This window comes from Carassius carassius, chromosome 31 (genome assembly GCF_963082965.1).
Source record: "Carassius carassius chromosome 31, fCarCar2.1, whole genome shotgun sequence".
Lineage (NCBI taxonomy): Eukaryota > Metazoa > Chordata > Actinopteri > Cypriniformes > Cyprinidae > Carassius > Carassius carassius.
In genome coordinates, this window is record NC_081785.1 from 12,018,624 (window position 1) to 12,240,977 (window position 222,354).

At 37.4% G+C, this 222,354-nt stretch overlaps 10 protein-coding genes and 2 pseudogenes across 17 annotated transcripts in view; 8 read left to right on the forward strand and 4 right to left on the reverse strand.

The window, feature by feature from the left end:
- Positions 1-557: 557 nt before the first annotated feature.
- LOC132111563 (serine-rich coiled-coil domain-containing protein 2-like) lies at positions 558-45,830 on the reverse strand. Of its 2 annotated transcripts, XM_059518969.1 has the most exons (13): positions 45,059-45,830; positions 31,770-32,913; positions 28,012-28,294; positions 27,694-27,887; positions 19,001-19,100; positions 15,877-15,982; positions 14,335-14,479; positions 14,088-14,153; positions 12,969-13,067; positions 11,954-12,067; positions 6,144-6,225; positions 4,591-4,630; positions 583-794 (listed from the first exon to the last, which is right to left on the reverse strand). In XM_059518969.1, exons 2-13 carry the CDS (start codon positions 32,871-32,873, stop codon positions 734-736), a joined length of 2,394 nt encoding a protein of 797 aa, XP_059374952.1. In that variant the 5' UTR covers positions 32,874-32,913; positions 45,059-45,830; the 3' UTR covers positions 583-733. The 2 variants fall into 2 exon arrangements, with proteins under 2 accessions (XP_059374953.1, XP_059374952.1); XM_059518970.1 differs by lacking the exon at positions 4,591-4,630 and having other exon boundaries at positions 558-794.
- A 5,564-nt stretch (positions 45,831-51,394) lies between these two features.
- On the forward strand, positions 51,395-56,330 carry LOC132111565 (SPARC-like protein 1). Its single transcript, XM_059518973.1, has 7 exons — positions 51,395-52,179; positions 52,777-52,849; positions 53,037-53,119; positions 53,405-53,433; positions 54,465-54,583; positions 55,024-55,178; positions 55,982-56,330. The coding sequence occupies exons 1-7, from the start codon at positions 52,120-52,122 to the stop codon at positions 56,096-56,098; spliced, it is 636 nt and encodes a 211-aa protein (XP_059374956.1). The 5' UTR covers positions 51,395-52,119; the 3' UTR covers positions 56,099-56,330.
- Positions 56,331-62,914: 6,584 nt separating this feature from the next.
- On the forward strand, positions 62,915-74,418 carry LOC132112073 (protein NDNF-like). The gene is made up of 4 exons (XM_059519665.1): positions 62,915-63,342; positions 66,782-66,973; positions 71,059-71,183; positions 72,770-74,418. The coding sequence occupies exons 1-4, from the start codon at positions 63,323-63,325 to the stop codon at positions 74,194-74,196; spliced, it is 1,764 nt and encodes a 587-aa protein (XP_059375648.1). The 5' UTR covers positions 62,915-63,322; the 3' UTR covers positions 74,197-74,418.
- A 971-nt stretch (positions 74,419-75,389) lies between these two features.
- Positions 75,390-86,763, reverse strand: LOC132111564 (protein FAM149B1-like). Of its 3 annotated transcripts, XR_009424820.1 has the most exons (17): positions 86,286-86,763; positions 85,796-85,912; positions 85,496-85,643; positions 85,184-85,326; positions 83,859-83,972; positions 83,617-83,769; positions 83,346-83,524; positions 82,602-82,744; positions 81,593-81,661; positions 81,056-81,171; positions 80,082-80,306; positions 79,872-79,995; positions 79,131-79,256; positions 78,939-79,020; positions 78,710-78,847; positions 76,700-77,313; positions 75,390-76,666 (listed from the first exon to the last, which is right to left on the reverse strand). XR_009424820.1 is itself a non-coding variant. In XM_059518972.1 (16 exons), the coding sequence occupies exons 1-16, from the start codon at positions 86,330-86,332 to the stop codon at positions 77,246-77,248; spliced, it is 1,992 nt and encodes a 663-aa protein (XP_059374955.1). In that variant the 5' UTR covers positions 86,333-86,763; the 3' UTR covers positions 76,693-77,245. The 3 variants fall into 3 exon arrangements, 1 of the variants encoding a protein (XP_059374955.1); XR_009424821.1 differs by lacking the exon at positions 81,593-81,661; XM_059518972.1 differs by lacking the exon at positions 75,390-76,666 and having other exon boundaries at positions 76,693-77,313.
- Positions 86,764-87,509: 746 nt separating this feature from the next.
- On the reverse strand, positions 87,510-87,820 carry LOC132111913 (large ribosomal subunit protein mL63-like; annotated as a pseudogene).
- Positions 87,821-88,722: 902 nt separating this feature from the next.
- ttc7b (tetratricopeptide repeat domain 7B) lies at positions 88,723-127,181 on the forward strand. 3 transcript variants are annotated; one of them, XM_059518974.1, is made up of 22 exons: positions 88,723-88,911; positions 90,441-90,595; positions 91,685-91,853; positions 94,050-94,183; positions 94,798-94,919; positions 98,830-98,908; positions 99,233-99,405; positions 99,680-99,743; positions 100,017-100,154; positions 102,676-102,759; positions 104,388-104,492; positions 104,640-104,757; positions 105,348-105,405; positions 105,518-105,590; positions 106,449-106,609; positions 108,631-108,747; positions 109,935-110,032; positions 113,552-113,713; positions 115,799-115,849; positions 122,910-123,050; positions 125,058-125,260; positions 126,863-127,181. In XM_059518974.1, exons 1-22 carry the CDS (start codon positions 88,791-88,793, stop codon positions 127,082-127,084), a joined length of 2,748 nt encoding a protein of 915 aa, XP_059374957.1. In that variant the 5' UTR covers positions 88,723-88,790; the 3' UTR covers positions 127,085-127,181. The 3 variants fall into 3 exon arrangements, with proteins under 3 accessions (XP_059374957.1, XP_059374958.1, XP_059374959.1); XM_059518975.1 differs by lacking the exon at positions 113,552-113,713 and having other exon boundaries at positions 88,724-88,911; XM_059518976.1 differs by lacking the exons at positions 113,552-113,713; positions 115,799-115,849 and having other exon boundaries at positions 88,725-88,911.
- Positions 127,182-141,743: 14,562 nt separating this feature from the next.
- LOC132111567 (calmodulin-1) lies at positions 141,744-153,330 on the reverse strand. The gene is made up of 6 exons (XM_059518977.1): positions 153,213-153,330; positions 149,008-149,038; positions 148,688-148,831; positions 143,502-143,608; positions 142,978-143,113; positions 141,744-142,741 (listed from the first exon to the last, which is right to left on the reverse strand). Exons 1-6 carry the CDS (start codon positions 153,213-153,215, stop codon positions 142,713-142,715), a joined length of 450 nt encoding a protein of 149 aa, XP_059374960.1. The 5' UTR covers positions 153,216-153,330; the 3' UTR covers positions 141,744-142,712.
- Positions 153,331-154,599: 1,269 nt separating this feature from the next.
- Positions 154,600-171,865, forward strand: nrde2 (NRDE-2, necessary for RNA interference, domain containing). The gene is made up of 15 exons (XM_059518978.1): positions 154,600-154,750; positions 155,642-155,757; positions 156,570-156,687; positions 157,193-157,360; positions 157,862-158,005; positions 161,065-161,542; positions 161,623-162,037; positions 164,600-164,733; positions 166,902-167,025; positions 167,313-167,485; positions 168,191-168,583; positions 168,934-169,862; positions 170,785-170,926; positions 171,006-171,077; positions 171,206-171,865. Exons 2-15 carry the CDS (start codon positions 155,697-155,699, stop codon positions 171,329-171,331), a joined length of 3,477 nt encoding a protein of 1,158 aa, XP_059374961.1. The 5' UTR covers positions 154,600-154,750; positions 155,642-155,696; the 3' UTR covers positions 171,332-171,865.
- A 3,900-nt stretch (positions 171,866-175,765) lies between these two features.
- LOC132111569 (la-related protein 1B-like) lies at positions 175,766-206,342 on the forward strand. Of its 3 annotated transcripts, none has more exons than XM_059518982.1 (19): positions 175,766-176,527; positions 183,316-183,377; positions 184,495-184,554; positions 185,704-185,929; positions 186,253-186,375; positions 192,295-192,457; positions 195,618-195,762; positions 195,846-196,020; positions 196,166-196,404; positions 196,690-196,794; positions 196,887-197,249; positions 198,821-198,938; positions 199,038-199,195; positions 199,498-199,604; positions 199,735-199,898; positions 200,048-200,192; positions 201,189-201,298; positions 201,529-201,656; positions 205,091-206,342. In XM_059518982.1, exons 1-19 carry the CDS (start codon positions 176,173-176,175, stop codon positions 205,487-205,489), a joined length of 3,345 nt encoding a protein of 1,114 aa, XP_059374965.1. In that variant the 5' UTR covers positions 175,766-176,172; the 3' UTR covers positions 205,490-206,342. The 3 variants fall into 3 exon arrangements, with proteins under 3 accessions (XP_059374965.1, XP_059374963.1, XP_059374964.1); XM_059518980.1 differs by having other exon boundaries at positions 175,768-176,527; positions 183,307-183,377; positions 205,091-206,341; XM_059518981.1 differs by lacking the exon at positions 196,690-196,794 and having other exon boundaries at positions 175,768-176,527; positions 183,307-183,377; positions 205,091-206,341.
- Positions 206,343-207,628: 1,286 nt separating this feature from the next.
- On the forward strand, positions 207,629-212,818 carry LOC132111570 (membrane-associated progesterone receptor component 2-like). The gene is made up of 3 exons (XM_059518983.1): positions 207,629-208,051; positions 210,773-210,928; positions 212,558-212,818. The coding sequence occupies exons 1-3, from the start codon at positions 207,700-207,702 to the stop codon at positions 212,653-212,655; spliced, it is 606 nt and encodes a 201-aa protein (XP_059374966.1). The 5' UTR covers positions 207,629-207,699; the 3' UTR covers positions 212,656-212,818.
- Positions 212,819-214,410: 1,592 nt separating this feature from the next.
- LOC132111914 (acetylserotonin O-methyltransferase-like) lies at positions 214,411-219,498 on the forward strand (annotated as a pseudogene).
- An 802-nt stretch (positions 219,499-220,300) lies between these two features.
- Positions 220,301-222,354, forward strand: part of LOC132111571 (protein Jade-1-like) — a 14,978-nt gene continuing 12,924 nt past the window's right edge. The window contains exon 1 of the mRNA XM_059518984.1: positions 220,301-220,482. The gene's annotated coding sequence lies outside the window, so the exon portion shown is untranslated. The remainder of the gene's footprint in view (positions 220,483-222,354) is intronic.

Here is a 222,354-nt window from a genome sequence, read left to right on the forward strand (position 1 = left end):
GATGCGATAGCTTAGCTGCTTTGTTTAGCTTAAAACATTATCTAGCCAATAACACCACCTAGTCTAGTGCAAGCCGCATGTGTGTTCATGCATTCAGGGAGGTAGCCTTATCAGTGTCTATGGCTGCAGCTGACCCTCACTGGATCTTTGGCTTTTTAAGTCTTGCCAAGACGCCAAGCAGTACCGGAGCATTGTGTTGTGGGTCAGCCTCACTCCTGACCACTGCTGGCCAAGGCTGAGATAGCCGGCCGCGAGTAATGATGTGGTTCCCTGCACTGAAGCATGGCAAACCTCTGGACAGAGGAGGAGGAAGAAGCTGCTGGGCCTGGTGGTTCACTGAGGATCCTGGTTTTGGGTTTGACCCACTACCGCCCCCTATAGACAGCAGGGAGAGTTACCCATTAGTGTAGATGTGGAGGCTGCAGGACACGCGGGCTGAAGAAGGACAAGGGGTGAAGTGTCTGCAGGAGCTTGTTTTGACTGCTTTCAGGGGTCAGTTTCGCAATCTGTTCTCCAGCCCCTGGTGAGTCATTCTCACTGTCGACTTGTATGCGAAGGTGGGTGCTAAGCAACCGGCTCAGCTCTTCTGGGTCAGGCAGAGATTTTGACTCCATGTGAGGGTCTTTAGCAGGAGGAAGAATTGGAAAGGTGCAGTTGGCTGGAGGACAGGACACAAGAAGCCATTCCTCTTCGGTGCATGCTTCATTGTGGCCCCCGGTGGGGACTATTCTTGCTAGTTTTCCCTGGATGAGGGTTTCTTTGGGGATGTGACTGATGGGTTGAAGTATTTGAGGCTGCAGAAGACAAAACACAACATTATTTATCACAATAAACCAGGATTGAGATCTGTGATCAGGGGCTACAATCCCAAAGTCAGTGCATGGGACTGATATCTGTATTTACTAAAGGTGTGACTCTTGTATAATCCCATTCATAGAACAGTTTACAGAAGCAATGCTGTAAAAAAGGGATTTTAACTGACAGCAACTGTTGCTAGTCTTGTTCACACGGCAATGGTTAGTCAAATTCACTTATAAAATTTGGCTGCAAGAAATTAATTAGTCATTTAGGTTACACTGTGGTTATCTACTTTAAAATCAAATTGTGCTTGAACCAGCATTGTGCACAATTCAAAAACTGAGAAGGCCTTTTAACTTCCAGTTCAATTCCTGAATATATGATTAAAGAAAAAAGTAGAATTCACATGAACTAGCATCCATTAAATTCTTTAAATTGACAATTTTAAATCACACTTTAGTTTGGGGACCAATTCTCACTATTAACTAACAATTAACTATGACTACTGCTTCAGTAAACTACTAATTTTCTGCTCATTAATAGTTGGTAAGGTAGTTGGTTATGTTTAGGTATGGGGTAAGATTTATTGGTCAAATGTGCATCATGAGTTCTAATAAACAGCCAAAATAAAGTAATATACATGCTAATAAGCAACTTGTTAATAGTGAGAATTGGTTAGTTGACTGTTGAGTTGCGAACCAAATGTGACGGTAACAGAATTGTTTTGGGTGGATGAGCATGTATGCATGTGAGTTTCAATGAAGACAACTATACACCATGACAGTGGTGTAAGTCCTTGTTTCCTTCTCATTCGCTCTCTGTTTCTCATGAGCTGCAAAAGAAATGTACTGAAACCACAGCACCCCCTACTGGCTAACAGTGATTTCATGCAGCCTGCCATATTTCTATTCAGCCGGGACCGTTTGTGAGGTTTGTATCATCTCCAAATACAAACAAAACAATTGTATCAGCTGCCATCAACATGGTCATTCCTCACTTAAAGAACACTGAACAAGAGTTCAGTGCAGGTACAAGGGGGTAAAAGCATGTGTGTGAGAGTTTGTGTGCAGGAGGTTTGTCAGCAAATTTCGTATTGTAAGGTACAGACAGTCACATCCTCTATGTGACATCACAAAGACTCGTGTACGGACACCTTCAGAGAACACATCCATAATGCATTCATCTCTGGCCATCTCTGTCTCTTAGTGAGAATAGTCATCTCAGGAACTGTAACTTTTTAAACTCTGTAAGAACTTAAAGCCCCATTTACATAGATCATCATTCAAAATGTTGACAGACTGACATTATTTTCCATGCCCTTTTTTTCTTAAATGATGTGGACTGACATGTGTGCTTCACTGTCTTCACTCCTTTCTGTATTTGTCGCATCGTATCACTGTCCATTTGCATAAATGCGAAAACTCTCAGTGGTAAAATTGCGCCTCTGTTACCAACTCTGAAAACAACTGACATCTGGTCAGTTTGGTCACTCCAGATCACTGTCAATGTGAATGGGGCTTTAGAATGTCAACGAATGAAAAGTACACAACTTTGACAAATAACTCCTTTACTGTTTTCAACAATTCTTTCAGAATCATAAAAGGAAATCAATTATTAAAACAGATATTAATAAACTGTTTATACCAATAATTGATTTGCTTCAGTCAAGTCCAATTAATTTTAAATGTCTTGCTTTATTGGTGAAAGCCCCAGTTCCAGAGGATGACATTCCCGTAAAAAACAAAACAAAAAAAAAGTATTATTTTGCAGATAAATTGTTTTAGTGTGTAAAATATTTATAGAACAGTGGTGTATTGTTATCATATTAGCTTGTTGTCATAATGCTGACTCTACACTTTCATTAAAAGAAGCAATAAGACAATCAATGCCACTTTTTACAGTAATTGTACTATTAAGGTAAGGTATGTTAAGGTATGTTCTTAAGCATAATGCAAAGATGAGTACCTAAAATACCCTTAACTGTGGTAAAATTGCTGTAATGAACAGCCCCACAGCCTTATTGCTTCTATAAAATGGCAGCTAAAGCATTATGATAAATGACACCAATGTTCAAATAAACAATTTGTACATGATAAACAATTCTTGTGCCAAGAAATATAGTTCATTATACTGACTCTAGGCAGTTTTGGGGTTGCCAAGCAACATAGCAACTTTAATATAGAATTAATCATAGGTGGTTTTTTTTTATATTGTCTTCAAACAATGCTCATCTAATTAGAATTTAGAGTTGAAAATATCTGTTTCATAATACAATACTAACATCATAAAAACAAAAGAATCATGCAACACCAAACGCACAACAGCAACAAAACCGTAAAATGAAAAAACAGCAACAGCAAACAGATTCCATGCTTCTTTGCCTTAGTGGACTGATTCAAAATCTGTGAAACTTTTTAAAGGGGTTTCTGTATGAGTGCCTGAAGTATCTGATATATTTCCAGTAAAATAAGGACCAGGTTATTGATTGAGTCTTTACAATGCAGGGCTCAAGAGTTCCAAAATCACCTCAGACCCCAGAGGGTTAAGCATGGCTGAGCTGACCAATGTGGAGTTGTCACTAAACTTATGTTAATGGATTACATACAGTATATTGTGTTCAAATGGCTTTGTCTGTTGTATTGACATTTTTTTTTAATTTTGCTGATTAGTATGTCTGAAAAGAAAAATTACGATAACACTAGAGATGAGGATGTGCAAAAAATTGCAATGATGACTTGTAGGATGCTTGCAAGACTATCACAAATCAGTAATGCTTTGCACAATGCCATTGCTTTAGAATTGAGGAAAAAAAAAAAGAATATGAACTCTTAGCTCATATTGTCATAATTTCAAAATTTATAGATGCATAATTTCCCGCTAGTGTTGCAAATTATAATTGTATTTATTTATTTATTGGTAAAGCAAACCTAATTAAAAATAATAATAATTTAATAATTACAATTATTTCATAGGTTTGTTGTTTTTTTGTTGTTTGTTTGTTTGTTTGTGGTGGTGTCTATTTAAAACTAAAGTATTGGCCTGTTTGGCCTAGAAGAGAAACATCCTTTATCATTTAGCATTAAAAAGGCATCCAGATTTCAAAGAAAAGCAGGGAGAATCAACTGCCTCCAAAATGTTTCACAAGATAACTTCGTAACATGTTTGCTGGATATTACAACAGAGAGAATCTGACTTTAATTCAGTCATTCGTGTTACTTTAAGATTTGGCTGATGAAATGTGGCCATTTTGATAATAGAAGAGTTTTTAATATCCTGGGTTTGTAGAAGAGGAGGTTAAAATGTGAATCCTGAAGGAGTTATTGGATCATTTTATTTTAATTGCCCTCTAAAATGTTTCAGCGTCTCCCTGTGCAGTCACAGAACCAAGGACAATTGCACTATGGGCTAATTCATTGCTTGTGTGTATGTTTGAGATATTTAAACGCTGGTTCACCTGTGCAGACAGATGACTGTTTGGATAAAGTCTCTGGGAGCAGGCTGAGAGAGATGGTGGGTCTCCCAGAACACACCAGTAAACAACACTGTAGCTCAATCAAAGCGAAGACAGATCTGACATAACCACAGCAATCACAGCTCACGGAGGAAGAGAGGACTTCATATAGGTTTTGGGCAAAAAAGTCATGAACCATGCCAAAAATGTCTCATGCCAACTGTATTTTGTTTTGTATGTGAATGTTTGAGAAAAAAAAATGAGATACAAAAAGGCATGCATCGGTCATTCAGGTCACATGACCATGCAAAGGCTGAAGCTTTTAGTAGAGGTTACTGTACCACGCTGTATCGCGGAAGTAATGTATAAGATGCTCCACCCCTGTCCCGGAGTATTATGGGTTAAGCAGAGGGGGAGAAACAACAGAGCACAAGTTCATCCAATCAGGAAATAGAAAGAGGGAAGAGAAAAGGAAAAGACAGAGAGGAGAACATGGGAAGAGGAAGACAGTGGAGTAAAATAAATAAATGAGAAAGACACCAAACAATCTGACATCTGCTCTACCTAAACTACAGCAATGTTTACAATCAAATGATCACTGCTTTCTTAAATTAAATGACTACAAAACTAAATTACTGCTGTCCTCATTTATTTTTCATGATATATACCTGAATCCTCCACTGCCATGGGCTTAAAGTTGTGATACAGCATAGTAAGGACAATACAACTGAATTTACTGTGCACACAGTTACACTATCTTCAATTTATTGCAAATTGAACCTTACTGAAACTTACTGTAAAATTGTTGCTAAAAATATTGGTTAAAATTGGTTAATATTGGTTAAAATATTCATAAGGACTTAAAGTTTTGGAATAGGAGTCAAATCTTTTAAGGAGTTAATTGCTGTTTTTTCCTAAGTAATATACTTTCTCTAATCTATAGAAGCTAATTTCCACCTCTAAAATATATATATATATTTTTTAATACAGTTTGTCTTTAAAAACTTGTGCTGCTTATTGTTTTTGTGGAAACAGTGATATGTTTGATTCATGCTAACTTTTATCTTTGAATGGTAAGATATATATATCTTATATTTATTTATCATAATCACAATGTAATTTCATCTCTCAAAATATCAGATTTATTATTTTATTTTTTATTAGGCAAAAACCGGTTTCCACACCCATTCCAGGTTAATGTGCAGACAATTACAGCCATTTGTAGGTTAAATTCACCTTTGGTTTTTGCAGCTCTGTTTGTTTGATCTGACAAGCCAACTTCTAGCTCAGTCAATGGGATGAGTTTGAGACAGAGATACCCGTTATCCATTATTATATTCAGAACAATATAACATTTAATTTTGCCAAAGTAAATATAAAACAATTTAACTATAGACATAAAGATGCTCTTCTTCCATAGTGAATCCTACTACTCCCATATCTCACTCCCTCTCACACACAATCTGTTAAATCTGCATGTGTTCATGCTGTTTCAGACAACAAATGCTGGCTCTTCAACTGACCGCACTGGTGCACAGCAATGTGTATCCAAATATCCACCCAGTGCAGTGACCCACCTAGACCTGACAGAGATGCTTCAAAACTGCCCATCTGCTGACTTTGTCTAACCCTCTTAAACAAATTCCACTTTCATCTGTCTCACACCACATCTCCTCCTCTCTCTCTCTCATTTATTATACTAATATCCTATTTATACAGCCCTGACTCACTGCCTGGTGTAACTATATTGTGTATATATATCCACAAACCTACAGAGAGACAGAATATGAAAGAAGGAAAGGAAACAGCAGAGAAAGAAACAGAGGATGATGGGAAAGAAAGCTGAACATTTTGCCAAGGGAATGGGGTCAGAGGCCAGGGGTTAATGACTCACTTTGCCGGCGTTGAGGCATGCTGGCACGAGGTGCAGTCTGGTACTGGCACTGCCAGGGAGAGAGGAGCGGAGTGGATACAGCCTGCAACACACAGAAAAACTGTGACACACACACACACACACAAAACCCGCACAGCTGCAGAGACAAACCCTAGTGAATCTAGACAAAACACAGTTTAGAAAGAAAAAAAAAATCACATCACAGAGAGAAACGGCACACATATCTTCTATGAAGACTAACTACTAGGGGTGGAACGGTACACAGATGTCAAGGTTCATTATGTACCTCGGTTCGGGGGTCACGGTTCGATACGATTTCGATACAACAGGAAAAAAAATCTACTATGCTCTGTTTCTTTTCATTTATTTTGAACAGACAGTAGTACAAATTTAAAAAAGATTCCACCTAGATGTGAAAATACTAAATATTACATTATGTTTAAATATATATATAGATATACACTAGGGATGGGACGATAACCGGTTTTATTGATAACCGTGATAAAATGTGCTGAAGGTTAGTAATATCGTTTAAAAATGAATTATCATTAAAACCGTGTTTGATTATCGCGGTTTTAATAACTCACTATTAAATCATGTCCAGCCAGCAACAGTCTGACGCAAGCGCAGCGCACAATGTTTTTTTTCGAGAAGGAATGGCGAAAGTCAGTGACTTTTCTATGCTTTTCTATGCTTCTACACTTTTCATTGTAAGGAAGGAAATGCCACAGAATTTAATCTTTCTTTAAATTAAGTGCATAGAGTTGCTTGTTTTATTAGTTGTTTGTTGATTATTAAATATAAAACTTGCTGAAATGTTTTCAGTGTGAGCATCAACTATTTTTGAACACTTTCATCTCGTTTCAACAAAACCGTGATAATATTGATAATCGTGATAATTTTAGTCACTATAATCGTGATATTAAATTTTCATACCGTCCCATCCCTAATATACACACACATATACATATATATATATATATATATATATACACATATAAATCTGCAGTACATACAGTATCCCGCTCCGACATAAAATTTCTCTAGTAGGCCTAATTGTTTACTGTTTGTACCGAAATTCTTGGATAACGGTCTAAAATTATGCATGCTGATATACAGCAAATTTTTTAATGAAATTTTACATTCTTCTTAATTTTATTAATTGCATTAGGCTAATCAAAATGTATTCAATATATTAATCAAACCTTAGCAAACATAACCTACCTAAAATGCAAAAACTGAAGAAGTGTAACTATTTTATTTTCGTTCACTTTATTTCCGTGAAAATAGCTGCCGTTTTTGTCCAATAGAACATTCAAAACAGGCAATTAAAACACAAATGCACAAACACGAGATGAAATGTGTGTAGATCTTTACAAAATCCACCTGGCTTATAAAGCCCATGAAAAGCACACACAAGATAAAATGCACTTAAAGAATGCTTGGACTATGAACTGGGTTGAGCGAGCGGAATCTTCAGAAAGGCGCTCCGTGCTCTTAAGGAAATATTACCACTCCGCTCACATGCTGATATACTGTACACTGAGTTTCTGTGCAGTTCACATATATGTGCAATAAAGGATTTTCATGTGCAATACAATTTATTATTGTTTATTTATTAATACTAGAATAGTGTGCAATATATACTATTATACTATATATAATACTATATATCTGTAATCTGTTCGTGAATGAAATGAATATAAATACGTTGGTTTAAGACATAACAAATAAGACTCTTCTTTGCCACCTGCTGGTGTATTTGAGTAATATGAAGAAATGGTCACTGAACGAATCAGTGAACGAATCTGAATGAATCATTTTGGTGAACGAACCGAAAAATGAACAAATCTTTTGAAAGAATCCAATAGAATACACCAATAGAATCAGCACATGATCACGGTCTAGTGAGATTTGCTTTCAAGTGCGCAACTCACAACATTCTCTGTTCTTCTGCTGGCGGCCGGTTATCAAACAATGTTGCATTGCTGCTTGCACCCACTTCTGGATTGGAGGTGATCTTGTCTGTATTCGTCGTAAGGTCTCATGCACCAAATCAAGATGTCCGTACCATGACGGTTCGGTACGAATACATGTATCGTTCCACCCCTACAAACTACCATGAATATCTGAACATTAGATTGAAATATCAGTAACATGACAGTAGGGCTATGTAACCACAAGAATGTGGCGATGCGATACGTATCACGATACAGGGGATTCAATAAGATATGTTGCAATTATACGGTCTATGTTTGCAATACACTGCGATACTGTAATTGGGCGATATATTGGGATATTTCTTATTTTAGGAATAGGATATATTTTTTAGGAAAGCTGACATTAAGAACACACCACCATATGCAAAACTTAGCAAAAAATAAATAACTTAAATAAATTGTTTAACCAGAACACACTGGGATCTGCATTTGCAATAATCAGTTCCTGTAACATTCAACAAAATTTAACCATTTTTTGTGCAGTACGAGTCAAGGGGAAAAAAAATTCAAGTGCTTGCAGGATTCTTTAGTTAATGTATATGTATACATTTTATAAAGTGACCATATATATTTTTAGACCCAGCTTTAGAGGTTCACAGTTTAGGTTTACAATTACAATTGATCTGAACAAAAAATTACATATGCTTAATATAAATGAAAAATAAAGTTCTTGCAGGATTCCTAAAAAAAAAACAACTGAACATTCTCAGTGCGTTTCCACTTGGATTTCACTGGTTTTTCAGTTTGTACTTATGTTTCTGCATGGAATCACCGAAACCGCTACGTGAGCACCACCCCAACTGCACAAACACCCCCATCACGAGAGAAAGCAACAGTCGTGGCTCTTACCACGGGACGCGACAAGTGGCGGAACCGAGGTGCCACCCCCCATGCGGTCCCGGGGCGAACGTTACCACAAAAGCCCAAAAGACAGCACACTTTAGCTTTGTACACCGAGGCGGGAACTGGAACAATTCTCTCATCCTCCATTACTGGCAGCAAACTAAATTAATGCTAATAATAGTGCCGTCTCTTAATGCTAGTATTTCCTGTCACTGTTTAAGTTCAGAAATGAAGACTGCCATCTAGCAGTCGGGATATAAACTCAAAACGAAACAACTGCCATGAATTTTGTATGTTTTTTTTTTTCTTTTTTTATAAATGTTGATATACCCTGAGAGATCCATATCAGAAGCTCATGGCACTTAGAAAGAGGCTGTAAAGGAAGAGCACAGCAGGGCATTTTCAACATTGATAATAATAATAAATGTTTTACTTAAGCCCCAAATCAGCATATTAGAATGATTTCTGAAGGACAATGTGACACTGGACTAACGGCTGCTGAAAATCAGCTTTGCAATTAAAGGAATAAATTACATTTTAAAATATATTTAAATAGAAAACGGCTATTATAAAAATGTTTTTACTGTATTATTGACCAAATAAATGCAGTCTTTGAGAGCATAAGAGACATATTTTAAAAACATTAACAAATCTTACTTACCCCAAAAACATGATTAAGTCAGACTTAAAACTTAAAAAAAAAAAAGACAAATTTACTGTTTTAATCAAACTAAATAGAACGATATTTGGCTTTGGCTAAACAACAAGTAAATGGGATATTCATCAGCACAACTGCATATTTGGCTTGGTATTAACTCATGTCTGTGAAACTATCTGTACTTTTTGATGGACAGAACCATTCATAGAGATTGCCGTTTTTTTTTTTTATTACAGTATGACCGATTTCAGATTTACCCACCCTCAAACAGTACATAAAAGCAAGTTTCTTCTCGTCTAAGTGGGTTGTTCCTGGCCAGAATAAAGCTGTAAAGTGGACCAGTCAAAATACTGGCTCAGCAAAACTCACTTAATGCTTAAACGAACAAGATACAGCACATTACCGAGTATGTATTCAATGTGCAATTTGCAAATTTCTCTTAAAATGACCGTGTAGACAAAAATGAGATGTAATAGCTGTTTTACAAGACACAACTGGGGTAAACAAAATATGCTATGATAACTGGTACATAATTAATATACAATATGTCATTTACGCAAGTAGGACATTTTCCTGAATCAACATTCTTTACAGGAATGAGTCCAATCAACCAGTCATTATCTGCTAATTTTAGGCATTCATTTAGCATTACGGAAAGAGTGAGATCTATGATCGACTGAAAGGAACGTTGTTCCAAGGACAACACTGTTAGTCCGTCCAGGAACACGTCACACTCATGGTAAGCAGAACAAATATTTGAGTGTTTGAGTTATGATAAAGCCAGCAACCACTGATTAAAAATTGTTAACATGCTACACATTTCTTTAGTGTTTGCAGTTTTGTGACAAGTAATAACTGATTACTGATAACTTATTTCATAATAAACTCAGGCAAAGTTCAACTTAACATCCCGTCAAAAAACCTTAAAGTGGTAGCTCACCAAAAAAAAGAAATTTCTCTCATTATTTCCTCACCTCTTTAGATTTCATTAAAAATATCTTCATTTTTTTCCGAAGTCACATGGTTGTGGAACAACATCAAGCTAAATTGATAAATATTCTAATTTTGGGTGAACTATCCCTTTAAGCTGATATTTCCTGCTATTTCTAAGATTTTACAACTTATTTTCTACATTAATTGGATATCTTATGAAAAAAAAAAAAAGTTCACCCACTTGTCCTGTCCATACCTGCATGGCTTTTTCCCCCAAAGGAACACATGGTTTATTAGAATGTCAGAGAATGATAAATGAATGGAACATATGATAAAAGTGAATGGGAACCAAGTGCTACTAAGTGCCCAAAAATTTCAAAAAAATTATCATATGTGTAATCCCTACAAATCATACACTATATTCAAAGTTTTTTTTAAACCATATAACAGCTTATTGCGGGAAATGGAAAAAAATCTCTATTGTGACAGATAATTTTGCTTGACAGCTATGGTCACTATTCACTTTGATTATATGGAAAAATCTTCTAAACATCTTCATTTATGTCCCACAGAAGAAAGTTGGTGAAAATTCACAGACTGTAGGAGGTGAAAGTCATACAGGCAAAGAAAATGAAACTTTGAACTCTTTATTTTCAAACACTAACATATATGCAAACTGAACACAAGTTGCCCTGTTATCTCCAATCCCCAATAACTGTTTATTTCTCTTCCCCATTCCACTTCCAAATTCTCATCCATCTTTTGTTACCTCCCTCAACTCTCTCTCCTCCCTATAATCTGATTTCAGCTTTCGCCGTGTGCCGTTGGCTTTACTGATTGTGTGCCGGTCCTTGATAAGAACACGTCCCCTGGTGAACTTCCCAGGCTGGGGCTCTGAAAGCTAAACCACCAGAGTAAGTGCAGCACGGCTTCACTTAAATAGGAGATGACAATCATTCTGCACTCTGTAGTAGATGCCCGGTTTCCCCTTGCAGTTGCAAATTGGCTAAATCGGCACCTCGGCAAACGAGCCTCAGCTCAGTGCATCCCGCGAGACCGTCGGGCTATTTCACCATGAAAAATGAATGCAAGGGAGGAAAGGATGGAGCAGAGGAAAAGAACAGAAGGAATGTGTCATCTAGTTTGTCAGCCCTGACAACACATTTGCTTCCCCCTTTTGTAAACAACTAGCCACCTATAAAGCCTAGAGAGGTTTAGAGGGAAACAGGAAATGAAAACAAGGCAGATGGCTCACCAAAGACACACACAGATACACCCGTTTCACTAAACTGACATTTTGGGAGAGTTTTTGGTGCCTTGATGATGCGATCAAGTTGACACGGACGTTGTTAGCCAGATAGTGAAAAATTACTCACAGCAGGGTGATGATGCGGCGGTCGCCACATCGTCTGAGTGGATTTATCATGATGAGTTCTTTTTCTTTCACCTTTGACCCCTGACTTCTGCTGATGACACTGACATCTCACCGGCTGAAAGAAAAATAATCAAAGCAATAATAATTTGATTTGCACACATTCTAAAGAAAATACAAATGGTTTAAATGCCTTATCCATTCAAAACTTGCTCCCATAATGCTAGAGTGCTGTGATAAGTTTACAGGGCATAGTTAGTAGAGAGAACTTGTTTTTTTATGATTAATAACTATACCAAATTTCTATATTAGCTTATTTATAGCATTCTGATAACCAATTTTAAGAACTGAACTGTTTTTTACAGACATAACATAACTAAAAAAAATCATCATAATTATTGTTATCATATCCATGTAAAGTAGTTTCATAATTAAATTTTTCTTAGAACCATTTTTCCGGGGTGGGGGGGGGGGGGGGGGGGGTTATTATAAATAATACTACTGCTGAAAAAAAAATATATATCAATTAATAAATTAAAATAAAGCCATTTATTATTATAAAGTTCATAACTAATAATGAACCTTGCCTTAATCCCCACTAATAACATACTCTTGTTCTAATGTAAAGAAATCTCAATTGCTTTCATCTTTGCTTTGCAATCAGAATAATGCAAAAGAGGTGAACAAGTTTATTAGTGCTACTGATATAATTGCTCACTGAAGGTGACAGTAATTGGGATTAAAGGCTAAAGTGCACGTGTTGATGCACAATTCGCAGTTTTTATGGCTTGGAACGGTGAAATTAATGAACAGTATGAGATGTGGGTTTGTTCTGAGAACATTTCGTCCTGATTTCATCTCATTCATGCAGACATGGAGTTAGCATGACTATAGTATCTTCTAGCAGACACTGCAGGTACTAGATTAGTCACTCATGTATTATGTATTTTCAATCAATAAAAATTGTCAAAATGAGCGCAAGTGTGAATGTGTCAGGAATGGCGATGGCGATGGCTCACATATTGTTGATGCTGTTGATGAGTGAGTCGTGTAATGATTTTATCTTTATTTTTCAGCTCTTCCCTGAGATGCGCCACTTCCTTCATCAGTTCTTCCATCTGACACACAAATACAAAACAAATATTAAACTGTATACACATAAATAACAAAAGTGTACAGAATGGAAAAAGGGGCACATAGATCTGTTGGTGTCAATTTATAGGCCAACACAGAAGACTAATTCACCAAGGGTTCCCTCTGGAATAATTAATGGCTTTTTAGAATAGCGGTTTGCAATTTATGAATATAATAAGGTCTGTGGTAAACATTACTCAAGATATATATATATATATATATACACACACATACTTCTTTCTACCTCATAAATTACACACAGCTCAAATGTGAATTATGACACTGTGTGCTTTGAAAACACAAGCTACTACACTAGGAATCTCATGCACTTATAGTTTTAGCCTTTAAAGTGAAGTGACATTCAGCCAAGTATGTTGACCCATACTCGGAATTCGTGCTCTGCATTTAACCCATCCAAAGTGCACGCACGCACGCACGCACACACACACACACACACACACACACACACACACCACACACACCCCCACACACACCCCCACACACACCCCGTGAACACACACCCGGAGCAGTGGGCAGCCATTTATGCTGCGGCACCTGGGGAACAGTTGGGGGTTCGGTGCCTTGCTCAAGGACACCTCAGTCATGGTATCGAGGGTGGAGAGAGCACTGTAAATTAACTCCCCTCACCTACAATTCCTGCCGGCACGAGACTCGAACTCGCAATCTTTGGATTATGAGTCCAAATATCTTACCATTAGACCATGACTTCCCCCACATAGCCTTTATGTAGCAGGTTTCTCGCAACATACATTTTTAACAGCTTGAAAGTTTATGTTTTAAGATATGAATGTGTGTAACTTATGCTATAGAACAAACTGGCACAATCGTTTCCATTATTAAGCATTTGAAAAACACATTTATAGATACACATTAGACATTCCTGAGGGAGCTCATGGCTTGAAAATGCCAATGTTCTTTTTCAGGGTTTGGGACAGCAAGCTGGACAGCTCTATTCAGACAGGTGTTTATGGGATGTTACAGACCTTCTGGGCTCTGTTGTCATCTTCTCTCGAATCCAAACTCTCTGGAATAATCTCACCATCATCAATCTACAAAAAATTATAATTTATTCAGGAGTTAAAATGCTCATGTTGACAACTTATCTGGTTCTTTTATTATTTCCCTCTTTTTGTTTTACCCTATACACATACTAAAGCTGCTCAGAGGATAACAGCTGGTTTTGCATATGTAAGTGCAAATTTGACTCTTCCAGCTGTGTGTATGTGGTACCTGCAACAGACTCTTAAGTCTGAGCAGCTGTGATTTGACAGATGAGCAGTCCTCCGTCATGTGCTTGAGAGTGAGTTCATCTAGCGCCACCGTGTGACTGTCTTGCTGAACTGCAGGATGGAAGGACCGATGAAACCCAGCCAGCCTAAAAGAGAGTAAGAGAGAGAGTTCAGATTTAATAGAATTAATAGAAATAAATACAAAGAAAAAGAAATAATAATCAGCATTAAAGCATTAAAGAAAAACTTTCTTGATCTTTTAAACCAGAAGTGATTAAATCAGGGTGAAGTTGTGGCCTAGTGCTTAGAGAGTTTGACTCCTAACCCTAGGGTTGTGGGTTCGAGTCTCGGGCCGGCAATACCACGACTTCGGTGCCTTTGAGCAAGGTTTTTATGCTCCCCGGGTGCCTCAGCATAAATGGCTGCCCACTGCTCCGGGTATGTGTGTGTGTGTGCACTTTGGATGGGTTAAATGCAGAGCACAAATTTTGAGTATGGGTCACCATACTTGCTTGGCTGTATGTTACGTCACTTCACTTCACTAAAACAAACTGCAACTATCAAAACTTTCTCTCCAGTTCAAAAAGACTGCATAATCAGCTTCTTCCAAACTTTATGATGTCAACCAGAATGCACAGACTACTTGGCAGTCAGATGACTATTTACACATCAACAACGTCTATTTAATGTTCAGGAAATTGCCATTATTATTTCTAAATCACCAAAAGATATTTTTTATTCCTGTATATATATCTAGCAATTAAAGTTTCCTTAATGTTAAGGTTTATTTTTAACGTCTCTCACATCATCTGAATAACGTGTGGCATATTTGCTTTGTCACGATCTACACTACCATTCAAAAGTTTGGAGTTTTGGGGTAAATTAACACAAAATACATACAATACATTTATATAGTATATAGTAAATATATTTATAGTGTTGCAAAATACATAATTTTGCAGCCACAGATATGATACATTTTAAAATAGTTTCATAATAGTGCTTTTTTTACTAATCAGATAAATGCAGCCTTGGTGAGCATAAGACACTGCTTTCAAAAATATAAAAAAAAATTACCGGCCCCAAACAGCGGTTCATAAAAGTTGGTTGAGAACAAATTATAAAGCAATATAATAACAATTTAATTCTGAGGGTCAGTAATAGGATACAAAATGATAATGAAAAAATAAACTATAATAAATTAACTATTAATAATGTTGATGCAAAAAAAAAAACTCATGAATGGATCTCAGAGCAATATAATATAATATTATATAATATAATTAACACTGTATTATACATTTTACAGTTCTATTCCTGGATGCTATATATATATAGTACTCAACTTGACTAAAATATAATTTATAGTAAATATATAATAATGTATAATAGCATACTTTATAAAATATAAACCATAACAGCCAAACTGCGAAACTGCTCTTGATAGCGGTATGTAACAGCCACTTTTCATAATCCAATGAATTCCTGTTCTACATTTTTACAATCATGTTTAATTCAGAAATGTGTGTTCCAAGGCATTTACCTGCTGTCATTGTGAGCATGATCCATTCCACTCCATCTTTGCTGTCTCCTCCTCCATTGAGTCGGCCGGCCTCCCCTGTCAGAGCGCTCAAAGTGGGCCATCCCATCTGCATGCACAGAGGGGTCAACAGCAGTCAATGACAAATAAACAAACGCATTGAACAACTGCCCACAACCCAATTCACTTTTAAACACACAATTCAGTTAGTCTCCAAGAAACACTCTGAAACAGACACACACTCCTTGGCTCATCTTTCTCTGGAAGGTCGAGCTCTTAAGAGTTTAGAAAAGCATTCACACTGCCCGAGGCGAGATAGTATCAGGGCAAACTTACACACTAACACACTCTGAGGCACACAAAATCCCTCTGTCTCACACACACACTTTCAATCTTTCTATACACTTCTAGCACTGAATAAGACTAAGAAGAACAGACAGAAAACTAAGCTCCAAAACAGACCTGCTACATTCCTCTCGTCCTTGCTGTCTGGTTCACTGCCAGAGCCTCAAAAACCAAAAAACAGTCCAAAACTTACCCACACGAATAGAAATAACCTTCAAACTAAGAGCAGAGATTGTCTGTTTTGACTGATACATCCAAAAGAAAAGGTTGAAATGCAGCTGGACAGAAATTCCCCAAAGTTAAAAATTCCAAAGTTGTGTGGTGAATAACTCCAAAACAAAAGTACGTAGAAAACTTAAAAAAATTGCCAAACTTCTTACGACTTTCTCACTGGCCAGCCGAGCATCTGCAAATCCAATAACTTTTCTGCTCTGTTAAATCATGGGTGTGTGTATGAGTTTGAGAGTTCTGGGAACTCCCTGGGAGATTTGACCAGAACCAGACACATACAGCTGTAATCCCTGAGCCGTGGGGCCTTCAGAAGAGAAGAGGAACTGATGGTAGAGCTCTCGACCGAAGTCAGCACAGCCCTTGGGCAGGGTCTCCCCTCTGGTCACAGGAACTAGCGTCAAAACACCAGGCCTTTCTGCCTGCCAAGTAGACGGGTCAGCCACAGAAGGAATGAAGGAGGGAAGGAGACAGACAGACAGGGAGGGGAGAGACAAGGGGGAGGGGGCTCTGAAGTCATCTATTCCCTCCTCTGGCTCTTTCTGGCTCTGCAACCCCCTTCACATGACTGCAGGCCATGATGCCCAGGGCTATAAATACAACCCACACACACAAACACAGCACTGTAAAACTGACCGATTCCCACTGTTGGCTCAGGCCAAAATACTGAATACTGTGAACATGACAAAACACAAAAACCAAGCAAGATGCTCAAAATAAACATTTTTTTAACATAAGACAAACAGCTGAAAGAATGGTCCCAAACCGGAAAGGTTTTGTTCTTGCTGTTCCTGTACTCCTTCATTTAAATGTCATCTGTGAAGTGTATGTAATGAAGTCTTTTGTTTGCCATCTCTCTAACGTGGATTTTGTCTACGTACACAAGGAATGGAATCTGCACAACCTGTAACCACCCTGTGACCTCACTCGCACACTCTAAAAATCACACTCTGAGATTGAAGAAAACAGGAAGCGACATTAGGACATTCTCTTCCAAAACTGAGTGTTTATCTGAGAGTCACTCGGATGATTCATTTGACATTCAGTATTCCTCGCTGGGGCGGTCTTGAATAGCAACTCATTCATGACAGGCAAGTGACACAGGCACTATTGTATGTCTTTACTGTTATATACTTGAATTTGTTTAACTGTATGTGGTATCACAGGACAGTTATTGCAATACAGCAATATATACTTCCATTCAAATGTTTGGCTTAGGTAAGATTTTATGTTTTTGAAAGAAGTCTCTTGTGTTCACCAAGGCTGCATTTATTTGATCAAAATGAACATTTTATTACATTTATAACCGTTTTCTATTTTACAGAATTTATTTGAAAAAAAAAAAAACTCAATCACATCACAATTGTCTTTAATGTCACTTTTGATTAATTTAATGTGTTCTTGCTAAAAAAATGCATGCATTAATGTTGCATTAATAACTCGTTTAGTTTTTTTGACAGTATTTGGCAACTGACTTGCGAAGTTGAGCAGTGACATCAGTCTTCAGTGTAACTTGCAAAACTTAGTCTAACACTAATTTAGATATTTTTTACTTTTTCTAACTATTGATAATAATTATTCATGCATTTAATGTCCTCAGATTAACTGAAAGACAAATACATTTTTATACATTTAATATTAATATATAAATAATTATATATTTATACATTTAAAAACTAATGTCACATTACAGCACTAATAAATTAACTGCACAGAATCCAAAAGGGAAATAAAAAAGGGAAAGAACTGAAAATACTTGCACATTCATATGAAATGGGTATTTTACCCTAATATTTTAGGTTAATTTACTATAATGTTTTGCTGGGGAGAAGTAATCATATAAGCCTTAACTCATGATTCATCCATCAAACATATAAAAAAAACAAAGCTCCACACTGCCAGCAGTCGTATAATAAATAATCCTGAAAAAGCCCTTCCCACACCGTCTTGAAAAATAATACACTAGCTTTTGGAAAATAAGTTAGCCAGTCATGTCAGATCTCTCAACACTTAACATTCCACAAAACAAATTCAAATACGAAATGATATACTAAATCCAACTGAACTAATGATATACTGAATTCAATCTCTTCATCACATTAAATTCATTCAAATCACACCGAGCTGTAGGAAACTCTGACATGGCCATCCGTACAAAAGCCATTCACATTCAATATAGTGATTATCACTTGCACTTGGCTGTGATCAATCAACATAATGATTAAAACTGGTCAACCATCATTATCTACGCAAACAGAAGATTAATTAATAGATCAAAGATAAACGCAAGGATAATTATATTAGAAATTCAATTCAAGTAGACTACAGTGGTAAATAGCTGCTGATAAACTCTTGTACTGTTGTTCAAAAGAATAAGAGAGACATTTATCTATTAAGTTATATACTAACCAGATTTACAAGTTTTGAGAAAACTGATGTAGATGTGATTCTGAAGCACACTAGACGTCAAGTAGAAGGAAGCTTTGGCATAGTAAATGATTACTGGTTATACTACTCTTACACTGAGTTACACTGTATGTTAGTGTGTGCTAACCATTGAGTAAGGCCCCGTCCTCTGACAGATCCACATCAAGCATGAGGTCATCATCTTCCAGGTCACATGAGCCAGTGTTATCCAAGTTGTTCAGAATGTCCTGTGCATGAGAAACAACCAAAGAGAGAAAGAGTGTTTAATAGAAATGGAAAACTGCATTACATTTAACAGAAAAGACATTTGTGGTAATTCACTCACACTCTTTATGTAAGGACAATGGCATAAAAGAAAGGGAATAAATAGATACAGCCACTAAAAGCTACATGAATACAAACTTTTTTTTTTTTTTGCTTAACATGAAGAGCATATACAGTGGGTACGGAAAGTATTTAGACCCCCTTAAATGTTTCACTCTGTTATATTGCAGCCATTTGCTAAAATAATTTAAGTACATTTTTTTTCCTCATTAATGTACACACAGCACCCCATATTGACGGAAAAACACAGAATTGTTGACATTTTTGCACATTTTTAAAAATAAAAAAAAACTGAAATGTCACATGGTCTTAAGTATTCAGACCCTTTGCTCAGTATTTAGTAGAAGCACCCTTTTGATCTAATACAGCCATGAGACTTTTTGGGAAAGATGCAACAAGTTTTTCGCACCTGGATTTGGGGATCCTCTGCCATTCCTCCTTGCAGATCCTCTCCAGTTCTGTCAGGTTGGATGGTAAACGTTGGTGGACAGTCATTTTCAGGTCTCTCCAGAGATGCTCAATTGGGTTTAAGTCAGGACTCTGGCTGGGCCATTCAAGAACAGTCACGGAGTTGTTGTGAAGCCACTCCTTCGTTATTTTAGCTGTGTGCGCTTAGGGTCATTGTCTTGTTGGAAGGTGAACCTTCGGCCCAGTCTGAGGTCCTGAGCACACTGGAGAAGGTTTTCATCCAGGATATCCCTGTACTTGGCTGCATTTATCTTTCCCTCAATTGCAACCAGTCGTCCTGTCCCTGCAGCTGAAAAACACCCCCACAGCATGATGCTGCCACCACCATGCTTCACTGTTGGGACTGTATTGGACAGGTGATGAGCAGGGCCTGGTTTTCTCCACACATGCTGCTTATAATTAAGGCCAAAAAGTTCTATCTTGGTCTTATCAGACCAGAGAATCCTTCAGGTGTTTTTTTAGCAAACTCCATGTGTCTTTCATGTGTCTTGCACCGAGGAGAGGCTTCCATCGGGCCACTCTGCCATAAAGCCCCGACTGGTGGAGGGCTGCAGTGATGGTTGACTTTCTACAACTTTCTCCCACCTCCCCGACTGCATCTCTGGAGCTCAGCCACAGTGACCTTTGGGTTCTTCTTTACCTCTCTCACCAAGGCTCTTCTCCGCCAATAGCTCATTTTGGCTGGACGGCCAGCTCTTGGGTGGCAGTGGCTCAGTGGTTCATGTACAGTAGGCTGTCTACAAACCGAAGGTTGGTGGTTCAATCCCCGGCTCCACCTGACCAAGTGTCGAGGTGTCCTTGAGCAAGACACCTAACCCCAGCTGCTCCCGACGAGCTGGATGGCACCGTGCCTGGCTGACACGTCGCTGCCGGTGTATGAATGAGTAGTGTGAATGGGTGAATGTGAGGCAACTTGTAAAGCGCCTTGGATGGCCACAGGGTCTGTTGAAAGCGCTATATAAATGCAGTCCATTTACCATTTACCATAGGAAGGGTTCTGGTCATCCCAAACATATTCCATTTAAGGATTATGGAGGCCACTGTGCTCTTAGGAACCTTAAGTGCAGCAGAAATGTTTTTGTAACCGTGGCCAGATCCGTGCCTTGCAACAATTCTGTCTCTGAGCTCTTCAGGCAGTTCCTTTGACTTCATGATTCTCATTTGCTCTGACATGCACTGTGAGCTGTAAGGTCTTATATGGACAGGTGTGTGGCTTTCCTAAACAAGTCCAGTCAGTATAATCAAACACAGCTGGACTCAAATGAAGGTGTAGAACCATCTCAAGGATGATCAGAAGAAATGGACAGTACCTGAGTTAAATATATGAGTGTCACAGCAAAGGGCCTGAATACTTGGGACCATGTGATATTTCGGTTTTTCTTTTTTAATAAATCTGCAAAAATGTCAACAATTGCGTTTTTCTGTCAATATGGGGTGCTGTGTGTACATTGAGGAAAAAATGAACAAATTATTTTAGCAAATGGCTGCAATATTACAAAGAGTGAAAAAGGTATGGGGGTCTTAATACTTTCCGTACCCACTGTAAATAAAAACGACGATTTCTCAGAACATCTGGATTATTTGAAAACCCAAAAGCACACCAAGGTGAAAATCAATATGCCTCAACAAAACCTCAATTTGTCCTCAGACAGAAAATGAAAGGACATTTCAAGCTGTGTGTCAGAGACACAAGGGGCAGTTATCAGCTATTGCGGTGCTGTTTAATGCATTTTAAAGTGATTCTGAACATCAAGTCTGGCACAGAGAGTTCAAAAAGAAAATAAGATCTTTGAAGAAAGATGTTTTCCCAATTCTATGTGCTAAAATATTTTAAGAAATACCATAAAACCGCTCTGAATTTATTTCAAAGTTGAAAGTAAAATTTGAGAGCAGGAGTGAGTATAAAAGGTCTGGAAGCAATTGAAAGGATATTAAGTTCATTTATTTCATGATTCATCATTTCCAAAACATACAAAAAAATACCGGATAGCACTGTCATGTATCTACAGTCATTTAACCATTTATGTGCATGGAGAATGAAATTGCTTTTTGGTGATAAATTTGTTTTGTTTTTTAATTAGTCACTTCACTTAACAAATGCTTAACACTGCATAATTGCAGGGACATTTTCTATAGATCAATGTGGGGTTAAGTGTCTTGTTCAGAGGTGCAATGCTGGTACTAAAGTTAAATGTTTAATTCTTGCCCTACTGTGTTTCAAACCTGTGCCTTTGTGTTGCCAGCCTAGTGATTTAACCATTATGTTGTTTTTAAATACAGCTTTTTAAAATTATGATAATGACAAATTCTAAAGGATAATGTGACACTTAAGATTGAAATAGTGGCTGCTGGAGATTCAGCATTACTGATTTTACTGTATTTTATATCAAATAAATGCTAAGGAAGAGTCCAGGTTCAAGATGTTCATACTATAATGACTTTATAATGACTACTTCTGCCTTTTTATCCCACAAAATGGCTGGAAGACCTCTTATGTAGTACATGAATCATATGGACCACATTTTTGTCATTTTAGTGCTCAACAGTCCAGGCCATCATTCATTTTCATAATTTTGAAAATAATAGGATATTCTTTGAGAAAAATCTTCTTTTGTGTTCCACAGAAGAAAGAAATGATGTGTGGAGTAAATGATGACAGAATTTTCATTTCTGAACTATCCCTTCAAGCTATGTTAAATACATTGGCTTTCCTAAATGGGGGACTTTCTTGCAAAAATAACTGTACATTATGAAAGCTTCTGAATAATTTCCAATATTTCATATACAGCAGGAGGAAAAAAAACAGTACAAATACGCTCTCAGCATACTTTGGAAAACATTATCAATCATGCAACTGCGAACAAAAACATCTCTTCAAGTCATCTAAGCTGACAAGACATCCTCCAATCCCATCCATCATATAAATATGTACTTAAAAACAGACAGGCCCCTCTCCTGGACGTTAATACATACACACAAAATGTACTGTCTTACAAGTGTACACAAAATGTGTATTCAAAGCAGCCAGTGTTCATACACTTCACCTACACATACATAGTCTCGTAGGTCCCTCTCGCTCGGACTCTTCTCCATGTATAAAGGGGCTTAGTCATGGCAGCTGCTTCAGAGGAAATGACATTTCACAGCGCCGGACGGCAGCTTAGATCACAGCCCAAGCTCCATCAGAACCCTCCACCAGTGCTGAAAGATCTGAAATAACATAGCCCATTTCACACAGGCCAGCGCGAATCAGCCTGGAAGATCGGATTAAAGGTCCCTTTAGAGCCGGACCGATACAGACAGAACCTCAGATAACATTTAAGAAAAGACCTATCGGACAAGCCCAGAATCCTGAAAACATTTCACACAATCGGTGTTAGGATTGGGAGTGAAACATCATATTAGGGGGGATTTAAAAGGAATGCGTTTGAACTCCTGAATCATATTGCATACATGACACAATTACTCAGACACCTACAGATATACTTTGAACAGAGGCACACTTTCAATGTTAATTTAAAAAAAGAGGTCAATATGCTTGTAATTCTAAAATTCTAAATATTATTTTTAAAGTTTGAAACCTAGATTCATGTATTTTTCCGTAAAATACACGTACCAAAAATGTTATATTTTTAATGCCTAATTATTTTATTTTATTGTAAATAATAAAAACCTGTTATGCATGTTTCATAATTAATTCAATATAGTTTAGATCTCTTTTCTAAATGGCCTCTCTTCAAAAAGCCTGTGAACTTTTCTTTTACAGGACAGTACAGTACATGCAGTACTATTTTCATGTACCTCTTAAGACAATGAACAAAACACTAAACACAACTATAAAGACAGAAATCATATAAGTTAGCTTAGTTATTACAGGAGCACAACTAAGTTTCTATATCAGTAAAGACTAAATCATAACAGATGTGTCTCAAGTATTTTATTGTCATGTATTCAAAACGTCATCCGCACTTCAGAATAGGAAAAAAATGGGGGAAAAGTCTATGCTTCATCACTGCCAGCTTTTCATCTTTCAGTCTGTGTTCCTGTCACCCTGAATATGTGCATTAGATTTAATTTCACAGACTGGTAGTACCACACAGAATGCTGCCAAGCACTCACACACAAAACACAGGCTCTGAGACCGTGTGGTGGTTGTGTGCATGAAAAGGCTTTCAAAAGCCATTTTGAATCGCAGGTCTTAAAGAGATTAAGCAAAATAAGAAAGAGTCAATAAACCAGTTAGCCTAATAAATTAAGAGCTGATTACAGACATTAAATGTTTATAAAAAATTATACAAATCCTGTTTACAGTTTTAGTAATGTTAGCAAATGATAAAGCTTAAAGGGGTCATTTGATGCAATAAAAAATTTTCCTTTCTCTTTGGGAGTGTTACAAGCTCTTGTGCATAAAGAAGATCTGTAAAGTTGCAAAGACTAAAGTCTCAAATCCAAAGAGATATAAGTTAAGACTAACCCAGAGCGGTTTGCACTGTGGACGAAGCGGTGTCCAGCTTCCAGTCATCACATGTGGTTGCCGCAACCCCCGGCCGCTCTTTCGTTGAATCCACCAGCTGTTCCTCATTCTAGCCGCTGACTGCCGCTCACTCAAGCTGCGGACAAGCCCCCGGTTATTCCTCACTATTTGCAACGACAGTCTGGAGCTTCTGACTCATGGTATGTAAGTAGTTTTACATATGTAAAGTATTTGCCACTGATGATTCAAACGCAAATTTTGTCGTTTCTCCGATTACAAATGCACACATGGTTTTATGTTGATGCGGCGCGATATGCAACGCAACATGTAAAAAGACATGTATAAGTCATTGTAATCAGTAATTATGTTCCCACTGGATGCAACAACTGCTTCGTTTGTAATGGGTTTTATTGGTTTTGTTCTGTCATGTCGGTGTTCTGACTGGGACATGCCACAACAGTATATGTTGAGGGACGTAACATTTCTGTCAGACTTTTGAAACATTTGGCCAATCACAACGCACTGGATAGCTGGCCAATCAGAGCACACCTCACTTTTCAGACCGATGAGCTTTGTAAAAAATTATGCGTTTCAGAAGGCGGGGCATAGAGGAGAAAATATAATGTACAGTATGTGGAAAAAAATGTGTTTTTTAACCTTAAACCACATAAACACATTTCATTACACTAAATACAAAAAATTATGGGGTTTTTTTTAGCAACATCATATGACCCCTTTAAACAATGCTCTATAAATCTCAGCTAGTTAATGCTGAAACAGTCTCAGAATGCAAGACAGACTATATTTAGAACAAATAAGCAAATCTTAAAAGAGCCCAAAATGTAGTGTGCTTTTAACAGAGGAATAGAACATGCACAACACACCAGTATACAATGTGGAAAGAAACCTATCTTGTGCCTCTTGAATCCATACTGCCCTCTTGTGGTCACGAGTGCAGTAAGGGTTTTGAAATCAATGCATTTCACAAAGATAGCATTTTCTGACATAAAAATAGCCAAGCATGAAAACTAGTCTTAATTCAAACACCTGTATTCTCCACCTTAAGATAGGAATTTCTGCATGTCTCACCCTAGTTTATGATTTTTTTTTAAATGCATCCAACATTTAAAAACATACAGTACAACTACTGAAATGGCCTTCATTACACTAATATTTTTCTATTTAATAAAATTATTAATAATGGCATCAGTGACTATTCACCTAATCTTACTATCATTGTAAGTATAGGAAACCTAAGGATATTAGTTATATATTATATATATATAGTAAGAACTGTAAATGCTTTTAAGAAGGAAATATTTAAACAAAACTGGGAAATATTATATGATGAAGATGATATTGATGAAGCAAATAATGGATAAAAAAACCCTAAAGATTTTATATCACTGTATGACAAAAACTGTCCTTTAATACAATATAATAATAAACAAAAGCAAATAAATAGATCAGATTACTAAAGGATAATTAAATGAATGCAGAAAGAAAAACCTACTGTATGGACAATTTATTAAGCATCATACCCCAGAAGCAGAAACTAAATATAAAAAGTACAAGAATAAATAATTCTTATTATTAGAATGTGTAAGAAGGAATTACATATTAGTTTATAATAAAAAGATAATAATAAAACTAATATGAAAGGTTTATGGAATATTCTGAATAGTATTTTTAGAAATTGAACTAAAAATAAAACATTTTAATAAAAATAAAAAGATACCTACATTTTAGTTTAGACCTAAGTTTAAGTTAGACCTCCTGCTTATACATTGCAACCTGCAAATAAAGTTTGCCATTACATCACCTGCCGAGGGTGAGATCAAGCCTCCGTTTCAGTATCGGTAAGAGCAGAGGAGTCTTAAACTAAAGATAGACACAGAGCGAGGATCTAAAGGTGATCCACTGCTGTCAGGGGATCAAATTAATCATTCAATTACCGTGCATGTGACTCCACCTGATTAACACGTAACAGTATAACACAGGTTAAGCAAAGACCCTTCATAAAGATCTAGGAAAAGTTATGCAACAAACTTTAATAGTTCATGTTTGGTTTAAAGAAGCATCACAAACCAAAAATACGTGCAAAATGAATTTCTGCAGTACCTACAGTACACCACAAGATGTCACTTAAAGTCCAGCTCAAACTGAAACAGTCCATTGTGTCAGTGGTTCCCAACCACGTTCCTGGAGGCCCCCCAACACTGCACATTTTGCATCTCTCCTTGTTCTGACACGCAGTCTCTACAAATGAGCTGATGAGCTGAATCAAGTGTGTTTGATTAAGGAGACATGGAAAACGTGCAGTGTTGGGGGATCATGGATCATTATGTAACCTGAACTCTTCGATATACAACTACATCTGAGGAACAACCCACTCAAGAATAACAACAATGACTCAGCCACTCTAAAATGTATATATGCTGCGATTACATAATGTCTCAAGTCAGAGTCAAGTCAGCATGTCTGTGTGTGTGGGTGCATTTGTGTATCTGCTACAGGAGAAGTCTGATATTTCAAATCTGATTACAGTTTCAAATCTAGCCAAACTCTTTCTGCATTCCACTGAGCCAATCTGACATCATGAATCATAGAAAAAAATAAAACAAAAATTAGGAACCACATCATAGTCTTCCTCACTGGGATCAAAAGCTGGAATGTTAAGTGGCACTGTTCCGCATTCCCACCTGATGAAGGGCTTTGGAAACAGCAGAGATAGAACAGGACCTCTGTTCAGAACGGCGGGACCCGGAGTCAGACTCCTGCAGAGTCACGAGTAAGAGGCACAGAGACTAATCCCAAATTAGCAAAGTGATAATTAGCAGGATAGGGACAGAGAGATCCCGTCACACACACAAGTGCACATGCTAACCAACAACAAGTAGTACAGGAGCGATGGGTTATCGAAATGCACAGCAGAGGAAAGATTCTGAACATCCACATAGTATGGAACAGAACAGCCTTCTACAAGACTTGCAGAGCCACATTCAGTCACACTGTTGTATTACATAATGTGAGAATAGTTCAGGTGTGCTTAAACCTGGGCTGGTAACAGAAGGTAAAGTTATTATTATTATCAGCCAAAAGCAAGGCATTACCGTTAACATGGTATTAAAATAGTATTTAAATAATATTAATAATAATAGTAATAATAATAATAGTAGTAATAAATTAGCAAGAACAATCTTACCATAAAATAATAATAATAATTATTATTATTATTATTATCAGTATTATTATTATTATTATTATTATTATTATTATTATATGCAAAAAGAAAATAACTTATCTGCAACAACAAAAAGTATTATATAAAGTAATTATAATTATTATATTATTATAACTGTAATTATAATTATTATTAAAAAAATAACTAGTTCTCTTTATTCACTACATTTCTTTATATAATTTATTAAATGTACTTAAATGCTTACTGTACATTGGAGCTTGTAGAAAAGTGTATGCTCAATGGATAAATGTAAATCCCAGGTTTCTAAAGGTAGTTCAAACTCATTTTGGGAGGGTATGTGTATACTCACAATGCTGTTGAGATCTGACTCATAACTGCTGCAACGGTGTATGTGTGTGTTGTGTCCCAGCGGCTCCAAGCCCTCTTCATCCCACATGTATGTTCCTCCAGAGCTGTTAGAGGGGGAGAGCTCCAAAGAAGAGGTCGTGTGACGATCCACATCAGGGGATATGAGCGGCGGATCACTTGAATCTGTCTTGTCACCTGAGAACAGACATGGTATAACATAGCATAAAATTTGCATGCTTGCCACAATAGGATAATATTATCAACAATGTACTGTTTGTCAAATAAATGCAAGAATTAGATGAATAATGTATAGCTATACCTGCCAGACCAATCCCAGTCCAGTCCATGGTCTCATTAAAGAATCCCTGCATGTGCATTTGGGTGGGAGTGGCCACAGGATTTTTGTTCAAATGGATGCCATTTTCAGACTGGTCCCCTAGATTATTAAAGTCATCTAGGAACTCTTCACTTGTGTCATTCCTCTCCAGAGAAGATGCAGAGGAGAGAGACATGTCCTCCATTCTCTCTCCAGTGTAGCTGAGGTTCCCATCCAGCCCTGGCTCTGTCACAGGCTCCTCTGGGGAATCTGTGGAACCTGATGTCTTTTCACACATACAAAATGTAATTAAAACTATTTAATTGCAATGAAGTCATGTTTCAATAGTTTGACTTCTCTGTGGTGGCACCAAAATACAATTTTGCTCCAGTAGAGCTACTAATAGTAGGGGTGCTCCGATTGATCGGCTACTGATCACAATCGGCCGATAATCACTTTGGGATGATTGATCGGCGGTCTCTAAAAATGCTGATCTCATAAAACCGATCTCAAGCTGATGACGCGCCTGTCATGAGAGGTTTGGAATGACATGCAGCAGCACCATCTCAGTCTCTGTCCAGCGAGGGTGAAATAATTATGATTTCTTCATTAAATAACTGATCAATTTGTAAAAGTTTCTCTATGAGACATAATTTCACAAACAGCGTGAGTGAATCACCGCATGCTCTCTCTCTCTCAAAATTCAAATGGCTTTGAATCACATTGAGTCTGTACTGTAAGTTAGCTGCACACTGCACAGTTGACACAGGAATTGTCACTTGTACTAACGAGGCAGTCATCAGTAAAGTTTATAAAGTGCATTTTTTCTTTTTAATTCTTGCCAGTGTTTAATCCATTCAACGCTCAAGCGCTCATGCACACTTGCAGCGCATACACATAATAATACCTGGTTCACATTTCTTTGTTTGCAGTGCATATGTGGTGCACATTTTTTTCCCACACTTATGTTAGTGGATTAAAGTGTTCACACTGCACACACAGTTGCGGTCTGGCAGTGCGTTTAGGAGAAGTGCGTCTGCAGCAGTGCAAAAATCATTTCCAGTGGAATCAAGTGAATCCACAGAAAGCTGCAGGCCAAGACAACATTCCAGGAAGAGTGCTCTGGGACTGTGCTGACCAGCTGCCAGATGTTTCACTGACATCTTCAACATCTCCCTGAGCCAGGCTTCAAAAAGACCACCATCATCCCAGTGCCTAAGAAGTCAACAGTGACATGTCTCGATTATCGCCCTGTAGCACTGACTCCCATCACTATGAAGTGCTTTGAACATCTGGTCAAAAAACACATCCACTCCACTCTGCCCTCTTCAATAAACCCTCTACAGTTTACATATCGCCCCAACCGCTCAACTGATGATGCTATCTCCTACACACTGCACTCAGTCTTATCACATCTGAACACAAAAGACTCATATGTCAGAATACTCTTCATTGACTTTAGCTCAGAATTCAATACAATCATTCCACAACAACTAGGGAGTAATCTCTCTACAGGGTCTCAACACACCACTCTGCAACTGGATTCTAGACTTCCTGAAAGAAAGACCACAGTCAGTGCAGATGGGTGGCAGAACATCAGTCACCATCACATTAAGCACAGGTGCCCTTCAAGGCTGTGTTCTCAGTCCACTGTTGTTCATGCTACTCACACACGAATGCACAGCCAAGTCAGAATCCAACCTTGTTGTCAAGACTGCTGAAGACCCGACAGTAGTGGTCCTCATCAGCAACGATAACAAAACGCCATACAGAGAGGAGGTGGAACAACTGGTGAGCTGATGCTACAGCAACAATCTGTCTCTCAATGTGGAAAAGATGAAAGAGATTTGTGGATTTTTGGAGAAGTACAACTGATGATCTTCCCCTGCTCATCAGTGGCTCTGCTGTAGAGAGAGTCAGGAGCATCAAGTTTCTTGGTGTGCACATTTCTGACGACTTCACCTGATCCATCAACACCAATTCCACTGTGAAGGCACAACAACATCTTCACTTCCTGCGGAAGCTAAAGAGAGCCAGCCTCCCACCACCCATCCTCACCATCTCTTCCACAGAGGAACTGTGGAGAGCATCCTGGCCAGCTGCATCACTGTGTGGTTCGGTAACGGCAAAATAGCAGAATGCAAGACCCTCCGGCGCATAGTGAGGACAGCTGAGAGAATCATAGGGATCTCCCTCCCCTCGATCAAGGACATTATCAGGCACGCTGTGTACACAGAGCCTCCACCATTGTGAAAGATTCATCTCACCCCTCCCACCATCTGTTTGACCCTCTGCCATCAGGCAGAAGACTACGCAGCATCAGGACCCACACAGCAAGGTTCTGCAACAGCTTTTTCCCTCAAGGCTGTCAGAATCCTGAATAAGCTGATGCCACCCAGCATCCTACTACCATCAATAACTGCCTTCCTACCCCTTGTCTACAGGAAAGAAGGGGAAAAAAATCAAATAAAAAAAATAACACTCCAATGGACACTGCACTTTCACTTAGCTGTGTAATGGTCAGTTTACGTACATCCACACTCAACCCACCCAATGTGCACTAAAGACACTTTGTGCAAATGCACATATTCTAACCAAATATCTGCTCTGGGACAACCCAATTGTGAACAAGGACTTTATTCTTAAACTCTAACATTTCTTACATTCCTACAATTTCAAATTTCTACCTCATTTAACACTTCTGCCTTGTTATATTTATTGTGCTCATTATGTTTATTGCCTGTTATATTTAATGTGCTCTTATGTCTGATCCCTGTTGTCATGAACCTTGGTCTGTCAGAAACAACATTTCGTTCGGCAGTAGAGCTGACTGTTTCGGTCAATGGTAAGTTTTAATGTTTGTGATAACGTAAGAAAAGTAGTTTAAATGTTTTGCTTTAGCAACTGAAGATAAATCTAAAAGTAAATGCAAAAGTAATAATTGAATAATTGATGAAAGATTGTATTACTGAACTGTGTAAAAAAAGAACCACGATGTTGAGAAAGCATTTTAAAGTAACAATGTATGGATTATAATTAAAAAGGAAGTAACCACTGTAACCAACAGGCCACTCAGTATTCTGGGAAGTTTGTGTGCATTGGGAATCATATTTTTCAAATAAAGCCAGGGTAACACTCATTTTACATACAGCACACAGAGAAAATGACATAAATATGATAGTGGGTGAATGCATAAAGTGCAGCATAATTTGAAATCATGCGTTTAAAGCAATCAATTCACACGGACCGACCATCACACAGAGAACACCCGATAATGCTGGATAAACATGCACACTTCAAAAGATCTCACAGCTGGATTCAACTAAGTTTGCAAGGTTTGTGTAATTAAATATTCATTCGTCATTCAAAGATTTGTTTAAATGAAATAAATGCGTATTTGCTTAATGCTGATGGCAAACGAGTATTACAATGTTTGCCTTTCTACTACTAATAATATAAAAGCAATAGTTATAATACTTTTTGTATACATTAATTCTTTTGTTTAACTGTTCTATCTGATTATTAGACAGAACTGTTAACAACGACAACGAACAAGAGAGAGAGTGAGAAAGGTGTCATATATCGGCCGATACATCGGCCTTGGCGACATATCGGTCAACCAATTCTCTATATAGCGTAGCTTGTCAGTGGAACTTTACTGACGAGATGCACATGATCATATAGTTTAATATATTGTTTAGCCCTAAATCCAAAATATTAAATTATGCATGGTACTGTAAATTATAGAAGCAGACACTTACGTTCTTTGTGGCACAATGAAGCAACTCAGGAGAGAGAGGCGGGGTTATAATGTCACGAGCCACTGGGCTCCTCCTAACCACTAAAGGGAACTGCGGTTTGGCAGGAATTGGTCGATGTAGACTGTAGGCCTGTGATGAGGGTTTTGTCAGCACAGAGTTAGGCAGAAGAGGCCTTTTTATGGAATTAGGAGGTGTTAAACTCCCTGAAGAAGGATTCTCAGAAGGTAGTCTATCTGTTATCCCCTTTTCAAATCCCAAGCCCCCCAAACCAAGCACTAGCCGGCCTTTACTCAGACTCAAAGGAGATTTGAGTCCAAGTGTTCTCGGAGGACGGAGCTGTGTATTAGCTAGCGGTTTGGCTAGCTCCACTGCCTTATTGAAAGAGAAGGAACGCGTCATGGGTGCAGACGTTTGCGAGGGCAGTTGCTTGAAGTGAGTGAAGCTCTGAGAACGCACCAAGTAGTCAGGCACGAGTGACTGTCGCGAGAGGCTGTCGTTGGACTGGGACAAACTGTCTTTAGAGGTGCTTCGAGTAGAGTTGGAGTTCGCCCTTGATTGCTGAAGCCCCGAAGAGCTTGCTTGGCTTGGTGAATACCCCAGAGGTGAAGTCCCATTTTGAGTTGGCTTGGAGCCTGAGCTTTTTTGGGATATGTCCTGACTTTTGGAGGTGGTCGTGATTTGAGAAATTTTGGGCTTTGGTTTAGGACTCTGGATGGATTTAGGGGTTTTGGGTGCAGATTTAGAGCTTCCAGTGGACAAGGAGGAGGCAGACCTGTGCACTTTGGTTGTGGGAGTAGAAGGGCTTTTTAACTCCCTACTTCCTGGAGAATGTTGGGAGCAAACTTCTTCCCTCTCTTCAGGTATCGTGCCCTCAACTGCGTTTGAAGGGTCCACCGGCCCACCACTATCCTTTCTCCATTTCATGGAGAAGGAGGAGGCTCTGAGCACTCCATTTGGCCTAGCTGGGGGATTCTTGCCATCTTGCGTGAGCACAGTCTGGGCTGTACCATTGGGAAGGGATGAGGGGGTACCACTGACAGGACGGGCACCAAATTTTGGCAGTCTAGACACCATGGAGGACTTACTGAGGACCTTCTGTTCCATCAGCAAACAGTAGAGTCATGCATGAACACAAAAGAGACACCTGAAGAGTGAGAGGCACAAAAAGAGAAGAGCACATTTTTAGTGAAAATAATTAGTCATCTAACTTGTCCTTAGTAAACACAAAATACTCATTAACAAAATCATTTATGAGTAAAACATCTAAATTTATTTGTAGGGAACAGAACAAATATAGTACATCAACAGAACAAGGTCAGCTTCTCATAAGTCATCTAAATGATCACATTTATACAACCCGAATTCCGGAAAAGTTGGGACGTTTTTTAAATTTTAATAAAATGAAAACTAAAAGACTTTCAAATCACATGAGCCAATATTTTATTCACAATAGAACATAGATAACATAGCAAATGTTTAAACTGAAAAAGTTTACAATTTTATGCACAAAATGAGCTCATTTCAATTTTGATTTCTGCTACAGGTCTCAAAATAGTTGGGACGGGGCATGTTTACCATGGTGTAGCATCTCCTTTTCTTTTCAAAACAGTTTGAAGACGTCTGGGCATTGAGGCTATGAGTTGCTGGAGTTTTGCTGTTGGAATTTGGTCCCATTCTTGCCTTATATAGATTTCCAGCTGCTGAAGAGTTCCTGGTCGTCTTTGACGTATTTTTCGTTTAATGATGCACCAAATGTTCTCTATAGGTGAAAGATCTGGACTGCAGGCAGGCCAGGTTAACACCCGGACTCTTCTACGACGAAGCCATGCTGTTGTTATAGCTGCAGTATGTGGTTTTGCATTGTCCTGCTGAAATAAACAAGGCCTTCCCTGAAATAGACATTGTTTGGAGGGAAGCATATGTTGCTCTAAAACTTTTATATACCTTTCAGCATTCACAGAGCCTTCCAAAACATGCAAGCTGCCCATACCATATGCACTTATGCACCCCCATACCATCAGAGATGCTGGCTTTTGAACTGAACGCTGATAACATGCTGGAAGGTCTCCCTCCTCTTTAGCCCGGAGGACACGGCGTCCGTGATTTCCAACAAGAATGTCAAATTTGGACTCGTCTGACCATAAAACACTATTCCACTTTGAAATAGTCCATTTTAAATGAGCCTTGGCCCACAGGACACGACGGCGCTTCTGGACCATGTTCACATATGGCTTCCTTTTTGCATGATAGAGCTTTAGTTGGCATCTGCTGATGGCACAGCGGATTGTGTTTACCGACAGTGGTTTCTGAAAGTATTCCTGGGCCCATTTAGTAATGTCATTGACACAATCATGCCGATGAGTGATGCAGTGTCGTCTGAGAGCCCGAAGACCACGGGCATCCAATAAAGGTTTCCGGCCTTGTCCCTTACGCACAGAGATTTCTCCAGTTTCTCTGAATCTTTTGATGATGTTATGCACTGTAGATGATGAGATTTGCAAAGCCTTTGCAATTTGACGTTGAAGAACATTGTTTTTAAAGTTTTCCACAATTTTTTTACGCAGTCTTTCACAGATTGGAGAGCCTCTGCCCATCTTTACTTCTGAGAGACTCTGCTTCTCTAAGACAAAGCTTTTATAGCTAATCATGTTACAGACCTGATATCAATTAACTTATTTAATCACTAGATGTTCACCCAGCTGAATCTTTTCAAAACTGCTTGCTTTTTTAGCCATTTGTTGCCCCCGTGCCAACTTTTTTAAGACCTGTAGCAGGCATTAAATTTTAAATGAGCTAATTAAGTGGATAAAAGTGTAAAAATTTCTCAGTTTAAACATTTGCTACGTTATCTATGTTCTATTGTGAATAAAATATTGGCTCATGTGATTTGAAATTCCTTTAGTTTTCATTTTATTAAAATTTAAAAAACGTCCCAACTTTTCCGGAATTCGGGTTGTAGTACATGGACCTCTGACACCTAGTTTTCTAGTCAGGCATCTTAGTAACTTAGTAACTAAAGCAACTGAAGTGAATTAGTTTATGTATTAATGTTCCGGTGTTTGAAAGTAAGAAGAGAAAAGGCAAAAACAATACACAACTAAACCCATGTTCCTCAGGCAGGCCAAGTATTTACTATTAAACAATATTTTTTTTACATTGCCTCAAGTAAAGTCCATATAAAACATAAAAATTTAGAATTAAAATACATTAGATTTGGGTGTTTTACTTTGTGTGTAAGAGAAAAAGAAAGAAAAACTTAAGATGGAAAGCTGATTTACTAGGGAGACACTTAATCCTTCACTTTAAGTCTGTAAAAGTAGGCTATTCAAAAATGTTAGAAAAAAAAAAGCCTTTCAAATGTACATCAAAACCTACTTCCTGTTTTACCATAGTTAGGGCATGAAAAGAAGTGGCATGGTTATGTCTTATCTTTTGAATGGAATATCCATAGTCTACAGTTTTTTTAACCATCATTATGTGATCTGGTTGGAAAGTTTCAATGCACGTGACAGCACAGCTAAATCAGGGTGAGGAAACAGGATGTGTTTAAAGAGATGAGCAGGAATGAAGCTCATGACCCTTAAAGATCAACCGTCCTCATGGTGCTGGTGCATGTGTTTGCCACGAATGGCATGTGATGTCACTGGAGACAACAAAAAGGATATTTTAATGTATGTTTGGTGATAAAATATTTTTTTCAGACATAAAAGTCGTGACCAAAATGAACCCTCATTAAACAATATTGTTACTTAAAGTAACTGCAACACAAAGGTATGTTTAAATGAAATTCACTCATGTACTTTCCAATGCTTATTTAATTTCTATTTTTTTTTTCAATATGCTACTGTTTAAATGGCTGGTAAAAATATTTATTCACGGAACTGTAAAGATGTATACTTGTAGACAGATCAGGAGTAAAAAGGAGGAGAGTTTTTATTTCACTCTTTTCCGTATTGATTACTTTTTTTTGGGGTGAATTATGTCAAAGGCTAAAAGGAAACCAAAACAAGTGAATTTGAGAGAGATTTTCAATTTTCATAGCGCTGAACCGGGTTTGAACGGGACCTCGGTACTACCGGTACTTAAAGAAACCTGGTACCGTCACATTTAAATTTTTTTAGTACCGACTTGGTACCGAATTACCGGGTCTTTTGACAACACTATTCTGTCCTAATCTAGTTGTGTGCACAGAAACCAGTCTCTTTCATTCTTTTACACAAGCCTTCTAAAGGATAATGTATTAATCATAAAAAGTAAAACAGTAATCCATATGCAACATCATATTTTGATCCATAGGAGCACCAGTTCAGATTTGAGTAACGTGAGGGTCCAGATTTCCGTTTATGAGTTTGATACAAAAGGGAGGTGTGTGCAAAACCAGTGGAGGAAGTGAGGGGAGAATACAGTGACCTTTATTCACACACTGACCCACATTCTGTGATGATAAATTATACTAGCAGTCACTCAACATAGACGGGTGGAGAGAGAGAAACAGAAAGAGAGGGAGAGACAGAGAGAGGAGAGACTACCAGGCTTTATAATCCTCTTCATTCTGCCAAATCAGGTCAGCCACAACACTCCCTGCGAAAGCCTTGTTACCCAACACCACCACTAGTGAGGCCATTACATTTCACGTTCTCACTTGTCAAAACACACAGATTCTACGACCTGATCTTGTTTTTTCCGATCTTATGAAATGCCATTCATTCTATCCAAAGGAAATACTTTTGTGCTAATATACTGTATACACCTACACTTCATGTTGCAGTCACTATGGAAACGAGAACTGCAGTAACCAGCATAAAGCGCTGTGATTGAAGAGTTATTTTCCTTAAATTTAAATAAGTGAATAATAATACTTTAAATCAGCAAGGTTGTTTTCATTTAAACAAAGGAATAGTAAAAAAAAAAATGTTAGTTGTTCTTTTGGACTTTCTATTCTTAAAGAATCGTGAAAAAATGTAGCATGGTTTCCACAACTGTTTTAAATGCTGATGATAGTAAATACCAAATCAGTCATCATGTGGATCATCAGGATCATGTGACACTGAAGGTGAAGACTGCAATAGCAGCTTTTCAAAAGGAAAAATAATATATCAAAAGAATAAATTACATATTTGGATAATAATAAAGTATTAATATTTGTAATAATATTTAACAATATCACTGCATTTACTGTATTTATTTAAATCAAACAAATGCTGCATTAAAGAGCATTAGAGACAAAAACATTAATATCTTGCAGGGCCCAAACCTTTGATACTGTATGTACAGTATGTCTAAATTACCCTTAAAATACTAATATTTTACTCTTAAATTCAACTAATTTCAATGTAAATAGCGTTCAGTTGTTTCTTATTTAATAATACCATTCACAATGCTTCATACACTGTAGTACTTATATTTATTTCCAATTTTTAAACACTTTCTTGCTTTAAAATGAATCTTGCAATGCGAATCATTTCAGAGCTGGTTGTTTTGGTTGTAGGGTTTGGTCTTTTGAAAAGTCTCAGCTATTGTACTAAATAAACCACTGCATCAATCTGCCTAAACATACAACACACTTTAGAGGGCAAGGGAGGGTAATCACTGAAGCCTAGGTTCAGATGATGTCATAGATGTGGTTGCTATGGCAACACTTCAGACCATCTGTCAGCTGGCTCCTTCCTTTACAAACGTCAAATAAGTCAAAACAGTCATATGACATTGTTTGTACAGTCCAAACTTAAATACTAGATTATTTCTGCGTTTATTGGGACAATGGTAAAGAAGTAAGAGAAGGAAGAACAGAATAATGCCTTACCAAGCTGACTATTTTTCTGATATATCCCACACATAATTTGTGCACAGCATGTGACTTCCTGACTAAAAAAAAAAAAAAAAAAAAAACAGACACGTTCACCTTCTGCTCTGTGCTGAATCTGCTTGCCCTTACTGATAGAGAGGATAGGCACATGGTATGATGTAAGCTGGTGTTTGACATTGGTCATTTCTTGTGCCCAAGTGTGCCCTCCATTGACAATATTTCTGAACATTATTTCTATCAGGTGACTGAAACGTGCCAACTTTTCCTACGCACTGAGTGTTTATTCCAGACCCAGATATATTCAGGCCAGACACCCAGACAAATGCACAGTTATATATGTCTAGAGGAGAGCCATGGGCTCTCAGAGCCTGTTAATATATGATTGGTGCAAAATTAAGGCAAAAGACAGGACTAAAGTAAAGATCCAAAACCAAATTGCATGTCTTATATTGTCGAAGGGAATGTCTCAAATTTTGGCACGCCTGTATTAATTCTGCAAGCCAGAATGATCTACAAAAGTTTATTTCAAAATTGGCACTAGTAAAATCGAAGCATGTTTTTCATTAGTTTGACTAAGAAATTAAACTAATTAAGAAAACGACCATCCGTCTCCCATTTACAAAACAAATGTGAATATAAAATACATTTCTACCACAAAAAAAAAATTTAAATAGTGACATCAGACACGGTCTGCACACATTAAAGACCCAATGAAATAAAACTGGGGTTTTGTGGTTTCATTCAAGCTCATGTATGCTAGCTTTGAGCCCGTCTGCTAACGTACACCTAAACATTTAATTTTACGTATATGCAATTTAAATAAAAGTTCCGCTTTCAGACAAAATATCACTCAAACATAATAACTTTCCAATAAAATGCTCTCAACCCTCCACAATGCGAGTAAATCATTGCAGAAAATGCACCTAAATTTTTTGCATTTTTGTTTTTCAGTTGAATAAAAGAATTTTTTTATATTTCATCATTGAGGATTTCTTCAAAAAAAGTAAAAAAATCTCATTTTATTTGGACTTGAGCCTCGCATCTGCTAGCCTAATGTGCCCTAGCAACTCTTTAGACAGACACTTTTAACAGACGTAGTGACGCTAGTTACAGCAGCCTTCAGCCATGTTCAGCAATAAATCAATTTTGCACATGCAGCTAACGAGAGAATCCAACCCAACCCAATCATGAGCCATTAGCATCATGGTACATCAAATGACACTTAAGCTAACTGTGAATACAGTCGTGGCCAAGAGTTTTGAGAATTACATAAATATTAGTTTTCAAAAGGTTTGCTGCTAAACTGCTTTTAGATCTTTCTTTCAGTTGTTTCTGTGATGTACTGAAATATAATTACAAGCACTTCATACGTTTCAAAGGCTTTTATCGACAATTACATGACATTTATGCAAAGAGTCAGTATTTGCAGTGTTGGCCCTTCTTTTTTTAGGACCTCTGCAATTCGACTGGGCATGCTCTCAATCAACTTCTGGGCCGAATCCTGACTGATAGCAACCCATTCTTTCATAATCACTTCTTGGACTTTGTCAGAATTAGTGGGTTTTTGTTTGTCCAACCGCCTCTTGAGGATTGACCACAAGTTCTCAATGGGATTAAGGTCTGGGGAGTTTCCAGGCCATGGACCCAAAATTTCAACATTCCGGTCCCCGAGCCACTTAGTTATCACTTTTGCTTTATGGCACGGTGCTCCATTGTGCTGGAAAATGCATTGTTCTTCACCAAACTGTTGTTGGATTGTTGGAAGAAGTTGCTGTTGGAGTGTGTTTTGGTACCATTCTTTATTCATGGCTGTGATTTTGGGCAGAATTGTGAGTGAGCCCACTCCCTTGGATGAGAAGCAACCCCACACATGAATGGTGTCAGGATGCTTTACTGTTGGCATGACACAGGACTGATGGTAGCGCTCACCTTTTCTTATCCGGACAAGCCTTTTTCCAGATGCCCTAAACAATCGGAAAGGGGCTTCTTAGGAGAATATGACTTTGCCCCAGTCCTCAGCAGTCCATTCACTATACTTTCTGCAGAAGATCAATCTGTCCCTGATGTTTTTTTTGGAGAGAAGTGGCTTCTTTGCTGCCCTTCTTGACAACAGGCCATCTTCCAAAAGTCTTGGCCTCACTGTGCGTGCAGATGCGCTCACACCTGCCTGCTGCCATTCCTGAGCAAGCTCTCTGCACTGGTGGCACTCCGATCCCGCAGCTGAATCCTCTTTAGGAGACGATCCTGGCGCTTGCTGGACTTTCTTGGACACCCTGAAGCCTTCTTTACAAGAATTGAACCTCTTTCCTTGAAGTTCTTGATGATCCTATAAATTGTTTATTTAGGTGCAATCTTAGTAGCCACAATATCCTTGCCTGTGAAGCCATTTTTATGCAACGCAATGATGGCTGCACGCGTTTCTTTGCAGGTCACCATGGTTAACAATGGAAGAACAATGATTTCAAGCATCACCCTCCTTTTAACATGTCAAGTCTGCCATTCTAACCCAATCAGCCTGACATAATGATCTCCAGCCTTGTGCTCGTCAACATTCTCACCTGAGTTAACAAGACGATTACTGAAATGATCTCAGCAGGTCCTTTAATGACAGCAATTAAATGCAGTGGAAAGTTTTTTTGGGATTAAGTTATTTTTCATGGCAAAGAAGGACTATGCAATTCATCTGATCACTCTTCATAACATTCTGGAGTATATGCAAATTGCTATTATAAAAACTTAAGCAGCAACTTTTCCAATTTCCAATATTTATGTAATTCTCAAAACTTTTGGCCACGACTGTACACTGGCCAGGGTAACCACTTATTAATCTTGAGGAACTGCTTTAAGAAATATGCATTTTAAAGGTAGACGCAAATCAGAGTTTGCCAAAACACACAGCTGCTCAAAACTTTCAACCTCAAATAACCTTCATCCAACAAGAATTTACTCACCAAATCTGACCTCACTGTATCAGATCAGAAATAAGCAGATAAAACTACAATACACCCTAGTCTCAACCTTTATAATAAAGACAAGCTTGTTGTGATTAAGTGTGCTTTCCCAGCAAAGAGAACATTCAGCAGCAAAACCTTATCCTGCTTAGTAAAGTCACTTGATCAGCATGAACCTACTACATAAATACTGCACTGTGACAAACAAAAAAAGATTAAGAAGAACATAAGAGAGACAAAAGAGACTGAAAATAGATCTACAACCTCTCATGGAACAAATCTGAACCAAACCACACTTTATTGTTTCTCAATCTCATCTTTCAGTCTAACAAACCTAATCCACTTACATTAATGCAAAATGTCCTTTCTGTTGAGAGCAACAAAATAAAGAGTTTTTAGATGATGACCGCGCAGCAGGTTCTCATTCTTTCCAAGCCATTCAGTGTTCTTTGTTTTATTCCCAATGTCTTGGTCCATAAAGACAAGGTGCAGAAATAAAACACACATAATGATAAAGAGAGATGCATTACTCATGGTAACCATGTTCAATGACTCAGCTCTTCACAAAACAACTATGCTATATAATTAACACAAAATATGATATCCATGATGACAATGACTTTTAATTTTGTGATTTTCAATGCATTCATAAGTTTTAGTGACAATTTGTGACTGTGTGATAAAACTGTGGCTTTGTAATGTGACCGGGCAATATTCAACAAATATTTTAACCGTATGAGATTATGATCTAATAAATCATTTCAGACAGTGTCTTAGGATTAGTGAGTAAACCATATTTTTTCCAAACAATAGTAATTTCTCTTCTTTCCCAGTTTGTTTCATGTGGAAACTCCAGACAGGCCAAACCTAATATGCAAACAGTCAATTTGAATGTCTGTCAGGTGATACTGACATCACCCTTGACTTAACAGAAGAACAGATGCTACACTGATGTAGTTTTTGGATCACAGAGAGCCTAAATAAACATTACTCATCCACAAACTACAAAACCCAACAGACACAGAAAAAAAAAAACATGCATACACAGAGTCACATAAAGCAGCTGTGATTAGCCACTATCCTGCTAATGCTCACTTTGACACATTAAGCACATTGCTGTCACTTTTACTGTCTCAACACAAATCCAGGTCTACATCGGTTTTAAAGCATCTAAATAAAATAAAACATTAATATTCAACAAAATAAGCATTTCTTATAATTTAGATTGTGAGCGCAATGACCTAAAACTACAAGACGTTCAGTGGTACTGTGATTTCCTGTCTGTTGCCTTTGGCTCCATCAATTAAATTTTAATGCATCCCCAACCATGATGTCACGCAAGCAAATATAGCAAATACTGACTGTAAATTCAAACAAACTGAATCCTCACAGGATCATTTCTGTTTTTATAGGAACTCTGTAGTGAGTCTATTGCCAGTTAATGTCAATAAGCAAGCCTTTAGAAGACCTTTAGAATGATGTTTGTACAGAGACGTAGTTTTGTTCATTCTGAGAGGTGTGTGCTACAGATGTACGGCAGAAATATGCACGTGTTTACACAGCTGAACACAACAGCAAAAATAAAAACCCATAAACAAACACACAAATATATACACTAAGAGGGTCAGAAAGACAGAACACAAACACAAGGATGATGCCCAAAACAATCAAAAAAACTATGAAAAATATAATAGCCTCAATAATCAGCCTCACAGGAAAGATGACCAATTTTAATATTGCCCATCTATGAGTTAAAAGTCATAGAATGAAAATAATTATCAGCTAAGCAGGTATGATTTTTAATATCCGTGCATTCCAGATCAATGATTTAAGTGTACAATGCAGAACTCAACAACTAAAGTTACCACTGAACAGCTGTCTGGCACTGAGGACAGACATTTATCTGCCTGTATACTAGGGCTGCAGGATTAATGGAATGCAATTGTCTTGCGCATTTTGTTAGCAAAGCCAGATCTGTAATCAGTAGTAAATCATCATAATGTGCTTTCAGATGGAGCAGCATTTACTACACAAAGCTTCACTTGTTCACTGACAAGTTACGTAAAAAAACAAAACTAATTGCAGATGATTTTATTTCACGATTATGAAATAAAAGAAATCATTTGCGATAATGACAGCTGTTTGCATAGGTTCACAGTTTACAGCTCTGTGTAGTAAATACTGCTCAATCTGAAAGCATGTGGAAAATACCACATTCAATAACATATTTTTACTCCTAACTCACTTCATAACGTCAGTCGAGTGTTTGAGATAAATCCTTCAGCAAGATGATGTGGCTTCTTACAAAGAATAAGACACGCAACATATTTCATAGTATTCTAAGCAGTGATAACGGCACTGCATTATAAATATACATTATTTTAATATAAAAAATATTGTCGTAGTCCTGTGTTTATTAGTCACTTTGAATCAATGAAAGCATTAAATCTTCTGTTTATCCAGCTACCGCTATAGGCATTTCATGGGTTTCTTCTTTGGGCCATATTTGGATTTTCAGCATGAGGGCGCTCTCTGGCCTTCAGGAGGAGATTTACTGCTGATCACTGAATCATACGCATGAAATTCGCTGCTTCTATCGAACTGCGATTTCGATTCCATTTCGATTAATCGTGCATCCCTACTGGATACTTCACAATATACTACATTACACTCACTGTAATGAAATGCGGGAATCTAGCTTATGGACTGGAGGTCCCTGACACGCCTCAGGATGATCACCTAACAGCCACTGCTGTTAATAAACCAGTCATGAGGACAAAGCAGCGCTAGGAAGACTTTTATCAGGTTATAGTTTTATAGAGGCATTCAACTGGTGAACAGACAAACACAGATGCCTGACAGCTGCTGGAACATTAAACACCCATTCTAACCAGAGCAATAAACAAGAGATCCTTGCACCTGTCAAGGACACACACATAGTCCGTCAACACAAGTGCTAAGTGAGGGCTTTTAATTTTGTGGAGGGGGGTGTGTTGTTGATGCTTTGGCTTAACACCGTCTCGTCTGCATCTCTGACAGTTCATGGCCATTAACATCAGCACTGACTGACAGCTATGCAATCTTTATAAACAAAGAATGACAAGTGTAGTGGGTGGTGTGTCCCCACCCCAGTGCCAAATGACAAGATGACAGATAAATGTTCTTTACTGACATGATTCAGTCTTGATCCAAATGTGCACATTAAGCCATAATAACTGTATTCTTTCCAGACATAGTGTCTAAGAATCTGACCTTGTGCTAGCATGCATTGAAATATACAATAAAAATAACTTTTAATAAAGGCCTGACCTAAAAGGTATTCATTAAAAAGGGTGATGATACTTCTGAATGCATTACTATAATCTCTGGTTATTTCCAGTGCTGGTTACTGAAAGACAAGACCATAGCGGAAGTCATTATCTCAGACATCAAAGTCTATCTAGGCCTCCTCCGCAGTACTTTCTCCCTTGATGCCCTTTGTATTTCATCACATGGACCAGATATACACAGGGGACAGGGTCACACATGTGCTTGTTGGAATAAAGTATTAGCATTTAGCATTCTACAAATAACACGCTTCTAGAAAATGAAAGCAACATGCACAAGTTTGTCTTTCAAGAAGTGAAGATGCTCTATGAATGCACACGCATCTGTTATGTACTGCATAACTCAGTGCATTTTTTGAATAATGCAAATTGCTCTGAATACATTGATATGGCCTGATAAATGGCTACTGTATATGTAAAAATCCATTAAGTCATACTATCCTAAAGGCTGTGTTGTGTATTTTTTTTAATCTCTGTTCTGTCTGCTGCTTGGATGGACACCAGATGAAAAAGCAGTTGTAGTTTAGGGGGCAAAGGTCATCTCTGTTCTCAAAATAGCAGTGCAGTTCAATGTTAGCATGAACAACATCTGAACTGAGCTGAGTGAATCCTGTAAACCAAAACAAACTGAGCTAGGTTGTTCAATCGCATAAACGTAATGGACCATTAAGAACATTTCACATTCATGTACAAAGACACGCATAGTACAATTTCATACACACAATGTGAATGCAAAGGAATGCATAGAATGCAAAGAAATAAGCACAACTATTATTAGTATTTGAAAATAGTATTTGAACAAATAAGTCAGATCTATCTGTAAATACAGTTTTGTGTGAGAGGTGGGAACTTTTGTTGTAGTATAATTAATTGTACTGATAGTATGGTTTGTATAATAATTTGGGTAATAACGTTTATGAACCAGTTTTAACAAATCACAAATTTGATTTAAAAAAATACTCGATATCTGAACAAACATCATAAGCGAATCAAATACCTCAAAGTTCCTTTTTAGCTACTTTTTAGTCGCAATTGTGAATCAGTCAGAGCTCAGAGGAACCACTGACTCACTCACTGATCAATTACATTTTAAGGAATTGAATCAAACGCCAAAATTTTTGTTTGTTCAGTGTTTTTGTTTGTTCACTGTTTAATGAATACATACTTTGGACACAAAAATAGTAAATAAGCCTTGTTGTGACCTACCTGATCGATGAAAATCAACCGCGTCTATTCATGATGTCGATGTCAACTTTAAGTTGTCAAAGTTAACTCAAGAGTTCACGGTCAACTTTAAACTCTTATTTAAAACAGCTCACGCCTTGAATACTCAGCAGACTCATTCTATACACTACATCATATATTTCACACTGAAACAAAGACGTTAAACTGCTAGAAAGCAACAATGTTGCTAAAATAATCAAGAGAGATGAGAAAAAGCTTCCTCTTGACCAGCGCGAATTTTCCAGAGCATGGACTAAAACAGAAATGAACGCTTTGGTTAACGGTGTGAAAACAGATACTCGTATATTCCCATTTTAGAATCGATATCCAGCATTATAAATATCCTTTCGTGAGAATCACAGCGCTAAAGAGCAGTGATGCTGTACTGAAGTGAGACTCCATCATGATGTTTGTGATGTTTCGTCACTTTCCAGCAGCATCCTCTTCATCCGCACCTTGCTCACAGCGATTCACTTGAGCTTCTACATAAACGCCTACGACATCAAAGAGCTAAAACATGTAGTTTGTTAGCTCATAACGCTTAATCAGGCGGGTGGTCTTCCTGTCTTCAGCTGATGTGTTAGAAAAGCGTGCGCTCAGCGTTTGGCCCGCGCCAACAAACAATCTCTTACCCCACCGAGCGCGAGCTGCTACCGTGCTCTCACGCGCGCTATAAGTGTGACTCTGACGTCAGACGTGATTCACAGTGCACGAGCTCCGGACTGGCTCTGTGGCTGGGAGCGAGCGCGAGCATTGAATGGCGATGATGACATGTGATATGGGCACGTTTTTGTGTACTAAATATGTGGAATATTATACACTTTTTGCAGTTTATATTTTTTTGGCTAGTCTAAAGCATGTGGTGTAAAACGTAGGATGTAACCCAGTATGGATTCCTATTCCTATATATTTAATATTGCCCTATTTGTTTTTGGGTTTTTTTGTTTGTTTGTTTGTTTTTAGGCCTATCATATTGTGTTATTGTGGACAGAGTAGATAAATAAAATTCCCAAGGCCTGAGGCAACATGTATAAGAGTGGGTCCCCTGTCCCTTGGGCCCAATACTAAGCTATAGAGGGCCAAGGACAATTTCCCAGCGTGAATCCTGTTTCTTTAACTCACTCAGGGCACTGTTATTTTAGCATCAATGAGATATACTATTATTGTTTATTTTAGTTTTTAAATAGTTTTTTTTATATGTCTATATGATTTTATTACTATTTATTTGTTTTAGTGCAACACGTTAAACTAAATTTAATGTTGCTTCGGCAACTAGCTAAAATAAGTTAACATTTTTATTACTTTATTTCAGTTAACAATTTATTTATAATGGTGACATATAAAATCAGCCCCTTTATTACAATTAACTGAAAACTCACATTCAGTTTTGCCTCCATCTGCCTCCAAGTCCTTTACATTTTATTGTTTTTTGATAATCCGTTTAACTTGGATGTACATCACTATTTGAAAGAAAAGATCTGTTGGTCTCTTACATCACCACTTTAATACTTTATACCTGCTGTCTGCTGCTTCGTGTAGTCTGCCATATAGACTACTAGTTGTATGTTGTATGGCTGTGGCATCTTGTGATTTGTAAACGCCCCTAAGGATCAGCATGTTTAAGAATTCCATTGAGAATATTGCAAACAATGTACCCTGCTCTCTACTACTGCACACACAGTTCAGTACATGTTTATTCTTCCTTGATAGACTGGGAAGAATTCTCATCTCCAGATTGTAACATTTAATCTGCACAGAAACCTTAGAGATTTCAAAATGAGACTGTGAAAGTATAAAAGAGAGATGCTGCCAACTTGTTTAGCAAAATAAATTTAGCACTATTTATGCTGCCAAAAATATTTACTGGAGATTTAATGGGTTTTATCAGATTTATAAAAGAAAGATACATCTCTTCTTTCTGAAAGGCAAGTCATGAGCACTTTTTTATGATGGATTGGCACCGTTAATGGACTTCTATTGGACTATTGAATATCAGCTATTCAGTGCCATTATAAAACTTGGAAGAGCCAGGATATTTTTTTAATATAACTCAGATTGTATTCGTCTGAAAGAAGAAATTCATATACCTATGGCCTGAGTGTGAGTAAATCCTGGTGTAATTTAAATTTTTGGGTGAACTATCCCTTTAACGCTGGGTTCTTTGGGAAGCTGAACAAGGTTATCTTTCCCTCACAACCAAAAACACGCTTCTGTGATTCCATCCTTTATGATGTCAAACAGGCCCATATTCGAAAAAATTCTGAAACTCATACGATCCCTGAAGGAGTGTATTTGGCAAAGAAATACTCCATCATACATCCAATTAGTTTTTTTTTTTAAACTAAGCCATGTTTAGCATGAGGATCCAACTCAGAGAAATAAGTCAGAATTCATGAAATAACATTAGATCTCCCCTTTAGCTACAGTAAACACATACGTCATGAACCCTTTCAGTCCCTTTCCATTTTATACAGGCTTTCTGAAATTTCTGGAGCTTGCTATTCACAGCATAAACTGCTTCAGGACATTATTTACAAAAATATTACCAGAATATAAAATTTAAACCATCTCTCTAAGGGTAAAAAAAAATACATCCAAGAATTGATGCTTGAACTGAATAGGGGCCTAATGTTTAGAGAGTCTGACTTCTAACCCGAAGGTTGTGGGTTCGAGTCCCAGGTCCAGCAGGAATTGTAGGTAGGTGGGGGGAGTGAATAACCAGCGCTCTCTTTCACCCTAAATACCATGATTGAGGTGAGACCCTTGAGTCAGGCACCCAACCCCCAACTGCTCCCAGGGCACCACAACAATAGGGCTGACCACCTGTTTTTTTTTTTTGTTTGTTTGTTTTTTTTTTACTGCTTTAGTGGTCAAGTGTTTAACAAAAAAAATGTAAAAAAAAAAAAAAAAAAAAGTGTCTATTTTACAGTAAGGGCAAATACTCTGCCTTGTTGGTAGATGGTAAAGCCTATTTTAATACTCTTTTTGACGTGATCAACCATGGTTCGAATCTGCCTTTTGGCAATCAGTTTTTCCCCCTTTTCAAATCCCATCAGAAAAGCATTTATTTTTTAAATAATCAACATTTTTAAAATAAAGTATCGGGTAGGGTAGGTGGCATCCATTTAATAATTTGAGCTAAAAATTTAAATTTACACTCAGAAACTTAACATAAAACTGTTTTACAATGTATTACAATGCTGAGGTGCAGATAACTGCCACTATTTGCAATAGGTAAGGAGCAGAATATCCTGCTATATTAACATAGTATAAATATAATCTAGCTATTTGCAGTCTAAATAGCGTATCACAAAAAAAAAATCCTGCTATTTTCACTTGGTGTATGTTACTATGAGTGAGTCAGAGACGTTCAGATCCAGTTGCAGCATTTATTAAACACAATGGTCAGGCAGAAATCAGGAATGGCATCAGTTGTGTCAGGGATAACCAGAAACAAGCAGAGATCGGGGCAGGCAGCAGAGAATCAGAGTCTGAATACACAGTCCAAAGGTCAAACACGGGAATAACAAACACAGGGAAAAATGCTCGGAAATGCTAGACAGGGCTAAACAAGACTTCACAGTAACTGAGAGTGATATGTGCTGCTTAAAAATGTGTCTGTGTATCAGCTGCAGGTGTGTGTGTCTAATAGGCTGATGAATGAGGTGCAGGTGTGGCAAGGTGATTGTGATGCAGCGACTCATGGGGAATGTAGTTCAGGTGTGGTGCAACAGAATGAAAGGTGCTAGTGTCCAAGTGATTATATGGTGACATCTGGTGGTTGATGGAAAGAGGAAATGCCAGAGTCCTGAGTGGAGTGCCCTATATAAGAGTTCATGGGCACTCCAGCTGATGATTGTAACAGTGTACATAGCATCTATCTCTAAGAAAATGTGCTGTTTTCAATAGTGTAAATAGGCTCTATATCACGCAAAAAAACACTGCTCCGGGTGTGTGTTCATGGTGTGTGTTTTCACTAATGTATTTCTGCAGTTGGATGGGTTAAAAGCAGAGCACAATTTCCGAGTATGGGTCATTATACTTGGCCACATGTCACTTCACTTTCGAATTGAGGTGAATGCTATTGTCTTCTGTAGAGCTGCTTTACGACTAAACATTACCTTGTTTCATAATGGATGAACTTGGTAAAATCAATACTGATAAAACTAAACTTAACTAACATTGAACTGACTTGAGCTGAATAATGACACTATTATCTTCTGCTTCTGTAGAGCTTTACAACTGATATTGAAGTTGTTTCATAATTGATGAACTTTGCAAGACTGTTCTTTTCCTGTTTTTTTTTTGTTTTTGTTTTTTTGTGAAGCTAATTTAAAACTTTTATTGTATAAAGTGCTTTATAAATAAATGTAACTTGATTTGACATCTCAGTGCACTGACTTTCTCCAGTGAACACCAGAGGGCGCAAGCAAACAACTGTTTCTAGTGCTGGGGTCTCTAATGCAGCACTGGTAGGGCCACATCACTCCACATTTGCCTGTGTTTCTGTGTATGCATAATGGGAGCATTAGTTTCCTTTTTATGCAAAATTAATAACATATGAACCAACATGTGGGAGAGATCTCCCACCAATGTGACAAAAACAAAAGCATAAATGATGAATAGCAAACAAAAATGCTGTCCTGACAAAATTATTCATGTTGAGGTCAGATACTTAAGGCTGCAGGACACCACAGAGGACACAAACTATTTATGTATTTTCCTGTGACTATAATCAAAAGCCTTTCAAATAGACACATTGGCACCTGCAAAAGCTTTACTCACAGAAAAACAACACAAACATACTCATGCAAATGAAGTTTTCTGTCACTCAGTTTGCTTGAGTGTGAAGATTTGTGGATTATTATGACATTACATACTCAGCAGTTCGAAATGTTTTGTTTTGGGATTTCAAAGCATAGTTTAGACTCATGCCATCCAGCCCAGTGCCCTACAGAGATCTCATCTGTTTATGTGTGTGGAGTGAAGAGCTCTGGTTCTAATTTTGGCATTAATTTACAGACAAAAAGATTTACAGGCCAAAGAAACAGATGGAGGAACGCAGTACAAAGTAGGAGGAGAGAAAAGAGAGTTTAGGCTTGCACTGTTTTTAGATGTTGCTCACAGTCCATGTGTGTGTGTGTGTGTGTGTGTGTGTGTGTGTGTGTGTGTGTGTGTGTGTGTGTGTGTGTGTGTGTGTGTGTGTGTGTGTGTGTGTGTGTGTGTGTGTGTGTGTGTGTGTGTGTGTGTGTCCATACTGTTAATGGATCTGCTAATTAAGGACTTCTCAGGTGAAGCCAGAAAAGGCAGGAGAGGAAATGGAGGAGAAGAGAGCCAGGTAAGAGGAGCTGGTAGAAATAAATTATCAAATGAAGAGAGAAGATGGGGGGAAATAAGACAAACCTGAAGGAGGAGCAGAGGGGAAAGAAAGGTACAGTACAGACCAAAAGTTTGGAAACATTACTATTTTTAATGTTTTTGAAAGAAGTTTCTTCTGCTCATCAAGCCTGCATTTGCATTTGTTTTTAAATTTATCATACTTTAAATGATCATTCATTTCTGTGATGCAAAGCTGAATTTTTAGGATCATTATCACATGATCCTTTAGAAATTATTCTAATATGATGATTCATTATCAAAGTTGGAAACAGTTCTGCTTCTTAATATTTTTTCAGAACATGTGATACTTTTTTAGGATACTTTGATGAATAAAAAGTAAAAAAAAAAAAGAGGAAGAAGAAGAAGCTATGTTTTTAAAATATAAATATTTTGTAATAACAATATACACCACTGGTCAGTAATTTGGGGTCAGTCATTTTTTTTTCTTTCTTTTATTTTACATAAAATCAATACTTTTATTCAGCAAGGATGTGTTAAATTGATAAAAAGTTATAGTAAAGAAAATATATTATTATAATATATATTATTAGAATTTTTTTTTTATTTTGAATAAATGTAGTTCTTTTTAACCTTTTATTCATCAAATATATTAGACAGCAGAACTGTTTCCAACACTCATAATAAATCTGAATATTAGAATGATTTCTAAATGATCATGTGATAGACTGGATGTTACATGTGACTCTGAAGGCTGGAGTAATGATTCTGAAAATTCAGCTTTGCATCACAGGAATAAATTTTTTTTTTTAAGTATATTCAAATAGAAAACTATTATTTTAAGTTGTAATACTATTTCACAATATTACTGTTTTTTCTGTATTTTTGATCAAATAAATGCAGGCTTGATGAGCAGAAGAAACTTCTTTCAAAAACATTAAAAATAGTAATGTTTCAAAACTTTTGGTCTGTACTGTATGTGGCTGCCTGATAGTATGAAAGGGAATACTGAGAGAGAAAGAGTAAAAGAAGAAGGCAAAGTGATTAAATAGCAAGGAAAGAGAGAACATAAGAGAGGAGATACTCTGGTAAGAATTTTTACACCAATTAAAAGAAATGGCAAAGGAATAAAAAGGGTGATTCTGTCAGGACGACTGCTCTGTTAAAGTAACTCTATCTGCTCTGAGCCGTAACATACAGTAATGACTTCCCAGTGATAGAGCCACTCCATTCTACGCACACACATGCACACACACACACACACACACACACACAGACACTTCTAATGAGCACTCTGGGGCTTATACACAATACTGAGACTACTGTGAGTTATTTAAAGAAGACAACGATGAGACAGAATCAGCTTTGATCAAGATTTGTGCTTTTCTTTTATCTTGACATTTATAAGTATGATCTCTTTTTTTTTAATAATGTGGCTCTTAATGTGGATGTTGTTTTTTCTGTATGTCTTGTGCGGTGTTCATTATTTCTGTGCTTTCTTGAAAAACATCTCTCACGATATCCTCAAGAAGATTCAGATCTTTGGGAGATAATGGTTAAATTTTAAACACAGTCCCCGTTCCCTTATACTCATTCTGGAAAGTTTTTGGAGGAACAAACTTTTTATGCATCTGAGTGCATTCTGGCACTTTAAAAGTCACCTGTTGAATGCATGTTTCAGATCCATAAACGTCCTTCCATGAGCCATGAATCTGCTCTGTCATCTGTTGTTCATGACAATTACCCTTCATCTTGGTGTCTTCAAAGTAAGTGGTTAATAGTTGCTTTAATGAGAACACGTTGCCAATGTGCTCTTATTTAAATATGAAAAAATATAGATTAAGATCATGGAAAGCAATAGGCAAATGCTTTTTTGAAAAGCAATTTCAAAAATACATTTAGCCTATTTATTAATTTATGATTTATTGTTATATTTTACAGAATTTTAGAACATTAATTAAATGTGCAAATATGTCTATTTGTCAATTAAGAAAGTAATTGAATAATTTTATTTAATTTTGTGATTAAATAGATTTGTGCCTCTCCCCTTTTTAAAGCATATTTCTGCACACATGCAATATGCTTGCAATATGACTCTCATCCATCAAGCCTTTAAATGCTCAGTAATTCTCACATATATTTGAAGATCTCAAAGATCAAGAAAAGGACTTAGGGAAATTGAAAAATAAATTACAGTTCATTACTGTTTCCTATAAAAGCAGTGGATTTAACTGACAGCTGAAGGATCAGACCCTGAAGACTGCAGAAAATTCAGCTTTGCCATCACCAGAACAAATATTTATAAAACTTATAAAAAATATAACTTATAAAAAAATATAACTTTATTTGGGTGTGTGTGTAAGGGTGGAAGAGCCCAGCGTAAACAGAGGCAGGCTGAAAAGAAGTTGAGGCCTTATTTGGGCAGAGTGGATCCAGGTGAGATAGTTATTTAATGTCACTCTTATTTTAAAACTGGTTTTAAACACTATTTATTTAGTATAAAAAGTTGTTTATTCTTTTTACTATTAAACTCACATTTTCTTTCTTTCTTTCTTTCTTTCTTTCTTTCTTTCTTTCTTTCTTTCTTTCTTTCTTTCTTTCTTTCTTTCTTTCTCCTCTTCAGAATCCCTGTGTAAGTTGTTGAAATGTCATAGTCGTATTGGTTCCTGGTGTCAAGTAGTGAAAGAGGGTGGAGTTCTCACTCCTAAATGTGTGTGTCCAAATGGTAAATGGACTGCATTTATATAGCGCTTTCAACAGACCACATGGCCATCCAAAACGCTTTACAATTTTGCCTCACATTCACCCATTCATTCACACACCGACTGCGGTGTCAGCCATTCAAGGCGCCATCCAGCTCGTCGGGAGCAGCTGGGGTTAGGTGTCTTGCTCAAGGACACCTCGACACTTGGTCAGGTGGAGCCGGGGATTGAACCACCAACCTTCCGGTTTGTAGACAACCTACATGAACCACTGAGCCACTGCCGCCCCAAATGTGTGTGTCCAAAGACCTGCCAACGGTAAGACACACTCCAGCAAACTAATAATAATTAGTTAATAATAACTTACAGTGAGCCAGTGGCATGAACTGTGTGGCTCAGAGCTCAGAGCTCAGATCATGATTAAGAACAGACATAAGACACGGCTCACAGACTCCTTGGAATCAAACCAGCAACCCAGACATCTACCTACTGGTATATTCGCTCTGTGCACTTAGTCTTTAATGCAGATAAATGCCACATTCAGAAAAAAAAAGAAAGAAAGAAAAGATGAGCTTGAGAGGACACACAAAAATGCTGATGTAGTTAAAAAAAGAATATGATATTTTATTAAAACCTACCAGGCAGTATATTTTTTTTGTTTGTTTGTTTGTTTGTTTGTTTTTTACAATACCTTATGTAGTTAAACATTAAAACAACCAATTAAACAGCTTTAAACTTGATTCATTAACAATAACTTTACTTCTTTCTACATCAGTTGGTGAGCCTACACAGTACCTAAGTTAGTTATCATTTAAAAAAGTAGGCTAATTAAAAAGTCTATAAATAAATATATTGAAATTAATTAGTATTAATGTACCTTCAATTGCATGACATGTTAAAATTGACAGTTTTGTTTTTCTAAATGTCTCTTTTGATGGTTTTATGACAGTTCACTGCTCAAAATACTGATAGGCACAAGCTATTTTTATCCTCACAGCAAGTGAGATTTATGCAGTCTGTATTTTCTTTTAACTTGTGTAACTGTTTCATGTTTTCTGATTTTGCTTAACCTGTCCATGAATGGCATCTGTCTAATTTGGCTGCTTCTACTAAGTGACATTTGATTTTGCCCCAAAATAGTACAGTTTGATATGACGCACAGCCCGTGATGTCAACAACAAAAAATATGAAGAGCATTTTCTCATTCCATTTACAAAATTAGATTATTTTTGCCCAATTATATGGTGTTTTGAATTGTGTTATTTGTGTTTAGTATTGTTACCTGCTGTTTTTAATGCTGAACAAACCCAGTCGAGAAGCACTTTGTGTGTGGATGTTGTCTTCTAAAGACAGGGGGCAGCAGTGTGCAGCGTTATGGGCAAGACGTACAGCAACGACTGTCTTCTTCTCAATAAGGCCTGCCGCAAAAAACGACGCATTGGCAAGGCACATAGTAGAGCTTGTCTTGGTAGAAACACACACCTAGCTGAAAAACAAACCAACTAACAACAGAAACCATCACAGAATTTACAATGGTTTCACTGGTTATAATAAGAATTGTATTGGTTTTAATTCAAACTTGATCCCTGTGGGTCCTTTATTGGTAGGCCTAATTTGTCACCATTTATTGGTGACTTGTTAAAACCACTAAACCCTAATGGAATATGTCCCAAAACACATTACAGGAAACCATTTTTTTATTATTGTTTTATTGGTTAGTATTTGATGGTTTGTAATACTGTAATGATATTAGTGGGAACCATTACAATTTCTTTGATGATTTCTACTGTTTTAGATGTTTGTTTGTTTTTTTACACAAAAAAAGTTTTAGCTTCATTATACTTAAATGCACATTCAATCACTGACAAGTGATGTTGTCTAAAAACGCTCTTTTGGTTTCTCTGTAAGTGAGCGAGGCTGAGTGCTCTGAGGAAGAGTTCGGTCAGTTCCCGTACCGTCTGCAGGACTGGTTCTTACTCCTCAGCAGAATGGGAGAGAGATACACACCAGCCGCTCCCTCTCAAATCTGCCTCACACACACGCAGCGAATCCAACTCGCAGAGGTAACACAAAGAAATGCACTGAACTCACTCAAATCAGTTACACATAGGGCCTATGCCATCCTTCACACTATGCATGCATTTTTGCCTTTCAGCACACACACACTACTAAAAAACTGCGTGATGCTTTATGTCAAGATTCATTAATATGTCAAGAGTCAAAAGAAACTCTTGGTTCATGTACATCCACACAAACCATTGATAAAACGATCAGAGAAATCTGGTTTACGTCATCAGATTAAAGTCTGTTGTTTCAAAGATCGAGTTACAGCATTCTGAATTAAAATTAAAATTTTATTATTATTAAACACATGTATGGATGAATTGTTCACAAAAGGATCAATAACATGCATTTAGAAATTAGATAGTGTGAATAACCATTTCATGCCAGCTTTAAGCATTCCCTTGAGACGCTTGTCACGCTACCCTTCTAAAATTCACTCTATTGTCAAAGTAAATAGTGTAAGTGTGCAGTGTACGATTGCCTCATTTGTGACATAACTCTTTTTTTAAGCAGTCAGCACTATTTTAAGCCTGTAGGCTAAGCTGTTAGCTTGCTAATCAAAGGCTAATTGAATATAATATTTATAAAGTACTTCAAAACACTTTAATTTAAATATTCAATGAGGATAAATAATTCTCAATGTCAGTTATGATTTCTAATCAGACACCCATAAAAAGCTATCTCAGCCAATGGATGATAGGGAATCTTCTTTTCTCTTCAGTTGAATTTGTGATATAAGCATTAAGTCCTGATCCTTTATTCTTTTGTCTCTGTCCATCTATTTTCTCCCTTTATTTTTCAGAGAAGGTTTGTTCTGTTGGATCGTAACAGGGACGGGAAGTTAAGCAGGAGAGATCTGAGAAAGCTTCACTATAAGCGGATGCCACTGGAGCACTGCGCTCAAAGATTCTTCCAGTAACACACACACAGAAAATGACACCAGTGCCTATAAACACACACAGTCACCTCGCCACTGTGTTATTTTGTGATGATTTCTCCTGTCTGACCTCCTTTGTATTTGCATAATATTACTGCAAACCCTCCCCAGCACCCTTCTGATTATTGTACACATGCCTTCAGGATTTCACCCACCCCTCTGCCTCATCCTCTTTCAATCTTTCTTCTCTCGCTCATCCTCTCAATCTCTCTCTCTCTCTTATAGTCTTATATATTTGTTTCATCAGAATATGAGATTCTCATGTTTATGCGTGTTCAAACACATACACACACATTGTGTCCCTTCTTCCTCTCTCTACCGCAGCCATGAAGATGGGCTCACCAAAGCTGTGTCTTGTCCCAGACAGCACCCTCTAAATACCTTTAGATGCTTTATCCAGGTGGAATTTTTTTAAACCTTATCAGCTGGACTCTGGAATTTTAATTAACTAGGTGACATGACATTTATCCAGAAGTTATAATAATTGATACCTTGAGAAAGCTTGCCATTTGCATTCTGCATTTGATGGATTAAAAATACTGTAAAATAGGGATATTATGAAATACTCTTACAATTTAAAATTATACATATATAATAATAATTATTATTATTTATTTTTTTTTTTGAATATTTTATACTGTTATTTATTCCTGTGATGGTAAAGCTGAATTTTCATCAGCCATTACTTCACTCTTCAGTGTCACATGATCCTATGGATATTATTCTAATATGGTGATTTATTACTTAACAAAATGTTCTTATTATCATCACTATAATGAAAAAAATACGATAGCTATGCTTAATATTTTTAGGATTAAAATAGAACATTCAAAAGTTATTTTGTAACATTATACATGTATTTACTGTCACTTTTGATAAATTTTAATGTATATGTGCTGAATAAAAGGTTTTATTTTCTAAAAAGTATTAGGTAAAAATGTAAACATTTCCTTTTTACAAAGGTTTTTTATTTTTATATTTTTGTGCAAAATTCACTATTTGCATACAGTTTTTTCTTTTTTCATTTCTTTGTTTGCAGCTAAGCAAATCAAAGCACTTAAAACTCAATGACTGGCCAAAAAGTGGGGGGATGAAATATCTAAAAGAGTGGGTTATAATAGTTTCTTCACCTCTGTTAATTTTAAAGTCTGACAAAAAATGGGACGTAATAAAAGTCTAAATATCTCTGTTGCTTTTTTATTGCTTTGCGCATGTAGTTGTGTATATGTTGTGACTCAGTGCTGCAGTCTAGTCAACAAAAACTGCATTTTGAGGGACAGCGGCATGTATCATGGATCACACATGCAATTACTGCAGAGAGGGACAGCAAGAGGGTGGGGGTGATTGGGCTATGACCTTAAACAGAGGGATGGAGAGCAGATTAATTGAGGGGTGGTGTTTAATAGGAGAGAGATGGATGGCACATGAGAGAGATAAAAGAATACGTGAGCAGGGATGAGAGGAATAGATAATATGCAGAGAGACAGGGAAAGGCAAGGACACCGAAAGAGAATCTCGTAATGCATCAGAATGGGACGAGGAGGGGGACAAATTACAGTAAACCATTGCAAATGGGGGAGAGAAAATAGATTGAAGCAAGAAAAATGGATCAGAAAGAGAGAGATGGCGGAGGGAAGGGGCGTGAGAAAGAGAAAGAGTTGCAGAAGTGTGTGATAAAGGGTGAGAAGAGATTGTTAGATGGAAAGAGAAAAAGAGGAGACTAGCTAAATGGCATCCCACCACAAAGTAACTTCCCCTTCCAGTACATCACTGATGTCTTCCACTTTTCCAAACACTAAACGCTTCCAATCATGTCTGCCAAGTGTGAAAAATTGATTCTCAACATTTGAAAACAAGTAGATCGAGTTTTCCGTGTCTATATGACCCCAGGAAGTGCAGCAGAATAATCAGATCTCATTACATTTGTACAGTAGCTTTTAAAGTGGGTTTGGTTTCCTGTAGCTGTAGTGCAGTCAAGAATCATCTCGTCTGCCAGCATCTTCTGCTTTGTTTTGGTTTATGGTCCGGTTAGATATATATATATATATATATATATATATATATATATATGTGTGTGTGTGTGTGTGTGTGTGTGTGTGTGTGTGTGTGTGTGTGTGTGCGTGTGCGTGTGTGTGTGTGTGCGTGTGTGTGTGTGTATAGGCTTCTGGCTTACATATATGTATTTATTCTGATATATACTGTATTTATTTAAAACGTATTTTAATCAGCATAAAAACTGTGATATATGAACAGTATATCAGTTAAAACATGAAAACTGGTAAGATAATTTGCAATAATTACTGGTAACATTGTATACTTTCTAATCTCTTACCTAAACACATGTTTTATTGATTACCATAAAAATGATTTTGATTTCTTACTCATTTTGTCAAAACTTTTTTTTCAAAATATGTCACCAAGGCTGCATTTATTTGCACACCCACACACACATACACACCTAAACACAAAACAACAAAAACAAAAAACTTGTATTTAATATTTTATATTATTGCATTTATTTATAAAACATTAATATTGCAAAATACTAGTACAATTTAAAATAACCTTTTTTTGGAATAAAATGTAAAATGTAATTTATTCCTCTGATGGCTGATTTCAAAACTTAATTTTCAGCAATTATTACTCTAGTCTGTAGTGCACATGATCCTTCAAAAATAATTTGAATAGCTGATTTGGTCCCCAAAGAACATTTCTTATTATTATCAATATTGAAAACAGTTGTACTGCTTAATATTTTTGTTGAAATCATTATGAAACATTCTTTGATGAATAGAACACTCAAGAGAATAGCATTTGTTGAATTCTTTTTGTAATAATGTAAATCAAGCTCTTTACTGTAACGTTGATCAGTATAATGCATCCTTGCTAAATAAGCATATCAATCTTACTAATCCAAAACTTATGAACAGTAGTGTAAAAAAAAACAACAGACAAAGTCTACGTAACAATCATGTTTTCGCCACTTACACTTCCATTGTAATTGTATTATTAATCAAAATTATTTTCTATTCTAATGTCAATAGAGCTTAACTTGTATTTAACCCAGAATATTCTTTTATTGTGCATGTGTTCAGGAATGAGTTCTGTCTGTGCTTAAGAAGATAATATGCATGATAATGGAACTATTTTCAGGAACATTTCAAAGCTTGGCAGATCTTTAATGAATGTGTAAGTCATAAAGAAAGGGAGAAGAAAGAGGGTCTTTTATTGGTAAAAATTAAATGAAATGAGGTCTAGTGGGGAGACACGACCCCTGGGGTCAAATCATGCTCCCCTCAGCTCTCTCGAGACCCTCCCCCTTAATCAGTTATAACTGTTTCAGGACACACACACACACACTCAGACCATCTCATTAAGAGATCTATTGTAATATGCTCTGCTTCAGACTGTGTGACAGCACACACACACACACACACACATGTACGTTTCAACCATCTCTGGTCACAGCTCTAGTGTCTCTCTGAGGCCACACAGACAGCTATGCTGCTGTTGTAATGGACACAGATGCAGAAATAACAGATCCATATGGAACTGTTGTATGGATGAGATCATGTACATGTGTCGTGCGCAAAACTCCCATTGGACGAGAGATCATAGTGACTCCATGACCTGCTGCAGCCATGACATCACGCACTGGGAGGTCAAGCTGAACTCTGGGTAAAAGAGACGTGTTGACTGGTTAAAAAGACAATGCACATGACAGCTGAAGATTTATGAGTGAACTCTTTTCCCTCGATCACTGACATTTTTTTTTCTTCCTCTCTTCTGTTTTTTTCTTCATATTTCCCCCCTTTTTATCTAATTCAGTTTTATTGTGCTTTATTAGTGTGACAAAAACTGTACATTTGTTTTGCCAAAGTAAAATATAAAAATGCATATTCAATGTAAAAAAAGTATAACGTAAATTAACAAGTCAAGTTTGTTTGGCACTTCAAAATACAGTACATATAGTACTAGAATAACTAGAAAATCATTATTAAAGATACAATCAAAAAATAAAATTATTAATTAAATGTGAAATAATAGTTTGAAATAAAACTGAATTTTTAACATGTTTTAAATGTTTTAATAAAACATTTTATTTCAAGAATTTGAAATAAAGTAATGAAAATATATGGTAACGTAATATAAATGTTTAGAATAATAAAAATATATTATAACATAGAAAGAGTTAACTAACAAAATGTGAAATTGACAAATTTTAAAAAGGGAATCAATAAAAATGTTAATACTAATTGATTCAGTCAGATTAAGATTTATTTAAGTGATTTAGTCAACTAAAGATTAAAGATCATTTTTCTGATCGTCTGTTCCTTTTTCTTTTTTTCTTTTTTTTTAGATGAAAGATGAAAAATAGCATTAAAATATTCCAAAATGGTATATATATATATGTACCATATATATATAGCCTACTCTTTCACTCTGTCTTTTGGGTCCCTGGAGTGAATCCAGTTTTATATGGGCAGATTATATAACTGTTTGTCAACTGCTGTTAAAATTCGGATCACTATCAACAGACCACTTTTACATCTCTCCCAATTATGTCTTCTCTCTATCCCTTCTTTCTCTCTCTTTCTGGCAGTGTTGTGTTATGCAGGAGTTTGTCCTGAACTACAGAGTTCTTCTCGTCATAACCTCTGAAATGCACGATGTAGCATTAAATACGCTTACAGTCTTTATAGGACTAATGGGATGCATTTGTGAGAAACCTTTAACAAGCCATAAATAATTGATAAAACACGAAACACCTGAAAATTCTATTATTTTAATTAAAGATATGTTGTAGGGGTGTGTGTGTGTGTGTATTCATGCTGTACAGAGACAGAAGCATCCAGCAAATATGGTGAATGAATTATTAAGAAGAACACAAGTGAACAGAAATTCTGCATGGTAAAAAGAAAAACTAACCAGTGAAAGAGAATGAGAGAGTGAGTAAAACAGAACACCAGCAGTCAGAAACTCAGAAGAAGAGAGAGCTGATGGAACATGTATTTGTGCATTCATGTACATGTCTGTCATTTTTAGTATCTCTGGTAAAATCCAAAAGGTTAATCAGTTATAAATCAAAACTTCAAAACCCCGGTAGTATCAGAGAGAGCCCGACTTCAGGCAGTTCAAAGGGATTTTGAAGTGGGCCAGACCCATTTAAAGCACTCACCCAGCTCTCTGGGTGGTGGGGAATCTGTCAAGACATTTTACATTTAAACTGTTTCTCTGCTAAAATACAAACAACATGTAAACCAATGATCATCGCAAGTCTGCAAATACATGTCAAGTTTGTCATTTGAGACAGGGCCACACTTAATAGGCAGCTGCCTGTGTATGCCAAAAGAAGACAGCAAGGCAACCCAATTGTTTACTCCCATTTTCTCACATTTACCTACTTAAATGAGTCAATTTGTCTAGATTCATTAGAACTATTATTAGGTCTTATTAGTCAAGGAAACCGAGTCTTGGGTGAGCTCTGGTTTTACTTGTGAGCGATGCAACTCCTTGCTGCATCTGGGGTCACAAACATTCATACACACACACACGCACACAATGACCAGATGGGTGGAGTGTTCTCATTACTTCAATAGCATAGCTGAAGCACCCATAGAATACATTCAAAAAGGCCCAGGAGACATGCTTAGCACACACACACACAATGCAAATAGCTCTTTTCATTCTTCTGTGGAGGATGGACAGAATGTGAGGGAGGGGTGGAAGATGCGAGAGATTGCATTGTGTGGAGGAGAGCGGCACAGTGTCGAGTTCGGGAAAAACACTTAAAATTACATGTACATATTCAATCTTTCTGAGAAGAGCACTTGACCTTTAGAACAATACGTACACAAACGCACATACACCCACGCTTCAGGTGTGTGCTGTGGAGCGACTTTATGTTCAGTGCCCATGTATTTATGATAAATAGGCCGATATCTATGTCTGTGCCCGTAATGTAATACATATTGCCCTATTTCAGCAGTGATATTGCCATATATTACCTATAAGGCAATATACATTTCAAATAGATACACATATACAAAAAATATATACATTTCAGTATGTTTTTTGTAATTAAAGAAAAAAAAAACATCTATCTTTTATATTCACTTGTATAATATCAACATACATTGATGGATTTACATTTAGGATGCATACATGTACATGACATGTCCAAAAATGTATTAAATATATATTGTTTAAACATAAATTTTTGCATGAACTAGTTGTATATTTTTATATGAAATTGTTCACATTTTTAATAGGTTTCATATACGTTTTTTTATGACAATATGTTTTAATAGAATGTGTGTGTGTGTGTGTGTGTGTGTGTGTGTGTGTGTATTATAATGTTACCCGGACACCCCATTCCCATTATTTTCAAGGGTTGTTCCAATAAATGGAATTCTGTGTTTTTAAATAAGAATTAAATAAGTTCAGACTTGAAGTAGATTTTGATTTTTATTGGCAGAAAAAAAAAATTATAAATAATTACATTTAATGTAAACTATGATTTTAAAATTTTTGGTAGCCTAGCAGTAATGTTAAAGAGATTTTCCTGCATTCTGGTAACTGCAATTTTGGGCCAAATTAAAATAACAAGAAATCTAAAAGGATATTAATTATTTGACTGTTTTTAATTAAGATGTTTATGGTTTGGGTTTATGGTTTTGGGTCCCTATGTTATCTTCAAACACACACACACACACACACACATACACACATCTCCATACACCCTCCCCAGTTCTTTCTGTAATTACTCCACACACACACACACACACACACACACACACACACACTATCACACTTCTTACAGTGACAGCCCTCACCAGACACTTTCTCCATCCTTCTATCCATCATCTATCTCTTCTCTCACACACACACACACACATACACAGTCCACATGCGCATGTGTCTGTTTGACTAGCGCGCCTCAGTTATCAGACTGCACCGATCTGGGTTGGGGGGAGAAAACAGAGGAGAGAAAAGGAGAGGAAACAAGATAAGAGAGAGAATAAGGGAGAAAGAGGAGAGGAGCAGGGTGGGAGGGCTTTTCTTTTTCTCTTTTTTTTTTACCTCTATCTTGAGGACTCCAGCAGGACAGGGGAGTTTCTGTGACTCTGTGAGCTTCAGTGCAGAAGACATCTGACACGTTTACCTCTTCACCTCTCCTCTTATCTTTCTTCAGAGGGTAAGTACATGCGATTGCATGTTTGTGTGTCTGTGATTACATGTCAGGGACTCAACAACCATAGCAATACCAATAGCAACACCAAAGTCATGGGTTCAGTTCTCTGTAAAAATTAAAGAAATAATGCAAGTTGTTTTGTACGAAAAAAGTATAAATGTTTAGCAATACAGGAGACCTTTTTCTTCACTCTCTGTTTTCTTTGCCCCCTCACTTTGTTACATGAGACTGGGATCATCCTCTCTATGCGTGTGTCTTTACTCGTGTTTCTTTGACCACTAAATAGCCCATAAGTACAGCGGTGAGATGTCTGTGGTTTGAGATGGTGTTTCAGTTTCAGGGAAATCCAGAACAGCGCTCACAAACTCCTCATAGTGTGGATGAAACTCAAACTGAATCACAATATCTGAAAATTAATTATTAATTAAATAATAAAAAAAAATTATTGTGTGAATCTGATGACACTGAAATCTTACCTAAAAACATAATAAGATATTAGAATAAATCTGATTAGAAATGTTATATAATAAAATCTAAAAACCATTAATATAATATTACATATTATAAAAAAAATGTATACAAATATAAAAAGTTTAATTTTGTTAGATTTTATGATAACATTTCCTTTGTAAAAATGGGCATAATATTGCTGTGTTAGCATTGTAATTACATGGCCATGAATTAATTCCATTTGGAGAATAAGACAGAGACAGCAAGGAAAGAAAGAAAGACCAAGCAAATTTGTGTTACTTGACTTTTTGAAGTCGACAATTAGATCCTAAATTCATAACCATAATATATTTCTGCTCCATCCATAATCTCCTTCAGTCTTTCACTAGACTCATTTTCTCTCGCCTGAGCACATCTCTGTCTATTTTCCCCCCTATGGCCCACATCTTTGCACGAGTTCTCAGTTTTCATTCTATACCATTCAAGTTTGAAGTCCCTTTCTGTCTTTCCTTTTCTCTTTTCCACGTCTCTCACCTTTCTCTCTCTCTCTCTCTCTCTCTCTCTCTCTTTATATCTGGCTCCCCTGGGAACAGTCAGGACCCCTGCAAAGAGCATGCGTCACATGACACCACAGCCACCAACGCCATCAACAATCTCTCCAACAAATCAAGAGCGCGCGAGAGAGTGTGTACAGTAATACGAGCTCGCCGAACACAGTAAACAGAGATTGAGAGATAAAGAGAGAAATAAAACTGGGGTGAGATTTACTGGACCAACAGGCTGTCCTATAAACACATGGGGAAGTAAAACCATCAGAAAATATACTTTGCATAAAGAATATTTTAGATTTTTTTTTTCTTCATGCAAAATACTTGATTTTGGGAGGAGATATTTGCATTTTTTTTTAGATGCAAAAGATTTACCTCATTTGGGGTTCACTAACTCGGAGGTTAAATGACTATCTATCCAGCTCTTTTTCACGTATTTATGTGTCAATTTTGTCTTCCATTTTTCTTCTACACTTCTTTCCATCCCTTTTCTCCTCCTGTCTCCTCCCTTGTTCGGCTCCTCCCTCCTTCACTCTCCCATTTACCTCTTTTTCCCCTTCCGAGTCTTTTTTTCACATTTCTTAATCCCTCTCTTCATCTTCGTGGACATTTTCCCGCTCCCATCTCGCTCTCGCTCTCGCTCTCTCTCTCTCTCTCCTCCCCTCAAGCTTTACTTGCATCCTTCTTTTCCACCCCCTCCATCCTTCTCTTCTGTTTCTAATGAGGGCCTGTTCAGCAGTCATGATCAGAGCAGAGGCTGGGTGATGAGAGAGCACGTCGCATCTCAAACGCGTTCACTCCACCGTCTGTCATCCGATCTACGGGGCCACGTTTCCCCAGTAACAACCATGCGTATTGTTATGGGGACACTTTTCAGCACGACGGCTTTGATCGCAGCCTCTCTCTCCCCGGGGACGTGAACTCACATCACTGGGCCCATCAGCTGCAGATAAACACCGATTGAACATCTGAGAGTTTCAAACTTTGTCAACTCTCCCCCACAGCCGCCGCTCGGCAGTGTTCAGATTACCCCCAGGTGCTGTTTTGGTTGGGTTTGTTCTCTTTGTCGATGGATTTTTATACAACCAAAGCAGCCTGCTGTTCGTACATAATGAGAGGAGTTTAATTACATTTCCACGGTAAACCAATTTGATGTCGCCTGTTAAAAATAGAGCCATAGATTCAAGTGTGTTTGCCAGGCATCGCTGAAGTGCCGCTCTCGTCTCTGTGTGGAGTGTCAAAGCAGAGAGCACTGAGTTCTAGCGGATAGCAAATTTTCTTTGCTTATATAAATAATTCTCTCTGAATAAAGGCAAATGTTTCCTGCTATCAATGAATCATCAGATGGAATGAGGCTAACTTTCTCTCCCTCATCCTCTCACGTTTTCATCCCTCTCTCTCTCTCCCTCTCTCATCTTGCCCTCACAACAGATGGAGTGTGAGAATCAACTGATTGACTGATAGCTCTATTCTTTGCTTGTCAGCCGTAATGAATAACCTTTGTGCTGAATGTCGGTAGAAACACAAGTCAGTTTGTCAGGACCTTGGGAGACAAATAACAGCACTGTCATCTAACACATCAGCCCTGAGTCCAGATCTTCCCAGGATTTAGCTGGGAATGTGAGTTTCAGCCGTCAATGTTGGATTTTGACAAGTTTTAGAATTTTTTTTAGTTAATTTTAATTTAAATTTGGAAGTTTATCTCTTAATTTTCACATCAAGGACAAGGCAGATGTTTTAAGTATGCTTGATTTACACTTTGTGAAATGAGATAAAGTACAAAAAAATCTGCTGTATTATCAGCTCTTTTGAAACTTCCAGATGTCCTCATTTGTCTTGCAGCTTTCATAAGCCAAGCATGAGCCGTTTGTAATCTAAATAGATGGACTGACAAGATACGGTAAATCAACTTTTCACCAGTCTGTACGCTTATGCATTTTTTTCTAATAAATAGGATGCAAATGAAAGTATGTCAAATGAATAGAACAGTGGTAGATGAACCTCATCTGAATGATACTACATTTGCGAAGATTGTGAAATGTGCAACCTGTGGAACATCAGATTCTTATGTTAATGTTAAAAAACTAAATCTCAGTCTTATTTCAAGTGCCATACCAAAAACATTTAAAGCTTTTTTCCAAAGTGACTTACAGCTTATGAATATTAACAGTAATTTGTCAAAAACTTTTTTAGTTTTTTATTGTACGTGTAACAATGTCTAGGTAAATTATTGTTTTGTTCACTCTCAAAAATTAAACCTCAGTTTTGCTAATTTTTTTGTTATTAGTATTTCATGGTTCGAAGGGTTAACATAATGGTCAAAGGACAGTGCACATAGCGGATGTAGTATATGCTCAGATCTCAAGCACATACTTCATGTAAAGAAGTCCCTAAAGATCTTAATACAGTTTAGTACATACTAAGTGTACAGAAGCACATTTTGAAAGATTTTATCTCTGCTTTCCAGACAAGTGTGAGTGAGCGGCCGTTTGTGTTGACAAGGATGGCTCTCTCCTGGTGTCTCTGCCTGGCCATGGCCCTCTTTTCTGGCCCCGGCACAATCTATGCCCTGGCACCTGAAAATGAAGTGACATTACACCCCACAACATGGCTGAGTGAAAACAGGGTCACACCAGTACATCTGCCTAAAGGACACACTCACAGGTAAAACCCGACAGAAGAAATAAACACAATTTCTCCAACAAGAGGCAGGTGCAATTAAATGGGCCAAGTGTACCAATCAGAAAAGAATGGAAGAGAAACAATGGTTGTATTTTGCTGCTTCTAACTGGAGTAGAGAAGAAATGGAAGAGTGGAAGAGTTTAAATCAACATTGTAGTCCTCCAGAGAGATCACTTATACTGCATGATCACTTAGCAGGGACTAGACTCGTCTGGAAAACACATAATATCTCTCGTCTAGAGCAGTGGAGTGGAGATTCAAACACCCAGGAGGTCACAATTAGCTAATGCTGCATGGGACAAATATTCAGTATTTACTTAAAGGGTTAGTTCATCCAGATAGCAAAATTATGTAATTAATAACTTACCCTCATGTTGTTTCAAACCCGTGAGACCTCCGTTTATCTTTGGAACACAGTTTAAGATATTTTAGATTTAGCCCGAGAGCTCTCAGTCCCTCCATTGAAGCTGTGTGTACGGTTTACTGTCCAGAAAGGTAAGAAAAACATCATCAAAGTAGTCCATGTGACATCAGAGGGCCAGTTAGAATTTTTTGAAGCATCGAAAATACATTTTGGTCCAAAAATAGCAAAAACGACGACTTTATTCAGCATTCAGTATACCGTACACACAGCTTCAATGGAGGGACTGAGAGCTTTCGGATTAAATCTAAAATATCTTAAACTGTGTTCCAAAGATAAACGGAGGTCTCACGGGTTTGAAACAACATGAGGGTAAGTTATTAATTACATAATTTTGCTATCTGGGTGAACTAACCCTTTAATAGTCTTGTAAATATTTCTCAGTATTATTATTCAATATTGCACATTTATAATATTCCTGTTGTTCACTATTTTATAAGTTATTCACTAAGTTTTATAGTTTGTGCAGTACACTTGGAAGCAGCTGCCTTTTTATAATCATTGTTATTATTGTTAACTAAAACTAAAACTTTTTTTTTCTTTTTGGCGATTGAAATAAAATAAAATATAAATATTAAATGAAAAACTTTTGAAGTTGAAAACTTTTGAATGAAAAAAATGCTAATTACTAAAACTGAAATAAAAATAACTTTAAGATTTAAATAAATATTATAAATGGAACATGGAACATAAAAACAAAAGCTAATTTAAAATATTAATAATTAAAAGAAAATATTAAAACATTTTTGGGGGAGGGGGGAGTGATCCAGAGGATTTTTTTTTTAGGATTTTTAAAACTTAGTCCATGTGAAAATATATTACAATATTTCCCTTGTAAACATTCTGTAGTAAAGACATTATGCTACATTTTACTAGCAACACAAACAATTTTCATGACATTCTGAAATCAATGATGGGTCAGTTATTTCCTCCTGTCTGATTGATTCTTCTTAATGGCCTTAAAATTATGACACAGATTTTCCTCCAAATCAAACCCACTGAATTCAAGCAGCTAAAACTGTTTTATTTTTCCATTAGCAACACTAGCCAGTGAGAATCACAGTGAGAACTGCTCCCTCACCCGTAACAGAGGTGTCAGGCTTCAGACTGAGTGCGAGAACGAGAGAAAGAGAGAAAAGTACAGAATGATCTCAATTCACAGCCGTGGGGCAGGAGCTCTGATCATCCATCAAATTAATTAATCGATTAAAAGATTGTAACTGTGCATTCCACATAAAAACTCTCTACCCTTTTATTGGATTAAAAGGATAGGGATGGACACACCTAAAGTGTACCTGCCAGTAATCGCTCAAACTAAAACTATGGCCCCTTTTTGTTGTTGTTGTTCTCAAGGTCAAAGTTAAACCTGATTACCAGAAGATGAAATCAATAATATGATAATGTGCCATGCTGGTGTGACAGTCACATGCAAATAAGAGATCCAAATCACATTAAACAAACGCTGAGTCTTAAATCTAATGTCTGACTATTTCCATAACGATAATACAATGAGCAGTTGAAGATGCAGAAAACCATTGACTGAAGGCAGCAGCACAAGCAGGGTTTCAAGGTCAGAGGAAGTGGCAGTTGCCAAAAGGCTGGTGTTACCAGAATGCACCTAGGGAGGTTCACCAGATTCTGCCCAGTGTGATGTTATTCACAGAGGGAGATTGAATGTGTTTCCTGTCTGAGCAAAGCACGCTACAGTGATGCTGCACCTGGCATCAGCTGTGATCTGTAAACATTAGGGTTTGTGGAGATGCATATCTAAACGATGGCGATGGATCGATAGAAGCTTATCAGGGATCAGTCATTCTGGAGTCATTGCTTTTGTTTCTCTTCACCTTCAATAGCAGACAAAGCTGTGCAAACAACAGCAGTCGAACAGTCCCCAAGGAAGCTCTGCGGCATGTTGTTTAAAGACATAAACTTTTCATAAACTTTTTAGAATTCTTTTTATCCCCCCTGAGGTGCTTTTAAATATTGTCAGTGCTTTGTTTTGTTCCAAAACCACTTGTTTCCCCTCTCTTTGACTATTATAATGCAAGGGATAGTTAATCCAAAAAGACAAATTCTGTCATCATTAGCTCACATACATGTTGTTCTAAACCTGTACAAATGTATTTCTTCAGTGGAACGTAAAACAAGATATTCTGAAGAATGCTGGTAACCAAACACTTTTGGTGATCATTGAATTCCACTGCATGGACAAAAAACACTGAGACATTTCACAGAATATCTCCTTAATACTCAACAGAAAAAAAAGTCATAAAGGTTTGTAGCGACATGAGGGTGAGTAAATTATGATCAAATAAAACAAATTAAAACAAACTATTATTTTAAAATAAATACCATTTTCACATAAGAAAGAAGTATCAGCCGCCTTCTCACAAGTCTGTTTACTGCCTAGTACAATATAGATGCCATATGTTCACAATACAGAGAAATTTCACTCAAACGATCGTACTGAAATGGTCAGGCTTTGTTGAAAATTTTTTGTTTGAGATTAGAACTGTCAAATCAATTAATCATGATTAATCACATCCAAAATAAAAGTTTGTGTTTACATAATATATGTGTATTTACTGTGTATTTATTTATATATATATATATATATATATATATATATATATATATATATATATACACACACAAACGTGATTAATCGATTTGACAGCTCTAGTTGAGATCAGCACATATGGTTGGCTGGACATTTCTAAATTTACTCTTATTTTTACTCTGGTGTCTAGAAATTATAATATGATTGAGTGGATCAAGTTTCTGAACACTGAATAGGTGTTTATTCATAAATGTTGGCAGTCATAAGTTAAAGTATTTGGGTTTCTGATGTCAGAAATCCAATGATTTTGTAACAAAATATTTTTACAGCTTAATTTCTATAGAGGGTCTTTTATGGAAGTCTGTTTCTGCTTTAGAGTTAAAAATAAAACAGGATTTATATATTTAAAATATATATATATATATATATATATATATAACATTTAAAATAAGAAATATAGCCACACTGTGAGATATAAAGTCGCAGGAGATGTTAAGTGACAGTTAAAAGTTTGTTTGTTTGAAGTGAAGGTGACATTCAGCCAAGTATGGTGACCCATACTCAGAATTTGTGCTCTGCATTTAACCCATCTGAAGTGCACACACACAGAGCAGTGAACACACACACACACACACACTGTGAGCACACACCCGGAGCAGTGGGCAGCCATTTATGCTGCGGCGCCCGGAGAGCAGTTGGGGGTTCGATGCCTTGCTCAAGGGCACCTAAGTCGTGGTATTGAAGGTGGAGAGAGAACTGTACATGCACTCCCCCCACCCACAATTCCTGCCAGCCCGGGACTCGAACTCACAACCTTTCGATTGGGAGTCCGACTCTCTAACCATTAGGCCACGACTTCCCCCATTGTTTGTTTAAAACATGAGGAATACAAATGGATTAAATTATATTATCTTAATGAGACATGATTTGGCTGGTGCTTATTGGTAAAGGAGACTGTTAGACCGATTAATTTATGATGAATGGTTAATTTATGGAATATAAAAATAGATTTTTTCAAAGCTCTTACGAATATTTAGACCAAACATCATATTTGCTAATACATACAGATACTGATCTGTGTTTCAGACTGTATTTCACACTAAAGAAGAAAGCCGATTTGCTGTCCGTTACTGTGAGCCCCTGTTCAGTGCCCATCGAATGGAGCTTGGCTGTTCGGACCCTGAAGGATAAACCACCTAAGAAAGCACACTGTGAGTTTTTGTGTGTGTATGCTTATTAATGGACTTGTGCCTGCTTGAAGGTATATTTGTGCATGCATGCAAACACATAGATGTATGTTTGTATTTGGGAGTGCTGGCATAGGCCTAACCAGGGCTAACAGACAACTCAGGTTTTTATATCCAAATGGCGGATGGGTTACATCCCTTCAGAGGCTTTAATGAAGAAGCGAAGCAGTCGCTTGAGGCTCACTGATTTAATTAGCAGGTGTAAAACTGCTGTTGTTGCTTTATGGCCTCTGTGGACAGAAGATTCTCCTCTTATCCATCTCTAAATCTCCAAGCTTTCCCTGACAGAGAGAAGACGAGAAAGAAAAAATTCTAACAGAAACAAAGAAATACAGCATAGTCTGGATGGATAAACACTGACGTCTGTTTCTAATTAAAAATTTTAGTAACACTTTACAATGAAAGTCTATTTGTTACCATTAGCTTATTAATTATTGTGAGCTTACAAAGAAAAACATGTATAGCATATATTAAAGTGGCTTTGTTATGCTATTTGAAAGATTTCTAATTCGATTTTGGGAGTCCCCAACAACAGGTTTACATACATGCAAGGTCAACGAAAACTTTCTTATAATATGCATTATTTTCTTATAATATGCTTTTAAATTTAGTTTATATCTCAACGACTCTCAAATTATTTGTTCGAAGATTCATCTTTCTGAACCTTTTCCTTTGGGTGAGGCTACTCTGCTATGATTGGTCCGATGACCCAGTCTGTTGTGATTGGTCTACTGCTTACAGCGCTTGTCGGAAACGGATGTGGCAACTTGTGATGTGTGTACTTTGCGTAAAGCGTATTCAAATTTAAAACAACTGATTTAAGCGATTCAGAGTCGACTCTTTCATTTGAGAGACAATAACTTTATGAATGATTCACTTTCAGCTTTACAGTTTTACAGACTGTTTATATTCACATACAGCTTAATTTCACACTGCCTGCGTGAAAGGTAATTTTCAGAAATTCATAATAGGGACACTTTAATCTAAGTTATCCCCAAAACCGAAATTGTATCCTCATTTACACACCATCATGTTGTTCCAAATCTGAAAGTCATACAGGTTTAAAATGACATGCGTGAGAAAATTAAATTATAATTTTTGGATTAACCATTCCTTTAATTGTAATTATAAATATACTGTTGTTGTTTTTTTACAGAAATTTGTTCATGATACATTATAAATGATAAATGCATTTTTAATCAATTTTGTTTCAAAAATTTTAATTTTACAATTAGCAATTATGTTATTTCATATTTGGAAGACACATCTGCTTCATGTGTTTAACAGTACCAGAATAATCCTGATTATTTGATTTTGCATTGCGTTCTATGGTGACTACACTGTGAACTCAGGGGTCCCCATCTACACCTTTAAATTATTCACATTTATTACCAAACATTCCATCTAAAAGTGTGCCGACAAAAGTAATGATGGTTTGCATAAAATACAGACTTATCCGTGCATGCTGCCCAATTGTTTTTAGGTCTCTTTTTATAAGAGCCGTCTGTTGAATATGCTGGATCTTGATCTGAAACGCTTCGTTTCTGCAGGGAGCTCAAAGAAGAGCATGCCTGAGGTTTGGTGGAGAGGTTCTGGAAGAGAGGTTAGGATTTACACCTACACCGGCAATGCTGTAGACACCTACACCGGTCCTGCCAACGCTCCAGCATCCATCTACATCATGCGGCTGAAATCAAACGAACAGGACACGCAGGTGTCAGCATACCTCCACGAAGGTCCTGGTCCCTCGGGGGGTTTCCCTGAACTGCCGTCGGACCCCAGAGTGCACACGCTGGGGGTGGGCATGACCAGTGTCACCTTAAACTGGGCTCCGAGCTCATCTATAGCTGTTAAAGATGGTCACCGGCCACATCATGAATATTGTGTCTTAGTCAATCACAAACATAACTACCGAAACCTTTGCGCTGCTCATGAGGGAATCCGAAAGGAGATACAGAGTATGCAGAAGAGACAAAGGAGGGACAAACAAAGCAAAGAGATTGTGTGGGCAACAATTAAAGATTGGTGGTGGCGGCAGCCAAATGCCCTCAAGGATCATGAATCATCCACGACTGACAAGTTTGATGACACTGGGTGTGTTTGCAGGGACATCAAAAGTGTGTGCACAGTTTCAGACCTGCTTCCGGATACACAGTACTACTTTGATGTGTTCATAGTGGACAGGGTTAATGGAACGAGTGTGGCCTACACCGGCACTTTCGCCCGCACGCATGAGGAGGCTCGTTCAGCCATCACATCCTTACGGGAAGGCCAGGTCAAATGGGTCACCCTGACCTGGGAAGCAAGCAGTCTACAGGGGGATCAGTTCCTATTTAAACCTCGCGGGTGGCAACAAAATGGCCTGCTTACCTTGCATACCTGTAACGGCACTAGTAAAGTCAAAGTCACCGTCTCCAGTAAAGGACAGACTTTGACATCTCAGGAGGTGGGACATCAGCTTGCCCAGATATGGTTGCACGGTGCCCCTTCATACCTCATCCAGCTCCAGGCCTTAGATCCAGGTTCCTCGTCGACGATTCCTAAAGGTGATTCCAAAAAGTCCAAATTCTGTCTCAAAATGCAAGCGTCGTCAGCGTACCACCGCCGAGCCATGCCGGTGTTTCCCACCACACTACAGATTAAGTCTTTCAACAAGTTGCGGACCTGCAACTCCATCACTCTGGCCTGGATGGGGACCGAAGAGAGGAGTCTCTATTGCATTTATCGGCGGCAGATCCCACTCGACAGCAAGCACACCTCAACTGATCGTTGCATCGACCCAGAGTCCCGTCCTGCCGATGAGAGAGTCATCTGTAAGTATTTCCAGGAGCTGAACCCACAGCGGGCAGTCACAACAGCAGTGGTTGGTGAACTGGAACCAGGGATGCTATATGTGTTCGACGTCTATCTTATGAGACGCTGGGGACTTCCAATTAAGTACCACAGCAAGACGGTGAGAACCAGGAGTGAATGTTGAGTGAACATCTGAGAATCTTGCCCTCAGTGGAGAAGGACTCAATGGAAAGATATTACGCCACAGGAAAGCCAATATAAGGCCAGAGAGGGAACTAATGGGGGCCTTGATCTGGTGCAGTGGAGGTCGAATGTGACCAATGAAAGACATATAATATGTCAACACACAGACACACAAATACCAACAGTGGTGAGACCAAGCTCACACCAGCAAAGACTAATTGACTTTATTGATTATGCTCTGCTAAAGCATGCAGCAGGAAAAAACGAGTTAGCAGTTTGCTTCGTTGTATGTGATGTGATTATTGTGCTGCGCTTCTGCGCACTAATAAAACACAGTTAACAACCAGACATGAAAATGATCTGTAGATGTTTCACGCTTTGACATTCATCAAGGGCAATGGTTGTTCATGCTCCTGATATAAAATGGACTGAATTTAGGTTATACATGTGAATGAATTAATTAAAAATATTTACAAAGAACTTTGAATGCTGCAGTCCCACAGACATCAAAAGTGTGACAGTGGCAACATCTGCTGTTCAAATGAGGAACGAACCCTAAACGGCTGTTGGATTTCCCAAAAACAGTTGTGGGATTTTGACAGTGGGTGGCAACAAGTTTTCAAAGGCTAGTTAAAAGAGAGAAAAAAAGTATTTCAGGTTTGATGGGGATGATACAAGAGTGATTAAATGACGACATACAGTATATGGTCAACTATCCATTTAAGTCGACTGAAACAACTCTTATTTATTAATAAAACATGCGTGCAACGGGTTTAATGTCCTTATGTCAAATTAATTGCATATGGCCATCAGTCATGTTATAAACAGCAATAATAATAATAGTAATAATTTACGCGATTACATTTAAACTATCAAACCAAATTATCAGAATAATCATCAAAACCTTGTTTCACTCATCAAATATTAATAATTTTATGAATTGTTTACATTTATAATGTAGAAAAGTGGTTTTAAAGTTCACTTATTTATCCAACAGCTATATAGCAAAAATGTGTAAAATATGATGAGGATAGAATTCTAATTTCATAGCGTTTTGAACCAGGTATTTGAAATCACATACAATACAACTGCTAGAGAATACTGAAGTTAACTATAAACTGTATAATTACTGAGATACAAACACATGAATGTACAGTACTGTTACAGTGTAAAAGACAAAAAGAAAACACCATATTATTCGAATAATTAACTTTTATTTTTCAATTGCCATTCTCATTTAAGTTACAGAGGTAAACATTTAGGGGAAATCTTAAATAGAGCAGTGCTACACCTGCCAAGAACTGTCACCTCCACACACACACACACACACAATCACACACACTCCCATCCAGCACTGTCATCTCCAACAGACATAGAGCAGATAAACTATTATTTCCACACAGGAAACATGTCCGCTTGCAAAAGATCTGCATCCGTGTTTAAAAAGACCAGCGTGGTCTGTTGATCCAGGCGACATGGCTCTTGAAATCGGCCCACTCAAATCAGCAGCAATGAAACTCTGTGGTCAGACAGCAGAATGTCTACTGGAACTCTAGAAACCTCTGTCCAATGACAGAGAAAGTCTAGAAGTCAAATATGGCTACAACTTCTGCAACTCTAGATTGTCCTTGCTGAGCTGAGTGATGAATAGTTGGCTCTGTCTTAGAGGCGGAGGCGTTAGGCTGGGGTATGAAGAGATGTCTTCCCGTGACACCCCTTCGGTATGGCTATAGAGGAATCCATCTCTTTGATCATCAAACATTTTGATGGCCTGTACACTCATAACACATGCTTTGAGCTTAGATACTCTCCAGATTGAAAAAAAAAAAAAAAAAAGGTTGTTTAAAAGCAATATACACTCACTGAGATCAACACGTTAATCAAATCGGAGAAATGCAAATGTTAAGTTAGAGTCTGTACGTTTTCAATAAATGCTTTTACAGTGAAGCTGCCACATAAACATTACAGACCTGTAAGAGCCACATTTAATATCTGCCAGTAAAATGGTACGTCAAAATGAGCTTTACCAGTCAATGTTAAATATTTAAGGATTTCCTGGCACCAAAGGAACCAAATCCACTTAATGCCAACAACAAAAAAGATACAGTACACTTATTTGAACAAACCCTGCAGTCTTTGTGTGCGTTTCTATTTAAATATGTAATAATTAATAAACTCCAGCCTGTCCGTCGCTTGCCAAACTCTGTATGGCTTGCGGGACTTATGGCTTATTTTCTTGAAACTTGAAATCCTCTTTTCAACCGTCATTATGTAAGCTGTACAATTGTACTGGCCTACTCTTGTATTGCAGGTGTACTTCCAGAATTTCAGTGTATTCATGTTTCCTTCTGAAAAACAGGGTCATGTTGGTTCTACACTGAATAAGACCTTGGAGTCAGTTTGAATGTTATAATGTTTTTTAAAATTACATGATCACGGAATCATGATATAAAGACTTACAACCCTTTTGACTCTTCATCATCTCAATAAATGAATTCTTACACACCTACGGTCCATGATCGTGGATGAAATTGGTGGAATTGCATCACAATGGAATATCCATCTAGGATATAGATAGTATAATCTTCTATAGCAGGTTCACACGATCCAACAGGGTCCTGAACACACCGGTGAGGCAACATTCAGGCAATTTAATACCCTGCTTGAACGAACCTGCATGGAAACTCCATGTAGGCTTCATAGAGCCATTTTTAGGGAAAACCAAAAGTTGTTATTCCATACAGTACAGCATGTACAGTACATCTAAAGATGTAAGGGAAAGACAGTTTCCTGTATTTGGCAGCCATATAAAGCTGAATATCCAATATACAAAAATAAGGTTTTAGAAAATTTCAAACATCAACATGAATAACAATACTTCTAATAATAACAACAGCGGTCATAAATAAAGTTCACGCCCAAACGGCGTGTTATACAAAAGTCCAGCAGACGTATAAAGCGACTGTCAGTACTGAAGAAAAGTTGCATCAGTGCCGAGGTGTGTTTGGTTCAAGAATGTGAGGGAGACTGTGTGTGTAAGTGTGTTTGTGTTAAAGCCCTGGTCTGCTACTGCGTGCCGTCGAAGCACCTCTGTTGTGGGGATGTGCTGGAACAGACACTAGGTGTAGTAACAGAGAGAGAGAGAGAGAGAGAGAGAGAGAGAGAGAGAAAGTGTGAACACTACGTTTATGCATTTAAAGGTACTCTTATATTCTTAGTGATTCTCTTATCAAAATGATTTGCATTTTATGCTAAATCCAATCAGGTCCGTTTTTATATTCTAGATGAGTTTGTAAATACACACTCCGTATTTGTAGTACAAATGTACTGTAAGTCTGTAAAGAATATTTTCTGTGAGATCTTTGTAAGGTTTAGGACGTCCATCTTAATGAAAAGTTTGGACTTTTAGCACTCACACATTTTAGTCAGAGCATGGTACTTATTAATCATAGATATTAAATAATGCATTGATAATAAATGACTTGCTTTCTACATTTCACTCTTTCATCATTATTCTTAAAATAAAAAATATGTAATATTTGAAAATATAAAGTACTAAGAAAGGCCAATTTGTTGAGCCCAAGCATATAAATCTTATTACAGTGCATGCAAGGCTTCTGATATTCTGATATAGATTCCTATTATATTTTTATTTTCCACATTTTTATGCTATTAATTCAGCTGAAACAAACTTTATTTCAGGATTTGGTATCCTAATTTTGTTATATATATATATATATATATATATATATATATATATAGCCTGCTTTCTAGTATTTCCATTATCAATTAAGTTTATGGTCCTTATGTTTTTATTGGGATCAGTATGAATACTTTCATTTAGTAACAATGCATTAAACGGATCAAAAGTGACAGCAAACACTTTAACATTATTACAAAATGTTTCTGTTTTAAATAAATGCTGTTCTTTAGAACTTTATATTCATCAAAGAGTTATACAAAAATCACAGTGTCCACAAAAATATTAAGCAGCACAATTGTTGATAATGTGACGCTGAAGACCGAAGTACTGTCATGGCTAATGAAAATCAGCATTGGCATCACTGGATTAAATTCAATGTCAAAATATATTAAAATAGAAAATATCTATTTTAAACTGTAATAATATTTCACAGTAATGCAGTTTTTTTCAGTATTTTCGATCAAATAAATGTAACATAAGAGACTTCTTTCAAAATCATCAAGAAAATCTTATGCACCCAAAACTACTGAACAGCACTTTATTATCAAATGTCACTGTCATCGTGACTTTTCTTTCTTATATCTATTTAACTATTTATAGCCAAATTAACACTGCAAATAAAGTTTACACAGAAAACCTACAACTGAATTTTCAAGTACTGGTGTTCCCTTCAAGAAATACAAATCTACTGTAGTTTATAATGACAAAAATACTATTATGTTTTGTTTTTTTCTTTCTGGACATTAATTATTGTTTACCTTTATTTTAAAAAATAATGCAAAAAAGCCCATTAAAACTGAATCTCACTAACCTGGGGGCGGAGCTTTAGCATTTGGCTCCTCCTCATGCTCATTTGGGAAGTGACCAAGGGGATGATGGGAAAATGAGCCTATGAAGGAGGAGCTGCTGATACCCAGACTGATTCCAGTCACGCCAATTCCCAGAGAATCTACACACACACACCCAAACACAGTCAATGGGACAATTTATAGAGTTATAATGTACATCTATAAGTCTGATGTGTGTTTGTATACACCCACCTACACCAACAGACGCTCTGCCAGGTCGTCTCTGCCCGATGTTGTCTATTCCAGTGAATGAACGCCGATATGGGGTGTCTGACTGCAAAGAAAGTTTTGGCATGATACACAGTACACAGATAAATACACATGATGAGGGTCAGGAGGATGTTTAAAGGTCGTGTGTAGGATTCATGTGCGGGAAAGATTCACCCTAAAGGTGTGTGTGGTGTTGGGTCTGGAAAACACATCCAGCAGGTGCAGTTTGTCTCGGGGTTGCAGTCTGACACTCTCATCGGTCACTGCACTGTGTGCACGACTCGAGGAGCCTCTCTGCTTCTGTAAACACACACGTTTTCTTGGTTAACTAAGGTTAAACTAAGACCTCAAAATAAATAAAAACCTTTTTATTACTTGAAATAAAATACATGTTAGCTGAAATAAAATAATAGTGACAAAGGCAATCTCTCATTTTCATTAAGTTTGACATTATGTACTAAATAACACTGAAAGAAAAAAGAAAAAAAACACAAGTTAAAAAAAAAACAAAAAAACAAAATTACTATAACAAAAATTAAGTCAACTAGTCAAACTTAATAGTATTTCAGTGATACTAAAATAACAGTGATGTTTTCACACATACAGTATATAAATATGTTAAATATATTATACATAATCACATACATATATATAAATATTAAAGAAACAAAGCTGTTTCCAACATTGATAATATTATATTTCCTGAGCAACAAATCAGTGTATGAGAATGATTCCTGAAGGATCTTGTGACACTGAAGACTAGAGTAACGGCTGCTGGAAATTCAGCTTTACCATCAAAGGAATAAATTACATTTAAGATATATTTAAAGAGAAAACAGTTATTTCATTGTTATTTTACTTATTCATCTAAAAACTATTAGTGATGTCAGGTTGTGTGTGTTATATTAACAGCACCTGCGTAAGCCGTGAGTGCTGTCCGGAGTATGTGTGTTCTGTGTCTCCTGTACCAATGGGAGGGAGGAGTGTGTTTCTACTGAGATGCATTGGAGGTGAGGCCAAACGATCACCGACGGTCATCCTGAAACACACACACAGACACACACTTTGGCAAGAGAATCACTTTTTTGGAAACAGTGTACGAGTTACGATGAGTAGTGCTCTTACAATCTTGTGCCTCTAAGCACCTCTTCCATGGAGCCAGTCGTGATGGGTTGTGTTACACTGGATGTCAATGGCATTAGAGTGCGAGGGGGCGGGTTCCGTCGCCATGCCGACTGAGGGGGGCGTGTCAAAGAGGAGGTGCTTTGTTCCAGTGCACGGCGTGGTCGAGGTTTACTGGTGGGAACGACACTAGAGCCGGGACGTTGAGACACTTTCTCCTCGGAGTCCCTACAGTCATAAAAATACAGAGGATTATTGAAAGATTAATTTAAAAAAGCCATAGAAATAATCTATGCACCAATAAAGTATGGAAATAGTTAAAAAGAACTGATGTTCTGCCAGAGTCTGCGGTCTGAATAAGACTAAGTACTGAAAAACAACATGAAAGACAATAAACAGTCAACAAGTCTTTCAATTGTGTTGTCTTTGCTGGTTGCATGCAAAAACAAACTATACAACCACTGTAGTCGGATACACAAGCAAATATTGGTTCTTGTAAATAATTCATTTTTTATTTTTTTACTTTCTATAAAAATATATAAAAATAGGAAATAATATTAATTCTCAATATAACTGTTTTTACAGTATTTTGGCTCAAATTAATGCAGCCTTGGTGAGTATGAGACGTCTTTCAAAAACAAAAAAACAATAATGAACAGTGTATTTAAAAAATTAAAAAATAACTAAACTAATAACTAAACTAAATTTTTTTCATATTGTTAGAATTTATATATATATATATATATTTTTTTGTGTGTTATTAGCTCTTGGAATATCCAATATCCTGGATTTTGTATATTTGCCTGTTTCTTCCTATGGGAGGCACTAGAGGGCTTTCTCCTATGCCTTGTTGTCTGGACAGGCAAAATAATACATCAGCTGACCTCTAGTTTGGACCAATTCCTGCAACATCAGAACACTAAACAACAGTGCTGAATAGTAAAGGTTGTAAAGAATGTGTTTATTTCTTCTCCTACTGAGTTATTCGGTCCAGTGTCCCCAGGTTCCTTTGCTGCAGTGGAATACCATGTATCATGATGAGGTCATTGAGATTGTGATGAGCAACTGCCGCCCCTACAGGTACTCGACTGGTCTGTGGGAAGAGAGACAAGTTAAGCAAATTCATGTTTTAATATCATTGTCCAGTAATCCACAAGTCTGTATATCTCAACAACTAAAAAGAGATAGCATTCACAGCATCTGACATCCATCATCTGTACAGCATGCGACGACATGTAAAACAAAAAGACACTGAAAAGAAACACGGAACAGAAACAAAACTAAGAGTGGGAACAAGCATTATAACACCTCCAGAAGATTAAAAAATGAATGCAAGCTTAAAATAAAGTCAGAGTTTAAAAGGATGTTAAAAAAGTGGCCTGTAAGTTGCGTGTTAAAAAACAAAGATAAGTGTTGAAGTTTAGGAGAAAGAGAGAGAAACCGGTCCACAGACAGAAACACTCTCTCGCTCGCCCTCTCTGATTAAATGTTGTTATCAGGGTAGAGTAACATACTGTCGATGACTTTCTCTGCTTTTTGGTTTTCCGTCTTGACTTGTGCTTTGAACCCCATGAGTTTGAGCTCTTTGGAAAGGAAATGAGGGGAGAGGATAGAAATAGAGAGGTAAAGAAAGAGAAAGAAAGAATACAGATGACAGATGGATGATTGGACAGAAAGGCAGAAACAGGGACACAGAAGAAAAGGAGGTAAAAAGTTAATGAATTAAAAAGCCTGGGGAAAAGCTGAAAAGACAAATGCTGAGAGCAGTGAAATACAGCATTTGTGTGTATTTTTGAGTATGATTATATATGTAAAGACAGAGAGGACACAAAGCAGGGAAGATCTCTCCACAATGACAGCATATATACAGAATTCCCACAGCTCCAGACAAATTCATTTCTATGACTTTTCCAGTTTTCCACAATTTTTTTGCATAGTAATTTAACAAATAGAACGCTCTTTCTAGCCAATTAAATATTTTAATTCAAAATATACATTTTTTGGGGCAGTATTTGATGCAAAACATATCCATGTTTTGTTTATTTATTTATTTTTCATTTTATTAATGCATAAAGGATGTTATGTGGTGCAGTTTCTTTAGGCTATTTCATAATTGTATTAATTTTTCCCCTTTATGATTTCATTTTAAATTGTACTGTTGCATGGCAAATTCATTTTTAAATGTACAACAATTCCAAGTTATCACAATTAATATTGCATGCATTATATAAAAAAAGCCAAATAGTTTCGGAAACACTACCTAAACTTCCCTTAAGCTTTTCAAATCAACTACTCATTCACTACAGACATGTCAAAATTATTTTAGATTCTCGATGACTTTTCCAAGATCGTGGGAATCCTGTCAATTAAATATTTTGGAGGTCTATCATCAAGCAGATGGCAGGGCAAGGGAGGGTTACAGATATCTGAAGTCAGATGGGATTTCAGATGAAATCAATGTTGCATCCATCTGCCACAGAAGGAAAAGTAGGAACCCTTCTGTTCTACAAGTGCTTGACTAACCTGGGCCTGCAAGCTGTCCGCGAGCTGTTGCGTTCTGGTCTGGGACAGTGGAGGAAGCACTGTTGAGACATTGGACAGCAGCAGAAAAGGATTCTGAGTATCAGAGCAGGCAGGGCTGAGGGCCACGGTATTCTTCTCATCATCTGGTGGACAGAGACGTTCAGAGATTATTCTTCACTTATTCATTACATGGCTCTATACTAATACTTGATTCGGCCAAACGCAACACGCTGCGTTCAAAATAGTTTTGAATAATTACCCCTAAACTGTATATTTCTCTTTTAACTGCAGTCTCCTCTCACTTAATATAAATTCACCTCAAAACAGTATTTCATTTCTTAAATTATTTGGTGAGATGATTTATTAGAAGGACAACTCAGGGTGAGCTTACGCTATGCCTAGCTATGCCTACATCTGCGTCGCAGGTGCAAAAGTTAGCGAAAGCTAGAGATTATGGCTTATAAAGTTTTAAATATGGATATAATCTTACAAAAATGCATCATTTCGCTCCAGGAGGCCTTTATTAATCCTCTGGATTGAAAGTAGAAAGTCATAAACACCTAGGATGAATTGACAGTGAGTAAATCATGGGGTGATTTTCATTTTTGTGGTGAACTATCCCTTTTAAAAAATGTTACAAACTGCAAACTTTTGAACGGTATCCCAGTATTCCAGTTCTAGTCTTGCGAAACACAAACCAAAATAACCATCGCATTTATTCAAGTGTTTGAAAATTCAACCTACCTGACACAAACCCCTCCCAATGCCTACGTACAAGCTCCTCCATCCAGCCAGTGAGCTCACGCCACACGTAATCAAACAGCAGATCAAGCACCGCCTCCCGGCGACAGCGATAAGGCGAGACAGGGGGAAGCCAGTGCCTCCGCCGTCTGTTCACATACTCACGTTCCAATTCCTCATCCCTAGATAAACACACATATTATTCATCTACAAAAACCACAGAAAAATACCAGATCAATTATATTTAACTACCATCTGTCACACACAAACTCACAGGTCCCTGCAGTCGAAGGCTAGATACTCTTCTATCAGCCCCTCGGCTTCGATTACCCTGGGCAACTCTTGGTTACTACAGGGTGTGACACTCGGGTGGGTCACCTCCACAGAGGGCCGACACAAAACTGCCCTCCGACCCTGCACACACAACCTGCCACACACACACAGAGAGAGAGAGAAAATAGGGTTTATAGAACACTAATGATTTCATACACATCCACAAACCCACAGATGACTCACTCATTAGTTTTCTCTTTGCTCTGGTCGCCACTGGAGGGGATGGGTGCATGAGCTGGTGTGGCGAACCACTGGAATCCTTCATCTGTGGGACAAACCAGCTGTGTTCCAAGGATCCTGTCACACACAAATGCCCCAAACAGGTTTAATAACCAGATACTGGGCTGCCCGTTAAAACTTACAATCACAATTATTTTGCTCAAAAATCCAATTCTTATTCTAGCTCGTGAAAGCATTTTTAATTAGAACAACCATTTTTAAGTTGAAGAAGTCTTATACCTTAACCACCTGAAAAAACGCAATAAAGACAAGATTCCTATCTTCCTCTTTGCCAGGTTAGAACTATTTGTTCAATTCTCATCTGATATTCACATGTATAGTGATTTGAGGAGATTATAATAATCCTGATTTCAAGGTAAGAGTTATGGTCAGAGACAGAAGAAAATGCAAACATGACCCAGGTAATTTCTGCTGCATCTGTGGGTGTTTTACTACATCCAAACAAAAGATTTACGAAAAAAGCTTATTTATTTATGAACTTGTGTTTATATAAAGTACTTTGATATTAATGGAGCATTTGAGCATATTTTTTCACTCCTTTGCCGATTGTAAGCTAAATGAAACTTCTGACATTTTAATGTTTTGGTTATTTTAATAAGTGCATTAAACTGATACATATATAATTTGAAACTTATCCTGTGAAAAAAACTGTACGTGATGGACATTTTTTATTGATATTTTTCAACTCAGCACCTTTTTTTTTTGCAAGTCAGAATCATTATTTTTATTTATTTTTTACGTTGCAGTGCTATGATATCGATGCAATTATTAAATCACGAATGTTTTTACTTGAGAAATTTATTTTTAGATTTCAGCAGAATTATTCATTTTCGAAGCTTATATTTAAAGCAAAATCAGTAAAATTCCTAATACAAATTCCAATAATTCCAAATTATTTAAAACAACAAAAATTCCTTTTATTGTAGCACAAAGTGCTTTTTTCAGCAAACGTTTACCAACAATACAGTTGAGACTTAATTTTGGATTTATTACAGTTTGTGACTGAAAAGGTTTCTTGGCAGATTCATTAGCAGCAAATAGCACACACAGCACCGTAAAGGACTGTATAGCACCTTCAAATGTCAAATGAAAATACGGATAAACAACTATCGGCAAATACTGCAGATAATTATATGCAATTAATCAAGAGATGCAGATGCATCTTGATCGTGATCAAAATATGATTAATCCTGCAGCACTAACCACAGACTATGAAGGCGTCACTGATGTTCACAGATCTGAGTGTGTCCATGTGTGTGAGTGCGTACCGTAGATGAGAGAATCGTGAAGCCCACTCCTGACACTCTTCCTGCAGGCCTTTGAGCTGTGTTTCACACTTCCTCTCGTACAACAGCTCTTCAATCTCTTCAAACATCTGCTGGACCTGCCTGGAGGCGGCTTTATCAAATTCCTACCGGGAAAAGAGAGAGAGAGAAAGAAAGAAAGAAAGAAAGAGGGAAAAGTAAAAAGAAATGAATTTGAACTAGTCAGCAGCACATTTTGAACACGCTGTGTATCGTTAAAAACAAGAACGCATATTGTGTGAACGGTCCCTTAGAATTCGAGAAGACATCACTCACATCGTAGCCCCACGAAAAGACAGAGCTGTGCTCTGTAGAGATGCCAGTTCCTGTGTAACTATGGATACCAGACCAAGACTGAGCTGTGTCATCTGTGGTGAGTGTCTGACATCCTGATCCGACGGATGACGCAGAGGACTCCTCAGACCTAGAAAGAGAAGGAGAGAGAGGGAGTGATTATCTCATAAATTCAAATGTCAGATTGGAAAGAATTGCAAGAATCTACATATTATACTCAGTAATGAGACCCTGCCCCTTTGATATATACCTGTACAGACACACATTGTACCTGGAGCTCACCTGCTGGATGAGGACATGTCCTCCTGAAGATCATGCAGGAGTCTGGGATGTACACTATCATCATCTGCCTCCTCTGGAAGAGGATGCTGGTCCAGACAGCTGCGGGACAAACCACGACTACCAAAACCAGCAGAGAGAGAGAAAGAGGAAGAGCGTTCACTGCTTGAAGACAGAGCAACTTCTAAAATCTATATAATAATCAATCTATCTATCCATCTATCTACCCAAAATCTATCTATCTATCTATCTATCTAATATATATATATATATATATATATATATATTCAGCGATCTTTTTGACTAGCTATCATTTGACTATTTCTTTATATCTATCTATGCATTAATCGAAAAACACAATGTAGTATTTGTGCACGATTACTTAAACACCAGTCCACAGTAACCTAGTGAGCTGGCTACCTATTAAACTATGATACCAGAAATGCTGGCTAAGTAGTCAGCTTGAGATCGTGTCTGTGTGATTTCCACGCACATCTCTAGGCTGTGAGATCCAGGCCGGCGGTTGTATCGTGAAATCATCCTCCTGAAGCGGTTATAGGCGCACCTCCTCCATCAAGGCTGTGATCCGACTCCGAGCCTCCTGTGTCCGGACCGGCCCGCTGCTGCTGCTGCTGCACCACCGCTGCTCCACCCTCATGCTTCTCCAACAGTCGGAACCACACACACTGGATCACAGCTGTGCTGGGAGAAAATGTGAAGTAACCAGCTCTCAGCTGGTCCGATCCTGATCTATCAAAGCGTGTGTGGATGAGAGTTAAGAGTCCGCGAACAGGAAACGAAAATCTGATTATTCCACCATATCGTCGACTGTTATATTAGGAAACGTTACGTGGTTTAAAAAAAAAACAGTTGTATTCTTCATCCATCCATGATTATCTACTGAACAACAATAACAAGACTGTCATCATGGAGACCAAGGTGCTCGCGCCCACTGATTTGTGGGAAGTGATGTTTTCAACCTATTTTGCCATCTTGACGTATACACTGCTCTCTAGTGCATGGGAGTATTATATTATATCAATTATTATACTATATAATACTATATTCTATTATATGAATAAATATGGGAGTACACGTAGGAGTAATTATACGTGCTAAACAGGTCAGTATATATAGGTCTATCCAATATTACTAATGTAAAATCATTCTTATATTTCGAGTAACTAGAGCTTTCATTAAAGTATCATAAAAGTTGTCAGTACAACTCAACCCAGCCATTATTTAGTAATATTGTTATATTTAGTAATACTTTGAATTATCTAGAAATACAGAGTAATGTAATAATCTGTGTTCATAAAGGAAATAAAAATGTCTGATTCGGGAATAAATTATTCAGGCAAATCCAATATAGTGAAAAGATTTGATTCAAAAGAGTGACCATTTTATTCTTCACCTTTTTTTTTTTTTTTTTTTTTTTGCTGCTGTTACTTTTGATAGTTACAAATGAATAAATTATCAACTTACAAATTTGTTTATAAGTAACTTTTGTAAGTAATAATTTACAATGTTAACATATAATTTAGCTGAGACAGTTAAGACTACGTGATGAATCAAAAAAAGAAGAGGAGCCAAATGCGATGATCACATATAATTTATAAACAAAGCACATATCACAGATGCACAATGCAGAACATTTCAAATCAAACACTAGAAGTCTTATGTTTTCATCTGTTTTCATCTGTCTTTGATGTTCTGGTCAGCTGGGCCAGGTCTTCAGGATTTTAAGGTGGTTTTTTTGGTCTGCATGTATTTGTGTTCAGGAAACTTGGCTTGGTGTGCAGCTTTGATTTGTTGCCACATCCACTCGCGCCTCTGTGCTGCGTGGCCTTGCTCCTGTTCCTGCATCATGAACGGTCGGCTGATCCAGTATTCATTCTCTGCTTCCTGTTCCAGGCGTTTAATCACATTGTGTCTCATCTGCCTGATGACTACTCGCGATCGACGGTACTTCCCGATCCACTGCTTTCCTGGGATTACCTTCCGCAAAAGAGCCAGAGTCAAGAACATCCTGCAGCCAGTGATTCTCACAAGAGTGATTCTGTGAAATGTATCACCAAGCAGTTCAGAGACAAAAGTCACAATCAGGATTTACACATAAACATGCTGATATGAGGGAAAAGTTATTATTCTAACAAATTAAGCAAAAAAGGTTTTTAAACGGGGATAAAAATGGCATATTCATGTAGAAGACTGTACTGTAAACGTAGATTCTTTGAGTCTATTCAGCCTTGAATTTAGAGTTTGAGTTCATATATTATAAGGAACAGTAGATATGATCTAACTTCATCATAATCATGCATTTAAACCATAGACTGTATAAAAACAGATTTAAACTTGTTAACGATACATATGTCTTTTATCGACTAGAAATAGTACACTTTAAATGGAAAAGAGCAAAGTAAAATAATTACATATCATATACAGCGATATGTCCATCTTTATATCTTAACACTTCAAATAACACTTTTAACACATTGCTCTTTTCTTTTTTTCTATTCTATCTGTTTTCTTTTTATACATTATATTATTTAAAAGCCTTTGCTACCTGTACTGCGTTTAACCTACATGAGACTTGTTATAGCACTTATATATCATTGCTCTTTGGATAAAAGCATCTGCTAAATGACAAAATGTAAATGTAAGTAGTTTTTTACATTAGCGAGCATAGTACACGATTATTGAATGTAATTATTCAGAAATATTTACTGCTGTATGTCATGATACTGCTGTATGCCATGAAATTATATGAAATATAATTAAATGAAATAAAATAAAACAAATTAAATTCAAATAAACTTTTTTTCATGTGAGAAAAAAATAGTCACAATAATAGTCACGTGATAAGAATCTGTCCAATGAGAGTTCAGTGCCATGGCCCGGAAGTGTAATCCGGTTCGTGTTTTTATGCTCCGCTCCAGGTCTTTGATGTTTCTGTGCTGCGGCTACGGTCGTGTTTTGGTCAGGAGGAGGTAGAAAGATGACAGCCAGAAAGTCCGGCTCGCGATTAGAGACTGAAATAGAGCGCTGTCGATCAGAGGGACAATGGGACAAGATAGCAGAGCTCGTGCGGCAGATGTCTGCGAAACTCATCTCAAACGGTGTGTGTGAATCCTGTTGTGTACACTCTTGGCTAACGCGTTATTAGCTCGTGAGAGTCTCAGGCCTGTTGACAAGATCCGAATCTGATTTATCTCTGTACATTTAAATACAAATTAAACAAGCCACTCAATGAATACTTTCTTTTCAAGGTGTCTAAAATGTGATATTAATGCCTTGTTGGTAGTATTCTGCTCGTCTGCCCAGAGCACTTCCTGATTAGCAATCCAGTTGTGTCCATTCATCTTCATCATTTCTATAATTAATATTTCATATTAATATAATTCATATTAAGTCTAGGAATTTAAGAAGAGTCATTATTGACTTATTGCCTTGCGAAAGGTTTAACGTCAAAATATAGGAGTCTCTTTTGCATTAGATACAGTTAAATGGTGCATATTCAAACTTGAACATTTTCATTCAAATTAAATCACAGATAAAGAAAACTACAAAGTAATGCATACTGTAGTAAAGAATAGAATATAACTGTATATTTACCAGATATAAGTTAAAATTTGAAGGAATTTCACATATTTTGAATGTTTTTTTATTGACAGATTTCAAAATAATTTCTTTAAAAAACGTAAAGTTTGTATATTTGCATTTGTGAATGTAAAATAAAAATTTATAGTAATCATAAAGAATTAAAAAAAATATATATAAAACAAAATTATACTTAAAAATCTGTAAATAATAATGATAAATATTATTATAATTATTTATTAATGAATAACAATAATACGTAGGTCATTTTTATTTTGTTTTCATAATTATATATATATATATATATATATATATATATATATTTATATATATAATTTATTTATTTATTTATTTATTTTTTTTTAAGTAATACAATTTCACAAAAAGAACATTTTACATCAGTATCATTGGTGAAAATCTAGAAGATGTATTATTTGACTGGGCTAAAATTTATGAATTATAGGAGCCTGTCCTAAAGGTTGGTTTAATGTGAATTACAACTGTGGATTAAATTGCCCGTTTCCATCTTTATATTTTGCCCTGTTTATTAAAAGGTACATATTAATAGGAATTATTGATTTGTCTCATTCAAAATGATGAAAGTTTTATGATGTGCATGTAAGGCAGCAGATTAAACATCACGTGATGGTTCTCAAATCTGTGCGTGTGTTAAGACATGTAAGAATGGTTTCAGGTGCAAGACTGGATTATATCAGGGCTTTATTTAATGCTGTTTCCACAACCAGCACTTCCCTCTTGCACAGTAAATGTGTTTGTGTTTTGACTTTACAGTTCAGATATATGCAGGTGGCATCTCTCCACAGTTACTTTTCAGACAGAAGAGAAAGATCAAAGAGATAGCTCATCCAATTATGACAATTATTGCCAATCATTTGCAGTGGTACATTTATGAATGTGTGTGCATAAGCTTGCTGACTGTTATTGTGATGAAATCATCGTAGTGTATGATTTGTTAACAAGTTCTGTCTGTGTGTGTGATTACTTGAGTAAATTCAGGTGCCCAGACAAACCTCTGCTTCTCTTGTAGATGATCTCGGAGAGCTTCTGCTTGGGGAGGCCAAACTCCAGCAGTACCTCAAGGAAAACCCCATCAAGCAGGGAGCCAGTCCCCCCGGGCCCCGACCAGGCCTCCAGGAGGTACGGAAACACTTGACGGCTGCACTTGATCGGGGAAACTTAAAGGTAAGCCTGAACTGTCAGGATCATCACTTCTGTTTGTATCACTGTATCGGTGTAATGAAAATTACAACTAAAACCATTTTAAAAAAATCTTTCTTGAAATAAAATAAACATTAACTGAAATAAAGTCAAATATTAAATATATTTTAGCTAGTTGCCAAAGCAACATTTCTGATTTGCATTTAGTTTACCATTATGTACTAAAATAAATGAAATAAACTTAATAAAAAATACATATAAATATAAACTAATAAAATTGACACAACAAAATTAATAAAACTCTAATTAATGTATAATAATGTAATAACTAATCAAATAAAATGATGATTAATAAAGCTATAATAATTAGTAAAACAACAAAATTATTAATACCTTAAATGAAACTAAAATGAAAACAATAAATAAAAATAAAAACTCAATATGTTAAATTGTTTGAAATAATAGTAGTATTTTAATTATACTGAAATTTATCTGATCCATTATCATAATGTAAAAAAATAAATAAATACAAATAAAAAACCTGTATTCTCACAGTATGTGTTTTTGCACAAGACACATATCAGTGGAATAGAGAAAAATTGCTTTAAAAAAAATAAATGTTAAGAACACCATGTCATGCACAAGATGCTGTAAAAGATGTGAACGTAAGTGTAACTGTCAAACATGTATGTTTACAACCATGGAAAAACAGCCCAAAGGAACGCAAAAACACACTCTGTGAAAACGGCCCCTATGTCTGGAATAATATCTCGGCATTTAAAGATTCAAATTCAGTCATTTATCAGACTGTTATTTAAAGATTTTTAAATGAGGAAAAACCAAAAGCAATTTATCATATCCAACAATACCAAGTTTTGGGAGTCACCGAAAACCTAGATTACAGTAGAAGTGGAATAAAAAGTTAAGCTAAGTAAATCTCAAACTGACTTAAAACCAATCATAGTTGGAGCCTTTCCAGTGTCACTTTTGTTTATCTGGATTTTAGCAATGTATTTTATTTAGTCTAGTTCTGTTTCTGAGAATGTGCGGTGATTGTGGAGCTATATTTGATTTACTATAGTACACTGTATGTATTTTCTCTTTCTCTCCCAGCCTGAGTACATGCAGGAGGCCAGTCTGGTCATGGCTAAGCTGTGCTACGTAGAGGGTGATTATGGGGAAGCACTGAATCAGTACAGCCGTGTGAATCTGGATGAGATGCAGCTGGTAGGGTCTCCAGTGTACAGACTCTCCATGATTGCTGAGGCCTATGCCACCAAAGGTAAATAATCAGTGTAATAACCTAAATAAACCTAAACCTAATAGACCTAAATTATGTAAATTGCTTTGATAAGGATGTTTTGACTAACTAGAACCCAAACAACAAGTTCCTGCAATAAAGTCCATATTTGTGTCCTTACTGAAAGCAAAATGCTGCGCAAAGCAACAAAATCACAGCAGTAAGATATTTAATATTCAAAATACAGCATTGTAAAGTGTTTTTTTAAACCATTGCATTTTACTATAAATATAGTATAAATTCTATGTAAATTCTATATATTACATTAATGTTAATGTACTTATACTGAAATTAATACTCTTACTTAGCAATGATGCATTAATGAAGTGACATTAAACACGTTTATAATGTCTATGTAAAATGCCATATCTCTATAATAAATTACATTTAGAAATATATAAAAATTTGAAAGCAGTATATCAGTAGTCTACATTTAATTATATCAACAGGTATATAATTACAAAACATATTGTTTAATTTAAAATTGTTTAATTTATGTAATTTTTAATTGATTTTAATTGATCTTTAGCCTAGACAGAACAGATGCGTCACAGCTTCCTGCAGTTCACATTTTGACCTTTGGGTGGCAGCCTTGCTTTAATACTTGATGTGATGCTCTGCAGAGAAAAGTGTGTGCAACTAAATCCTTTGCTCTGAACACACACGTACACACAGACACACTTTTAATTCTGAGCACAGTGAATGTGTTTGCCAGGACCGCAGTGTGAGGTCTTTGATCAGAGTTCTGACAGATCGGCGGTGCGGTGGGGATCTGGGGAAAAACTGCAGGCTGGCACAGAGCCTGTCTATCCAATCGCCTCAAATCATCTCTGGGACTGACAACTGCCTTTACAGGGGGGCAGCTTCCTCCCTCACCCCTCATCATCCATCACACCCCAGCTACCGCACACAAACACGTGTGTGTGTTGTGTCATCTCACTGGCACGTCCTGCCTCATCTCCTGTGTATATTAATTCCTCGTCCTCAATCTCCTTCTTGCTGCCATGAGCTGCTTGTCACAGCCTGTCCTGAGGCGTCAGATTTACTGCGGTCGTTTATGCAGGTCATTAAAGAGCCCGGTCACAGTAATGGGGCTTGTCTTGGATCTTCCTAGTATAACAGGCTTTTAAACATGTAAGGAGAGGGACATGTGTGTTTAGAGCAACACAGCAGCCGAGAGGACCAGATTTCTGTTGAATGTGTTATTTGTATTTAAACAGAAGTGAATTTTCCTTTTTCTGACCTTCTAGACTAAGTTCAGGCCTCCAGTGTAGCAGGTCTATATTAGGTAAAGGGATTTACAGCATGTAGACACACTCTCTCTCTCCCTCTCTCTCATTCAGTTTTCTTCCACGTTTTCTCTTTGGGCATCGGTGTGGAACAACAAGACCATAGAAAATCCCTTTGCCTTCCTTTCTCATTATTTTGTCATTATTATAATTAAAAATAATTGTTTTCTATCTTTTCTAGCATTTTGAAAAGTAGTTAGGAGGGCTACAGTTTCTGTTTCCTGTCACATTGCCATTCTGTCATGAAAACTTTATCTGCATGGAGAACCCAATACTAACACCAGCCAAACAAACAACTCTCCTCATGTTTACCAGCCACCTGAGTGCAGTCTGGTCTGTTTTCATGCTATGATGTGACTTTGGAAGCTGAAGCCAGTAAACAGAGATTGGCCACAGATTGTGTGACATGTCTAAGGAAACGTACTTGTATCTTTCCTGCATTACTTGGCTCTCAGCTGACCCAGACAGGGCAAGGAGATACGGCAGTGGAACAGACATCAGCTCGTGCTAAAACATTTAAAGCTTTTCTGGTTTGTCTGAAGTCTTTGATTTTCTGTATATATCATGTATATTTCAGTGTCTCACTTCCTCTTTCCAGCCAGAAATAATGAAACTCGAATTCTATGAACGAAGCATATCGAGTTCAGTCTGGCCCTTTAAGAATGAATATAATATCCTCAAAGTAAGGCTCAAACCATAACAGTGTCTTACATTAGTCAACTGAATTAGAATGAAATACTGTAGAAGTGTTGTCAGTCGTTGTTCACACTTCAGATTATCTCTATTTAAATGAGCTGTCATAAATCATAAACATCCTTCTGAATGTGAGTGAGCCTTTCTAGCTCTTGGCATGTGTAAGTCATTTCATCTCTCTGCTGTTTGTTCGTAGGTCTTTGTTTGGAGAAAGTGCCCATGGCGTCCCCGTCACTGTCCAATCGTAATGCAGACAGAGACCAGGAGATCATCACTTGTTATGAGAAGTCTGGAGACATCGCCCTTCTTTATCTTCAGGAGGTAGAAAAGGTATTTCCAAATGTTCATTCCCTACTGTTTTAGTCAAGTTCTCATAGACATTAAAATGTACAGTAATTTTGTAGCCGAGGACAGATTTGCACAGTAATGCTGCAGAGTGTCCACCATCCGTGAGACTAATCTCTCAGAGTTCACTTTCTTGCACAGTAAGATTCTCTGTTTCCCTTAGATTGTTTTCACACCACTAATTCTCTTTGGTGGAATATTTGATAGTGTGGCACACAGATTCATTCCCTTGCATAGTGTTCAGTATTTACAGCGTTGGCGGAGAAGTGAGGGAGCGTAGAGAGAGACAGAGAGAGAGTGAATGATGGCAAGAGAGGTGAACGGCAGAGCTTGTGTTCTGCTGCAGTGTTGACGCTGCATTTTTTGGGTGCAGCCAAAGGTTTACGTTTGACCTCCATGCTAAAACTCGTACCCTCCTGACCGCCGTCCTCTCTAAAGTGTTCTCAGGGTGAATCTTGTAAAAAGTCTGACTCTGTGCTTCTTTTGAAGACATATGGTTTGTATTTGCTGAATAACTAACTGGAAGTGACCAGAAAAGAGTTTGTGCTTGTTTAAGTTATGAGTGACAGTAATATTTGATGACTTATGACTGTCTTCAGGCTCTTAGTGTTGGCATTCAGAACCGAAGTCCAAAGCCCGGTCCGGTCACACAGGACCAGGAACTTGGCTTCTTCCTGGAGACAGGACTTCAGAGGGCTCATGTTATTCATTTCAAAAATGGGTGAGTATTTGTGTGTTTATATTATCAGGAACTAAAGCTGGGCGATATAGCTAATATATAGCTAAAATATTTCCATATTTCTTAGCCTCTTGACAATATTTGATATGTTTTAAAATGTCATTTTTAAAAACATTATTTAGAACGTACAGTCAGTGTTGCAAACTAGCTTTAAATTGGTTCATATAAGAAGCAAATGCAGTAAAAGAAATATATATATATATATATATTTACATTTATAATGTTACAAAGGATTTCTTTTTCAAATAAATGCTGGTCTTTTGAACTTTTGATCAATTTATCGAAGTATCATTGATAATAAAAATAAATGTTTCTTGATCACCAATTCAGCACATGAGAAGAATTGCATGACACTGAAGACACAGTAATGACTACTGAAAATTCAGCTTTGACGTTACTTTAATAAATTAAATTTTTAAATGTATTACAATAAAAACCTTTATTTTAAATAGTAAATTATTTTCACAATTTCAAAAAAAAAATTACTTATATATAACTTAACTACCCTAAATGTTTTAATTGTAATGTATTTTTTGAAATTATTATATATTCTGAATGATGCAAAAAAAAAAGAAAGTTATTTTAAATCAGAGTTTAGAAATAAATCATTGATGCTGACAGTTTCAAATACACGAATCAAACTTACCCACTATAGCAAGGTTTTGCAAAACTGCTTTTACTGCTTTAACGCTATACATTTTTATTTGACAAAATTAAATAGTCAAATAAAATTGAAGATGTGTTGCTTTACATCACCAGCAAAATCGTCTCAAATATGTTGTGTGTATAATTTTTAATAAACCATTCAGCCCTCTCCGTAGCACAACACTCAATTATGATTCACAGCCCAAACAGGCTTCCTCTAGATACACCTGAGACAGCGCTGTCCATTCATCTGTTCGTACTTCTCTTGTTTTCTCTTATCAATCCTTCTTCCCCTGGACATGTGCTTCAATGAGCAGTCTTGGAATCTGCTGAGCTTTCTGTCTGCCCACTAACTCTCTGTCTGTCTTTTTGCATTTATTTTTTCCAAATGCTTCATTGATCCTCTGTAGTTCTCAGGTTGTGTGTGTCTGTGAGTTTCATGTTATTTATGTGTGTTCTGATGCCACACTCTCCCTTGCACCGCGGCCTCTGCACCATGGAGCCGTGTGTTTAACGACTACTCGTACGTATCCCTACACTCTCTTCATGTAGAGTAGTGCCATGCTTTTACTGTAGCAGCTTCACACAGAAGCCAGAACCTAGTAAACCGCCTACATAAGCAGCCTTTAAAGCATCAGGGTATGCTCTTAACATGAAGACTGCATGAATACGCTGCATTCCAGGTTTATTTGTATTGTTTTTTTTTTTTGGTACCTTCATCCATAAGGCATTCATAAATCACTGCTTTTTTAACATTCTTTTCACCAAAGGATCCCAATTTTTTTTTTTTTTCAAAATTATAAATATAACAACAAATCATTATATTTCTGCATGGTTTCTGAAGGATCATGTGACACTGAAGACTGGGGAAAAAAATTTCAGCTTTGCCATTACATGTATAAATTACATTTTAAAAGTAGAATTTTACACAGCAACAATATTGGACAGAATTAGTGTTTTGCTGTATTTTTATCAAATAAATGCATCCCTAGTGAACATAAGGGACTTCTTTTAAAAACACAAAAAAATATTGCTTAAACCAAACTTTTAAAAGCTAGTGTAACTATAGCAGACACTTTTGCCAGACACTGCCAATGCACTGCCAACTGTATCCAAAACAGCTTAAGGTACATATTTGATCAGTTTATGGATTTTTCAGGAATCTCATGGGTGGACAAATCTCTGTCAGCTGTAATTTGACTTTGACCTGCTGATTGTAGAGAAACAGAGTAAGCCCCTGTCCCAAATCGAACCCTAAACCCTTGTGGTGTCCCTCTGAGTTAACACTTCCATGACATAATGCCGCTTTGACTGTTGGGTAGAAGTCTCGGCAGAAGTGCGCATCGAGGGTGCATAGTGGTCGCAAAGGGGGTGCTATCAAGCATGCTTCTGAAAGCTAAAATGATGAATGGGACAACCATAAGTGATTTAAAGTGACGTGATACACAGCCAAGTATGGTGACCCATACTCAGAATTCGTGCTCTGCATTTAACCCATCCAAAAGTCACACACACAGCAAGTGAAAACACAGACACACTGTAAACACACACCCGAAGCAGTGGGCAGCCATTTATGCTGAGGCACCCGGGGAGCAGTTGGGGGTTCAGCGCCTTGCTCAAGGTCACCTCAGTCATGGTATTGCCGGCCCGAGACTCAAACCCATAACCCTAGGGTTAGGAGTCAAACTCTCTAACCACTAGACCACGACTTCCCTTCTACTACAGTCTCTTGGACTTACCGGACAAGGTCATGCAAGAGCCATTGTAATTAAGTCCGCAAGACTACAAGTGCACATGAAGAGTGCAATTTGGGACAAAGCCTAACAGATCTAGTATGCAGTCTAGTCAGTGATCTTACTGTTGTAGTAGGGAAAGGGAAGGCATGGGAAGGTTGAAGAAGTAGAAGACAAGTTGTCCATCTTATGTCCTATTCTTTTGTTTATCTTTATTGTTTTCTCATAGTGGAAAATTTCTTTTTTTCTTTTTTTGCGATTTGCAGTACTAGTGTGAAACGTGTGGTGGTCTTACACATGGCAGTATGAGAATCTCCATCATTATTTATTTATGCAGTGAGTGTGTGTGGTTGGGGAGGGATCTTCCATATGGATGCAGGTGGGGCATCTGTCGGTGCTTGAAATGCATCTGTGTGAAATATGACCGCTGCAGTGATGCATTGTGGGTAATGTATCTGTTAGGCTCATAAATGATTGAAAGCAATGGCTTTAAACCTCACACAAAATGCATGTACTACAGGATAACAAATGTTCAGTTTTCAGCCTGTGTGATTATAAAATCTCTGTAGAGTAAAAGACAATACATTTGTCTAAATAAAAAAATCACTATAAACTAAAGAAAAGTGAATTTAGGCATCACAACATTATGATATACTGATTAAAATAGATATTAATTTGGATATTTGCTAAAGATAACATTAAGCATTGTTTTAAAAGTATTAGTGTTTTAAAGATGAACTTTAACTGAGTGTTAGAAAACAGTGAAGATAATCAAAATGTAAAAATAAAGGAAACGTTGTGTCTGATGAAAGAAATTCCACACTTTGTTTGATGGCACATAGTTTTGAACAGTGAATCTGTGATTTTAGCCAGTGCAGCACTTGGAAAGCATAGACACTTATACGTTTAGCATTGGATAAATCCATGTGACTGTGTTTGAACTGATGCTTGAATCGACCATTTTATGTATTAGCTCTGCTTCTCTCTGTCCTGCTCGCTCTCATATACCTATTTCTACACTTCTGTCTCTCTTAACTACTCTACTGCTTCTCCCTGCATTCACGTGCATCTCTGCAACATTTCACACCTCCACAGCCAGAAGCTATACTATCTGGCCTTTTACACACATGTCCATTCATTGTGTGTGTATTTTAGTGTGCTGTCAGTTTGTAAAAAGGCTGAGGGAATATTGCAGTCTGATGAGGATATTGAACCCCAGTCACTGACAGGTGCTAACACACACGTTCACATGTTGTGCAGTGTCAATATAAAGTGCTAATTGTGACTTGCACATGACTGTAGAACTCCAGAACTCCTGCAAATCTGTGTGCCCTCCAGGACCTGATAACTTCCTGTCCACTGACACAAACTGCTTTAGTTTGACTGCTTGATGCTAGAGCTCCGGTCTGATCAGTCCTGAGGGTGTGTGCACGTGTTTGTCAGCCATCAGGTTTTTTTCAGCTCTCTAGAGGTGATTAATGGATCGCTTTTCTCTCCATTTCCTGCTGCTCCAGTAACCTGACCCGTGGTGTCGGCCGTTTCCGAGAGATTCTCAGAGCCGTTGAGACCAGAACCACTCAGAACCTGCGTATAGTGAGTTGTGTGTTTATGCCTTTGTCTTGTTGTCCATGTAGATTTCTGGTACTTCTGCTATAGTTTAATTATATATATATATATATAATTAAACCAAGGCTGTAATCTTTTTTCTTAAAAAGGTAACAAATTAACATAATTGAGGTAACAAATTAACATGAAAATATTTTTATGCGAATTTTAATCTTGATTTTTAGTTGTTTTAGCTAACTTTAAAGGATTTTATATAATTTTGAGGCCCCTTGGAAGTTTGCTGAGGCCCCCATTGGGCCCCTGGTTGAGAACCACAGATCTATAATCTGAAGGTATACTGTATGTGTTTAGACTATCGCCAGGCAGCTTGCAGAGATCCTGCTGAGGGGCATGTGTGAACAGAGTTACTGGAATCCACTAGAAGACCCCCCTCACCACTCCCCCCTGGACGAGCTGCTAAGACACTCCCCCCACACTAAGGACTACGCCCTCAGCCGCCGCCCACGCATCTACTCAGGAGAAAAGTAGGACATCGAATTCAAAATAATAATAAATACTAGAAAAGTATATACGTAATCCTGCAGAAACGCTGGATTTTTTTTTCAATTGGCAGAGCTGTTTCATGTATATTGTTCAATTATATTTTTATGATGTAGCATGGAAACAAACAAAAAAAGGGGGGTGGAATAAATTGATCAGAATCCTGGAAGTTTGTTTCTTGTCACTGTATTCATGATGTCATGGATGGAAAAAATATTGATGGCCTTTCTCTCTCTCTCTCTCTCTCTCTCTCTCTAGTTTGTTTTGTCCACAGGAGAACACAGAGGAGGCCTTACTCCTGTTGTTAATCAGCGAGTCCATGGTGAGTAACAGTGAGGATTCTGTGACCCCTTGGTTCAACCATCGGCACAGGAGAACATGTGAATAAAGTCAGCATGCATGGTTTTTGGTATGAAAGGCCAGTCATAATGGTACTGAAAGCAGAGCTGAAGAATCAGAAATGCTTTAGCTTGAACTCAGTAGAAACAGAGACTGGAGTAATGGCTCCTGAAACTCAGCTTTGCCGTCAGAAGAAGTGTAATGTGATCATGTCGGTTTGGGGGATTGTGTGTATTAATATGTGTATTTATCATAGGCTAACAGAGATGCCGTATTGAGTCGAATCCCTGAACACAATAATGACCGAATCATCAGCCTCCAGAGCGCCTCACTGGTGTACGACCTGCTGACCATCGCGCTCGGCCGTCGCGGACAGTATGAGATGCTCTCAGAGGTGAGGTCCTGCCCACGCTCCTCACCATGGGAACATTCAGGAATATTCCCTCAGCGGGACGAGTTAAACCTCCCGGTGTGGTTGCTGTGGTAACAAGACCAGACCTGCGCTCTAGACTGCACTACCTCTGTGTGAATGTACAGTCGTGGCCAAAAGTTTTGAGAATTACATAAATATTGGAAATTGGAAAAGTTGCTGCTTAAGTTTTTATAATAGCAATTTGCATATACTCCAGAATGTTATGAAGAGTGATCAGATGAATTGCATAGTCCTTCTTTGCCATGAAAAATAACTTTATCCCAAAAAAACTTTCCACTGCATTTCATTGCTGTCATTAAAGGACCTGCTGAGATCATTTCAGTAATCGTCTTGTTAACTCAAGTGAGAATGTTGACGAGCACAAGGCTGGAGATCATTATGTCAGGCTGATTGGGTTAAAATGGCAGACTTGACATGTTAAAAGGAGGGTGATGCTTGAAATCATTGTTCTTCCATTGTTAACCATGGTGACCTGCAAAGAAACGCGTGCAGCCATCATTGCGTTGCATGAAAAATGGCTTCACAGGCAAGGATATTGTGGCTACTAAGATTGCACCTAAATAAACAATTTATAGGATCATCAAGAACTTCAAGGAAAGAGGTTCAATTCTTGTAAAGAAGGCTTCAGGGTGTCCAAGAAAGTCCAGCAAGTGCCAGGATCGTCTCCTAAAGAGGATTCAGCTGCGGGATCGGAGTGCCACCAGTGCAGAGAGCTTGCTCAGGAATGGCAGCAGGCAGGTGTGAGCGCATCTGCATGCACAGTGAGGCCAAGACTTTTGGAAGATGGCCTGTTGTCAAGAAGGGCAGCAAAGAAGCCACTTCTCTCCAAAAAAAACATCAGGGACAGATTGATCTTCTGCAGAAAGTATAGTGAATGGACTGCTGAGGACTGGGGCAAAGTCATATTCTCCGATATAGCCCCTTTCTGATTGTTTGGGGCATCTGGAAAAAGGCTTGTCTGGAGAAGAAAAGGTGAGCGCTACCATCAGTCCTGTGTCATGCCAACAGTAAAGCATCCTGACACCATTCATGTGTGGGGTTGCTTCTCATCCAAGGGAGTGGGCTCACTCACAATTCTGCCCAAAATCACAGCCATGAATAAAGAATGGTACCAAAACACACTCCAACAGCAACTTCTTCCAACAATCCAACAACAGTTTGGTGAAGAACAATGTATTTTCCAGCACAATGGAGCACCGTGCCATAAGGCAAAAGTGATAACTAAGTGGCTCGGGGACCAGAATGTTGAAATTTTGGGTCCATGGCCTGGAAACTCCCCAGATCTTAATCCCATTGAGAACTTGTGGTCAATCCTCAAGAGGCGGGTGGACAAACAAAAACCCAGTAATTCTGACAAACTCCAAGAAGTTATTATGAAAGAATGGGTTTCTATCAGTCAGGATTTGGCCCAGAAGTTGATTGAGAGCATGCCCAGTCGAATTGCAGAGGTCCTGAAAAAGAAGGGCCAACACTGCAAATACTGACTCTTTGCATAAATGTCATGTAATTGTCAATAAAAGCCTTTGAAACGTATGAAGTGCTTGTAATTATATTTCAGTACATCACAGAAACAACTGAAACAAAGATCTAAAAGCAGTTTAGCAGCAAACCTTTTGAAAACTAATATTTATGTAATTCTCAAAACTTTTGGCCTCGACTGTATGTGTCTGTGTCTGGTCTGGAGGTTATTCACAGTGTGCATGTGTAACAAACCAGAATACTGCTTCAATTTTTTCTAATATACGATTTCATGTTATTATGTTATATCACATAGCTTTTTGTATTCAGAACTAACCCAGATTCAAAATTAGAGTGCAGGTGTATATGTCACAATCTTGTCCAAATTAAACAGCATTATTAATAACTTTCTACTTAACGTTTTATTTTAGCCACGGACAAGCCTCAATGTTTGTTTTCAGAAGCCTGGCCTATTTAGGACAGAACAGGCGGGCAAAGAAAAGCATTTTTGGTGTGTGTGTGAGTGTGAGTGTGTGTGTGTGTGGTTTGTAGTCTGATGTTTTCATTAGTGTACCTTGACAGATTATTCTCTTCTGTCTCCATCTGTTGATCATGCTGTTGTTGATAATGTTGGACTCAGCATAGCCTTTGCTGTGTCTTTTATATTCAAAGATTTTATGGTTGTGCAATCACAGGGCTCTTCGAGCCTGCCATATTTATTGTGTGTGCCTCTGCAGGGTCATATGTGTGTGCGTGTGTATGTGTGTGTGTGTGTGTGTGTGTGTGTGGCTGGTTAGTATATAGATCTAATTGTTCAATGAATTGCTCTCTGCTAATATGTTGGTGTGATTAACTGTAAAGCTTCAGAGACACACTGAAAGCCTATGGCATGCTGGGTAATCTTCAGCAGGATACATGGCCTGGCTCTGTGTTTGACCTTTGTGTGTGTGTGTGTATCTGTTGGGGGTCATAATTATTATTCTCAACTCTTATCTGAAGGTATTTTCATGTCTCTTCTCCACAGTGTCTCGAAAGAGCCATGAAGTTTGCCTTTGAGGAGTTTCATCTCTGGTTCCAGCTTGCTCTTTCCCTAATGGCTGCTGGGAAGGTTAGTGTTCTATTTTCTGCCTTCCATGTACCTCAGAGTTCCCATTGTCATGGAAAATAACCTAGAGAGATTTCAGTGCAAGAAAAATTAATAATAATAATAATAAAGTCCTTACATGTCATTTATTTCAATATAAAATATCTTACAAACCTGATTCCAAAAAAGTTGGGACACTGTACAAATTGTGAATAAAAACAGAATGCAATGATGTGGGAGTTTCAGATTTCAATATTTTATTCAGAATACAACAGACAACATTTCAAATATTTAAACTGAGAAAATGTATAATTTTAAGGGGAAAATGAGTTGATTTTAAACTTCATGGCATTAACACATCTCAAAAAAGTTGTGGCATCCCCTCTTCTTTTTATAACAGTCTGCAAACGTCTGGGGACTGAGGAGACGTTGTCAAGTTGCTCAAGTTTAGGAATAGGAATGTTGTCCCATTCTTGTCTAATACAGGCTTCTAGTTGCTCAACTGTCTTAGGTCTTCTTTGAGCATCTTCCTCTTTATGATCCGCCAAATGTTTTCTATGGGTGAAAGATCTGGACTGCAGAGTGGCCATTTCAGTACCCGGATCCTTCTTTTACGCAGCCATGATGTTGTAATTGATGCAGTATGTGGTCTGGCATTGTAATGTTGGAAAATGCAAGGTCTTCCCTGAAAGAGACTATATCTGGATGGGAACATATGTTGTTCTAGAACTTGGATATACCTTTCAGCATTGATGGTGCCTTTCCAGATGTGTAAGCTGCCTATGCCACACGCACTCATTAAACCTCATACCATCAGAGATGCAGGCTTCTGAACTGAGCGCTGATAACAACTTGGGTTGTCCTTGTCCTCTCTAGTCCTCTTTAGTCTTCTTTAGGCTTCTTTTTTTGACCTATAGAGTTTTAGCCGCCCACGGCGGATTGTGTTCACCGACTATGTTTTCTGGAAGTATTGTTCTGATTTCCATTACAGTAGCATTCCTGTATGTGATGCAGTGCTATCTCAGGGCCCGAAAATCACGGGCATCCGGTATGGTTTACACTGCCACTCTGAGAGGCTCTTTTTATACCCAATCATGTTGCCAATTGACCTAATATGTTGCCAATTGGTCCTCCAGCTGTTTCTTTTATGTACATTTAACTTTTCCGGCCTCTTCTTGCTACCTGTCCCAACTTTTTTGGAATGTGTAGCTCTCATGAAATCCAAAATGAGCCAATATTTGGCATGACATTTCAAAATTTCTCACTTTCAACATTTGATATTTTATCTATATTCCATTGTGAATAAAATATAAGTTTATGAGATTTTTTAAATTATTCCATTCCTTTTTTACAGTGTCCCAACTTTTTTGGAATCAGGTTTATATATATTTAATACTCAATTATATTCTCTTATTTTTTATATATTGGGGTCAGTAAAAATGGTTGAAGATTTTGAAAAAAGTTTCTTATGCTTACCATGGAAAACACTTGTTTGATCAAAAATATAGTAAAAACTAGTATAGCAAAATAGTATTACAAAATAAAAATAACTGGTTTGTACTTTTAATATATTTAAAAAAAATGTAAATGTAATATACTGTATATACTGTTAGAAATTACTCAGTCCAATCTTGGTGTCTGTGTGTGTGTAGTCGGCCCGAGCAGTGAAGGTGCTAAAGGAGTGTATGAGACTGAAGCCGGAAGATCCCACCATTCCTCTGCTGGCCGTCAAGCTGTGTATTGGAAACCTGCACTGGGTAATAAAGAGGAATCATGGGAAATACGCACAGGCTCAACCGGAGGGCTGACCCTGACCTGTTTATGGCTCTGTAAATCCATTACATTTAGACTGTCCATGAACAGTGAAACGGTGATGACATGGGGTGTGTATTTGTGTGTTTTAGCTGGAAGAAGGTGAGCTCTTTGCTAAAATAGTGATTGATATGGGTGAGAAGGCGGCTGAATTCAGGGCCAAAGGCTATCTAGCTATTGGTCTCGTCTACAGCCTGAAAGCCACAGATGGTAAGCATACCTGCAGTAGAATGCACTGTATATGGCATTTCTATACCATTATATGACTGTAACCTTTACTGTATCTTCTGTACCACACTCTATATTCTTCCTCTAATCCATTTCTAAGACCATATGCCCTGTTTTGTCCTCTATAATTCACTCTGTATCTCTTTGAAACACTCTATATTGTCTCCTTAATGTCTATATATTGCTGTATACTCTTTATCTACCCTCTAACACACTCTGTACTCTCCCAGTAGTCTTTTATACTATGTCGTTTTTTTTCTCTTCCTTATATAATGCACTTTAGAAAACATTAATTCTTTATACATTTTCTCTGCATTCTATAACGCGATGTATACCCTTCTATAATTCACTGATACTTTATAACCTCTCTCTTTTCTTATATAACACACTCTGTAATGACAGTTACATAATTTAATAATCACTCAGTAATGCTTCATTATGTCTTCCCTCTGTTACACACTCTATAATCCTATGATATCCTTTCTCTAACGTTAAGGTATCTAAAACCTTGCAGATTGTTTCTTGCTTTATCTTGTTCTTACCATCTTCTCACATTTCTGTTGTCTTAACAGCATCTCTTCGAGGAATGCAGGAAGAGTATCAGAAAAAAGCACTAAGCGCTTTCCAGAGGTGATTTTCAGACTCTCCTAAATTTAATATCTTATTTAATATGAATTGAATACTAAATATCTCTCACACACACATACACACTGATGAAACACTCTGACTCTCTCTCTCTCAGGGCACAGAGTCTGTCCCCCACTGATCATTTAGCTGTTTTCTACCTGGCACTGCAGCTGGCTGTATCTCGACAGGTAGGAGAATCAACATCTGCTGTTTACACACAGGTAGTGAGAATGAAAACTTCTCACTCTCAGATGATGGTCTTCTACTAGAATGATGACTCAATAACTAAGTGATGCATTTGCACATGGTTAAATTCATCTGCATCAAGCCACATCTAGGGCTGGGCTAAATGCCCAAAATTTCTTTTTTATTATTATTTTTTTATCATTCGATATTGATATTTTTCATAATATTCATTTCATACCATTTAAAGAGGAAGGACATGCACTCCACGTGTTTGTTGAACCTCAGGAATGAATGTAATCAAACATCTTTCTTTACTACTAAATTCTGCATATTAAGCTAGCTTTTAATTTAGGGCCCCATTTTATTTCACCCCAAATTTTGTTTTTACTTTTTTTCCTGAATTCTATGTTTTATGATTTCAGTGTATCATCAAAAATGATGTATGATGAAATTAATTCCAATAAAACTATGAAAATGAATATGAAAATATAGCAATTGATTTACAACTAAACATTTACAACATAATAGAACTTGTATACTGTACAAATTAAAACAAGAATGAAAAATGTTCTTGGTTGTATGATATTAACTTATTAATAATATATGAATATAATGTTTTATTAAACTTTATCAATACATTTTTTTCAGTAAATATCAATATTGATTTATCACTTAACCCTAGCCATATCCCACTCTTCTTACTATGGGAACTTTATTTTGCTTTTATTTCCCCCTCAGTCTGTCTCTCTCCCCAGATGTCAGTCTGTTATTTTTCCTTCTCATTTCTCTCTCGCTCCGTTTAAACAGTCATCTAATAAAAGCATCTCTTGTGTGTGTGTGTGTGTGTGTGTTAATGTCAGATTCCAGAGGCTCTTGGTTATGTACGACAGGCGTTACAGCTGCAGGGCGATGATGTTCATTCACTGCACCTGCTGGCCTTGCTGCTGTCAGCTCAAAAACACTACCACGATGCTCTCAACATCATCGAGATGGCCCTCAGCGAATACCCCGAAAACTTCATGTAAGTCCCAGTCACACGTTATCAAACCTCTCGAGCTTGTAGTTAGATGTAGCTTTGTTTTTTTTGCCTGCGCTGAGTTGAGGCAGTTGTCAGAAGCCAATCCGAGAATGGAAAGGAGCCTATTCTTGGATCAGAGAACCAATCAGATGATTCCATGTTCTTTTGCACAGCATTTGTAAAGCCTCACACATGCATACACAAACACACACAGTGGCAGGCAACGTTTAGACATTTAGAGGCATGCCACAATGCCCACTCTAATGAGAATGTTTGTGTTTGCGGTAGCAGCTGGGATAGATGGGTACATATCTGCTGCTGGCATCTTCAATAAGACGAGTTAGAAGTATGCGTGTGTGTGTGTGTGTGTGTGTGTGCTGGATGTTTGAAGCACTGGGCAGTCCCCACGCAAATTCCCTTCTCATTCAATTTGATCAGAGTCTCCTCCATCTCTGTATTTGTGTGTGTGTGTGTGTGTGTGTGTTGTTGCCCTTCTGGCTGTGTGCTTCAGCCACTTACATAATAGAAAACAGCTTCCTCCAATTCTATGCTCCTCTTTTTCAACATGTTTTCCCCCTCAGGGTTTTGGTATTGTGCGTATGTTTGTTTGTCCAGTTTGTGTGTGTGTTTCCATGCATATTGCTTCATTGCCTTGAAAGGAAATGCAACAGAACATCCAGCCCTCCTTATTCCACATACACAGACACAGGCGACAGGATTAAATCAGCGATTGTGTGGGTGTCCTATACCGTGCAAATACAGAGATGAAAGCGCAGCTGATGAGAATGTGCCATCAGCTCTCTGAATTGGCTGAACTCGGACCAGCATGGCCTACAGAGACTGGAGCGTGTGTTTAAAGCGCTAACCGATCTCTGCTCAGCAGAGTCGAGCAGCTGCATTGACAGCGAGCTGTTGAAGAGCAGACACTCTATATATGGTATCTGCTTCACACTTAACACACACACACACACACACACACACCGGCTGGATCTCTTCACATGCTGCCATATCTGATTATAGAAATTGCCATCTGCACTCTTGATGGTGAGATTTTCACTCAGCTCGAGCAGATCTGATGTCTGCAGAAATGTGTGTGAAACACAGGTGTTATTAGAGGAGACAAGATATAATACTCCACAATTATTCATCCGCATGTCCACAATATACTAAGTAACACTCAGTATAACAAAGAAAAACATAATTTGGATAATTGTACATAAATTGGTTAATATTTGATAATTAATTGTATTTATATTACCTTTGCTGTCTATACTCATTTGTAGTTAAACCTACAGTTAAAATGCAGATAAAACAGTAATTTTGCGAAATATTTGTATGATTTATGATAACCGTTTTCTATTTTTATGTGCTTAAAAAAATGTATTTAATCCTGTAATGGCAAAGCTGAATTTTCAGTGGCTATTACTCCAGTCTTCAGTGTCACATGATCCTTCAGAAATCATTCTAATATGCAAGAAACAGTGTGCTGCTAAATATCACGTGGAAACGGTGATATAATTTTTTTAGGATTCTTTGATGAATAGAAATACCAGTACATTTTTGAAATACAAATCTTTTGTAACATTATAAATGTCTTTACTGTCACTTTTTGATCAATTCAGTTCATCTTTGCTGAATAAATGTATATCTTAAAAAAAAAAAAACAAAGGTAGCATTTGTAGCTTATATAATTTCAATGTTTGATTAAAATTTTTAGTGTTTAATTTTTAATGTAAAATTAGCAATTTATGGGTTAATGGTCATAACATAAAAATAATATAACGTGAATATAACACATACACAATATACAATACATCATACATTCACAATAGACCAAACAACATGTAATATACATGTACAGTTGAACAAAGTATTCATGGAAGTTTTTAAAGGGCTTGCGTAAGACATTTACACTGATTTATCTTTATTGGTGTTCAATAAAGCTCTTCTTTGTTTATTAAACACTTCATTAGACATTCAGATGGATGGAGAGTGATAATAAACACTTTTTTTTGTCTGTGTAGTATATTATTCACAAAGGTGAAGTTGGAGACATTGTGTCGAGGTCCAGAAGAAGCATTACTCTCCTGCAAACGCATGCTGCAGATTTGGAAGTCCTGTTACAACCTCACCAACCCCAGGTACACACACACACACACACACACACTCCAGCTGTTGACAAATGAATGCTAGAAGCTCAAGTATCGGCACTCACCATCACACATAAGACAGCACAGCATGTGTCTCTGACTGCGAGGAGCACACCACGCCTTCATTAAAAATAAATAAAAGCAAAGCTCATACCACTGCTGCATAATATGACTCAGTCCAGCATTCTCTCGCTCACTCTCATTCTAATGGCTGAAATACCCGCCCTTCTGCTGCCAGAATACTCCTGCTTTTCCTGTCAAACTGTCTTGAACTCAGTACCTGGTGACAATCCACCAGAGAGCAATTAGTGCCTGGACACTGTAACCAAACTCTGCCACAAGTTCAGAGTCCCTCCATTCAGACCCTGGGTAGCGCTACTTTGTCAGGACCACTTGTGCTCCTTCTCTCTAAACCCCACCTCTGTTATTTAAAGTAGTCCTCGAACCCCAAACAGTTGCCACACTGTCAGATGTTTTTGTGCACATTCCAGAGACAGTATGAGGACACAAAGACATTCCACATCTAGAAATATGAATGGGAGAAATCGTCCATTGGTGAAATTTCAGTATAATTTTGTGAGCATAAAAATACTGTTTGTCAATGTCTTTTGTAGCAATGTATGAAGCACAGCTCACGCAGAAGTCAAACCAAGCAACCTTCTGGCCACTAAGTTTTATTAACAATAAAATGTGTGATATTTTGTTACACTTACATTAATAGCTCAATCTGAGGCATATCTGTAAATCATGTCATCAAGAGTTGAGTTTGGGCTTTTTTTGATTTGGACCAATAAGCAACCACTCCAGCAGCCGTTCACAATATGCAAGTAATCACCTAGCAATGTCCTGACAACCACCTGTAACACCCTAGCATCTGGGCACCAAGTCTCCTCACATTTTCTTCAAATTTTTTCTTTTGAATATTTCAGTTATTTCTACACTCCTTTTCAGATGAATAGTGTTGCAGAAGCATTGTGGTTGTGTGTGCAATAGCAGTCTGCTGAGTGTGATTTCTGAGGGTTTCATCATTCTGTGTGTATTGATGTGCAAGGATCGTGACATCCTCTGTCTCCTGTCTGAGTGCTTGACTCATTTTCAAATTTTAAAGTCTTAATTGCCTCTTGTCTCGTGTGTGTGTGTGTGTGTGTGTGTGTGTGTGTGTGTGTGTGTGTGTGTAGTGATTCTGGGAGGGGGAGCAGTCTGTTAGACAGAGCTGTTGCTGACCGTCGTCAGCTGAATGCCATGACACTACCTGACTTCAGTGATCCAGAGACAGGTGAGTGCGCACATGCACACACACAGACACACGCACATAAATTAATGTCCATATATTTGTATCGCTATAGTTATTGTGGTAACAGCTTTTTTGCCCTACACTTTTTGGTGAGTTTGCATCACCATGAGAATGGACATCAGCTTTTATTGTCATTTTATCTGTATTTCCTGCATACATCTTTCTCTTTCTCTCTCAAACACAGATTTAGATTTAGAATGAATGGCCTAATGAGAATGTATATTGTAATATACTTTTATTTTTTGAATATCCAAAGCTGTAATCCTTTTAGAAGGGTCATATCATGAACATTTTCTTCATTTTAAGTTCTATGCAAACACACTGTATTTATACGTCAGAGCTTTTTTTTTTGTTGTTGTTGTTTTTCAAAAAGTAATTTTTGTTGAAACTAAGTGGCAAAAAATGTGGTTTCTGGCATCAAAACACTATTTTGTAGGGGTGTAATGGTACGTGTATTCGTACCGGACCGTTTCGGTACAGGGCTTTCGGTACGGTGCACGTGTGTACCGAATGCAATATTTTGTATGCGGAACATATACATTTTCGTGTTTCCAAATGAATATATTAAGTGGCGGAAGTCTCCGCTTTCAGCGCAAATCCCACCCTGCAGCTGATTCTAAGGCCGGTGACACACTGGCTGCATGGCGTGAGTGTGGCGTTTCTGCTGAGTGTCAGTTGCGTGACGGCTGCTTCACGTTTTCTGTGTCTTTACCATAGACTGTGGTCTTTACACACCAGAATTGTGCCTGACGCGGCGCTGGCGCGCTGCTCCTTTTGTAGGTGACATAGAGGGAGACCGCCGATAGACTAGTGATGTCCGATTTGTGATCTAATCATTCAATTTAACCGGTTCTTCTTAGTGAACCAGTTGAACCAGTTCACCAAATCGAACTGAATCGTTTGAAACGGTTCGCGTCTCCAATAAGCATTAATCCACAAATTACTTAAGCTGTTAACTTTTTTAATGTGACTGACACTCCCTCTGAGTCAGAATAAACCAATATCCCAGGGTAATTAATTTACTCAAACAGTACACTGACTGAACTGCTGTGAAGACCGAACTGAAGATGAACACCGAGCAGAACCAGGTGACGAACGAACACGACCACTGCTGGAGCGATTCTCCTTCTCGAGTCAAGAACCGGTTGCATCGGTTTTTGGATCATCAGTACACTGAACCGAAAACCGTTTCTTTCGGACGCGTCCGATTTGAGAACTGATGATACTGTGCATGTGTGTAATTTTTCAAGTATTTTGTTAAACATCGGAAAGTGTGATAAAATAACGATATTTTATTTAGCTTTTTTTTTTTTTTTGATGAATGTTTCTAATCTGTATATTGCAGATTATGTATAGGCCAAAGGGGTTTTCAGGGAAGTTGGACAATAATTAAGACTCTAAAGACTCTGTTTAATAGGAATAAGGGATGATTTATGAAATATCTGTACTGTATTTATAGTTAATGATGACACATTCACAAATTGATTTTGTAGTAAACAGAACATGAACAGGAGTAGAGCAGCTGATGATACTGAATTGCAGCACGTGCCAGTTAGAGCGATTCTCGTTCTCGAGTCAAGAACTGGTTGCATCAGTTTTCTGATCATCAGCACACTGAACCGAAAACCGTTCTGTCGGACGCGCCCGATTCGAGAACCGAGGAGCTGATGATACTGCGCATGCGTGATTCAGCGTAAAGCCGACTGACTCACAGCGCATCTGAACAAAACTGATTCTTTTGGTGATTGATTCTGAACTGATTCTGTGCTAATATGAGCGCGGGTAAACCGAGGGCTTGAATGACGGGGCAATCAGGCGAAACGTAAGTTCATTTAATAACAAATACATCGCAATGGATTATGTGGATCATGGTTTCTGCGCTGATGACACCTAAATTATTTACTTTATATCTTCAATCCTCGTATGCACATTATTGCTGTTACTGTATTTGGGGGCGTTGTTGCAAAACTTAATTGTAAACTATTTTTTAACTGACTAAAGTTATGATTACTGACTTTATATATTTGAATGTTTGATAGACTTGACGCCATTACGTCATCGCCAATGACGTCATTACATCGAGTGTAAAAGAACCGGTGAACCGTTTTTTTCAACCGGTTTATTGAATCGAACCGTCCGAAAGAACCGTATCTATACTTCATGTTGAGCATAAATATAAAGCCTACTGATAAAGGACACCGTCAACAGTATTGACGGCAAAATAGACTATGTTTGACAGGTGCAATATGCCAGTGTGTCACCGGCCTAAGGTTTTCAAAAGGCATCAAGCAAGTGTGAACATCACTACAACTCTGAAAAAAACTATTGTAATTCAAACGCAGCTCCCGTCGGCATTTAAACAGACTTTACACTTTGGAAAAGTTATATATATTTTTTAAATATGGGCAGGCCTGCAAGCTGGGATTGGTAATGCTGCACTGTAATCATAGTTATTTATATTTTTCATTATATTTTATTATATGATATTGGTTTGAGACTGAGAGTATTTTATTTAGTGGAGAACTTTGCAGCAGTATTTTATTTCCTATTCTTTTTTCATTTTATATTTTATTAAAAAGTATTTAAAAAAAACGTGTAAACAAATTGTTAAAAAAAAGTTTATAGTAATAAACATCCTGCAGTTTAATGTTTGCATTTCTTTCTTTTACTGTACCGAAAATGAACCGAACCGTGACTTTAAAACCGAGGTACGTACCGAACCGTGATTTTTGCGTACCGTTACACTCCTACTATTTTGTGTTAAACAACTTGGCCTGCCAAGTTATTGTAAAGTGATTAGAAGGAAATGGGATGGATGCTTTTATTCCTCAACACAAGAAACATTTGTGGTTTAACCCCTTTAATTCCTAAAAGAACAATAAGCCTTTATTCAGTACCTCATGTGAAATACTGCTTCGACTCATTTCAGTTACAGCTAAATTGCCATGCATTTCCCCAGTATCTTAGTAATTAGATAAAGAGGGCTGAGATGAGTGCAGGTGTTTTTTTGCTGTGTTTGCACAGCAGTGATGCTGGAGGGTTTCTGTGCTGTGTATGCAGACAGTAAACATGTTCTCTTGCTTCTGTGATTCAGCAGTTACCCATTTTCTTTAAAACCTTATCTTTCTGTTCCAGCTGTTCAGTTCTGCTTATTTATTTATTATTTATTTTATTTTTCAATTATTTATTTATTACATTTTCCATTATTTTTCTCTGTCAATCAATATATATATATTTTTTATTTAATTTAAATGTACAAAATTTACATACAGGTCAGAAGTTAAAAATGCATTGTTTTTAACATTGTTTAATATAGTTCAGATTCATGTTAAATTAACACTTCCCTGTGACAGTCCTAATTATTTAATGTCTTTTTCTATTTACTGGGATTGATTTTTATATTCTTTTTTTTTCTCAATATTCTGTGTTTTCCCAAGTAATTTATCATTATTATTATTTTTAATATCACATCCTTTTCACTTTCTCATTTATTATTCCTAGGCTCTCATGCCTCTTCCTCCTTCTCTGGGTCAGAACCTGAATCTCCTCTTTTTCCTCTTTCATCCTTCTATTCTTCACCTCCACCCAAGGCCGAATCCACCCAGAAGCACAGCAGCCATGCTTTCTGTGACCATGCCCCCCGCCGACGCTTCTCCTCCGCCAGTAATTCACTATGCACCTTGTGTGTGTTTTTCAGCCAATAGCCAGGCATGATTCTCCTCTCACTAGCCAATCCCCTGCCCCTAACTGCACTGCTCTAGTGCACTGCATAACCCCACCTATCAGCCCAATTCAATTGGGATTTGGTTGAGTGTTTGGTGATTTGTTTGTTGCTGAAGTTTGGATTTGTGCTGAAGAAGTGTTTGGGTTTCGGAGGCCTCATTTCGAAGACCATGGCCTCTAAAGACCATCAGGCACTAATGGATTTGTAATGTGGTGATTTTAACCTGCCCAAGAAGCAATTTTCCCACCAATTTTCAGGCCATATTTACACTTTCTTTCTTGTTTGAAGTACAGTGAAGAAAAAAATCTTAAATGCACAAATTATGTGAAAACCGATTGAGTCCATGTACTTTTTTTTCAAGAATTAGATGTAGCTCGCTCTACTTTTATGGTGTGTTAAGTTATGGCTTATATCAGCTTTAAAAGGCCGTTAATTGAGTACAGGGCTGTTATAAGACTGTAAATGCCGCTGGCAGGATGATGTGATGGTGTGGGTTCAGGGATCCAGTGGCCCATGAGCACTTAATCTCCACTAAGAGGCTCATGGGGAAACGAAAACAGAGAAGCAGTGACACTTGCTATCAGCCGTTTAAGACCTGGGATCATATCCACACTCGTATCTTCAGAGAGAGAGAGAGAGAGAGAGAGAGAGAGTTCATCTACAGATATCCTGTATTACTCAAATTCACTCATACTGCAGTTTTGTCCCCTTTCTCTTCATCTTAGATACATTGTCCCTCTTACCCTGTTTACACTACGTATAAACATCTGTCTCAGGTAATCGCTGTCAGATTGCTGTTGTGCATGTAAATTCATGTATTTACATGCATTTCATGATCAGATTTTGATGGGAGAGTGTCTGGTTTTGGGATGGTATGACCTACCATTCAGTGTTTTTTTTTTGTGAATTCTTTTTTTTTTTCAGCAAGGATGCATTAAATTGCTCAAAAGTGGCAGTAAAGACATTTATAATATTGCAAAAGATTTCTATTTCAACTATTTTCAACTTTCTATTCATCAAAGTATCCTGAAAAAAAATATCACGGTTTCCAAAAAGACAGCACAGCCATTTTCAAGATTGATAATAATTAGAAATGTTTCTTGAGTACCAAATTATCTAATTAGAATGGTTTTTAAAGATACATGTGACACTGAAAGACTGTATGATGACAATATTGATGTTTTTACTGTATTTCTAGTCCAATAAATGCATCCTTGGTAAGCATATAAGGCTTCTTTCAAAAACCCATAACCTCATAATCAACCCCAAATATTTTGGTAGTGAACATCACTTACTGTTTCAGTTAAAGTCAAATAAACTGGTAGGCAGTCCTTCACTACTGTCTGAGACCAATTTAACCTTTTTTTATCACTTTCCACATTTGATCAGACCTCCCGAGACAGACATTACCATAAAACCAGGTGTAAACAGGGTCTGTCTTTTGTAATGCTTTTTGTGATTCAGTTTCTGCTGTTACTCACTGTGCAGTGTTTGTGCATCCAAACTATTGCATTTACACACCTAAAGCCCCAAACACAGTGTCACACACACCTGTGAACCTGCCACCTGCGTCCACAGAGTGTGAGAATCACAGGAACAGGGTTTAAAAGGGCCATCACCTGCTCAGGAGGACTCATGACACTTTGGTTTGTGGTGTTAAAGAAAGTCAGACAATTTCTGGTAGCACTTTATTTTACAGTCCTGTTTCTCATGTACATACTTGGTACTTATTATAGTAATTACAATAACTATGTAATAACTAGGTACTAACCCTGAACCTACCCCTAAACCTAACCCTACCCCATGTAGTTACCTTGTATTATCAGAACTTTCTTAGATAAATACACTGTAAGTACACTATAAGTACATGTTAGTACACGTACTGTAAAATAAAGTGCAACCCAATTTCTTTTTGTTATTACATTTGTGTTTTTGTAAACTTTCTGTTGTGGTGGTTGTTGTTTTTTTATCTTAATTTTTTATGAGTAATTGTCCCATTTTTGTTGTTCTTTTTGGTTTCCAAGGCAACCTTCCAGATGCTTTCTTTCATGGTTTTGACTCCTTTATTGGGGTTTGTAAGTAGTCCTGCTGTTATTACTCTGCCTCTATATACACACACACATATTTATTAGGGGTGGCACAGTTCGCTGAAAAAAAACGCAGAAACACGCGCTGGGACCGCGGTTCAACTTAAATCTGACAAAGCATCTGTAATATGGTTTGCTATAAATAACATGTACAACAAACTGGGTTTAACTTATATATGTTTCTGTTGATGGATGCGCATTCTGGATTCCCAGACATTTTAACAATAGCGATGAGAAAAAGAAAAAAAAGAAACCCTGGAAACCCATTCACTCTTGATCAATGTGAATGCCTTATGCTGGATTATGAGCAGTCATTTATTCCGTCATCACCCGGGTGCTGATAGCGCGTGTGCACAGATGAGACCTGAACAGCACACGTTAATATGTATTTAAACTAAACTCATTCAAGCTTTGTCACATTTAAGAGCCAGAGGACGCGAGCTTGCACGCAGTGAGAAGAATTGTGCATGCGCTCATCCGAAGCGCGCAGACCCGCACCTCAGAACGCGCCCAAATATTACACTCTCTCTGAAGTATTGTGTTTAAATTAGGGTGACCATATGAGCCATTTTCCCAGAACGCGTCCTTGCCAGGATTTCTATATTGCCTAAAACATCCAAAGTAGTTTGACCAATAACATGCAGGTATGGTACATCAACCAATGGTGGCGTGTGAGAAGGTGAGATCTACAGAGAACGATCAAAGCAATGCAAATACATGTACATGTTAGGCGTTTGTTTCAGTCATTCAACTTGAAGCGTCGCTGGACACCGATCATTGTATGACACCAAAGTAACAAGAGAGTGATTTAAATGCATAAGTAGCCATCTGCTCTGCTCTCTATAGCTCTTATGAATGTCATACAATGATCAATCTGCACAGCACAAACAGCCAAAATCTAGATATTTTAGGCAATATAAAAATCCTGGCAAGGACGCGTCCTGGGAAAATGGCTCATATGGTCACCCTAGTTTAAGTGGACAAATTCACACAAAAATGATGTCAAAATGCCCGTTTTGATAACTAACCTACAGCAGACATAGCCGGCTGAACGCAGGCCTACTGGATCAATGCATTGTCTTAAAGTGACAGTTTTTATATTAATCTAACAGCGACAACAAAGAAATCACTCACTACTCTTGATTTAAAAAGCTTTTATAACTTTAATAAAGAATAATCTTTCATTTATACAGTCCAATATGCAGTGCTGTTTTACATTTGATTACTTTATTCAATTTCTGTACCTAAAAAATAATGCTAGACCTGCCTAAAAAAAATGAAAATCACTGTTTATTGTTTGTATTTTTACTCTATTGTATTTATTTGTGCTGTTGCTTGTAGTTGGATAGAATATTCTTCGTTTATTTTTTTTATTTTTTTTTATTAGAAAGTATAGTTTTTCCATAAACATAGCACATACAGAACTGTACCGAAAACCGTGACTCTAAAACCGTGAAACAAACCGAACCGTGAAAAAGTTGAACCGTGCCACCACTAATATATATATGCGGACACACACACACCTGCTTCATTGCCTCGCTGGCCTTCTCCCCTTTGGCAGAGTGCACCCACCACCTGTCTGTTAAGAAACGAAACACACACTGGCATAATGTGTTCAAAAGAAGCATTGCCTCTTACCTTTTGTTTTGCCCCCTTATTGTGTGTCCTTTCCTGGTGTTTTGTGTCCCAGGCCTCTTTGTACTGGAGAGAGACGTAAATGCACTCATTTGGCCTCAGTTCTTAATAATTAAAGAGACAGTATTGTTCCTCCAGGCATTTCAGACAGGGTTTAATGCTTACTGCTGCTTAAAGCCAAATATTTATGGGTACTTTTAGCTCTGTTGGGATTCTGACTTATTAGTTTTAATGAGACAATTAGTTATAATTATTATACATGTTATTAGAATGAATGGTATGGTAAGTATCTCTATTACTTTTGGTCATTATTAGGATTAGTATTATAAACCACACTTTATTATACTCCAAAACTGCTTGTGCAGTGTCTGTGCTACAGACATGAATAACACTTTAATCCTGTATAAATTATTTTTTCCCATTTACGCTAATGTCACTTTTGATTAATTTAATGAATCCTTGCTGGAAAAAAAAAATTCTTCTTAAAAAGTAAATAAATAAATCTTGACCCCAAACTCTTAATTTGTATTGTGTATATATAAATATCCACACTACCTATCTCTTGTTATTATAAAAGCCCTATAAAAGTGCTCTGTGATTATAAATTAATTAATCTAAATAACTTGGTGCCTTGGGCGAGCAATGACCTTGTCTAAAAAAATGTGCTCTATTTTTTTTAAACATTGATCCAAAATTAGACTTAAGCTCTTTTAATTCCATCTGACAGTCCACAGTTTAATCCCAGTTTAAGATAATTGTTTCATTTTATTTGAAACCTGAGTGAAGTCAAGCACTTTTAGAGGGACTTTTACTGATGCTGTAATTATTTTAAAAGTTATTATTTAAATATTGATCATTTGTCATTAGGGTCACTTGATATATATTGGGTGTGTGGTATCTGATGGAACAGCACCCAGGTCTCTGGATCGTAGATCACAATCTCTAATTTCCTCTTAGTGTCTCACATTTAGAAGCTGTTTCTAAAGTCCAGTCTCTGTTAAGAGCGATGGACTGTTTAAGAGGATGTGATTGCAGGTGTCATAATCGTGCTGAGAGGTGCTCATGATCAGAAATATGACATGCAATGTACAGGTTATTGTAGGATTCTAGGAATTCCAAAAGTGGGGATGCATTAGAAACCAAAGACTTTCTGTATATTTACAGCAGGTTCTGGTGAAGAAAGTACTGTCTCTTTAAAAACATAACTGCTTTTATGTGTGTGATTGCGTGTGATGATGCTTTCCCAATCCTAGCATGGAGCTCCATGGTCACGCTCTTTCTGCAGGCTGGTTACTGCATCATGAGATGTTTGAGTTTGCGTGTGTACACGCATGTGCTTAAGAGAGATGTGAAGTTGTTGACCTACTTCAGTAGTTTGTAATGTGCTGACCCAGTCAAGTATAAGAATTTTTTAAATATACTCACTTAGTTCATGGATAGTTCACACTTAAAATAATTCATATTGGATCATTTCATGTTGTTCCAATCTGTATGACTTTCTATTTTGTGTAAAACACAAATTAAGAAGTTGAGCACGATGTCCATGCTGCTCTTCCACACAGTGAAAATGCAGACAGATGTTGTCAAGTTCCAAAATTACAAAAGAGCACCAAAGAAGTCATCTGTTTGACTTTTGAGCTTAATTCAAAAGTCACATGATGGAATTTGAGTTCTCCTCCAGTGTAACTTACAAGTGTTTACTATAAATATATTACTTTTTCAAAGTTTTGGGTCACTTGTGAAGTATTCATATAACGTAATAATTATGTTTAAAAGAACTGCATTTCATTAAAATGTATTTACTATGACTTATGATCAGTTTGTTCCATCATTGCTGAATAAAAAGTGTTAATTTCTTTCAAAAGAGCATAAAACTTACAGACCCCAAACTTTTGAACGGTAGTATATTAATGCATGTGACAACAGGAAGAGCGATGAGAACATAAGTCATTAAGTCATAAAGAAACAACGTGGGAATAAGAAACATTGACTGAATCGAGATTATTATAGTAAAACTGGTATAACCTAGAACAGCCATAAATGTTTTGTGTCGTGGTTTCAATTTGTTCATTCTTGTGTGAGTTTTTAAAGGCTGTGGTGTAGAACATTCATGAAGAGATCCCCTGGAAGCCTTTTGAAATCCGTACACACAGGGTCAGATTCTCAGTGTTTGGTCCAGTGATCCATGGCTTTGTCCACTGTCGCCATAGAAACACTAAACATAGGAGCAGTAGCTATGGATTTGACTCAACAGGCTCATTGCTAAAGAGAACGAAACTGAGATGTACAGGGATCGATTTCAGTCTGAATGTGTTTTATGTCCCGCTGCTCTGGTCGATAAAACCCAGCCTATGACTCACAGAGACTCTTGAGGATCCTAATATGTTCCTCTGAACCCCGACAGAGACTTTAATGACCGCACTGATGCCCTGACCACAGCTCACAGCCGCACGTCCAGACAAATAGGGAATCTGTGATCGCTGAACTGTAGGGGGCAATTTCATTTCAGTTCCCCCAGTTCAGGAAACTGATGTGGTGTCTTCAGTTCATTCTCTGCAGTTCATCTCCTGAATCTGGCAAATTGGAAAGGAACTGATGCCAGATCTGGAATTTATTGGTAAAACTGCTCACCCAGAACTAAAGGTCATTTGCTGCTGGCTGCTGAAAATTCAGCAGTGTCATAATAGGAATAAATTACATATTAAAACATATTCATATAGAAAACTCACTTCATATGGTAGTAATATTTCCGAAGTTTTTACAGTATTTTTGATTTACCGACCTCAAACTTTTGAACGGTGGAACCAAAAGTAGAAATTTTGAAGATTATACAAATCGCCTGTTGGATGCAGTTATAAAGAATAGAAACTCGAGCACTTCAAAAATGAGAAAATCCCTAAAAGAAGTTTGTGTTTACGTATGTATGTATACAGTATATAAACACACACACATATACATGTATATATTTAAGAAATATATATATATATATATATATATATATATATATATATATATATATATATACAGTACAGACCAAAAGTTTGGAAACATTACTATTTTTTATGTTTTTGAAAGAAGTTTCTTCTGCTCAAGTCTGCATTTATTTGATCAAAAATACAGAAAAAAATTTCATATTGTGATATATTATTACAATTTAAAATAATTGTTTTTAAATTTATCATACTTTAAATGATCATTTATTTCTGTGATGCAAAGCTGAATTTTTAGGATCATTATCACATGATCCTTTAGAAATCATTCTAATATGATGATTCATTATCAAAGTTGGAAACAGTTCTGCTTCTTTATATTTTTTCAGAACATGTGATACTTTTTTAGGATACTTTGATGAATAAAAAGTTTACAAAAAAATTTTTTTTAAAAAGAAGCTATGTTTTTAAAATATAAATATTTTGTAATAACAATATACACTACTGGTCAGTAATTTGGGGGTCAGTAATTGTTTTTAATAAAATCAATACTTTTATTCAGCAAGGATGTGTTAAATTAATACAAAGTGATAGTAAAGAAAATATATTATTAGATTTTTTTTTAATTTTGAATAAATGCAGTTCTTTTTAACCAGAAAAAAAGCAGAACTGTTTCCAACACTCATAATAAATCAGAATATTAGAATGATTTCTAAATGATCATGTGATAGACTGGATGTTACATGTGACACTGAAGGCTGGAGTAATGATGCTGAAAATTCAGCTTTGCATCACAGGAATAAATTATTTTTTTTAAGTATATTCAAATAGAAAACTATTATTTTAAGTTGTAATAATATTTCACAATATTACTGTTTTTTTCTGTATTTTTGATCAAATAAATGCAGGGTTGATGAGCAGAAGAAACTTCTTTCAAAAACATTAAAAATAGTAATGTTTCCAAACTTTTGGTCTGTACTGTATGTATATATATATATATATGTATATGTAATATAAATTGTGTCCCATATAAATCATATATACATATCAATATTTCTTAAATATATATAATATACATGTATGTGTGTGTATTAGGTATACATATACACAGTACACACACATATTATGCAAACACAAACATTTATTTTGGATGAATTGTTCTAAGTCTGATCTTTTTAGAGAATCATTTGATGATACTTTCAAATTTAAAATGATTGTATATGAGAACCAGAATGTAATTTGGGGTGAACTATCCATTTAATTGAAAGCCTTCTATTTCAAGACGAACAGACAGAAGAAAACAGCCTTGTTTGCATTGATCTGTTTCTCTGATATGAAATTTGATTTACATTTTACAGCCTGCTCTTTTAAAATGCTAGATTGGGTCAATTTGTGGAAAGTAGTTGCAAATATGCAGAGCTTAATTTTTCACTGTTAATAATTTTATGCTGTTTGTGTTTAAGTGGCGTGTGCAAGTGTGCTTGTTAAAATTTTGTCCACGTTTTGGAAATTCTGAGAGTTTACTACATATTGTTGGATTGCTGAATCTTTTTAACCCGTGTTTCCTAAAATGACTACTAGTGTTGATGTGTTTTTAAATCTTGAATTTTAGTATAGCAATTTTCAAATCAAGAGATTTTCAAACTTGAACTCTTATTTATATATATATATATATATATTGAATTAGCCTTTTTTTCTTTTTTGTATTTTAGTTTTACGTTTTTACAAATTTTGTACTTGATATTTTTATGAGTTCAACATTTTGTAGCTTTATTTTTATTTAAGTGTCTGTTTGTCATTTTAGCATTTTATTTTACTTTGTTGCCAAGTTGTGTTTCTGTAGCTCAAGTTGTAGAGCATTGTGCTATGAAGCGCAAGGTTGGGGGTTCGATTCCCCGGGAACACATGATAGGTAAAAATTGATAGCCTGAATGCACTGTAAGTCGCTTTGGATAAAAGCGTTTGCCAAATGCATAAATTTAATTTAATTTTAATTTAAGTCAACAGTAATTCTTTAAAAAAAATTATCAAATATGTATATTTAATTTTATTATAGCTTTAATTCAAATAATGATTTTTAATAGTTTTAATTTTAACATTTACTTTTAATCATCAATAATAGCACTGTTGAGAACATAGGTCAGGCTGTTTGGCCTTCATGTGTATATTAACAATATTCTAGTTCAGAGTTTTCCCTGCGAGGCCTGACTGTTAATGTCTGGAGTGTTGTGGTTGTTTGTATTGAGCAAGGGTGTCAAACTCAGTTCCTGGAGGGCCACAGACCTGCACAGTTTAGATATAACCCTAATTAAACACATCTGATCCAGCTAATCTAATCATTTTGGGCTCATTTGAAAACTACATGGTATGTGTGTTGGAGCAGGTTGGAACTAAACTCTGCAGGGCTGTGGCCCTCCAGGAACTGAGTTTGACACCCCGGGTATAGAGGCTTCTATTTCCACTGCACTCTATTTCCACTGCAGGTTCCGTCCACGCCACCTCCATAGCAGCGTCCCGGGTGGAGCAGGCACTGTCTGAGGTGGCCTCTTCCCTTCAGAGCAGCGCTCCGAAACAGGGACCCCTCCACCCTTGGATGACCCTTGCCCAGATCTGGCTGCATGCAGGTATAAACCTCACCCATAGCCCTAATTTGCATACTTAAGTCAAGCCCACATTCGATATTTACAGTGGGTATAGAAAATAACCCCCCCCCCCCCTCCCAATATTATAATAACATTTTATTGCTTTGCAACCTGAAATGAAGACAGACACAGTTTATATTTTATCCAGCTGTATTTACAAATTATAACATCCAAGTAAACGATATAAAACCAACATTTCAGAACAAAAAAATTAAAAACCAGAATTTTCTTATATGTTGGTGTTATATCTTTAAGTTAGATGTTATAAGTTGCACTGAGTAAATACAACTAGATGAAACAAAACTTCATTTTAGGCTGCAAAGCAACAAAATGTGATTATTTTAAAGGAGTGTGATTGTTTTCTATACCCACTGGAGCTTATTAATAGCTTCCTCTGTCCAAGCAAATACATTAGGAAAAACCAAATCCTGCAGGATCAAATTACCCATCTGGAAGCTTTTGCTTTATCAGCATTTATGAATACACAAGCAATTGTGCTTACTTTTGACTTAATGAGTTAAATGCAGTGAAGTTTAGGAAAGTTCTGCATCTTCATGGAGTTGATGCAAGCAACTCTAAAGTCATGGGTTTGATTTTCAGGCCACATAAGTAATGATAAGAAAAGCATGAATGCACTTTAATTAGGGGTGTGCATGTTTTTCTGCTGGTACCATGGCTAGTTTAGGATGATCTTTTTCATTAAAATCCAATATTTGCCCCCTTAAATTGATTTTTCCTTTATCTTTATAAGGACAATTTTTTATCTTTTATGTCAAATTCTCACTTTTTAAAGAATACATTTAATTAGAAAAATAAGACATTATAGGACTTTTAGCAATCAGATTAAACCAGGATCAACAAAAGTCATCTGTTCTTTGCGAATGTGGCACAGAAGCTGCATCTTGTCTTTACAATAGCTGTTTAATGCAGGTGGCCTGAATGCATTTACACTGCATTTACAATTGCAGAAATAATTAAATGACAGTAATGTGTTAAAATAGACTTTTGAATATTTAAATGTTTTTGAAAAGGAAATGAGATTTTAAATATGAAATCTATCTTAATGAATCTTAATGAATGAGTCACTGAATCATTCATTCAAATGATTTGTTCAAAACGGCTGATTCAAAACGGTGTTGTTATTGTTAGCTAAAACTATAAATAATATAGCAAGTCACTGTCTTTATGAATGAGTCATTGAATCGTTCAGACAGTTTGTTCAGAAACGCAGATTAGTTTAATAACAAATGTTGTTATTGCGTACTAATAATCAAACTATTAAACATTTTGTAAATTAAAATAAAAACCTGAAATAATATGTAAATATTATAAAATAAAAAATAAATAATAAAGAAATAAATAAAAAACTAAAATAAAAGGGAACTGAATTAGCTGCAATAGAAGATACAGTCGAAGTATTAAAATTACAAAAACAAATAAACTGAGATAAAAAATAATTAAAGCTAAATAGAAATATTTAAAAGCAACAACTAATAAAAAATAAAAAAGCACATTAAAATATAAATAATACTAAAACTAAGCAAAATTGGGATACTAAAATAGAAAAAGCATTTGCAAAATGAAAATCCTTTCATTTGTTATCTCAGAATAAGATCATCAACTCTTACTAAGTCTAATTGTTACAACTCTTACTGAGCCTAATTATTCTTTAACCAGCTTGACTGTCTCTGAGCCAAGTAAAGGAACCTTAGCAGGACTTGGCAGGGTGAGAAAGAGTAAAGGTGCTTAGTAGTCACTTTCCCTGGAGTTTGTTGGCTGAAGAGGGAGGACACCCCTCCAACGTTAATCCCCATCAATCTCTCTGTCTCATCACTGTTTGAGAGCTATGAAACAGTTGAGGCTGATGAGGTAGCTGACAGTCTGTCTGAGAATCACATTTCCTGTGTGAATCCAGATAAGAGATAAACTCAAAGCTCAGTCACCACAACAATTCTCCTGTCACTGTTTTCTCTCTCTGTCTTTCCACAGCGGAGGTGTATATTGGAATGGGAAAGGCGGCGGAGGCAGCAGCATGTACACAGGAAGCAGCCAGCCTGTTCCCCATGACCCATAATGTGTTGTTTATGAAGGGTCAGGTGGCGGAGCTGCGGGGGAACGTGGACGAGGCCAAGCGCTGGTACGAGGAGGCGCTGTCCATCAGCCCCACCCACGTCAAGACCATGCAGAGACTGGTGAGCACATGCTTTTTATCCACTAACTGAAACCCTTTTGCAGTTTTACATTTTTATTTTGTTTGTTGCTCCCCACAATGCAGTTGATTTCAGGTTTTATTCTTCTTATGGGAACATTTGGTTGTGTGTTTGTGTGATTGCTACACTGAGATGCAAGAAAGAGGCGAGATCTCATCCCGTGTTAGTATTTAGCAGACAATGAGTCCTGGATGTGGAGAATTGTCAGAGGAAGTGTGTGAGTGAGTGTGTGTGTGCTGCTGTCTGCCTTAATAGTAAGCAGAAATGTCACGTCTTATAAAGGAACTCCCCTGTAGTAGCCAGCAGCAGGAGGAAGCATTGCCCTTGTCTCTGTCAGATCTCTCTCTCTCTCTCTCTCTCTCTCTCTCTCTCTCTCTCTCTCTCTCTCTCTCTCTCTCTCTCTCTCTCTCTCTCTCTCTCTCTCTCTCTCTCTCTCTCTCTCTCTCTCTCTCTCTCTCTCTCTTTCTCTCTCTCTCTCTGACCTTTTTTTGTATGTCTGTTAATGTGTCTGACGCTGTTGTAACAGCAGGACAGTGAACGGCATCTGAACTCGTACACTAGCTGCTTACACCACATTAACCCTTTGTTTGACATTGACTCATTTTTTAACTGTACTATAAAGAATGTTAAAATCCACTTCTGTGCATTCAAACCAGATTTTATAACGTTGTCAAAACAAATACAACAGATAACTGTATTTTTATAGAACTGTAATACAGAGGTCTTTTTTGAAACATATTTGACAAACCGACTAAGAACAATCAGTATATGCAATACAGAAACTGTGTGAAAAATAATATCATAACTAAATCAAATGTTTTAATTAAATTAAAAATACATTTAAGCATTTGTCTAATACAATAAAATCTGTAATACTGTATTTTTCCGTTTTAATATATATATTTTTTAAACTTTTTAAACAATTCCTGTAATGCCCAAGCTGATTTTTTTTAGCAGCAAATACCATAAATTACTCTAGCCTTCAGTGTCGTTTATATTCATATATTATGTATGAAATAAGATGTTATTAAAAATATATAATATATACAAATATATCAAATGTTTTTTTCCCGCACTGCTTTTTCAAATAATCTCTATTTTCAATTCACAATGTAGTATAAATGTAAACTATAATTATAAACTAATTATAGTACATTTGTATCAACAACAACAACAACAAAAATTTCAAGCAAAGCAAAGTTTTTCTATTCAAATTGTTTTACCAAACACTGAACTATATAAATAACTCTATTATATTATATTATAAATCTGTTATATAATTCTCTATGACAGATCAGTGGTTACTAATCAATGATTTTGATATATCTTTTATAAATATACAATATAATATAATTATACAATGTCTTAACGGGTCATGTACCTTAATTAAAGAACTTATAATGATTTTTAATTTGACTCAGTATTGAGGCTAAAAGATGTGTGCATATTATTAAATCAGTAGGAAAGTTCAAATTCATCCAGATCTTAAATTTCCTGGTATCGGTTTTATTTTTATTATTTTTTTGACCAGCAATGGCTTCCCTTTTTCTCTTTTGATTTGTCTCTCTTTCTGTCTTTTTGCAGGGTCTGATATTGCATCAGCTGCAGAGGTACAGTCTTGCGGAGAAGATCTTGCGTGACGCGGTGCAGGTGAACAGTACGGCCCATGACGTGTGGAACAGTCTTGGAGAAGTGCTGCAAGCACAAGGCAACGACGCTGCTGCCACCGAATGCTTCCTTACTGCCCTGGAGCTGGAGGCCAGCTGTCCCATCTTACCTTTCACCATCATCCCCCGCACCCTCTGAGACCCTCCGAACACTCACCACCGGCACCAACAAAACCTCTGTCTGAGAATCATGCATGAACCACAGCCCTTAAACACACAAACAAACGCCAAATAAACCCCAAAACTCTTCTTCTGTGTTGGAATGCCTTTCCCACCCCCTCCGACCTGTTTACTGGTCCTCAGACATGGATCTGCTGAAAAACTCTGAACATTTCCACACTGCTTGACTGAATCACTCTCATTGTTTTTTCCCTTCCTATTCCTTCCTTCTTCGTCTGCTAGAATTTCCTCCGGCTTCTGTACATCGTAGAGCTCCCGCCCACCCTAAAAACCCCACCCCTTCCAACACTCTCATTGGTTCGTTTCATACCACAGTACAGGTGGACCAATGAGAAACCTTTTCAAGCTGTTGTCAGGGTGAACCAGGTGACTGACGCAGTGGTTTCTTCAAACCACCGTGCTTCCCGAAACATACAATCTTGAGATTCTAGTAGCTGTGTGTCATACAAACCAGTAATAACACTGACTTAGAGACGGTTAAAAGTGTGTGTACCTATGCTATATTTGCTAATGGACAGTCAGAGAGTGTGTGTGTGTGTTTTGTATGTGCTGTTCCAGGATATCCCTTCCTATGTGCGCGTGTGTTTATTTTGAGTGGAATACATGACACGGTGTTACAGTGGATCCCTCTTACACAAACACACGTAATAAAGGTTGTGTTTCCACGCAGTTGTTCCTGAGGGCAGGTGGGTCACCCATGTTATGACTCCTAGAGAAACATTACATCTCCCTTTGATCAAACACTGTATTGTTTATAGACTGTATGTACAAAAGTATCGCCTAGAGCAAATGGAATGGATGCCAAAAGAACAACTATTCTTAAAGCAAATATTTTATCTGGATTCTCATTTAAAGAGAAGATAAATCTAGTTTTGGACATTTCATTTTGTTTGTTGGTTTATTTTTCCACATTTATCATGATTCAGAGGTCAAGATTTATATTGTTGATTTATCAGAGACGTGTTAGATGTTTATTTATCTGCGTCCCAGTGGCCGTATGTTAGATGGGTGAAGACATATTCTTGTGTGTGTGTGTGGTGTGTGACTGTAACAGATGGACACGATAAATGCAAACTCTCTTCATAATGGTCAAAGAGATTTCAGTCATGCACAAGAGAGAATGAGGAAGATAACGTGTATTTGACGGCTTGGCAGTGTCAATCACAAGGCCAAACACACAACTGGAAAGGCTGTTTTATGATGTCAATAAATGATCAATTGTGAAAAATCTGTGTTTTTTTTGCTATTCCTTTATTTTCACATTTCAAGTCATTTTTGAGGACAGCTAATATTGCTAATGGAGCCAATATAGATATAGCTAACTGTGAATCTTCTCATAATTGCAACTTTAGTGGAAACCGGTTTCTATACAAACCTCAGTCTGTCCTCAAGGGGGAGATACATATACTTTCATGTCTGTGCCAGCATACTGCATGTAATATTCAGGTAACTAGTTATAAAAAATATCAACTGTTTAACTAACTCTGACTGAAGGTCATGCAAAAAATCTTTCAAGCCAAACATATGTCTGTTGGTCAGAGGCAAATTCACATGGCCAGCTGAACCTGATGCAAAATCTGTTCTTGCTAAATGTGTCATAACGTTGTCTCCTCTTAAAAGAGACTTGACCATATAAAAATACAATTTGTGCTAAATTAGCTATAGCATCTTTTGTGACAGTTTGTAGAATGTAATGTAAATTTCCGCATTAGGGATTAGGGATTGCACTTTGGATTATTTCAAAAAGCACAGTTATGTTTGAAATGGAGCTTGCATTTGCGTTAACTTATAACTGTTTAGTATGTTTTGGCCATACTTTTCCCTGTTTAATTTCTTTTCCTGTCATCCTCGTCTCCTTACATGCCCTGCTCACCTCAACTCATGTATGTTAAAGGAGGCCACTGTTTCCCTGACTTGCAGTATGGTTGAATACCTTTAAAAAGCTCTCAAAAATTGATGAAGGTCCAAATGCTCACAAGCAGAAAAAAAGAATACAGAAAGAATAGATGAGGTCAGCCGTCTCTGAAAAGCAAATAAATTACATGGCCAAATAAAAACGAGTCAGGAAGAAGGATGTGAGGTGGGAAATGTAGAAAGTGAATAATTTAATGCACTTACAGGCCTGACTTAAACTAATGAGCGCTGACCGCTTGTTGCTTTACGGGACAGACCGCACTCCCAGGAGGATTCTGGGATGTACAAAAAGCTGCAGCAAGAATTTGCTCGTTATTAAAAGAGGTGCGTTTTAGTGTCTGCCAGAGTGTTTATGCCTCTTGAGACTACTTCCGAACATCGTAAACAACCCAGTACAGGCTCACACTGACTCTTTGATCTGGGTCAGGAGCATGTTAAACCCTAATGAGCCCTCAGTGATGGCATTATTCCTCTGGCTTCTGAAAACATTACAGGCTAGTCCTGACCAGTGTATCTCTGGGGGTTTCCTTTGATCATCTTCAGTTGTAAAGCATTAGCATGGCCTGACAGATGGATGAGAGGTTTGAAATGCATTTCACTGACCATTGTACAATGCAGTACTTGATTGTACATCAGACCCCCAAACAAGACACTGAATTCATAGTGCTTACTAAGGCAGCTGTCACTATTATTAGTGCACATACTTGTGGTTAGGGGTCTATTCACATCCTTTACCCTAAATATTAAACTTCAGTGTGTAACTTATCTCTAAACACCACTTAGCAGAATGCTCTAACCAATGTAATGCCCTGGCAACCGCCCCAATACCCTTACAAACACTTAGTAATGCCCTAGTAACCTGGTAACCACCCAGCACTGATGCAGCAAGATTTGCATGGCAAGAATCAGTCGTGTTTGTGACGTAACGTTCAGTAAGTGTCATTTGATTTAATGCAAGGTAAAATGCAATTTAAATGTTCAGTGAAAGTGATCATAAAATGTGAATATCTATTGATTATAAATAAATATATGTGATATGGAATAAGCTTTCTCTGCGGTGGTCTCTCTGTGGATGGTGGCTCATGTTTCATTGGTATTATTGCTCTGATCCTGTCATTGATTGGCAGCCCAGCTCAGTTGTCACATCAGAGAGCAGCAAATCAATACAAGAGACTCCAGGGAGTTTGATTTTTGTAGGGTGAACTCACATTCACACAGCCATGGAAAAGTCCTGTCAAAACCTATACAGAACCGTAAGAGAAATAGGTTATACAATAATTTACTCACCTTCAGCTTATTTCAAACCTGTATAAGTTTCTTTCTTCTCTTGAACACAAGATATTTTGAACTGCTGGTAACCAAACAATTGACAGTAACCACTAAAGTCCAAATTATTTTCCACACAACAGAAGTCAATGGCTATTGTCAATGGTTACCTTTATATGGATTGTCATCATATTGTTTCAAACCCCACCAAATTAATAACTTATTATTTTAGTCCAAATTTCTGATGTTTCTGTCACATTCTGTTATATCTTCAGAAGATCTGCTATAGTGATTGCCCATGGATCCATATGCCCTCTCCTCACATTCCTGTCCACATGTTCTCTGGCGATTAACCCACTGAGCGGTGTTGCCATTGCTCAAGGACATTTACTGTCATTTGTCCCAACAGTATTAGCTTAGCATATAATACACCCATAGTTTGCACTGGCTTTGGGACATGTAGGGAAAGCAGGTCTTTATGAAAGTGTGTGATCCGGTGAAATGGTAAGGTGACTCTAACCATGACCCCTGCTGATTCACAGACACAGTGTTGATAGCAATGTGTCATCTATCACCAGCAGATTAGTGAGTATGTGTGAGAGAGAGAGACACACTGAAATGTTGTTCATTGTTTTGGAGCGTGACAGTTCTTGGTGTCAATGTCACACACTAGGCATTCTCAGGGGTCATGACCCTTCACTCAGTTCATTGGATCCGCAGTCTTTACAGTCTTGCGTTACCGTTTGGATCAGTATTGTGCCTTTAATCCAAATGCGCCTTACCAAGTGTCTCTCTCATAGTCAGAATTCAGACATTTCAGAGATTTTCAATGGCTTATAGGAGACACCAAAGAAAGTGAATTTGTTGTCATGTTCAAATCCAGCCTGCAAACCACTGTACTTTTGTTGCATGTCCCATTTGGGTGAAATTCATAAATAATAGTCAGTAAATATACTTTATTTACTTAGAGGGGATCTGTGCATGTGTGAACCCCAATTACCTCATTAACAACAGTTAAATTTATTGCTTACAATTTAAAATGCATTTGATTAAATGTGGTAGCAGTCACACTATTTTAAAAATTAAAATAAATTAAAATATCTAAAGAACTATAAAAAAAAAAAAAAATATATATATATATATATATATATATATATATATATATATATATATATATATATATATATATATATATATTTAATTTTTTTTGCAGTGTATTATTTTTCTTTGGCCACCCATATATAATGTGGATAATATATAGAATAATAATATATAATATGTATGTGTATATATATATATATATATATATATATATATATATATATATATATATATATATATACACAGACACACACACACACACATACATCATATATTCCATTACAATTTTGTTATTTTATTTAAATGTAGTTCTAAGTATATTTTATTGTATACATAACCATCACATTATTTAATATTAATATTTCACATTTAATTAATCACATGCATAAATATGTTAACATTTTCTCTCTAAGGAATATTTGTAACTGCAAACAAAAACAACTAATGCCTCTGTTGTCCTCTAAAAGTTCTTCTACCCTTTAAGAACTGTGTAACTTCTCTAATTACAACACAAATCAGCAAACACACCACACACACAAACACACACATGCTAATTCGTACAGCTGTTCCACTCTGAAGCTGACACAACGTGGTACAAATTATGCTTTTCCCACAGGGGTGTCCAGTCTGTAACAAACTGTTACAGCAGATGACTGTCCCATCAGCACCTCCCTCCACACACAACACAGATATCAAAACACTCACAATCTTCTCATTCATCCATCCATCCATCCATCCCTTGGATGAAAGCGTGGGAGGAGAAGTAATAGATGGAGACTGGGAAAGAGACGGACATAGCAGGAACATCCAGAGAGAGAGAGAGAGAGAGAGAGAGAGAGAGAGAGAGAGAGAGAGAGAGGGGATTACGGGAAGGACTCACTGTACTCTTAAAAAAGACATTTAAATTCAATTCCAGTTAATTAACTTTATTTATAGCATCCATAACAATGGCGATTGTCTCCAAGCAACTTTACAAAGTGGCAGGTCTAAAGGCCCAAGTGAGCAACCAAGCAAAGAAATGCACTTAGATTGACATGAGAATACATCCTGGCGAGGGAGTAATGGAGAGAATAGATCAATGAGACACTCTGCTGTAGTCCTGAAGGACAGACTCCAGAGTTTTCACTGAATCTCTTTAGTTGCAGAGAGGTCAATAAATTAATAAAACGTTCTAATTAGCAAAATAAATGTTAAAAGATAAGGGGGTTGTAGGTATTGGGATTGGTTGGCTAAATAAATAAATGACATGAAGAGGATATGGCTACATAAAGTTAATCATACAACCCGAATTCTGGAAAAGTTGGGACGTTTTTTAAATTTTAATAAAATGAAAACTAAAAGACTTTCAAATCACAAGAGCCAATATTTTATTCACAATAGAACATAGATAACATAGCAAATGTTTAAACTGAGAAAGTTTACAATTTTATGCACAAAATGAGCTCATTTCAATTTTGATTTCTGCTACAGGTCTCAAAATAGTTGGGACGGGGCATGTTTACCATGGTGTAGCATCTCCTTTTCTTTTCAAAACAGTTTGAAGACGTCTGGGCATTGAGGCTATGAGTTGCTGGAGTTTTGCTGTTGGAATTTGGTCCCATTCTTGCCTTATATAGATTTCCAGCTGCTGAAGAGTTCCTGGTCGTCTTTGACGTATTTTTCGTTTAATGATGCGCCAAATGTTCTCTATAGGTGAAAGATCTGGACTGCAGGCAGGCCAGGTTAGCACCCGGACTCTTCTACGACGAAGCCATGCTGTTGTTATAGCTGCAGTATGTGGTTTTGCATTGTCCTGCTGAAATAAACAAGGCCTTCCCTGAAATAGACGTTGTTTGGAGGGAAGCATATGTTGCTCTAAAACCTTTATATACCTTTCAGCATTCACAGAGCCTTCCAAAACATGCAAGCTGCCCATACCGTATGCACTTATGCACCCCCATATCATCAGAGATGCTGGCTTTTGAACTGAACGCTGATAACATGCTGGAAGGTCTCCCTCCTCTTTAGCCCGGAGGACACGGCGTCCGTGATTTCCAACAAGAATGTCAAATTTGGACTCGTCTGACCATAAAACACTATTCCACTTTGAAATAGTCCATTTTAAATGAGCCTTGGCCCACAGGACATGACGGCGCTTCTGGACCATGTTCACATATGGCTTCCTTTTTGCATGATAGAGCTTTAGTTGGCATCTGCTGATGGCACGGCGGATTGTGTTTACCGACAGTGGTTTCTGAAAGTATTCCTGGGCCCATTTAGTAATGTCATTGACACAATCATGCCGATGAGTGATGCAGTGTCGTCTGAGAGCCCGAAGACCACGGGCATCCAATAAAGGTCTCCGGCCTTGTCCCTTACGCACAGAGATTTCTCCAGTTTCTCTGAATCTTTTGATGATGTTATGCACTGTAGATGATGAGATTTGCAAAGCCTTTGCAATTCGACGTTGAGGAACATTGTTTTTAAAGTTTTCCACAATTTTTTTAGGCAGTCTTTCACAGATTGGAGAGCCTCTGCCCATCTTTACTTCTGAGAGACTCTGCTTCTCTAAGACAAAGCTTTTATAGCTAATCATGTTACAGACCTGATATCAATTAACTTAATTAATCACTAGATGTTCTCCCAGCTGAATCTTTTCAAAACTGCTTGCTTTTTTAGCCATTTGTTTCCCCCGTGCCAACTTTTTTGAGACCTGTAGCAGGCATTAAATTTTAAATGAGCTAATTAAGTGGATAAAAGTGTAAAATTTCTCAGTTTAAACATTTGCTACGTTATCTATGTTCTATTGTGAATAAAATATTGGCTCATGTGATTTGAAATTCCTTTAGTTTTCATTTTATTAAAATTTAAAAAACGTCCCAACTTTTCCGGAATTCGGGTTGTATTAAGCTTTGTAATATAATTTATATATTTTATATCTTAAATATAGATAGATAGATAGATAGATTTAATAGACAAAATTTAGAACATATTTTTGTGACCCTGAATTTTTCAGTATTTTTGTATTTATTTACCAAGACCGCATTTACTTGCACTTAGTTGTGTAATCTAAGTCGTAATGCTGTCAAATGCCAATTTTTTTTTTTTTATAAAAAAAAAAAAAAAAAGATAAACCTGGCGCCAATGTAGTACCGAGTCATTTTAAATAGTTTTACTATAGTCCTATGGCATTTTTGTCATTTCTGGAGCTCAACAGCAGCCTTTCACTTTTAATTCGGTAACTTACATTGTGATGGTGAGTAAATGATGACAGAATGTTCATTTTTGAGTGAATTATAATAATTATCCCTTCAAAGCCTGAGTGAAGATCTGAGCTATAAATCAGTCATGGCATTAGCCTGTCTCAACCCACCCAATTTATTTTGAGATCCTAAACAATGCTGTCCAATGTGACCTGTTCTAAATGTGGATGCATTTTAAAATATCAATCAACAACGCAGCCTTTGCTCTCCAACTATGTGTGTGTGAGGCGTGAAGTGCAAACTCCCCTTTGTACTCTTGATAGTGTGTGTTTATATGGATGTGTTCAGTTTCTCCTGTTACCGTAATGCAAGCCTGTTGTCTTTCAGTGGCCAGTCTGTTGCTGCCCTGCAGCGTAGCGTTTCACTTCAGCATCATTGAACCCCACGGAGCAGCCTGTCAATCAGTAAGCCACACCTCTTCTGTATGATGACCTCACTCTGTTTCACAGTGTAGCAGCAGGGACTTCCTCACAAACACAGAGAGGAAAGCACAAGGTGGAACAGATCAAATGCTGATGTCTGCAATCTAAAACAGCCCACTCCTTATCCACTCATATCTCATTCCCCCTGCTGTGCACTTTTCTTCCACCATATGGGCTTCACAGAGACACACACACATGGCTGCGGATGGCTTTGAGTCTTTCCCAGACCACTCTGGAGTTGTGCCTAACGCGCATACTGATCATACAACTTAAGTGATGCTCCATGGAGCATGTGCACCGTGACAAATAAATTAATAAATAAATACGCTGTATGCTGACATTAAATATTTATTAAGAATAAAAATGGCAACAGGGATACACTTTTACAAAGGTTTTAAGGAGTAGTTCACCCAATCGTTTACACAAACCAAGATGTAGACGAGTTTAATTAGCCTACATAACATATTCAGCAATGGATCCTCTGTAGTGAATGGGTGCCATCAGAATAAGAGTTCAAACAGCTGATAAAAATACAAAAATCCACAAGTAATGCACAACTTGTCCATAAATCACAAAAAAAAAAAAAAAAAAAAAAAAAAAAAAAAAGTGGGAAGTCGTGGCCTAATGGTTAGAGAGTCGGACTCCCAATCGAAAGGTTGTGAGTTCGAGTCCCGGGCCGGCAGGAATTGTGGGTGGGGGGAGTGCATGTACAGTTCTCTCTCCACCTTCAATACCACGACTTAGGTGCCCTTGAGCAAGGCATCGAACCCCCAACTGCTCCCCGGGCGCCGCAGCATACATGGCTGCCCACTGCTCCGGGTGTGTGCTCACAGTGTGTGTGTGTGTGTTCACTGCTCTGTGTGTGTGCATTTCGGATGGGTTAAATGCAGAGCACAAATTCTGAGTATGGGTCACCATACTTGGCTGAATGTCACTTCACATAAATTATCAAAAAATCTGTGTTTGTAATGAATTTATTATTAAAGTGTTTTTAACTGTTTAAAGGGAAAATTTTGTCATTAATCACTTACCCCAAACCTGTAAAAGCTTTGTTCGTCTTCGGAACACAATTTAAACTATTTCAGATGAAAACCGGGAGGCTTGTGACTGTCCCATGGACTGCCAAGTAAATTACTCTGTCATGGTCCAGAAAAGTATGAAAAACTTTGCCAGAATAGTCCATCTGTCATCAGTGGTTCAACCGTAACATTATGAAACAACAACAATATTTTTGTATGAGAAGAAAACAAAAATAATGATTTTATTCAACAATTTGTCCCCTCTGTTTCCCCCACATCACTGTAGTGCCATTTTGGAAAACACCTGGTGATCGCAAACTGCGTACGCTCTTCTGTGTCAGCCGCGACACAAGGATGTGCTGTTTTCTTTCAAATCAAAGTATAAATAGAAAGGTATCCTTGTGGCGTGGCTTATGTATAGTCCTCTATACATAATATTGCTTTCTCCAGTTAAAATTAAAATGCCTTAATGATGGATTTGTTTCTTACACAGCTTTTCACTTCACAAGATGTTAACTGATGGACTGGAGTTGTATACATCATGAACTGCACAGGGACACAGAGATTGAGGATCCAAATGCAGTTTATTGAAAGCACAGTCCAAAGTCACAGTCCATAAAGCAGGCAGTAGGTCAGAGCATAAGTAATCTGCACAAACAATCATACGGCATATGTCAGATCTGCCTCCATCCAATCAACAACTGATGGATTGAACCAATGTGGGGTGTAACAATACATAAGAAAAGAGCTGTCGCTACCTTCTTTACATTGTGACTTTGATATATAAACCTCTCGTTTGGTTTAATATCTGCTTGTTATATAATTTATTTAATATTTACAAATAATGTTCCCCACTATATGTTTACAGACCCCCAACAGTAACTCCATGTACCCCTGGTTGAGATCGGGTCAGGTTTTTTTTTTGGAATGCTGCTTGTGCTTTTAATGTTGTAGAAGAGGGGCTGAAACCTCGGTCAGTATGAATTAAAAATACTCTGCCGGATGATCTGCCAGCTTATGGGTCGGGAGGAAGGGAGGGAGCTGTTGGGATAAGAGGACCTTATTGGCATTGTGTGAATAAATACAGAGTAAATAAGTGAATGACATGCCTTTAGAGTGTTGTTCATGTGTGTGCTTTGAGGCAGCACACTAGATAGAGACTGTATATTCAGTACTGCAGAGGAGTAGGGGCCTGGGTCCTAAGTAAAAAACAGTTTGACGGAATCTGTTCGACTAAGCATAAGTAAGCTTGTGTTTGAATAGAATATGCCGCACGACAAGACGGTTAAACCTGCAGTGTTAATTTCAGCATCACTGCGGAGTTTGAATCTATAACTTACTGAGCACCATCTCAGATCTACATTATAGGTCTTAATCCACTATGTACAGTCGTAGCCAAAAGTTTTGAGAATTACATAAATATTGTAAATTGGAAAAGTTGCTGCTTAAGTTTTTATAATAGCAATTTGCATATACTCCAGAATGTTATGAAGAGTGATCAGATGAATTGCATAGTTCTTCTTTGCCATGAAAATGAACTTAATCCCAAAAAAACCTTTCCACTGCATTTAATTGCTGTCATTAAAGGACCTGCTGAGATCATTTCAGTAATCGTCTTGTTAACTCAGGTGAGAATGTTGACGAGCACAAGGCTGGAGATCATTATGTCAGGCTGATTGGGTTAGAATGGCAGACTTGACATGTTAAAAGGAGGGTGATGCTTGAAATCATTGTTCTTCCATTGTTAACCATGGTGACCTGCAAAGAAATGCGTGCAGCCATCATTGCGTTCCATAAAAATGGCTTCACAGGCAAGGATATTGTGGCTACTAAGATTGCACCTAAATCAACAATTTATAGGATCATCAAGAACTTAAAGGAAGAGGTTCAATTCTTGTAAAGAAGGCTTCATGGCGTCCAAGAAAGTCCAGCAAGCGCCAGGATCGTCTCCTAAAGAGGATTCAGCTGCGGGATCGGAGTGCCACCAGTGCAGAGAGCTTGCTCAGGAATGGCAGCAGGCAGGTGTGAGCGCATCTGCACGCACAGTGAGGCCAAGACTTTTGGAAGATGGCCTGGTGTCAAGAAGGGCAGCAAAGAAGCCACTTCTCTCCAAAAAAAATCATCAGGGACAGATTGATCTTCTGCAGAAAGTATAGTGAATGGACTGCTGAGGACTGGGGCAAAGTCATATTCTCAGATGAAGCCCCTTTCCGATTGTTTAGGGCATCTGGAAAAAGGCTTGTCCGGAGAAGAAAAGGTGAGCGCTACCATCAGTCCTGTGTCATGCCAACAGTAAAGCATCCTGACACCATTCATGTGTGGGGTTGCTTCTCATCCAAGGGAGTGGGCTCACTCACAATTCTGCCCAAAAACACAGCCATGAATAAAGAATGGTACCAAAACACACTCCAACAGCAACTTCTTCCAACAATCCAACAACAGTTTGGTGAAGAACAATGCATTTCCAGCACGATGGAGCACCGTGCCATAAGGCAAAAGTGATAACTAAGTGGCTCGGGGACCAGAATGTTGAAATTTTGGGTCCATGGCCTGGAAACTCCCCAGATCTTAATCCCATTGAGAACTTGTGGTCAATCCTCAAGAGGCGGGTGGACAAACAAAAACCCACTAATTCTGACAAACTCCAAAAAGTGATTATGAAAGAATGGGTTGCTATCAGTCAGGATTTGGCCCAGAACTTGATTGAGAGCATGCCCAGTCGAATTGCAGAGGTCCTGAAAAAGAAGGGCCAACACTGCAAATACTGACTCTTTGCATAAATGTCATGTAATTGTCAATAAAAGCCTTTGAAACGTATGAAGTGCTTGTAATTATATTTCAGTACATCACAGAAACAACTGAAACAAAGATCTAAAAGCAGTTTAGCAGCAAACTTTTTGAAAACTAATATTTATGTAATTCTCAAAACTTTTGGCCACGACTGTATACAGTACAGACCAAAAGTTTGGAAACATTACTATTTTTAATGTTTTTGAAAGAAGTTTCTTCTGCTCAAGTCTGCATTTATTTGATCAAAAATACAGAAAACAAATTAATATTGTGATATATTATTACAATTTAAAATAATTGTTTTTAAATTTATTATACTTTAAATTATCATTTATTTCTGTGATGCAAAGCTGAATTTTTAGGATCATTATCACATGATCCTTTAGAAATTATTCTAATATGATGATTCATTATCAAAGTTGGAAACAGTTCTGCTGCTTAATATTTTTTCAGAACATGTGATACTTTTTTAGGATACTTTGATGAATAAAAAAAAAAAAAAGAAGCTATGTTTTTAAAATATAAATATTTTGTAATAACAATATACACTACTGGTCAGTAATTTGGGGTCATTAATTTTTTTTTTCTTTCTTTCTTTTTTTAAATAAAATCAATACTTTTATTCAGCAAGGATGTGTTAAATTGATAAAAAGTGATAGTATAGAATATATATTATTAGAATTTTTCTTTTTTTTTAATAAATGCAGTTCTTTTTAACCTTTTATTCATCAAATATATTAGACAGCAGAACTGTTTCCAACACTCATAATAAATCTGAATATTAGAATGATTTCTAAATGATCATGTGATAGACTGGATGTTACATGTGACACTGAAGGCTGGAGTAATGATGCTGAAAATTCAGCTTTGCATCACAGGAATAATTTTTTTTTAAAGTATATTCAAATAGAAAACTATTATTTTAAGTTGTAATAATATTTCACAATATTACAGTTTTTTCTGTATTTTTGATCAAATAAATGCAGGCTTGATGAGCAGAAGAAACTTCTTTCAAAAACATTAAAAATAGTAATGTTTCCAAACTTTTGGTCTGTACTGTATGTGTGTCTCACTGTCTGTGCTCAGTTGAGGTCACAGCAGGCCTCTGAAGTTCACTTGCAATTCTGAACTGACTGTGCATTCGGAGGAAAGGGAATCAATGGGATGTGTTGGAGTATTAGCTTTTATCTGTTTTCACCGCTTACAAACTCTTACATGGATACTGCGTGTATTCACAAATATCTATATGAATATATACGGTATACTTGGATGACGTTACACTATTATTAGCTCACTGTGTGACACTGTATCCCACACTGTAAAGCACTCAATTTGACATCCTATTATGTAATGGATTAAGAAACCAGAAGTAACATAGCTTAATAATATTTGATTGAACTGGCAATGGTTATTGTTTGACTTACACAAAATTAGAAAGAAAAGAAAAGTTTTTCATGATTTTTACAAATTTAATACAAACAATTCTGGCAAACTATATCAGCATAAAGACAGATATATTAAAAAATAGAAATAAAAAATACAAATAGAAAATAGTAATAGTAAAATAGAAATAGTCTATAATTTAAAATATATTAAGTTCTAAATATTTTTAAATCAAATTTAACATTATTTGATTTAACAACTTGACTTTTACAAAGAAAAATATTAAAATGCCCCAAAATTGGTTAGTTAAAAAATGCTAAATAAGCCAGTTCTCTAACTAATAAGCTTTGTTTTGAGTATTTCAATTAAAAAAAAAATAAAATAAATACAAATTGAAAATAACAATTGAAGGATGTTCTGAAGTGTTAAATATTATAATTTTAAATGTTTTTTCTCAAATTGAAAATGACATTTCTAGGGTTTAAAAAAACAAAACAAAAAAAACATTTAGCTGTGTTAAACATTTTATGTGGGATATTTTGGCTATTCTAGCTCAGAGATTCTTCTCATAAAGCCTGAGAGGACAGAGAAAGTGTGACCAACCAGCGCCTGCAACCAAATCATGAAAAGACATTCCGTCTTATCTCAGAGGCACCAAGTAACCAGAACATACTGCATATACAGCCGAACATTTTCTGAAGCCTTCAGCCATTCTCCGATTCTTCTTCTTGGAAGAAGTAATGCATTTAATACACACACACACACACACACACACACACACACAATTGGCCATGTGCAGCTCATCAGTCAGAAGGGCAGAGAGATGTGGGCTGTTAGCACTCTCTCTCTCTCTCTCTCTCTCTCCTCCCACACGCCTGTCACTGTATCCTGCTTCTCACCGCTCAGCACATAGTAGATGCACAATCATCTCCACACCCCCCGAGCACACTGTCACTGAGCCCAGGCTTTAAATAGCTGTAAATTAAGAGCGAGTCTGAAAATTAAGTGTAAAAGTCTCATGTTGAATCAGATGCGAATTATGTGGTAAAGCTTCAACTGGACAAATGAGAACGAATTATTCCAGAAACAAAAAGAAAAAGAGAGACATACTGTAGATCTGCTGTAGGGATAAACTCTGCCTGACTACAAGAGGTGGATCCAATCAGCTGTAGACTTTATCTCACACACACACACACTTCTAAATTTCTCCAGAGTCTCTTCTCCAGCTCCCACGTGGTTTTTGATATCCCCCTCATCCACCAGAGCCATAGATCCAAGTTGCCAGGCAACCCCTAAAATCCCCAAAGACAGACGCGCTCAAGCCCGCACTTGGATGGATCAGCGCTCACACAACATGACACACATATACAGAGACATACAGAAAGAGAGTGGTTGCCATGGTGATTTCTGTAGGTTGGCTGCAAAAGCTTCCCTAAATGTTTCTGTAGAGAATGACAAAAAGGACAAACAAGGTTGAGAGCTTCGAGTTCATGTTCTTTTATTGGAAAAAAAATCAAAAGACAAGCATATACAACTTGGAATGAACATAAACAGAACTGAAGGTGGGCAGTCGAAACAAACTCCTGGCGGCCAAAGCCCTCTTTTGGACTCTCCAGAGAAAAATCAACATGCTCACGGTCAGAGCCCAGAGGAAAAACTAAAGATACAAACATTTATGGTACAGTCACCATTGCCCTTACCCGAAAAACACTTCCACGTAAGGTGAAAGGTCACACCCTTAAACTCCTAAGCCACTCCCTCCCGCTAAATGCCCCTGCTATTGGGCACAATGCACAAAGAAACAAAACGCCAAATATCCTGACATGCCAAACATAGTTTAAAAACTCTTAACTGCTAATTTTTCTTAGAAATATCTCTTTATTAAGTTATTGAAGCAAACTGCAAAGGTCCCATTCATTCGTCCTCTATGCAGATTCCGAAAAACCCGCCCACCACCGCCAAATGATATTCAAACCTCTTTTAAATTCACCCCCAGAACGCTCCGACAGACATCGCTGAGGTTTCCGCCTCAATAGCGGCTCTGAACTCAAGCTGCATGCATGTAGAACAGAAACAGGAAGTAGAAGACGATTGGCCAGCCCAAACATCACCACTAGCAAATGGAACCAGTTAAGCAGTTCACCAGATGCTTTTACTTTAGTTTCTGAAGGTTTGATATCAGGATTAGTTGATTGATCAATTTGTAGACGTCTAAGCAGTTCTTTGGGAACAGGACCATTAACCAGTACATGCAGTTCATTTATGTCTTTTTTTTGTTTATTTTATTATATTTTTTTTTCTATATATGGACATTTTCCTTTTATAACATTCAGTATTTTCTATACAGAAACAGTATGAATAAATGAATATTTTTGCGTAAGAGGTAAGTAAAACATTTGACTGATTTTTTTTTTTGTCTTCTAAAGAGGTCAGGAGAGAGCAGAAGAGCTTCACTTTGCTGTCATCATTTGTACAAATTCTGTGGACAGAAAGAGAGATGGACACTTCAGACATGAGGCTAATGATCACAACATGAGCACAAAATCTACTAGTTTACAAGCTGCTCTTTTAAATTAGTCTCCATTTTTGTATATGCATGCAAATTATCTCCAAGCTACATTAATGTAATTGAAGTGGCAATTTATAAAAGTAATGTTTAATCTGCATAAAACGGCGACCCTTTCCAGGTAACCTCAGCACACAGCTGCATCGTACCTTCGTAATTGACCTGACCGTCGCCGTCGATGTCAGCTTCTCTGATCATTTCGTCCACCTCTTCATCCGTTAGCTTCTCACCCAGGTTTGTCATGACGTGGCGAAGCTCTGCTGCGCTGATGTAGCCGTTCCCATCCTTTCAGACACAGACAGGATCAATAAGTCAGCTGTGTCATGTTAAAATATTAAACCACTAAATCCAAAGTAGTTGATTTTAAAAAGTGTAACAACGTATTGTGGAAGCACAATGCAGATAAAAGGGGCAGCAGTGGTAACATTCAACAAAGGGAAGCAGTTCAATGATGATTTTTCCTAAATATTTGACAATCAAATGTCCTAGTAAACCTGTAGGGAGAGATGTCTGACTGTGGAAGTGACTGTGAATCCCTTCAAACCAGCTGCAGCTTCACGTGGAACAAGGGCTTATTTAGTTTTCCAAGGGTTGCTTTGTTTTTCTGTCTCCTCACTCTTTCCATGGAAGCAAAAACACCATCTTACCACAATGCCTTCTTTTCAGCACTGACCTTGTCAAACACTCGGAAAGCCTCGCGGATCTCCTCCTCACTGTCGGTGTCTTTCATTTTCCGGGCCATCATTGTCAGAAACTCTGGAAAGTCGATGGTTCCATTACCTGAAAGAAACAGAGAAAGAATAAATGGATATGAGCCAGGATGTTTGGAAAACTCTGATAAAGTATCCCGGAGTGCAGGATGAAAGCAGGGGAGTCAATAGGGCATAATTATAATGAGGTCTAATAGCACATATTTAGTGTGTTTGAGTGTCATCTAAGTAAAGTGAATTAGTCCTAGTTGAGAGAGTCACAGCAAACACTCAAGGATGACTATCTAAAACTATGAGAAAGGTCACAGGAATTATTGTTTATTTTCTTATATTGTGAGATTAAATCAAATTAGGGACACAAAATGTATCAACAGTGGAGTTTTTATTTAAAACACTAGTAATATGATAAAAGTAAAATGGTAATTTTTAGCTAAACATTAATATGCATTTTTCATGCTTTAAATGTTGCCATGACTGAAATTTACTTGTAGCATTTAAAATGACTCATTTTAGCTTTTAGACTTTCATGTTTACTTTAGACAAAACAGTGCAGAACTTTAATATTGATCACATTTTTCATTTCTAAATTAATTCTAAACAAGGCAAATGTTGAAGGTTCTGGGATTTTCAAGCTGAAATGTGTTTTATTCTCTTGTGGTTTACCAAGCTGAGGTGGGATATTTCCATTACACGGGACAAATATGACATCCTCCTGTGTGCATGCGTGTGTGAAAATGATCACTACAGCCATTCCCAGAGGGCTCACACAGCGTGTGTAATCTGACAATGTGGATGTAGACACGTGCTTGCATATATATGTGTGTGGTTTTCTTTACATTGCATGTTCTTCTCGATGGAGCTCTTCACAAACACTCTCTTGATTCCATGGCCACCACTGCCAAAGTAGATTATGTAAAGCTGTGTTTCCTCTAGAACTTTTTTCAGCTGTGGTGGCAGGACTATTTCCCATGGATCACACCCCTTCCCCCTTGTGGCTAAATCTCCCTACCCGTTAATCACATGCACTCAGACTCAGAATTTAATTTATTTTAACTGGCAAATTATAGGCCTATTTCAAATCTTCCATTTAGGTCTAAAATTTTAGAAAAGGTTGTGTCTGCTCAATTGAGCACCTTCCTGCACAAAAATGATCTGTATGAAGAATTTCACCATAGCCCCACCATAGCACAGAAACTGCACTTGTTAAAATTACAAATGACCTGCTTCTTGCGTCAGATCAAGGCTGCATCTCATGTCTAGTTTTACTTGATCTTAGTGCTGCGTTCGACACCATAGATCAGGGATAGGCAACTCCGGTCCTGGGGGGCCACTATCCTGCAGAGTTTAGCTCCAACCCTAATTAAACACACCTGAACAAGGCAATCAGTGTTTTCGGGATTACTAGATAGATACATGCAGGTGAGTTTTTATGAGGGCTGAAGCTAAACTCTGCAGGATAATGGCCCTCCAGGACTGGAGTTGCCTATCCCTGCCATAGATCATGACATACTCATAGATCGATTACAAAACTATACAGGTATTCAAGGGCAGACTCTAAGATGGTTTAGATCCTACCTGTCCGATCGCTACCATTTTGTTTACTTAAATGGGGAGTCATCTCATTTATCATCAGTAAAATATGGAGTGCCACAAGGATCCGTCCTAGGTCCCCTTCTATTTTCAATATACATGTTGCCCCTTGGTAATATTATTAGAAAATACGGAATTAGCTTCCACTGTTATGCTGATGATACTCAGCTATATATCTCAACGAGACCAGATGAAACCTCTTAATTATCTAAGCTAACAGAGTGTGTTAAAAATTTAAAATATTGGATGACTAATAATTTTCTCCAATTAAATTCGGATAAGACAGAGATATTAATTATTGGACCAAAAAACACTACACAGAATCTTGTAGATTACAATCTGCAACAAGATGGATGTACTGTTACTTCTTCTACAGTCAAAAATCTGGGTGTTATATTAGACAGTCTTTTGAAAATCATATTTCCCATGTTACAAAAACTGCATTCTTCCATTTTAGAAACATTGCCAAGCTACGAAACATGTTGTCTGTTTCTGATGCAGAAAAGCTAGTTCATGCATTCATGACCTCTAGACTGGACTATTGTAACGCACTTCTAGGTGGTTGTCCTGCTTCTTCAATAAACAAGCTACAGGTAGTCCAAAATGCAGCGGCTAGAGTCCTTACCAGGTCAAGAAAATATGATCATATTACCCCAATTTTACAGTCGCTGCACTGGCTACCTATTAAGTTCCGTATCAGTTACAAATTATCATTACTTACCTAGAAGGCCCTAAATGGTTTAGCTCCTGCATACCTAACTAGCCTTCTACCACGCTACAATCCATCACGCTCCCTAAGGTCACAAAACGCTGGACTTTTGGTAGTTCCTAGGATAGCAAAGTCCACTAAAGGATGTAGAGCTTTTTCACATTTGGCTCCCAAACTCTGGAATAGCCTTCCTGATAATGTTCGGGGTTCAGACACACTCTCTCGGTTTAAATCTAGATTAAAAACGCATCTCTTTCGCCAAGCATTTGAATAATGTATCTTAAATTGTGAGTATAGTTGTATCTGATCAAATGTGCATTCTTATTCTTTAGCTTGGGTTAAACGAATTAATTTTACTTTGTTGAAACAGCAGCTATGCTAATGATGTCTCTATTTGTTTCTATGTTTTGCCACGGGTAACTAGGATTTATACAAGCTCCAGTCTGGATCCAGAACACCTGAGAAGAGATGATGCTGACCCTCAGAGGACCCCAGATGATGCTAAGCCTGAATCAACAAACAGAACTAACAAATATTGCTACAAGTGTGACTGCATCATATAATAATAATTATTAATTATTAATAATATTAATAATGTTCATCATCTGGCTGACTACGACTTGTATACATTTTTCTACAAATCCTGTCATACATGCACAAACTGACAGTCACCACTTATAAGCTATTACTAAATATTGTAGAAACATAATTTTCTGTAAAGTTGCTTTGTAACGATTTGTATTCTAAAAAGCGCTATACAAATAAACTTGAATTGAATTGAATTTTAACAAAAAAAATAAGATAAGTAACAAGCACAATACATTCAGTCATTGAGTTATTGAAGCGGAATCTGCAGGAATGAGTTTAATTATGCGCAAAACTACAATTCCTGCGCCTAAATTCAGGTCCTGCTCTAGACCAAGCGGCAACCTTTCAATCTCTCTCTTGAATCCAACATTGAAGTGACTTAAACTGAAATTTATCGACTGGCTGCTACAGACTGGCTCCAAAAGGAAGTCAATCCCATAGACCCCATGAGTGATGGGTTGTTACTGAATGTTGGTTCATTTAGTACAAATCTTTAATATGACTCAGGAGCAACAAGTTCTCTCAGCAAGGGATTTGCTCAGTTCATGTTGACCAAACATGCGGAACCTCCAGTAGCTTCTGTACAGGAAACAGAAATGATAAGTTTACCTCCCGAGTCTTTCGGGTTAGAGTCGTTCGTTCATCACATGCAGCCACATAGACCAGAGGCTATGATGTCTGTACAGGAAAGAGAAATTATTAGTTCATCTTCCGAATCTTCAAGTCCGAGCAAAGACTGTATAATAATGATATAATATAGTTTTGAATGGTGACAGCAGCAATGGATACAGAAATAAGATAATAATTCCCAAACTTCCTTTCAAACAAGCGTGTCATTTGTTTCTTTACTCTTAAAGGTACGTAATGTTTTGTGGTTTAAAATTTTATTTGAGCTTAATAGCTTAGTTCTTACAATCTATAAATTGTGAATTCCTGTGATGGTTCTTTTTTTATAACACTGAATGTGGTAATAAAGAGTTGGTTAATGCTTTAAACTTTATCTGTATGGTGGGGAAAATCACTTTGATCATTTCTAAATTGAACACAACATTACAAGATACTGATCCAGGAAGCGGTCACAAAAGAATGAACATCTCGGACCTGAAGACTCAAGAGTCTTTCCGGTACAGAATGCCTTATGCTTATGGGGCTGTCACGTGATGAACGAACGACTTGAACAAATGAACTAATAACTTGTTTCCTGTAAAGACTACATGACTTTCAGTTAACACACGGGGATGTGACGTGACAAAAGAACAAACCACCCCAAGGCTCGGGAGGTGAGGTGAACTAACAGACTGCTCAGCCAGCTAAGCAATGTATTCATCATTTCGGTTTATTATAATTTGGTCTTGGTTGGATTATAGTTATGTAATGTGATCAATGTTTGCATAAATAGATTTGTTGGGGGATTTGGATATTAACATGTAACATTTTAATTATATTCTGTTGAAATTAACAAAATGACTTGAAAAAGGATTCGTTCATTTTTCTTAGCGAGATTCAAAGATCCAAGTCAGTAAAATGATCCGAACTTCCCATCGCTACTGTGAATTCCTCGACTACAAATGATGTGAGTGGTGACACTGTGAAGCTGCAGCCATGGATGATTTTTAGTCCTGCCACAGCAGAATGAATGTAGTGGAAACACTGTAAAGGTTTTCATGAGATCTTTATTACCTGCTGTTTTTCAACTGGCTTTTCTGCTGTCTGACCTACAAAAATGACTCCTACCGCAAAATAAATAATCAGTATGTCAGAAACCCAGAGCGTTCTGCATCGACAAATTTTAAAAGACAATAGCATTTAAGGACACTCTGTAAAGATACCACTGCATACTAGAATACTAATTAAATCAGCTCAGTAACAGGAGAAGCATCCCAGACGCATTACATTTGGTGTTATCTGAAAGCTTTCTTGTTTGCTCATAAGCTAATTACATAATAAAAATAACGTTTAATCACAGAGAAGGTGTCCATAGCATAATCTTTTCAATTGTCAAATAAAAAATAAAAAATAAAATAATAATAATAATCAGACATGTGCGTTCCCCCCTTCCCCCAAAACCAGTTAAGCACAAACCCACCCTGCAGCTGATTCCAAAGATTTCATTGGTCATTTGAATCACAGAGTTGACTGCCTACACCACACTGAAACAAAGACTAACTCCTAACCTTAACCTTAGTATACTGTAGGAAGCGTGTCCTGATAGATAACATCACGGTTTCTTCATTTCTGAAATCGGAACTAAATCCAACTCACCATCAGCATCCACCTCGTTGATCATGTCCTGCAGTTCAGCCTCCGTGGGGTTCTGCCCGAGTGAGCGCATCACTGTGCCCAGTTCTTTGGTTGTAATGGTACCATCACCATCCTTATCAAATAAGGAGAAAGCCTCCTTAAACTCTGTGTGGAAACAGATCAAAATTGTATAAAAACATATATGACATATATGAAACTTAACTTTCACAAGATGTTTTCCTGAATCATCTAGCTGAATAAGTAGTTAGGTGACTTTCACCCTCGACAATGAAGTTAATTCAGGGCATGTTTACACCACAAACACACACAGATTGGCTTACCAGCAATTTGCTCCTCGGTGAGTTGGTCAGCCTGGAAATGGAGAGGGAAAAAGTGATAAGTAAACAAGGGTCATAAACATCGTTTTAACTCTATTGTGCCAAGCACTTTACAAACCGAGCAAACCCTAATGGGACAGACGCCATGTCATGAAGAAAACAATAGTTACAAAATCAAGATCAAACCAATAAATAAGAGTAAAAGAGCTTAACCATCACATGAATATACAAAATAAACTACCACACTAAATGCTCTTCATAAAGTTGTATTAAAAAGCAAAAACATCTACTTTATCTGCTCCATCTGCTTTATCTTCTTGACACTCAAAGCTTCTGCTTGAAAACTACAAAAGAAGCCAATTAACTAATCAATGCCAGAAAACAAGACAAAATACCACATCCAAATCATAAACTAATGGTGAATGAATGTCCCCTTAAAGGCCACAGTATGAAAACCGCTAAATATGTTCAAAGGAACACAGAAAAAGTGGAATTCTTGATAAAGTAACCTTTATCCCATCAAACTGAATATCGGTCAGATCAGCCACCAGTCTCTTCGCCTTGGGTTCATTGCCACAGCCATCACTCTTCTTTACATCATGCCTTTTCATTTTAACTGGTGCTTTCCTGGGTTTGACCTCAGCGGTGGGGCTTTTCAATGAGGTCAGGCCATCCACCACTTCTCGGACCATCGCCAGACCTTCTGGCAAGGCACTCGGCCCGCTTGGCGTTTTGTGCGCCTTGCCGCCTGACATCCCCAAGCTCAGTGCGGCAGTGCTGCAGACAGTTCTTCAAGGAGATCGTAGACCACGGATAATGACACGGAGTCCTCCTCAGGGTAGATGACAGGTCTCTTTGGAGGCATTCTGGTCTTTGTGAGTAGAGGTTACCTGAAGCACGTAGTGGCGAGTCTGGCTGATGACCACAGAACCCGTGAGAGCTCACCTGACCCTTGAGGCCAGTGTTACTGTACCAACCTCCCAGGCCGCATTGGATATCCCTCAGCAAGATATTAGGCTGATTTTTGAGAAGCTTAACATCAGCAGCTCACTACGGTTACAAAGCTGAGGGTCAGGGATCGCTTGCATTATTTGAAATTAGTCAAATGGGTGACCCATCAGGTCACTCAAGCAAAGTGGGATGTATTCGGAGGTAGATCGGCAGGTACACAGAATGACAGCTAAATCAAATGACCCATCACTCTACCTGCTCCTGCGGTCATCTGTTTACAGAGTGGCACTGCTTCTCTGCTAATTGTGCAAACACCTTTCTCCATCTGTAAACACAATGGCAGGTTTTACCTTTCCCTGCACGGATGCATTATCTCACCGGTCTCAACTGTTCTTGTGATCAAATTTATTTTTCTCTGCATGTGCCTCTCTAGGGGTCCTGTAAGCCTGAGGGTTAAGGATCTGGGCTGCTAGCATAAAGACTGAGTTCAAATCCAGATAAGGACAAATATGATCTGGAGAGTTACAAAGGTCCCTTTCTGCCCTATTATAACTATCCTGATGTGTAAGGCATCTCGGCACATTGTTCCAATTAGCATGCGGTCCGTAAATCCCTTAAAAATTTACCTTAATATATGAAGACATGCTTTTACCCTTATTCAAGTCCCTAGTTATTTTCTTTTCCTGGTTATTATCCCAGTTTCATGTAGTCACCGTTTGATGGAGGGGGGATTAAAACTCACCTTATTTTTTAAATAATGTGTATGGCTAATTTTTTTATAAACAATGAAATATTTTTTTTTATAAGAAATTAGAATTGTCCAATTGAATTAAATGGTGACTTTAATAGTGAATGAATAGTTGCTGTTCTGAATTGCTTTGCGACTGCCCTGTATAATTTACAGTATTGTTAGAAAGACAAATGGACATTATATTTAAAATACGTCCAATTTAGGTAATCAGAGTAAAAGTGAATCAGAATTGAAATCATGTTGAAACAAATCTAATCAAACTGACTTAAACCAAAATGGAAATCTGTAACATTATCTAAATGTGTATTCAATTAATAAACATTTCAGCTTCTTTCCCCCAACAAAATCAATGTGGAAAATGCACCATCTGCAGATTCCCCATGGACCCTGTCCATAAAGGATTTTTTTATTCTCTCCAGCTGATGGGGGAGAACAGGATCCTGTACCTCTACTGGAAACATTCCAGGCCATCCAGTGAGGCTTCAAACATCACACACCACTGCCAGGAATTTGGCCTGGATCTGAAATGCTGCTCAATGTTGCCTGGAATCTGGCCTTGATTTAGGACTCACCAAGTGGCAAGAGCAGCTGAGAGAAGGCTGGCCTGGTCCTTGGGACACCCAATGTACGATAATGAATGTGGTATTGCCACATTCACACCATGTTAACAGGGAGTCCCCTAGGCCCCTTAACCATCATGCTGACAGATGCAAACACTCTATTGAGTCTACTTCCAGTAACTGTCTTTCTTCACAAAATGAACACCAATGTACTACCCACAACTTAGCACCTAAGACAGGAAGATGGCTGAATATAAACTCATGACCACAACTGTGAAGGCAGCTTCCTTGTGAACCAAACCAACTGTGTACAGGGGAGACAACAAGCCCTGAAATAGCCATTCGCTGATGGCTAATCTGGCCATTTCAGCTACCAGGTTACCCAATAAATTCTCGCTTAAATATTTATAAAGTTATTGTTGTAGTATTCAAGCAGTTTAGCATGACTGTCATTTCAGAGAAGCTTCCAGAAAGGCCCATATGAAGAAAGTACATGATCTACGTTCTACATGATGGGTAAAAAAACAGGAAACTAGAGCTACATTTACAGCATCGTGGCCAGGACGGTCCTGAAGAAGGGAGGAAACAGACACCTCGCACAACAACTAGCCACTCCAGCAACTAGTTTACCACAGAACTAGCACAGGCTTAAATAATATCCATAAAAAATGATTTCTACTGAGCCTTCTAGCATGGTGCTGTGGAAAAGCAGAATCAGAAGCATTTGTATGGACTCACTGAGTCGGCATTGACTTTGTTGAAATCACTCAGGACATTCTTTCCATGCTTCACGAACAATGTTTGCTTTCTTGAGCTAAAATGCACCATTTAAACAAAGGTTTGTTTATTTTCTCATTGGGTATCCAGCTGTACAATTAATGAGCTCTGTTTCAAGCTCTTATGAGGAAAAACTTTCAAGCCCAGAGCCTGGATAACAAACAGACCTGTTACTTTCCACCACAAGTCAATAAATCCCAGAATGAATCAAATAGTTTGTGCCAACCTAAACCAATAAATAAAGCCAATTTATGGTCATAATCCTACTTACTTTTGAAAGATCTGACAGTTATGCAAATGCTAATTTTAAATAAACCTAATAAAAGAGAAGCTAAGATAAATAACATGGTCATATCTAGACTACATGTAATAATGCTTTATCTTCACAGCCAACACAACCCACATGTCAGCTGCTTAAAAATCTCATTCATTTAACTACACTGAACACTTCGAGAAACATTTAAATCAAATACTGAACTTCTGTTATTGTTTTTATCAATCTTTTTTATGTGAAACCCAAAGGGAGTCGGACAGCCCCAGTCACCGTTCACTTTCATTGCATCTTATTCCATACAATTAAAAGTTAATGGTTTGCTTTCCAGGTAAGGAAAAATAGTCCTACAAGGTTTGTAACGACATAGAGGTGAGTGAATGATGACAGAATTTATATTTTCTAGGTAAATTATTTCTTTAAGGTCTTTCTTTACTCTTTATTCAGACTGTACTGATTTTGTACAGTAGCTGTCAATGATGGCTATAGCAAAATCATTCGCTAAAGCAAAGCAAATATTGTCTCAAACATATCAACTAAAAGGCAACACAATGTGTTCTTATTTAATAGACCGCGTGAACAGATCATGTCTGCTGCTGTCTAGCACATCACATTATAATAAAACGCCTATGTCACATTTCCTGCCGCACTATGACATCAATAATACTGCAACACGTTCAAAATAATAAACATGATGCAACCATCGTTTGAGAAGCGAAATGACACTCAGAACTGTGTTTCATGCATATGAAATCAAATTCGCTGTTGCACGAGAGCAAACGCAGAAAAGACAGGCGGGTGGTTAGTCATGTCTCTATATTAACCGAAATGCGTTAAATACATAAAACATGAGCACATGTTCATAAATGAGTAGTGTATGATAAAAGACGATACGCACCATATCTGATGATGGAGGGCGGACTACGTTTGTTAATCTACGATAGACTGCAGCGAGGCTCCGCTCTCAGTTAAAGCTCCAACGTGCGACTGTCGCTCGCACTCGCAGAGTATTGAAGGTGATCCGGTACTATATACAATGATGTATTACTCCGCCGTACTGGATCCCTATCACTCACTTCCGCATAGAGCAGTCATAAGCCCCGCCCACCTACTTATCATAATCACCCAAAAGTGTTTATTTATGAAAGATATAGGTTAATCGCGAAATATTATGTATAATAAGTACAATGTAATATGCACATGTAGAAGTATGTATAATATGTACTTAAGTACATTAAATCCGACATTTTTTGGTAGGTCTTTTTTTTTCATCACTGTTGAACAAACACAGCATATTTACATATTGCATGTAAACGTTCACTGTGTAAACTAATAGGTTTAATATTATTAATAGTAATATTATTTATTAATCATGCAAGTTTAGTGCCCTAATTGGAATTTTCTTTTAAATAATTTAAATATATGAGAAAGCAATGCAGATTAGCAATGTGTATTTAATATGTAATTTAAAAAAATAAGTAAATAATATTAACATGTCATACGCACGCACACACACTGAATAAATAAATAAACTGACATGTCCAGTATTTAATTTTCACTTTATTGCTGTAGGAAAAACATACAAAGATATTTTACAGATAAAAAACATAAGATCATTTAAAATCATAGCCTACTTCTAATTCTTCTCGTGAATGACCAATTAATATGTTCTGTAAAAAGTTGTTTAGAAACACACAGAAGTTGGTCTGACTAAAATCTAAAGTAAATTTATCTAATATACATTTATACATTTAGGGGCTTGAAAAGATTACAAAAACGATACAAGTGAAAAGCAAAACTGATTTTCATATGTGACAATATTATGGCAAAATGTACAGAAAGAAGAGTATAATAATAATAATAATAATAGTAATATTAATAATAAACATTAATCATTCAAGGAATATAGGAGACAAATTAAAAAGTCAGTTATTAATTGAAATAACATTATATACAAACAAAATAACATATATAGATTATGGACAAATCGACATCCAGTATAATATTTTTTTAGGGTCACAGTACTAAAAACAGTCTAGGAACACTTCTTGAGGGACTACTTCTCTAAAAGGCACTAGTTTCTTTCGTCGGAATATTACTTTTTTTTGCATCAAGTCCTCAATCTTTGTTGACGCCAGGGAGATTTCGGCTCGGCATGTCACAGATTTTATGATTGGCCAGTTGAGACCTGCAATCCGCTCGTGACTGTAACAGCGTCTCTGATTGGTTACGTTAGACCTGCAATGCGTCAAGCCGTTGCTCTCAGTGTATCCCGGATCACGCAGCACTGGAACCGGCGGGCCAACAAGCCCTTCGGATATCTGGACGGGTCTGATTCAGTTTCGCTCCGGGACCAGATCTCATATTATAGCCTCACCGTGAGACACCTTCACATCCAGAAAGTTAAGGTTTAACTGAGTTTTATAGAAAGCAATGGTAAGCACTGAATACTGTGCTCTGTAAGTCTAAGTTTAATCAAGCGAATTGGACACAGTCGCAGATTTAAAAATAAAATAACACTTTAATCAGGGTCAAATGAGGGTCGCTGGAACATAAATAAATAAATATATCAAAGTGATGATGATGATGAATTAATCTCACTTGCTAGGACCAACTTTTTGTTAAATGTACGCAGTAATGTTTTGCTAAACAAGTAACGCTAACTTACTATTATTGATTAAGTTTGTTCTTAATCTACCGTACAATAAAATTGCTTAAAATATCTTATTCACCACGAACATTTTTTTCATTCACCATTTCCCCAACTATTTTCCCTCAGCGGTCCTAACGATACATGTTCATAAACTGGTCATTTTTTTGTGTGTCAAATACTTTGAATTACGATTCCTTCACGCAGTGAACCGAGTCAGTTCGAGAGTTGATCGAATCAACAGTCGAGCATCCGATTCGTGACGTGCTGGTTGATGATACCAGCTTTTGGTTTTGGATGATTTAATGGGGAAATGCTGCTTTACTATAACATCAGGAATATTACGTTACAATATAAAGTAAACGAACTGGGAAATATATTTATGACTTGACCTGTGTGATATTTTTATCAACACGCATAAGAGTTTGTTTAAACATGCTTAAACGTTTTTGGAGGTAGACGATTAACTTTGCTAATTTTGTTATTGTAAATTATATTTAGGTTCTAAATAACTATTTTTGTGTCATAATTATATCAGGACCATAGACTGTATAAAAACAGATCAGGACACAAATTAACTGCTGAATGATTTCTCGAACTGGCTCATAAGGACAAACTGTTCGAAAGAACCGATTTGCAGAAATGAGTCATTTCGTCACTGCTTGCTTTCTTTCCAGGTCGCAGGCGGATGACGTAAGCGGCGCGCGTCTGTTTTGAGCTGTGTGAAGTAACATGGCTCTTTTCCCGTCCTGCGCTGAACTGTCAAGCAATAACAGCTGTACTGGGGATAGAGGTAAGCTCTCTCTGACCTGCGTTCGGAGCTTCATACAGGATCAGGCCAGGTGCACTTGAAAAGGAAGCCTAACAATTGTGCTGATTATTATTATAACTGCTTCATGGTTTACTGTATCTGTGTGCAGCTGCATTACACGTTGGTTCACTAGTTTTTTGCTTTTTCTGAAAACAGTTTTGCCTGTGTATGAAAATTTTCTTTATGTCCATATGCAAACATTTGTGACATGTTACACTGGAAAGTTTAATTTTGTTTGTTCAAAGTGAGCAAAAGTTGGAGTGATGCTTATAAGCAGCGATGAATAATTAGCACATATTCTGCGATCTCAAATTATCTTGGATTTGGCTGCAGTTCATTGCAGTGTAATCAGTCAGCCGGTTGTTTGATTGGATCCCATCTTTGAGCACTTAATAAGGTAGATGAAGACACAGATCCCAACTAATCAATATAAAATAATTGGGAAAGGACCGTTCACACGTTGAGTAAAGTAGAAAAGAACAAACTGCTCTTGCATGCAGAAAACCTCTGCTGCCATGGGGGATTTGTGAAGAATATCGGCCAGGTCAGCAATGCGTCTGGCTCCTTCCCAGGCTGTCCACAGAGTAACAGCATCACGCTTCTGTCCTTCTCACTGCTTAAGGGATTCAACCCTCTTTAATGGACAGTTGTGTTTTTGTGTGCGAATCACATCAGTTGCACTCCTCTGAGGTTTTACTTCATTTAGACAGGCTGTCTGTCTTAACTGACTGATTTATCAGTTCTTAAGAGGCCAGCATAGCTTATTTGATTTGACTGAATGTTTCATCTCTCAGCTCCAGCAGATTTGGAATGGCTGAGTAATCAGAGCTTCAACAAAGAAGATGCTTTGAAGACTCACCAGCGGGCAACAGAGAGAGTGCAAGCAGAGGCAGAAGAACCAGCAGGCACAAGGTCATCTGATCCTTTAAAGCACAGTCTAGTTAATCACTCAATAAATTATCTTTATCACCTGTGGAACTTAATGCGTGTTTAAAAAACCTACCTAATAGGTTGCAAAAGGGGATCTGATTTCAAGCTAAATCTTGTGTGAATTTTTTTTAATATATATAAAATAAGATATGCATGGACCTCAACCAAAACTGAAGCAAATAAGTTAAATGTTTCATTGTCCTTCCAAAATTAAGTAACATTGAAATGTCATGTAAAAGTAAATTAATCATAAATGTGTCTTTTAAAGGCTATTTTAATAATCATAATTAAAAATAGAAGTACATTAATATAGGACTATTATGCATGTTCTAGACCAGGCTTAAAATGCAGTACCCAGTTTTATAAATATTTACACATATACATATTTATATACATTAAAGTATTAGCTTGACTGTAAAAGGTATACTTCTGCAGAGTGCTTGTTTATCAGAGGACACGGTGAACTTCCTTTTCTATGTCTGTGCAGAGAGCAGAAGCATAAAGAGAGAGAAGATAGCCATGGCAGATCGAAGAAGAGAAAGAAAGAAAAGAAGAAAAAGCACAAGAAGAAGAAGAGCAGAGATAACTCGGAGAGCAGTGGATCTGAATCAGACACAGTTTACCCCAGCGACCTGCTGAAAAAGGATGCTGACAGGTGATTTCATAGAAAAATCCCATGGTACATTGATCTACAGTCAGTCTCTGATCTTTGTACCCACTTACATCTATATCAGGCTTAAAAGGCTTCACGCATTTAATCTCTAATGTCCCTTTAGACAGTTCTCCCAAAAGTGAAAATTCTGTTATTATGTACTCATCCTCATGCTGTTTCAAACTGTATGACTCTCTTTCTTCCACTAAACATTTAAGTAGAAATTTAGCAGAATGATAACACAGTTATATTGTACACAACCAAAGCAGGATGTGTCTTTTTGTGGCATGTAATTTCAGTTTTTGAGTGAATTGTTTCATTTGGGGAAAAGCAAAAGATTTGCGAGTTCTTTGCATTGTTACTTGCATTGTTTAAGAACATTGAAATGAACAAAACATCAACCATGATTCTAGACTGTTTATTTAAGATATTATTAACCATGGATTTTTGGATAATGGTGTGGGTTGTTTTTTATGTCCTTGTCTTTCATCTTCTTGGCTGCAGAGAGGAAGCTCAAGTTCGGGTGAGCGAGACCTTTATGTGGCTGGATGACCTCCAGACCCCCTCTGACTCCCCCTTCTGTATTGACAGAAGAGCTGACCGTGCCAACTGGGAATATAAATCCCTTTATAGGGGAGACATAGCCAGGTAACTTTACTCACTATCTCTGTGTGTCTGTCTGTCTGTCAGTCTCACAGACAGATGCTCTCCTCTTTCATTTTTTCTGTTTGGCTCTGTGAAGGTCAGCCAGTCTCAGCAGTAGCAGCAGGTGCCAGACGCTCCATAATGCAGGAGAGCACGAGAGAGCTGCAGTGCATATTGTGCTTATGTGTCTCTTTTAGCTGCTTTTATAACCCCAGCTTCTGTTTGCAGAAACCGTTTGAAATCCACAGGAATTTTTTAGCATCCCAACTCCAGAAGTACTTTTTGTCTTCCCTTTGGCACACACAGGTTTAGTTTTTTTAATGTGCTTCTTTTTTAATCTACAATTGCAATTAATCCAATGATTAACATGCAGATTTGAATTTTTGTTTAGTAGATAATATTTGTGTACTTTTTACTCAGCCAAAAAAAAATAGAGACTAGTCGGTTGAACAATATTACTGCTGCTTGTTGACATTGGAAATACTTGTTTATGCTATAGAATGTCAAAAGATTCTATTTTTTTACTTAAAGGGGTCATATGATGCTTTTTTAAAGATCATTATTTGGTGTTTTGGTGTAACAGAATATGGTAACAGTCTTTAATGTAAAAAAAAAACACATTATTTTTCAAATATAGTAGATGAATGTAGGTCCTCTATGCCCCGCCTCTCTCAAACACGTTGTTTTCTACAAAGTCCATCCTTCTGACAAGCACAGTCTGCTCTGATTGGCCAACAGACCCAGTCCATTGCAATGCAGTGAATCCACTGCGATGTGTGTGTGTGTGTCTCTCTTTCTCTCTCTCTTTCTCTCTCTTTCTCTCTCTCTCTCTCTCTCTCTCTCTCTCACTCACAAAACATACTTCCAGTAGCTGATTCAGAAGCGCCGTAGCAAAATTTAGAATTACCTCCTCTCCTAGGTTCACAAAACGATAAAATGCGTTGCTGTTCTATTGTAAGTAATCTTAAAGATTCCTAAATGCATCTACTTTCAGAAGGCCAAATAAAGTGCTTTTGCTTTCACCTAGATACACACAGCATCTCCCTGACATGGCTGCTTCAACACTAACTGTGTTACTGAAACCACACCTGCTTTCTTTGCGTCAACATTTGGGTGGCATTACGCAAATATTTCCACACAGTGACATAGACATTTGGGGGCGTGTTTGAATAAGAAGTCTAGGGGGCGTGGCAGAGTCTTAACTTTGATAAATAATATCTCTTTGGATTTGAGACTCTAGTCTTTGCAACTTTACAGATCTTCTACAGAGCTTGTAACACTCCAAAGAGAAAGGAAAAATTTAAATCGCATCATATGATCCCTTTAATATTCTTACAAAAGTTATATTTAAAATACTGTAATGCTAATTTTACATTCAAAAAATCTGAAATGTCTACTCTGAAAATGAGCAAGGTGAGGGAGTATTTTTATCTACACAAATCTTTTAAGTTTTATTCTATGTTAAACTGGTATATTACAGTTGTTATATTACAAACGGGTATATTGCAGTATTACAGCTCGCTTAAAGGCTATTAAGCAGTATACAATTTTATAAAGAATTACGGGAAATACTATGAATGAAACTAACTTGACACTGACAATGACACTAGATTCTACCGTATATCAATACCCTAATGAATAGAATGCCCTTAAATAAAATATAGTTGCCAGTAAACATCAAGCTTCTGTACAGTACCTGTACAGATACTTTCCATACACGAGAAGTGTGTTTTTAGACACAGATGCTCAAATCTCCTGACATGAACGAACAGAACCTTGACAATCTGACTAATGTTAACAAATTTTTATTTGAGGGATTTTGTTTATAAAGGGCTACTGAGTTTGTACTTAATGGTCACTGCCTATTAAATATAACTATTTTAATAACTATTATTAAGTCTATGCTTAAGTTTAACGTATAATGATTCGATCGTATGTATATATAATATGACCTATTTTTCATCGGCATTCAATATGGGACTTGACTGTTTGATTCATAGATCAAGTGGGTGATTTCAAATTGATTGCTTATACAGAATTATTTATCTAGAATTAAGAATACAGTTTGAGTATATGGAGGGTGCTTACATGCATAACTAACACAAATTATGGTAATAACTTGACAACGTGTAAGGTTATGTAAATACCTTTTTTTAAATGGTTTAAATAAAACTATGTCAGGCAATAAGATTTTACCTGTTCCTCCAGTTTTGCTGTTTATATGTAAACACCTTTACTGGTAATCTGTTAATATGCATGTCTGTTAATATGCATGTTTTGATAGTTATCAGGTTGAATGCACTCACTTTTAAAATGTTTGCCTGAGAGTTTAGCTGTAATTCTAATTAAACACACCTGAACCAAAGTAATTCGGACTCATTTGAAACTTCCTGGCAAGTGTTTACAGTGTGTATGGAAAAGGATGTTCTTATGGTTCTTATGACTCATTTATTTTATGCAAAATTAAAGCCTAAAACTTAATTTGCTGCCTTGAAAGCACTGATGGTTTTTTTCTAAAACATTTAAATGATGTGATGTCAGCTTGCAGCTGTAGTTAAAGTTCTGTACCCCTGCTTTCCATAAGCGTCGTTCTGAGTCTTATTTACTCCAATGTTCTGGCACTGCAGGCTAAAGTGATGGCTTCTATCAGCTTTAAACTGGTGTCAGAGTTGCCATCTGTAAATTAAGAGGCCACAATCAATTCTCCGATTCTCTCTCACTGTCCCTCTCTCCTGACATCCCCCTCTGACACAGATGTCCCCATACAAACTATTCTAAAGCTGATTGGTATCATGCGTGAAGAGTGTGTACAGAGGTGCATCACAGCACTCTTTTCTTGAGAAGGGCAAGTGCTGCACAGAAGAGGATACAAATCCCTCATCTGCGATCCCTTTCCTTTACTTTCTCAAGTTATCCCATCCTGCCAACTGCTGTTTTACGTTGTCCTTCATCTGTCAGTAGGCCCAGATGGAATCTAAAAAGTTTTGTCATATTTTCTGCCCTGGGAAAAGCTCAGTGGTTCTTCCCAGATTCAATATGTTTTGTGACACTTCTGGTTTCAGGTATAAGAGGAAGGGAGGCTCATGCCTGGGGCTTGACTTCAGGATGCAGGCTGTGAACTGGAACGATGGAGGCCCAGAGAAGAAGCGAGTGGACAAGAAACCCGAGCGCTATTTCTGTCTTTCCACACGTCAGCTGCTCCGTTCAGATCCGTTGAGTCTGCCTGCTTTGCCTGTACTCTCTGAGGGCAGTGCTGTCAGCACTGAATCCTACATTAAGCTCTCAGCCTGCAGTGTAGAGCAGGGCTCTTCCACACAGGCACCCGTATCATGGGTAAATCCACTGGGCATCTATGACCGTGGAACCTCTCTATGGCTGGAGGGCAAGGGTCAACCAGAGGTCAAGGGAGATCAGCCGGATGTTGAGGCTCAAGGGAGCAGCAGCAGCTTCCTTCTGAGTGCACAGGTGGAAGAGTTTAACAGGAAGCTACGAGAGAATCCTACAGACACCCAGCTGTGGCTGGACTTTATACACTTCCAGGTAGGCCTCCTGAGAAGAAATGTGCCAGTTTCATTGTTTCCTTACCTAACTTTAATTTCTCTCTCTTTGTCTCTGATCAGGATGAACTGGCCTTTGGTTCTGGGTCATTCTCTGCTGCCAGTGACACTGACAATGAGGGTGACGTGAAGAAGATGTCTCTTCGTGCCGTGCTGGAGAAGAAGCTGTCCATTGTGGACAAGGCAGTGGAAAGTAACCCTGCCAGCGTGGACCTGAAACTGAAGAAACTCCACCTTTGCAAGGAACTATGGGAGCCTGCCACCCTGCAGAAAGAGTGGAAGAAACTAGTGTTCATCCATCCAAACAGCGCACCTTTATGGAGGAAATATCTTCTCTTCACACAGAGTCTTTTCAGCACTTTCTCAGTGTCAAAGGTCAACAGCGTGTTCGGAAAGTGTTTAAGCACGCTCAGTGCAGTCCAAGATGGCAGCATGGTATCTCACCCTCCACTTCCAGGCACCCAGGAAGACCTCTTAGGTATAGAATATTTTATACTTGTCAAATATAGATAGTCATATAGATACAGATAAACTTATCATGTTTTTAGCATCTTTTAGACTCTCCAGATACCTTGTCTCCAGGTTCTTGTTAATGTCTCCTAGTGTCCTCAGATAAATTTTGCATTGCCATCGTTTGAGTTTCACTTGTTTAGATGTGAATTTGCAGCCATGGGTTGTTTTGTCTCTCCCTCTCCTCATATTGCTGTGACAGGAGTTGGTGGAAACTGTAAACATGTTTTGATTACATGCGTAAAGTACATTTGTAGAGTTAAGCACCTCATGTAAAATTTGTGCAAGTGTATGTTTTGGAGTATGTTTTGGGCTGTCCACCCTTAGTGTGTGTCTGTGTGTGTGTGTTTGTGTGTGTGTGTGGCAGGGATCAGCTGACAGGGAACAGTAAAAGGTGATGATGTCGTGTTTTTGAAGTGGATTGGCATGTCGTTTGTCAGCTAGTTTAGAGGGTGTTTTGTGTGGGTCTGTTTAGAAAGAGACGGGCAGTGAGTGGGAACACAAACATAACTGTCCTGGGCTTCCCCGTCCTGGGATTTGCCGAAATGAACAGGCGTTAAAATCTAAAATGACATGATGTGTGTGTGTGTGGATGGATGATCAGATTTTAAGACAGGGCACACTCGCTGTTCTGTGCTGTCTATTACTGGCTTCTCAGTTATCCTAATTAAACAATTTCCTCCATAGATCGGGTGAGTGTGCAGCGTGTATCTGGAAAAGCACTCCCTGGGTCCACATTTTCTGAACTGAGCTGAAATTTACACTCATTCATACAATTAATTTTTACACAGATTGGGCCGAACTCATTATTAGGTCTATAGTGAAATGCACATAAATGTGTGACATTGTCATTTTGATGTGACGAGTCGATGTTAAATACAGGTGCATCTAAAAAAAATGAATATCATGGAAAATTTCTTTATTTTTTGTAATTTAATTCAAAAAAGCAAACTTTCTTATTCTAGATTCATTGAGTTTTTTGTTTTAATTCTGATGGTTATGACTTACATCTCAAAAAATTTGAATATTTTCTCAAAGATCAATCAAAAAAAGATTTACAAAACAGAAATGTTCAAGATCTCCAAAACAGGTTTAATTATGCACTCAGTACTTGGTTAGGGCTCCTTTTGCATGAGGTGTTATTGAAGCCCAGGTTTCTTTGATAGCGGCCTTCAGCTCCTCTGTATTGTTTGTCAGATGTTACTTCTCTTCCTCTTCACAATACCCCATAGATTCTCTGTTAGGTTCAGGTCAGGCATGTTGGCTGGCCAATCAAGCACAGTAATATCATGGTCATCAAACCACCTGGAAGTGGGTTTGGCAATGTGGGCAGATGCTAAAGTCCTGCTGCATCTCCACAAAGCTTGTCATCAGATGGAAGCATAAAGTGCTCCAAAATCTCCTGGTAGATGGCTGCATTGAGTTTGGACTTGATAAAACACTGTAGAGCAACACCAGCAGACGTCACGGCACCCAAATCATCTCTGACTTCAGAAACTTCACACTGAACTTTTGATTCCGTGCCTCTCCAGTCTTCCTTGATTTCCAAATGAAATGCTAAATTTACTTTAATCTGAAAAGAGGACTGTGGACCACTGAGCAACAGTCCAGTTCTTTTTCTCCTTACCCCAGGTGAGATGGTTCTGATGTTTTTTTTTCTGGTTCAGGAGTGGCTTGGTTCTAGGAATGTGACAGCTGTAGCCCTTTTCCTGAAGACGTCTAAGTTTGGTGACTCTTGATGTGCTTCACTTTTCCTGACAGGCTGTGGTCATTCCTGTTACTTGTGCAACTTTTTCTACAACACTTTTTCCTTCCAGTCAACTTTCTATGAATATATTCTGATACAGCACTCTGTGAACAGCCAGCCCTTTCAGGAATGACCTTGTGTGGCTTACCTTCCTTGTGGAGGGTGTTGATGCTTGACTTCTGGACAACTGTCAAGTCAGTAGTCTTTACCATAATTGTGGTTGCATGTTCTAAACTAGCCCAAGAGGTACCCAGTATTTATACTCAAAAGTTGTAACTATCAGTATTAAAACAAATAACCTCTTGAAATATTTCAGTTTGTGTGCAATGAATCAAGAATATAAGAAAGTAATTTTTTTTAATTAAAATACAAAAAATAAAGACCTTTTCCATGATACTCTAATTTTTTTAGATTCACCTGTACACATACAACTGTATGTGTTGAACGGGATATAGGTCATGTAGAACATATAAAGTCTTTTCATCTCTTACTAACCCACGTGTTGTTCTAAACCTGTTCTATGTTACTTGGGTTAAAAGACATACAGGTTTGGAGCAATGTGGGTGAGTAAAAGATAATTTTTGAGTAAATTATTCCTTGAATGGTTCTGTGACTCTGTGCTGCCCTCTTGTGTTCAGAGCTGGCAGTGCAGTATCAACTATGTATAGTTTTTAGGTAAAATTTCCATTTCATTCATATTTATTCTCATTACGCATGCACCCCCCACACACATATATATGATCATAATTCAAATTAAACTAAGTGTTCTCTCTTGTCTGCCAGATATCTTTCTACAACAGTGCCATTTCCTGCGGCAGGCGGGTCATACAGAGAAAGCTGTGTGTCTCTTCCAAGCCCTTCTGGACTTCACTTTCTTCAAGCCAGACAGTGTGAAGGACCTGCCCACTAGACAACAGGTACACACACAAACAGAAGAACATTAAAACCCTTCTGTAAAAGTTATAATTCTTTCCCTTTGAAGCAACACCATAAAACTTCTGATGAATGTCTTTGGCATTCTGTTCCATTCCATTCTGCCCAACTTGGGTCAAATTGACCTAAAACCTGCCTATTTATATCATGCTTCTTTAAGACAGCATAATTATCTAAAGATGTGTTTGCATGTTCATAAGAAACTGTGGTTGCTCTACCCTCTGTTTCGGTCACAGAATTTGCTGATGTGGCATATTTGTATGCACTGTTGCTTTTTAAAACCAACTTTTTCTTCAACAGCAGAAATATCTGCCCTTTCAACAACCGCATACATGTTCTGCTGAGCAAAGATCTAAAGAGTCCTAGAGAGTCAAAATGCTCCCTGTCCTATGCTTTTATGAACTTGATATGATCAGAAACTGATTGTTAGTTAATATTAAAATATTGCATTTAAATTTCTATAGCAAATACCGATTTTTGTATGTATGGTTAACTTATAAAGAAATGATAAAAATTCAATTAAAACATTTAAAACATGTTTAAAATTATTATCCAGTAATCAGGGTTAGTTCACCCAAAAAATGAAAATTATGTCATTAATAACTTACCCTCATGTCGTTCCAAACCCATAAGACCTCAGTTTATCTTTGGAACACAGTTTAAGATATTTTAGATTTAGTCCGAGAGCTCTCAGTCCCTCCATTGAAGCTGTGTGTACGGACTACTGTCCATGTCCAGAAAGGTAAGAAAAACATCATCAAAGTAGTCCATGTGACATCAGAGGGTCAGTTAGAATTTGTTGAAGCATCGAAAATACATTTTGGTCCAAAAATAGCAAAAACTATGACTTTATTCAGCATTGTCTTCTCTTCCGTGTCTGTTGTGAGAGAGTTCAAAACAAAGCAGTTTGTGATATCCGGTTTGCGAACTAATCATTAGATGTAACCGGATCTTTTTGAACCAGTTCACCAAATTGAACTGAATCATTTTAAATGGTTCGCATCTCTGATACGCATTAATCCACAAATGACTTAAGCTGTTAACTTTTTTTTAATGTGGCTGACACTCCCTCTGAGTTCAAACAAACCAATATCCCGGAGTAATTCATTTACTCAAACAGTACACTGACTGAACTGCTGTGAAGAGAGAACTGAAGACGAACACCGAGCCGAGCCAGATAATGAACAAAAGATACATGGAATACTAGGCCTACAAACAGTTAGACCAACCCTCCATTACAATACTACAGTATATTTGTACAGTGATGTACTGAAACATATATTTACTTACAGTATACTGTGGTACAGTATATAGTATGTCATACAGTAATTGCTGTCAACATTTACATACTGTACTATAATGTCAAAAAAAGGTAATTACCTGTTCTCTTCTCTAAATCTTCGGATTATGGTGGACACAGTGAATCTACTGATGTTTGGTTGTACCCTTTGTCCAGCCTCCCTCATGCTCATTCCATGGACAAGAACATGGTCAATAACAGTAGCTCTGATTTCATCAGATATAACTGTTCTTTGTCTTCGCTGACCACCTCGACCTCCTCTCACACAAACTCTTACTCTCAGATTTCTATCCATTGTAGGGCCTCACAAACCAGTGCTCTTTGAACTGGCTTACTGTATATGTTCCCTCACATCATTAGCCACAAGTGTGATCAATTTTGAGTTGTTGTGTTCAGGTGGTGACATCTGTGCTTTAATTGTGTTTGACTTTTGTCACCTGTGCTCACCATTATGCAGCACGGGTGCATCACAATGAAATGTGTTGGCAAGTTGTGTCTTAACAGGTGAAAAGTGCTTATGGTTTTGCCAAAAGAGTGATTGATTCAATCAGTGGGTTCAGGCAACTGAGCATTTGGTTCAGACAATAGGGTTTAGTGTTTTAGCAATTGAGAAAAACTAATGACATAATTTTCCTTTTTGAGTGCACTAACACTTTAACACACACAAGGAGTTAGCTTCCAATAGTCAGAAGCTTCCAATACAGAAAGTACAAAAGTGCAGACTTGCATATAATTCAAGGAAATAAAAACACTAATCATAAAGAGAATAGACAATTTTATAAATAACAATATAGAGAAAAAGAAAAAATGTCAGTTGTATTTTCATGATATTTATTATCTTTGTGTGTCCAGGTGGATTTTTTTGAGCCTTTTTGGGACAGTGGAGAGCCCAGGGTCGGGGAACGGGGGGCTCGGGGATGGAAGGCTTGGATGCTTCAGCAGGAGAGAGGAGGATGGGTGAATCCATCTGAGCCAGGTGTTCAAACCAAACACACACACACACACAGATAGATATAGATCATTGCCAATGCACTATAGCATAGCTAGTGGTTCAGCATTTGGTGCAAAGGTATTTCTGACTATTTAACACGGATATGGGTAATAGGGAATGCTTGTGACTTCATGTGATAAAGATAAATCAAGGAGTCGACCAACACAGTTTTGAATGCTGAATTCCAAAACATCAAAGCCTTATCACTCACAAATCAGTCTTTTTTTATAGATTCCGAGAGCTAATATTACAGTGAACTCTTTGGCCCGCAGATGATGATGATGAAGAAGAGCAGGACGACTCTGAGATCAAAGACAAGACCTGGCCTAAGTGGAAGATCTGGTTGGATGTGGAGCCGTCCCGAGAGGCAAACCACTGGTTGCCATGGAGACCAGATAAAACCAAGGGCCAATCAGAGGAGGACTGTGAGGACCCCGACAGGCAGGTGCGATGTTTGACAAACTGATGAGTAGGCCCAACTTAAATATTTATTTTTGTTCAAAATGAATTTTAACATGCAAAGCTACACTGTGTGTTTATAGTTTAAAGCATAGTCAAATTAGCTAATATTTGTAGGATGTTATCAATGTTCCGTTTGTGCTTAAAGGGGACATAACACACACAGTTTCTGCCAATCTCATGTTAATCTTGAGTACCTATAGAAGAGTATTGCATCCTTCATATCTCAGAATCTTTAGTTTTATCAGATTTGTTAAAGGCAGATACAGTTTTACGCTTCTCTCTGAAAACAGTCGAGCTCCTGGAGGCTTGCTGTGGGCGGAGCTAAAGAGTCACAAGCCCACAAAGCTATTAGGTGCGCTCGACTTGAAGCAGCACTGGTACAGATCCATCAGTGTATGACATCGAAGTACATGAGAGCTACGGCTCTGCATGCTTTTGAATTGGTACTTTGATGTCAAACAACGATCGATCTGTGCAGTGCCGCTTCAAGTCATACACACCTTAGCACAGCAATCATCTGCTAGCTGTGATATGGACATAAACAGGAACAAAACCTTTATTGACTTAAATTTTATTTAATTTGTTTATAAAACATTCTTCACCGAAATGCCGGGAACAAAGTAAATAGGTCAGAGGGCATGGAATAGCATTAGACCTCTCCTTGAAATCTCTTTCTGTCTTCATGCAGGTCTTGTTTGATGATATTGGCCCATCTCTGATTCGTGTGGACAGACCAGATCTTCAGCTACAGTTGATCCTGTCATTCCTGCAGTTCCTAGGTCTGCCTGGACCTTCAGGGAAGTTCTCTACAACATCTTCCTCAAACATTCTACTGGACGATCTAACCTTCCTTGAGGAGGGCCCAGACCCGGAGCGACCGCTGACCTCTTACGACCTCCCAATGGCTGGGATCTGTGCAGTGGGTCACATGACATTTCTGAGGGACTGCAGGAGGCAGGCAGGGCTGTGTAAGGCAGGGGAGGAGTTTCTCCAGAACGTTCTACAGCAAACTCTCCTACTCATCTCCGCACAGGATCAAGCTGCTGTTATGCTCTGCTGGCTGCAGTATGAGAAACTAAAGGTGTGTGTGTGTGTGTGTGTGAGCATATAAATATAAATTTCTTGAGAACTGAACCGGTCATATTTCATGCAAAAAAAAAAGCAGTACTTTGTGACATTATTTTAATAATAATATTGCAAATATTTATATGATAATTAATAAGATCCCACCAACAGTAATATTAAATACAAAATAAATGATATATTATGTAAAATGATGTAACTATATTATATAACTATTTATATAATATGAATTATATGAATATTATATGACATTTCTTTAAAGTTATTGTGAGAGCAACCATTTTTTGTGATTATTTACTTCCGTGTTTGTGTTAGTCTGCGACCAGCTCCTTTGCTTTTCTATTGTAGGTGCTGAGATGTTTACGAAGTGGAAATAAAAGGCGACTGAAGTCTCAGGGGAAGCGTAGTAAACGGCTAGCGAAGCGACTGCTAAAAGAGCCAGATAACAGAGGCAGTCTGGCACTTTGGAGAGAGTATGCCCATCTGGAGTGGCTTTTGGGTAATCTGGAAGAAGCACGGAAAGTATTTGACACTGCCTTAGGCATGGGCGTGACTAGAGGTCTTAATGATCCTGTTCTCTGTAATCTCTGTTTTCTCTATGCCCAGTTAGAGGTAGAGCAGGCCTTAAACAGTGGGACAGTCCCCACGTCCAAAGCTGTCTACATTCTCACTAAATTAGCTGAGGGTGCTGCCTACATACCTTTCTCTGGCCAAATCAACCCAGTGACCATCCTGAAGGCCAGAAAGGCCTATGAACAGGCCCTGTTGAGCTTTTCACCTGAGCAGAGCACAGGCACCAATGCTAGAGCTCCAAAGAAACTCCACAGAATGTCCAGCCTAGTTGGATGTTTTGGGCTTTTTCAGTACCTCACGGTTGGGATAGATGCAGCTGATGCTTTGTACAATCAGGCCATCCAAAACCTGATTTCCTGGAACTTGAATTCAGAAGTGACAGACGGATCTCTGAGGAGACCCAAGGTCTTTTCAGATTGGGAGTCTGTTGCTGTCCAGCATGTAGCACTGCTGCGCCACCACGCCAACACCAATGTATTTCCTCTCTCCCGGCTTAGACTGGCACTTACAGATGCCCTCTCCTTACTGCCCTCCAGCGCCTCATTATGGCAACTCTACCTTCAAACAGAAAACCGCTATCACAGCGCAGGCCGTGCCCGCAGGTTTTTCCACAGTGTGGCAAAGAAAACTGACAGTGTTGTGCCGTATCTCTTTGCCATTACTGCAGAGCAACGACTCAAACAGATGCTGGACTCTATTCAGAGGTGAGGAACAAAATGTGTTACTAGTCTTTTAAAATTTAAAATTACTGGTCTTTTATTTTCTTTATTCTTTTTCTTTATGCTCTCTTTTTTGTTTGTTGGTTCCTTTTCATTTTTTTCCCCTTGTCATTTCATTTACTTTCTATGACAGTGTTTTGCTGCCACATATTATTTTTTAAATCTAAGATTACTAGATTAAAGTTGGAATATTATGATAAAGTCAAAATTACAAGATTTAAGTTGTAGCAATTATGAGATTCAAGTTTTATATGGTGGCCTGGCATCTGATTTGAATATATGTGGGATTATTAGCAGAAAACATACTATTGTGTCATATACTCTCAGGCACAGTATGCTTGGAAATAATATTTCACGTCTTCAAATGCATTCATTATTTGTAGTCTCAGCTTTCAAATTCTGTCAGTTTTATAGCAATTTACAAACAACATATCTTACAGTAATGTGTTTTTTTATGCTCAGTATGTATATCAATCATTTTTTTAGTTACAAAGAGGCATTCGTTTCATTAAATTATACTCTCAAAATATTAGAACTTTAATCTCGTAATTGCTATGACTTAATTCTCGTAAATTTGATTTTATTCTCAAAATATTTTGACTTTATTCTTGTAATTTTGACTTTACAAACACTTCTGGCAAAGCTCAGTCTAACACATCTCATACCCGTTGTGTCAAAATACATTACAAAATGTGACACAAATGTGCTGCATTCTCAGCGTTGCAGTAAAGGTCACTATAGAAGCATTTTATTCTCTTACATTCAGTGATCTCATTCAGGTCACCTGACAGCCATGCTGAAAGAACAGTTGGTTGAGGTTTTTGCAAAGCCAATTAATTTAAGTTAACACTAATCTGGTTTAGTAGCAATGATCGGGTTTAGTAACTGATGTAATCTTTGTCCTAAGGTCTCATATTCCTGGAGAAGCCCTGCCTACCCTGCCAAATAATGGTCTTAGCAACCGTATCCGTTGTCTGTTTGAAAATGCTACGGCAACAGAACATGGGGCCCATTGTCCTTTGCTGTGGAGGATGTATCTGAACTTCATGGTAAAGTTGTAAACACATTACAGTTTAGAAATGGCTACAGGTACAGAGTGGGAGCTGATTCCTTGTGTGTTTTCTTCAGGTATGTGATGGGAATACAGAGAGGGGCAGTGGAATCTTCTACAAGGCCCTGCAGGCAGTGCCCTGGGTAAAGGTAAGGTTTACTATACTTACACAAGGTAATGAGAAGCACGTTACTGTGAAAATGTTTGCACACTTAACACTTCAATTTCAGAGTCTAAAAAAGTGTTACAATTTGTGCGTGTGTGTGTGTATCCACAGGGCTTGTACATGGACGCAGTGCAGCTGTTTCCTGAACGTGTGCAAGAGTTTTTAGACCTTATGACTGAGAAGGAGTTGCGTCTGAGAGTGCCCATGGAGGAGGTGGACATCTTGCTGGAGGACTAGCCATCAAAACCCTTCCTATAACACACTAAAACTCTATAACCGCTGCCCGACAACCAACAGAAACGAGCAAAAGATTTATTTTTATGCATTGTTTAATGTATTTTTCCATGATTTGGAGAATAAATGATACAATGAGTGTTAAGTCTTTTTTTAATATAATGTTTGTAAGAATTTATCATGGTTTGTTTGTTGTACGTTTCAGTTAGCTGAGTGACCTGGATGGTTTGAAAATGAGATACAAGTTTAAAGCCAGCTACAATCAGCTATATTTTTTTTTTTGGCCAGCAGAGGGAAATCATTACCTTCTCTCAATTCTCTTGATGTTGTCCTGGTTTGACCCACTAATTTACATTAGGATTATCTTCAAATACCAAGAGGTTGTTGCAGTGCTGTAATTGATCTTTAGAGTCTGCAGCTTTAGTCTTTTCATCTCCCCAATGCTGAATTTTATGCTCAACTGAGCTGCAGGAGGAGCTGGATTTGAACCTGAAATGGACGTCCATTAAACTGATACAAAATTATTGCTAAGAAAAAGATGCTTGAGTTTTAATGCCTTTTGCATACACTTCTTCATCCAAATTGTCCAAATGTATTCATTTTGCTAGTGTGAGTTTGTCGTAATGACAGGAGTGATTTGTTTGGACCTTTATTACTGTAATGTTTGGGGTTGCCATGTGTCTCAAAAAGGAACTGTGGCCATAATAAATTATGAAATGTTACCCAGCATCATCTCTGGGGTGGGTACAGCTAAACTAGTTTCTCCACAGTTCATTCTTTTCATTATACTGTGAAAGGTCACAAGGAGCTGACTAAAGAGCTCTGAACACTGCACATCATAACTCTTATCTAAACAAAAGATCCAAAGAACCATCATCTGATAGCTCTCTTCAAGCTTTTTATTCCTTACCATATTATGTATAAAAAGTGATAGATTTGGAGTAACTTAATGTGAATTTTCATGATCATCAGTTTGAGCACCAGTGTATACCCTCATAATATTAGATAATGAATATACTGCTTATTTAAATGCGATTGTATTGCTATGTATTAGTAGATTCTGGTTTTTTTTTCCAAGATCGTCTTTCATATCATCTGCCATTGTATTTAAGGTGTGGTAATTTCCTGTGGCGATTTCTTCAATGAAACACTTCAACTGAACAGTTTAGTCTGTACGGTAGTTACAAAGTGTGGCAGCAAGAACCTGACAACATTTCATGTCATTTTGAGGGTGTTTTACACAAGCATTATCCACTGCACTGCTTTTCTTGGACATATTTCAGGAAGACATTTACAACCCGAATTCCGGAAAAGTTGGGACGTTTTTTAAATTTTAATAAAATGAAAACTAAAAGACTTTCAAATCACATGAGCCAATATTTTATTCACAATAGAACATAGATAACATAGCAAATGTTTAAACTGAGAAAATTTAAAATTTTATGAACAAAATGAGCTCATTTCAATTTTGATTTCTGCTACAGGTCTCAAAATAGTTGGGACGGGGCATGTTTACCATGGTGTAGCATCTCCTTTTCTTTTCAAAACAGTTTGAAGACGTCTGGGCATTGAGGCTATGAGTTGCTGGAGTTTTGCTGTTGGAATTTGGTCCCATTCTTGCCTTATATAGATTTCCAGCTGCTGAAGAGTTCCTGGTCGTCTTTGACGTATTTTTCGTTTAATGATGCGCCAAATGTTCTCTATAGGTGAAATATCTGGACTGCAGGCAGGCCAGGTTAGCACCCGGACTCTTCTACGACGAAGCCATGCTGTTGTTATAGCTGCAGTATGTGGTTTTGCATTGTCCTGCTGAAATAAACAAGGCCTTCCCTGAAATAGACGTTGTTTGGAGGGAAGCATATGTTGCTCTAAAACCTTTATATACCTTTCAGCATTCACAGAGCCCTCCAAAACATGCAAGCTGTCCATACCGTATGCACTTATGCACCCCCATACCATCAGAGATGCTGGCTTTTGAACTGAACGCTGATAACATGCTGGAAGGTCTCCCTCCTCTTTAGCCCGGAGGACACGGCGTCCGTGATTTCCAACAAGAATGTCAAATTTGGACTCGTCTGACCATAAAACACTATTCCACTTTGAAATAGTCCATTTTAAATGAGCCTTGGCCCACAGGACACGACGGCGCTTCTGGACCATGTTCACATATGGCTTCTTTTTTGCATGATAGAGCTTTAGTTGGCATCTGCTGATGGCACGGCGGATTGTGTTTACCGACAGTGGTTTCTGAAAGTATTCCTGGGCCCATTTAGTAATGTCATTGACACAATCATGCCGATGAGTGATGCAGTGTCGTCTGAGAGCCCGAAGACCACGGGCATCCAATAAAGGTCTCCGGCCTTGTCCCTTACGCACAGAGATTTCTCCAGTTTCTCTGAATCTTTTGATGATGTTATGCACTGTAGATGATGAGATTTGCAAAGCCTTTGCAATTTGACGTTGAGGAACATTGTTTTTAAAGTTTTCCACAATTTTTTTACGCAGTCTTTCACAGATTGGAGAGCCTCTGCCCATCTTTACTTCTGAGAGACTCTGCTTCTCTAAGACAAAGCTTTTATAGCTAATCATGTTACAGACCTGATATCAATTAACTTAATTAATCACTAGATGTTCTCCCAGCTGAATCTTTTCAAAACTGCTTGCTTTTTTAGCCATTTGTTGCCCCCGTGCCAACTTTTTTGAGACCTGTAGCAGGCATTAAATTTTAAATGAGCTAATTAAGTGGATAAAAGTGTAAAATTTCTCAGTTTAAACATTTGCTACGTTATCTATGTTCTATTGTGAATAAAATATTGGCTCATGTGATTTGAAATTCCTTTAGTTTTCATTTTATTAAAATTTAAAAAACGTCCCAACTTTTCCGGAATTCGGGTTGTATGACCACTATGGTCTTATTCCATGTTGAATCGGAAACGAGATGACATACTATTTCAGTTAATGACATTATGATCTTCTCGTAGTCTGTAGTTATAAATGTTCAGTATCGTCTTTTTGGACAATTTTACTTGAATAAAGCAAATGTAATGTCTGTTAACCAGACGTTATTTTGAATAATTTAAAAGTGATTCACAACTCACTTATAACAAACTACTTATGACAAGTAATTAATTATTTCTTCGTTTAGGGGGAAAAATTGTGTATAAATGAGAAAAGTAATTTGCCTGTAGTTTTGCTTCAGAAGAAAAAAAAGAGACCTTTGTTAGATAATTTTATTACTTTTATGGATTTTTTAATAGTATTTGCCAGTTATGTTATAACAAAAACAGTCACACCAGTTGAGTTTTGCGATACAAGAAGTAAATACAACTTTTATGTTAATACAGTTTTAATCATATTACGAGATGAAGGCTAATTTAGTAATTTGGAGCAAGATAAAAAGGAGTGGCATTATTTTGTGAAAGAACCCCATCTGGTGGTGTATTTAAAAAAATGTATTACCATTTTCTTCCAAAACATCTTAGGTTACATCCACAATGATTGTTCATTTCATCTGTCTTCTTCCTTTAATAGCACCATTTCTGATATATAAACAGTAACTTTAGTTATTGTTGTGCCCTCAGTGTGATGGTAATGCTCAACCATATTCAGTTCACGTGCTACTTATAACATATATCTGTAAACGTATTTGTAATTTGGCAAACAGTCTAATCAGTTAATGAAATCTTTTATATCTCGTTTAGTGTTTTTTCAGTTTTTGTAACAGTCTGTGACTGTGTGTGTTGACTGGGGGAAAGGCCACGTCAGACTCCCTCTGATCAGGGTTGCCAGATCGCGCAAGGAAAACAAGCCCAAATTGTTTTCCAGAGCACAAATGTCTAAACCTCTCAACAGAAATAACAAAGAAAATTGCTTGGATTAATTGATGCTATGTATTGTACAATGAACTTGCATGACATATACTTTAAACAAGGTAAAGCTGCATTTTAATACTGACCATCAAAATAAAGGACTAATCAAACTATGTATTCTACCTATGGTAAAGGGAAAAAGTGTGTCCTTATAATTTGGGGTGAAGCTCTTCAGCTCAGAGAGAGAATACAAATGACAGTTATTTAATTTAACTGGACAACATGTTTTATTTTAAATTATTTATTTGCAAATGAAAAAAGTTTCGTGAGAAATAGACATACTATCTGATTTTTTTTATTATAAAACCTTAATTATAAAACATTGAAAGCAAAACAAGCAACAACAACAACAACAAAAAAACATTTGACAGCTGCTATTTATGGTCAGTCATACTTTGTTGTGGTAGGGGACCAAGCACTTTCAAGTCCAGATATTCTGTAAATAAACACAAAATGCAACCAGCTACTTCCCCATCTATGTGCACCTTTATAAATAAAGCAAGCCTGTGGAAAAAGAGTGGACATGGCAACACCGCCTTTGATCCACCACGTTCTACTGTCCTGCAGTGCCGCCGTGTGGCCGTGAGGGGCGACAGAGAGGCGCCACACGCTCGTTCAATGACTCGTGGCCGTTCGTTCGTAGTATTTCCTTTTATTTAGGTGAGTTGCAGATCAGCCAAATAGAGGAGTGGGTCGAAAACATTGGCAAAGTTTTTATTTATTTTTTTCGTTTTTGCTTACTGTAATCGGTGAGTGTGTTCACACAACATGGCTTCTTTAAGGGATCGAGCATTTTGACATTTAAGAAGACGAAAAAGTCCGATGCAGCTCTCCACCGCGTTTCAAGCTGCTGGCTGTCAACTTGTGCTGTAGCTGCAACGGCTTTGACCGAGTCTTTTTCTCCATTTGTCCTGGAAAATAACTATTGCAGGATAGTAAAAAATAACAACGCGAGGGCGTTTGTGCTTTTGAACCATGACCACTGAAGTTGCGAGTGACTTGGACGTGACAGTCAGTTGTTTGGGCGAAGGGAACCAAAACAAGTCGGACACTGATCGACCCAGGAAACCCGAACGAGAGAGCCACGAAGAGGGACAGCAGGATCCTCCTCAGGGCGACTCTAAACATCAAAAACAGGGTGTCATGGAAAGTAAAGCGGATGGCGAAAGCACGGACAACACGAACGACAAGGAGAACGACCAGAATGCATCGAGCCACAAAGCAGAAACTGGCAAGAAAGTGATCGAGGCTCCTCCGCCAAAAGTGAACCCGTGGACGAAGAGGAACGCGTGCCCTCCTAATAATGCCACCAACAGCTCGCTACAAACAGGTAACGTTAGGGAGTTTAAGCTCACAACAGCACACATATTTATGCCTCCAACAGTGTTTATTCTCATGCACACATGTGCTCTGTTAGCTCGCATGTGCTACTACTGCGGCCATTAAACTCCCGTCAGTTCACTTTTATGCCCTTTTTCGCTTGACCGTGCACCTGTGCTTTGAAACACGCGATAACTGCGGCCATTCTCTCAATTTATGAAAATTCATAAACTTTGTGCCCATATCTGTAAAGTGTGTTATTCATACATGGTCAGAAAAATGGACCAATCAGTGGCGGGGGCGTGGTCTGTTAGCTTTAGCGCCGGTGATGGGACGTCCGACTCATTTCAGCGAGTCGGTTCTTTTGAGCAGCTCGTGTGATTGACTGATTCAGCCGTTGTTGTACGTTATAACGTCGTCCATGGCAACCTGGCGTGATATAATGCCCTAAAATATTTGAATATAAACGTATGAGGACATTTGCTGTTCATTAAAGTTGTATTATTAAGAGCGTTTATTGTAATTTGATTAAACACCGTTTAATTTGTTCTTAGGAGCTGAATAAAGGGTTCAAACAGTAAACTATAATTGGAATTTACATTACATTAATCAGTCCTATAATTACTGTAAGCACGTTGATAAAACTGGCATTAGATTACGATTCATAAACAATTCAGAGATCGCTTTGATCTCATTGAAAAGATCCGACTCTTAAGAATTCATTCACGAATCGGACGTCACTATTTAGCAACACTTCAGATCGTTTAATCCTCTAAAGCGATATAAAGCAATGAAAGTCAAACTACTCTGCTTGATTCACATAACTGAAATGGTCTATAAGTGTCTGTTTAACCGTCACTGCAGTGTTTTAGGCTTTTAGTCTTGGAGCCTCGTTTGTGGTTTGGCTGACATATGCTGTGCTGTCCTGGCTCGCCTGATTAAAAACAAGACTGTTGATAAAAGTTAGATAATACGTAAAACACGCGTATAAGAACATGTCCGTGTTATGTTACTCGTATGTACGTATATAGATTGTTGTAATAGGTTTTGGGCTAGTTTAAGTCGTTTTAGTTGTCAAACGCACTGCATGTTGTTGTCAGGAAGCCCGGAGCTTCTTTTTTTACCATTTGTGATGTGACCAAATATGGTGGTAGTGGGAATAAACGCCCATCAAAAACTCCCGTTCCCACTTGATTCTAACGACTGACCCGTGTGTTGGGTGTATTTGGACAGACTTGCTGATGTGGGCAGATTTAACCCCTCTCCCCACCCCATCTGATCGAGTTGCACGGGAGCACGTGGAGTGCTGAGCACTGCAACTCCAGCAGGAGCTCATGAGAGGCCTTTACACCCTCACCTCTCTACACTGGAGTCTCAACCCCACTCATACAACTGTTAAACACTTCTTCAGCCCTTGAACACTTGGTTTTAGGAAATATATATATTTTTTCAAAGATATATATTTATCTCACCTAAAAGTTAGATCATGCTGTGCATTTTTCTTTACACTCATGCAATTGTTGCGCAGTAGCTTAAACTCAGCACAAAAAGTTGCTCAAGCAAGTGGCAAAACATTTAAAATACTTTCTTTCGTTATCACAACCATTCTAAATTAAAACTGGCCCCTGACAGAAACAGTCAGCTCTAGGGTTGGGCTGATAGACATTATGGCTCAAACAGTGCATCTCAGGAAAAAAAAGATCTGATTGCTTTAGGTCATCATTTGACTTTGCAGTCTTTTACATATTTATGTTATAACTGGAAATTTTTTGACAATTAAGGTGCAATTCGTTTCACAAAATTTCTGCAAAATTCTGCAGACAAAAAACAGCCCATTGTCTGTTGTCAATAGCATATGAAAATGAAAGCTCACACTGAAGTCACTTCAAACCTGTTGGCCCGCCTGGAAAATTATATGACCAAGCTGAAAATTAGCGAAATCTGCATGGAAAACTTTTTTTATTCACACACAAAATTTCACAAAGAAACGTTAAGATGGCCACACCTTTATGTGTCTTTGGATACCAGCTAGACTAGTATTAGATTGATTGGATGGGTTACCACCTGATACCTAGAGTACACCATTTATTAGCAATGCATTGAAAGTTTTTTTTGTTTTAATCTAGATGGAAACAAACCAAAAACATTTTTTTTTGTAATTAAATTTGGGTGATTAACTAAACCAGTCACAGTAAAATTCTTCAGCCTTCTTTTGATTTTTCAGATGAACAAATTTCTACATATTGCTTCTCTAGCATCATTTTTGGTCACAATGAAGTGTGTCCACACAGCCAACTTGTTTCTCTTTTGTCGCTGTTGTGGACGCTACCTTATTTTTTTGTTGTTTTGGCTGATTATTCTCAGTTGCTGAACTTTTGGACCATCACTGCCTATTATATTTTGTTTGTTTGTTTTTTCCTTTGTATGCAGTATTGGGTGATAGACATCTTGTCAAATAGAGATGATGTTTTCAAGCCACTCCTGGCCAATCACTGTTGTGTATGGTGATTAAATTCCTCTGTCAGTCAATGAATGATTAAACCCCTCAGTTGAATTACATTCCGTTGAGTAGGCCTGTCTGAACTACACAGCCAATTTCCTGTTTTTCCTTATGACAAAACGGTTGTTCAGTTTGAATGGAGACGTGTCTTAAATGAGCGTTTCTCCTTTGTGGTTTGACCGAACCAGTACAGTCTGTTGTTGTGTGACTTATGTCAATCCATATGCATTGCACGTGTCATTGTTCTGATGAAAAAACAGAGCTGTAGATCGTGCTGACCCTGTTAAGCCAAAGCTGGGATTCAAGTCATGATTCCAAGTATTTGCTAATGGCACAGTGCTATGAAAGATGCTCTCAGGTTGATCCTCAGGGATCCATGTTGAAAACAAGAAATGTGTGCGTTGCTTTGAATGATCAGAATGCTGTAAGAAGATATATGGACTGATAACAGGGTTTTAGCTACCATTACTCTGGTCTTAGAGTCTGTACACATGACTTATTAGCTGACATTTGAGAATAGGCTGCTCCCCTGTCAAACAACCATGGGGTTTGTTGCAAGCAGCTTTGTCTGTTTAAACTGCAGTGATGCCTGAATGTGGTCATTTTTTAGGTTCTAATTTCTAAACCTTTTGGCTTAATGTGAATGCCACATTTTCAAACTCGTTCTAGTTTTAGGTGGTGCAATGTTTATGGACAGTAAGATGTTTTTGAGCAAAGCCTTTTATACCTTTTTATACCTAGACCAGAACCTAAATCACTCTACCATCTTAGAAATCATTATAATATGCTGATATTCTTATATATATATATATATATATATATATATATATATATATATATATCTTAGTTGAATAGAATGGAATTAAATAGAATGTTTTATTTGACCGATACACCACTTGGTATTTTAAACTGTTCTTGAATTTTTTTTTTTTTTTTTTTTTGCTAAATGAAACAAACATGAACACAGAGAACATCTTGAATGAATTTAAAACTGGATTTGTTTGAATTTAACTTTTTCTTCTTTCTTTTTCTTGACAAACTTTTGCTAAGCTTTTATTGATAGGCATAGTAAAAGCCACCCAACTGGTTTTCCATAATGTTTCTGACTTGACATTTTAGTGATTTTAAATGAGCGTTTGCATCAGATTAGGTTATTAAGCCTCAGGCGGTATTTATTTACTGACAGAAAGGTGTCGGCGGGACAGTATCAGTAGGTTTGTATATATGGTCACACCCCACACTGTCAGCAAGCGCCCAGTGCCTTATCATACAGGCCATCCTTTCAGTAATGATAAAAGACCCCGGACACTCCCAGGAATAGGCGTCCCTCTCTGTTGCCTGTTTAATCCCGACAGCTTTCTGTGGTTTTGTTTTTTGTTTTGTTTTTAAGTAAAGAAATTTAAACTGGTTTTGTTGGCAATTACAACAAAGTAGTGTTTGATTCTCCCACAGGGAACAAACTTTGAATGTTGCTGTATTTCTGAAGAATAAAGCTGATTTGATGTGATCATTTAAGACTAGGATGTTAATCTTAGACTGTTCATGATTGTTTCTCCACAACCACAAAGAATTTAGACTCCTCCTGTGTAATTGTGAAGCCCCCGATGTTGCAATGAACGGATAGACATTTATCAAGAGTCAGATATATGGTTGTGTCACGTACAATGTGCTAACTTCCTTAGCGTTCTTGTCTTTGGGCTAGACTACACCAAAATCAACACTGTTAGCTTCAGCATCATATTCCTTTTGCTGTTTTTAAAAAACACTGTTTATATCTGCTAGTGTGACTTTGTAGATCTGTTATTATGGTGGGGGCAGTTTGTCAGGACGTGGCCCAACTCTTTGTTGGTTGTGTGAACAGTGGCACAAATACCCATAGGGGCCATGTCATTGTGTGGGGGGTGGTGGAGGGATCGGAATACAAGTTTCACTGGTCCTCACAGAAATGTTGTTTTCTGCTCCATCTTGCAGAGGAAGTTAATGTTTTACGTGTGGATGCATGACCTTGCTGTGCAGGTGCTGGCGTGTGGCTTTTCAATAAGTGAAGCTGTTCCCAGATAATTGACCATAGCACTTAATCCGTATTGACCTGCCACACTGGACACAGAGAGAGAGAGAGAGAGAGAGAGAGACGTTTGTAGATAAGTGCAGATCGGTGATACCCGGAGGATGAAAATCCAGTGTTCATTCTTGAGTCATGTGTAGGGCTGAACAATTAATTGCATTTGCAATAATATCGCAGTATTTTACCACTTTGAATTCTGGTGACACCCCCCAAAAAAACATGCTTGGGCTATTTTTGAGTAGCAATTGGGTGGGTTTTGTTGTGAAAACCTGGCAACCCTTGGCACATTACATGCGGAAATGTTTGAAAACGTATGTAATATGAACATACTTCAAAATGGCACATTGAGATTACGCAAGCAGTAACAGTGTGTGTTACTGTGCATTTCTGAAGACTCCGACCATAAAATTATATACAAAATTATATATACAGCAGATGCTGGCCATTCAAAAGCTAAATGCAGAAAATGTGACGCAAATGTGACTTCACTCACTTTGTCTATATCGGACGCTATAATTGTTGCGTCGCACCACAACAGCTCTACTGTACACTGGACACAACAAAGCGACCGTTGCAAATCATTTTAACTTTTTGTCAGTACGTCATAACTAGAACAAGGCATCAGTTTAATGTTGGGTTTTGCCGTGTTTTGCCCCCCTGCACTGCACCCTGTGTAGAAAGCGTCACTGATTGTTATGTGTTCTACTGTATTTTGCCACTCTGGTGTTTAATGTCGTTGGTGAGGAGGAAAGCCTGTGTCCTATACCTTAGTGGACAGCATGAAACCCACAATAAATAAATAACAGAGAGAATAATAATAATAACAATTATTCTCTGTATGCTATTTTTCATTGTTTCAAGTGATGCAGGGGCTTTTTCCCCTGTAGGTTTTTTAAAGAAAAAAAAAAGCATACATTTTTCATAATGTTTAGTGAAATAATTTGGCGCGACCAAAAAAGTTTGAAAACCACTGGTCTAAAGTTAAAAGACAGTGTTTAAAAAGTGCAGTCCACACGTTTACAAGTTTATTACAGTGACTTTAATTTGCCTGAAGTAGTGTGGTAAAGCAACAGATTTGTTTTTATATTTCTGCAGTCTACTTTTAATTTGTGTGATTTGTTTATTAATGTTTACATCAGGCTTATTTGTCATTGCTTTATGTTGTGATAATTACTACATGCTTACCAGTTTGGAAGTTCAACAAATCAGTCAATATACTGGCCTGGCCTACACAAAAGAACATTTCTGTTTAATCTATCTAATATTGTGTTGGGTCTTACTATACAATGATTTTTAGCTTGTCTTTGTTGAATAATACAGAATATAAAGAGCTTTAAAAAATAATCGCATATTAAATCGCAATCGCAATATTGGTAAAAATAAAAATCTAATTAAATAAGATTAGTTAATTTTCCAAAATCGTTCAGCCCTAGTCACGTGAATAAAGAAATGCTATATTTATGGTCATAGTTTGAGTTATTAATTAACTAAACTTTGTAGCTTGGAGGTGTTTTATAGAAAATCCAGACAATGTGTGCTTATGTATTTAACAATGTGTTGTGTGAAATAATGTGTTGTGTGCCCTGTAAAAAGCCTGGAAAGGTGTTAAGTATTGCGATGACATTGCACAAGTCTTTCCCGTTTGAAATTGTTTTAACAGATGGTTACTATACGGATGCATATGTAATATGTAGGAGTTGGTTTAATGTGTAAATGTCCTCAGAGTCATTATTACTTTAGTTAAACTTAGACATTCAACTCATACTGCGCATGTCGACTAGAAAAGAGGAAACTAGCTCCATATCGACCGAAAATTGACCGAGTTCTTCCTCTGTGGAAGTGTCTTCAGTATTTTCTATGAATGAATGATCAATAAAGTCATTGTGTTAATGCACAAGTACAGTTAGACTTACTGTGTTCATACAGTGTCACTTATAGTCAATGAAAGCAACCAAAGTGCTCTTGAAAGCTGAATTAAATCTAGTAAAATATGACCGTGTGGGTTAAGTTTTTTTTTTTTTTTTTTGGAGCATTTAAGCATTTATGAGACTCAGTGGTTGACTAATATAGTTCTGCTTTTATAGTTTTTTTCTGCTTTTATAGTTTTTTTTAACTTTGTATCCTCTAAAAGTATTCTCTTTCTTTCTTTCTTTCTCTCTTTCTCTTTTTCTCTCTTTCTCTAATGCACTACATCAAGTATAATCACTCTCTTGTTTTTGTTCAGTGTCCTCAGAACCCCAGAGTCCTACCAAAGTTGTCCGTGTCAGTAAACCCAGATCCAGGAAGACCAGTAAGGTAAGTCATTTTTATGCAGTGGATCACCAACAGCATTTATTTGTTTAGTGGAGATGAAATCATAAACTTTAATCCCTGCCATTAATTATAGATACTCTATAAATCCATATGGACGGATTACATTTTTTTATTTGTGTAAATCTGCAACTTTATCCTCCAGTCTGTTTGTCTGGGTGTCCTGGATCAGGGGTCAGCAGCAGCCAGTCATTGAACAGATTGGCTTGTGTTTGTATTTAAGTGGATATTTGTTCGCTCTGTTCTGTCTTTTGTGTGGGTGATATTTAACAGAGAGTCAGCACATGAGTTTTTGACTTTTACCTCAGTGGGACATTCCAGAGAGAGCACATAGAGGACTCAGATTCAGTCCTAAGTCGGGCAGTAGAGTTGTCCCCATGACTGACTCCAAGGCATGTTAGTTTGTCTCCACTTACTGACACATACCACACTCGACAGGTTCCCTTGTACTTTCAGGACTCCTAGCATGTTATTCAGTGCTCATTCCTCATGCATGTGACACGTTTGGGTTGTTTTGACCAGCCTTGTTAGTTTACGCTGGTTACACCATTTTAACTCCAAGGCACTGCCTTACAAATTCACTTTCTGTGGTCTAGCTTTAGCATCTGGGACACCCAGGACCCATTTCTGGACGATATTGGAATCTGATACTCTGCTTGAGGAATGATTGACGTTCCTCCGGTAATAGAAGGTGAAATGATCTCTGGGGAAGGAACAGCCACACTTCCCCCATAGCGTCCAAATAATGTTTTGTGTGTTAAATACTGACAAAGTTGTCGTGTAGATTGAAACTCGACATGAGTATTTGACGCACAGATGTCAGTGGAGTGAAGCAGCTGCCTTTTCATAAATCATTCAAACTGGACGTTGAGAGAGCATGCATCTGCACATTTCTTTTCAGTTGACTGTTATTAGGAAATAATGTTGTCTTTTTATTTTTCTGTTTGTTAAAATCAAATAAGGTGGTGTTAGTTTTCTGCATTTGCCCCTTATTTCTTAAAACAGGAATTGGCTGTTTTAGTAATAGATCATGAAGGAGGATGCAAATTTTCAATACAGATGTAACTTTAGTTTTTTCTTTTTCCTTCATTCCCATTTGCAGTCGAGTGACTTCAGTGACATCACAAACTGGCCAACCCCTGGAGAAATCGCCAATAAGGAGGTGAGGAAGACACTGCATTTCAATTTAAATCTTCCTTAATTTTTTTCAGTTTCAGGCCTTTATTATTTGATTTACATAATGAAAACAGTGACACATTACTTTATCACCATGTGATTTTGATGTGGGACATTGTAAAAATGACTTATTTCTTAGTATGTCCATCTTGAAATGGAAGAGCAGCTGTGTATGATTTGCTACAAATGGTCTCTTATTAATATTTCTCATTTTAATTTGTTACTTTAGTCTTGGAAGACCTGGATGCTGTATATGAGTGAAGTTTGAATTTTAAAAAGAATATGATCTTTTTTTGTTGCTATGTCAAGTTCATAAATGTAGAAATTGCTTTTTGTGGAAAAAAATTAATTAAAACCGTAACCATATCTGGTAAACAAGACCATTCATTGGTTGTAAAAAAATAAAATAAAATAAATGTGAACCCTGAAATACATTTAGTTATTGAAAAAAAAAAGAAAAAAAAAAAGGAATTTATTTATTTTAGATATTCAGATATCGACTTGGAATGTGGGTGTCTACAAGTCTAAAAGGTTTAGGAATTGTTCATCCAGAAATATTAAATAAAATATTTTTTTTATACATTTATAAAATGAAATAAATCCTTGCATTCTTCGTTGTATTTCCAGAACCTCATGATTGTTTTTTTCTTCTGTGAGGCCAAAGGAGATTTAGAAGAACAATCTAAACTGCTCTTTTCCATTCAACAAAAGTGGATTGGGATGTTAGTTATGTAATCAGATTACTTTTTCAAGTAACTAGTAAAGTAACTCATTACCTTTTAATTTACAGTGAAATATTGAGTATAGATCCCCATTCACTTTCATTGAATGAGAAAGAGCAGCCTGGACATTCTGCTAAACATAATTTTTGGTGTTCCATGGAAGAAAAAAAAGTTTTTAAATGAACTATGCCTTCATGTCTCTCTTTCTGCATATATGTCTGTTTTTCATTGTTTAGGGCAGAGTTAAGATCTATGAAATGAAAGCTTTATGCACTGTCAAAGAGTGTTCATTTCGTATCACTTGCCTGCAGAGACTTGTGGGAGAAATGTATCCGTGTTGGTTTTGGCTGACTGGACTGCTGGCTTTGTCCAGTTTTAATTTACTGAGAGCTTGATTTGATTGTGCCCCTCAGCAGCAGCAGAATGTGATAAACGTGCAGGTGAGGAAAGGGACGTCCGGACGGAGGGAGAGGAAGAAGGATCACTGGGGAGAGAAGAGAGAGAAGGAGAGCGGAAGTGATGGGAGTGACAGTAAGGAGAACAGGGAGGCGCAGTCGGATCCAATCACAGGACTTTCGAGTGAGCAGGAGACCGAGAATGGAGTGGAAACACACAACAGTGCCACCCACGGGAGAGGAGGTGAGACAGACATTAACCCACATAAATAGGCATTCACTGTCACAGTGCATATCCATATCCGGTTTGACCTAAAAATATCAAAATTTAAACTACTGCGGAAACAAAGACACCTACATCTTGGATGCCCTTGAGGTAAGCTAAAACATATCAAAATTTAGTTTCAATGTGAACTATCCCTTTAATATCCTTGAAGTATTATACAATACTGAATACTTAATTAAATGGTTCCTTATTTGTTCATTGTTTAATTCAAGATGACTGTAAATATTTTACACTGTTAATTGAAGTACTTATTTTGTCCTTTTCCTTTGTGTGTTCCTCAGGCTGGCGAAGAGAGAGAGATTTCTTTGATGAGACGGTGAGCGTTCGCAGCGAGGGCAGCAATATCCGCGGAGGCCTCAGGGGCAGGGGCAAAGGTCGTGGCCGAGGCAGAGGTCGTGGACGAGGTAACCAATAAACATCCCTAAAGAAACTAAACATTCATTTTCACAATCAGACTATGTTAACAATGACTACCGTATTTTCCGGACTATAAGTCGCACTTTTTTTCATAGTTTGGCTGGTCCTGCAACTTCTAGTCAGGTGCGATTTTATTTATCAAAATTAATTTGACATGAACCGAGAGAAATTAACTAAGAGAGATGAACCAAGAGAAAACATTACCGTCTACAGCCCCGAGAGGGCGCTCTATGCTGCTCAGTGCTCCTGTAGCCTACACTGAAGACATAGAGCGCCCTCTCGCGGCTGTAGACGGCAATGTTTTCTCTTGGTTCTAAATAAATGCGACTTATAGTCCAGTGCGACTTATGTTTTTTTTTTTTTTTTCTCATCATGACGTATTTTTGGACTGATGCGACTTATAGTCCAAAAAATACGGTAATTAAAGAAGATTTTTATATTTGAAGTAGGGATGTCAATTTTCATAATTTAAATTAATGATCAATTAATCGATTAATCATTAACCTTAATGCTGCAAAATGCATCTATTGCAGCGATGATAATGATAGGATTTACAAAACCCACTCAAAAAATCGGGGGTTTAGTTTGAATAAAATGCTAGTAGAAGGAGTCTAAAATGAATAGAGGTGATTATGATCATTTGATAAAATGAAGAGAGCGCGCCATACATTTGAGATAATTTTACTGACCGCTGAACGCGCCTCTTTAAATGGTTTCCTGGTGCTCGTTGTTGTATTTTAAAACACAATTGCAATGTTTTCAACTGACATTATGGCATTTAAAATAAAATGATCTCAAACGTAACTGGCGTGCGTGTGACTGCGCAGTTAGAGAATCGCTTCCATCGGCGCTGCTGCAAAACAAACTGTTGCCGACATTAAACATTTTTATCTGAGTGTTATGACCGGTACTTGTGTGTACAGACAGACAGTGTGTACGTGCGTGCATACGAGGATGGAGCGAGTGCGGGTTTGGCTGGATTTATTTGGAGGCTACTGCTTACTTCGGCACAAATCCAAATGTTTCCATATTCGCACTGTATTTGAATGTTAAACTATTATTTATAATGTAAACTACTAGGCTTGTGCTTTACACGCATTCGCATATAGACAGAAAAGATCTTCCTCTTCACATGAGTGCATGAGGCGTCAGCGCGATCGAACAGCAGATCTTTAGGTTAGATGTAATTTGCAAAAGTGTTTACTTTCATTTGTGCGAACACACAATAAAAATACAGAAGATTTGTGCTCTTGTAAACTAAAGCAAACAGACAGAATGCGCATTGTCATCCTTTCCTTTCCATTATGGTGCGCAGTGACACACTTCTGTTTTAAATCCGTTATCTTTATTAAGTAATGCCCCGTTTCCACCGCAGGAACTTTACCCAGGAACTAGGGACTTTGGCCTGGTACTCGGTGTGTTTCCACCGCAGGAACCAGGAACTAAATAAAGTTCCGGGTAAAAAAAGGCCCCTCAGAAAGTCCCTGCTGGCGAGGTGGTACTTTTTCAAAGTTCCGGAACTTTCGGGGGCGGGACTTGGGCGCTAAACATCCTGATTGGTTGAGTTCACGCAGCATTGGTTGTGTTCAACCACCATTTATTTGGATCATTTTCAAAATATTACTGTTATTGTGTCATGAAATGTAATTTTAAAAGTATTTCAGGCGAGAATGTAGTTGTTTAAAACTCAAATCTGTGGTTTATTTATAATGACAGAAACTATTTAAAATTGTGTTTCGCTGATCTGTGAGATGGTGAGCTCCACGCGATCAGCGGGAGATCAGTCCTCATGTATCCGCCGAGAGCAGCCTCTCCTCGGCTAGACCCTCTGATGTGTGCCGCTGGCTTTGATGTCTCTTTAGTGGTTTAACATAAAATATAATTCGTTTTGGGTAAATCTAACAGGTTATCTTTGGTCTGTATTCAGTTGATCTATATGTTAAAATGAAAATAAAAAAGGCAAATTTATATAATATTTCGTTTAATTGTAATGGCTGGATACACATATCCTTGAACTAAGTACATTTCTGCAGCTGTTATGTTTAAATGAAAACGAAAGGAGGCAGTGGTATTTGATATCCTATTTCGTTTTATTGTAAATAATACAGAGAGGAAAATTGCAGTAGCCAAAGAGACCTGAGTTCACGCAGCAGTGTTTGGGTTAACCACCATTTATTCGGATCATTGTCAAAATATTACTGTTATTGTGTCATGAAATGTAATTTTAAAAGTATTTCAGGCGAGAATGTAGTTGTTTAAAACTCAAATCTGTGGTTTATTTATCAAGACAGCGCCTATTTTTAATGTGTTTCGCCGATCTCAGAGACGGTGAGCTCCACTCGATCAGCGAGAGCTCAGTCCTCATGTATCTGCCAAGAGCATCCACACCTCGGCTAGACCTTCTGATATGTGCCCCTGGCTCTGATGTCTCTTTAGTGGTTAAGCATAAAATATAATTCGTTTTGGGTAAATCTGGTTATCTTTGGTCGGTATTCAGTTTATCTATATTTTAAAATGAAAATAATGCAAATTTATATAATATTTATTTTTCATTGTAATGGCTGTATCACATATCCCTGAACTAAGCACATTTCTGCAGCTGTTAATATGTTTAAATGAAAACGAAAGGAGGCAGTGGTATTTGATATCCTATTTCGTTTTATTGTAAATATACAGAGAGGAAAATTGCAGTATCCAAGACGTGCTTACTGAAGTTATGAAGTACGCTGCTGTTTGCAGTATTACCGGATTCGCGTCGTCGCGGACATCACACTACCGAGTCGAATAAGCAAAATCTGAACTACTGAGGATGCACGTCCAAAATCAGCGTACTTTGTATTGAGAAACGCACGCAGACCTACGTCACCAGACTATTTGCCTAATCTTCCCGGTACTTTACACCATGGTGGAAACGCAGAAAGCAACAGGTCTGGGGGGAAAAAGTTCCTGGGAAAAAAAGTTCCTGGTACAAATGTTCCGGGTAATTTCGGTGGAAACGCGGCATAAGATACATTTACATTTATTCATTTAGCAGACGCTTTTATCCAAAGCGACTTACAGATGAGGACAGTGGAAGCAATCAAAAACAACAAAAAGAGCAATGATATAAAAGTGCTATAACAAGTCTCAGTTAGGTTAACACATTACACATAGCATGGGATTTTAAATAATATAATATAAAGAAAACAGATAGAATAAAAAAAGAATAGAGCAAGCTAGTGTTAGAGGTCTTTACACATACACACACACATACAATTGCATAATTAATGAAAATAAAATAAAATACAAAAAGATTAGAAAGGTAGTTAGATTTTTTTTAAAGAATAGAATTAGAATAGTGAGTGTTAAAGTTAGAGGGTCAAATAAAGATGGAAGAGATGTGTTTTAAGCCGATTCTTGAAGATGGCTAAGGACTCAGCTGTCCGGATTGAGTTGGGGACGTCATTCCACCAGGAGGGAACATTTAATTTAAAAGTCCGTAAAAGTGACTTTGTGCTTCTTTGGGATGGCACAATCAAGCGACGTTCACTTGCAGAACGCAAACTTCTAGAGGACACATAAGTCTGAAGTAACAAATTTAGGTAAATGGGTGCAGAGCCAGTGGTGGTTTTGTAGGCAAACAGGTGTGACATGTATTCTTTTTGGCTCATTAAAAATTAATCTTGCTGCCACGTTCTGAATTAATTGTAAAGGTTTGATAGAATTGGCTGGAAGATCTGCCAAGAGGGCATTGCAATAGTCCAGCCTGGTCAGAACAAGAGCTCGAACAAGGAGTTGTGCAGCATGTTCCGAAAGAAAAGGCTTGATCTTCTTGATGTTGAATAAAGCAAATCTGCAGGATCGGACAGTTTTAGCAATGTGGTCTGAGAAAGTCAGCTAATCATCAATCATAACTCCAAGGCTTCTAGCTGTTTTTGAAGGAGTTATGGTTGATGTGCCTAACTTGATGGTGAAATTGTGATGAAACGATGGGTTTGCTGGAATCACAAGCAGTTCTGTCTTGGCAAGGTTGAGTTGAAGGTGATGGTCCATCATCCAGGAAGAAATGTCTGTTAGACAAGCTGAGATGCGAATAGCTACCGTCGGATCATCAGGATGGAATGAGAGGTAGAGTTGAGTGTCATCAGCATAGCAGTGGTATGAAAAGCCATGTTTCTGAATGACAGAACCTTATGATGCCATGTAGACAGAGAAGAGAAGTGGTCCAAGAACTGAGCCCTGAGGCACCCCAGTAGTTAGATGTTGTGACTTGGACACCTCACCTCTCCAAGATACTTTGAAGGACCTATCTGATAGGTAAGACTCAAACCATTGAAGTGTGGTTCCTGAGATGCCTTTTGCCAGTAGGGTTGATAGGAGGATCTGGTGGTTAACAGTGTCAAAAGCAGTGGACAGATCAAGCAGGATAAGTACTGAAGATTTGGATTCCGCTCTTGCCAGTCTTAGAGCTTCAACAACTGAGAGCAAGGCAGTCTCAGTTGAATGTCCACTTCTGAAGCAAGATTGCTGTCAAAGAGGTTGTTGTGTGTGAGAAATGTAGAGACTTTGTTGAACACAGCTCATTCAAGTGTTTTTGCAATGAAAGTAAGAAGGGAAACTGGTCTGTAGTTCTCTAAAAGAGATGGGTTGAGGTTGGGTTTCTTAAGTAGTGGAGTTATACGTGCCTGTCTAAATGATGAGGGAAAAACACCAGTGTGGAGGGATGTGTTGATGATGTGAGTGAGTGCAGGTACAACTGCAGGAGAAATGGCTTGAAGGAGATGAGATGGAATAGGATCAAGCGGGCAAGTTGTAGGGTGATTAGAAAGGATGAGTTTTGAGACTTCTGCCTCAGAGAGTGAAGAGAAGGATGTAAATGAGTGTAAGTTTGCTGGTGAGTTTTGAGACTTCTGCCTCAGAGAGTGAAGAGAAGGATGTAAATGAATGTAAGTTTGCTGGTGATATGAGCTTGACTGATTGTGGTGTGGAAAATTGTGCACTAATGTGTTTAATTTTATTAATGAAAAACGTTGCAAAGTCGTCAGCTATTAGAGATAAAGCAGGAGGGGGAGGAGGAGGACAGAAGTGAGGAAAATGTTTTAAAAAGCATGCGAGAGTTAGGAATTTTTTTTCATTTTTTTTAATGAAAACAAACTGTTATTTTTATTTTAGGCCTATTACTTACTAGGGATGATTTTCGAATATTCAATTAGTCGATTTAATTACAGAATATTGTTCAAACCCGTTTTAGGAATGAATAGTCTTAACTGTCCTGTGTCCCGCAGCACAATATGCAATAATTATCTGGTGAAATGACTTAGTTACTACATTTCTATTGATTTCCATGTTAAAGAACTTTGTGTTGTTTCTGTTTTAAATTAAATCAAATCAAAAAGCTTAATTTGTACATTATGAATGAATGATGATGCATTTATATATGGTCACAGTCACTCACATACTCTCGCATTTGTTTTGCGCACAAGGCACATGTAGCCCAAGATTAAATTGGTTAACCGACCATTGATAGCTTTACTCGAGTACATCTCTTCTCGACAATTAATCGATCATCAATTAATCGTTGACATCCCTAAATTGAAATGTGTGTGTTTGTGTCTTTATAACATAAAAGTAAATACAATGCACTCAATTTCCTTTCCTTGAAGAACTTTCCATTCGTTTTTTTGGATGTGTTAAGGCAACATAAGGGTTTCCCAGGGCTTGATATAAGCTTATCCAGGTAAAAACAACTAAAAGTGATTAGGATCAGAATCATTTTAAACTTGAAAATCAGTCTTCTGTGTAAAGCGTTAAAATAGATTTAGTCATACAACTTAGTTTTAGGGTTTAGGTTTCACTTATTCCGTGTCAAGTGTATGTATAGAAATATAAAACCTGTTTTAACTTGTATCATCTCTCTCTTATTTCAGGTCGCTATGACTACTCCCACAGTTACCGGGACACTTACCCGGAAGGGTCCATCGTTCCAGCTGAGTTCGGCACTAACATGGTCTATTACTACGACGATGGCAATCGCGTGCAGATGTATACGATTGAGGAGAATTTACTTAAAGAATACATCAAACGCCAAATGTAAGTTTAGTGTCTCTCTTCTCTTTGAATTTAAACAATAACAGCACATGGTTTGTTTTTCCAGCTGTCCAGCTTTAAGTTTAGCACATGATTTATTTTTATTGGTCACATCACAACAAATGTAAGACTTTGAGGATTTGTACTTTCAAGGTGTGTTTGGTTGTATTGTATTCTCAGTGTTTCATGCATTGCCGCCAGCAGGAGGAGCAGCTGCAGCATTAGGCGGCCTGGCACTGCCTGTCTGTGTGTGTCCTTGATTTAGCTCGTCTGCCTTATGGATGATGGGGAAGAGGTCAGAGAGATTAGGACAGAGGACACTGGGTGCATTGTGTGTGTGTGGGTGTGTTTCCTAGTTAGTCAGAAATAATGACTTTTACATTTCATGTGGAAATGAAAAAGCGTATCAGTTTGCATAGTCAAAGTGTGTGTGTGTTTTCCCCAGCATGAGGTTATTGTTTGTGTGTGTGTGTGTGTTCTTGCCCATGTAATCTTCTTCACGGAGTTCAGCCAAGCTTACTTCATTCAACACTGATCATAACAAGCTGAGAGTCCACAGGGAGCGCGCTCTCTCTCTCGCTCTCTCTCTCGCTTTCTCTCTCTCGCTCTCTCTCTTTCTCTCTTACACACACACACACACACACACACACACACACACACACATACACACACATAGGCTGTTTAAGACTGGTCTTTCAAAAACATGATCGCTGCTTACTGATGAAAAACTGTTCACAGATCAGTAAGAAAGATGGTACTTATGCAGATTTTGGTGGGGCTGAAAACACCATGGTTTATAACGGGTCTTTAGTTTCATTAATCTATTATTTGTTCCAGAGCAAATAGTCTTGACTAAGGTAAAATCACATAACTTTATATTTTATATAACTTTAATGGTGTATATCCGAGTGCTGCCTTTGTACATTTGACTGAATTGCCTAGCAACTTTTGTGATGGCTGTTGGTGTTGTTTATTAAATATTATTAATAAATAAATAGTAAATATTACTATTTAGTATTGGGAAGCGGTGTTTGTGATGTTGATTTTAGTTACATTGTTCTGCCATTAGATTGTGACAAGAGACTTTTATACTGAAAGAGACTGAAAGAGCGTTGTAAACAAGGAAGTTATTTTTACTTTCAATAACACCTTGTAAGACGCAGCAAACAAATGCTCTGAGCAGTGCGGTCATCTGAAATCACAGATGAAAGGAAAGAACGCCAAAGATATCGCTTTCCTCAGCAGACATTCAAACTAACGCTTTATTACGAATATGACATTGATTCATTTATTCATTAATTTTTTACGTGTTTTCAATGTTATGTAAAGAATTTGCGTTGTTTCCATTCTGGAAGCAAGTTCTATATATCAAATATATATATATAGGCTCAGCGCCCGAACTCTACTTTCAGTGGTGGGTCTGGGATGATTTTAGGATGTATCTTTATTTATTTATTTTTTTGGATATATGTCTCCATTTGGCATGTTTCTAAATTCCTTGTCTTGAATGTTCTCAGAGGCCAGTGTCTCCTCACACTTAAACACACAAGTGAGTGAAACTTGCGCAACATCTCCTCTGAAACTCCCAAAATCATTTACCGTATGGCACATGGGGCGACCCGACCTCAGCTGACTAAAGCTGCTGGAATGTGAGGTGTGTTCTGGGTGGAGGACGCCGCGTTCCTCTCAGAGCAATTCTGCTTCTTACAGGAGTTTTATCAAATGTTTATGTATGTTACACATTAAGGTAGCTTTTGATTGGTTGATGTATATCATTGGTGAAGTCTCTCGGGTTCAATCTTCAGGTGCTTCATCGGTACTTTATAGGAACTTGCGTGTGTTAGGAGAAATGTAATCAACTTTTCTTCTAACTACTTGTACACAAAATCCCTTAAAAATGACCATACAATATTTGAATATGAAAATCAGCAGTGATAGTGGAGTTCTGGTCTGCAGTTTTGGTCTCACTGCAATCCTGCCAGAGGTTTTGTGCTGTGTTCCTCACCTTACACAATACACAATACCCAGAGGACAGAGATGGAAAGAGAAGCGGCACTGATCTGTGAATGCATATGTTGGTGGAAAAAGAGAGGGAGGGATGAATAACTAAAGGGTTGTGAGATTTCTGTCTTTGCACTTATATAACAGTTAGTTTAAGTCCAACCACCGGCAGCAGTTACAAGACTGTAATACCCAGCTGCTCTTGGATATGATTACATTTGTTTTACACTACTCTGAATGCTTTGCAATAAATTTGATTAATTAATGGACATATTAAAAAGGATTTCTCACATAGTCAAATATCAGATGAAAGGGCTTATATTATTGCTGTATTATTTTATATTGTTGTAAAAACATATTGTTAAATTATTACCAATAGGCCCAGTTTCATAGACAGGGCTTAGGCTAAGCCAGGATTAAGCCATAGTTCAATTAGGACATTTAAGTAATTTTTATAAACATACCTTAGAAAAAAGCATAACTGGTGTGCATCTTAAGAAAAAAAGGCACTAAGTGTGCAGTAAGTGTGGTCTAAAATCTGAGATTGTTCTTTCAATCTAGACTTTCAGGTTTTTTAAAAATTACTTTAAGTAAAAATATTCTGTTAATGTAGCTTACTTGCTACTGTCATTAAAAGATATACTAAATGTCTGAAATACTAAGCGATATTAATTTTCCAATTAGTATTTAACTTGATTTATTTGTAATATAATTTATAATAAAAATATATGTCTTAGAAAAACGCACAATTTGCTCTATCGGTCTCATTCCTTTGGTCCACACTTTATAGACTTTTTAAATATCTGATTTCTTGTCTTTTTATACTTTTATGCACATTAAAGGTGAATTGAAAGAAAATAATATTTTATTGCCATTATACCAGAAGTGCATGCAACAAATAAAACTATTAAATGCTATTCACATGCATTATAGTCTGGTTTTATTTGTATTTGTGTGTGTTAAGTACACCACTTTAAGTATGTGATGTGTACATAATTATATCTAAGTTGTATGTAATTATATCTTAATTGCGTATATACAGTACGTGACGTAGTAGTTATTGTTTAAATGCACAGTAATTAGAGGCAGCAAATGTAAAACTGCCGTTTAATTATTATTTTGGAGTTTAAAGATGACTGTTTGTTTGTTTGTTTGTTTTTAGTGAATACTACTTTAGTCTTCCAAACCTGGAGCGTGATTTCTTCCTACGGAGAAAGATGGATTCAAAAGGCTTTTTGCCCATCTCTCTGATCGCCAGTTTCCACAGAGTCCAGGCCCTCACCACCGATATCAACCTCATTAAGGAGGTGACTATTGACCCTTCACCTCTGCTCTATCAGAGATTGTTCTCTTTAGCTGTGTTCTATCTGTTTTTTGTGTGTATGAGCAGGCGGTGAAGAACAGTGAAGTTGTGGAGCTTGTTAATGAGCAGATCCGTAGGAAAGAAGAACCCGAGCAATGGCCTATCCCGGCTCCCTCTCTGGACTCCCCTCGCACAGATTTTTCCCAGCTCATTCACTGCCCTGAGTTTGTCCCAGGACAGACGTTCTCCTCCCTCAGCAAAGGTTCTGATGTGTTCCACTGTTTAGCTTTTTTTTTTTGCAGTGTTGTTATGCAATTACACAGTTATTTAGCTTGATTCTGAAAATAGCAGCCCTCATCACACTTACTTATTTGCTTGCAATCTCTCTCTCTCTACATGTGCCAAAGTGTCATCCTCCCCAGTCAGTCAACACATAGATGAACCCGGTCTGGTAAATGGCCAAACTAGTGATGACACAGATGCAGCCAAACCTCAGTCCAAAGAATCCTCTCCTTCAGGCTCAAAAAGCAGCTCTAGTGAAGCTGGGAATACACCTAAAGCGAGGTCCAGCAGTCTCTCTGACCCAGATGCCCAGCCGTGGATACCGGTGGAAAAACGGCATAGAAACTTTCCTGGAAAAAATAAGGTACTGCTATATCAACTATTCAAATGATAGTGTACAAAATCGCTAAATGAAAATATCGGTCAATAACTGATGAGCAGTGCATGAAACTAAATAATTGGGATGCACAATACACTGTTACTAAAGTCAATTTGGAGAATTTTTATGGGTTTTAATGTTTTGGCTGATTCTAATTTCTTCATGTTCCTTTATAACTCATGAGTCTGCTTGAGCATTTTGATCACCCACATATTTCTTTTTCCTCCTCCATATTTCTTCATCCATCATTTCTTCTCTCCATAATTCCAGTCCTGTCCTGTGGGTGTGCAGACCTCAGTAACTCCTCCTCCTTCATCTTCTCCTTCTCTTCCTTCTTCTCCTCTATCTCCCCTTCTTGAGTTGTCCCCATCTGCAGTTGAGTATTCCCCTCTGCTTTGTGTGTTGTTTGCATGATTTTGTTTCACATTTATTATAAATAAATAAGATATGTTTCATGTTTGCTTCAGGAGCCCAAAGAATTGTTTCAGTCCAGCTCAAAGCAGCAGCCTGAGGCAGATCAGGAGGAGCTGGACTTCCTGTTTGATGAAGAAATGGAACGACTCGCAGCGCCTCGCAAGAACACCTTCACTGATTGGTCAGATGATGATTCTGATGATGAACTTGATGACCGAGATGTAAACAAGATCCTGATTGTTACTCAGACCCCCCCTCATCTGCGGAAACACCCTGGGGGTGATCGGACGGGGAACCATGTGTCACGTGCCAAAATTTCAGCTGACCTTGCCAAAGCCATTAATGATGGTTTGTTCTACTATGAACAGGATCTTTGGACAAAGGAAGAAGGGCAACCAGAGTGTGCCAATGCCAAGGTGAGAATAGTTGTGCCCTCTAAATTATTTATTACATGACAAAAATAATTCCTCATTCACCTGTTGCAAGACAGCATCCACTTTCACTGTATGTAAGAGAACAGCTTTGACATCATTTCTCCAGTCTTCAGAGTCACATGATCCTTCAGAAATCATTCTAATATGCTGATTTTCTGCTCAAAATAATTATTTTTATTATCAATGTTGAAAACCGTTATGTTGCTTAATATTTTCTTTGGAAACTGTGATCATTTTTAAGGATTCTTTGATGGATAGAAAGCATTTATTTGAAATAAAATAATTTTGTAACAATGTAAAAGTCTTTAAGGTAATTTTTGATCAACTGAATATATCCTTGCTAAATGAAAGAAATCTTATTGACCCTAAACTTTTGATCCATAGTGTTAAAAGAAAGCAAAACAAAACAAGTCCACGTTCAGCAGTAACATGGGAATTTTCTGCTGCAAATGTTTGAATTGCTCTGTGGTTACCAAAAATATGCTGAAATATTTGCTTAAGATCTAATATCTCACATTAGGCAGCACATTGTGTCATCGCTGATTTATTTCTCAACCAACCTGTGCACTCTTAGATTTAGCATGTGTTCACAGACCTCTTTAGGTTTTGAAATGTGCTAATATCTTTCAATATCATATTATGTTTTACTAGCAAGGTGTCATTTGTTTTTTAACAGAACAGTGACAAATACCTGTATGTACCCTTCACAGACAGCCAATCAGACGAGAGCTCTGTGAAAGCATGTGGTCTAGGATGTGTATGTTCTTTTACAGGAAAACTTCCAGGAAAAAAACTCCTGTATGAGCCAGTTCATACTAACATCAACAGAATCTGAGCCATCTGCAAATGGCAAAAAACCTGAAAGAATGTGGGTCAAATAATTTGAATCGAGTGGGTGCTATCAAGTTTATAGTTTTCACAGATATGTGTTTGAACTGTACGGTGGTGTCGGGGTGCACGCCTGTTCCCACTCATGAGAGTTGTAACACCTGGGTTAACTGTGCCAAGGTCTCTGTGGGCTGAAGTTCAAAAGTACAGACACCTGATAAACAGCTGTGCAAAATGACAGAAATGAGCACGTGTTTTTTTCAGATCAGTTAATTTAAAATGAAATTATTTCTCATTTAGACAGTGGTGTGTGCCTGTGTGGCTTTTTTGCATTAATAAGTTCTGTGCAGTGTGTATATTTGTCAGTTTGACACATTATGTTCTTGGTAAACTGATTGACTATATTGTATGCCTCTTATAGCCCTAAAAGCTTCACTTTGAGTCTTTATGATGGACTATCAGGACGTCATTACTGAACTGCTGCAAGTAATAACGGCTGGTAAACCTGATCAAGTGCACTGCCTGCAGTCAAGCACAGAGCACTTGTGTCTTCATTGTTCATACAGGCAGAAACTGGAAGCCCATCAGGGCACTTTGTCTTCCTCTTCTCCCCTTTATTTTTAAATATGGAGTGTGATGCTCTACTTGTAGTTTTTATGTTTTAGCTCTCCAGTAGCTGTTTGTTTGTACTCTCTGTAATGTGTCAATATGTTCCACTTTTTTAGGACGTGGAGAACTTCAAAAAGCTCAACGTGATCAGCCAAGATGAGTTTGATACTCTGACCCCTAAACTTCCCGTTGACCCCAACCAGGAGGTCCCGCCCCCTCCACCATGTCAGACAGGTGATTATCTATCCATCTATCTTTATTTTATTAGTAAACAAGCAATTAATCCTAAATAAAATTATTTATGTATTTAAATGTATGTATTTTTGTGTGTAGATGATTCTAGCATGGCTCATTCTCTCCCCACGGATGTCCCAGAATCCTCCAGTGTGCCTCGTACCCCACGTACACCACGCACTCCTGGAAGACAGGACCCCACCAAAACCCCACGCTTCTACCCTGTCATCAAAGATAGCGGCGACCTTGATGGAAAAGTATGTTTGTAACAGGCAAATATATTCTGGGATTAAAAGGATGACCTTTTTATGTGTATTTTTGTAATGATACTTATGTATTACCTGATATTTATATATATATATATATATATATATATATATATATATATATATATATATATATATATATATATATATATATATATATATATATATATCAGGTAATATAAATATCAGGTTAATTTATATATATAAATTAACATTTATGCTTAATGCCGGAGTTCTTATATTTGTCATAACCATGTGCAAATATCCATGGTTTTTTTTTTCTTTTCTTTTAGACACCCAGAAAGAGGAAAACCCGTCATAGCTCTAACCCTCCACTGGAGTGCCATGTAGGCTGGGTGATGGACTCACGAGAGCACAGACCCCGCACTTCCTCCATCAGGTTTCTGGCTTTTTTTTTGTCATGCACTCATTACTGAGATGCCAATATTTCAGAAACTTGAGACACTTGCGAAAGTTGGCTCTGCCTAATGGTTTTTCTTTCTCTCCCATTATCCTCATCATCTGTACAGCAGCTCGAATGCGTCTCCGTCAGAAGGAGCTCCCGCGCTGTCAGGCAGTTACGGCTGCACCCCGCAGTCCCTGCCTAAGTTCTGGCATCCATCACATGGGCTTTTGAAAGAAAATGGCTTCACCCAGCAAGTTTACCACAAATATCGCAGAAGATGCCTTAATGGTACAATGATTGTTTGTTTGAACAGCTGTTCTATCTTTATTTATATTTATTTTTATATCTATAGGTATCTATCCATATATATATATATATATATATATATGCACTTGTTTTATTTGAATTTCTCATTTTTGTGTATTTTCTTTCCTCAGAAAGGAAGCGATTAGGTGTGGGTCAGTCTCAGGAGATGAACACCCTCTTCAGATTCTGGTCCTTCTTCCTCAGAGATAACTTCAACAGGAAGATGTATGAGGAGTTCAAGCAGTTTGCCCTGGAGGACGCCAAAGAGAACTACCGGTAAGAGTCACAGTCCTGAATTCTGTGTTTTATCTGCAGACCCTGTCTGAAGAAGTTCTCAGCCTTTGAGAATTCAGGCAGCTATTTCCAGAATAGCCAGGCAGTAAGTCAACCAAGTTCATTTGACCCCTTCTCAAGTGCCTCCAGTTTGGCAGGAGGGTGCATAAATTACATACCGAAAATATAAATGTTTCTGCCCATGAGTCCCTCGGACTATATACATAACCAGTGGTATAAACATAGGTATTACAGATGCTTCAAAATTCTCCTGATTTTGATTTGTTTTACAGAAAAAGCTACAGAAGACATGAAAATGATTAATCCCGGTTCTTGAAAATAATAAAATATTAATTAAATATTGCCTAACATCGCAGTATCTTGTTAGAGTGTGTTACAGCTGGCATTTATGTTCAACTTACATAACACAACATACAAACGCTCACATTAAAATGACTGACAAGTCTGAATCCTATACAGGGATGCATAAACTCTTCTGGTTGTTTACTCACAGATTGTTTGTATTAGTTGTTAGGCAAGTGTGTATATTTCGGTACTAAAAAAATGAATGCTGAAGGCTTGGACTCCTATTTAACTCATCAAGCAATATTAAAATCATGTACAATATCGAAAGCATCTTGAACTTTAGATGCTTTCGATTTTGCAGATTTGTAAACAATAAATCTTCTTTCATGCAAAAACAAAAACAAGTTTTTGCAAACAAAATACATTTTTCTGGGAATCCAGATCATTGCAAAATAACATTTCCGAATCTTGTGCATGTTTTTTGGGCACAAAATGAGTGTCTTAAGGCAAGTGCAAACTGTACTGTAAACTTTTACCAGCTCTGACTTTCTGCATGTATAGCATTTGCAATGCGTATAGTCATGCAAATAATTGCACTGGTAAAGGACACATAAGGTTTCTGTATACTATCTGCTGTGTTACCTGGGAAGGCCAACACTAGTTTCCTAATGTGTGTTCAAATGTTTGTCATAGGTACGGACTGGAGTGTCTGTTCCGGTTCTACAGTTATGGACTAGAGCGGAGGTTCAGACAGGATATCTTCAAGGACTTCCAGGAGGAGACCATCCAGGACTATGAGAAAGGTCAAACATTCAGAGTTTGGCAAAGCAAAACAAAAAAAAAAGCAAAGGCTGAAATCTTTATTGTGCCATTTTAACTTTGCATATCACCCACCATCTCCGTGTCTGATGTTTTGTGGGTGAAATTCACTTTACATTGGTGGAACCTTATTGATAAACCTTTTTTTTTTTTTTGAAAAGATGTGTCAGCATGTGCATGCATCTAATGTTTGGGGCTTTGTTTATACGTGTAGGTCAACTATATGGACTGGAGAAATTCTGGGCTTTCCTGAAATACGCAAAGGTGAAGAATCAGCCCATTGACCCCAAGCTCCAGGAATACCTCAGCAAATTCAAGAGCATTGATGATTTCAGAGTAGATGTGAGTATAAGCATCAGTCTTGAATGGTAATGTAATCCCAGAACAAACATTATCCCTGTAAAAGCCTAACATACTAAATAGAAGTTAAAAAAATATTTTTCTGAAATGGAACAGTTTTTTGTAAACCTAAAATCAAATCTAAAATAAAAAGGTTAATTTGTGTGTTTTATGTTTAGCATAATTTTCATAATATGATATAGCAGAATATGGAGCTCATACTCGAAGAAAAACGTAGGAATTTTATTTATATGTGCAAACTGAACAAAAATATGCAATTTGGTGCAGTTGCTGATATGTGTGTGTGTGTGCTCTTGTTTTTGTGACATATCAGGACACAACTCTGTATAATGATATGGGTATGACACAGGTATTACAGGGAGAGGGTGACTTATGAGGACTTATGTCCCCATTTTTCAAAACGCTTATAAATCATACAGAATGAGTTTTTTTGAGAAAGTAAAAATGCACAAAGTTTCCTGTGAGGGTTAGGGTTAGGGGTAGGGTTGGTGAAGGGCCATAGAATATACAGTTTGTACAGTATAAAAACCATTACGCCTATGGGCTGTCCCCACTTTTCACAAAAACAAATGTGAAATTCTGACAACTTGTAAGCTAAATCAATTAGATTTCATAACAGTATATAATAGATTATGTGCATAAAATGTATATAACTAACAGTTGTCACTCTATACAATAATCCCAATAATATATCTCAGTGAGATGATATTAAAATGCTGAGTTTTATAATTTATGATCAGCTTTGTATTTTTATTGTGGGGGCAAAATATGAAATGCAGTAATGCAATACATTGGTGAGTGAGATATGTATATATATATATATATATATATATAGGCTTTTGGGGAATATTTATTTGTACATATCTCATATATATATATATATATATATACATATATGTATATATATACATATATGTATATATATACATATATATATGTATATATATACATATATATATATGTATATATATATATACATATATATATGTATATATGTATATATATATATATATATGTATATATGTATATATATATATATATATGTATATGTACAACCCGAATTCCGGAAAAGTTGGGACGTTTTTTAAATTTTAATAAAATGAAAACTAAAAGACTTTCAAATCACATGAGCCAATATTTTATTCACAATAGAACATAGATAACGTAGCAAATGTTTAAACTGAGAAAGTTTACAATTTTATGCACAAAATGAGCTCATTTCAATTTTGATTTCTGCTACAGGTCTCAAAATAGTTGGGACGGGGCATGTTTACCATGGTGTAGCATCTCCTTTTCTTTTCAAAACAGTTTGAAGACGTCTGGGCATTGAGGCTATGAGTTGCTGGAGTTTTGCTGTTGGAATTTGGTCCCATTCTTGCCTTATATAGATTTCCAGCTGCTGAAGAGTTCGTGGTCGTCTTTGACGTATTTTTCGTTTAATGATGAGCCAAATGTTCTCTATAGGTGAAAGATCTGGACTGCAGGCAGGCCAGGTTAGCACCCGGACTCTTCTACGACGAAGCCATGCTGTTGTTATAGCTGCAGTATGTGGTTTTGCATTGTTCTGCTGAAATAAACAAGGCCTTCCCTGAAATAGACGTTGTTTGGAGGGAAGCATATGTTGCTCTAAAACCTTTATATACCTTTCAGCATTCACAGAGCCTTCCAAAACATGCAAGCTGCCCATACCGTATGCACTTATGCACCCCCATACCATCAGAGATGCTGGCTTTTGAACTGAACGCTGATAACATGCTGGAAGGTCTCCCTCCTCTTTAGCCCGGAGGACACGGCGTCCGTGATTTCCAACAAGAATGTCAAATTTGGACTCGTCTGACCATAAAACACTATTCCACTTTGAAATAGTCCATTTTAAATGAGCCTTGGCCCACAGGACACGACGGCGCTACTGGACCATGTTCACATATGGCTTCCTTTTTGCATGATAGAGCTTTAGTTGGCATCTGCTGATGGCACGGCGGATTGTGTTTACCGACAGTGGTTTCTGAAAGTATTCCTGGGCCCATTTAGTAATGTCATTGACACAATCATGCCGATGAGTGATGCAGTGTCGTCTGAGAGCCCGAAGACCACGGGCATCCAATAAAGGTCTCCGGCCTTGTCCCTTACGCACAGAGATTTCTCCAGTTTCTCTGAATCTTTTGATGATGTTATGCACTGTAGATGATGAGATTTGCAAAGCCTTTGCAATTTGACGTTGAGGAACATTGTTTTTAAAGTTTTCCACAATTTTTTACGCAGTCTTTCACAGATTGGAGAGCCTCTGCCCATCTTTACTTCTGAGAGACTCTGCTTCTCTAAGACAAAGCTTTTATAGCTAATCATGTTACAGACCTGATATCAATTAACTTATTTAATCACTAGATGTTCACCCAGCTGAATCTTTTCAAAACTGCTTGCTTTTTTAGCCATTTGTTGCCCCCGTGCCAACTTTTTTGAGACCTGTAGCAGGCATTAAATTTTAAATGAGCTAATTAAGTGGATAAAAGTGTAAAATTTCTCAGTTTAAACATTTGCTGCGTTATCTATGTTCTATTGTGAATAAAATATTGGCTCATGTGATTTGAAATTCCTTTAGTTTTCATTTTATTAAAATTTAAAAAACGTCCCAACTTTTCCGGAATTCGGGTTGTATATATATATATGTGTATATATATGTGTATATATATACATATATGTATATGTGTGTGTATATATATGTGTACATATATATACATGTATGTGTATATATATACATATATGTATATGTGTGTGTATATATATATATATATGTGTATATATATATACATATATGTATATGTATATATATGTCATGCATGTATATCATATTTTTCACCGACTGCGCCGGGTGTGTGTTCACGGTTTGTGTGTTCACTGCTGTGTGTGGGCACTTTGGATGGGTTAAATGCAGAGCACAAATTCTGAGTATGGGTCACCATACTTGGCTGTGTGTCACTTTACTTCACTCACATTTTATTTATTTTCTTAAATGATGTATGAATATTCAAGTGAACCTAAATTGCTTCAGTCCAGGAAGTGTTTATCTTGAAATATTACTTCCAATATAAAGAGAATTCTTTTTATATAATATTATTTTATAAAAATCAGTAAAGATTTTACAGCAAAAAGACATGGTGGGTGTTTTTAGAATTATACTAAAAGGCTTTTTTCTTACTTAATAAAAATGTTGAAGGCATGTAGTAAATTGTGCCCGACAGATTTTTCAGCAGTTTTTATCATGTTGATAATTTAGAGGCCTTAGCTATTTGTATATCATATGTTATACAGTAGGCTCTATAGGGTTAATGGGATTAGTCAGTATACATTTTATCACTTTCTAACTGTTAATATTAGTCTGTTGAACTCTAAACCAAATGTAATTTCCCTTCTCTTAGCCACCCATGGCAGAGGATGGAGTAAGGAGGAAAGCACACTCATCCTCCGCAGGGGATGAGGTGAAATGTAGGCGGCACAACTCGACACCATCGTCCAAACAGACCCCAGTTGCCAAGACGTCTTCAGACAATCAACCAACCGCAGGAGTGATGGCAAAAACAACCACAACGGATCAAGCCGCTGCCCCAACGACAGGGAAAACCACCAATCAACCATCAGCCAAGCCAGTCACAGCCAGTCAGAAACCAGCACCTCTGAACGCCAAAAGCAGCACGGCTAATGACCCGTCTACAAAAGCCCCACCCAAAGAGAATGTGAAGAAGAATACCTCATCAGATGCTCGTAAAGGAGAGGCGGCGACGAGCAAAACCAACGATGCCCAACAGCCAAAGAAATGAACATCTTACTACACTATATACAGTATTTGAGTGTGATTCTAACTATGGAGCTGTGAAAAGATTTTCAGTGCTGGTGCTGGCTTACGTTTTTCACCACAACCTTGGAAGTGAGCCAGTCAAACCGTTAGAGCAAACATCAACTGTCAGACCGTTGCGTTCACAAACTGAAGAGTAAACCAGAAACATCTTTGTGTTGTACAAGGTGCATTTTCTGGACAGGTTTACTTCCATAAGAACTTTTTTTTTCTTTTTCTGCAGTTAGTAGTTTCAGAATCAATTACGCATGGTGAACTTGTTTTGCTGTAAAGTTTATAAAAGGTGCGTTCCTACATTGGATGCTGTTTTATCTCTTTTTAAAATTAGTTTTACCTTTGCTAATGCCTTACATTTCAAAAGCAACAAAATAAATATATATATATATATATATATATTACAGCTCTGTCAGTTTAATAATTAATAATATCTTGGTTTTTAAGTGTTTTTAATTTGTGCGAAATGCACCGCACACATATTTAGTTCAGTTATTTTAAAAGCTCAAATAAATAAAAAAATTGAACTGAGGTTGACACAAGATAACACACTATATAGCTTATTGCATTTTTTGCTCTTTTAGATTGTGTAGGAAAAAATATGACAGTGATGGAATACTAAGTTCTTTATGCTTTTATGATTAGCTGAGTGTCTGAGCTGAATATTGGAGAAGTACGTAGATATCAGTGGTGAGGGATTGTTAAAAAGTGTTATCAGGAACTACAGGATTTGTCCTGCCTTTTAAACGAATATTGGGTCGTTCACATTGCAGAGCTGGTGATCTTGAAGATGCCACGTCTCGAGTTTAGGTGTAGAGTAGAGAGGAAGAAAAGACATCTTTGATCTTTTTGATAATTTTGACTTAAATTGGAAAACATCTGTGTACTTGAAGTTTCTAAGAAATGTTAACTTTTTGAAAGGAATTATTCCTCCTTTTTAAATTTTGAATCCTATTGGAGTTTAGTTTGAGATAATTTATTGTTTTACTCTCTTTTGAAAGCTTAATTGATTATAATCTTTTTTTGTTGTTGTTGTTGATATTACTGAGAGAGTGTAGAATGCTGCAAACATTGTGTCCCAAAGAATACTTTTATTTGCATTATATTTTTATTTTTCACTTTGGAAAGTAGCTAATAACATTGAATCTGTGTTTTTTCTTTTTCTCACTTATGATCAGTAATCAGACACTGAATTAATGTCCCGATTGTATCATATTTGCTTATGAAAACTGTACATAAAAAATATTAGAAGCACCTCTCTAATTTCAATCAAATAATTTTTATTTTTAATTTTTATTTTTATTATTTCATTTTATTGTGGTATTTTTGTTTGTGTGTGCTTGTGTGTTGGTATGCATGTCGGTAAAAAAAAACATTTTCTGAAATTGTAAAATGTAAAAAAAAAATTGTAAAATATATTAAAATCTGTTTATAAAACCCCAAAATAACATGTATTGTATTTCTATGTGCCTTACGCATTCCACGTGTGACACATTTTGGGAGAAAAAAAAACTGTTATTTGGATTACTCGATAATGATTTAAAAAATAATAATTTTCACTGACAAAGAACAATATATATGATTACGGGACCCATCTTAAAGACAATAAACAGTGAGCGCAATCCAGCAAATCCAAAGAATAGACACGTATTAAACGTTAACAATAAACGCTATACAGAAACTGCAGCGGTCAAGGGACATTTTGTACTTTAGCAATAGTACAAATTGTTAATACCGATTTGAGAAGATAAATGGCTATTGTTATCTTTGTTGATTTATGATTGTGATTTTTTTTTATGTTTTATTATAGCCTGCCATGTAATATTCAAAGCAGTTAAATCGATTTTGTATTTAATTCGCATTCCTTTTTTGTAAACGTGTGTTTGTTTTCTATATGAAACTTTTGAGCTGCAAGCTAATTAAAAACATATTTCCTGCATATTCTAGTATTTTATCGCGGTTAGCTACTAATAAATATAATCATAACAGTTACCGCCTTTTCATTACCCCAAGCCTTTGTCTGGTCCGGTCGCGCTCGGTGGTCTTGTAGGCGCCACTGTTGAAATGAAACTACAAATCCCAGGTGCCAACGCGGTGTTCCGGTGACAGGCAGCCAATCAGACGCGCCCCTGAGTGCCAGCTGGCCGGGCGCGCGCTGTGGGAAGGCGCTATCGTTGCAGTATGGCGGACGATGGGGACGGTAAGAGTGCAGCGGCGGACACTAGCAGTGGGCAGGGGACGACGGAAGAGTTGGATCCGGGGACCGGTCTCAGTATAAGCGGCATGCTGCTCGATCTCAGCGTTCTAGTGCTCTTGTTGGCCGCGTGTTACGTGGTTTACGCGCGTTGGTGGAGGAGGGCGGGCGCAGACGCGGGCCGGGGCAGCGAGGCCTCGCCGCTGCCCAAGATGAGGAGACGCGACTTCACCCTGCAGCAGCTGCGCGAGTACGACGGTGTGCAGAACCCTCGCATCCTCATGGCAGTCAATACCAAGGTCTTCGACGCGACCAGCGGCAAAAAGTTTTACGGACGCGGTAAGGAGAGCGCTGGGCTCAGGCTCACACCCACATTCAGCGGTGTTTTTTAACTTCAGCTGTGGAAAAGGTAACGTTACTAGTATCCAGTAAACAAAGTCTACTAAAGCTGGAATACGTACTAATAACTACTGGATAGTTACTAGGACTAATAAACAAGCATTAGTGCCTTATTAATATTCTCGGTAGCCCTTTATTTTACAGCTTCCCTTTATAAGAGCAACAGTACATTATGCGTAACAACAAGAAACTAGCCACAAACCTATAGCAAGTATATTTGTTTAATTAATATTACTCCGCACTCATTTGTATGAATTCACACTATAACAAGGACATCTTAAATTTTTTTTTTTTAACTAAAACTGGAAGTACCAGCAACAATTGGAATACATTCTAGTCTGATGGGAATGTTTCAGACATGTTACCGCTGGATACTAGTAATTATTCCAGCAGTGACTAACATCTGTTGAATACGAACTGGTGACTAATTGTATAGATAAATTGTGCATCATTTTAACCAGCTAAACCTGTAGTAAGTAGTACATGTTTCTAATTAATATTACTCGTAACAAATAGTACAAGTAACACAAGCAGATACTATTTAAAGTCACACAAAGCCTCTTTCTCCCACATACCCCTGCTGTGATTATGCACAGGGTGGTCTGATGTGTTATCATTTTGCCAACCTATTGATGGACCCTTTTTGTCTTCTTCATAACTGCGGTTAGCTTTCTCTCACTCTGTTTTGCCTTGGTGAACTCTTGCCCAGGCATCAGGTTTTCATGTCAGTGCATTTTTGAATGAGAGCCATGTGTGACGTGGACATACGGGGTGAGAGCCATGTGCTGGCACACCCGTCAGGTATGTACTGTACAAGTACAGCTGTACCATGCATTAATCGATATGCTTCTTTTAAACATGTATATAACAGCTTGATTTGCTATGACGGATATTAGGTCAGCTAAGTTTAGCAGTGGCCTTGGTTAAGAAATCAAGCCCCGAGCTTCATTGCTTCCTCTCTCCCCTGTGGAGAAACGCTCGTTTCTTTCCTAAGTGCTTTAAGAGCGGTTTACAGGCTTTCAGCTGCTTTGCAAAACAGCTGTTTGCTACACAGAATACTTGAACTATTTGCTCTCAGAACAGCAGTCTTTTGTCTGTCTGGAGTCTATATTTGGACACCCAGGTCAGAAGTGAAACCAAGAAGGCACATAAAACTAGCAGGATTGCCACAGCCTTTGATTTGATTTACCAAGTTTTGATTCACAGTACAAACTAAAGCCTGTGATTGGGCCTCACATCTCCCTCTGCTATATTTGTATATGAGATATGTTATCTGACCATCTGTGGCGTTTATGGGGGAGCGCGGGACGTTTAATGTGTGTTGTCAGCAGTAAACCAGACTCTGACCAGTGCGTCAATGTTTTTAATGGACCGGCTTGTTTCTTCTAAGATTGACCAACTGCTGAAAAAAAGAGGCTTTTGCACATGGAGATCCGATTATTATCCAAAGACGAGAAGTGTCAAAAGATGGCCTTCTGATTGCCCCTACTATTGCCTTCTGTTCTGAATAAACAATGACTAAAGCTCAGTCCCTCTGTCAAGAAAGAGAACAGAAGAATGTACACATGCCAGAGCAGCCTAGTCATCATCAGGCTTGATCTGGAAGTCTTTTGGCAGTCTTGTTATTTATGAATCATGGATTAGTTCCTGTTCATGAGGTTATGGAGTAAAACTCTGAATGCAGCGAGCATACGTGATGAGCCTGTCCTCTTGTCGTCTCCTTTTATCACATCTATTTGTTTGTTTGACTTGATTAGGTGACTGAAGTTCATCAGTCTGTTGTGTTCATCTGTCATTTTTCAGGTTTGGGAGGAAAGGTGAGGCCTGAGTGGTTTGTGCACAGCTGTTGGTGCATATAGTGTATTGTCATGGCACCTCGCTCTCATTTCTTTACTCAGTGCAGTGTGTTGTTCACAGAATCTCTCACAGCTGTTCTGTAGTAGCTGTTTGTTTACCTGCGTTTCTCTGGTTTGTGTGAGTGGCTCCATTCACCTCCAGCTTGTCTGGGATTGTCTGAACCACTGACTCCACAACTGTTTTCTTTTAGTAGTTTCACAGCAGCGTTTTGTTTTGATTGTATTTCAGCAGGGTTCTTCAAACTTTTATCAGGCAAAGGATTTTTTGCATAAAATGTATTATTCAATTATTTTATTTATTATAAATGTATTATTAGTAGTAGTACTTAAAATAATATTAAATTGATAATTAATATAAATTATTGTTAGTTAGTAATTGTTTATTCATTATTAAGAATAATTATATAAGTGCTATTATTATTTTAAAGACTTTGCATACTTTACCTTCATTATATAACTTTTTCTTTTTAATTTAGGCCTAACTTTTTTTCAATTTGAATCTTTATATATATGTGTGTGTGTATACATATATATAATTTTCTTTCTTCTTTTTTTTCTTTTTTTTTATGTGGGAGGGACATTTTACTTAATTTTAAATTTTTTAAGTTTAATTATGTTTTGTTTAATGCATAGTTGCTGTTGTTGTTTTAATTTCACAATTTTTTGTTTTGATCAGACTCAGACAGTAATTGATGAATCCCTGGCAATATTGCATTTTCCGTTCTGATTCCTATATCTATAATGTGCAGAAGTTCCTAAATTTGTATTGCCGACCTTAATGCTGACGATATGTCTGTTGTTCCAGAGGGCCCCTACGGGATCTTTGCGGGACGTGATGCTTCTCGGGGTTTGGCAACATTCTGCCTGGAGAAGGATGCATTACGAGATGAGTACGATGATCTTTCAGACCTGAATGCTGTACAGATGGAAAGCGTTCGAGAATGGGAGATGCAGTTCATGGGTAAGCAGGAGAATTCTACTTTGAATTCAAAAAAGGAAAAGCATTATTTGTCCCAAAAAAAATCTAACAGTGTCTGAAAGATTTCCCCCGTTTTTACAGATAAGGCTTAAGCCTAGTCCCAGACTAATAATGCATGTTTGAGCTGTTTTCACTGAATGGAACTTGCACTTTTAACGTATTTTAAAATATATTGGTGCAATTGGTTTGTTTCAAGATGCACAACTGTACTGTTTTTTTTTTTCTTTTCTTTTCTAAGTAACATTTATAAAATATACTTGAATGTCCTATTTGAACTATGGCTTAAACCTGGCTTAGTCAAAGCCCTGACTGTGAAACCAGGCCTTTATTGGCCTTTAGGGTAATCGGAGCTAGGAAAGTAATGCAGGTAGTTAGTTATCATTCCTCCTGGACCACAAGCTCTGCATGTTGTTCCTGTTGTGCTGGTTTGGGCTGATCTGTACATTTACTGTAATCACACAGCTGATGCAGGGATGGGGTACTGGGGAAATTCTCTAGATGATGAGTGACAGTAACCTCAGAGAGCTATAAAAAAAAAAAAGAAAGAAAAAAAAGAAATGCCAATATATCACTCTTTTTCCTGGTCCATTATTCAGCATTGATGTGTCAGACGGTCTCTAAATGAGAAAAGATCAAAAGACTGGTTAGTCAGTACCACAAAATAAAGAAAACTATTTTTATTGCATTGTTTTCACTAGCTGCCCTCAAAAACTAATATAACATGAATCGCACAAATGAGTTGCTCTCCTTCATGTACTTATATATATGTATCTTTGTGTGTGTGTGTGTATGTTGGGGATATTAACTATTGTTCTGTAGAAACATTCAGTTAGGTTTATTTTTGACTGGTCTAAAGCGATTGATTTGATGTAGCACAGTCTCAGATCTGTTTGTGTTGTTATGTGCAATGAGGAAATGTGAGAAGCTGCTTGACTCCCCTGTCAGTCACCACGTGTGGGGAAAATCAGGCATGTAATTGTACAACAGTTTTATGCTGCTTGACAACTAAGTTACTCTGGTGATGATAAAGCATAAGACTTTTCCACACTGCTTGTTTGCTTTGTTACTACCAGAGATGAATTCATGGTTAATGCCTTTTAAGAACACTCTAAAAAATAATTGATAAAACTGGTAATTGGTAGTTTGGCCATTTAATTTTTTTTTTAAATAGCTGTCAAAGGCAACAGTGTTGTTAATACAGTTTTTATTAATATTATTTACATATATTTTTTGAGGTAAAATCAGTACTTCAACTTAAATGATTTCTATTAGTTGCCAAAGCTACATTTCTAATTTTCATTTAATATTATTTATTATTTAACAAAAAAAGTTTTTAACAGTTTTAGTTTTGTTTTAGTTAACAATAACACTGATGGAGAAAGATGATTTTTGCGACCAGATGATGTTTTACAGCTAAAAGTAGCTAATAGGTCCATGCTAACTTCTCCCTGTTTGTTACTATAAAAGTTCAATGTCCAAATAAAACTCCTTCCAAAAGTTTGCGCACAAGATAAATATACTCATAATTTACATGAACAAGAAATAGCATAAATGCAGTTTTATTTTTAAACTGTTTTATTAATTATTTTTCCAATTGTTCCTCCCTCTCAGAGAAATATGATTACGTTGGCCGTTTGTTGAAGCCAGGAGATGAGCCGTCTGAGTACACAGATGAAGAGGACATGAAGGATCATCAAAAACACGAATGATCTGCTGAAACATCACAGCAGCTGAAGGCCAGGACTGAGAAGGCCACCATCCAGAAAAGTTAAACCCCAGCAAGAAACCCCATCAGAATCTGCCCTTTGCCTTGGTTGTACTGTATCCCCACTACTGCTCCACCACAGAGATAAACGTGTCTGTCTAAAAGCCCCCTGCTGTTCTGACTGTTCTTCTTCCAAAACAGACCAATAGCCTGTCAGAGTTTCCTGTACTCTTCTTGTCTGTTTTTGATACCTTCTCTTTAATCCAGCTCCTTGTGCCCTCGATCTTCCTGTCCCACCCAATCACTCAATTTACACCGTAAATACCATCAAACACTACTTTAATACCATAAGTCACCAGTCCTACATCCTAAATCATCATTCATACTGTCTAAACCCTACAGCCCAATGGAAAGTGAAACGCACCTGAGGCTTTTATAGCATCATGCACATTTGCGTGTTCAGACTTGGATTGACAATTTGAAGAGAGAAATAAAAAGGAGGAAGGAAAAAACACTGAATACACCTACATGTTTACTCACTTGATTTTTGTTGTTGTTTTTGTGCGTCAACACTTATCTCAAATACTTCTCAAGCATCTAAATCTCATGCTTATTCGTTGACTGTGAGAACGTTGTCATTTTAAATCAAAGTATGTCGAATGGATATGGTAACCAATCCAAAAGCCAGATTGTCTACCATCAGCCAATCAATCCAAAGGCTGGGAGGGTCTGGGGTGGGTGGGTGCTCTTAGCTATTTTTGTATTGTGTGCACCACTATAGTGTGTAGCAATTTTTGTCACAATGTGATTGTAAAACATTCAGGATGGGAAATGTTTGGGGGGGGGGGGGGTATCCATTAGCATTCTCACCGTAAAACTTGTTTTATTTGATCTGTGTAAATCTAAACAGCTGGTTGGGATGCAAAGGGAAGTTTAGTTCGTTAGTTTGGATCAGCTTGTCTGCTCATCGGTCATCAGAACTCTCCCCTGTCAGCGTAGTTATTGTGCCTTATTTCTGTTTAATTCTACTTCAGAATAGTCAAGAGATAAAGGTATGAAAACTAGAGGGAGAAATGCACAGATTAAACATGTTCTGCTCTGCCCTTTTCACAATATATACTCTGAGGAGGTTTTTCAAAAGCCAAGGCATATTTTCCCTCCATTTCCTCGGTTCATACGAGGCGTGCTCATGTCTGTCAGGGAATCCCACACAAGAGGCTCGACCATTATTGTGACCTTGTATATAGACTTTATGAGCTATTTCAGTGTTACTGCCATATCTGCGCTGTTATTAAACTCCACGCACTGCTGTATTGTACTGGCCAAAAGATCCGTTGCTCTTTCCCCATTTCCATCTTTTTTCCACCTTTTTGTTTTCTATGCTGAGTTTATTTTTTATTGTGGGTAATTTGCAAATCCACCCTTAAGTGTTATATTTTGTTTTTGTTTTCTGGAGAGGGGAACTATGAGCTTGGAAGGATATTTTGTCTTGCTGAGGGGAGGGGGATGAGGCGAAATTCAAAAATTGTGGATTCTGTAAATATGTGTATCATTTTATTAAAGCATGTGCAGCAAACAGTGAGGTAATGCTGGCTCTCACGTCATGTATTTAAATGGAGTTTGCAAGGATGTGTGTGTGTGTGTGTGTGCTGGTTGGGGGGAGACGTGAATGTGTTGTTGCAGAAATAAATACATTTGGTTAATAACTACTGTTATCCTCTGCCCCTCTGTTGTTTCGTTTCATGTGGAAAAAATAGGCATGGTCTCTCACAAAGGGTATTTTTCAAATAAAACAACTATGAAAGTGGAAGCAGAGCCTGTAACGACTGAAATATAAGATGTGTCGAGAAACCACTAGGATGATTTACCTTTATGTATTGTGTCATTCTACCACTGTTTTTACTGGGAGTTTTGGACTAGTTAAACGTTTGCACTTCCATACAGCATTTAGCTGTGAATGATGTGGTGAAGGAATAAGGGAGGAAATTTGTGGTTGGTTGAGGTATGTCATGTTCCAGTTATAAATACTGAGAGTGCATATAGGCAAAAAAAAGTAATAGCAATAGTTTGTCAATTTTTTTGACTTATAATTTGAAGCATGATATAGCAATGTGAAATGTCACACAATCTTATTAGAGCTGAAAAAAATTTACTCAAGGTAATTTATTAATAATGTGCATCGCACCTCCAATTTGCACAATGAGCAATCAAACTGAAGTTTACAGTTTAATAGCTTAGACTGTAATTCATTCCTCCCAGTTATGATCTTTGGTTTTATATATATATATATTATAAAAGGGTACATCATACTTTGGTGTGGACATACTTAGACTTTTGGTACCCCATTGCTAATGCTATGTTATTAGTGTTGTCTTCACACTATAAATGATCACTTTCTGGGAGATGATTTCATTAAGGACTTGGGTTATTAAACAAAAATTACAAAACACTTAACAGCTCAGAGATTGAAGTTGTTCAGCGTTACCCACCAGATGTCACTGAAACCATAATCTGAGGTATGTACCAATGATGGGATGTCCGAGTCATTTCTGTGAATCGGTTCATTCCTAAAAGCCAAAAAGGAAATTCCCAGAAAGAATTATTTTACAAAAACATCAAAATATTTGTCTTGTTTTCCAGATTTTTTAAAGAAATAAAAATATACTTCTGTTCAGGAAGGATATATACCATTTATCAAACATTACAGTAAAGAAACTTATAATTTTACAAAAGATGTCTATTTAAAATAAATACTGTTCTATTTGTCAAAGAATACAAAAAAATGACCACTGTTTCAACAAAAATATTAAGCAGTATTAAAAACATATAAATATAAATTTTTGTGGGGCACAAAATAAGCTTAGAATGATTTCTAAATAATCATGTGAGACTGAAGACTGGAGTAATGGCTGCTGAAAATTCGGCTCACGGAAATAAATTACATTTAAAAATATCTAAAAACATGAAACAGTAATAACACATCACAATATTACTTCAACTTTGGGTTTTTCCTGGGACAATATATTGGCTGCAGACAGTATTAGTCCAAAACAACAAGAGAGAGAATTGCATTATTATTGTGAAAATGGCTTCAGGTTGAAATGCAAACATATTAATTCAATTAGATTAATTCAATTAATTAAAATGCATAAATGTTTTTGCAGCTTAGGATGCATTTTACCCTTTAAAAGACATGACAAACACATAGATAAGACATTCTCACTGACATTTTTATTTAAATATCCTGAATCCCGAATTAGGGGTGTTTGACCTTCTCCACCAATCCGAAAAGCCCATGAGTGCACCTGAAGTGGCATAGAAGCTTAGCACCAGTGAAGATAGTGTGGAGCGTTTACTGGGTGTTCTGGTTGCTGTTGAGATTGTGGACGTGGAAGTGGTACAGGGAACAGGAGAGTTGCTAAACTATTTTATATCCCTGTAAATATATCATATATATTATATTCCACAAATATCTGGAAGTCACCTTGATTGCTATATAATGTAAAAGTGATAAATTTCAATATATGTTTGTTCATAAAATAATCTCTCTATTGTGTCTAGGTTATTATAAAAATAGTCTCCAAACTTTTACTCTTGTTTTCTGTCATAGCTTTTTACAGCATGTTGCTAATCTATACCTGGCCAAGACTAGCCCAAAATCTCTACATGATCTGATCATTTATAACTCTCAGACCATCCACTCTGGAACAATCTGGTAGATGCTGTTAGGTAGACATCAGTGTTTTCATCATCCATTAGCGTCTGAGAAACGTTTGATCCCTGGTCACTTTAAAATCCTTCTTCCGTGACAAATCTTTCATTGTAGTGATTTTCAAAAACATCAGGATTTGTGATCAATGAAAAATAACCTTCTTAACCTTCTTAAAACTTAAAAATAATATGCATTTATTGAGTAAAAAAAAAAAATATATATATATATATATAGTATAATCAAAATATCTGAAAACCTTTCAGGGAAGGAAAGAACCAGAATGAGAAAACCTTTGGCTTCCCATCTAAAGAGATTTTCTCTGCCATATACAGGTTTGTGTGATCAGTTTTATATAATAATAGCATGACCAGGTTTGGGTGAATGTTTTTGTTGTCCAGAGATGTCACTAGATTAAAAGTCCTTTCTTTGACTCCAGTGTCGCAGACTTAAGCACTCAATGTTTGGTGTTGTGTAATTCTAGGTCATGGATTTTAAACCTGTTTAAATTTGAGGCTTTATGACAGGCCTTTCCCACGTCTGGAGTGGTGCTGTGTGTGCTGTAGTGTCAGCCCACTATTATGTGTGTATGTGATTGTGAAAGAATGACTTGTGTTATTGTATGTGTGTTTTGGAATCGTTGGGGTTTTTGTGATGATGTGAATGTGTGTGTGTGTGTGTGTGTGTGTGTGTGTGTGTGTGTGTGTGTGTGTGTGTGTGTGTGTGTGTGTGTGTGAATGCATCTCATGCTCTGTGCATGGAATTATGTGGAAATGTGAATTAATATTTTAAATTTTTGTTTTGTATTAATTTTACCCATAATTTTATTAAAATTTAATTCATAATGTTTTTCATTATTAAGGTAAGTTTCTGTTTTATTAAGGACTTAGAATAAGTGTAATTTTTGCCTGAATTCATGAGGAAAAGATCCATATGTTGACACCAGTGTGCATGTTTTGCTTAACTGAAAATCTGATATTCATGTGCTGATGTTATTTATAATACCTTTAGTATTGCATTTCTCCTGGAGATATATAGTGCATGTAATACTTTTATATAACAAAGTTGTGTTAAAATGATCAAAAGTGACTGTAAACCAAGAAAAAGTGTTTAGTTTCAGGTCAGAAGAGGAGATGCTGAAACTCATGGGACTGATGAACTCTATGTGGGTCATAGACGGCCATGACAAAGTGACAGCTTTCCATCTTTCTAACTCCAAAACCGTCATAGTTCTGGGAGGTGAGTATAAATGTTGTTTTGACTCTTTCCTTATGAAATATGAACATAATTATTTTAGATAAAAATAAAAAGTTCCTAAAATGTTTTTATAGAATATGCAAGAAGTAGTAGGTTTGCAAGTTATGTTATTTTGATATGTTTTGCAGGCTGCTCTGGTGCATTAGCACGAGAGCTGGCTAAAGAGTATCCTTCCTCCACTGTCACGGTGCTGGATCTCCCGGCTGTGGTCCAGACCGCTCAGCAGCATTTCGCCCAGCAAGATGACACCATCTGTTTCCAAGAGGGTGCGTTCTTAATGGTTCACATTTGACTGGTTCTCTGTCCTTCTGAACTTGTCGAAAACAACAAGCTGTCTAATGCCTGCCCTAACCACAGAATATTTTATGTGTTTGTTTTACAATAGTTAATGAAAACTGAAATAATTCTTTATTAAAATCTAAATAAAAACTAAAATAACTGGGAAATGTAAACCTGAAATACTCAAAAATGGCCGGAAATTTATGTTTAATTAATTAATTAATTGATTAATAATTAGTTTTTTTATAATAAATCATAAAACCATCTGTATTAAACATGAACACATTAAACACTTGATGGCAATAACATTGTGCAATGCTAATGTAATGTATATGCAATGCTTTTAGCCATTTTTTTATTTTACCAGTTAGCACATTAACTAAGAAAACTGGAAACTGGAAAACACTCTGAAAAATAAATAAATAAAAAACTACACTACCATTCAAAAGTTTGGGGTCAGTAAGATTTTATTTATTTATTTATTTTTTTCAAAAGAAAATGTAATTAAGCATGGATGCATTAAATTGATTTACAGACTTATACATTGCAATAAATCTTTATTTATAACATTTATACTTATTTACAACTTATTTATAATTTATATCTGAACTCACACAGGCTCATGTCATGGATTTATGGATGCTGAAAATACAGCTTTGCCATCACAGCAATAAATTACATTTTAAAATATAGAAAAAAGTATTATTATTATTTTTAAATTTAATAGTATTTGACAATATCACTGTTTTACTGTATTTTTGGATCAAATAAATGCAGCCTTACCAACCCCAAACTTTTCAACGGCAGTATAAAACTAACAATGAAATGCATCAATTAAATAAGAAAAAAAAATCATAATGGCATTTCTGATCTATAAAACAATTAGATATATGTCATTTTGTATTTGTATGGGACTTTTTTTGAAGGAGAAATCCCTCCTGCAGATTTATACATTCTGGCCCCGATCATTCATGACTGGAAGGAGGGAAAAAAAGTTCAAACTATTGAAGAAAATTCATACAGCATGTCATCCAGGTGGGAAAAGATTTCATGGTCAATAATATCAATAAGTGGCCCTAAAATGATCTGACTAACTCTTTCATCTTCATCATCTCTATCTAGATGGAGGCGTTCTGATCGCAGATGCACTGTTGTTTGAGAACCGCTGCGGTCCAGCTGTGGTTCAGATGTTTTCTATGAACCTGCTGGTCCAAACAAGCCTCTGATTATATACATCTGCTTACCAAAGCAGGATTCAGAGAAGGTCTTTCAGACCAGAAAATCATACAATGCTATTTTGGCACTCAAATGAATATGCACACGTGTATTCATGTAAACATTGTCAGTAATCAGAACCCTTCTGCCCTATCTGCAGACACAGGAGTAATCATATTCATGCACATGTCAGACATCTGTGGCCTTGTTTTGTTAAGTTATAAAGCATTTTATTTCTCCATCAGAAAATGACCCCACTCCTGATCCTTACAATTCCTTCAAAAGGCTGTTTTAGTACCAATTAGTTTTAGTTATTTGTTAACTTGGCTCCTGAGGCCTACCAGATGTAGTCTGAGAAGGGGTGGGATAAGGAGCTGTTTTGGATTGGCTAGTAGTGTGTCAAAATAAACTCCTCCCTCGATCCCACCTTGTGTTTCTAGGCACGGTTGTCTTGACAATTGGTTAAGTATGACCCCTAGTGGTTATTTGTTGAATTAACGGTCAAAAAAAGTACACAAAATCCATTGAATAAAATAGCAGTAGTTAATTTTTAGATAAAGAAAATTTGAATATCAGTTCCTGGCCTCATTCCATTTCAAAAATATGATTTTTCAAATCAAAGAGTCCTAATACAGTTCATTTACCATCCTTCCAAAAAAAAATGGCTCTTGATTTTTTTTTTCTATTGTTTGTGTACTTTTTTTTTTTTTTAAACCTTGCACCACCCTTGACGTTGTGCCACACATTTATACTTGTCCACTGAGAAAAAAATCCTATAAAAGGAAACAATGACCAAAATATTTTGTTGTGAGGTGATCTCAATGTGATTTCCAGCTTTTGTATTTTCTACCTGTCATCAAAGATTCAAGATGTTCATGATGCATCTGAGCTGTTTACAAACAAGTAAACAACTTAAATGGATTCGTATTTTCGTAACTGAGATTATTTAAACTGGACTGATATTTCAAATGCATTACATATTTGATATGTACTTCTGATAAGTAGTTGTGATGAATTATAATAAATCTTTATTTACAGAGGTTTCCTATTGATTCGTATTAAATAATGAGTAGCTTTTAACCTGAGCTTTACAAAACAAATCCCTGTCATCGTCTCCACAGATGTGGATGTCAGGGAGCAGCCAAAATGGAAGTGATATAGTGATAATCCTGTTCGTGCATGAGCGCGCACGGGAATTAGCTCCCTCTGCAGGTTGACGAGGAGCAGCAGCGGCGCGCATACGTAACCTGCATGTGTTTGTGTGTGTGTGGGGGGTGGAGGAGAGGAGAGGAGAGGAGAGGAGAGACTCAAACTGTGAGCAATCGCCACATAGAAACACCAGCGCAGGAACAGCAAGATCTTCCTATGCAGGTACACAAAATTTTCTTGCTGTGCTGTAGCATACATGTTTTACAGGCAGGGACGTTCAAGTGCTTTCCAGGATTTCCGCGAGCTCTTCATGCAGATGGTCCGGTGCAAATGTAGCACGTCATTAAAATGGCGCCAAAGATTAAGTTGAGAAACAGCAGACGCTACCCTAAATAAATGTTTACATGTATTTGGTCTCTGTATTAATTTCTATAAGCTCCTGGTGTGGTTTGCTTTGATATTTGGTAGTTACTTTGAATCGCGTAGCTGCTAGCCGTGCGCGCGCGCGTGTCAAAGCGTCATGTCGCAAGTTCGGCGCGCGCGTCCTGGCCTGACTGTGCGCCTTATCTTATTTAACCCAAAGGTTTTGGTATCGAACCGACAAATGTCATCAAACGCATGCCCATGTTTTTGCAGTTTAAGTGTATATATGAATTTTGGTCATGTTTAGAGTTGTGTTAGAAAAACATTCCCCGTGCCACGGTCTGGGTTGGTCCGGATTCAGCTCTGCCGTGATATTGGGGAAAATATTATTTTATTTTTATGTTTGCGTTAGAAGTTAAATCCGCCAAATCTATGTATTTGTGCAATAAAAATTTGTTTTCTGATCTACGAATGTAGCTTTGTATGTGGACTTGTATGTTTCGTGGTATTATAAGTTGTTGTTTTTTTAAATATATCAAAGTGCAGCAGAGGTTGTGTATTTAAACACTGTAAAATTTATTTGGATTCAGTGGGAAAAGAAATTATTAATAATAATAGTTTTGTTTTAACCTGGCATTAAAATGGACAGCTATGTGACGCCAAGGGGCGTGTTCTGCAAGTAGCGTCACATGGAGCGTTTGCGCAGCGTGAGCTGTTTATATGGAGCGAAACCATAGACTGTATGTGCGAGACGTCGAGTTTGGCCAGAAGTTTTTGATTGTAATTCAGTTGAAATTAGCAGAGAGTTACGAGATTTTGATGTTGTATCTTTAAATTTATTTAGAACCATATGTTTTTGGTTAAGTTTGGCATATCTAATCAGTTTTTTGAAAATCTGTGTTTGCTTTGCTCAATTAGTTGAGTAAATACTAATAAAAACACGATTTCACTCGTCTGTTCGTGTGGTGTTGTTCTGTAATGGAAAAATAGTTCGGCTTTAATCGTTTTAAGTCGTTGAATATTCGTCATATGATAAAAAAATATATATACATTATATAAGGAGTGTTTATGACTTTCCAGGCGTGAGTGCGTTGCTCAGAAAATTGGAGTTTGCTAATTTTCAACACGGTGCATTGGGTAATTTAAAAATCGGATTTTAATTGAATGTACAGATGAAGCGGATAAGTTAATGGTATGTACACATGACATTTACTATCTAGACTAGAGTTGTGACGTTCGCGAACGAACCGATTCTTTTGAACGGCTCATAAACATGAACGATGGGAGCCGAGTCGCGGCTGGAGGGGAGCCGTTCTTTCTGTCTTTCTTTTTTCCTATGCGTATTTCACACAGATGCACACAAATGAGCTCCTCCGCGAGACAGAACAGTTATAGGGGGAGGGGCGCACCCAGCGCAGGCCAACCCTTTATAGCGTGATGATATTAGTTATTAGTTGTGCATGTTCATTGCTGCCCACTTTGTTATTGTTCATTGACTTGAAGGGGCTGATGTCCTATTTGCAAAGTTTACAGTAGTAATAGTATGTAGACATTTCCATTTTATTTATTCTAATTTTATCTACTTTAAATATTTTTTGTTTTCTATCAAAATGTTCTTGTGTGATAACAATGTTCTTGTGTGAAAGTGTTTGTAGTAAAAGCTGTTTTGCACAGAAATTCATTGCAGCCGGCTTTGTTTTTGATGTTTATTTGAGTAGGTATTGTATGAAT

Coding starts and splice junctions, on each gene's coding strand:
- LOC132111563 (XM_059518969.1), bottom strand. CDS start 32,873: ATGGAACAGAAGGTCCTCAGTAAGTCCTCCATGGTGTCTAGACTGCCA. Junction 14,480..15,876: donor CATGCTCACAATGACAGCAG/GTAAATGCCTTG, acceptor ACTCTCTTTTAG/GCTGGCTGGGTTTCATCGGT. Junction 14,154..14,334: donor GACTTAAGAGTCTGTTGCAG/GTACCACATACA, acceptor AATTTTTTGTAG/ATTGATGATGGTGAGATTAT.
- nrde2 (XM_059518978.1), top strand. CDS start 155,697: ATGGCTCTTTTCCCGTCCTGCGCTGAACTGTCAAGCAATAACAGCTGT. Junction 156,688..157,192: donor GAAGAACCAGCAGGCACAAG/GTCATCTGATCC, acceptor ATGTCTGTGCAG/AGAGCAGAAGCATAAAGAGA. Junction 170,927..171,005: donor GGATGTATCTGAACTTCATG/GTAAAGTTGTAA, acceptor TGTTTTCTTCAG/GTATGTGATGGGAATACAGA.
- LOC132111567 (XM_059518977.1), bottom strand. Junction 148,832..149,007: donor CACCGAGGAGCAAATTGCTG/GTAAGCCAATCT, acceptor GTTTCCACACAG/AGTTTAAGGAGGCTTTCTCC. Junction 142,742..142,977: donor CGGTCAGGTCAATTACGAAG/GTACGATGCAGC, acceptor TTCTGTCCACAG/AATTTGTACAAATGATGACA.
- LOC132111570 (XM_059518983.1), top strand. CDS start 207,700: ATGGCGGACGATGGGGACGGTAAGAGTGCAGCGGCGGACACTAGCAGT. Junction 208,052..210,772: donor CAAAAAGTTTTACGGACGCG/GTAAGGAGAGCG, acceptor CTGTTGTTCCAG/AGGGCCCCTACGGGATCTTT. Junction 210,929..212,557: donor ATGGGAGATGCAGTTCATGG/GTAAGCAGGAGA, acceptor CCTCCCTCTCAG/AGAAATATGATTACGTTGGC.
- LOC132111564 (XM_059518972.1), bottom strand. CDS start 86,332: ATGATTTCACGATACAACCGCCGGCCTGGATCTCACAGCCTAGAGAT. Junction 83,973..85,183: donor TCACGATTCTCTCATCTACG/GTACGCACTCAC, acceptor TGTGTGTGACAG/GATCCTTGGAACACAGCTGG. Junction 83,770..83,858: donor AGCAAAGAGAAAACTAATGA/GTGAGTCATCTG, acceptor TGTGTGTGGCAG/GTTGTGTGTGCAGGGTCGGA.
- LOC132111569 (XM_059518980.1), top strand. CDS start 176,173: ATGACCACTGAAGTTGCGAGTGACTTGGACGTGACAGTCAGTTGTTTG. Junction 196,405..196,689: donor ACTTTCCTGGAAAAAATAAG/GTACTGCTATAT, acceptor CCATAATTCCAG/TCCTGTCCTGTGGGTGTGCA. Junction 199,899..200,047: donor TCGCAGAAGATGCCTTAATG/GTACAATGATTG, acceptor TTCTTTCCTCAG/AAAGGAAGCGATTAGGTGTG.
- ttc7b (XM_059518974.1), top strand. CDS start 88,791: ATGACAGCCAGAAAGTCCGGCTCGCGATTAGAGACTGAAATAGAGCGC. Junction 94,920..98,829: donor GTTATTCATTTCAAAAATGG/GTGAGTATTTGT, acceptor CTGCTGCTCCAG/TAACCTGACCCGTGGTGTCG. Junction 125,261..126,862: donor TCAAGACCATGCAGAGACTG/GTGAGCACATGC, acceptor GTCTTTTTGCAG/GGTCTGATATTGCATCAGCT.
- LOC132112073 (XM_059519665.1), top strand. CDS start 63,323: ATGCGATTGCATGTTTGTGT. Junction 63,343..66,781: donor ATGCGATTGCATGTTTGTGT/GTCTGTGATTAC, acceptor TTTCCAGACAAG/TGTGAGTGAGCGGCCGTTTG. Junction 66,974..71,058: donor CCTAAAGGACACACTCACAG/GTAAAACCCGAC, acceptor TCTGTGTTTCAG/ACTGTATTTCACACTAAAGA.
- LOC132111565 (XM_059518973.1), top strand. CDS start 52,120: ATGAATCTGCTCTGTCATCTGTTGTTCATGACAATTACCCTTCATCTT. Junction 52,850..53,036: donor TTTGGGCAGAGTGGATCCAG/GTGAGATAGTTA, acceptor TCTCCTCTTCAG/AATCCCTGTGTAAGTTGTTG. Junction 54,584..55,023: donor ACATAGTAGAGCTTGTCTTG/GTAGAAACACAC, acceptor TTTCTCTGTAAG/TGAGCGAGGCTGAGTGCTCT.